Source organism: Scleropages formosus, chromosome 16, assembly GCF_900964775.1.
Source record: "Scleropages formosus chromosome 16, fSclFor1.1, whole genome shotgun sequence".
NCBI lineage: Eukaryota > Metazoa > Chordata > Actinopteri > Osteoglossiformes > Osteoglossidae > Scleropages > Scleropages formosus.
In genome coordinates this window covers 16043727-16329368 of record NC_041821.1, presented here as the reverse complement: position 1 = coordinate 16329368, position 285642 = coordinate 16043727, and the positions used below count along the sequence as shown (strand labels likewise).

The window sequence follows — 285642 nt, the reverse complement described above, 5'->3', positions numbered from 1 at the left end:
TCTCTTCTCCCCCCCTTTCCCCTCTCCTCTCCTCTCCTCGCCTCTCTTCCCCCCCCCCCCTTTCTCCTCTCTTCTCCTCTCCTCTCCCCCCCTTTCCCCTCTCCTCTCCTCTCCTTTCCCCTCTCCTCTCCTCTCTACCCCCTTTCCCCTCTCCTCTCCTTTCCCCTCTCCTCACCTCTCTTCTCCCCCCCTTTCTCCTCTCCTTTCCTTTCTCCTCTCCTCTCCTCTCCTCTCCTCTCCTCACCTCTCCTCTCCCCCCCCTTTCTCCTCTCCTTTCCTTCTCCTCTCCTCTCCTCTCCTCTCCTCTCCTCTCCTTTCCTTTCTCCTCTCCTCTCCTCCCCTTTCCCCTCACCTCTCCTCTCCTCGTCTCTCTTCTCCCCCCCCCCCCTTCTCCTCTCCTCTCCTCTCCTTTCCCCTCTCCTCCCCTTTCCCCTCTCCTCTCCTCTCCTTTCCTCTCATCTCCTCTCCTCTCCTCTCCTCTCCTCTCCCCTCCTTTCTCCTCTCCTCTCCCCTCCTCTCCCCTCCTTTCAAACTGTGGTAGATTATGTAAAGACAACCAAACCCAGAAGAGCAGCTTGCCATTATTCAGTATATACATTTGTTACATTTATTTATTTAGCAGACACTTTTCTCCAAAGCAACTTTCAACGTTAAGGCACAATTATTACATGCACTAGTCTATCTGAACAGCAGAATAACTGTACTGGAGCTATTTTAGGGAAAGTACTTTACTCAAGGGTACTACAGCCAGGGGTGGGGATCAAACTGGCAACCTGGAGATCTAAAGGCAACTGTTTTTAACCACTATGCGACCTACTGTCCTTACTACTGTTACTACAGAAAGTGCACAAATCATTAAGTACAAAAAATGTATTAAAAAAGTACACACACACATACACACACACACACACACACACACACACACACACACACAGAGTCTGAAAGCACTTGTCCCAAGCAGGGTCACAGCAAACCCGGAGCCTAACCTGGCAACACAGGGCACAAGGCTAGAGGGGGAGAGGAAACACCCAGGACGGGACACCAGTCCATTGCACCCCAAGCAGGGCTCAAACCCCAGATCCACCAGAGAGCAGGAACCTCCCAAACCTGCTGCACCACCACATCCCCTTGTTAAAAAAAAAATTCAATTCAGTTTCATTGTACTGTGTATTGTTCTTTCCAGGGCACAAAAAAATTGAAAAGATCAGAGTAAGTGCAAGAAGCAGGATACATAAAGACAACAATATTAGACAGTTTAAAGAAGCATTATTAAAATCCAGAAGGAACTGGGGTAAAGTACACAAGACTGGTACTGGAGATTAAACCTGTGTGGGTCCAGTTGGCTATCCACCCCTCCTAAGGATGCTAACATCACATAAATAGAAAAACACGGTGTTATTTTTATTATTAAACCAGGAAACTCATTATTAAAACTTGATTCAAAGGCTCCCAGTTTTCTTTCTGATGACTAACATATAAAGTGAGTTATACTGAAATATGTTTTTTTAGAAGGGCAGAAGGTGTATTTCTTTATCTTTAATTGAGTGTAAGAATGATTTTAGGTTTTTTTTAGTAGTTCTCTAACAGCATATGGTCACAACAGCACACAGTAAGAAACAGCTGATGGAGAAAATGTCCATATACATAAAAGAAGGAGAAACAGTCAAAAGGTTACTACATTTCCGAGTTGTGACGACATAGCATTATTTACTACATTCCAGGAAGGTGAGTAGAAATTCCAGAATTTGCTTATGTACGTATTTAAGTTTTCAGACAAAGAATATGGATTGTGGTTTAAGGAAAAAAAACAAAGCCGGATAAATCAAAGTTTTTTCTAAGGACTTTTTAAATGCTTGCGTGAACCCCATTCCAGTAAACTTGTATCCTATATCACACTGAGAATAAATGTACCAAAGTATCCGGTGTTACGCTTAGAGCACAGCTGAGATGTTCCCTGGAGCATCCTAGGGTGACGCACTAGAGAAATGTAGATTCTGTGAATGAGCTTGAAGTTGAATCCTTTACATCCCTTACATGCTTACCAAAATGTACAGCATATGGCTTTTTATACAATAAAACCTGACAACCCGTATTCAGGTAACATATGGCCTACATCAGAATTCCATGAAATTATTAAAAGGTGGTTCTTCTCACATGTGAATAGGAGTGGGAGTTGACAGTCATCAACAGAGCTATATTTAGAACACTACCTGGCTTTTATTTCTGTCACAGGTGTGTTCTGGTGTGAGATTAACACGATGACACGTGCAGAGGAGGGACTTGGATGTTTTTGTTTTTCAGGTCATTTTTGTACCTGCATTGTGAGAGGCTGGTATTTTTAGACTGAGGTTATTTTTAGAATTTGTCGGCAGCGTCTCAGTAATACGCTCACTCCCCTGAATGACGAAGGTGCGGTAAGGGGCTTTCTGGGCCAGTGCAAGAAACTAATTTCACCTCTTACAGGATATAGCACAGCCACTACCTGTCAATCAGAAAGACACACACACACACACACACACACACACACACACACACAATCCGAAACTGCTTGTATCAAGCAGGTTCGCGGCAAGCCAGAGTCCAACCCGGCAATGCAGAGTGTGAGGCCAAGGGGGGGGGGCACGCCCAGGCTGGGACACCAACCCATCACAGGGCATCTCAAGCAGGACTTGAACCCCAGACCCACCAGACAACAGGACCTGGCCAAACCCACTGCACCACCGCACCCCCCCATTCAGAAAGCATTGCTGTTAATTTTTTTTTCAGTCAACTTTATTGTCACTTCCACAATACGTTTGGAACATACATCGGAGTGAAATAGTGTTTCTCTAGGACCACGGTGTGACATATACTATTACTACTACAGTAGAGTTCACAATAACTACTAAACTAGAAACACTGGAATAAAGTACAGTGATGTGGTCGGTACAATAAATAGAAATGTAAACAGGTTTAAAAGTGGTAGTGCAAAAAAAGTGAGATTTTTTTGTGCAATAATTGTTTGGAGAAAAGGGGTAGTGTGACCTAGTAGTGTGACCTTGATGTGGAATGTACTAAAGAAATACAGCAATGCTTTCCATTCCATGACTATTGCCATCATTAGATGGATACAGTTCAAAGAACCCCAGCATCATCTAATAGCTTTTATAGTGTGTCATTTTAATTCAGCTAGACGTGTAGGTAAGGCCACTGGTTTTGCTGGCACTGATTTTCCCGGAGGGGGTGCGGTGGCGCAGTGGGTTTGGCCAGGTTCTGCTCTCTGGCTGGCCTGAGGCTCGAGTCCCACTTGCGGTGCCTTGTGATGGGCTGGCATCCCGTCCTGGGTGTGTCCCCCGCCCTCCAGCCCTGCAACCTGTACTGCGTACTGCCGGCTTAGGCTTCGGTTCGCCGCGACCCCACTTGGGATGAGCTGTTTCAGGCAGTCTATGTGTGTGTGTGTGTGTGTGTGTGTGTGTGTGTGTGTGTAAGATTTTTCCAGTAGAGCCATTTCCAGTGGGCTGGAACATGTGCTGTACTTCCCGAAATGACCACAAGAGGGCACAAGAACCCAAAACAGATTCCACCCGTTCATCTAATACCTCATTGCTGTCTGCTTTATTCAAGGACAGCTCATTTATCACTGCACCAGTGTTTTCTTTTTTTCTTTTTTTAAACATTTTAATTCTTTAATATTCTTTAATGTTTTTTTCCGCCCCTAATTCTTTACTGGGCAGCTGGTAACTTGGTGATTAAAACTGCTGTCTTACACAGGAATGAGCCAAGTTTGAATCCCACCTCCTGCACTTGTACCGTTGGCCAAGGTACTTATCCAAAACAGGTTCAATGAAAAAATACTCAGCAGTATAAATGGATAAATCATTGCAAGTATATAACTGTAATTTGCTTTGGATCACCTAACTTAATGAGTGGAAATGTAATGAAAATTACTAACAGCAAGAAATGTCCCACAGTCATAGACAAACATTGTGACAATGGCACAATTTCTTATATAAAGGCAGAAGGGTACATGGTCATTCTCATACACATAATTTACTCTCCCTAAAATGAATTCTTTATCTGCTCGTTTAGTTACATCGTTACCAATTTTCTAAAATAACTTCTTTCGACAGTTGACTATTTTGCTGCAACAGATCAGTCTTTTTGGCCAATCGAAAAAGATCCGTTGCAACCACCATTCCAATGGCAAACGAAAAGTGAGAGAAGAATGGCACACAACACATAATGTTGAAAGAATGTGGACAGTCTGGTCCTGCATTGTGTGGTTGAAACAAGACAGGAGTTATGGGAATAAGGCCCGCTTATTTTCCCTCCTTTTCCAGTTACTGCTGTTGGTCTCCAGAACTGGCTAAACCTGAATCTCCCAACTGGTTATATAACAACATCTAGCATGATGCATACAGACAGCACATGACCAAAACTTTGAAACTGAATTTTTGGTAAACCAACACTGCACCAGTACGTTCTTATCTGTGAATTTGTATGGCTGGAGCATGTGTCACAAGTGCAACTCCATCAGAGTCACTATGCTCAGCATAGAGGTCCTTGGTTATACACATGTGCTTGAGCCTCCCCGGTGGTTTTGCTCCAGAAACCTAATGCCACATCGACTGCAGAGTTGAAAAAGGAGAGAAAGTGTGACGCATTTATATTTACTTATTTAGCTGATGCTTTTCTCCAAAATGACATACAGTGTTAAGCTGTTCGGGGGGCACGGTGGTGCAGCGGGTCTGCCTGCATTTTGCTCTCTGGCAGGTCTGTGGTTCGAGCCCTGCTTGGGGTGTCTTGCGGCAGACTGGCGTCCTGTCCTTGGTGTGTCCCCTCCCCATTTGACCTCACACCCTGTGTTGCTGGGTTAGGCTCCGGTTTGCTGTGGCCCTGCTTGGAACAAGCAGTTGTTGATGACGTATATCCTCATGTTAACTTGAATGCCCTTAAATATGTTCCCATGTGAGAATATGAAGCTATTCAATTTATTTTTTACAGAGCGCTCTTCTCACGCAGTGACACAGAGTGCTTTGACACAGGTATAAAGCAAGAAAAACAAATACATCAGATAAGAAACAAAGAAGACAGCTGACTACCGACTATCATAATATAATGCTTTTATAGAGCTGAAAGTATACCTACTGGCCACAGAGGGAAGGAACAAAAACTCCCAACTGAAAATCGAGGGAGAAAAAACCTCTGGGGGTCCAAGGACCAGCGACTGCCCCCCCCCCCCCCCCCAACCTCTCCTGGGAATTCTACATTAACTAACAGTTCTAAGCCAGTTTACAAGTAATAATGATATTGTTGCCGTATGGTATCTTAAATCCCCAGCTCGGCATCGTACGTCTCGTCCATCATGGCAGTTAGTCATCATCTTCGGTCCGCATGGGGGATGCGTCTGTGACCGCCGGCCGGCATCCTCAGGTCTTATGTAGGGAGTCGGTGCTCAACAAGAGGAAATAGTAATTTGTAACTTAAACAAGTAAATTTAATTTCCATTGGTATAGAGGTGGGAAAAACAAACCCAGCCAATTGGAATTACATTTCGAGGTGGAATGCCTGAGTGAACATGTAAGTCTTTAGTCTGGATCTGAAGACATACCGATGGGGCATTTCTGACAGTCACTGGTAGATTGTTCCACAGTTTAGGTGCTCTATAACTAAAGGCTCGACCTTCTACTGAGGTCTTATTGATCACAGGTACTTTAAGGTAACCTGCATCTAATGAACGGAGATATCGTCCTGGGATATAAAAATTAATGATCTCACAAAGCTAAGCCGGAGCAACGCCATGTATTGCCTTATAGGTCAAAAGTAGGATTTTATAATTAACTCTATAAGCGACAGGGAGCCAGTGCAACAATTTAAGTACCGGTGTTACATGGTCAAATTCCTAGTTCTAGTGTAAATTATACTGCAGGGGTGTGTTCATTTATAATCCTATTAATTCAATTCGGTTTATTTTTATACATTTAATTTTTATCTCTATTAGCTTCGCTAGAAGTCAGCGAAGTGCTGTGAAGCGCAAGACCTAACCTCACCGCAAGTTCTTGTTCACGGTGGCTGTCTCTGGTCAGGTTTGTTTTTTTTCTTTCTGTGGTAAAATCCACATTCCATGAGTCTACCTGTCATACCTGTTCCCTTTCTGACAGTATCGGGCTTGTTTATAATGTTAAGTTACATAAAAATGCTTTAAATATTTTAAGAACAGGCAAAGTAAATACTGGATATACAAGGAAGTATTCGGGCGGTTTACCATAGTAGAATTTATCAGACAGGTTGCAGGCTCTGTTTGGGAGACGTATTTGTCCGCTTGCTGTACACTAATTACCCTACCTACCCGCCCATAAGTTACGAGTATTTTTACTGCAAGTCTCTCCTCCATTGGAGCCCTATTCACTTTCCCACCCTTCTTTACTGTGTAACAGAGAAATATTTTAACATCGACTCAATAACATTCCAGAAGTAAGTCTCCAGGCCAGGAGGTCCAGACCCTATCGCAGAATCAATGGGCACAAGGCTGGGAGGAGTAACACCCCGGGAAGGATGCCGGTCCATCACAGGGTAGTCTCACACACACCGTTTGCAATTTAGCATCACCAATCCACCAAAAGGGCATATCCTTGGTCTGTGGGACACTGGAGCATCCGAAGGGAGTCCGCACGGACAAAGGGAGAACGTGCAAAGTGCGCACAAACTGAGCCGGATTCAAACCTACGCCTGAACGGCCCCGAAGCTCCGCGGTGCCCCCGATATTTAAACGCGATTCAGCAAACACAAAGCCCTCCTCGGAAGGCGCTAAGACCTGGGCAGCAAAGGACTTTAAGACGACACCAGCTTCAGCACGGTGTAAAACAACGTGAGGAACCACAGAGGTAAAGGTGCAGAGATTTTATAGCTTGGTGGAGTTAAAACAGCGTGGGCCAGATCACAGCTCTTTCGCAGCACGTGTAAGTCACGTACCTTTCAGGTTACGTAACACACCGCTTGTCTGTATTTTCCAGAACTTCTTATGAAGTAATGCGATAGTCTGTGTTGTGTGGCGTGGGTGGAGGAGGAGGAGGAGGAGGAGCGATTTGGATCTCATTCTTCTCCTTGAAGATGCCATACATGCTGAGCAGGAAACCTGTCATAGCTTTTGATATAGAGGCCCCCGTGACACCGTGAACTGTGTGTTGTGTACAAAAGCGTGCGAGCTGAGTGCGTGGTGCCCAAAGCGTTCAGTGCGTACATCAGCATGCACAAAGAACACCATCTAAAGTACTGAGTGTGCATTTTATGGAGCGCTGCAAAACGTCTCGCGCTTTAGTGCTTTTTTACCTTGGTCAAACGCAGAAAAATATTGAGCACGTAGTGAAATGCATGTAAAACTTATGTCAGCAGCTGATTATCATTCATTTATATCATACACGGGGGTGCGGTGGCGCAGTGGGTTGGACCGCAGTCCTGCTCTGCGGTGGGTCTGGGGTTTGAGTCCCGCTTGGGGTGCCTTGCGATGGACTGGCGTCCCATCCTGGGTGTGTCCCCTCCCCCTCCGGCCTTATGCCCTGTGTTACCGGGTTGGCTCTGGTTCCCTGTATGGGATGAGCGGTTCTGAAAATGTGTCTGTGTGTGTATATATCATACACACACACACATTATTTGAAACCACTTGTCCCAAGTGGGGTCACGGTGAACCGAAGCCTAACCCAGCAACACAGGACGTAAGGCTGGAGGGGGGAGGGGACACACCCAGGACAGGACGCCAGTCCATCACAGGGCACCCCACACAGGACTCAAACCCCAGACCAACCGCAGAGCAGGCACCTGCCAAACCTGCTGCACCACCGCACCATCACATCCCCCACATCATACTTATAAGTCATTCAAACTTCACTCCTTTAGAGCACCGGTGTGTCCTGTTTCTGTCTTCTAGGTTACCTGCATACAAAGAGCATTTTCAGTTATGTCAACAAACTTGCCCTCTGGACAATGTGTAACCTATTTGTTATCTCCATTTCGCTGAGAGGTGACGATTATCTGCTCAGACAACCAAAGAAAAAATGGTTCCATTGCGACGTCTCTTATAACATCTTCGCGCCTTAAAAACAGGCGTGTGAGAAGCTCGAAGACAACAAGCGTCAGTATCACCTTTCAGCAACAGTTCCTTTTGCCTCCCCAAGTGTCCCTGTGCTGAAGGACTTATCGTTCATCAGAGAAATGTATAAGGTACTGTATTCTCTGTAAGTGGCTAGCATGAATCACAGCAACAATGACTCAACAGTGAAAACACACACAGTCTGAACTGCTTGTCCCATATGGGGTCACGGGGAGCCGGAGCCTAACCCAACAACACAGGGTGCAAGGCCGGAGGGGTAGGGGACACACCCAGGACGGGACGCCAGTCCATCACAAGGCACCCCAAACGAGACTCGAACCCCAGATCCGCCAGAGAGCAGGACTCAGTCCAACCCACCGCGCCACCGCACCCCCATAGATGGCAAAAACAACAGTATGTAAATATTTCTGCAAGACCTTCAGCTGTTCGAGTGGGACTGCATCGAGCCGCAAGAAACATGACCGCTGCTTTTTGCACCCTGTGTTCTGTTTTATTGCATGACTTTGGCTTCCTTGTAATATTTTGAACTTGCAACAAAGACTGCATTGTGGAATTAATTTATTCACTTCTTCTTTACCATTTGTTCTGTGGACAAGGATGTTTTTTTTTACATTAAATTTTGGTTATTAAATGCCCTTGTGAGGCAAGGTGTTGATGTTCTGTATGATTTTTGCTGTTTACTGCATATATCTTCAAAGACGTTGTCCATTTCAGTTCTGATCTTTGTTCACTGTTAGTGGAGGTGGGGGGGGATAGACCTTCTGTGAGTCTTTTACCGCACTTGTGTGCTACAAGGCACCGCATTTTGCTGTTAAAGTTATAGCTTCTTACTTTGTTTTGTGAAATTGACTGTTCTCAACTGTGTGAACAACCTGCATTCAGTCAATTTCATCATGTGACTTTTTTGAATAGCCTTTTTGGGTTTTCAGGGTTAATTGGGTGGGGGGGGGTTTGGCTGGGGCCTGCTCTCTAGTGGGTCTGGGGTTCAAGTGTTGCTTGAGGTGCCTTGTGATGGACTGGCATCCTGTTCTGGGTGTGTCCCCTCCCCCTCCAGCCCCATGCCCTGCGTTGCCAGGTTAGGCTCTGGCTCCCTGCAACCCTATATGGGACAAGCAGTTTCAGATAATGTGTGAGTGTGTGGCAATTGACATATTTCAGTGCCAGCTCTCTCACACACACGCACACACTTTCTGAACCGCTTGTCCCATGCAGGGTCGCAGGGAACCGGAGCCTACCCGGCAACAAAGGGCGTAAGGGCAGAGGGGGAGGGGGACACACCCAGGACGGGACGCCAGTCCACCGCAAGGCACCCCAAGCGGGACTCAAACCCCAGACCCACCAGAAAGCAGGACCCGGTCCAACCCACTGCGCCACTGCGCCACTGCACCCCCCTAGTGCCAGCTCATTTATGTACAATATGATTCTAGTTTGAACAGTCACCTTTCAGGTCTTTCACTTGTCAGAATCACTCAACAAATGTTTTAGGGTCATGTTTTCTGTCCGAAATCCATTCTGTCTTACAATGGCACATTTAAAAAGTTAAAAAAAAAAAAAAAAAACACTGGGGTATTGCTTACACCTAGTTTGGTCTGTCTGGTATGTAACTTAGCAGAGCATCGGTCTACTTGGAAAAAATTAAATGCAGCATCTGACAGCACCTCTTTCAGAAGAGCAGGTTTTACCTTCATGTAACTCAATCGGTTTTATTTACACTCTTATTCACAACCCACTCAGCCAAGAGGCAAACCATACTGTTCAGGTAGTCCACAACAACTCTTAGAATATTACATTTATTCATTTAGCTGACACTTTTCTCCAAAGCAACTAAGAACATTAAGGTATTTATGATTATTTATCCAGTTGGGCAATGTTACTGGAGTAATTCAGGGTAAGTAACCTGCTCACAGGTTCTATAGCAGGAGGGGGGATTTAAACCCAGCACTTTTGGGTCCAACAGCAGTAACACTAACCATTACACTACAAGTTCTCCATGGCTGAACCTGTGTGCAGATTATGTGAGTTCACATGACATTAATTTCTGAACCCTTCTACATATTTTGGTTGGGTTGACTTTGGGAAAAAATTAGCACAAATAAACACAATGTTATGCAGCTACAATATGACACTTATAACAAGCGGGTTTTTTAAATGTATTAGTGTGACTTGGGGAGTTGTTTCATCCCCCAAATTACATCGTTCAAAGGCGTGTATGCTTGTACTCGTGCAGGCTTTGTTATTAGTCACATCATTTGTTTTGGAATTACACCAAAAACTTTTTCACATTAATATTTCTCGTGCGGCTCATCACATTTTTTTTTTTTTTTACCTCACTCACATCTTTCATACTGATCACACCTAGATCCTACAACACCCTTGCGCTTTACTTAGATGCTCCAGTTTTTCCATGAGTGACTCATGTTTTTGGTGAAACCATAAATAATTACAGTTGGTGAAACTCGTGTACATATTCAGTGACATGTCAAGGCCAAACATTTACACAGCGCCGAAAGCTGAGAAGTTGTCTTTAATAACTCTACATGATATACGTGTGAGCAGACCCAAGGGCTACAAGACTTCTTAAGCCGGTGGTCTTGCACCCTTGGAGGACTGCATACACAGTGGAGCAAAACACGGCATCAGCAACAGCTTCGATGTGGTCTTTCAGTTCAAAAAGTGGCAATGCTGTATTGAAATCCCCAAGGAGGACTGTTGTTTGACCCTGTATAATCAGCAACAGGTTGCAGTGCGTATTGAACATGTGTTAGAATTCATCCTTCTACAGTCTTGGACATTTTTTTCTCTCTAAAATTAAATGAATCAGCAAATGAAACGAAGCCTGCAGAGAGCAATTATTACAGTTTCCTGTTTGAAAACTGTTGTGATTAGTTGTAAATTGACTTAAAAGTCCTTTTCAGTCTAGAATGTCCAGGATGGGTGGGCAGCCACTGGCACTTGGACCCCCAGAGGTTTTTTTTCTCCCTAGACTTCCAGCTGGGAGTTTTTTGTTCCTTTTCTCTGTGGCAAGTAGGTATACTTATACTTTTATACATGCATTGATGACATATTACTCCAGTATACAGTCAACTGTCTTGTTTATTTTCCTTATGCCTTTGTTCAGCACCGCTCTGAGTCACTGTGTGAGAAGAGCACTCAATAAAAACACACTGAACTGAACGAGGTTCAGATTTCTTGTGGAATTTAGACTCATGATGGAGATTTTCTTGGAAATCAAAAGTTGTTTCTGAGCACATGCAGCAGTTAGGTACAGTACATTGATCCATTACTAGACAATTTAGCTGAAATTATATAAAAAGTACCTGAGCATCTGTTGCTTTTCTCCATTTATCTACCTGGTGCAGATGCAATGTCTCTCTTCGGAACAGCCTATGTGTCTAGACGTTGAAGTTAACCTTAAAAAATTGTGTGAAATTGTGATGTATGGATGAGTGACCCAGTGTAAGTAGTGTATCTAACAGTGTAAGTCACCTTGGTGAATAAGGTGTGTGGGCTCATAACACTACATAGAGTTTATTGTAAATCATTCTCAGCTGAGGCCACTGAATGATCCATTAACACAGCTTGGTCCTCGCAGATGGTCACTGCAGTGTAAAAAAAACTCCTGCAGCCTGAAGGCTATACAGCTCATGTCCAGGTTTTTGTCAAAGTTGAGCTTTGGAGGCAGTTCAGTGTGTGCAAGCCCAGCTGATGGTATGGTGTCAGAGTCCACAACCAACACTGGAGACGTTACAGAAGGCAAAGATTTTGTGAAGCTCCGCTCGGATGTCTAGATGGAGGAGCTGCCTGAACTCTGGCACCATTTGCAAGTGTGACATGATGATGGTAAACCCATATCTACATTGGAAGGGGACGTGACTTGTGGTGACCTTGTTTAGAAACCTCATTCCTTGAACGCTCACCTCCCATCCATACTCTAAACATGGCAATAAGCCTCTTATCAAAGACAAATGACATTGTATACATAAATACGTAATATTTACAGCAACATAAACCTTTCCCCCTTATTGTGACTGAAGCATAACCATTTGTTTACTGACCTTATCAAAAAGTCTTCTTAATGATAGGAGGGGAATGATAAACTGCTGTTCAAGATCAAACATGGGGAAAGAGCAATCACTTTTCAGAAATTCTCGTCATGCCTTAAATATCATATGCAGTCACTTGTCGCAGCATTGGGTAGTTTTTATTATCTCGTAAAATCCTTTCAGCCCTTCTGCAGCTGTAGGATGTGCTCGGTTGCTTTTTGCTTATGCTGCACGTCTGTACCCTTTACAGGAAGCTATAATGTATCGGATAGACACGATACCGTCACATCTTCAAATCCTGCCTACTGCCGTAGTACCCTTGAGTAAGGTACTTCCCTAATTGCTACAGTAAAATTACCCACCTATGTAAATGGGTAAATATTATAGGTAGTTTAACATTGTAAGATGTTTGGAGAAATGAATTTATCTACTTTTTACAATTCACCAGTTTTTACACTTAAATACACACACACACATTTTCAGAACCGCTTGTCCCATACGGGGTCGCGGGGATCCGGAGCCTAACCCAGCAACTCAGGGCAAAAGGCTGGAGGGGGAGGGGACACACCCAGGACGGGACGCCAGTCCGCCGCAAGGCACCCCAAGCAGGACTCGAACCCCAGGCCCACCGGAAAGCAGGACTGTGGTCCACCCCCCTCGCTTGAACACACACACACACTTTCAGAACCGCTTGTCCCATACGGGGTCATGGGGAACCGGAGCCCACCCGGTAACACAGAGCGTAAGGCCGGAGGGGGAAGGGACACACCCAGGACGGGACGCCAGTCCATCGCAAGGCACCCCAAGCGGGACTCAAACCCCAGACCCACCAGAGAGCAGGACCCAGTCCAACCCACTGCGCCACCGCACCCCCCTCACTTGAATACACACACACACACACACACACACACATTTTCAGAACCGCTTGTCCCATACGGGGTCGCGGGGAACCGGAGCCTGACCCAGCAACTCAGGGCGTAAGGCCGGAGAGGGAGGGGACACACCCAGGACGGGATGCCAGTCCGTCGCAAGGCACCCCAAGCGGGACTTGAACCCCAGACCCACCGGAGAGCAGGACCGCGCCACCGCGCCACCGCGCCCCCCCTTCACTTGAGTATAGTATTGGAAAAATAAAGTGATTTTGATTTCTGAGATTAGTGATCTTGACTTTTTGGTAAAGGGGTTTGAAGGTCTTTATGAGGTCAGGGAGAGCTGGTATCACAAGTAAACTGCAAGTGATATCTTTCAACTTGGCCTTTTTACCCACATGATTTGTTTTGATTTGTCTCAATCTTTTTAGTTGAACCCGGACACAGCAGCGAGTGATCAAGCAAAAGTGAGAGTAAAGAGCCACTTTGACCTTGAATCAGAAAAGGAAGACTGTCGTTTCTGCCATGAACTGTGATGAAACTAACCACCAGCGGTCTGGGTCCAAATCACCTGGCAGAATGTGGTGCAGCTGTTCCCCATGATTCAGCTGGAGAATAAGGTATAAAAGGAAAAAAAAATGAGCCTGCCAAGTTGTGGATCCTTGATCAACTATCTACTGCTTTTGCAAGTGATTTTTGAATGGTCCCAGGTCCCAGGTCCCAGGTCCTGTCTCTGCTTGACTGTTGTGCCCCTGACCCAGTCTGGTGTCTCACCCTTGTTTAAGCCATGTTTTGATGTGCTTGTCCTCTTCCACTCACGGTCCTTGTTTAAAGCACCCTGTGTTTCACTTTTACCTGTTTCTCCTCTCACACCTTGACTTTGGCTTCTAATTTGCTCTGTACACTCATATTTACTCTGCACGTGAGTTTCACTGCCCCATCTCCATATACACATGTTAGAGTAATACACGTCTGTGCGACAGGCGGTATGAATAGCTTTCCCCGTGCATCTTTGTATTTTTGTTTGAAATTATTCACTGGAGGCTGTGGAACCCTTGAAGTGGGAAAACGAAAGGTTGAGTTATTACTCTTGCCTGTTTTGACGATGGGGGGTGTGGTGGCGCAGTGGGTCGCCTGGGTCCTACTCTCCGGTAGGTCTGGGGTTTGAGTCCTGCTTGGGGTGCCTTGTGATGGACTGGCGTCCTGTCCTGTGTGTGTGTGTTTGTTTTTGTGATTTGCAACTAGTTTTACAGTAAAGTTCCTCGTTTATGTGATACTGAGTCTTATCTTCGTAATGCTTTTGGTAACAACTTTAGTTTATCTCGCAATCCAGCTGTTGACATCATGCTTGCAGAAAAACTGTAAGAGGGCAGAACTCAGCCCTGCTCTCTGAGATTCCTGGCTGCCAAAAAGACTGAGAGATTGACGTAAATGGAAACAGAACCACGTAAAAAAAACAACTTGCTCAGTAGGCGAGAGACCTAATGCTATGGTAGAGCAGGCTGTCAAGAACAATGACTTAATTGTGGAAGTAAGTCTGATAAAAGAGCGTTGTCATATGTATGGATATGTGCAGCCTGCTGGTCGAATATCCCGTTTCCTGATTTTGTCACGTAGGTAAAAAGTAAAAACCATCGTCGTGACTGGTTTATAGGCTTTAGCCTGCAAACTTTGGTACATTTGAAACATTGATGACTTTACAGAGTCAAGCGCATAGTCACACTAGTTTAAGCAAGCAATACAGTCAACTCTGATAATACATCCAGCTGATTTTTGTCATTCATAATTGTATTTCATAAATAGTTTATTCACACACACACACGCTCTCTGAAACCACTTGTCCCATATAGGGTTGTGGGGAGCCAGAGCCTAGCCTGGCAGCACAGGGCAGGGGGCTGGCAGGGGAGGGGACACCCCCAGGATGGGACGCCAGTCTGTCGCAGGGCACCCCATGCGGGACTTGAGCCCCAGACCCACCGGAGAGCAGGACCCGGTCCAACTCACTGCACCACCGTGCCCCCCCCATAGTGTATTCAATATTTTTTAATTATCAGTCATTTTCTTCATCTGAACATTTTTCAGCACTGGGGCTTTTACTGTATGCTGATACAGATACAGACATGTTTCTCAAAGTACAGTCATTCAATCCAATACTGTTTTTTCAGGCACGCATTACATCTGCACATAAAGAATTAGAATAGAAAACAAATACAGAACTGATGATGAGCTTCTAGAACACTTTGTGTTGCATTCAACTAACCTACTAACTCTGGGTCCCAATAAAGTTTGTAAGTAGAGGACCCCCTGTATTTTTTTTGCTACCCCAGTACTTGAAAAGCACACATGGGCCTTTCTACACCTGTACATTTACTCATTGAGCTGATGCTTTTCACCAAAGCAACTTACAATGTTGAGGTTACAACTATTTACACAGCTGAGTAATTTTATTGGAGCAAGTACATTGCTTAAGGGTACTACAGCCAGAGATGAGGCTCAAACCTGCAAGTCCAAAGGCAGTTATTCTAACCACTACACTAAAGGCTATCCCTCTCTGCTCTTGTAGAGAAATTGCTTTCGATATTCCCTACCCATCCTGTTTCCATTTTCTCATCATCAGCCATTTATTGGTTATATCCTTTACTTTCCCCATCCGTTAGAATTCCATGTGCTTCCCCTTCTTGGCTCTTAGGTGCCGTTAATATTCCCTACCGTCCCCTTCGTTGGTTTTCCTTTTTATTAGTACTCAATATCCCTGTCATTCCCCATTTCAAGTTGCCATTAATTACTACATACCTTCCTTTTCTTGTCTGTGAGACGTCATTTGTGTCCCAGAGGTTTGCCTTTTCATACCTGTCTAGTAGCTTTGCAGTTCCGTGTCTTTCCCTTAGTCTTCCATACCCCTCATTGGTACGGATATGGTGAACTGCCAGCACTGGGCTGAACCGGTAGGTTAGTGTCTTAGTTCAAATACACTGCGGTTGTGACATCTGCGAGGTGCATTATTTATCAATGCAGTGCTGGCTGTGAGGTTAAGACGTCAATGCTTAGAAAAACAAAACAACGTAGGCAGATGTTTGATGTAATTGTTCAGTGATAAGTAACCTGGACAGACAGCTCACGGTTCAGCACCACTGAACCTCTTTTGTGAGACCTTTATTTTCCCAGGGAGGGTGATCAGGCAGCAGTACCTCACCTCCAGGTCTCCACACTGTCAACAAAAACACAATGAAAGCAGTTTTGGATCAAATTGCCTGTGATAATAGATTGTAAAGGCTCTGCCAGCACAGCCAGAGTTCTGCTGTATTTATGCACTGCCTCAAATGGGTATGGGGCAGCTTTGTGATTTGAGAACCTATGGCAAAGGAACAGAAACCCGCATGAGTTTAATCACTCATGTGAACGTGTAAGCGTAAGGTCAGCTTCAAAGCACGGCTTGCTGCCATGCGCTGATACAGATGACTTTGCAAGAATGATGGGATCTTCTTGGAGAGGGTGGTGGCGTTTCTATTGCCTTTTGTTCATATGAAGCATTAAACCATTAGGTGTAATTCTATACTTATTTTTCTAAGCTGAGCCTTTATAATAGAGATATGATGAGAATAGATTTGATGCTGCTGGATGTTGCTTGTGTAATAGAGCATAGATGACAGTGGCTGTGGGGAGCACGGTGGTGCAGCGGGTTTGGCCAGGGTCTGCTCTCCGGTGGGTGTGGGGTTCGAGTCCCGCTTGGGGTGCCTTGCGACATACTAGCATCCTCTCCTGGGTGTGTTCCCTCCCCCTCCAGCCTCGCATCCTGTGTCGCCGGGTTAGGCTCCAGCTTGCCGCAACCCTCCTCAGGACAAGCGGTTTCGGACTCTGTGTGTGTGTGTGTGTGTGTGTGTGTGTGTGTGAGTGACAGTGGCTACACTAAGGTTGGAGAATGGGAGAAGATCATCATTGCTGTTGTTCAATGTCTTTGAGCTGATGTTGAACCTTGGAGACCAGATAGTGTCTTCAGAAAGGGCTGTCCTTCACTTGTGCTTTTAGTGTGAAAGGAGTGTGTCCGTTGTCACAGCGATTGAATTCACCCGAGTGGTTGCTGCTTGTCCTCTTCTCCTTCTTTCAACTTTCCAGCGCAGCACAACCTTTTCAATCCGCTCTTGACATGACGCGTATAAAGTATGATAACCTCATTCTCGTCACTTCTGCTTCCAGAGAGAGTTATCGCTTGACTTGATCCAACATCCATCTGTTTGTTTTCCTGGCTGTCCATGGTGTCCTCAAAACTCTCCTACAGGACTCTGTGTTTCCTCTCCACTTTTTTTAAAGGTCAGCTTTCACATCCATATATAGTGTAGCTTTTGAAAATACACTTGTTTGAACAAATATACTTTTTGTTCCTGCGGCTAAACCAGGACAGGATCGCCATGGAGAGCTGGAAACTGAATCAATGCCTGTGCCTGTGGCGTGAACGTTGACTTCTCCTGCAGAGCTCCACCTGGGGTTGGGCCCTTGTGTAGCCAGAGACGACTCACCAGAGACCAAGGGAAAGGGCCTCAGCATTTTGGATGAGGACATGAGCATACAGAACAAGGTCTCTCCTGGCTTCCTACTACATGCTACAAAAGGTGTGGTTGCCAGAGAACAATAGCAAGTCTCACAGAGTCGGTAGGCTGTACCTGGGGAATAGGATGGAGATTCAGGATAACAGAATAAACATCTGGTGATTGTGTGGATCCCATGTATTTGTAATTATACCTTTTAACTACATTTACATTTATTCATTTAGCAGACACTTTTCTCCAACGTGATGTACAGCTCAGCAAAAATACAATTTGTGCATTACATTAACAACTACAGAGGGGGTGCGGTGGTACAGCGGGTTTGGCCAGGCCCTGCTCACTGCTGGGTCTTGGGTTCGAGTCCCCTTGGGGTGCCCTGAGACGGACTGCCGTCCCATCCTGGGTGTGTCCCCTCCCCCTCCAGGCTTATGCTCTGGCTTGCCGTGACCCTGTGTGAGTGTGTGTGTGTGATTGACAACTATACTTGTGTATTCAAAGAAAAGACTGCATGTGAGGAAATGGCAGGTTTTTGCAATGTTAACACAGGTTGCACGAGCTGCTGAGGTCAGTGACTGACGCACACATGCTTTTGTCATTGCTTTTATGACTGGGACTCTTGCTTAATTAAACACAAAAAATAGCACATAGTTCAGGCACTTTAAGTTTTACCTAATATAACTTCATACCAAGGACCTTTCGTTCTTATTTCTAATTTAAGTAATCTAGGCACCCAGCTTCGTCTTTTAATATTCATGACTCCACATAAACCCCGATAGTTCAGATCAAGGCCAGTCACTTTCAAGGTAAACTTCCCAAAATGCAAACATTTTTGAATTCATGCCTGTTAGAACACACACACACACACAGACATTTTCTGAACCGCTTATCCCATACGGGGTCACGGGGAACCGGAGCTTACCCGGCAACTCAGGGCGTAAGGCCGGAGGGGGAGGGGACACACCCAGGACGGGACGCCAGTCCGTCACAAGGGACCCCAAGCAGAACTCGAACCCCAGACCCACCGGAGAGCAGGACCCGGTCCAACCCGCCACGCCACTGCGCCCCCCTCTTAGAACAAACCTTAAGACAATTTGTATGACAAATTAACTGGTGTGCTTGGTACGTTTAAAAAAACAGATTCCTCTCTTGGGATTTATTTACCACACCCTCTGGTTTGTATTGTAATGAGTAAATGGAAAGTGGCATAAACACACACACACACACACACACATATTGGCAGGGACAAGCAGCTTCAGCCAATATATGTGTGTGTGTGTTTTTGCCATATCTGTGGTTATAGTTCAAAGGTTTCAAGCTCTTTGAGCAAAAGTATTATGAGTCGCTATGCTTTTTCCAGAAGCACCTGTCACTTTTTAGTACCCTATCTGTGTTTCTGTGCTCTTTAAACACAATGCTCAAGGAACAATGCACCTTTGACAAACATATCTACATGGTCTTCTGGTATTGAGGGGAACTATCAGGAAGGGCTATTATGTGGTATTGTTGTTTTTCACAAAAGCTGCTTGGGTACGTACACTAAGATTTAAATCTCCTACCTGCGATTTAGTCACTTTCATCACTGCTTCGAACACTAAAACCGAACGCTCTTTTGCTCTTCTGGGTGCACCGTACAAGCGACATGTGTGAGGTGGTATGAGTTTCTTGCGCTCTGAATTTCCACCTGCAGGTTACCTTCGGGACATTGTGGGACAGGCTCCTCCCTCGGCTATGGACTTACCGGTAGCGCGCGCTTGATTTTCCCGTAAGATACGTGCAAATTGCACTCTGTGGCGCCGGGCCAGCTGCAGCTGCTCAACCGGAAAGGTGTGCTGATGTAAGTTCAGACAGGTGCATGAGCCCGTCACTGTCACGGTCAGGTGTATGAGCGGAGAGCAATGGTTAAGGGCACAAATGAGGCAATTGCATATATTTGAAATATGTAGACCGTTCGGTTTTATCCAAATTAATAGTTGGAGTCAATCAAGCTCAGCTTTGTGAGCCTCCTGTTCTGTCATTGGCACAGCTATAATTTTAAACAAATTAAAATACCTTGATCAAAGGAGGCATCTATTGAGAACTGAAAATGTGGTTTCTCGATTACAATCCAACTCCCGCTCCTTGCTCACTGTGCTGACATCCGACTAGAGCGTTACGTTTTTCAGCAACGCAGGTACTAATGTTTTACATTCTCCGAAACCCCGAACGTACCCGTCTGTCTGAGTAACCAGCTCATAGGTGTAAGTCATCTTGATGTAATCCAAGCCAACTGAACAGTCACGTGAGGTCACCTGTTTGAAAGCAACACTGAAATAAGATTAAGAGGCTGTTTTCTGCTTTAATTCTCCTGTCCAGATTTGCACAGCCCTGTTTCGGCCATGCGGTTTCGTTTTATCCGAGAATATCCGAGTGTCTTCTTTAAGAAACCGCTTTGTAAATTTGTGAGTATTCGAAAACAACGTGTAAGAGCGAGAGCTGAGAAACACCAGCGATGCCAAAGAGAACTGTTGTTTTGTATCTCCTCTACTCATCTCTCCGCACCGGCTTCCTATAGCTGCCCGTATCAGATTCAAAATCCTGGTTGCTGTGTACAAATGCATCAATAGAACTGCTCCCGGCTATTTAAAGGACTCGATCAACCGGTACACCCTAGCCAGGCCCCTTCGCTCATCTACTTCTGCTCGCTTGGTGGTCCCGCGCACAAAAGGCAAAGCTCGGAGGTTCTCGATTCTGGGTCCGTTGTGGTGGAATGACCTTCCCCCGTCGCTCAGAACTGCGGAAACTCTATCTGTTTTCAAGAAGGGTCTGAAAACCCACCTTTTCCAGATCCACTTTCCCCAAGATCTCATCAGATCATCTGTGGCGTAACCATTTACGCATCGTAACTCCAGAAGCATCCCCAGATACAACCTTCATTCAGCCATTACTCTTGTATCGTACTGCTAATTTCTGTATCTTATAATATTTAAAAAAGAAAAAAAAATTGGTGTGAGGGTATCGGGATTTGTGTATCCTGTGTCTTATGCACCTACTTGAATGATGAACCTCGGTGCAGCAAACGGTAGGTAACGAACTAGGTTTGCTTGAGACTTTCACGTCTGCAGCTATGTCTCTTTGTCTTAATGTAATGCATAAATTGTACTTTTGCTGAGATGCTTTGGACAAAAGCGTCTGCTAAATGAATAAATGTAAACGTAAATATAATGTACATAATGTCACCATCTACATTCTGATTTCACTCTCACTCACGCACTGTCATTAACTGCTTGTCCCCACCAGGGTCGTGACTGTCCGTAGCCTATCCGGGAAGCGGAGTAAGGTACACCCCAGATGGGATGCCACTCCATCACAATTATGATTTTATGGCCTATTGTTTCCATACTCATTTTTAATTCTTTTTTTTTAATTCCTTTTGTACCCAGAAACTTTTTACCTTTCTGTTTGCATCACTTTACCCATCCTACACGTCAACACAGTGTTACATTAAAAAATGACACGGCCAGTTTGGCACTGGTTTCCAACTCCTCCTGGACCTGCGATAAAGAACTAGCCTACATCCTGAGCCCGTTTTGCCCGTAGTTTTCGTTCGCTCTGTTACAGAGTGAACTTTAAACCTTTTTATAGTTTGGGTGTGGTGCTGTATACTGCACCCTCACCAAGTGTGGAGACCCATGAGTAAATCTGACTCTTAAATGAACACTTCAGTAGTTCAGCAGTAGGCTGTTGTATTCAGCTTGATTGTTTGCTGTTGAATAGCGCTGTTCTCAACAGGTTGCCTCGGGATGCCTAACATTAAACAGAGAGACGTGGAAGAAGTAACAATAGCGTCAACAAGAGTAGCATCCAAGTGTGGCAAACAAAGCAGCAGAGGAGAAGGAAAAGCTCCCAAGGAAACCTCTGCGGGTTACAGGCTAACTGCTACTTTGACGCAGTTAAGAAAAAATGTGTTTTGTACTGAGTTTCTCTACAGCAGTCAGGTGTTTGTCCAGCAGCTCCCTGTGCTCTTTTTTTTCTTGTGTTTATGTTTGCTAATTTATTCACCTACTTATTTCATCATGTCACCTCTCAGTATATACGTTGTACGCTGCCGCAACCTAACGCGGTTTCCCGCTGGGATTAATAAAGTTTTCATCGTTCATTCGTTCCTCTGGTCAGTCAGTGATTTTCAGCTGTTTGGGTTATTAGGGTTGAAGGTTATTAATCTCCAGCAGGGACCGTCAAATGGGAATGCAGGGGGTGACTGGGATGCGGTGGGGTTCTTCAGCTGAAACTGTTTCTTGGATATTTAAACGTAGCAAGTAGTGCTGCTGTCTCACAGCGCCTAGGTGGTGTGAGAAGATGTGGGTTCGAAACCCTGCTTAGTCTGTGTGGGTTTCCTCCGGGTGCTCTGGTTTCCTCCGACAGTTCAAAGACATGCTGTTCAGGTTCCCCTGTAGTGTGTGAGTGGCAGAGAGAGTGTGTGTGTGTGTTCCACTGATGTATGGATCAGTGACTCATTGTAAGTAGTGTATCTAGCAGTGTAAGTCACCACGGTGAATAAGGTATGTGGGCTGATAACACTACATAGAGCTCATTGGTATTGCTTTGGAGAAAAGCGTCTGCTAAATAAATAAATGCTCAAGATAAACTTTATTTGAAATCTTTAAGTAATGCTGGAGTGGTCTAAAATTATTTCCAGACCTACTTAAAAATCCAAAAATGAACTTCAGATCAGCCACCCTTGAAACTGTAGCATCCTACAATTACATGCAGAGAGGTCTGGAACTTAAACTTTTCATGAGTTGTGTATGGAGCCTACCTGTGCCCTGGTAATTTGCTACTGGCCTCAGTTTGCTGTATGACCGGTTCTGCCAGCCAGTATGGTTCAAATAAACACTACTGCCTTTCTTTCTTTGCATTTCTTTATTAGAAAACCTGAACTGTACAATGGCATTATTGCACACATTGTATGTATGCATAGCCCATCAATTTATTTTTCTCACACAGTGTGTCTAATATATGAAGAAAAAACGAAACATAACAGACCAGCTGAATATCGGGTGTTCAATCTTTCGCAAAACAAGCAATCAATTAAAAGGCAATTAATTTAGTTCTTATGTACAGCACTTATCATATAATTGATTGAGACAATTGTGTAACTGTACAACTTGCAAAGTTACCTAACTTCATTTTGAAATTAACGTAATCGTGGTGTCTCCTTCCTTCAAAGCCTTTCCTTACCTTCTATGACAACTCATCTGAATGAGTAGGAAAGCCAGGAAACAAATGATCACTAAGACGACAAAATACATACAGGCGAAGCACTGTAATAGGAGAGCCATGGAGAGAATGGAGCAAACACAAAAAAGCTGTATTGTCATCGGTGTCAAGACCTGACATATAAAAAGTATGATTGTGACAAAAGCCATTCATATAATAATAAAGACAACACAAACACGGTATTATTATTGGTTCATACAACCTACTTTAGCCAACACATTGGCTTACATCCTTTTGCAGCACCTCCCCTTCACATGAGAAGATGGAAGCAGATGAGTCTTTGTACCAAAAGGAATCAACGGATCCCTTTTTTGAGACAACTGGGTCTCCGTGTACATTTTGCATTTTCCATGGAACCCGTCACTGTGCAAGCCCCGTTTCCTCCACCTTCCACCCACTCGAGTTCTTCCCAAATTTGTACACCAGGCGCCGGCCATCCACCCTTTCCAGAATCTCTCGCTTGTAGTAGTACCTGTTCATTGCACACAAACAATGGTATGTCAGTGTACAAGCCACAGAAGGTATTCTTTCTTCTAGTAGATTGTGAGATTTTTCGGTTAACACGTTTAACAGGTTTTGCGAAATGAGAACATCTTGGCTTTTCAGGAGGAGATATAAGTTCTGTGTGACCCTTTAAAATCAAAGGATCTTTCACCTACACAAAATCATAAATACCGATTTCTACCAAGTCATGTGTGCCATGCTTATATACACCATTAAGTAAATAAGTATTTCAGTCAAGATATTTATATTCGGTGCCTTCTGCTGCGCTTGTAGTGTAGCTTTTGGCAGTCATGCGTATGGTTAGCAAACTTCTGTGTTCGGTAACGCTCACCTCATGGCACGACTCAGCTTCTCATATGTCATGCTGCTGTTCCTTTTCTTTTGACCCCAGAGCTGGGCCACAGCCTCGGACTTAAGAAATTTGAAGACGCCCTCCTTTCGGTCCTCCCATTTCATCAGACCGTGATTCTGTTCTGGGTGGATCAGGATGTCGCGGATAAACTCCCAGAGATGCGATCCTCGAGGTGCTGGACAAGAATCAGGGCAGACGGGACGGTAAAAACGGCTGCTGAGCGCCGAAGACCATGGTGACGGTACATTTGCTTTTGCAGATGATAATGCAGGTGTTACATTTCAAGTCCTAGGACACTGTTAAGGCCTTCAAATGTCACAATAAAAGTTCGCTGCATTAACAGGTGAGATATTCTTTTGTGGACAACTGTACTGTGCAGTTGTTAAATATCATAGTAGAAGATTTCCTGGATAGAAGAGCATTCATAATAGTAACAAAATCAAATATGTCAGAATGGAACTACTACAAGTAAACTGGTAATACTACACATGTACTTAACGCAAGTACTTCAAGTAAATCGACAACGTGACTATGTCCTGGAACTTACAGTGTTTGTTTTTTGTCTCCGGAAATGGTCCCAGGCCACAGCTGAGTTTTCTGGGTCTTCCTCGGCCTCGCTTATGTGGTTTCTCCTCTTCTCTCTTGGCCTTGATGTCGTCTGTCAGTGAAGAATTCAACCTTGAGATCAACAGAGCCAAACACCAAGATACCTCGAGTTCATAGAAAGTTTTTGGTCGGCGCAGGGATACTCACCTTCAGGGCTTGGAAGCTGTACGTTGAGGAACTCCAATTCACAGTCGGATCCACCAGACTCTGGAGAGCTTGGCATTCGTAGGGTTCCTGAGGGATACGGCATTCTCTCGTGATTTTTTGTTATACACTAACAACACCTCAGATGGTGTGATAAAGCTGAAAACATTGCGTGACCAATCAGGGTTGATGAATGCAGAATTGGAAAGTGAGTCCTGTGTCATTTTTCTCACGCTCATGGTGTGAAAAAGCAGAGCTAACAAGGCTGGAGATACAAAGGGCCTGAACATACCTGCACTAGAGCTGTCCAGTGACGCAGACCCTGACTCGTAGCCATTGTCGCTTTGGGGCGTCATGTCTCCCATACTTCTGAACCCATCTAGATAGATATCAACATTGCTCTGTCGGTCTGCACAAGAAAAATTGATGAGCGTTACAGAGTGATTTACTGCTTTGTGCCAGCTTAATCCGACAGCCTCATCCCATCAAAAGTGTCTTTACAGCATGGCTTCTGAAAGCGCAAAGGTATACGCGAACCAAAGAATTCAGAAGTTCTTCGTACCATCCTGAACGATGACGGTTCTGAGAAGGCTGTAGTCATCGCATCCCGAACTCTTCAGAAAGTCGGGGACGTCTTCCCAGAGGTCGCCGAGGAGATCCGAAGTCATGCTTGCGTCTTCGGTACCGTTAAAGTTCAGAGGCCTGGCGTCCAATTTGCTCTCCTCCGCATTGCAGCTGATCCAGTCGAGAACGTGATGCGTCGTCCAGTGCTGAGGGGCGAGGTGGTACCAGCTGAGCTGCCCTACAAAGACAGACCCGGTCATCACACTTCAGCCAGGCAGCCGGTCACCTCCCAGTAATCCACACAGCCAAAGACCACATCACTTGCAATGATCTGCGCAGCCATGCAACATTTGATCTTCATTGACCCATGTAGCCTGCCAGTTGCGTGAATTAGACCATAAAGTAATCCTTTACAAGCAGGGTGAGATGGAATGTGTAGAGTATGCTTATCGTCGTTCTAGTCTCTTTTGGGTCTGTTGACCTATATGCCAGGTAGATGCCCAGATCCTGGCCATGCCAGAGCTCTCATGTTGGCAGAGTAAATACAGCCAGAGCACATTACAGTTTCTATGGTTATAAAAAATGCAGCACTAGTTAAACTTTTCTGAGGTTAATCATTATAAGTGCCTCCCTAACCAATGGATGAGATCATAGCGAAGTCCTCGACAAATGACGACTGCCACGTGATTGTCGTCGTGTACTTTTTGAAGCACAAGTGCATTGTAACTGTCCTGGAATTGTTTCCCTGGACAGATTCTTCAACTAGCAAAACGCTTACTGCCCGCATTTATTTGTCGTATGAACTGAGAGAAAGGAGGAGTGGCAGGTGTGCTCACCCAGCGGATCCGCTGAGTAGTGTGTGTCGGTCAGGACGGCTCTGACACCTTGTCCAGGTGGGGGTTCTTCCGCTCCCGTCCGATACATAGCCCAGTTGGCGCTGGTCAGGATGCTGCTGAGGTCACCGGGTGCCGACATCAGAGTCGCTTACTGCAATACATGATGGAAGTGGTAAGAAGGCTGTGAGCGACACATACTGTTTGCATCCAAATTACAACATGTTAAAAAATGATGAAATATATACATACTTAGGAGAAGTTGTATATTTACAAACATAACTTTTGTCCAGTTTTATGAAAGTGGCTTCTGTATTCTTCTAAATTGACGCATGTTCCGCAAAGTTCATACGTTTCTGCAAAGCCATCAATAGCTGACAAATTCCTTTTGTGCCACGTACGACCACTTAAACCTGACGTATTTCTAAACCCGAAAGGGATTTCACCTTCTGCCGGCTTTTGTAAGGGTCTTGGTAACTTTGGAGTTTTGTACCTACCTGCCCAAGCAGGATAATGTCAATAACAGAAAACGAGAGGCTGAAGAAAAAGAGATCCGGGGAGAAATAATCCACAAGTCAGGCGCCCGTTTTTCAGATTTCACCAGCGGTCGCTCGACAATCCTCCAACCGGGGACCTGGGTTGCACCTGTTATCTGCGGTATATATCGAGGGCTGTTTCATTATATACCTGCGAGGGGCGGGTCCCAACGGTGTCACAGCCAGAGGACGGGGGAATTCCAGCCTGGATCACACCCTCTCCCGTGTCAAACGCAAACAGGACCGGCTCTGTTAGTTCCCCTTGGCACGCTCGAAGCGGAGAGACGTCACTGCCCGCGATAAAATGTACTGCCCCAAGCAACACGGAGGCGAAACCGGTGGATGCGCAAAGGCTGCTCAGATCCCGGGGGAGGCTCTGCCGTTACACCTTTGAGACGGGTCTGTGCCGTCTCAATAAATTTCTGGTTAAGTGTGGAAAAATCACGGATTACAAGGTTTTCATAAAGACCAGCAATATACCACATTTATTTTCTGATTTAGACTCTGTCTTTCCCTGTAGGGTTCTCTAAAGCTCATCTAAAGGGGCTCTGAACATGGCTTCAGCTCTGATCACAGCCATCAGACTTCTACACAGAAATCATTACTGGAAGTTTCCATTTGAGACAGAGGTCAAGTTCAGATGAAGCTAAACAGGCACATATTTACATGTTGTCGGTGCAGCTCCGGGCAGACGCACGACCACAACTCGAACCGCAGAACAGGCAGAGCCTGTGGTATGATTAAATCTGTGCGTAGATTTAGTGGGGCTATCAGGCGGAAATCCTTAGAAGTAACTCCTAGTACAGCTCAGACAGAATCACTTAAAGGTGAAATAATGCTAATCCAAGAGGAATGATGGAAGCCTCCAGACTGACTCTAATATTAAAATATATTATATAATACACAGGGGGCATGGTGGCGCCGTGGGTTTGCCCGGGTCCTGCTCTCCGGTGGCTCTGGGGTTCGAGTCCCCCTTAGGGTGCCCTGCGGTGGACTGGTGTCCCATCCTGGGTGTGTCCCCTCCCCCTCCAGCCTTACGCCCTGTGTTTCCAGGTTAGGTTTTGGCTCTCCGCGACCCCCGCATGGGACGAGCGGTTTCAGACGATGTGTGTATATAAGGCACTAAGTGGAGAATCATGCAAAAAAGGCATGGGCTGCGGAGATCCAGAGACTATCCTGGTAGCACAGTGCACTAGGGTGGGTCGGGTCCTCCCTGGATGGGACAACCTCATCATTGCAGAATCCATATTTTCTTATTACATTATATCGCCGCGTTGCGTGAAGGCGGCTTGCTGCTTCCTGAGGCCGCGATCATCTCCTCGCTGGCATTTAGCTGCGTCTCTGCAGCGGCGCTACACAGTGACACGGACACGTCATTTTTCCGACAGCAGCCTCTTCTTAATGTCGTGTTTCCAAGATTTCACAATGCCCTACATCCACATCTTTGCGTTCTACTCTTGCAAAAGAGCGCAAAGGGAGGGTGTAGAGACAATGGCCTCAAAATCCTGGAGAACTAGTTTCTACAGCAGCACCTTTGTCCCTAACAGTCAGGTAATGAAGGCAAAATGACACCATATTGTCATCCATTCTTGTAGATTTCTGCGATAGGCTATCAAGGGGGCCCATGTCCGGGTGTGCGTGGCAACATGCCTGTAAGGTTTTCGTGTAAAACTGCAAATAGTTATTGTCATCAGTGTTTCAAAAAGTGAATACACACACACACACACACACACACACACACACACACACACACACACACACACACACACACACACACACATTTTCAGAACCGCTTGTCCCATACGGGGTCACGGGGAACCAGAGCCTACCCGGCAACACAGGGCGTAAGGCCGGAGGGGGAGGGGACACACCCAGGACGGGACGCCAGTCCGCCGCAAGGCACCCCAAGCGGGATTCGAACCCCAGACCCACTGGAGAGCAGGACTGTGGCCCAACCCACTGCGCCACCGCGCCCCCTGTAAAGTGAATACATGGAACCACAATAATATTTGAAGGTACTTTGAAGGATTAAATTTACTGTTGTGGAAGGACCATAAGGCATGGTTTGTGTTAAACTGAGCACGTCACTATTTGCTGTGCTCATGCTTGCAATGTTGAATGAGTCATCAGATCAAAGTTTCATCAGGAATGTTATTTTTACTGTTTTAGCAAAAAAGTACTGACGTTGTTCTCACTCACTCACGTGTGTGTCTACCCTGCAATGCACTGGGACCCCCCCCAGCTTTGTGCCCAGTGATTCTGGACCACCACAACCCTGACCAGGACGGACAAATCAATCGGTGGGTGGCACAGTAGGACAGCAAGTAGCGTTTCTGTTTTACAGCACCTGGGTGGTGCGAGAGGATGTGGGTTTGATCCCCACGCAGTTTATGTGGAGTTTGCATGTTCTCCCTGTGTCTGTTTTCTCCAGGTGCTCTGGTTTCCTCCCACAGTCCAAAGACATGCTGTTCAGGTTCCCCCACAGTGTGTGAGTGACAGAGAGAGAGAGTGTGTTCCCCTGATGTATGGATGAGTGACCCAGTGTAAGTAGTGTATCTAGCAGTGTAAATCACCTTGGTGAATAAGGTGTGTGGGCTGGTAACACTACATAGTATCCATTGTAAGTTGCTTTGGAGAAAAGCATCTGCTAAATAAATAAATGTAAAAGTAGTGAAAATGAGTGAATATATTGGACAGAATTACGGGGAGTGAAGAGCACAGCAGACACAGATAAAACAGGTTCTCCACATCTACAACAGAAATCTTACGCTTAAGCAAAACATGCAGTAAAACAGGCATTGCCTAATGTTCTATATATATATATCTATAGATTAGTCAAAGGTTTTTAACGTATCTCTCCATATTTACACCAGAATGATTTCGCATCTTTTTTACAGCTGATTGCAGACAGAAGCAGGTTACGCCATGGCAGCCCATGAAAGAGAGCATGGACTGCAACCGCTCAGCATGCAGTGACAACTCCACCCTTGGCAAGCAGAAGTTCTTTTATGGTTGGTGCCTCATCTGTTGTTCAGCTCTGGCAATTGACTTTCTGCTTGCTATGGGAACCCTTTATATTGATATTAAAGTTTAAGCCCAGGGACCTCCAGGACTGGACCCCTTAGTTGATCATTTACTGGAACTTACAGTGAATGGCTAACCTGGGAATAGGCCCAGAGACATGACAAACTGGTCTGTGGATGGTTTTTCCTGATAGATTTTCAATTAACCTGTTGAGATGTTCGGTCAAGCTCGAACTGGAGCACCACGTTTTCCTTTGCCGATGCCTAGAGAGGATCAGTGGACGGCAGAGAGCCAAGGGTGGCCAACAGAATTGTAGCTCATAAAACTACTGAAAAACTTAACAGAACTGGTCTGAGGAAAAAACAGAAAAAAGCATCACAAGGTGTAAAAATGGCAAGAATCGAAAGCCCATCGTGCCGTTCGCTCAGCAGACCTGCTTTCCCCTAAGCTATTTACCCAAGTCTTTATCAGTTAACAAGTTTGCTTAAAGGTTATAACAGTTTCTCTCCTTGCATTTCAGACAGAAGCATTTTATTTTAACAGTAAAGTCCCTGAAGGTGTATCCTGACTGCAGAGCACAAGTTCAGGTTTTGGTACAGATCCCCCCCTCAAAACCCCTTTCGGAGTCTGAAAACATGTCAACCTAAATGGAAAGGCTTGGCTGGTTGAAGTCTCTGGTGCGATCACTTTTTAATTTTTTAACCGTGAGGTCATTATTTGGAGAGCTGGAACGCTCTAATGTACCCGGTATGAATTAGTCACCTATTGAAGGACAAGCACCGTGTTGCCATAAAGTGGAACGGCGCTGTTCTTCCTCAGCAAGGGTGTGGGGAGAGAAGTCAGAGACACCCTCTTTGGTCTGCTGCTCGTTTTCTGTTCGCTTTCATCAAGGGCCCTGATAAAGGCCCTTTGGTCAGCTGACGTTGCAAAGCTTTCAAGAAAGAGCTAGTCAGTTGAAGAAAGGCGAGGAGAGGAGAAACATCCATCCATATCTGCTTGTCCCGGGGGGGTCGTGACAAGCCAGAACCTTAGGGCGCAAAGCCAAAGGGAGGGGACACACCCAGGACAGGATGCCAGTCCATCGCAAGGCACCCCAAGCGGGGCTTGAGCCCCGACCCACCGCACAGCGGGAAGCGGCCAAACCCGCCAGGCCACCGCACCCCCCCACAGGAGACACAGTGATGCATAAAATATCAAACAAATTAGCTGACAACTTTATATAGCTTTTAAGCTCATATACAGGGGGAACAGCGGGTTTAGCCGGGTCCTGCTCTCCGGTGGGTCTGGGGTTCAAGTCGTGCTTGAGGTACCCTGTGATGGACTGGCGTCCCGTCCTGGGTGTGTCCCCTCCCCCTCCAGCCTTACGCCCTGTGTTGCTGGGTTAGGCTCCGGTTTGCCACGACCCCGTTTGGGACGAGTGGCTTCTGTGCGCGTAGCTCATATACAAAGACATCAGTTCACTTTGTACACGTACGTTTATTTTTTTAGCTGATGCTTCGCCCCAAAGTGACTTGCAGTGGGAGCTGCTTCGACTTGTTTACCCATTTTTACAGCTCGGTCATTTTTACTGAAGCAATCAAGGTGGGTACTTTGCTCACGAAGTCCCGCAGCAGGATGTTGGATTTACAGTATACCTGTAGTCTCCAAGTCCAGAGGTGGCAGCTGTAAATACTACCGCGCCACCTACTGCCTCCGTTTTGTATGGCACAAAGATACATTTTCTAAATTATGTGATTTCCATATATATATTATGTGTTCTGTACTTATTATTATGCTGTGAGACACACTGCATTGTGGGACCCTTACAGCCACACTCTCACTGGGGTTCTGGCACCGTACGGTCTCGTCTGCGAACTCGCATGCTTGTGTTTGCATCCTCTGTTGTCCATCGTAGTGTTTTCACTTTCTAATTATTTAAATGCAACATATAGCCTTTGTCTTCCTGCAGGCAGTTTACGCAGAGCACAGCGGCAATTCACTTTATCAAATCATTGCTGTTTATGTAGCAAATATACTTTTTAAAAACATTTATTGAGTAAACTAAAAATTCAAGGACTCAGAACTCAAGAATATTGACATAGAATAACCAAACCTAGACAGGGGAAAGTATACAAATAAATAGATAAAAATAAATTAACAAAATAAAATAAATTACAAGTCACTCCAATGACCGTGAATATTATATCAAAACCTGAAAAATATTACAGTAATTTACTGTTTTAATGGCCTTCTTATTACACTCTTCGATCGATTTTATGTACTGTTTGCATTTTTTAAGAGAAACGGAAAAGACGGGCTTTTCGTTAGCAAATTTGGACCTGTGTGCATGATATTTAGCTCAGATAATTAAATTAATAATTTACTTATAGTTATAATAATGAATTAAATTGATAATATAAGCCTGTTTCTCCGTGCTTCTGTCAAAATGTAAGAATCCAGAGAGTACACATTCATAAAGCAAAGCAACATCCTTAGACAGTGGATCAATAATGAACTTAGAGCCATCTCTCCAGAGCTTTTTTGTGTAATAACAGCACCAGAAAAGGTGAGGCACAGTCTCTGGGTGCAGGTTACAAAGAGAACAATTTACATCTATGCCATACTTGAATTTTTTTCACCGAATGCTTTACAGGGTGGAATTTGCGTACAGTCTTAAATGAGATTTCCTTAACCTTGTTTGTTTAAGAGTATTTGTGAGTCAGCAGCCAAATGTTCACCTATGGGACATTGACAAAGGTACTCCAGTGAGCAGTGACATAAGGTACGGTGACAAGCTCATTCTGAAAGAGAGAGCAAGCTGCTCTGTTATTAGTTCTGAAGGACTGTGAGAAGCGGATTCTTCCGCAAGGAGTATCAACCACATTCGCAATGAAGATCAACGGTAGTGTGAGAGATCTCTCTCAGTAGAGGTGGCACGGTGACACAGCGAGTAGCGCTGCTGTCTCACGATACCCGGGTGGAATGAGAGGATGTGGGTTTGACCCCTGCTCAGTCTGTGCGGAGTTTGCATGTTCTCCCCGTGTCTGTGTGGGTTTCCTCCGGGTGCTCTGGTTTCCTCCCACAGTCCAAAGACATGCTGTTCAGGTTCCCCCATAGTGTGTGTGAGTGACAGAGAGAGTGTGTGTGTGTTCCACTGATGTATGGATGAGTGACCCAGTGTAAGTAGTGTATCTAGCAGTGTAAGTCACTGCGGTGAATAAGGTGTGTGCGCTGGTAACACTACATAGAATCCATTGGAAGTCCCTTTAGAGAAAAGTGTCTGCTGTACAAATAAATGTAAATATAACAAGGTGAACTCCCCACCCACGTGACAAAAGTTCACAGAGCAGTTCGCATTTCCACCACAAGGGGGCGCACAGATCCAGCGGTTCCCTCTTTTGACTCGGTTGACTTGAACTATTGGGCCTGAAAGCAGCAGCAATCCTTCTGATCCCAATGCAAACCCTCCATCCCTACACGCACACATGCATGCGCACCTCATGAAAGGACTGGAGATCCTTGAGATATCGGAACAGTACCTGTGTCAACAATACTTCACCCTCTCTCATAGTCCCTCTCACACAACAAGGAGGCTGTATATCAAAATACGGACTTGGATGCGCGCCACTCGCTGGTTCCGCCTGCCAGGGCCACATGTGAGCCAAGCAGTTTGTCAGGCCTCTTTGAAACCCCGTCTAGGAGAAACTTAAACAAACAGAAAAAGATACAAGACTGAATGGGGACTACCGACCACACATCCATCTTTGCGGGGACATCGTGGCGACAGACCGTGAGCCATTCCGAGGGGCCCCATTTGTCTTCCTCCTCGGACTCTGTGTAAACACGCAGTCATTTTGCCCTCTCTCTCATCAGAGACGTAAAGTGGTTGAGCAATCGAGGCGTCTTCCGGTTCGAGTCCCTCCTTCGCGGCTGCCGGCGCGTCTACGCCGGATCTCGTTTCACCTGGAAGGGTGCACCCCGCTCCGCCGTCTTCATCGCGGCGTCCACATCAGAGGCAACGCTGCCCCACATTTCTGGCGTTTTTTTGAAGAAGAAGAAGCGGTCGTGTATTTCAAAGGGCAAGGAGATAATCCCAAGGGTGGACAGTGATTGAGTCAGTCTGACAAATACATCTACATCTCCCAGCTCCTGTGTCCCGGGGGCCTAACTGTCGTGACACAACACACCCTTTCCCCAATCCGCGCTCCGTTTCTCCCTCTTCGGGGCGGGTTGTTTTCCCAGCCGTATCTCATACCTGCTGCTCCAAAACATCCAGAACGTTCTGCAGTCGTGCATCTGCGTGCTGTTAATAAACAGGGCCGCGGTTTGCTTACCTCGGGCACGAAACCGTCAGAGGTGGGTAGAGCAGGCGAGCACACGGCCCGAGTAACGCCACTGTTGCTTTCGAAAAATGTTCACTCAATGTCAAAGTACTGGTCCAAAAATTCACTTGACGAAAAGTCCGTACGCCTCAGGTCAAAAAGCTGCTCAAGTGCCGAAACCACTTGGATTCAAATGAAAAGCCGACATGTTCTGAACCACTAGAAATTTTAACATCTGCAAAATACGGTTCTACCTAAACTGCTCTAGAAATACAATTAGATGCTGTCAATTAGACTAACCAGATAAAAACAGAACAAATGAAAGACCGCTGTCTTGTCATTGACGTCTTGTTTTTAATGTTTATTAGCAGCCATGATTTAGCCATTAATAGTATATTAATTCAGGATAAGCACTTTGATCAGGTGTATTATTGCTGGAGCAGGGATTCAAACTTGCGTCCCTTTGCTGGAAAGTGAGAGCTCTAACCACGATTCTACCCGCTGCTCCAAATAAAATCACAACCCTCCTTTTCCATTTAGGCAAAGTCATATACAACTGTTCCCGCTTGGGGTGCCTTGCGACGGACTGGCGTCCCCTCTCCCTCCCCCTCCAGCCTTACGTCTTGAGTTGCCAGGTTAGGCTCTGGTTCCCTTCGACCCCATATGGGACAAGCAGTTCAGAAAATGTGTGTGTGTGTGTGTGTGTGTGTGTGATATACAACTGTTTACCAGCTTGAACAGCAGGGTGTTTATACTGCAGGTCATGATTCCTAACCGCTACACTAGCGACTGACCCATAGTAAAAAAACTCTGATTGTCCAATGAGTTCGTATTCAGGTAAAACCACACACGCAGGGATCGTCACATTCTATTCACGTATTCTAGCAGTCTGGACAGTTATCTAGCTTGGCAACGGTTCATTTCGGACCTCCAGATTAGGCGGTAGCAAGCACTGGCTCGAATACAAGATGTAGCTTGTTGAACTAAATGATTGTTGTAGCCAAATGATATTTCAGTGCTAACACTGACTTTGATATTGTGGCTATCAATGACGCAGCTTACTTACTACCTCAGTAGTAAACAGTGTGGTACACTAGCCACACAATGAGCAACAACTGTTTTTAGAGTCTAAGGGGGTGCGGTGGTGCAGTAGTGCAGTGGGTTGGACCACAGTCCTGCTCTCTGGTGAGTCTGGGGTTCGAGTCCTGCTTGGGATGCCTTGCGATGGACGGGTGTCCCGTCCTGGGTGTGTCCCTTACGCCCTGTGTTGCTGGGTTGGCTCCGTGACCCTGTATGGGACAAGCAGTTCTGAAAGTGTGTGTGTGTGTTTTTAGAGTGCATGTGCAATTTCTGCGCACTGATTTTAACATGGCTGTAGACATGGATGAGAAGATGCGTGGGAAGTTGGGGTGGATGTGTAGCCAATACAACCGTAAGGGTTCTGTTGACTTTTTGGTTATCTGCTATCCAGCTTCATTGTAAAACTTGCTGGAAAATGTGTTCATACTAACCCAAGGTTACATTCAATATTAAATTACAAAAATTACAGGTGGCACAATGAGTTGTATTACTGTCTCACGGTGCCTTAGTGGTGTGAGAAGATGTGAGTTCGATCCCTGCTCGGTCTGTGCGGAGTTTGCATGTTCTCCCTGTGTCTGCGTGGGTTTCCTCCAGGTGCTCTGGTTTCCTCCCACAGTCCAAAGACATGCTGTTCAGGTTCCCCTGTAGTGTGTGAGTGACGGAGAGAGTGTGTTCCACTGATGTATGGATGAGTGACCCAGTGTAAGTAGTGTATCTAGCAGTGTAAGTCACCACGGTGAATAAGGTGTGTGGGCTGATAACACTACATGGAGTTCATTGGAAGTTGCTTTGAAGAAAAGTGTCTGCTAAATAAATGTAAATGGCAAATAAGTCCATAGAATCAGCACTCAAACATTTGTCTTGACATTGGTGAGAATTTGTTATTGCATCTATTTTAGTAAATGGAAATAGATTATTCACAATAATGAAAAGGAGTTAACCTCCAGAAATATGTATGTACTGTGACTGCTGACCTTCAGACTCTCTAGTTTGCTGGGCAGGTGCAATAGCTGGGGGCAGCTGGTAGAACAGTGGTTAGAGCTCCTGCTTTTGGTCGGAACCCCACCTCCAGCTGTAGTACCCTGGAAAGACGTGTTTATCGCACAGAAAACATCCAGGTCATCAGCAAGCGTAGGAAACCTTTGCTGTACAGCAAGTGTGTGTTAGTAATACTGCTGGGCAGCAAATGCTCTGTGTGTCATTTGCACAGCTGATGCACAGTTTACATTTTAGAAATGTATAGTTTATTAATTTATGCTGTTTCACAAGTAAATGAGTGATTTCGAGTGACTGCAGAAGAGAACCACACCTCTGCCCTTAATGGGCTTTCACCATCTGATCACCAAAGCTTAAGTCACACAAATGCCTGGCTGGACAGCAAACACACCACCGTAAGAGACATACTTACACACAAACAGATAGACAGACAGATTTCATCCATTGATTGATTGATTGATTGATCGACTGATTGACGAACAGGCACTTCATTAATCCCTAAGGAAATTGCATAGCTGTATAAGTGACCAGGGCCCACGTGCTTAATAAACACGGCCAGGGATTATCCTTCCGAAGGTTCGGACTGAAGCACCTGTGATCCGTTTACTCTTTTTGAGCCTAGCAGCTGTAAATATGTAGGACCAGGATGAGGAATGAGCTGCAGCAGAGCCCCGCGGTCTACCCAGTAATCTCCCACAGCTCACCTGGTGATGCACACAGTGTTCCTTTGGGTCCTGATAACAGGTTCGAGGGGGTGGCTTAGGTCCGTCGTGTTGGCTTGCTGTTTATGGGATTTGCGAGCTCACGCTAATGCAGCAAGTTTAGAACCCTTGGGGGGCCCATGGAACCGGGGGGGAAGGGAAGGGATGTCAAAAAGGAGACGTTGACCAGTTCTGGAAGTGACCGCTCATCAGTGTAAACGTTCGCCCCTCCTCCCTCCGCTGCCACAGCTGTCAACCCGGCAAAGCCTCTGCAGCGAGAGCCCGCTTACATGCAGGATCTTGTCCATTTTAGCACGTAAGGGACCCATTCCAGCACCGGTATCTATTCAAATCTTCCAGTCCTGGCAAATGGCTGGGGTGTGTGCGCTGTTAGGGGGAGCGTTGGGGGCAGGGGGCACGTTTCTTGGGGATGTAGATACGGTCTGCTGTAGCCCACCCTGAAAACGAGTCTTAAGAAGACCATTTCTCAATCGGCAGTCCCACATGGACCTGGGTTCAGTAACAGAGAGCGCACGCACACACACACACACACACAGAGGCACACTCTCCTGTTTTGGGACGGAGCACGGCTTGACTGAACATAAATCAACCAAGCGGTCTCGTTTCAGCATTCCTTCGACCGCTCCGTTTGCGGCGCTGCAATGTGGCGGACGGCGGCCTGTGCTGGGGCCCGGTTGCTAAGGGGTCGGGGAGGAAGCGATCCGCGTAGATACACATAAACAAACAGAATTCCTGCCGAGACCTTGTGTGTGTGTGTGTGTGTGTGTGGGGAGGGAGTGGATTCACATTAGTCTCTCCGTCCCCGGCTCACGGAAATGCGTTGAATGATTGTTTTAAGACCGCACGCCTGCTGCTTCGGCTTTCCACGGGCAGCGGCCCCCGATTCTCGACAAGGAACCGGTCTTATCTTCAGAAGGGGAAAGACAAACTTCTGGTCCTCTGACACAGGAGCTGATAGCAAGGGCGCACCAAGGGCTTCCACCCAAACACCAGAGCGGCGGTCCGGAGGCGAACCCGCACGCGTTAGCTCTTGCTAGCGGGGCTGCCGTACCATGACGTACCGCTCACCTTATTTACCTTTCATCCTTCGCATTAATCATTTCAGCACATCCGCACCCACAGGGAGCCTCGCGGCTCCCTGGGAAACAAGTGCAGTGACCAACCTGTACCAGCTGGCTTCATTTTAAGGAAACGTTGATCACTTTTACTCCTTATGGCCCCTATAGATTGAGATCTAGATCGAACGTTTTATTTCTCCTAGAAGTTTCACAGGATATTAGATAGTTTGAAGAACACCTGAGTTTAGATCCCGCTTCCTGCTGTAGTACCCTTGATAAGGGTGCTTACGCTGAACCGATATTAGTCAAAACTACCCAGCTTTATAAATGGGCGAACCATTTAAGTAGCTTAAAACTGTCAGTTGCTTCAGAACAAAGTGCCCGATAAATGAATGAAATATTCGGGGGATGCGGCGGCGCGATCGAGCCCCGCTTGGAGTGCCCTGTAGCAGACTGGCGTCCCACCCAGGACACGTGCCCTGTCCCCCGTGCCCTGCTCCGCCACATAGGCTCCACCCCACCGCAACCCCACCTGGGCGACAAGCAACCGCAGGCATTGCTTTGTTAGCTTAAGGGAAATATTGTCTGGCCTGCTACCACTGTAACGCTCACCATAAGAAGCATCTAGAAAATAGAGAGACTTTAAGATTTGAAAATGGCCATAAAAATACAGTTACGATCTATAGTACTCATAATATTCATGCATCAAAATGTAACTGATAGGGAAAACAACACATTCTTAACATATGTGAAAATTTTTCTTATTAGTAAGTCATTTTGGAAATATACACACACACACACACACACACACACACACACATTTTCAGAACCGCTTGTCCCTTACGGGGTCACGGGGAACCGGAGCCTACCCGGCAACACAGGGCGTAAGGCCGGAGGGGGAAGGGGACACACCCAGGACGGGACGCCAGTCCGTCGCAAGGCACCCCAAGCGGGACTTGAACCCCAGACCCACTGGAGAGCAGGACTGCGGTCCAACCCACTGCGCCACCGCACCCCCCTTTGGAAATATACTTCAATTTCATATTGGATGCTTCATTAGATAGGTAAATACTTCACTAAATACTCAGTGGATGAACTCTTTAAATTTATCCTGTCGTATATACCGTATATACGTGGATAAAACAATTTTCAGTAACCCCTTGCCCTCTTCGGGGTCGCAGGGGTTCCAAGCCTATTCCGAAATGAAGACGGAGGCGGGGCGCACCCTGGAAGGGACTCCAGTCCATATATACAGTTACGAACGAGCCGAGCTGAATATACTGTACATTCCAATATAGCTGTGTGGTGGGAACTGTCCAGTGTCTCCGTGGGTATGGGGTCAATGTCACTAACTGGAAGTGGCTGAAAGAGAGGTCATCGGGTCGTGTACAGACTGTAAAACTGTACTGGTTGATGGATATTGTGCCTGCTCAGGTCAGCCCTCGGTGACCCAGCCCGGCTTGTTCTTAACAATGGGAAGAAGTGACATTTCCCCCAACGTTTAAGAGCAAAAAACAGAAATGGTAGCAGCAGCTTGATTTACGATGCACTTTTACACATGGAATTTCTGGAAATCGTTGAAACTGATCGGCGAAAAGTATTTACATGTCTTGTTTGCCGAGGGAGGGCAATTTGAAAAATAAGTTAATAAATAAAGTAAAAGAAATAAATAAAATAAGTATATAATACAATACAATAATATAATACAATAAATAAAAATAAGTTAGTATATAATTTTTGTTTTGATTTTTTTGCACATTCAACTTCTTCGTATAAAATGTGTTTTTTTCTCTTTTCGTTTGCATTTCGTTGCAGTAATACAGCATGACCGAGCCATTCGACATTCAAAAACTCGACAGCTTCAGAATGTTTTGTCTCTCAAAACCTCAGGCTCCAGGTGGCCTTGCGGTGGACCGCAGACTTCACCCAGAGTCACTTCTGCGCTACGAGATGTCAAGGACAGCGTATTAATATGCACAATGAGCTTCCTTGGCGTAACATAATCTTCCCCATGTATATTATTAATAACAGCATCTATAAAGGGTGAAACAGGAGAGCACTTCCTGCAGGCTCACCAGTAGTCCGTGTTCTCCTGAATCCTAAACTGAATCGACCCAACAACTTAGCATTAAGACTGACGGAAGAAAATTGTCCACAGGGTGGGATTATGAACGTGTGTTATATCGTGCGGCTGAATAAGTGTATGAATAACAGAAGGGAGTTCGGCGCGTTGTATCTAACGCTATCAGTCTCCTTGGGTAAAGGTGTCAGCTTCGTACGTCACTTTGGAGAAAAAGGTCTCTTGAATTAGACACACGTGCACACACACACACACACACATCATCTGAAACCGCTTGTCCCATACGGGGTCGCGGGGAACCGGAGCCTAACCCGGCAACACAGGGCAAAAGGCTGGAGGGGGAGGGGACTCACCCAGGACGGGGCATCGGTCCGCCGCAAGGCACCCCAAGCAAGACTCGAACCCCAGACCCACTAGACAGCAGGACCCGGCCAAACCCGTTGCACCATCACACCCCCCTCCCTGTTAAATTAATGCATTTAAATGTAAGAACAGTTCCTCCTGACAGCATTTTCGAAGTTGCGTTTTCCGTGTGCGTGTGTCGTCGGCTGTTCGCTGTGAGTAATGACGAGTTTGACATCGGAAGCTTGGGTGTACGGGTTCCCATGGGAACAGGAACCACCACCCAACTCCCTCAAGACTGGTGGTGTGACAGAGCGAAGGACAAGGGCCCAGCTGTACGGAAACACACACACACACACACACACACACACACACACAGTGCTAGGAAGGGTGCATTTTTGTTTCAAGGACACCAACTGCCCATGGAACCTTGGACCAAGCCACCCAAGACCCATACGCACAACATGAAGCTGTTTACTGTCTACTCCCGTTAACGGTCTCGGATAATTTATTTTTGTGTTTACCAGGGATGTGAAACCGTCCGATGACGTAGCAACAAACAAGCGTGCGCCCTTATTTACAGAGCGGGCCGGTTATGAATGAGGCAACTCGCCTTTCTGAAAACAAATTGTCATTCTGATGGGGACGCCACACGGGGAGCGGAGAGGAGCGGCTCCTCTCGTTCTCAGCGAATTGTTTACGACGGGAAAGGTCAAGCCGCATGCGTTTTTTTTTTTTACATGGACAACACTAACTCCCAAACAATGACTTACCGCGGTATTTCCGAGATTCCAGATCACCGCCACTTACATGGCGCGAATGAACTTGCTTCAACCCCCATCCATTTATTGGGGAATATTCTTTGTTTTAGTTTTAAACTGCAGAGACAAGAGTGAGAACAACAGGATGATCTTTGCTTGTAAAATACACACACACACACACACATTTTCAGAACCGCTCGTCCCATACGGGGTCACGGGGAACCGGAGCCTACCCGGCAACACAGGGCGTAAGGCTGGAGGGGGAGGGGACACACCCAGGACAGGACGCCAGTCCATCGCAAGGCACCCCAAGCAGGACTCGAACCCCAGACCCACCAGAGAGCAGGACTGTGGTCCAACCCACTGCGCCACCGCACCCCTCCTGCTTGTAAAATAATAATTACAAATAAAAAGAAAACGTTGCTTTCATCCCTGGTCTGCTGAAAGGCTCAACAGTGGCCTTCAAGCGGTCGTGCGCTTTTCTACAACCACCTCTTCGGCTCACACACACACACACACGCACACACCTGCGAGACCACCAGACAGGCTGAGGGAAGTACTGAAGAATAATTTGCGAGTCCCAGGGGCGGTGAAGGTTCCAGGGCTGGAGGTGGATGAGAATCAGGGGGGCTATGATTTTATAACTTGGTCCACTTCCTCTCACTTCCCTGCCGATTAGGGCCGCTCCCAGAAGACGATCGCAAACACGGCCAACCCCGCCAAGGACCCGGGCCCATATCCAGCTAGCTTCCACAGGCTGCCATCCGTCATCCTGCTGGGTCAGCGGGCGAAAACGCGGGCCTGGGCCCCCGCCCCAGCCCGCTCCCTCCCACGGTGCCCTGACAAACCCCCCCTGACCGAGGAGTGCGGCGCTAGGCCAGGCCAACGGATCCCACCAGATGCTCCTGCCTGGAAGCTTTTGAAAGCCAAACTCGGGTTTCGCTCAAGCAGAAGACACCAGGTGGCAGAGCGGTTGAAGAACCGAACCTCTGCGCGCTGAAGGACCGGAAGCAGCTCTGAAGAAGGAGCAGGGCAGCAGTCAGCATGAAAGATATAAAACGTGAAAAAGTATCTACCAAGAAATGAACCGTGTCCTCTGCGATGGACAAGTAAAACGATGGCTTGAAGAACTAACTTCTCCTGACCTGACTTACGGAAATTCAGCAGTTTGCCACCAGTAATGAAATGAACTTCGCATCCAGCTGCAGCAGGTGGTTAATGGTCCTGGGTTTGAACTTGGAGTTGGCAGATTCACATGCCACTTCCTGCTGTAGTACCCTTTATGAAGGCAAATCTTCGAAAGTAGCTTGGTGTACAGACGTATCGTTAAGTTGGATAAATGGAGAAACGTTAAACGGATAAACCACACAGCTGCTCCTGTAATGTTACGTAAATGTTTATACGTAAAACAAGACAAAAAAAAAAAACGATTTCCAGGAGGAAGGTGATTAGGAATCGTTGAAATTCGGAGAGTTTTACACAGCCGCTCGTGCGATGAGCATCGATTCATATGATGGAAAGTAACAAACTAACTGCGCTTAAGAATCGCACTTCTGCAACCGTGCCTCTCTTTCTGCTAAAGTAACGAACACATTGAATTTTCTACGAGATATATGTCGCTTTGGAGAAAAGCATCTGCTAAATGAATAAATGTAAATGTAATGGAAGTTGCTTTCGAGAAAAGTGCCAGGTGAACGTATCTGTGTTTCTCCGTCCGTCTCCAGCGTACCAAAATAATTTGACAAGCTATGGTCTGCGCCGCTGCCAAGAGTCACGAACTTGTTTATACAAGCAGAGATTGTACTTCACATATAGAGCAGGGCTGCGTAGTTAAAGCCCTCGAAGATGTCCGCGACGACGGGTCTGACCAAACCCCCATATCTTCGCCATGAGAGCGTGGTATCGCCGCAGGGAGGAATGAGGGCTGAGTGGAGACGTCAAGCCGCCAGGAAAACATTCGAACCTCGATTATCGGAAGTGGTACACGCAAGGAGAGTACGGTCCGGTCGACCGACCGCGGTGTCTCAGAGAGCGGAGAGGCACGGGTGTGTCGATATGTTATGATGGAGCGCAGCATGGCGAATAAAGGCCATAGTAAAAGTACTGCATTGCAGCTGTGAGATTATCTCTCTACGAAGGAATCCGATAGGACAGCGAGGCCTTTCCGCTGCTGCGTACTGATGTGGAAACCGCCTGGCGCCCACTTCCTGTCATTCTTGTGTTTCTGGTAAGTAGGAGCCAGGATCTCAGGGTGGCGGTGGAATGATGAGTAGGGGAGCTTGGGGGGTGGGTATGTACACCTCTCAGCTTGCCATGACAAAGATCTGTCTCCACCCTGAACGTTCCCTCTCCGTAGCTGGCGAATACTCACGCCTCCCACCCCCCACCCCGGCCCCGCCGCCCTGCCTCCCCGCGCAATCCACACGTGCGAGACGCCAGCACACGGCCTGATTCTCACTCCACCCCAGAGCACGCAAAACATCCACCGTCCACAATCATCTCAACTTCCCACAATGCCCTCCTACAAGATTACATGCAAACAAGCTTGCATATTCCACTCTGCCCCCCCCCCACTTTCTTGCTGCTAACACACCTTTGCACCCCCATCCTGACACATACTTACTGCATTCTGACACACACACACACACACACACACACACACACACACGCACACACACACACGGATACACCTCCTGTGTGAACGTCCCTCCTCCAGGACTCATGGAGCCCAGCCAGAGGAGTCACATCTCACCGAGGGGTAATTACAAAGACATTACACAGACATCAAATTATCGCATAGACAAGGGTTTCGGAGTTGGGTTTCGCGCCAAAGGAAATCGATCTCGGCGCGATGGGACACGCCGCAGCGCTCGCAGCTCGGCGCAGCACGAAGCATCTTTTACACTTATATGTCAAGGCCGGAGCAGAACCCAGAAAAATGCACTTTAAAGTTATACGACGGCCATGTATCCAGCCACTTGGCCACGAGCAAGCGAAAGATCGTCTCAGATGTAGGGCTACACGCAGGTTTAATTATTGCTGATGTAATGATGAAAGCAGCGAACGCCATACAATTAAATAGCTGCTCAACAAATGCGAATGAGATGCCGGTGCTTCCTTGCTGCATTAAAAATAAAGCAAATGCATTAAAACCGTTTTGTTTTGTGCAGTGTGCCCCATGGATGCGAATATAGAAATAATTGCCTTAATAAAGCTCGTGTTTCTTCTCTGAATGTCCTGTTTATAAATCAACTGTTACCAGAAGGAGGAGAGTATCATCATAAAACCCAGCAAACCTGCCAGGCCTAAATATACAGTGTGAAATTCCTTCCCGCCAGGAGGGCCTTGACCCGTCTGTCTCGCGCTCTCCGGCTGACCCCGGGTCCGAGGAAAGGTCACCGTGGACATGATGCATGCGCTGCCCCCCCCCCTCCCACAGGTCCCACACGAGGCCGCCTCTTAAGCTCCTCTCCGTTCCACGCCTGCGTTTTGTTAGCTCGCAGGAAACAGGCTCTTCCTCCGCGTAAACAGCGCGCGGGTCCCCGCAGCCGGCCGTGGCACGCTACGGTCACGCGCCCGTGGGGTCACGGGTGGAGCCGCCAGGCCACGGAACCCGCGCGCGCGCCAGCCTCGCGCCCCCGGCGGCGCGCGACCCGCGCCTAATTCCTGTACAATTGGATAATTTAGGTAACGAGATGTCGGAGTGAATGAAGACCAGTTTAATATAATTCCTACTATATTAAATATAACGTACATAACCATAGTTATTGCAGTATGTCAATTGGTACTATATATGATTAAGCAAAGCAGCATATTTTAAATTTAGAAAAGATGCAATAGGTAAAAAGAAAGTATGTCGGAAGTTAAAAATTGTGTTACACGATAGCCTAGTATATATTGTAGGACATGATCATGAGTGTTGTCACGATTAAAACTGAAGAAAAACAAACAGGTTTGTCTGGACATAACATAAGGCTTAAGGACATGCTGTACTGTACTGTATTCTTACTTCCAACCGCACTAAACAGGTGATGGACACACGACACGAAGTGAAATTTATTCTACCACTGAAACGAAAATAAGCGAGAGAACGAAGCACCGACCCTTCAGTGGACTAGTTTATGACAGAAATTGCTCTCGGTGGGATTTTTCTCGAAGCCGTAGAAGTGAAAATTTAGGAATACGTATAAATAGGTTTTCGTGGGTTGTGTAAAACGAGCAGTGTTTTAACTGAGCTGCCCTGTAGTTTCGTTTAAACCTGGATTTGAATGATGATTCTCTACTCGCGAACATGATCTGTAACAGAACTTAGGCATTCTCATCATTTTCAACCATTTTTAACGTTTGACTAGCAAAGCTACAAACCATATTTTTAATCAACTAACCACATCATTAAATCAGAAATAGCATTATTCGCTTTCTATTCATGTAAAATAATGAATCCAGGCTGTCTAACTTAGACGAGCAACAGTTTTATTTATTATAAAGCGCATCAGTAGTGTTTGGTCTCCAACTGTCTTGTGACTCATATTTATTTTGCTACTTTGGGAAAAGAAGTGACTTTGTTTAAACGCTTTTGTCAAAGATAAGGACCCCTCTCAGTGGGTATGGCTGAATCCGGCTTTTTCTTGCATTTGTCAAAGAAGGCTGCATGAAATTTCACAGATTTTCTTCTTCTTCTTCCATGTGTCGTTAAAATAAAAAGGGAAGAATTAAGTTAACTTATGGGAAAATCGTCGTTATGTGCGACTCTCTCTTTGCCTCCTTTTTCCCAGAGAAAACCCTCACACCAAACCCAGCCTGGTGTTCGCGTCTCCAGCAGCTCCCACTGAATCGCTCTGGGCTCTTTCTCCAGCTCTTCGGAGAACCTGCTACTCAACCAGTTAGTCGAGCCGGCTCAGACGCGGTGAGCAGACCCACGGCCACGGGAGCAGCGTGGCCCGACCCATCGTGGGGGATGGAGGAACCAGGGCAGATTGTAAAGAGCAGCAGCGCAGCACCGCTGTTTACACGATGGAAGCTGATAAACTGGCGTCTTTCCACAGCCCGAGCGCTAATGGGACCGCTGCGGATCCGCGCTGATCCCGCAGATCCCTCTTTAGCCTCGGCGCTCACGTCCTCTACAGAGAAAGTGTTCTCACTCACACAAACACACTGAAACTGGCTGGTCTCAATGGGGGTCAGGGCGAACCGGAGCCTAACCCGGCAATACAGGGGGCGCAGGGCTGGAGGGGGAGGGGACGCAGCCAGGACGGAGCGCCAGTCCATCGCAAGGCACCCCAAGCGGGACTCGAACCCCAGACCCACCAGAGAGCAGGACCAGGCCAAACCCGCTGAGAAAGTGTTCACACACACACGAAATGCTGCCGCACAGAAATCATGCGTCATACGAGAGTAGATCGGCTGTACTTGTAATTTAACAGTCAATACGGCAATAGTTGGTCCAGGCTGACAGCACTCTGTTTTATTGCATCCGTTACTGCTAAGTCGTTATTATTTTTTTATATGAATTACTTAGTATTTAGTGGAGCGGAACAACGAACAACGTGCAAATACCGCACAATTAAAAAAGGAGAGCTGACTGGTTCGAGGCGTTACTTATGTCAGGTGACACAAACATTCATCCAGTGTTTTGCTTTTATTTATAACAACGGAAATCTTTGCATTGTTAATGATTTAACGTGTGTTTATTTTAGCGCTGAGTAACACGGGTGTGCAAGGAAACGGAGAATCAGCACATTTATGCTTTGACAATTAAAAACCTATTTAAATCAGGGTCTCGGTGTATTTTTTTTTCTCTCAGCTGTAACTCTAACTGGAGGAAATATCAATGTTTTACGGTAAGAGCGAAATCAGCTTTTGTCTGATAAAAAGGTTTTTTTTTAACTGTCCCGCATAGACTAAGAGCACGTTTTGCCATTGAAAAAAAAAAATTTTTCATAGTGGGTTGGCCTGCACCCTGACAGAAAACCAGAAACAGAAGTCCTTGTGTAAACCATTCAATGCCACGATTTACACAGAAGAAAGTGTTGTCTAACTCTCTCTCTCTCTCAGTGTGTGTGTGTGTGTGTGTGTGTGTGGAGGGGGGTAGGATATATGTACATGTAAACCTGAACTCCTGTTATTTATTAGTTCCTTGAAAATAATGAAATGTAAATATACCTAAATACCACTGAAATGTCAGTTGAATCTTTCTCGTTCTATTTGTTTAATTATTGCTAAAATTAATAAACTCATTATCACTTCATGGAATTGTTTTAACAAAAGGTTTGATAACATGGTAGGAAACTGTACGCTTATTTTCTTTATTTTTTTCTTAAGAAATGTAATGTGTGGGTAAAATGGTTTAGAGACTAACAGATTCAGGAGCTTTTTCACACAAATACGAAGGGAATTTTTCAGTTATTTAAAATGTTTTAGTCGCCAGCATCACTGACCCTTTACGTAACGTTTAATTCGATCCCGTTAAACCTGAGTTAATTCCATCCTTCTGTGAAATATTATCTATAAGTGAGGAACTAGGAAATGCATAAACGAAAATCTGTGTTTAAATTGGTAAACATTAATGTATCCCTCAATGACATCCATCACAATGTTCAAGTCGGGAAATCTTTTAATGTACAAGTCCTCGCGCCTCCATGCTCACATTTAAACGTCGAATTTCTCACCGTCCTTTCGAAAACGCGAAACAATAATAAGGAATGATTTTTCATACCAGCTCATTTTAAACCTGCACCTTCAGCACGACACCGATCGATGCGGCTCAAGGCATATAGAAAAAAATGAAAAAAAAAAAAAATCTATGGTATTTTGATGAACATTAATATGATCTCTACTGAGTTGCCGAGATTGATACGATAAATATGGTCGATCATTTTCAGTTTTATAAATAAACGAGTAGTAACGGCGACTCCAGAAAGAGCTTCTTGGAGCCACTGAAGGATGTTGAGCTCCTCAGATGATTCAGGTGTTACAGAAGTTATGATTGCTGTGGAGTGCGGAGGACAGCTGTTGTGCACCGTTATGTGGAGTATACTGTATACTCAGGTAGTCATGATGGGAGGTAAAGAGCCCCTCGTGGGCATCCAGGCGTCATGGTGGGTGGAATGAGGGCAGAAGAAGCACTGCTCACTGCTCTCTATTTACTCTTCACCGTTCACTGTTCAGCATTCAGAGGCCAGTTGTCAAGGTTCACTGGTCACCACTCACTGACCACAACGTGATGAGCCCACCCCTGTCTTCAGGAACACATTAGTGACAACATGTTTATTGAACAGGTGCTGATGGAGACTCATCTTAGAGGGCTTTTTGTCCTGATGGCACAGTACCGCTTGTTTACCCATTGAACGAAAGCTTACAAATACAGATTATATCAATCTGGTCGTAAATGATCTCAACACATGTCACCTGCGTGGAGTGCAATGTGGAGAATTTGAGTAAAATATCTTTATTAATAGAGGTGTGTAGTCTTTTCAATAGTTGTGTTTTTTTGTTTTTGTTTTTATGTACGACTGGTCCGTTGACCCCTGATTAAAGCTGGGATTTGAAGAGAATTTGTGCTCTTATTTCATTTATACCCCAGAATCCAGAGATAAACGTGACAATTTAGTCTTACAAGTTATAATATAATATAATATAATATAATATAATATAATATAATATAATAATGCAGGAATGTTGTAAGGCAATACGTTACAAGAAAGCCTATAGCTTCCATTGTAATATGAAAAAGTGCTTATATTTTTTTTTTATATAGTCATTTTCCTACTTAGTCTTTATAAATTCAGATGAATGCACAATTTAACACCGACAAGTGAAAACAGAGCAATAACTTAATCAGACCCGTATTTTTATCATGGAGCGTGGAGCACACAGCATATTCAGCATATAAAACCAAATCGGCTGGTACATTTGTTTCAGCATGCACAAATAACCGAGTGGCAAAAACCAAGGAACGATTTAGGCTTAATTAATTTTTAATAATATTTTTCTTTTATGCAAAATCTTGCCGGTTTACAACGCGGGTTGTTTAAGCCGCCTTGTAAGAGATAGCCTAAGTATTCATTATCCCAGACAAACAAACAAGGCAGTTACACGTACACATTCTTTAAGCAACAAAAGTGCAAAGGCCGTGTTTTGGCTGAGACCCCCCACGCACCCGCACCCGCACCCGCACCCCTAGTGCTCCCAATGGCCCGTTTGAAGGCGCGTTGAGGAAGACGAGGCCCTAATCTAAAGAGCCCTGTTGATGGTAGGCGGATGAGATTATCTCTCTGACCCCCCACCCCACCCCACCCCACCCCCTCCGTCCTTTTCTTTCCCTCCGTTTTACCTGCGTCCAGGTATTCGGTCCTGGCGCCTGTGCGCTTCTCCTCAACTGACAGGAGACAACAGGTGAGACTCGCTCTTTTGTTGGCGTCCGAAATGCAGGTAAATGGTGCACGTTGAAGAGTCACCTCCAGACACCCCCCCCCCCAAACCCCCCGCGGTCCTCCCTCCCTCTCTCCCTCCCCAGAACAAATGAACCTCAATCATCGTGATATGGAACAGCGCGAATGTGGACCAGCGATGATGGTGACGCCTTCCCCCTTTCTCCTTGTTCTTCTTTCTCTCGTGGCAAACCGTCCTCTTTCGTTTCTCATCAAAAACGCTGAATCCCCGCAATCAATGCCGCCCAGTCCGGTGATGTTTCCAGTGTCGCAGTTTCCAAAACTTGATCCCCCGCACAGGCCACACCTGGTGACCTCTGTCTTGTCCAGCTGGTAGGTGATCTTGTCGCCGGACCCTGGAGACAGGAGGCACGCTGGCAAAAAGCGCCGCCGTGCCGTGCGCGCGCGTGGAGTCGCATCCCCGCAGCCCCCCGCAGCCCCCCGCGCTCCGCGGACCCGCCGCGTCACATTCGGCGGGCGTCTCGCGCCTCCGCGCTCTGCTTTCCATCAGTCCGCGCGCGGAAAAGCTGTAAAAAGAAGCTGGATAATAAGGTGAGAAAATCCGAGGTCTGGATTGTATCCAGCAGCATTTTTGGTCTTAGCAACACTTTCCTCGTCTGTGTCCGAGCCAAGCGACACACACGGTGGGGGGGGGGTATACACATTCGAGGAAGTGCTAATAACTGCAGCATGATGGCACGAAAACAGATTCCGAGAAAACTCATTTTTACAACAATAACAACAACAACGACGATAATAATAATAATAATAATAATAATAATAATAATAATAATAATAATAATAATAATAACCATACGTAGCTAGGCCCTTCTAATGGACTTGCAAGGATATTTATTCGATTTGTGCTTGAACATTCATGACCCCATGAAACAAGGCACACAATTAAAAGATTAAAAAATACTAAACGAACAACATTGTTATTGTTGTTATCATTATTATTGATGTATCAGGAACAACAACAACAACAACAATAATAATAATAATAATAATAATAATAATAATAAATGTACGTGATATGGTTTTAACGGCTGATCATTTTAGGAATCTGAAAATACAGTGATAATTCATTACACGGATTAATTTTCGCTGGAATTGCCTAGCTCCTTTTAAGTAATTTAAAACACTACAACTGAAACGGAAGTGGGCAGAAAGAAGTCGAAGGGGTTTTTTTTGCAATAATTACCAACTTTATCGTCAGTAAAAATAACATAATCGTTAGTAAAAATTCCCTTCTTTACTTTGTACAAGAAAACGGCGCAGCATTAAATGACCTCACCTTAAATTATCTCAGGTATTAATAAAGCACAAAACAAGCAAAATATCTATCCAGCCATCCTATTTCGAGCCTGACTAAAGGAGATTTTTCCATTTTTAAATCGAAATTACTCCTGCAATGTAAAGGTTCATAATACACGTATGCAACATTGTTTACCAATCATTCCTGATACATTTTTGAATTATTAAGAAAAGAGAAATGTATCCATAGAAATGGTACTAATTCCCATTAAATCTGTCGTCTCTCACTGCAGTTACAACTACAGTACTTATCAAATCTTTAAAATTTAGTGAGATTAGTGAAAATTTATTACAAGATCAGAACGCTGTTTTACAGCTGGATAAACCGAAAAGACTTGTCGCAATTCATTGTGTATTTGCCCTTTGCCATGAGGGGACATATAATGAATGTATTTCATAGATGGTATCAGGTATCTGGAGGTATCAAGATAATTCATAACCTGGTATATGAGATGTGTTTAGCCGTCCTCCTGTTGCAAAATAAATTAGAAACAAACCATTATAATATGTTTATAATAAACCTTTGACTGAGTAGCTTACACTAAATTAAAGCTCTATCCGTGTATTTGTCTTCAGTACACGTTTGTTCGCTGGTTCTTCTGTATTTTAACGGACCAGAATTATTCTCTATAAAATTATAGCAAACAAAGAAGTACGAAATAAGGGCAGTGATTTCATTTTTATCCCCATATCCACAATTACGTCACCTCTTTTGTATATTTTGTAGTTATTTTATTCTTTTTTTTCGGTTTTCATGATCAGTTTGAAACTGCTAATATCTGTGTGTACGTTTTCCCCCAAACACACACACACACACACACACACACACACACACACACTCGTGCCAGCCAGGCTCGTCGCTCGCTATAAATTCCCCATAATGGCATATTTCCACGTGTCACGAGGGGGGTCGTCAGTTATTAGACTATTTGCAGCCCACGTGCAGGGTGTGTGACTACACACTCACACACCGTTTCTCTATCTGCAACCCCTCGCACCCCTATGACCAACTTCTTATTTTTAGATTTGGCTGCGAGGCCCGCAGAGTCCATACAAACCATTATGAGCAATTATGGATTAATCCGAAAGCTCGATTTCTATCCCCAAATGTCCACGTTGTATAATAATGTAATAATCATTTTCATACCAAAGCGAGCAAGTTCAGGGTCCGGCAACTCTGATGTTGTTGATGGAAAAGGCTGCTTTTGCAGCTGGGCGTACTTTGTTTTGTCAGATGACCTTTCATGATGCAGATATGTGGGTTGTGTGTGCAGGAGAAAACACGGTGTGTGGATGTGAGAGGAACATGTGTGTGACCAAGAGAGGCGCGCGCAGCTCGAGGGACACGCAGAAGGACCCCTCTGCGACGGAAAAGAAACTGATACCAGCAGATTATATTTGCTAAAAACGTCAATCAGCTTCACTTAAGGAATTTTAATTGCGACTGGGGCCCTGCTTATCGCCTTAAAGGGTTTATTAATAAACTACTGATAAGCGCGGTTTAAAAGAGATCCTCCGACTTCAGCAAGACTCAATCACGGCTTGCCAATCGAACCGCGTTTTATTAAAAATATTTACAGCCGCGGCTACAATTTGGCGCACAAAGCTCAAACTTCCTCGAAACGGATTAAGCAAAAAGCAAAATAACCTCCAACACCACCAAGAGTGTTGAATTAGTGTGCAGCCTACGACACTCCCGCTGCCTTACATGATAGGGTCTGTTTATTATAGCATTATTTTATTACATATAAACAATTAGTCTATATGTATATGATGAATATTAAATAAATTTATAATTGAGTTTTTTCTATATATTTTTTTACATTTTTTGTTCTGTCTTATCCAGTGTACAATTTTTCTTATTTTTATATCATATCGGTCTAAAGGGTTTATTAATAAACTGCTGATAAGGGCACTTTAAAAGAGGTTCAGCGACTCCAGCGAGGCTATCGGTGTCCAAACAGTGTCTTTTCCTTATACATACATCATCCTCTTTCCTGTTTTAGATGCGCTTTAGGGTAATTTGGCTGAGGTTCGGGATGGAGGGTAGGATATGGGACCACATCAGCGTTTTGCGTTGTGGTGTTACATGGCTCACCGCAGCAAAATGTCAAATGCGTCATTCGTTCAAAAACTGCTAAATGTAACTTTTCATGTTGTGTAAATATGAACAACCCACTTTCAGTGGTTTCTTTTTTTTTTTCAAATCTGCCCGAACAAATGCAATTCGGTACAAGAATGTATTAGAACCAACCCGTATGGTGGAAAGGTGTCCCACAAATAAATAGAAACACGGTGAAATCAGAACTAATTCAATCCTAGTATTAAGTTTTGCCTGAAGTGTCAACATGTCAGTGAATGTTCATCTCAGTGTTGAAGCCAACCGACATCCCAGAGTGTTGCACATTGGGTTACAGACAGTGTTCAGTGATCAGTCAGCAGCCCTGCAGTTTAAAAAGTTAAGAGCTACTTTTTCGAACCCATAACCTAAAGGAAGATGTTTTATGGCTCTTCCTGTAAACTAAGTTTGTCACATTTAAGGCTGCGTAGAGGAATGTTTGCTGGAAACATGTGGTGTCCCAGACACTCCAGCTTGAAGAAGAAGCTTCCAGCTGTCCCTCCTGCTGAAGTAAGACAGGAGTGTATGGAGGCACACAAACGCACACAAACCACTTTCAGCTCTGCCTTCTTCTTCCTACAGAATTCATGGAGGTTATCTGGAGTTGTGACCCGCTCTCTGAGTCTTTGTTTCCGTGCAAATGTCTGAATGTTCGTGTTACTTTCACGAAATCAAAAACCAAGGCAAGGGCTTCGACTTAGAATCACGCAGGTTTGGGAGCTATCTTTAAACTTATGCTTGAGAAAAAATAATGTTTTATTATTTTTTTTTTTTCTGTCACAAGCTATGTTGGGAGCCCAGCACGGTCGCAAAACTTTTCAAGGCGTTAATGTAACACTTTTTCAGGTGGCCTCATGTACAAAAGTGTCCATTATGATATTCACTAAGTTAAAGTAAGATTTGCTGCGTGTAAAATTAAAATTCTCTTAAGCAACGTGTGACAATAAATATTCTATAAACTGGAATGCGTTCATTTTGTCCTCTTCTAAAGGGTGGTATCAGTAATATAATACTGAACAAGTACAATAAGGTAAACCCACCAAAGTACTAAAAAAAGATTCAGAAATGCATATGTGGTTACTAATGAATTCCACACAATTTGTGTTTTATCTGATTGCGTCAGTTGTGTAACGGATACATATTAGATGTGTAATAGGTACATAGGCCTGTCTCGAAAAATGAATTTTAAACATTTAAATGCAAAACACAGAAAAAAAAGCTGAAGAATAAACCATAACTCAACACACCTTATTCACTACTGTACCTGCTGCAGAGGGAACAGCAAAATCCTCGAATTAAGAGGCTTTATCATTATACAAATTGCCTTATTTCTTTCACGATTGATAAGGTTTCTATCTATCTGTCTATCTATCTATCTATCTAAATTGTAATTATGTATAAAAATAACAGTTAATATTAATTATGTAAAATAATATCAGTTTAGAATGAACTGATATCGAAAACTGACATACTCCTTTTATTAGCCACACCGCATCTACCCCTTTTCTCTTAACAATATTCTCAGCAGATCATTCATAAAAACCATAAACGGAAAGAGTGTGTATACAGCTCTCAAGTCCAAAAGCCTTAGTCGACACGTTTCTGCTGTTTTTAAATTGTGTATATGTATTTTGCTTGATAATAATTCTGGGGATGTTTTTGCGGTCCGCTGAAATATTTACTGGAAAAAAAAAATTCATTTACATAGTGCGCTATTATTCGTCGTGCTCCTTGATTGCGTTGACACTACTCACTAGTTCCATTTTCTTTGGGAAAACTGCTGTAAAGGGGCAGGGCTTATTTCCAGCAGCCCAGCGCGCGCGCGCGTGCACACACACACACACACACACACACACACACGCACACACGCGCACAAACACACGCACACCCACAGAGCGCTCACCCTGCCTGTCCCGATTCTGAGCGAACTGGTCCGAACCGCTGTCACTCTGCCCCGTAGCCCCACCCCGGGAGCGCGGCACCCCCGCCTCGGCAGCAGCTTTGCCCCTCCGGACGCTCCAGGAACAAAACAAGTGTGCGGCTCTCGGCAGAAGGAAGCACGCATGTTCCACGGCGCGCAAAACACGCGCGTCTGCAGTGACTTTTCCTGCAAACCCGTCGGATGCCCTCCATGCTATTTTACGTAAAAGTCGTCAGCGATCTAATTTATTTATTTATTTATTTATTATTTTTCCTCCATCGCTGAAAAGGGGTGTATGATATCATTTTTTTTAATGCAACCCAGCAGGACCTAACCGCGATGCTTCCGAGTCCGGTCACTTCCACGCCGTTCTCCGTCAAAGACATCCTCAAGCTGGAGCAGCAGCAGCAGCAGCAGCAGCAGCACGCGCACCCGCACCCGCACGCGCACTCGCAGCCGCCGGAGCCGCGCTTCCACGCGCCGCCGCCGTCGTGCATGCTGGCCGCGGCGGAGAGCCCCGGCTTCTCGGACGGGGAGGAGAACATGTCGTACCTGAGCGCGCTGTCGGTGCGGGACGCGCACGCCGAGGCGGGCCTCTCCGCGGAGCTGTTCGCCCAGTCGGCCTGCTTGGGACACCTGGCCGAGGCCAAACTGGAGGGAGAGCTGGAGGAGCAGGACACCAGTGAGTGGGGCATCGATCGCTGAGTGATCGCCGATCACTTACTGAACCCTGAGCGTTGATTGATCAAAAGCCTCTTTCTCTAGATGAGCTCGTACTTTTTCAGTAACCAAGGCGCGTCCGCCCCAGCGAGTAAATCACAGCTGCGTCTGTGGACACGACGAAGTAGAGTAGAGCACAAATTAAAGGTAATGATGACCATAGTAAAAGGCAGGCAGTCTTCTGCTCATTTTCATACACTCACTTTGCGCGAATCCTGCTCTTCTGACTGGAATCGTACCAATGTGATTTTGGCAGCAAAAGCGCATATTTCATAAGTAAACATCCACATATATATATAGCAAGAAGGCCTGTGTATGTTCAATAAAAAGTATGAAGATTAGTGCTTGCCAAGAAAGTATTTTACACAAATAAAGTGGGATTCGTGTATAAAAACACTCTTTGTTTTTAGTTCGAAAATCAGAGTTAAAGGCAATTTCAGTTGTCCTTTGTTAGGACACTGATTCATGAATAGGTAATGGCTCCGGAACCTTATTCTCTTCATTTATGTCAGAATTATTAACTTGCTTGTTTATGCATGAAGAAAACTGGAAGTTAAAAATAGTTGTTTGTTGACTTGGCAGAATTCACTGTAAAGATAAAAATATATTTAAAGAAATCAAGGCTGTCGCTTTGAATACACTATTATGCTCTTAACTAGCCATTAGAAAATAAGGTTTTTCCGCGTCAGACATAATGGAATGTGTCTTAGTTTATAAAACGGGGAACAATGTAAACTTTCCTGGGCATACTTTTTTGGCCTTGACAACACAGGTATAAGGCCCTGCCGCTCAACCAGATATAAACGTATTGAATGAAATCACTCTTGAAGTATTTAACTTAAGATAAAAAGCGCATTAAGCGGCTGACTCACTTTGTAAAATCAGTTTAAACTTGAGCAAAACTTAATGTGCTGAAGAGAGTAATGCCGGTACCTTATGATGAGAAGAGCACGAGGCCGATGCGTTTTTGAAAACAGGAAACGACAGGATCGCCTGGGTTCAGCCACATGGGACTGATCTCATGTGGTTCTAAGTTTTCCCTCTTGCGTACCAACAGAAGGCTGCGGGGTCGCCGCCAAGACCGGGGATCACGGCGATGTCCGGCCCGGGGACCCCGAGAGGCCTCCGAAGCAGCGCACCAGAAGGAAACCCAGGGTGCTCTTCTCACAGGCCCAGGTGTTCGAGCTGGAGAGGCGCTTCAAGCAGCAGAGATACCTGTCGGCCCCGGAGCGGGAGCACCTGGCCAGCAACCTGAAGCTCACCTCCACGCAGGTGAAGATCTGGTTCCAAAACAGAAGGTACAAATGCAAGCGGCAGCGCCAGGACAAGACCCTGGAGATGGCAGGACATCACCATCCCCCTCCACCCAGGCGGGTTGCCGTGCCCGTTCTGGTCCGTGACGGCAAGCCCTGTTTGGGGGGGTCCCAGAATTACAACGCACAGTATTGTGGGGCGACCCCGTACAACTATAACGGATACCCGGCCTACAGCTACAGCAACCCCACGTATAACAACAGCTACAGCTGCACTTACTCCGGCATTCCGGCTCTTCCGCCCACGACAGCTGGCAACGCCTTCATGAACGTGAACCTCGGTAACATTGCAAACCACATCAGCGGATCCCCCCAGCCGCAGACACACCAAGGAACGGGGGTCCCACCGTGTCAAGGGACCCTACAAGGCATCCGAGCGTGGTAGTCTCGCAGTAGACCGCAACTTTTTCTCCTCTTTTACTTCTAGGCTGGTGTTGCTAAACTATCATATTGAAGATCTTTTTTTTTTTTTTTTTTTTTAAAGTCATATTCACAAGTTTGTTGCATAACTGCAGTATTACCGAAACAGTGTTCTGTATCACAACCTGTTAGGAGCCATGCTAAGGCATGGCCCAAGACTGTGGGAAAACTTTAAAATCCAAATGTTTACTTTTGTGTCAGTAACACACAGGGATGTAGTTTAATAATGGTAACAGAAACTAATCTAGGATCCACGCAGGAATTCAAACAGAAATGGTGTCGCCCTGTTGTTATCCCAGGATTCTGGACGTGTAAACTCATCAAGGGCTTTGTGGCATTTGGAATTAAAGGTCATTAAGACACAAAATACCAGTACTGTATATTGATGTCTGGATTTGCTTCAGTGCTGGAAGGCGAGCGGTGAGTTGTATTGCAAGCCTCAAAGACCACATTAAAGTTTTTTTTTTTTTAAATCTAAAAAATGTCCTTAACTTTCTCTAACGACTAAATAGCAGACCACGTGACAAGTCCCGTGATTGTGGAAATCAACATACATGTAAGGGTGTAATTTGCTGATAAATGTTGAAAACTTTTTTGCAGTTAGACTGAAATTAAGTGCTCAGATACACCCCGTATTTCGGCCGTTTTTAAATGTTGCAAGAGTTTAAAAATGCTGTTATTTTTATTGAGGCAGAGATCCGTTTGCAAAACATATTTTGTCACTGCTGAGAAATAATAATATATGTGTTGTATAAAAGCATGTCAGCAAAGTCGTATTTTGTGCTGATTCGACATAAATCGACTTGCCTTAGTAAGTTGGCAGGTTTTTTTTAGATGTTCTTATGAAAAAAATAATGTCTGCTTCTTCTTGAGGAGAATACATACATATAAAAATGACAATAATTATGTTTTTAGTCAACTGACGTTTTATTGTAACCGACTGAAGTAAAGAGTGTAACAGACATGCTAATTTCGAACATTTTTATTACATTTCCTCAGACTCATTAGTATCATAAGGACATTAATAATAATTACGTGCGTTCAATTACAGCGAAAGTATTTACCGAAAATCGACACCTCACCCTCAATTCCGTATTCGCTGCGATAGCAAAAAAACGCTGGTTGTGCGCAGAGATTTTGAAGTTACGTATAACAACAATTTTTTTCAAATTATTTCACTCTTTCAAACCTCAGGCTGTGAGGGAGAAAACAGAATTCTTTTTTCCAAAATGTCACCGTAGACAAACAAAGGCGTTATCTTAAAAAACAACAGCGACAATAATGAGTGACAAAATGTGTATTTTTCATTATACTGTATATGAATGTATGTAGACATAACTAATACATTCATAAGTGCTTCGACAATATGACACGTAATCATAATTTCCGGACATGAACGCTTTGGTTATTGTACGTACGTGATTTTTTTTTTTTTATTCTTACCGCCGCGCGCTCATCATAATAATAAATAGGGAAGATGAAATTGCAGGAACTCTTAAATTCGCTCTTTCCGACGTATTCCTATAAATGTAGGCTGGAGGTTCGTCCCATACACACCTGCGGCGCTTCATTTTCACCTTTATGAATTTGACGCACATGCGAGAAGCGCGAGGCAGCGAAGGAGGAGAAGAGAAACACTTTTAAAGGCCTTTTCGTGATTATGTGTCGCTTTCTTAGCCTCTTGCCATGCGGAGAGTGCGTGTCTTGGGACAGTTGGAAAGGGCAGCGGAGACACACTCGAATTCATTGTCAAGGTGCCAAATGGTGTGAAAGGAGGAAGTTTTTCTACACTGAGCAGCTTTAAGGACCCGATTAGGCATCTAAAACACCCTGAAAGAAGCAGTTCCAATTGAGCTCGAGAGTATGAATAATGGTCCTTATTGGATTCATGGACAAAAGGTATGTGGTAGGCAGGCCGGGGACCGGGGGCCGGGGACCGGGGGCCGGGGAATTGACGTCCTAATGCCCCGCATTGACGTGGAGGCGGAGGAGGAGGTGGGGGGCTGTATTTTAGCTGGCTGCCCGTGCAGGGGATGGATAAAAACGTGTTCACTTTTGTTCCCTCCTTTTTGTTCCGAGAGAAAAGGGCTCCTGATTAGGCGGCGGCGCCCCGGCAGCGCTCCTCCGTGCAGGGAGCGGCGGGCCGGCGCTGCAGCGGGAGGCACGGGCTCAAAGAAGGGCAATTATTGCTACATGTTTAACCATTTCTCCCTTGTGGAAGAAGAAGAAGAAGAAGAAGCAGAAGAGGGGAAGAAAAAAAAAAAAAAAACACGGAGAGACGGCGGAAAAGCGAGCTTAGCCGCCCTGGGACAGACAGGCCAGTGAACAGGGTGGGGAAAAGCGCAGTAAAATAAAAGTACACGTACGACCCCGGCAAACCGAGCGCGGCACCTAAAACTGCACCAACCTTTTATTATATATCATGTCGTTTGCGCAGGGCCGCTTGTGCAGTTTACCCACAAGAAGCACAGTTTCTAGTCGCTCTTTCGGGGGGTAATAAAAACGCATTAAAGACGACGCAGCAGCGTTCCGGCAAATCCAGTGAGTCCCGCACTAGAGTAAAGCACATATATATCGGTCATGTGTTTCATTCCTTCGAGGACTATATTGCTTCTACTTCTCCTTAACTCCATATCTGACAAGTTTTCAGGCCAACTTGGCACACTTCTCTAATATTAAAAAAAAAAATTAAATAAAAAATGTTCAGGATGGATGAAGAAAGAACGATAACGAATGAAAGGAATGATTTTTGAACAGTAGAAGAAAAAAAAAAGCAGAGCTATACCACACAGTGCTAAGACAGATATTCGCACGAGGGTCTAGGAAACGCTCTCCAAAGAGTTTTCTCCACGGGATGCCATGGGATTAATGTGAGACACGTGATGTGTTTTCTGTTTAAAAACCGAAAGTAGAAGAGCATGTGCGGGCCCGGCCTGGTATCCCTGGACCCTGCAGCTCGCAGCTTCGGAGCGCAGCTACGCTTCCACCGAAGTCCCCGCTAAAAGCTGCCAGTAAAGCGAGGCCCACGGCTTAAAGCAGAGGACACGTGTCCCTGTAAACTGTGGGAAACTCAAGTGCGGAGTCACATACCAGGCCGGGCAGGCCGAGATGGGAAGCAGAAATTAGACAAGAGTTTAAACTGCACGGCAATGGATATTAAACAGACGGACAGCAGGCAGCCGTCGGCGAGGCCCACGAGGCCAGGGAAGCCCCCCGCGTGACGGAATAAAACTGGAAAACGCGCATTCTGACACACGCGAACGCAACGGTTTCGCGGTGGACGTGCGCTCGAAAAAGCTCGTGGACAAAGACTCCCCTGAGGAATGACTAGACCTGCCCTTCGCGCTTAGAGTACGGAGGATTTACTCTATTCAGCTGCGGATTTCAAATGAATAGGAAATATTATAAAACAGCTTGGAAAATATAATATTCGTGTGCGATTACAGTCCTTTATTTAGTTTATTCTCCTTTATGTGACTTCAGTGTTGCGTTTGTACAAGCAGCTTACAGCGATTTACCATGTGTACAGCTGGGTAATTCTTACCGTATTAATTCAGAGTAAGTACCTTGATCCAGGGCACTATGGCAGGAAGGGGATTCGAACCAGGACATTTCTGGCAACAGATCTGAACACCACAGCACTCGCTGCTGATTGTGAATTTCAAATGAAGAGAGAGAAAAAAAAAAAGACAACATAGCTTGGAAAATATAACAGCTGAAGCCTTAGATACAACGAAATTAAATCAAAATACGAAATTATACTTTGTAAGCATCTTTGTAGAATGAATACTAGAAATTATTATTATTTTTCTTCTTCTTATTATTATTATTTTTATTTAATAACACAATATTATTGTAATAATAATAATAATAATAATAATAATAATAATAATAATAATGTTTTCGATTAGTGGAAAATGACAAAAGAAAAAAAGATGCGTATTTAAAGATATCATTCTAATAATACACTTTCATTGTCTTTGTGATTTTTCTGTGTGAAGAAAGTTGTAGTTTTAGACCTTCGTAGGAACAGCACCTGACATTCCAGTCCGGAGGAAGCTGGACACAATTGGTCCATTAGCTGTATTTCACATTGATCCTTTCACGGGACAAAGGAAATTAGCGACCCATGTAGTGTATAAGGTGCTAATTACTTCTCTAATGGGATCAGATGTAACACATGATCATATGTCAACATATCGGTTTGCCACCAGCCTTCGAGACCCCCGTTTGACCCTTTGTCGCTCAGTGGAAATATAGTTATCATTATGATCCTCTGCTCTGGCATGCCTTTCACAAAATTTTCCATTTTTTTATTTTTTAGTTTAATGCATCGTTCAAGCGCCCCCCCCCCCCGGCGCGTTTTCCTCACGCGAGGGCTCTGCTGATTGGAAGACCAAAGGCAATGAAAGCATCGCTCCTCTCTCTCCGTCCACATTCCCGACGTGTCCACGAGGCGCGCAGCTCGGACACGATTTGCGCCGATTTAAGCCGAAAACAAACACCGAGTGCATCTCGGGCACCGCTAATCCGAGGAGCACGAGGACTCCCTAATGCACTGGCGCTATTAATGGAGATTAATTGTAATGTCAACAAAGCGCGTCAAACAAAGCAGCCCGACTCCTCTCGACACCGCCGGTGTCCTGTGTCGCTGGGCTGCCGGGGACATGCCTGCTGTCTCAATGAGTGGCCCAAGGTGCTGTGTAAATAGAGGTGGCGACAGGCCGGCGACCCCCGAGCATCCGCGAGGACACCCCCCTACCCCCCCCCCCCACCTCACCCAGTATCTGATGGCGAAGACAGAGACGCGTCCAGGACGCAGCCCGGTGCGCACTTTCCAAACGCTGCGTGGAGGGGGACAAAGGAGGACAATGAAGTGTCCAGTAATGAGGAAAAGCTCACACAATGAAGGGACCACACTGGACATCATCAGATTTTATTGTTTTCTTTTAAATTTTATTATTGGCATGGCAATTTTAGGATCAATTTATTCCTGGCGAGTTAGACAGTGTATGGAGCCACACACCTTTGGGTGGGCTGGTGATTCATTATGATCCGTAGATTAAAAAAACATCATATTTGATCCCTCTTGCTATACAGCACACACATTGTAAAAGAAGCAAAGAGTGGTGCATTGCGGTGCAAAATAATATGATAAAACAAACACTTGGGCACATAGACATAGGCTCCATAATTACCCCAAACATGCAAATATGCCGCCTAACAGGCATCACACCAAAATGTTTATTGCATAAATCCGAGGCTTCGAACATTTAAAAAATATTGCATTACAGTACACGTTTATTTTCCGCAAACATCTTGTTCCCATTTCTCACCATTTACAATGGGTCACAACTGCACAATGAGTTATAAAACTCTGCCGCAGCTGAATTAAGATGGTCAAAGTTGATTTATGGAAGCAGAGACTACATTTACTAAACAGAAGTAAATCGGGGACACGAAAAAATTGCTGTCATATAAAGTATGCTTTCTATTTTCAGCTCTTACAGGAGACTTGATCTTGATCTTCTAAACTGGCCTGAAGTCTTTGTTCTCAAGGGGTGATTTTTGCGAATATAAAAAATCCAGAGCTATCCCTTTGAACAGAAATTTCCTACCATTTTCTTCCCTTCCATTTTTGTAACAGAAATATTTACACAACAGGGCCTCAAACGCATCTCCAGTTGTTAGTGTGTTTTTCTTGCTGATGAATCCGTTTAGACTGGATGGGGATTATCTAAGGGCTCTGACCTTTGAAACATTATCGGCCATTATCCTATTTAATATTTGGACAGAAAGGGATGGGGGAGACGGGGGTGCGTTGATTCATGTCTTCGGACATATAGAGTAAAATCTTACGTTGCTGAATACGCTTTCAGCTGGACAAGTTTGTTTATATGAGACTGAAATAAATTATATCCACTTGTTGCGTCATTGCTGGGATGATTCATAAAGTGTGTTTTTAGGGTCAAAAGACATAAAGGCGCGTGGGAGGAGAATGTAGTCACGTTTAAAGTAGCCATGTAGCTACATCCGTGCGGTTCAACTTCACTCTAGCCTTCCGAAACCCAGCCATTCATTTTTGCGTGTATCTCCAAAACTATACATGCTGCAGTACAGAGTCCTAATACACGTAGTAGAGGGCAGTCTGTGCTTTGAAATGATGTTGCATAGCTTCCCAAAAAGGAAATATATCCAAAAAACCTTGTTTTGCTGCATCTCCGCAGGGTAAGCCAAGAACTGTGGAAAGGCACTTTCACCAAACCACTAGGTTCTTCATATATGCATGAAATAAACGCTGTAAAGTGTGAAGGTGATTCACGAGACTGATTGTAAAATAATGGAAGTGGAGGTGCTCCATATATGATGATATGACAAGAAGGCTGCAATGTAAATACTGACCTTAAAGCTGAGCATTCCTGTTACAGCTGAGAAAGGAGTCACTGTGAATCATAGACGAGTCTGTACTGCAGGAGATGGGCTTGTGATTAATATCACGGCCTTGTAACTGGAAGGTTATGAGTTCAAGTCCAACTCCTACTGTGGTACCCTTGACCGAGATATATATCGTGAACTGTTCCAGTTTAATAGCTCACTTTGTCAAGCAGTTAGATAGTGTAAGAGAAATGTGTCGGGTTAACAAAGGTAAGTTGCTTCAGAGAAAAACATTTTAAAAAAGTAATTAAAGATAATTAAAAATGTTAAAGTACTTGATACAAGGGCAGATGACAGTGTAGTAGCAAGCGCTGCTGCCTTTGGATCCAGTGGTTGCCGGTTCAAATTTCACCTGCTGCTGTAGTAGCCTTGAGCAAGGTACTTACCCTAAATTCCTCCAGTAAAATTACCCAGCTGCATAAATGGGTAAAGAACTCTAGATAGCGTAACATCAGAAACTGCTTCGGAGAAATAAGTCAGCTAAATGAATAAAGGTAAATAATACAGAAAACGGCACTCCTGTGCCACACTTCCAGCTGAAACAGCTCACTTTACGGGTAATTCTGAAACGACAGCAAACGTTCTCATGTCTGCGTGGAGCAAATCGTCTGGGCAGCGTCTGAGGAACGCTGAGAGAACATAAAATAATATACATAAGTAGGTGCTCGCCATAGCTGTGTCGTTTCTGAAGAGGCACATGGGCGGGTTTTGGGATGCGGGCAGAGGCTGAGGGCCGACCTGTCGTTCTTCTGCTCACTTTCTTTCATCTTCTTCATCTTCTCCATCTCCTCAGTCTCTTTAACCTGCTCACTCCTCTGTACCTCCTCTTCCCCTTCTCTTTCATCACTCTTCTCCATCTCAACCATCTCCGCCTCCTCTTCGCTGTTCTCCATCTCCTCCATCTCCTCACACTCCTCACCATCTTCACTCTGCACCACCTCCTCATCCTCCTCCAGCTCCTCACTCTGGTCCCTCTCCAACATTGCCTCACTCACCCCTCTCCGTGCCGAGATGCTGCCGAAGCAGTAACTCCAACTGACATCTCTGGCAGTGCTCTGATGCAAGGAAAAGGCCCTTGAATCCATACTTTCCCAAGTTTTTCCAACCAAATACTGGAGAAACTGAGACCTCCGGGAAGTAGCAGCTGAGTCATTTATCAGCCACAGCAATTTCAATATTTATCCTATGCTCGGATTTACTGGATAACTATTAGAAAGACAAACTATAACAAACATGGGCCTTTTCTGGGAAAATCTACTATGTAGAAATCAGGTCAATAGTTTGCACTGCTTGGTCTTAAATTTTACGAAGCAGCTTGTTAAACAATACGTCGCGGTAAACGTGGTCAGATTGTTTAGACGTGAGTGACAGGGACACAATATACTGTATATCTCAGCAGCTCCTGCTCCAAAACTTGTGCATGAAATACCACACCCCAGGCAACTTCCTCATAAACTGCCCCCGCATATTTTCTGTGTTATTTGCATTTAATTTTGATGCCAAGAAAACTTTCTTCATTTTAAGTTCTCTGGCATTACTTTTGCACCCCTTAATTCAGGTAACAGTGATTTTTATTTCTGGTCACTGGTCTTTTCAACAAATAAGCTGGGTGAAACAAAGGGGGAAATCTGTAGGCAAGCTTCAGATGGCCACGCACTGCTGCCTAATTTGAATATTCCATAAATTTAAATATTTCCACACACTTTCCTTGTCGTTAACTGTTTGTCCACTTCAGCGCATCGGTGATCCGGAGCCTATCCTGGAAGCACAAGGCACTACCTGACACTGGTCGGGGAAAACCCTGGACGGGAGCTCAGTCCATCGCACGGTAGTGTAAATATTTTTAATCTTACATTGTTAATTTGTCAACATTTTTCGCAAGATAAAATAAGTCGGAGAGGCAATCTAACTTCCCCCCCAGCTGGTCTATTTTCGAAGCCAAGAAAAAAATGACAAATACAAAGCAAAGAGAAGGATTATATAGTGTTAAGAAGTACGTATTAAAGTACGTTCAAGGCGACTTAATGACTCATTAAGCAGAAATATTTCATGCCAGAGAGCAACAATAATTCCAGCAATTGTTTCTTGCGCCATCTAGCGGTCAATTAGCGGAGCTGCAGCACCGACGAGCACTGATTTGCAGTGCAATTACATTTATATTATTCACTTAACAGACGCTTTTCTCCAAAGAGACTTACAATGAACTCTATGTAGTGTTACTGGCCCGCACACCTTATTCACCAAGGTGACTTACACTGCTAGATACACTACTTACAATGGGTCACTCATCCATACATTTACTTTTACATTTACATGTATTCCTTTTCTCCAAAGCGACTTACAGTGTTAAAGTTACAATTATTTACCCATTTATACAGCTGTGTAATTTTACTGGAGCAATTTTAGGGTAAGTACCTTGCTCAAGGGTACTACAGCCAGAGGTGGGGATCGAACCTGAGAAATAAAAGCTTAATTTGGATCCAAATTAGTTAGTGTAATGTCAAAACATAAAGTATACATATGATGTATTCATGTGTGAAAAATTAAAATAAATATAATGTATATTACTAGATTCCTTAAATGTACTTTGATGGACAGCAGAAACCACTGAATTAACTTAATGATTGTACACATTCCTTCTCTCAGCTTAAATCTTTTCTTAAACTTTGTCCCTAATTTGCTTGTTTTACTCTGTTGGACAACAGAAACGGGTGATGTGATGCTGACCACAAGCTGATGATGCTGGACTTGTTATTTAGAGACAGTCGCAGCGCTGAAATGTCACAGCAAAGATCGGCAGTTTAATTCTCCTTCACCGTGATGGACAGTTTAAAGTACAGTACCTCATGTGGTCCACTTACAGTGAGCTTGACTCAGTAAACCATTACAGAAAAAATAATTGTTGCTTCAAACTGTACTTATCTGCATTGCATGAGCAACTAAACTGACAGTGCAGTCACAATTGCAGCTACGTCCTGCAGATCTAAGACTCTTGTATCACATATGTACTCTTCCCAATATTTTGGCCAGATAAACAAAAAGTGGGAATAACTTTCAGAACTCAAAAGGTGTCAGTAAAATCATTAACTTAAATGTTGGGTAACATCTGCGATTACATCGGTTCTACTCTTAAGTAAGTTAATTTATGGTGTGACAGGCCTTCAGTTTTTTTAATCGTGGGATGTAATAATTTTTTTTCCCCAGAGTTTGTCATCTGACTGTATTTATATCCAGCACAGGTGCCCAGTAATACAAACAAGTCTTTATTATGGAAATTATTTTAGTATTTTAGTTGAACGACAATAAAGTTCGTAAAGCCTATTGATATGACACAAAGTTGGCAGATAATTTTTTATTTCAGTGATAATGTGCAGTCAAGGTTATCATTTACCAGTTTAATGATTGGGCGTATTATCCACTGAGGGGGGGTCTCGAATGACAACCAGTCAGCACAGCGCTCTTGCATGTCAACATGCCCTGCGGGATTTGACTCGTGGCCAAACTCACAGTCCACACAGCCTTTCATTCAAAGGCACACCTGAATTTACCTTGTCTTGTGCTTCAAGGAGGAGTAAATCCATGCATTTGACTGATACTGTACATATGGAGTAAAATCAGACGCAATTCAGGAAACACACGGGGCGAAATGCGTTTCTGATTTGTAACGAGCGCGTTGGATTGGTTTCAGCAGTGAAATGTCTAATCCTCTAAATGTTTTAGGAACAGCTTTGCAGTTGTTGAAATAAGTGTGAAAATCTTAGCAACAAACTCATAAGAAAACTGTGGCAGCAGGTGGCATAGTGGTAAGAGCCATTCCCTTGCAATTAAAGGACTTTGCTTTGAATCCCCCTTCCTGCTGGTCTACTCTTCTTAATCAAGGTACTAACCCTGTCCTATACCTGTAAGTTCATGTAATGTGTGAATGTTCATGCTCCATAACTGAGATCTTACCTGCTCAACAATGACTGAACCTTCACGCGGCTACTTGTGTAATGTAATGCAAATGTTTATAAAAAAACATGATTATTATTCTGAAAGTGATTAGGAACTGTCGATATTCTGATAAAGTTTAACGCAGCTGCTCGTGTGATGAACATCGGTTCATTTGGTGGGAAGAAACTAACCGCACTTAAGAATCACGGCTCTGCATCCCTGTCTCTTTCTGCTAATGCAATGAACACGCTGTATTTTCTACGAGACGCACGTCGCTTTGGAGAAAAGCGTCTGCTGAAAAATGCAAATGTACATTTAAGTGGGTGAATCAAGTAAATGGCTTCACAAGGAGTTTAGTACAGGTGGTCCCCAAATTACGACGGGGTTACGTTTCGCAAATCGCGTCGTAAGTCGAAAATATCGTAAGTCAAAAATGCATTTAATACACCTAACCTACCGAACATCACAGCCTGGCATACGTGCAATGGCCGTTACGGGCTTGCCGCGCTTATGCTGGGCAATTATATTGAGTTTCTCCTCAAGAGTATTTGCCCTCCTCTTCTTCTTCCCACCAGTAGCAAGAGACACAGATGGGTGTTTCTGTGACATTATGGATGCACACAACACAACGTAGATACAGGGGGGTATCTGTACAGTGACCTTGTGACAGAATGGGAGATGCGGATCGCTGCCGCTGCCCAGCATCACGAGAGAGTATCGTACCGCGTATCACTTGCCTGGGGGGGAATCAAAATTCAAAGTACGGTTTCTACTGTATGTCTGTCGCCAGCTCGCACATCATCACACACCACATCATCCGAAACCGCTTGTCCCATACGGGGTCGCGGGGAGCCGGAGCCTAACCCGGCAACACAGGGCGAGAAGCCGGAGGGGGAGGGGACACCAGCTCACCGTCGTAAAGTTGAAAAATCGTAAGTCGAGGAGCATTTGTATACAAACCAAAACAAGGAGGCCGAGTCGTTTTAGAGAGAGGCGTCAGATAACCGAAGAAAAAATAACTCGATAGACTGTGAAGGCTTTGCTCAGAACAAGAAATTCTCAGCAATTTTACGGCATTAATCTTGACATTAATATCTGCCGATACCGCAGATATATCGTATCGTCTGAGCGAAACAAAGTGCTCGTCTTAGGCATCGGCGGTTCCCTTATCCGTTGCTGTTTCTAGTGAACCGGCATCCTTTCGTCAGCTCGTTAAACCAGATGTTCTCCGTTACAGCTCATAAAGCGGCTGTCGAACGTGCAGAGCAGTTGCAAACAGCCCGGTTCGGTCAACGGTCGATTGCGTTTACCGGCAAAAGACACCATTTGCGAGGTTAATCCATACATGTATTGTTGCGGGGACGTGCTGCCGTCAGGGAGCCAAAGTTTACAGAGCTGAAGTTCAGCGCCGTTCCCTCAGCGCCGGCCATCGGCGCACGGACTCGGAGGCCGCGAACAGGGACCCCGGGAAGAAGACGGATCACCGTAGTAATCCCTGTGTTTGGAGTAAACGGAAGGCCCCCCGGTCCCTTTCGCACCACCCCGCATACCCCCGGCCTGTTCCGGAAAGTATTACCAGACGGCGCGGGGAAGGGTGCGAGAGGTGACGTTTATATTGTGTACCTGGAGGTGCGGATAGGATACCAAATGCCGCGTTAGTCAACACGGCGGATAACGTAATTCACGTCTGCTTGTTACATTAAGTTTCGTACGTGAGAAATTTCATCTCTGTTTCTCCCCAGCCGGCGAGCAGATTCACGGTTCACGTGTCAGTCGCATACAGACGTCTGTCGGGCACTTCCGAAAGCAGCGGAGACGACATCAGGGAGGTTGACTTAGACAAGATAATGCTGGGCTATTTATAAACTGAGTACACGTTGTACTGCTCTGCCTGTGTGGAGCGCCACCGGGTTGGTTATGAACAAACAAACTTGAGTCTGCGTGGAATACAGCGTGACTTCGTTCGCACAATTGTTCCTTCGGGGTGAAAGAGCACACACACCGGGCAAGGCAGGAGGAAGTGTAGCGGCTTTGCACGTGGAAGGTTCTGGGTTCAGATCCCATCTCCTGCTCTAGCACCCTCGATCCCAGAATTGCCCCGCTGTGCAAATGGGTCAATAATATAGCTAAAGTACAAATCTAATATTACAAGTCAATTTGGGCAAAGGTGTCACGTAAATAAATCACCTTAGAGGGGTGCGGTGGTGCTGCGGGTTTGGCCGGGTCCTGCTCTCCGGTGGGTCTGGGGTTCGAGTCCCGCATGGGTCGCCTTGCGATGGACTGGCGTCCCGTCCTGGGTGTGTCCCCTCCAGCCTTGCGCCCTCTGTTGCCCGGGTCGCCGCGACCCCGCTCGGGACAAGCGGTTTCAGGCACTGTGTGTAAATCACCTTCAACAGTAACACATCTGCAGACGCTTACCAAATTTGTGAATGAGGTTCTTGAATTACGAAGCAGTTCAGTTTATACGCCTTCTTCAAAGCATTCCCATTGAAACCCGGACCAACGCGCTCCAAAATTCTGGTTTCCTAACCACTATGGCACCTGCTGCTCATCATTAAACAGAATATTTCGTTTGGGATAAACATGCATCAAAGAGTGCATACTTTAAAAAGTCAGCCGTGCCAAAGTTCGAGGTTCGACTCAGGAATAGCGTTCCGGACTCGATCTCGATAAATGTGCGAGTTTACGTGTTGGGCCAACAGCTGCGTGACCTTTGAGAAGCTCTAGCGGTTTTCTTGACACGTCACGGGGATGCTGGGCGATCGTGGCTGGGCTCATGGCGCGACCCGTGCGGATGGATAAGGGGGGAGTTTGGTGGCGCTACCGCGATCCGCACGTCTCGGCCCCGAGCCTTTTCACCTCGTCGATTTGCTCCGGTTGACGTATGTTTATAAAATCCCATTTCTCCCAAGTAAGAAGAGAAGAAAGGGGGAAAATACCGCTTTTGTCTGCTGGATGACAGCCAGTTTTTCTCTTGACAGAACCAATGGTGGCCGGCCGAACGGAGCCATATCTGCAAAGCCGCTAAACTTTCCCTGCTGCATTTCTCAAGGCCTTATTTGACCCGTCTCCTCTCGGACATTACCGCGGTTCCAACTCAAGAACGTACTTCGCGTCAGTTGCGTGTCCTCATCACCCTCTTTCCTCTGCATATTTTTCTATTGCGTCACCTCGAAAGAGGCAGCACAGCGGGCAGCACTGGTGCCCCTTAGCTCTTGTGCTCTGGGAATGGACCTGGACTTGAACGTGGCTCATGCTCTGTAAATATGTGGTTACCTGGAGTGTTTCATTTTCTTGCACTGCAAAAATTGACATTGAATGTGTAAGACACACACACACAGAGGCTAAAACCACTTGCCACAGGTGGGGTCGCGATGAGCCGGAGCCTAACCCAGCAACACAGGGCGTAAGGCCGGAGGGGACACACCCAGGACGGGACGCCAGTCCATCACAAGGCACCCCAAGCGGGACTCGAACCCCAGACCCACCGGAGGGCAGGACCCAGCCAAACCCACTGTGCCACCGCGCCTCCTCTTACGTGTAAGAGGATCCAAAGGAACTGGAATATCTCAACAGGCACTTCGGAATCCTTTTATACTCCGGGCCTTGTTCTGTATACATGGGCGTAGTTCTCGCTGCACTGTCTCTGCCTGTATGACGCTGTGACCCAGTGCTGTCCATAAAACTAAGAAAACACCCATTTTTGACTTTTTAAATCACACTCCAGCGATAAGATGTTTGATATTTCATTAGCTCCACCCCAGTGCGAGGAAGTTCTGGAAAGACCTTCCAGCTGTAAACCATAGCAGCGAGGACAAGGCCACCTCGCCGCGCTCTTCACGGATCAACGCCTCCTCCTCCCTCCAACTCAGGTAAAGGTCGCCACCGAGCTTCAGCTGAAAGCAAAATGCAAACAGCCTCTCCTCCCGTGTCGCTCTGTGGCTGACTGGACTCTCTGGGTGGCGTTAGTACGTCACTTGTGATAGGGACGCGACGCTCACCCCACCCTCACCCGCCGGGGCCGTTGGCGTCGTCACAAAAACTAAACAGCACCATCTACGAAGTGGCGGCGGACATCTTTTCGTGGTGAACCGAGCATAGTTTTCCAGTTTTGGGTAAACAGCGCACGGCTCCCCGGAGGATTTCCAGAAGCTTCTTGGAGATAGCGATGAGGTTACGCGTGGAAGCTCATTTGGTTACGTCAGATGGTTTCGTGCCTTCATCCGAGGATCCTGAGTCCACAGCTGGAGGCAGCTGCATCCCGTCATTCCATCCCATCACCCCCACAGGCAACGGATAGGGTGACCACGTCACTGGCATCAGTGAACATCCTGTATTAACTGGCTACGGAGGAACTTCCACATACTTTCTACACAACGGCTTCCTCTATTTCGATCTGCGAGCGCGGAATACTGAGCCGTAACGCAGTTTTTGCCAAATTTTCCTGTAATCCCACCAACAGTCGCCATGGAAACAGCATCAGCAATTGAGAGACGTTCCAGCTGTGGATGAACTACGATGACATGTTTGGTGGTTTATTATGATCTGTGGTATTGGTCCCTGTTGACTCAGGTTTACTCTGGGAAGATACATAATACCTTATGCATATGTTATCGCTTCATTATGCTGTCACTCAACGTCGGTGACTAAATGTCCTTTCATTTAAATGTGAAGTTGGGCAGTAATGCAGTTAAGGCTGTTTATGCGTAACTCGAAGGCTCTGCTTGTTACTCGAGAAACTACCTCAATGGGACTACTACTTTCTACCGTAGTAAAACATTTATGACAAAAAGGATAAACTGGAAATGCATACCACACACCCATAATTTGCATTTATTCGTTTAGCTAATGCTTTCATTTAAAGCAAATTACAACATTAAGCCCTTTACAGTTATTTACACAGCTGGGTAATTTTTACTGTATCAATTTCAGGAAAGTATCTTGCTTAGGGATACTACAGTAGCTGGAATTCAACAGTTTCATAAGGCAATGGCCATTACTGTCAAAATATTATAAGAGGGGGGTAAAGAGGATATAAGAGAAGGTGTACCTGTTAAAACACTCAAGCAATTCATCACCCTTAGATTGTGTTTGCTGCATCTTCTTGAAACCCACAGGACCATAGGGTTGATGTCCCATCGTTTGGGAAACATCCCCAACTTCCCTCATATTCCATGCTCACGCCATTGAATCGGAAGCACTGGCACACACCCTTTCCCGCATCTAGTACTTCTCACTTCTGTAATTATCCTGTTGCCATAGTTACCCTTAACAGCTCCACCCTAACTAGGAGCATTTAGGCAGGAGCTATCAGGTGGGGGAGTGTCCCAAAACAAAGACACACGTGGGGGAAAATTAATGGAACTGCACCGTATAGGGCTGCAGGACTTGATTCCCCACATGTAGACCATTTGCTTGGAGGCGTTTATTCTAAAATTCATATTCTTTATGTAGCATGAGGAAACAACAGAGGCTGCGAGGTGGTCAGTAAGGGTGGCAGAAGGCATCAGGAAGAGGAGCTTAGGAAGGGGCGCCATAAAGACGGCTGGAAGTGTAAACCCCAGGGACCAAAACCAGACAGCTACAGTGGGGGCGGTCAGAGGTCAACATGTTAGCACTGACTCCTCTGCTCCTAACATGGTCTAGTGCTCTCGATTAACATCGTGGGAGAAGATGTGCAACTCTAGCACCGATGACCTGCCCGAGGGTCCTCTGCTCCCACTGCACTTTGGAATTAAGGACACTTTATTCAGGCAAAAAGTCACACATTACAAGCTGTACAATCTAACCTCTAGTTAGATGTTAACCTGTTATTTATAAACTCTTAAATATTATTTACTAGGGTTGTGTACTGTTTTTTTCTCTTTCCCGTTTTAAAGAAGTTTACTGAAAACTTCAGTAAATTCAGTATAAATACTATATGGGAAGCACTGATACAGACTTCACAGTAAATACCAAGAGTAGTTGGAAGAGTCAATGCCCTGAACACCCACTCTAGACCACAGGAACAGCCCAATTCTGTAAATATAAATTAACCCGTTCAGCTCCTGAGTACAACACAAAATAGTGAAACATGTCTCGTGTTTGTGCCAGTTCAGACAAATAGCACCTTGACTCTTTTTATTGGTAGCTGGCAAATGTGACATATCAGACGAGGAGAAAGTATAAAAACAATGCCATCCATGTACAGTTTGCATCGATAGGCTCCGATCTCCAACACAAAGCAGCAGCCCCAATCTTCACTTTAGCTGTATACAGATGTTAGTCTGAAGGTATGCTCCATTTAAGGTTTACGGACAGACACGTGATCCCCACCAGCATTTAGAACCACAACCAATGCCCTTCTCTTACAAACAGCACCTTCCCAACCCAAACATCAGTTTTAGACGCACGGATCCCTTACTCTGGTCTTTGGGAACACAAAAGCAGTAGAGTTTCTCACATATCGCATCTTTGCGATCACTACGGAGACCAGGACGACCAACTAAACTGATAGCCGTTGAAGCTTACAGCCTGGAGGAGGCGCTGTTGCAGTATTCAGCTGTTTGAATGGCCAAGCTTACAGAACTGCCACCTGGGTGGATTTGTGGAAACAGGTCTGTGAGGCAAGTAAGAAACTCAAAGGCGATTATTTACATTTGCCTTGGATGCGCCAACCTCCTCAGCAGGCATGCTGGCCACTCGACACGTAGACCCACATGGTAATCCGTGCTAAGAGCACGGGGCCGGGCGTGACAACTGCTCCTTCGCCAGCAGCGCCCGGCCTGGCCTTGCACCGGGACGAGTGCTGCAACTGCATCGGCACGGGGATGCAGATGGTGCCTGTCTGGAAGGATCAGCAGTCAGACGCTGCCATCGAGACGCTGCCAAGGCCATTTAGCGACCAGCTGGAAAACATACACGTCATCGTGCCCTGGAACGGCCCGGCCACCGCACGCACAGGTTTAGCTGGAACATTTCTTAAAGGGCACCAACAGATCTGAATCCCAAAAGAAGGTATGTGGCTATAAGACATGCGGACACGCTACAAGTATGTGAGAATGGCAGCGTCTAACACATTTCTCCGCGCTACAGCCACACTAAGTGCTCAAGACCTCCTGCTTAAAATGAGGCACTCTGTCTTACCGATGTCACTCGTTGGTTTTAGGACCTCCTCAGACGTGGGAGAAACAGCAGTGCCCCCTGCTGACAAACAGGAAACTCGGCAATGGGCATTCAGTACAACACGGGCATTCGGAGACGAGGTTCACGGCACTCAGGCTCATGACCCTTTAGAGCCAATACTCTGGTAGCCTTTGCTGGACCACACAACGAACACTATTTATATTAATTGTGCTGGCTTTGAGGTACAATGGGAGGATATTTGGTTGCAATCGGCCAGACATGCTCAGTCCTGCTGCTCTGACACACGCACGATGGCAGCTTAGCGGGATGCGGCCTATTTCTCCATGTCCCCTTCCCACGTCCACTTCTGGTGTTGGTGCCGTGTGAGGATGTACTTGAAGAACTCGTAGACGGACCAGCTGATGGCCGTGGAAGGCACGTGGTAGACGACGCGCGCCCGTGCTCCTCTTAAGAAGGCAGGAAGGCCACCCAGCCCGTACACGGTGCATACGGCGTGGGCCAGGCCCGAGATGCGCCTGCTAGAGTCAAGTGACCGAAGCGCCAGAGACTCCTGCGTGTTGAGGAGTGTCTTGCAAACGTCCAGCGGGGTCGTGGCGGCGGCGGCCAGCGCCCCTGCCAGAGCCCCCGACACCATGTGAGATGAGGGGCTGTACTGTCTGTGGGGGTTGAGCAGCTCCTGCAGATACTCGTACACCACGAAGTGGAGTGCCTGGAAGGGCACGTTCATGGTCAGTTGGGTGGTGTAGCTGCGGTAGAACGCACCGATGCCCTCCATTCGCCACACCGCCGAGACACAGTCCACAATACCACGGTGTGGGGAGTTGAACATCTGCATCCGCTGCTTCACTACTGCTCAGGTGCCCCGGCAGAACGAAAGTCAACGCAGTCCAAGAGACGTGACGGCAAGGGGAGAGGAGGAAAGAGGATGAGAGTTAACAGTCTGACCATCAAATACAGTCAAAACAGCAGTCACAATGCCAGGTGGCAAGTAGGACATGTCAAAAGGAAAGTGCCAGAAGGGACAGCGCTCCCAGATCCAGTTAAGAGCAGAGCACCCTGGGATTTGTCATGAAGACAGATGAGATCCGCTGTACGCAGAACTGCAGCCATTCGAGGCCCACAGCGGAGTTCAGAGCCATCAACCGTTGCCCAAGGTTCAAAGCCCGTCTGAGTCGGATGCCTTCGTGTCCCGGAAAACCGAACCAGCTGCTGGCCCCTCTCTCCCGAGGGGGACCCCAGTTATGCAGCTCGAGAGCCCCCTCCTTTTCATCTCCTGCCTCCTGGCTATTCTCTGGAACAGGTGGACAGGCTTGTCTCCGAGGCCTCATCCATCACAGGAGACGGGTGTGCAGAAACACCCAAAACACTCCCCCTAAGGGTCTCGCACCTGGACCGCGGTCATCGCGCCACATCAAAAGAGTCAGTCAGACCAAAGGCACCAATGAGTAGGCCCACAGATGGGCACATGCTCATACAAGGTCACGACACACACGCGCACGCACGTGCAACGACTTGGGCTCAATGACTAATTGGCACTGAAGCCTCCAAACACCAACAATGAGGATGGATTTCATTTATAAAGAATCACTGACATGCTACAGTACTGTCAGCACACTTGTTCCCCATATTACAAATTGGAGGTACAATTTTCCGGTTCATTTTTTAATTTAAATTTTCTTAATCTTCAAAAATTTCTCTGCTGACAAAATGTAACTTGTCTTTACCCACTAAGCTGATGGACAGCAGTAAAGAGCAGCCAAACTGAAGAGGAGTTTGGGACCGCCTTAATTTAACTCACTTCCCCAGTGTTTACAACTCCTTTCTGGCATTCAATAACAGGATGAGGAACTCTGCACAGGCTTGCGGGACAGATCATTCAGAAATTGACATTGAACAGGTGACTGTGGAAACAACCTTTCTTCAGTCACTTCCGATTTAATATTAACGTTACTCGAAGCCAAAACTGAAGTCATAGAAAGTGAATAAACAGACTACCATAGACCCTTTATTTTAACGCTAAGTGACTGCAGTTATGAACAAAACGAATTACAAACGAGGCTGTTAGTTCAGCCTCACAGAGTAAATCCACGACAAAACCCTATTATTCTGCGTTTCCAGCACAGAATAACAGGGTTTCATTGTGGATTTACTCTGTGAGCTGGTGCAAAACACACACACACACACACACACACACACACACACACATTTTCAGAACCGCTTGTCCCATATGGGGTCACGGGGAGCCGGAGCCTACCCGGCAACACAGGGCGTAAGGCCGGAGGGGGAGGGGACACACCCAGGACGGGACGCCAATCCGTCGCAAGGCACCCCAAGCGGGACTCGAACCCCAGACCCACCGGAGAGCAGGACCGTGGTCCAACCCACTGCGCCACCGCACCCCTGATCTGGTGCAAAACAATCTTCAGTAAACACGTTTGGAATCAAGGAAGGGATTTGCTGAAACAGTCCCCAGCAGACTGCCCAGAGTAGCAGATTACTGATCCAACAGGCACACGGGGCACGTGGCTCAACCTTCACCGCATATCACCCACAGAATCAAGACACGGGAAGGGCTCGTACCTTCAGCCGGGTTCATGGCAGCATCGTGAAGCAACGTGGCCACGCATCCAGCAGCTCCTGCAAGACAAGTTCTCAGAGGTAAGCGTGGGGGCGAGTGCAGCTAGACCTGCAAACTGCAAGGGGGCAATCGTGCAAAAGCTGAATCACAAGTAAACACACTGCAAATTTAGAAATGGAAACACAGTGTCTGTTTAAAAAAAAAAAAAGCACTGTAATAATGTTTTAACTTTGAATACTTTGTGCACACTGCTTGACTGACACTTGTGTGTTCATGTGCGCGTGCACGCACACACACACATATATATATATAGATGACTGCTGGAGGCCTGACCTCTCCACTGCTACAGAGCACTCCTCTATCAGCATCTGCTCTAATCTACTAACCTGCCATCCCACCTGAATCACAACAAACACAGCAACATCTCAATGGTAAAATCAGAAGTTCACTGTGGACAAAAGTGGGGAAGGACAGGAAAAAGAACCAAATACTGTACCAAAAAAAAAAAAAGCGCTCCATGTGGGGAAAATCAAGCAGTTGTGCTCGCTGACAGGTGATGAGCCCTGGTACTGTACACTTTCCAAGCATAACCTGAATGCAAGGTGTGAAAAGGTGGAAATAAGAGAGGAAAGAAAAAGCAAGCGAAAAGGAAGTGCATGGCAGCTAAAATGTCAGCAAGACTATTGAATTTCGCAGCACTTCTGGAAACCTGTTCCGTGTGAGATACTGGCAAGGAAGCTCCTTCCTCATTCCACATGCAATAATATTGCCTATAGGAGAGGGATCAAAGGTTGTGAGTATAATAATGAAAAAGAATTTACACTTCACCTTTAAAATGTAATTAACCTAGAAGAAAAGTGTTAGTCCAGTGTCACATTCCTCTGGAACAATATTACATCACCTACTTTGATTGAAGGTGACTGAACCAACAGTTCTAGGGTAAATGTTGAGGCTCATCATTCACTCATGCAAATCAGTGTTACGCAATGAGCTGGAACTCATCTCTGGAAAACGTTGGCACTTGGAAACAACTCAAGGCACAGTGCCGCTACTCACCAGCAAAACTGTGAAGCACAGCACTTTGGGTTCCAAAAAACACTTTTATAGCAGCAACTACCACCTGAACACCAAAAATCAGTTGACTGGTTAAGGTTAGAACCCACATCCAGGTGGGAGACAATAAGACTTCTTTTATGTTAATGAGCTTGTAACATTCAATCCACCTCTGATGGCCAAACCCACCAAGAATTCTAAGTTGCTGGACTTGTTTTTTTTTTCCTCCTTTGTCTAATCAGATTCACATGGAGCTGCAGGAAATGCTTTTATGAGGATACTTAACAAAAGAATGGCCTGGTACCCAAAAGAGTACGGGACTTGAAAAAGTGTCTTTAGTTCAATAACCACGGAAAGCCATTTTTGTCAAAAGACATTAGATCCACTTACAAGCGCCCACTGTTGAAAGAACCGATACTTTTCACATGGCGGTTTTGGTGCTTCGGTGTAACACAAAACTTTGTCACTGCTCAGGCTTCCCAGTATCGAGTTTCTATGGAAACGATCCATTTCCTGGTTCAGACGTACATCCAAAGCAGGCGTGGGACTGCAAGCGAATGTGTTTACGAGAGGTGTTTGCGCACGCTTGTGACTTCTGCCTGCAGCAGAGGAGAAGCTGAGGAGTCAAGGACAGAAAGGTCTGGAAGGTGGGTCACAGTACCGTTCGCCAAGTGGCTGTTCGCCCCTGGGTGGATGGCGTCACCCAGCGTCGTCTTCAGTTTCTCGTAGCAGGCAAAATAGAGGGCATGGGCGGGGCCTGCCCCCGTCGCCGTGATGTTGAGCCCCCGCACGGGCCTCAGGATGCCCTCCGTCCTTACGATGTGCCACAGTGCCCCCATCACGCTGCGGTAGCGAGCGGCCGGCTCCGGCTGCAGGGACTGCATTCGCGTCTGCCCCGGCAGGGACGCAGGGCCCAGGTTGCAGAGGATGAAGGCAGCAGAGATTAAGAGAAACAAAACCGTCAAGGGGGTAAAGTGTCGCACGAGCGCTGGGAGCAGCATGCACCTAAACGTTCCACCGATTCCGTACGGAAAGCCCCCCCAATGACTGCCGAATTTTAAAACAGGACACTTTCCCTGCATGCTCGATTCATTTAAAAACAGAATCTCAACCCAAATGTGAATATAATAGACAGGGCATCAATTAAATACTAATGCGTAATAGAAGACGACACCAGTGACTGATGGCATGTAACCTGGCTTTCCAGGACGGAAACACACACACCGAGACGGTTTTCCCCGGCCTCGGGCCTGAGGAAGAGACGTCAGGCACAGGAGAGAAATATTACTAATTGGACCCTTTCCAAACCACCCTGGTGTCACACTGCTGGAGTTTACATCACTGCCAATGGCCCTTTGTGTCCCTATACGAGCAACACAGTGAGTCATGAGATACTAAGTAGGCAGCACTGGCAATCCCCGGAGAACACATTCGTACATTTAATTAATCACACATACATATATTGATACATTGTTACATGCAGCCACTGTATAGAGTCATATAATCATAATGTGAGAATGAGATCTTTCACTGTTCGTCCAGCAGGAAATTAAAACCTGCACAGGGTTGCCTGCAAGTGGTATAGAGGTTAAGGCTCTTGCATTTCCAGTCAGAGGTTCAACTCATAATCTTGTAATACCCCTGACCTGATAGGTATAAAAATTACACACTTGTATAAATGACTAAATCACTGCAGCTAGTGTTCAAACCTAAGAGTGTAAATTGCTTTGTTGAAATAAAAAAAAAATATCTGGATTAGAAACTTTATTTATGCAAACAGAAGACCTTGTGAAAAACAATACTTTGCTAAAAATTGTAATACTTATTGCATCACGTGAAAGTATCTTAACATCTTTTAAATGGGTGGCATAGTGAGTAGCGCTGCCGTCTCACAGAGCCTGGGTGGTGTGAGAGGATGTAGGTTTGATCCCCGCTCAGTCTCTGTGGTGTCTGTGTTGGGTTTCCTCCCACAGTCCAAAGACATGCTGTTCAGCTTCCCCATAGTATTGGATGAGTGACCCATTGTAAGTAGTGTACAGTACTAGCAGTGAAGGTCACCTTGGTTAATAAAGTGTGTGGGCTGGTAACACTACATAGAGTTCATTCATTGGAAGTCACTTTGGAGAAAACACACACACACATATATTGTCTGAACCGCTTGTCCCATTCAGGGTCGCGGGGAGCTGAAGCCTAACCCGACAACACAGGGCATAAGGCTGGAGGGAGAGGGGACACACCCAGGACAGGACGCCAGTCTGTCGCAAGGCACCCCAAGCGGGACTCAAACCCCAGACCCACCGGAGAGCAGGACTGAGGCCCAACCCACCGCACCGCCGCACCCCTTCACTTTGGGAGAAAAGCTTCTGCTAAATAAGGTAATTGAAATCTGTTGAATACTGCACGTGGGATTCATCTTGTCCCCCCTACCGGGTTCTAAGATATACCGTGGCCCATCAGGTGGCCACGAAACTGCAAGAAGGGGGCGTGGTCTCCAGGAACAAGGGAAAGCGCGCACGCGCAGATGAGTGGCGCGCAAGCCGGGGCACAGTCGACGACGTCACTTTCAACAAGTCATGCTCTTTCAAACTTTGAAGAAAAAAAAAGGAAATAGGTGCCTCTTCGAAGATAGGAAAACTGACTTTCAGAAACACGGTACTCGTAACGGCATTTTGTACTGTGTAGTAATGTTAGAACGACCCGGCGTCCCACCCTGTGACCCTCACTCACTGTCCGCGGGCGGCGCCGGCAGCTCGCCGCACTGGCACTGACTGTGACTGGTTACTCTGTCGGACGGACACTCGAGCCTCTATCAGACTGACTCGTCTGTTTCTCGCGCACGCAGATGGGATCGGTTTACCTGCTGCTCCCCTTTCCCAATAATCATGTAATCAGCATAACACGAGCCCTGCAGCCATGATGTGTCGCGTGCACCCGCTCGAGCCACCCTGCCTGCGCCGTAGCGCTAGTGTTGGCGGGATTTCGTGCTCTTAAAACCTTGTTCTCTCTTGGGCTTCTAACTAACACACTCCTGACCTGTACACAGCCCCACAGTCCCACTTTCCTTTCTCACCGCACACACTCCGCGCCGATACCTTGACGCAGTCCACCGGGTACATGAGGCAGTGTTCCATGATACCGGCCGCGGCTCCAGCCAGCATGTGCGTCCTTGGGGAGGCTCCCTGGGGCAGAGCCTCATAATGATCCGCTTCGAAACCATAGCAGGGAGCCTGCACGGCCAGAAGATCCTTTTCCACACCTATCCTGGCTGAGAAGGTCCCCACCAAGCGGCCCGGAACGGCACGGATCACTTTACCGAGACAGCGCACCTCCGCCTCGCCTGGGGACCCGGCGACTCGGCCGTCCCCCCCGGGAGCGTCCGCTGACATCCGAGGTCCCCTCACAAAACCTTCCGCTTCCATACAGAGTGCACGTTCCTAAAACTTGCCGCGCGCGTTAGCTTTTTAGTGATTTTAACCTTTTACTGTATAATTTTATCACCATCTGTGACCCCCCCCCCCCCCCCCCCTCACTGCCTCGTGTCCCACCTCCTGCGGTTCCGGGAGGCAGGAATTCCAACTTGGTGGGAGGAACACGACAGCGCCAAGGCACCGCCCACATGGCGTTTCAACACATCTGATTGGTCAGAGGGAAAGAAAAGTGACGCAGAGGAAAGCCGGAAATTGTCACAAATGTCGATCATAGGCTAGCCGGTACCGCCATGTCTTCAAATATTACTTAAAGGGGCAGGGCAAATGATTTGATTTACGGATTTATCTAGAACTCAATTTAACTGCGTTGGATTCACTTTTTGCCTGTGTCAGTTTTGTCTACTTATCCAAACTTGAAGATGATCCTAGATAAATTTAATGATGCTAGTTTATTTTATGATCGAAAAGAACGTGAATTTTCTTGGTTCTGGTCAGGCGCTCCCTGCTTGCGGGCCGGTTCCGCATCCATGCAGGCGGCTCCCCCGGCAAGGTCGCGCGCGGTTCGGCTCGAGGCGAAGGAAGCACGTGCAGCCTGGCGAAGGACGAAAAGGTCACGCTGTTCTTTCCGTTCACAAGGCAGGACAAGCGCGAGGCAAAACTGTTTCCTTTGGAATGCCGACGCTTCTTTAGTTTTAGACTCCGTTGCCCTCAATTCAGACAGTCCTGGAGCTAGCTACTAGTCTACTGTCCATAGTCCACAGTAAGTTGCATTTCTTTTTACCTGTACTCTTGGTATGTTTACAGTCAGTCATTTGCATCTGTGTTTATTCATTTTTAGCTAAACCGGCTTACAATGGGAATGGCACATTTTCGTCAGTTACTCACTGTTACAGGAACAAGAATAATAAAACAACTGACCTGGGTTTAAGTTGCCTTCCGTGTATTTAACCAATAATATAAAATATTTTTCAACGAATGAATCCGGTACACAGTGAATTTCAGAGAAAAATAGTGTTGAGTTAAAAACAGACGCCCTTATATTCTAGTGTAATTCCAAAATACATGATATCTATTTGTATCATCTCAGCGTTTCACTTTTATGGAGTGCCGTTTACAGGTCACTTGTAGGTAGAATCATTTAAATATTTTTCCCGCCTTCTACACACTTAGCAGTGTACGTACAGTATGTGTTACACTGGTCGTTGTTTTTGTAATTACATATGTTGGCCACCAGATGTCACTTTTGACTTTTCACATTCTCGAATCGAGGATTAACGAGTTAAAAATACAAAACATGCAAATAAAGAAACAGTGGTTTTTTTTTTTTTTTTTTTTTAAAGAACTTTATTGGCAGAAAAGGAGGAGGCGCGGTGGCGCAGTGGCGCAGTGGGTTGGACCAGGTCCTGCTCTCCAGTGGGTCTGGGGTTCGAGTCCCGCTTGGGGTGCCTTGCGACGGACTGGCGTCCCGTCCTGGGTGTGTCCCCTCTCCCTCCAGCCTTACGCCCTGAGTTTTCGGGTTAGGCTCCGGTTCCCCGCGACCCCGTATGGGATAAGCGGTTCAGAAAGTGTGTGTGTGTGTGTGTATTGACAAAAAAAGCAGCAATTGCAATGCTGCATAAATTCTGGTCCGACCTGCTGGTTTGTAATGCAGAGTGGAAAGTTGATTTTTCGTTTGATTTCTCCTTTAGTTTTAAGCATGGACTTTTCAAATATGACAGAGATGAAAATAGGTAACATATATAATTAGCAGAATTTTCTTATTAGCCAAATATTACATATGTATTAAATAAGAAAATTCAAACAACATTCCAATTCCTAAAAGTCCTAAAACTACGAAAAGTATGCTTCTATTGACATTTTACCATATTTGTGATGGGTGGTGTTTTTTTTAATTTATTCTGTGTATTTGTTATTTTTTCATTTACTTATATTTGTTATTCCCTCCGGGTAGGCTCCGGTTCCCCGTGACCCCGTATGGGACAAGCGGTTCTGAAAGCGTGTGTGTGTGTGTGTGTGTGTGTGTGTGTGTGTGTGTGTTATTCCCTCTGGTATTGGTTGTAACATCTGGATACGGTGCCTTGAAGCCTTGTTCAGGTCATCATCATTATAGGCCTATATCTCTATTAACTCTGTGCGTATTGTACCGAAGGCCACCTATCTCAGAGAAAACATAATGTGGGCTGAGATTCCAAATAGAAGATGTGATAAGTGACTTTCCCGTGCTGTAAATTCCAGCTTCGTAGCCCAGATGAGGTACGGTACGAACTCCACGTCCTATGACATGCGGTTGTTTTGCGACAGCCGCCCTGTGTCTCCCTGGTGATGTGGCGCCGTATTCAGGAACTGACGTCATGTTACACGCAAGCGCACACGTGACCTGCTGTGCTCGAGCCACCTGTAGAGACGGTACGCGGTGACGGGAAGAGGAGCTGGTGTTGATGCTCGCGGCGGGGAATCGACCAGGCACCAGTAAATCATCTTTAATTATCGTAAGTTATTTAATTAATTCATGCTGAACCGGGTGTCAGTCTAAGAACGATGTACAGCTATTATTCAAGCGGACATGATTTGATTTAATTCTATAGCTCAGCTGTCGCGAGCTAGCAGCACGATCATGGCCGCAAATAACAATATATATATGTTATATACCTTTTAAATGAGCAGTGTAGATATTATTGTTGTTTTCAGTTCACCTTCCATATGGTTTCTGATTATGTAATGTGTTAATGTGGTGTATGTATAGCGGGTTATGGAACCGGAAATGGGGTTGGAGGTTGGAGTGGGGTTGCTCTCCACAGATTTACCCTGTCAGTTTCTCTCCGTTCCTCTTAGAGAGTCAAGTGTGACGGATGAAACTGGGGGTGTGCTGGGACCTTTGGAGTGTTTATAAGATGATGACGTGTGTGTGTACGTTCGTGTTCATTTACTGCCGAGTTTCCTCACAGGGTTCCATTTCTCCTGCCCCATCAGCCGTGGGAAGAGAACAGCTGTAACTATGTGTTGTGTGACCATGAGGTGACAGCCGCTGCATCCCTACTGAACACATGGCAAGGTGAGAGCAGCAGTGACCTTCCGCCTCTAGTGTGATGTGCTGACCGTGCACTGAGGATCCAGAAGACGGCAATACGTCATGTTCAGGCGGCTAAGAGACCCTCCCGCTGTCTCTCCTCCCATTTGCAGAATCAGTTTCTCTTGCCTGCTGCCCGCATCCTGGCACTTCAGTGTGCCGCTGGGTTCGCTGGGCTGCGTGCCACGCCAGCGCATTTTCTACCTGCTCTTCATTGCCTGCTGCATGCTGCTGCTGCTGGCCCTGTACCAGACGGACCGCTGGCACCCGACTCGGCGGGCAGGAAATCTGAACAAGTGAGCTCGGTCTCGGATAGTGTTCGTAAACATAATATCAAAAATAAAAATCTGCCGGTGTCGTTCTCATTATTATGCAATACTTTTCCCATAGGTGGCATACAGTGTTCACTTTAAATCACGAAGTGGCTTAGTATTCACTCATTTATTCAACTTGATCATATTCACTGGGACTGTGACTTTGGACAAGTATCTTGATTCAGAATACTACATGCAGGATCGATTCAAACTAGGACTTGCAAAGCAGGGGTTCTAACCATTATAGCATCTGCTGGCCTTTAATGAGAGCATCTCTCTGTCTCTCCTCAGGTACCTTCCAATGATGGAGAACATGGAGGCAACTGACGTGAAGAACCCCGAGCTGAACTATGGCATTGTGGTGGACTGTGGAAGCAGTGGATCACGAGTTTTTGTGTACTATTGGCCACCTCATAACGGGAACCCCCACTCACTGCTGGATATTCGGCAGATGCGGGACCACGATCGTGCCCCCGTGGTCAAGAAGATCAAACCAGGTAAGGTGGGGTTTTGGACGTTGCAGCTGTCACCCAGGTTCTGGAGTAATAAAACCACTATTATCTTATATTTATCTCTGGGCAGCACAAGATGCACAGTGTTCCTGGGAAAAAAGTACTTTGCATCCAGATGTCACAACCTAGTACAACCCAGGTCCACCCAGATGACGCAACCTTCACTTAGGTTTTATATTTCAAATGTAATCAGTGCTGGGCAAATGTTTCCACTAGTTTAAAACTATTTTCCATGAACTCAAGACAGAAGGAAGCTTGCAGGTGCTCAAAATCTCAAGGTTATTTTTTTTTCCATCGCTCCACATTTTAATTGCATTTACAGACCTCCGTTGCATAACATGCAAAATTCATTTCTGAACATGTTACATCTTAATTACCTTTAATTGGGCAAAAAGTGAATGCATTCCAGAGCTACAAAATGTTCACTTATTTCACTAGACATACAGAATTTCTGTGTGATCTTTAAACATGGAGGAAGTTTCATTCAAAGCCAAGTGTATGTCACAGTTAGTCCGGGCACATTTAAATTTAGGCTTTAGGCCCACAAGTTCAGAATCCTCTTTACATTGTCTCTTTGTCTGCTCCTTTTTTCTGTCCTCTTTCTGCTTTTACTGCATGTCGTTTATTTTCTCTTTATTTTGTCGTTCTGCTGTTGTTGAGTGGTGCAGAGGGTAGCGCTGGTGTCTCACACACAGCTCCTAACTCAGTGTTTGTGGAGTTTTTAATGTTCTGCCTTTGTCTGTGTTAACTTCTTCCTACAGTCCAAAGAAATGTGTTTCAGGTCCATTTGTGACTCTGAATTACCCGTGGAATGTGAGTGGCTGCCCTGTGATGGACTGGTGTGTTCTGTTCAGGGTGTACCCTTGCATCGTGCCTTGTACTTCCATGATAAGCTTCAGACCACCATCAACCTGCAGTGGACAATTAGTTCTTGCTAATGAATAGTTATTTGTGTAGTTACCATTATAGAAGTGGCCTAATGAGTTTTTGTGTGTAACTTGTGTGCGGTGGTGTTGTAGGCATCTCCACATTAGCCCTGACCCCTGAGAAAGCCAGTGAGTACCTGCAGCCTCTGTTGAGCCATGCTGCCGCCCACATCCCCAGGGAGAAGCACAAGGAGACGCCCTTGTACATCCTCTGCACGGCTGGCATGAGGCTGCTGCCAGAAAGGTGGGCCTTTAATTTTCGCTTTTGCTGACTGTCACCCTGTTTTTTCTGCCTGTGGTTGCAGAGTTTGGCAATCTAGTTTTCTCGCTATCATGGAAGGGTAGCAGTATAAAACTGAATAACTGTTTTTGCCGTCTTTTTCCTGACTATGTTGTGGTGGGTCCAGTGCTTGTCTTTAGGCTCAGTGGTACACATAATGCATTTCCTTTGCTGTATGATGTATGAATTCTGATGCTCATGCTGCTGTACCAGTCAGCAGACAGCAATCTTGGAGGATCTGACGAGAGATGTTCCTTTGGAGTTCGACTTCTTGTTCTCGAGCTCCCAGGCCGAAGTGATCTCTGGGAAACAAGAAGGTGAGATTCGTTGACGTCGCTGTCAAACGGCCGTGGGTGTGATCCTGCTGCATGTGTTGTATGTTTCCGTGGAACACATTGTCAAAGGCTTGCTATGTTTCTCTCCCCAGGAGTTTATGCATGGATTGGCATTAACTTTGTCCTTGGCCGCTTCGACCATGCAGATGAGGGTGAGTAGTGAGCCACAGGAACAACTCTTTTTCCCAGCCCAAACACCCACTGCATGCATATTATGTCATTTGTAATGGAATAGATCAACTGACTTACACTCATATTTATTCATGTAGCAGATACTTTTTTCTAAAAGTGACACACAGCTCACAGTAAACAGAAGGTAATCAACAACAGGCTGTTGAAGTTTTAGACACCGGATTGTCAAAGCATGGGTTGATACCGTCATATTATTGGTTTGCATTCTCAAATCGCTGTCTGTGGAAAGGACACTAAAATAGCAAATACATACGTAATCATAGCAGATACTGTAGAGACCATTTATAGGGCACAAAGAGTGTTGAACATGACACAGGCAGCTACAGGAAGCCAGTGGAGAGAGAGGGGTTTGAGCTCAAAGTTGAAGATCGGATTTGTGTGTTTAAAAAAAAAAAAAAAAAAAGTTGTGGTTATATTAGCTTTTGGTGTTGTTTGATATTATGAATGGTTAACTTGCTGAAAATTGACATTACTAGAAGTTTTTAATGACTATTTGAAATTGAAAGCTACCATTTATTGGGCATTTGAAATAAATGCAAGTGCAGTGCACTGTCAGGAGCTATAATGAAAGGTAGCATGTTGCTTCCAGACGAAGATGCTGTTGTCGAAGTTACCACTGGTGTTCAAAACCAGGAGTCAATCAGCCGCAGGCGTACAGTAGGCATCATTGACATGGGAGGAGCCTCGCTGCAGATAGCCTATGAAGTGCCCAGCGCCATTGCTTTCAGCTCACCTGAACAGGTAAAATCAAATCTGTCCTACTTAAACTATTTAAAACGGAAGCTAAGCTGTAGCAAGGGCAGCATGAGGCTGGCTGTTGCGCCTCCTGTGGATGGTGTGGGAGTAACCCATAGAAGTCTGACCGTAAGTGGGTGCGATTGACATCCTAGGAAGAGGCAGCCAAGAGCCTATTGGCAGAGTTCAACCTGGGCTGCGACAGGGACCACACGCAGCACGTGTATCGGGTCTACGTCACAACCTTCCTGGGCTTTGGAGGCAACATGGCACGGCAGCGGTACGAGGATGATGTAGTCAACAGCACACTGGCGAGGAATGGGTACGTCACTCATTTACCTACTTGAGTCCATGTCTTTGGAAACATCCTGTAAGTAGGCCACAGTTGTACTCTTGGTGTAAATGTATACGCCATTTTTTTGCCGGAATAGTTGGGAGTGAGGGTATTAGCTTTAATACACAATAAGAGTGTGCTATATAGTTCAGTAAGGTACATGCTCACTGATCATACAATGTATGGTACTGATGGTGCTCTACAGGGAGTTGGACCCATTGCATGAACTGGTCTCAGCAACAAGCGGTCACAGAGAGGACCCTTTTTAACGATAAGTTTATTCTGCATTGCACGATGCTCTGGGTGAAGGCATGAGCTGATCTGACAGTGTGTTCCTCAGGGTGATGGGGGACCAGACAGGCATGACTCCATCCGCCCCTTACTTGGACGCTTGCCTGCCTGCCGGCCTCTCTGATACCATCAAACGCAACAGGCAGGAGGTCTTCCTGCGGGGGCAGGGTGACTGGCATCGGTGCCAGGAGGCAGTGAAACCCCTGCTTGGCACCCCCAACAACACAACATCACTAAAGGGGGCATACCAGGCACCCATCGACTACCACAACAGCGAGTTCTACGGCTTCTCTGAGTTCTACTACTGCACCGAGGACGTGCTGCGCATCAGTGGCCAGTACAGCAGCACCCACTTTGCCAAGGCTGCCACAGTAATGAGCTCTTCAAACACAAAGAACATGTACAGAACACCATGTCCCCTGTTTCTCTTCTGTTTGAACTGCCCGTTTTTTCCTCTACTGCAGGATTATTGCGCCACCAAGTGGTCAACGTTAAAACAGCGACTGGATAGTAAACTCTTCTCCATGCAAGCGGACATCTCCAGATTAAAGTATGTCCTTTTTTGATACTCAACAAAATATATATTAAAAGGTAATGATAAAATATGAAATATATAAAGTCCTAATTTAGTACTTAATCCTAATTAAATCCTTTTTGTAATTCATTTACCAGGATTTTGCTCTCAGTTCTGAGCACACATCTGTAGTCAAGAACAGTTTGAGGAACTTCATGCCTTGAAAACAAATGCATCTGCATTAAAGAATGGCTGTCAAGTTAGTGCCAGGAGTCATCTTTTTTTATACACACGAAAAGGGAACTGGGAGTTATTAACTTGAACAGTTCAGATTGAAACTGTTCAGTTGAATATACATTCATAATAGTCATTCGTGACACTTTTCCAAGGCAACTTTCAATGTTAGGTTTGTTCACTAAGCTACTGACAATGGTTTACTGCTTTATCTAGCAGGGTTATTTTCACTGTTTCGGTTCAGGGTTAGTACCTTGGTCAATGGTACCACAGCAGGAGCGGGTCTTTCACTGGAACCACTGCACCCACCTGCTGCTCCTATTAACCACACTTTCACCTTCTCACCAACTCAGATACCAGTGCTTCAAGTCAGCCTGGATGTACGAGGTTCTGCACTCTGGCTTCCGGTTCCCCGAGGACTATGGCAGCCTGAAGACTGCACAGCTGGTGTATGATAAAGAGGTGCAGTGGACACTGGGGGCCATGCTCTTCAAGACGCGCTTCCTCCCACTCAGGTGTGTTTACAGTCAACACAGAGGGAGACGGAAGTTCAGTCTCAATCTTCGTGTGTTTATACAACACTCTCGTGCTTCTCATCCAACTGAAGTTTATTTAACACAAATTTTTATACCCCATGACTTCCTGAGTTTTTTGCTGAGATTTTTTTTTCCCATTTCAGCAGTTGGATTTTTTTTTTTCTTATAAAAAGTAAAGCGATGCAGAAAAGTTTAGGTAGCATTATTATTTTTATCATTATTACTTGTATGCCTCCCTTATCCAAGGTGACTTACTTTGTTTCTACACTAAACTACTTAGAAATCGTGATAAATGCATGGGTCCAGAGGACTAAAGCAGGAGCAGGAATTTGAAACTGGCTGTCTGTCATAAATCAAAAGCTCTGACAACTCTAACAGCTGCTGAGGAAACCATGTTAACATTTTTACGCCTTTTAGTGGTGGTAAGTTGAGATCACTGTGCATTAGTAATTGCCTAATAAAGCTAGAATGCTTCCTTACCATCTCTGTGCTAACACAGCGTCCCTGTCACCCCATCCCACAGGGACCTCCAGCAAGAGGCACTGCGACCTGCCCATCCCAGCTGGCCGCGAATCGCCTTCGTCTACAACCACTACCTGTTCTTCGCCTGCATCCTGGTGGTCTTGCTAGCCATCCTGTTGTACATCTTGCGCCTGCAGCGCATCCACCAGAGGGAGCAGCGCCAGGCTGAGGCCCTAGACCTGTTGTGGGCTGAGGAGGGGGAGGCGCTCGTGGGCGTCTGACACCCTGCACAGCTGTAAAGCGGGGGGCGGTGCGTGAGGCAGAGGATTATTTTGCTAATAGCCAGCATCGCGTTTTCCTCGTTAGAAGGACTTGTTTGGTGGAAAGGTGCCATCTAAGAGAACCTTGGTGTTCAAGAACTTGCCAGTACACATTTTCATACCCTCAGGGGGTCATGGACACTGAGACCCAATGCGATGGGGTAGGGAAAGTGACATTCCTTTTAATTCATCAGAACTCAGGGAGACCTTGTTTGTATTTTACTTTTCTGGCTTTCCTCCACTCAGAATTGTCCTCACTGTGCTGTGTTGCAATGTCTTGACTGCAGGGTGTCCTCGAGAAGACACCCTGCTGCTGTGATTGCTGTAAATGCAGAAGCACAGTCTGCAGCTTGCACAGACTCCATGGCCATGTGATTGGAAGCTGCTGAAGACATTACCCCCCCCCCCCCCAAGAATTGCTCAGCTGATGGTCAGTGTGAACTCTGTCCCTGTCAATACAGGAACATGTCAGTGTGAGTTTATGTAGTTATAGTTTGTCCAACATTCTCACACTTCTGTAAAGATGAGCCATATGGAGTCCAGTATTTTTTTGTGTATATTTGTGTTGTGATCATGCCTAATTTAACAGTACCAATAAAAATTTTAGCACTTAAAGTTGCGCAGTGTGACACAGATAAGAAGCCACATGTGCGTAAGATTGGGTTGAAACAGCTGTTGAAGGCAGGCAAGTGGACCCTGCTCCTGTCAGTCAGGTTGATTTACACTAGCCCATACCTGTTACCGTGGAGATGGTTATTAGCACCATGAAAGTGGTCCTCCTGTGTGCTGGCTGATTAGCACCCACCACTGGCTCCTGGAGGCCCTTTCTTATGCTGGGCTCTGTGGGGAAATTGAGCTGTGAAAGTGTGACATTCCTTAAGTTTATCAGTGTTGCTGTGGAGCTGTTTAATACTCATTATGGAATGAGTAGTGTTAAGGGACTGTTGTGCCCCCCCCAAAGTCTTAATGTAAGACTCCTTCTGCTGGTACTGTTCTCCCCCCCCAACCCAACCCTTGCTGCTCCAGCTTCTGGAGTTTAAATATGATTTGATCAGTGATGGGAGTTTAGGGAACATGAATGAAGTTGGAAATTGTACAGTCTACATGATTTCTGCAACTGCATTGAATTGTGGGGATCAAAGTTTTATTAAAAGTTGTTCTTTTCTTAAAATGGCTTAATATTTCCTATCAGTGGAAGATAAAGACAAGTATAGTACTTTGCATTCCAGAAACGTTCTAGTCAAGTCAGCTGATTACTCCCACTGAAAGCTTTGCATCTCTACATGATCAGGGCAACTTTTGAATAAACTTCAGTTGAAGATCATTTCACTTTAGTTTTACCTGTATTTCCATCTAATATCAGCAACCGCTTGTCCAGTGGAGGGTCATGGTTTTCCAGAGTCTATCCAAAAACGCCCACAGACTGAACTACATTCAAATCCATGGCCGAGGACTGTCAACCACCACTGCTATCGGCTATGCAAGGCTTTACGTGTGTGTGTGTGTGTGTGTGTGTGTGTGTGTGTGTGTGTGTGTGTGTGTGTGTGTGTGTGTGTGTGTGTGTGTGTGTGTGTGTGTGTGTGTACATACATACATACATAATGTATAGCAGGGTATGTACTGTGGTAAATGTTAGGATTCGAACCTTGCCAGCTGATTACATACAATTGAAAAAACAAAGAGCGAGGCATTTAAAAAAAATACTTTAATACAACAGCTGCTTATAAATAGTAAAATATACATTATACAGGTATACAGTACGCTCACAAAACAAATTAGGTTTCTATTTGTACGGCACTTTTTGTAGTTTTTTTTTTTTTTTCTGCCTTTTTTGTTACAGAGAAAAGGTGGGTATAACATACATGTGTTAATGAGTTCTGGCGGACCAAAGCAGGAGCATAGGTACCTAGTTTCTGAATTACAGAAGACGGATATGGTACAAGTCCCGCTCAGGGACTGCGGTAAGAACACCAAGTGCTGCGGAATGACAGGTTGCGCTCTATCGGCACTGCTGCTCAAGTGTGTCGCTTGGCTCAGTGTTATGCTCTCGCCTAGGCATCTCAAGGCTGAGTTCTACTGCTCCGACACGTGGCACCAGAACGGAACAAACCCCGATCAGAACGGTCATTCCGCCAAAAGAAAATGCATTTGAGACCACATGTCTTTCCCCCTTCTCTCTTTCGAGGCACCTGGAACCACATGGCCCCAGCATGCAGCGTAACACTGGAAGAATCACACTTTGTGGATAGGCACTCAACGTAGGGTTTTTTTTTTTTTTTTTGCCATATAGCGAGTGTAGGTAAGTGCATTGATTTGCGTACACTGGTCTGCAGGCCCACGTGTGCAGCTGCGGCTGACCTCAACAGTGGATAAATGCCGAAATGTGTCATCTCTGGAGGCGCTCAAGTCCTTCACATAACATACAAGCAGCCAGAGGATATTACAAGTAGCTGTGCGTAAAAAGAGAGGAATGTAAGCAAGGGATTCGTGGTACAAACTAACCAATAGCACCAAGAGAGACAATAAGTAGTGTAATAAGCATCTCCCCCAGTGCTCAGAGGACTTGCCTAGCATAAAATAGCCTACAGCATTATTTCTTCTATTTTTTTCTTTTTTCCTTTTTTTTAAAAAAAAAAAAAAAAAAAAAAAAATTGTGTTGCCACCACCATAAGGTTGTTGACATCCCTCTCATTTTTGCATATTCGGATCCAGGTTTTAGACAGTGGGTCTGAAACGCCACTGTTCTGTAAGATGGGAGAGCTTTACAGACTGAACCAGGCCATCGGAAATATGCATAACAGGAAACCATATCTTGTGTCCACCTCATGGACTGGGAAGCAATTGCATTAAAAAAATACAGCATGATGTTTTCCCGACAAACATCTCCAACAGTGAATGGTTCTCGGCCTTTCCTCTTTACGTTCTCTTCTTTAGATGTTGTCATCTTTGGTATCGTCACCTCTGTGAGAATTTTTGATCTCCAGTTAGATTTGCTGTGATTCCTTTCCAGCCATAAGACAAGCAGTAGTTGGCTTTATTGCTCAGCAAGGGGTTGCTTGTTCTGTCTCATCGTTTGTTTGCCCCTCCAGGGACGGCATGTGTTTAGAGCTGGAAGGAGCTGTGATCTGCTGCTGGGCGTGTACAGTCCAGCGCCACATCTATCTTACTCACGGAACGGGCGCCGAGTAGCCAGACCACGGGCACGACTGTAACTCCAGGCACTTCTAGAAGGCATTGCAGGAAAGCACCCGAGACGCTGCAGCGGCGGAGTCGAACCCACTGCATCTTGAGACAAGGAATGGTACGATGGCAAAAATAGGGAGCGATGAGCCGCGCCAAGGACAACCTGCTCCCTGGGCTTACAGTTTGCCCCAGTACAACGGTCCTTTCCCGTTCACTGAGGTTACCACAACTTATTGTCATCAACTGTAATATCAACTATTGCCCTGATTCTCAGCAGACATCCCAAGAAAAGGTGCATGGTTATTGGTCACTGCGTGTGACCAAGGCCAAACTGCTGTGGCATCTGTGGACGATCCCAATTTCAATGAGCTCTACAATCAAGTGCGTTTTCTACCCATGACCCCCAGTCCCCGGTACGAACACTGGGCTGCCTTCACACAGCGCAGCGTGAACCTCTTCACATTTTTCTTATTAGCTGAACACTCCAGTACTTGCAGTCTGAATTCACATTAGATCGCCAAAGGCTTCAGGAAAGGCATTGAAATGGATCCCTTTTGCACAAAGTGGGCAGATTTGAGAGAAACTGAATTTTGACATCTCTTTGGACCATTTACCGTTAATTCATAGCGATAATCTGTCTGCTGTCTCAGCATGTACTCTGGTGATTTCCGTTATTTTAAAACGCGTTTACGTTTTTAATAAAGTGCTCATTAACGGCGACTATTTATAAAAGCACCAATTTCACAATTTTTCCGGTCGCAAATATTCCGCCTGATACAGCTTCTCGTTGCACATTCTCCAATTATTCTCCCCCCCGCCCAGCACGCACGCACACACACACACACACACACACACACACACCTCCACCAACAACTACAATGAGCACTGTCTATTTTAGGCACAACGGGATAAAAATATACTCAGGATAAAGGCAGGGGTGGGGGGGGGAGGGAGAGTAACCAACCACTCGCGCACACATGGTTGCTCTCATTTGACCACAGACACACTTTCTCACACACACATACATACAGAACTGTAGCAGCTAGCTTGCGGTGAGCAGCCCATGTAAAAAGGTTATGTACACTGCTACTCAAGTTCAGGAGAAATCACAAATGAAACCACATTCTTTTGGATGACGTCCCCCTCCCCACACACAGGTACACACACAGTGGAAGCTGGCAGTAGAAGGGGGGGTGGGAGGAATCTGGGGGAGCTAGAGAGCGAGGGCACTTAGGGGCTCCCTTCCTCGGCATGGCCAGCAAGCTGCCCCCCAGCACTGCACTCCAAGATCCTCTCCACAAACTCTCTGGTCCGTCCCGCCACCAGGGGACCTGTGCAGACACCATAATAAATGTGACTTCTAGACCCCCCCCCAAACTTTAACGAGCACAAGAATCCACTAATATTTATTTTCACCACAAGAAACTAATGGAAAATGGATAGTGTGAATTTACATGCTTCAGCTTACCAGAAGACTCCTTCAGTATGTCCTCCAGCTTCTTCGTCATCCCTACTTCGCCACTGTCCTCGCTGTTCTCCACTCTCTGTCGGATCACTTCCTTGATCCGCAACAGCGCCCCCAGCAGGTTGTCTGTGCAGGGATAGGTAGCTGATGACATCTCTATGTCTGCCTTAATACAGTTTATCCTTTTTCCTCTTTGGTTGAAAATTAATCAAAAAAGTCTATCTGAAGTAAATGTCTGAATCCATCCAAACTGAATGTATACTGTAATTTTTTTTTTTTTTTATTATTATTGCACTGTTTCCTGATTAACCTCATGAGATGAATGTGTGATCCATGGTTCTACATGGATTATGCTTTCAGACAAACTGGGATTAAAATACAGACAGCAGAGCAGAGCTTTTACTGTATTAAAATCCTGCAGTGACAGACACATTCTGATCACTTTAAAAAAAAAAAAAAAAGATAAAACACACACACACACACACACACACACACACACACACACACACACACACACACACACACACACACACACATTTTCAGAACCGCTTGTCCCTTACGGGGTCACGGGGAACCGGAGCCTACCCGGCAACACAGGGCGTAAGGCCGGAGGGGGAAGGGGACACACCCAGGACGGGACGCCAGTCCGCCGCAAGGCACCCCAAGCGGGACTTGAACCCCAGACCCACCGAAGAGCAGGACTGCGGTCCAACCCACTGCGCCACCGCACCCCCATAAGATAAAACACTTTTTACATTTATTTAGTAGCCATTTTTCTATAAAGCAACATGAACCTCAGAGTAAACAAAATGCATTACATTTAACCCTAAATTCCCCCCCACAGACACACTGTGCCAAACTGAAGGTCAGCTACAGAGGTGAGAGTAAGGTCAGTGATTCTTACCATACTCCTGGTTTAGTCCCCACAGCTTGATCTTGTTGGCCTCATGCTGGGCTTTCTTCTTCAGGCGACAGGCCCTGGCAACACCGAAATAAATGGAAATGGTCAAGATGCATGTTTACAATGACCGTGGTTCTGCTCTCTTCATGTCAACCACTGCTCAGGTGCATTGGCCACTCGGAAGGTATCTGGTCTTCATCCCAGCTTAGGCCCAAGAGTCGTACTGGTGTTTACATGCTGCCATTTCAACTGTCCTTTCAACACTCCAGACACACACACACACACACACACACACACACACACACACACGCCGAGAGCTTGCTGCCCACTTGTGTCCCTTTCAGCTCCTTTTCAGACAACATGGTCCTGTGAAGGGCCTTGAGAGCGTAACACAAACAACAGTTGGATATGTGAACTTGTGCGTGTTTGTGGAGGACAGTTTTTGTAGCAACCTGACATGAACCAGCTGTTGGCTGAAGGACAACGCCTAAACCCTGCGAAAAGGTCTGGGACGCCTCCGCTGACGCATGCTGAATCTCCATCTCTCCCTCTCACTTTCCGATTGCTTTATTGGCAAGAAGTTCACGTGGCAGACAATGCTGCCTGCACGCTTTCTCACAGAAACTCGCTTGCTCTCTCACACTCATTCAACTCGACAAAGTTTTATTCGGTTAAACAAAACTGTAGCTGCAACGCCACCGAAAAGCAAAGCCCGGAGTGTTGTGTATCTATAAAAGGAAAAAAGATCAATATTCTGGCAAACAAATTTAAGTGAAAGGAAATGGCAAACAGGACAAATTCAAATCTACAATATGAAAACTTATAAGTAGAACAGTGTATCCCCCTCATGCTGTGAGAAATGCTGCCGCACTCCCACCTCTATGGCCCTCCATCTCCCACCCTCGCTCGCTCGCCCACCAGCTCACTCTCATGTCCTTCCCCTCATTTTCACACTCCCTCCTCTCTCCCTCCCTCCCTCCCTCCCTCCCTCTCCCGTTTTCACCCTGCTTTTTCCATGAGAGCAGCTACCTGGAGGCCAGCTTGTTCTTCTCCTTGCGGGAGCGTGCCCGGGCCACAACGGGCAACTCGTTCACCGGTCCCATACCGTCGATGGCCATGTTGAGCTTCTGCAGCTGCTCCCCGATGCTACACAGTTTCTGCGGATTGGGGGTCAAGTCGCTGGCATCTGTCTTGCGGGCCTTACGGCGTCCTTTCTTTCCTAAACAGGGGATGTGCAGCACAGGGTGCATTCCATCAGAGAACAGACTACAATTCTAATGAGTCTTATTCTGGAAAGAGGAAAAAATTAACACTGATTCTGCATTTCTCCTTTCAACTATGGAAACTCTGCACTTTCTTTACACTAAACTTTGTTTATCCACAAGTTTCCATTCTTCCACTCGCTGTGGAGCAGCACCAGACTAATGGAAATGGTGCTAAACTGGCTCCCAGCACAGATGGTACAATTTTCTGCATAAACTGCACTATGAGTAAATGAAACGCATCGATTGTATCCAGCACAAAAAAAAAAAAAACTGGATGTGACTCTGGTACCATGATGACAGCATTATAAATAAATGTCTGGATCAGCAACGAAGGGGTTAAGTGCACATTCATCTGTTTGCAGGCAGTAATAACAATTACTAATGTGAGGTAACGAAGGTAATTACCCGGTGCCCCCTCTCTGCGGTACAAGGTGCTAGGCAGGGTGCTGGAGCTCCAGGACAGCGGCCACCGGACCCCAACCTTCTTACGTCCTGCGTCATGGCTGTGTGCGTGTCTGTACTCCCAGAAGCACCTGCGCTTTGCCGGCTTCTCACCCACGCGGCTGTCTAGGGGTGGAGGGACACGCACAGGGTAGCAGCTGTCCGTAGTCCGGGGGAGCTTTTTCCGCCTCGAAGCACATCTGCATCCACACTGTCTGTGTGAAAGGTCTCATCTATCTCCCAGAGCAGCTGTGCAGAGCGCCTTTTAAACCATTTCCTCACGTTTCAGAGAAATTCACAGTAATTAAATATCAAGAACCCAAGCTCCCCAGCACAAACATCCATTTACGGTAGATCAACGAGGGTCAGAAAACAGTGGAGGAGACTGTCCCCTGTACTGTGTCAATGCAAGCCAAGGCAAGGCAAGAATAAGTTTGTAATCGCTTATACAAACAAACATATCCGAAACTTTTTTCTCGAAACCCGGTGCGGTCCCAACAGCAACATTTATTCTTTCAGACTAGGAGGTTCCATCGAAAGCCAGCTTCACACTGCAGACTAAATAGAGAGGACAACATTTTGCTTTACACGGATCATGTCATGATGTCATGTGTTAAAAACATGGTTAAAAACTGCGTGTGGCGTTGCCGGGGTGCGGAGGTGCGCGGCAGGCCGGGCGGGAGCACATCAGTACCGACCGCACTTTGCTGCACGACACACGCCGGGCGTTTTAATATTTTAATAATATGCACAGAGTGGCGTCTAACTGAAACAAATATAGAGCACGCGAGACAGGACATGTGGCAACCAAGGGACAAAAGGAGTTACGTGCGACAACCCAGTTCATCAGGTAAAAAGGCAGCTGTGGCAGCGACTGCGGACACTTTTCCCTCCGCCAGGAGCGCCGATCGAGGCTGACGAGGCACGCGGGCGGGCGCGCGCTCAGCTGTGTGTGTGTGTCACCGCGGCACTACTTCGCTCTCTCCTCCTCGGCCTCACTCGTGTTGTTCCCCACTCTCTCTGTGACTTGACTGTCGGTTGGAATCAAACCGGACACCATTTATCACGTTTTACACAAAGCAACGAGGGGAAACGTCCAAATCTATGTACGTGGAAGCCCCTCTTCTTTCCCAGGAAGCCCGCGTCGCGACTGTGAGAGACACGACGAGGCGGACCCGTTACCGTAACGGTAACATACCGTTAGCCTGTCGTTACTTCCGCCTGTTACTCTAAGCGATTTAAACTTGTACCTTTTTATACCTCCGTCAAGGCCGTATTACCTATAATAACTCCTCCAATATTAAGGCGCTTTACGAGACAGCTCACAGACAGCTGCTGTCATTTTTTAATGAGACTGACGGAGTTCAGGGACAATTACGGCCGACCGCGAATCCGCCGCTAATCACATTCGCGACGGAAATACTTAAAATGTCACATTTTCCGTAAAAAACAACATTTATTCTGTGGAGGCTGTGCCAGGTTTGGGTCTCTTACTTGTCATTTCGATGGAAAGATTCCTCGTATCTTTTTTTTTTTTCCCTTTCCGTAAACATTCGGGCTTTTTTTTTTTTTTTTTTTTTTTTTATTTCTGAGCGGTTAATCTACGAGAAAATTCTTCACTTTGTATCACAGCGAATGAAACAAAAGTCCTTTGAAGTGATCCCAGCACCAACAACAGTCCAATAAAGAAAAACAATAAGTTCATAAATTAAAAAAAAAAACAAAAAAAAAAAAAACAAAACAAAAACTCAAAATACACACACACACCCATCGGAAACCGCTTGTCCCACAGGGTCGCGGGGAGCCGATGCCTAACCCAGCAACACAGGGCGAAAGGCTGGAGGGGTAGGGGACACACCCAGGATGGGACGCCAATCCGTGGCAAGGCACAACACGCGGGACTCGAACCCCGGACCCACCGAAGAGCAGGACCAGGTCCAACCCACTGCACCACCGCGCCCCCCTCAAAACTCAAAATAGGTTGGCATTTTAATTTCCAGCAAATCTGCCACTGGACAAAGGAAGCAAAGCAGATTCTGCTCACCACATTCTGCTCCAGAGGAGCTCTGCTCCCCAGGCTGCGCTATTCCTTCCACCTCCACCTCCTCTTCCTCCTCGTCCTCCTCCTCCTCGTCGTCATCATCAACATCATCATCATCTTCCTCACTGTCAGCTGTCTCACAGTCAGAGCCCTGGCTCGATCCAGAGGGCCGTTCACCCTGCAGGGAGTAGTTGTGCTCCTCGCTACGCAGCTCCAGGAAGGGAGGCACTGAAGCCGCTTCTACCACCTCCTCACCCTGGGCTTCCTCCTCCCGTTGCTCCTGCTGCTCTTCCGGCTCCGCTTGTCTGACATCTATCACCTCCACAGTGTCAATGGCTACCACCTCCACCATTGCTGGTTTCAAGGTAGGCTCCTTTCCAGCAGCCCTGGCTGGCACAGCAGGACCAGCTTCAGGACTCCCCTCCTCCCTGGCTACCTTGAGCCCCAGCCGCTGCTCCACCTGGTCTTCCCTGTTGCCCCATTTCCCCATGAGCACTCCATCTGAGCTGGTGAGCTCTCCCTCCAGACTCCCCTTAGTGTAGCAGGTGAGTTCATCCAGCGCAGAGACGTCCCAGAGCTCGTGGCGCAGGTCTTCGGCGAACCCGTCGTCCACCAGGTCGCTCAACAGCTCAAAGGGCCGCTTCCGGGGTATCGATGGGGAGCTCAGCATCAGAACGACATTCTGAGGAAACATTAAAGATAGTAAAAATCACCTGTCCATAATTCAACAGCTAAAATTGATAAACATGTCTTGCTATTTACTAACTTTTTTTGTCTTGGCATAGGATTTGGGGGAATTCAAAATTTTACCAGACCCTGAGATTTTTGAAGTCCTATCCAAACTCTTACCTGGTCACAGTCTGTCCAGCCCCCTATGGGAGAGAGTGCCAGTGGGTGCGGGGTGAGGTGGCACCTGTGGGTTCCATAGGCTTCACCAAATACTGGTTCCATCCCATTCACGTCCGGCTAAAGGGGCAGGAAGAATGGTTTATTACCTTGGATTCCATAAGGCCCCCCATTGCTAAATACTGGGTCAGTGCAAAAACCACTAGATTATATTAGGACAACAACATATGCAAAATGTGTGAAGAAAGTCAACACAGGAAGCACATTTTACATGTGTTTTAAATGTTCAGTAGCATTTATGATCGTTGTCAACTGCATTTTCCTTCATAGATGACGCTCAATTGCCTGTGTGACATGAGGACTCATTTGAATAATACTTCACTGGATCAATTCAGGGGAGGTACTTTTCTCAGAATGATCACATTAGGGCCCCTCACTGGGTCTTGAACCAGCAACCTCATGCTGTGTAATTACTGTACAGCCCACCTGAGGCATTTCCCAGTGCTGCGGTGTGCAGGGGTTCCGGCAGTCCAGCGGTGGGTTCAGCGGTGGCCTGCTGAATCCTGCGATAAGGTGCGTTCTCCGAACCGGACCACCAGTGGACCATTCGCAAAATAGAAAGTCTTGAGGTCGGGCTGTGCAGCGCTGGTCACATGACATGCAGCTTTGCCACTGTCTGGGGAGAGAATGAATATAATTAATTACCCCGAATGGTTTTTGTACAACAGTGCAAGCTGTTCTAATGAGAGCGTAGTCACAAGGGAAGGCTAAACATCCAGGGACAGCCTGTTCTTGCCGTGTTTGCAGCTGGACCCCATGGGCTAAAGTAAGAGCCCATACTGCCATCCAGCACCTCAGTCAAGAACAGCGCAGTCCGACAGGGACGGCCGACACGTTCATTCTTCGCACACTCGCTGGTGAAGCCCGGAGAAATGCAAGGAATCGTTTAATTAATTATTATTATTATTGTTATTTTAAATGTCTTATTTTTTAAACGACGCATTACCGCAGAGAAGGGGAGACAAGGCAGTCCGAATGAGCTCTGATACAGACAAGCCATCGGGTCACCGGTGTGGTTTTAAATACGCACCGTCAGGTAGACATCTTCACCGTGCCGGGTCTCCAAAAGCCCCCCTTTCCTGCCCATTTTCAGAAACAGCTGGATGTCACGCGTTCGCGCTTCCCTTTTATCGCAATGCTCTTTCGCCAGAGATCTCCAAATTGTGCTGTAATTCAGTAGAACGCACGTAAACGACTCGGCAGGTGACTCCAACACAGGGACGTCTGGGTGTCTCAGGAGCTCTGTGTGTGTGTGTTGGGAGGGGGGGGGGGGTGTCGGCCCAACACAGTACACTTCTGTCACATGACAAAATGCAAAATGAGGGTGTCGGAAAAATTTTTCTAACAATTTCCCCCCCATGCAGAGAAACACAAATGAGGAGATAAAGCGCAGAAAGGTCACGGACATGGCATGGTAGGTTCGATAAGAACGCAGCCCACGGGACTGACATCGGACTCGTCCGCTCCAGAGTATGTAGAAGATGTTCGAATAAATAACCAAAAAGCTCCTTTTCGTCGCGTCAGAGGAAGAAAGAGCCCTCACATCGACGCTTCGACCGTCTCATTCCAATCTCGGAGTCCCGCCGGCTCCCCTTCCGAGCCCTTTAACATGGACGTTTTTATTTTTTCATTCGGGTGCAACTGAGGTGACGAGCGCAGGCTTCTCCGAGAGGCACAGGTTTGAGCGCCGTAGCCTCCAGCGCGCACACGCTCCGGGGTCTCCTTACCCTAACCTGCCCCCTTAAGCAGCACCCAGAGCTGGCGGAAAAGGCACGAAAAACATTTAGAAACCGCTAAAACCGCAAAAAAGGGTCCCTCGCTTCCCCAACAACTCGCAGCCGCGCCGTGTTCCCTGCAGTGCTGGATGTCGGATTACGAGCTGCTGGAAACGACACCGTCGCGTCGGTCCAGCCTGTCCGCACGCGCACACACACACACACACACACACACACATCTGGGTATTAAAAATAAAAATAACACTAGACGGGGCGCCACTCGGGGCCCCGCCGACGGCACTTATTTGTCATCAATTCTTCCCCGACGACAGATTAACTAGGGACCGTCGGCGCAGGCAAGTTGAAAAGAAGATCTGTTTGATAAAGACGGCAATAAAGCGCGGCAGATGCTCGGCCTTACTTGAGGAAGGTGCCTTTTCCCCCCTCTGCACGCGCTCCGTCCACCTGTGCGGTCCGTCCAGCCCGGTTCGCTCCCGCGGACACCGCCGCGCACCCGAGCTCGTGGCGACGCGCTCCGGGAGGGGGCGAGACTAGAGACACGGAGCAGGCAGCACGCAGCGCTCCGCCACCAGCCGCGCACCCGAACGCGGCCGAGCCGAACCGCCAGCCCCCGGCCGAGCTGCCGAAACGCCCGATGGGTGGCAACCGAACCCGTCCGAAAGGAACAAGTGAGACAGTACCTCGACGGGAAGCGCCGTGCGGGGACGCGCGGGGACGTGGAGGGACGCGCGCAGAGAAAATGTCCGCCTTGGCATCCGAAAATGAATAATAGTGCAAAAGCGAGCGCTGCGATGGAGCGGAGCCGCGCGCTGCAAACAAATTATTTATCCCTTATAAAGGAAGTTAGTTTTAAACAGCTGGTATCGAGCGGGTCCATTGCGAATCAAAGCAAAGGGAAATTAAAAGCATTGTTGGTAAATAGTGCAGGAACAGGGCGCCCTTCTGGGGGAAACGATTTCTGTGGAGATCGTTTATTTTGTACGCGCGTCCCGGCGCGAGACAGATACCATTTTGAGTGTTTTATTGCTCATCTTCGCGGCGAGGCGCTCAGGAAAAGTGTCCGACCCCCTCGCGCCAGACATGGTGTCGCCCGCGTGACTCAGAATTAAAAGAAAAATTCCTTCTTGTTCGACGGAATGGCAACATTTTGGGCTGACCTCACTTTACATGTTACTGTGTTACTTTTTGCCCCTCTGGAGCCCTCGCGCGGGACTTCGTTACCGCGCGGACAGGCAAAAAGGCGGCTCGCCGTGGGGAGGAAAGTGTGTCAGCTGTAAACAGCGCTCGCGGCGAAGGGGGCAAATGAGTGCATGGGGGCGCGTGGAAAGCGGATGTGGCCGAGCGCGAGAGAGGCGACTGGAGAGCGACGGCGTCGACGTCAGTGGATGGACGCGCGTGACCCCCTGGCAGTATGTGATATAGACACTTAGAACACTTCTATGAAGCGCTGCATGATTGAGGTTCACTCACATACTTAATACAGCATATATGATATGCATGTACGTATATGCCATATGCCATATAATTGTATGGAGCACACATCCGTAACATACATATTATGGAATATACGTCCGTATTTATAATTATATAGGCATGTACGGAATACACATTTGACAGATTTGATAACGTATGTAAATAAAATTGCACATCGGGCTATTGTATTGACATACACATAGAGTATATATGTAGTATATGTATGTGTGTGTAAACTGACACAGATGTTTAAGAACTTTCTTCCGAGGCAGAATTTCAGTGTTTAATTTTCATTTAATTTTTATTCAATTCTTGGGGAAATTAAATTTATTTAAGTTCATTAATTCGTTTAATTAAATTTAATTTCCCTAAGAGAGCTCAGTTGTGACTTGTGTCAACTTGTACATATCTTAATAAATAGAGGAATCTCCAAGACTCCCAGCTACATATTTTTGTACCACCAGATCCTTAGTGATGTAATGCACATAAATTCAGTGTTATACTTCTTCTTCTAGAGATGGAGGTCTAAATAAAGTTCATTCTTTGTCAGTCATATTGGGTAGAAAGTGTTCATAAAATTCTTTTTAGTTCCTGTTTGTTGCGTGTGATACAGGCAACAAGTACAAATTAAGTTCACAAATGCACAATCTATAGTGAGAAATTTTGGCAGAATGTATAGAAGTAATATCCAACAGAATAAAACAAAAACAGCAGTACACCAGTTATGGAAGGAAACTGAAAAACAAAGACCATTTGATCTAGAATATGAACAACAGCTGCAAAAATGAATGTCACTAAACTGTATTTTGTGGAAGAATAATTTTATAAACAAAGTTTATCCATAATGGGTCTGCAGGCCTTCAGCTCTGGACTCTGTAAAGAACACAACCAGCAGTCTAAACTCACAGAATAATTAGTACAAACATATATATTTTACTTCCACTGTCATATGGTCCAACGTGATGCACTTTTACCTTGTTTTCTAATACAGGCATCACACAGATCTGGTGACAAAACATCACACCCACACACCAAAGGGAGAAAGAAGGAGTCAGAGCACATAATTGCAATGCATAAAAAATACATTTAAAATCTTTCATGAAGTGGACACTGTTGGTGCCTCACACTTCCTGGGTTGTGCACTCGGATATAGGTAGAAATCCAACACGGTCCATATAGTAATTGCATTTTCTCCCTATGCTTGCGTGGATTTTCTCCAGGTGATGGCCTGGCATCCTGTTCAGGCTGTACCCCGTCCTTTCATATCCTGTGTTTCTAGTATAGGCTCTAGACCGCCACAGCTTTGCGCTGGACAAGCCGTTATTGATAATACATTTACATTTATTCATCACGTTTCCTCAAAGCAATTTCCAATGAGCAGCATGTAGTATTTAGCCCACAATATTAGATAACAGGGGGTGCGGTGGCGCAGTGGGTTGGACTGGGTCCTCCTCTCTGGTGAGTCTGGGGTTCGAATCCCGCTGGGGGCGCTTTGCGGTGGACTGGCGTCCCGTCCTGGGTGTGTCCCCTCCCCCTCTGGCCTTACGCCCCGAGTTGCCGGGTAGGCTCTGGTTCCCCGCGACCCCGTATGGGACAAGTGGTTCAGAAAATGTGTGTGTGTATTAGATAACAGATGGAAATCTTTCAAATGTCAGATTTTTTTAAAAATAGACTGTCAGAAGTGTTAAAAGCGAAGGAATGTAGGTGCCCTGTGTGACACTGGCGATATACTATAGCAGTCACCGTGTTACTGTGTAAGCCACAATGATGGAAAGTCTTCGTGACTTCAGTGCAGTGAACGTTCGGTGCCACAGAGGCCGAACTTCCTGGTATAGCTGCCAACACTGCTACGCTGGCCTTGGGCGCGAGTGAGGGGGAGTGACACTGCTCCAGTGTGGGGGTGGAGTCATGGACTGGGGAAGTCAGAGCAAATAACACGGCAGAGCAGCTTCGACGGAACATGCGAGGTGCCACATTTTATTGGACAGCTCCAGCAGAACTGATACATGGTGTAAACATCTAATCATCATACATACAGGAGTCTCAGTATCTCCCAGCACTTTTTTACAACAACACACATCTATTTTTGACTTCAGAAAAGTTGAATGGTGAACTCAATAGTCAGCTCTGTCTTTATTCACCCCTCTGGGATGTTGTGAGTTATAAGTATAATTATGATGAACTTGAATGTATATAGAACTAACCTGTTCTCTTTTAATTGTTCAAGCTGTCTTATATATATATATATATATATATATATATATATATTATATAGGTTATATATATGTACACATATAGTATGTACAGCATATATATCATACATACAGTATATATGTATACATGTTTGGGTAGCTGAATACGACTTGGCAAAATGAGTCAGCAGCTCCAAAATGGAAAACTTCTCTGAAATCTGGCCCTTGCACGACCATTAAGTTCACCATGGAAACAGCTTCTGGCTATACTCTTTAACATAATGTAAAATCTAAATTCCTGTCCCACAGCACAGATTTGAAAATGGCCTTGTAGGGCAGACCTCATTGGCCAAGTCTGCATTTTAAAATCCACTTGCAAATGTACACAAAGTTTCACATACAGTTACAGTACAGCTAACATCCACTACATCCATGTATTGATATATTTAACATAAAAAGAGAATACAAATTAAGAACATTAAAATGCTATTTAAATTTTGAAATAAAATGGTCACAGCACACTAGGAGTCTCAAAAAGTTTCAGCTACAAAAATAAATGTGTAAAACAGGGTAATCTTCAATATCTCGAATGTGACAAATTAGGTAACAGTTCTAATTCACTTGGACATTTCCCTCCTCTCCATCGACAGCTGCTGATAACATTCCAGCAAATTTGCTGAACGTTACCAGTTTTTCTGTGGCACTCCAGAAGCATTAAGAGAATTATGGGTGTTTATACCTGCTTTCTTTCTGATTATAAAAATGTTGAGGAATATTTTTAAATAGTTTAAGAATATTTTTTTTTTTCCAGTGTAGAGGGCTTCAAATTCTGAGCAATACAGTGAAGGGAGGTCCAGGCTGCATTTGCGTGTTTGGTTCAGTGGATGAACAGGAAGATTCGAATCTCATGCTTCCTCATGAATGGTTTCATAGAGGCTGAAAAAAGAGTGTCAAGTTTAGACAAAGTCCTGGGAATAGGACTGGACAGACATGGCCCCTCGCTGGCACTGGACCCTACAAGGAAATGAATAAAAAAAGACTCATGTATCATAATGTTTGCAACTTGAACAAAATCGGAGAAAGATATTGTTTTTGGCAATTCCATCGTGCACATGTTGCCAGAACTTGAGAGAAAACGTAAAGCTTGACAGAAAAAATATATATAAATCTCCATTTTAGCATTGCTGAAGCTTTGATCCAGTTGGGTGGTCTTGCTACATGGTGACCAGAGGGGGCTTTCAGGCAGGTCTGCTCAGTGTCTGTGGTGTATTTTTATACCAGTGTGTCATAGCCGGATTGTATATATCAGGATGCGATCGACAAATACGTATTTTTAAAAAATGAGAATTTACCATTATGAGATTTTTACTCCCAGAAATACCGCAGATACCAGATGGTCTCATTTTTCAGCTGAGGTCCAAATAAGGGGTTTGCCTGGGCCAGAATTGCGATTAACCAGCTGTAAAAAACACAAAAGCACATATTTTACACAGTAATGTTAAATTAAATACAATAAACAACACTGTGAGAAATTTAATAAGGACCATACTAATGGCACTGAAAATTGAGAGTTTGGGAACTAGATTGATTTTATCTGAGTAAAACATCAGAGTTGGTGGTGCCTGTTGAACACGTGATTAGTCATTTGATAAAAATGTACGGTTTCCTGAAACGTCACCTTAAGCATCGATGAAAGAAGTATAAATCGTTAAAGCCAATTTAAGCATGTTTTATTAATGAAACACGTTTTTTAATCAAAGTGTGATAATCTGTGATCCGGGATGCAAGAGAATTAAATATTTTTCAGGCCTACTGGAAAAAGGAATACGTGAATATGAAAAGTGTATGATTAATAACATGGGTTATGAGTTCTGATAACCCAGTACAAACACCAATGAAGACTAAGTCATGGACAGCAGATGACTTTAACTGCAAAGGCACTCAACCTCAACCCATTGATCTGTTATACCATAAACGGGGTCAGTTACATTACACTCATCCATTTTTACATTTGAATAATAAATGACAAATGAATAATTCAGTGAAAAATACTTACAATAAGTAACAACAGACTGCTGTCAGTATCAGCATGGTTATGACAACTCTGAAAAGACACAGTTTCACAGAGGATCACACATACAATCATCACTGTACATCACTGCCGAGATGCTGCAGCAGCAGGGATGCTGGTATCTCCACAGGCCCAATGGACCAGAAAAGCCTGATCACTCAGAGACATTTGGAAAAGAAAATAATTTAGACATTCATTATTTATTTAAGGTTTTCAGATGCTTTATATTGTATTTAAAGAAGATGATGAAATGAGTAAATTAAATTATAAAAGATGCTTATTTATACGTCGTTACGGTTACCTACCCTCTATTTGGCCCTTTTGGCACGAAAAAGGGGGCGACGACTCCCACTAGTGCCCATAATGTGGTGAAACAAACCATGGGCAAAGCCAGAGAGTGGTAAACCATCGCTGCCGCCAGTGAAGAGCCGCAGGACAGGTGTACAGGTGAATAGGTAGAGAACGGGATTCCTTAGAATAAACGGAGGAAATGTCCGTCCCTCTCCTCTGAGCCTCGTTACTAGGCGGATTCAGCAAGGTCCCGTCCACAGCTGAAATGTATGCATTTTATTGGGCAATTTCTCAGCAGCTGAATAATGCTATTGGGCATCGCTGAAATCAATCTGTGAAGGCAAATGGGGATTGGTTGATGGGGGATATTTAGCGCAATCGTATTGGCCAGAAATGAAGTCATATAACAAGTCCGACATGTCCCTACTGGTCTGCGACGGTCAAGCCTCCGTGACGTCAAAACGCATTAGAAACGAGTTACTTCTAAAAAAAGACACAATATGTACAATGTAATCAACTTTTTTTTTTTTACTTGCCAAATATTATATACACAAATGCAAATTTAGCAATACAAAACCCTTCATTTCCCTATTTATAAAACATTTACAAGACATTTTAAAAATAATATTGTAACTTCAAAAACCCCAAAGCTGTTTGAACTTTGCTCCTGTTGGGCATCTTACCACATATGTAACAGATAACTCTGTCTGTCTGTCTGTCTTTTTTCTTTGATGTAATACAGCTACCAATGTTCTGTTGCATTGATGTTGTGTCTGATTCTTGTTCTCTACAAGTTGTACACTTTGGAAGTGCTGATATTGTTAATAAAAGAAATTTTTTAAAAATCATTCCTTGTTCCCGAAATTTTTAATGTGACTAAGCGTAGAATTCGCTTAAAGACGCGGTGCGCCTGCGCACACGCCTATGTTTTGGTCACGTGACTCTCCTTGGCCATTGAAAATATGCGAATTGCCGCATAAATCTGTTAATTACTGTAATCCTGGAACACCGCGTGCTCGTCCATTTTTGGAAAAGCTCGCGGGCAAGAGCTGTCGTGCACCTTGGCAGAGCCCGCAGTTACACAGGGAAAAAATGATCAGCGCCGGGCTTCTTCGTTTACAGCGGGGTCAAAAATATAATTCATAATTTCTTACGTCATATGTATAATATAGAGTTCATCATTGTAAAATCCAGTTAACGGTACACATTATGTTAAAAAATCTAGGCTTAGTTTAAAATAAACTGAATCAAACAATTACTTAATACTCCATCCTCTGTTTGGAGTCTCAGTCCACATTATGTTTTCTCTAAAATTGGTGGCCTCTGGTTTCCTTTAATGTGTAATTTGCAAAATCCCAGGCAAACTGTCACATTTCCATCAGCAGGTACTCTGGTCACTGGTTTACAAACATAACTTTTCTCCACATAAATATGTCATCTGGAGCAACAGGGATATTCTACGTATATAAAAACAAGTCAATATTTCTTGCAAACTGGGTTTAAAATAATATTCTGCTGGAGAGGCAGCTCTTTAATTCATGTGGACTTGGACATGGATCCATGCTCCTTTGGGACAGATGTGTTTCTCCTCCAATCTTCACAGAAATAACAGATCAGAGCCTTGTTCCAAAGGGAAATTGTTACATTCTCATGTGGTTCCGTATTGCAATAGATTTATCAGTAATATTCCCTGGAAAAGGTGTGGACTCTACCCTTGAAACTTCTTTTGACTAATAAAATGACAGAAGTGTCCGGTAAATTAATTCATAACATTTACTCAAGCAAATGCTTTATACAAAGACTTAAAAAAGACATTGACACCGGGTGTGAAGGTCCCTCAGAAACGGCTCCTCACCTATCTTGGTACACGCAAAAATTCTTTTTAGCCAGATATTACATACATAAGTATAAATGTAGTCATTCAAAGCCTTACTTTCCCCTGCTCATAAAAGAAATTAAATGTTACAGTAACACTGTTCTATTTTCTAAAAACCGCAAAGTTGTCAGAACGGTGCATCTACTGACATTTGTAATTAAAAAGTTTTCATCTTTTTTCTGTATGTTTTATTTGTATTTATTTACTTGTTAATTTAGGGGGTGCGGTGGCGCAGTGGGTTGGACCGCAGTCCTGCTCTCCGGTGGGTCTGGGGTTCGAGTCCCGCTTGGGGTGCCTTGTGATGGACTGGCGTCCCGTCCTGGGTGTGTCCCCTCCCCCTCCGGCCTTATGCCCTGTGTTGCCGGGTAGGCTCCGGTTCCCCGTGACCCCGTATGGGACAAGCGGTTCTGAAAATGTGTGTGTACTTGTTAATTTATCCTTTTTTTCTCTCTCTTTTGTTATATTCCCTCTGGCATTGTTTGTTGTAATATCTGGATCTGGTTCCTTGTTCTTTTCATCATCCTGACTTTTGTAATTGCTGTTTTTTGTCAAGAAACTTAAAAAAAGTGAGTTGAGTTCAAAAAGAAAGTACTGTAATTCTGAAATATGTTAAATAAGTATTGTTAGTGACTTATGTCATTATACAGTATGTAATATATTCATATATGTATGAATATATATTCAGTTTGTTCAAGTTTTCCCAGTGTTTATATGGGTTTCCTCCCACAGCTGAATTGGTGACACTAAAAGGCCTGTACTGTGTGTGTGTGATTTTCCTGCTGTGGACTGGTGCCCCAGTCAGTGTATGTCCCGTTTTACATGTGATGCTTTTGAGGCCACTACGACTTTGACAAGTTATTACTGATTTTGCAATTATTCTTTTAGCTAACGCTTTTCTCCAAAGTGACTCACATTGTTAACACACACACACACACACACACACACACACACACACACACACACACACACACACACAGAGTCTGAACCGCTTGTCAGCCTAACCCGGCAACACAGGGTGTAAGACTGGAGGGGGAAGGGACACACCCAGGATGGGACACCAGGCCGTCGCAAAGCACCCCAAGCGAGACTTGAACCCCAGACCCACCGGAGAGCAGGACCCAGTCCAACCCACTGCACTATCGCACCCCCCCGCATTGTAAACTTATGTATTTATTTACCCATTTATGCAGTTGGGCAATATTTTTACTGAAAAAAATTTTCTATATAATTTATACTAGCATTAACTTGAATTTTTCATTATTTTTTAAAGACCTCTAGATCTCCTAGTGATCATTCTCTGTTGCTTGGCTCAGCGAGACCTATACAGTTATCCACCTACTGTGGGCCAAGGCAGTTCACTTCCATACACAGAAGGCAGGCTGCTGAGCCAGCGATTTCTGTTTGGATGTTGTGTATGTCGATATGTGCTGAGTCTTTTGCCGCAGAGAGCTGGAGAAACAGCAGTAATCTGTGCACACTGAAAAATATTACGTGCAAGAAAAAAGTACATTGAAAACAGGACTCTGGAAGCATGACTCCCTGAAATTTAAACCAAGACTGCAGTGAATTATGGCTCCACTGGGCCAGTCCATCAAAGTATTATTTTAATCCCACTTTTGATGCAGAATGCTGGGAAAGTCATCATTCCCTGTGGCTCTATATAGTTATTGTTATCCACACACTACTTGAATTTCATAGGGCCATCAAGAGGAAAAAGTGGCATGTTTTGAGTTATGTAACATAGCCTTCATAGGGTAAATTGTATATGGAATGTGACCATTGAGAATGGCATGCAATAAATCTTGTATCCATCAAGGAAGATTCAACATCATAATATGGTTGAACCTATTACTGTATCCCAGTTCATTTTATATTATAAAACAATTAATTCCAGCCAAGACAACGTGTCAGTTGGTGTTAGAAAAAGGTCAGTTAAAGAGCGAAGGCATTCGGAAACTCTCGTATTTTATCATCCCCCAGCTTCACTGTTCCTGTGAAGTGCTACAGGAAAAAACAAACCTCAAATATTTGTTATTCTCTTGAAAGGCTAACACATGGAAGGAATATTGCGCATTGCAGGAGTCTCAATGTAATGGAACTACTTAGTGATTATTCATTCTGTAATTAGTCTCAGTTTGTCCTTAATTTGTCTTAACCTGGTTCTGCATCACACCACAGGGCATAGCATGCCAGTAACGTATAAAAATTAAAACAAGAAAGAAAAGTAGGACAATGACTTTAAACAGCTGCCAAAGAGGTTGCGGTATGGCAGCTTTTTGAAAAGTGTTGTTAATGTGTTACATAGATTTTTCGAATACCTTTGCTAGTATTTGCCTTAACTGCATTTCAAAATAAACATAAACTGTAAACGCAGTGTATTTCAAAATCAACAAAAGCATTTACGTTCGAAATGTTAGACTTTTAGCATTTTACCTTAATTAATACATAGGAGCACGTTCGGCCTACTACCAGACCGAGGAGATCTGCTTGCCCTTGCTCAGTTTTGTGATACTGTAAGTTCTGTTTTTCTCTTCTGCAAACTTTTTCAAAGCATTATTTAGTATAAATGGCAGAAGACCGCCCTCTGCTGACCATTCTGTCAGTGAAACCAAAATATTTGCTCTTACACTAACGCTAACAAACACAGCTCTTCAACTCTGTGAAGCTGACCAGGGTCACAGTGGTCCAGAGCCTATCCCAGAATCACTGGGAATAAGGTTGGGAATAGACCCTGGTCAGGACAGCAGTCCATTGCAAGATCCCCCCCCCCCCCCCCCAACACACACACACAGTCACACACTCTCTCGCACATTACGACAATTGGTTGCACCCGAACTGCACATATTGGGACCGTGGGAGGAAATCCACACAGACAAGGGGAGAGTTTGCAACCTCCACACACACTGAGCTGGATTCAGATCTGCTGCTGAATGGCTCAGGGGCTACGAGGCAGCAGTGCTACCTGCTGCACCAAAATTATTTTGGTTATATGAACAGATCTGGGAAGGTGCAGGGGTGCAGCGGGTTTGGCAAGTGCCTGCTCTCTGGTGGGTCTGGGGTTTGAGTCCTGCTTGGGGTACCTTGTGATGAACTGGTGTCCAGTCCTGGGTGTGTCCCCTCCGCCTCTGGCCTTGCTCCCTGTGCTGCCGGGTTAGGCTCCCCGCGACCTCGATCGGGACAAGCGGTTTCAGACAATGTGTGTGTGTGTGTGAACAGATCTGGCGTTGAACACTAGGATTTAACAGCTGTCTCATGGGCAGCAGCTGAGCAGTTCCCACAATAAGTGCATGAAGCATGCGTCAGCTGGTTTCAAAGTGGGCTGCGTACTGTACTTCATTGTGCAGAACAGAATCATAGGTAACAGCAGCTGCAGAATTGGGTGAGTGAACTCAGCTTCACTTGTAAGTGTAGATACTAGACAGCGCTGGATGACAGAGCCTGAGATGTGGACTAAGGGACTGGACTTTGACCGCAAATGTGACTGCAGCCAGCAAAGTGCGACTAGGCCCTGTCCTAGGAGTGATTTTTAACGTGTGTGCATGTGTGTGTGCTTCAAAACTCAGATGGACATATACAGCAGTGCATGTGGACACATGTAAAAGCAAAGTGAAGTGCAAGTAATCACTGTAGATAAGGGAAGTCTGACCACCTTTCTGTGCTTTCTTCTAGCAATGATAAGCCACAGAATATTAATGTAATCAAACAACTGGAAGCCATTGTTAAATATTTGAAGTATTTCATTTTTTGCAAGGTTGCAGGAGGATATGGATTTTAATGTACAACCAAACAATCTGATTCAAAAAGAACTGTGTAAATAAAACAGATGATGTCATTTTAAGTATTAATACATAATGTGACTCTCAAAACCAAATGTGTGCAAATGTTAAATGTATATTTAATATGTCTCAGGTTCATAACCCTTTATTCAGGTTGAAGTTGTCTCATGCTCTTGGACAGTTTTTTCTGTAATTATAAATTATTTCAGTTATAACATGTCATTTGTCATTTTGTATTATTTATACATTCAATACTGGCTTTTACTCCATGGGGATATGTCTTTTTGATTTTGTTTTGTTCATCCAATTACTAAACTGGTTTCACAATTTCAATCTTTTGTTTTGTGAGGCTGCCAAACGAGTCCTGATCATCACACACACACCCGCTTATTATTTTGTTTCACTCACACCCTTATTTGAAGAAACATACAGCTTAGTCATGAAAACAGGCAAATATTTCAGTTTACCATTTTGGGTTAAGTACACTGATATTAGGAGGGCATGGTGGTACAGTGAGTTTGGGGTTCGAGCCCTGCTTGGGGTGCCTTGCGGCGGACTGGCGTGCCGTCCAGGGTGTGTCCCCTCCCCCTCCGGCCTCATGCCCTGTGTTGCCGGGTAGGTTCTGGCTCACCGCCACCCTGCTTGGGACAAGTGGTTGTTGACAATGACATGAATTAGTATTACAACACTACACCTTTTGAAACTGAGGTTCAAATCTCACATTCTGATGTAGTATTTTTCAGCAAGATCCTCATTCTGAATCGCCTCAATGGTCTAAATGGAGGAAAGCGGCAACAACTATACAATCAGGTGTCTTGAACCTTTTTTCGTTGTTATGTTCGTTGGTCTGTAAATGTTGGTCTGTAAATGTTCGTCTATTACTCAGAAAAAACATGTACCTAAAATGATTGTTGCAAATTCTATATTAAACTTAGGAAAGCATTGATTTGTTTAAAACACAGTACAGTACAGGCAGTCTCAGGCAACTGATATTAAGCAACTGACAAATGCATGCAGTGTATTCAGAACTGGAAAAAAGTCTAGTGGATCTTCAGTCTTTTTGCTCTTTGTTAGAGAAGAACTTTAATGAAGTTGATCCCGATGAATTAATGTAACAAATACACGTTTAAAATACGTAAAAATAAATTGCATTTACACTCTGTTATTAACTCGAGTTTACTTTCACCTGAATGCTCATTAAATGCCATTATTAAGCTTCACTTAGAAGTGAAGATCAAGGGATGAAGGCAATTTCATTAGAAAAGCCAGAAAAAAAGGATAAAGCAGAGCCAGAACCCTAAAGGTACACGGAATAGACCATACCATACACAAATTGTTGTGATGTAATTGACAGGATTGTACCAAATGGGCAGAAGTGCAGTGTTTATGGCATCATTTTATGTAGTTTTATTGGCAGCACAGGAATTCCTTATCATGCCACCTGCCATACTTCAGATCTGTTTCAAAATGATTTCACTGTAATCGCAGTCAATGAGTGAGTGAGCACTGATTTTACAACAAGGCGCTGTAAACGAGGAAAATTTAAATGTGGCCACAGCCACATCACATCATGTGCTTTGATTTCGCATTAACCACACTGACTCAGAGTGAAGGATGAGGATTTCGCGGTGATCACAGATGAGTCAGTGAGTAGATGTCAGTGGCCAAAAATGAGCATGAAAGAATATCGATTCCACTGTGAAATCGGTCAGTGAGCGAAAATGACAGTAAATCGTAGGTACTGATTTCACTGAGATCACGGTTAATGAGTAATTACGGCGGTGACAAGTGAGTGTAAAAATCGGTAATGATTTTACGGAGTCACTCAGTGAGTAAGTGAAATGTCAGCAAACACTTCTTGTAAAAACATCCGTAACTGAGCGATGATTCCATTGTGACAAGTCAGCAAATATGAGTGAATCAGTACTTATTTTGTTCGAGTACAAATGAAAGGAAAGGCAAGCTGTACCGATTTCACCGATTTCGCCGTGACCAGCGACCAAACGCGACAGTAAACGCACACGGCGCGGTAAATGCGACGCTAAACGCGAGGCGTGTGCAGGCCCCTTTAAGGCACGCGGAGGGGGAGGTGGCAGAGGAACTTGGCGAGGCGCCGCACAGTGCTCCCAACTTCACGGCGATTCTTTTCCACGAAACTGTCCTAAAAGAAGGTGAAACTCTCTCCGGTTCCTCACACACGCGTCCGTGTTTACCCCGGGCTTCCTCTGGGTCAATAATGCCGGATGGTCGCGCTCATGAGGTTCACCAGGGACATCTGCAGGCTCTTCGGCATCGGAGGCGGTAAGTCAGTGAGAGAGCGAGTGGGTGAGTGAGCGAGCGCGAGAGTGAGAATGACCGCGAGACAGTGCGCGCGCGACTCACCGGCGTCCTACGGGGAGCTCAGGGAAAGTTTGCTTTTTTTTCTTTTTTTTTTGCTGGAACTTTCGGGGCTTCGTCGTTCGACGCCGAGCACCTGCCTCAGCGAGCCCCCAACCCCTTGAGTACAACACTCCCACCGCTCTCTGACCCACACAGTCGCGGTCACTCACAGGCTCCTGCGCTTAATCCGCTTAAAATGTGTAAATAACTTTAAAATGGTAAAAGAAAATAATAAATGTGCTCCACAAACCAGGGGCGAAGAGCAGTGTTGTGTGTCTTATCGCAAGCTGCCACCGCGGCCTTAAACTGCGAGTTGTTTCTTCAGAGTTACGCTATGATGATTATGACAATATGAGCAGATTGGAAACGTTTTCCATTCGCTACTGGACTCAAGACACACAGGGCTGGTAATGAAACCAGAGGGAGTGGGGAAAAGGTGGCCTTGCACACTAATCCCTCCTTCCTCCTGAATCAACATCCCTTATGGTTTCTTTACAAGTCGCAAGTGTGCCATGCTGTACCAGGTCCTGGACAAATGGCAAGGATGATGATCTTGTGAGGAGCTCTACTTCCTTTGAACACCAGAATAAAAGGCTTTCCCAGGACCGTAAAGGTATTATAAAGTTTAAGGGTGCGGCCACATTCAGCGGGAATGACCAGGACAAGTTTACCGAGGAGTCTCCCGTATTGTCTTGAACAGCACCTTGTGGTGATGTGCTTCAGCTCCTTCGGAGAGATCTTTTGGTCCTCCAAGTCCTCCTCTTAATCAGTCAGCAAGGATGCCAGAAGACATCTGTGAAGTGATTGATAAAAGATGAGCAAGGTTTCAGCAGTTATGAACGCTGCCAACAATTAACTGCACGCATGAGGACAGCAGTGCATATCAAGAACCGTAAACAAGCAAATAAATCGTGCCTCTCCAAAGTCTTGGGGAAGAACGTCATGTCTGGGCAGAGTGGAAGAGAAGAGCAAGAACCTAATTCTAACAAGCAGCTCTATCTTGCCATCTTTTAACATTGTTTGGGCACGTCCATTTTTTTAAGCTCTGCTTTCAGTTGTTCACTCTATATTGAAACCACATATGGATACTTTAAGGAAGTTGTGCGTAGTTCAGTTAGTATCCTAGTAATCCCATTTCTGCTCTTCTTGGCTCCTAGACCCTCCAAGGTGCACAGATCTGAACTGCACAGTGTCCAGTATGGAGTCATGGTTTATACAGCTCTAATAAGCTTGTTACCTGAGGTCTGTCTGCTGATTTCATAGTATCAGCAGGATGCACTCCTGCATACCCGGCAGCATCACACCATGGTAGAAGCCACAAGCTGATTTATCACCGTATGACTCTTGTATTCTACTTCTGCCACCTGTTTGCAGGCAACAGTGTTTTGATTGATCATCATAAATCATGTCCAGTGCAGCTGCAGTTAAAGTTTTGAAGGCTAAACTCTTCATTACACCCAGCCAGTGACTTTGTGTTAGGCAATGGGCTTTCCTTCTTCAGAATGTTACTTTGATTTGTTAGTTTAAAAAATTAATGATCAATCAGAACTTGTTTTTCCAGCATACACATGGTGTTGCTATATTACTGTATTAGTTACTAGTTCGTCACTTTGCACCAAAGCTTTTGCTTCTTGTTTCTTACAGTGCAATCTGAACCAGTAAGTTGCGTGTTATTCTCCCCAAAACTAGTTTATCATCATTCTTGCTGTAAACTCCTGATGCATCACAACTGCCAGAGGTGATGTATGCAAAAATAAGGGGTCATGCTGTCAGCTGTAGTACATTGTGTAGCTATTAAAACTCATACAGCTGATAGATAAGACAGGAGGAATACAGGTGGTAAGAAATTGTCCCAGCCAAATTCTTAATTTGTCAGCTTCTGTGGGACAAATAATAAAGTATAAATTGTATACTAATGCATATTTTCATAATCCAATGAATTATGGAGAAATGTTCCACTGCAATGAGATCAGTACAGCAGGTCAAGGTGCCTTATAGGAGCATTTTTAGATTCGTCTGGGTGGCAGATGTTCAGGTTTGCCGGTTGAAGGCCCAGGAGAGGTTATGCTCCTAATTTCAAAAGTTGTAAGGGATTTTTTTTTTTTTTTTTTTTTGTGATGTCACTGACATGATGAAAGAACATGTTTCTTGCGGCACGCTTGTCTTGCAGGGCAATTGCTATAAGTTCCTGTCGTGTGATTGTCATGTGATTCGTATTACGAGGTAGGATTACAGCCATTACTGGGAAATGCATGAATGATAATGAAGCTTTTAAAGTAAATTTCAGTAGAAATTCTGTCTTCACAGCTGTCATTACTCCTGATGACATTTATCGTGCAGATTTCTGTTTAAGGCTGAGTATCTAAACGTTGTTCTTTTTGAATGGGATATAATTCTAAAATCTCACTCTTTGATTATGAATTATTCTAAACGGTTGTGGAGGTCAGAAGCCCATCCTGGAAGGGCCACTAGTCCATCACAGAGAATTATATCTGTGAAATCATAAAAAGTAGGTTATTTGCTTTGTAAACAGTTTAGACAGCCAGAGGCTTATTGATTTTAATTTCCCTTTGAATCAAAACATGTAGTCATGGTTGTGCATTAACTCAGTTAATATTATTCATGTATTTCTTTCCTTGGACCATGCAATAACAATAGAGATGTGTAAGTTTGTGTTTGGTACGGCTGATGGAGGGTGATGTCATGATTCCGGCAGTGCTGCTCTTGCGGCGCGTCCATGTCGTGTGACGGTCCTGGCTTTCCGCTCTGAGGACAGTGAAGCGTTGATCCATCTCGGGGTTGGCCTTCTGACAACGGCTCGCATGCGGCAGCCGCCTGTCAGGGTGTACTGCTGAGGCCTGTTTGCCACACCCGTGTGTGTGTGTCTGCGCGCGTGCACGCTTTCTTTTCCTGGGATCATGTTGCATCTCGTTTTGTCTTTGTTTGTAACAGTTTTTGACAGCAACTGCTGCAAATACGCTAGCTTGGTGTGGTGTCTAGTCCTCCTTTAAATTCTTTTTAAGATACCACAGTTCTGTTCCAAATAAAACTTCTGTCTGCTATGTGACATTCCAGCAGCAACAGTGGATTCTGTAGCAGCATGGTTTAGATTAAAGTATGATTCACTTCCGAACAATGTGGGTAAAGTTTCTAAGATTACGTCTGAAAAAATTTCCGGGAAGGAATAAACATATAGTGCAATGAATACATGTGTGAGGAGCAGGAAGTAGCATAGTGGTTAGAGGTGCTGCCTTCCAATTTGGTTTTGAAGGTTGCAGGTTTGATCTACTGTTGTAGTAGCCTCAAGCAAAGTACCTGACCTGAGCTGGTACAGAAAAAAATGAACCAGCTGTATAAATGGGTGAATCACTGTCTCTTTGGAGAAAAGCATTAGCTAAATAATGAAATGTAAAGAGGAATTCTGCGTGCATTTGGTAGTTTCACTTAAGCTGATGTAATGCACACGTTGTATATCCTGAGATGTAAGTTGCTTTGGAGAAAAGCGTCTGCTAAATGAATAAATGTAAACGTAATCTTGCGTCCCCCAGGGTACTTCTGGCCATCCTGTGAATGCCTGTTAATTGACTGTTATGAGAGGTATGACATAAGAGGCTTTAACTCCATTTATGACTGTGTTTTGAGGTTTGTTGGATTTAATAACATCATGGAGAGCTTTTAATGTCTCTGGAACAGGTGATTTTACATTTTATTTTTTAAATGTGTAGGAGCTGGCAAAACTGCTATCGTACTTTTTAACAACCATGTTAAGTTTAATGTGGCGTGTCTTGATTTTTGAGCACTGAAGGCGCTGCGATGGTGGAACCCCAAAGCCTGCTTCCCAGTAAAATGACTCAGGAGATCAGGACTCTTAGGTTGTGCCTCTCAGGTCCAGCAAACAAGTTTACCGGCCGTGGACTAGTATTGCATACAGCTCCATCCGGCTGAGTTGCACAAAGCCTCTTTTTGTTCCTGTTTTGGCAGCAGATCTTGTGAGCACATTCTTTTATGACTGACTGGAGAATATAGTGTATATATTTTAGCTATCAATCCAGAGGAATTTTTGCTGGTCTAGTGAGTGCTATGCAAACTTGAGCTTAATATTTTCAGTTTGGTCTTTTAAAAAATTCAGAAGAAATCGACAACTTGTAAGAGTTTTGGTATAATGACAATTCTATCAATTGACATCAACGAGGGAAGGATAGGATTGAATGTCTATTCAATCCTATCCTTCCTTTGTTGATGCAGGTTTGTCGAATTATCACGAAGCAAGGCATTTGTTGAAATTAAGAAAGGAAAAAAAAAAAAAAAACCTTAGCATTAAATTAATTCCCAGGGCATCTTCATTTTTAATGAAAACTCTTCAAACATTGTCTTACTAACTTTAGTAAATATAATTTTCTTGCCAGCTGCCTCCTTTGCCCGCAGCGTTCCTCTCAAACATGTCTCCACTCACCTTCTAACAGAGATCACAGCTGATGCACCTCTTGCTAATGTGACTGCCAGTGGTTCCGGTCTGAAGCGGAGTAGCGGGTCATGTAGTGGTTGGGGTCATTGCCTTGCAGTTAGAGGACCTGGGCTTGAATTTCTCTTTGCTTTTGGAACTTACCCTTAAGCGGTATGTTAAAAATGACCATGCTATACAGGGTATATGTAAAACTTACACAGCTGTAAATTGCTCTGGATAAATATATCAATATGAATTTTCAGAATTTCCACACTTGACGGATTAGTTTTAGGACTGGCAGCTTTCTTCCAGCCCGTGACCTGAGCGTCGTGTCAGCCCGCTGCTGGTTTTACAGTACCGTGTTTGCAGTAACAGCATGCGCTGTTGTTCCGAACATATCGCTGCTCCACGTGTGGGAAAAGTATGTTTGTTTGCTGTGGTGTACCTCTTTTACACAGAGTAAAACCCAGCTCAAAAAAAGAAAGAAAAAACTAAACGCAGCGACAGGCTGTCATTCTGGCTTTGAACGTTGAACCAGAAAAAACCCAAATAAGGTAGTCCTACTACTAAATCCCAGGATTGACAGATTTCCACAGAATACTGAAGGCTTGTGCTGATGGCTATAATTGGGAGTCTGAGTGTTGTAACAAATGCTGTGCGACACATCTGGTTCTTTGGTTTAAAAGCTGTACCCTTAGAATTGCATTTTTGTTTTTGGTCCGTTTATCAATACCTGCTTGTCCAGGTCTGGGTCGTGGTGTCTGGAGCCCATCTCAGAAGCATATATGGGGAGGCAGCATACATGCTGGACTGGATGGCACTGCATTACAGGGCAGTCTCTCTCTCTCTCTCTCTCTCACTCAAACACACACAGAATTCATATACCCAGAGCATTTTAGTCGCCAGTCCACCTGACAAGACGGTCCCTTGGTTTTAACGCCCTTGGGCTGCAGGCGTTGGGAGAGCAGCAGATAGGAAATTGGCCTGTTTGGAGAAGGCGTGTTTTTGTAAGTCGCGTCGGCAGGCGGCCTGGAATTTACCGGAAGCTGTGCGCCTGCTGTGTTTGCATAGCAAATGCAGAACTGCAAAAGGGATGGTTTTGTTTCGCCAGCCAGAAATCACAATGCTGTCGAAGCTGTGTAACGAGGGCCGTGATTCGCTGGCAAAAAGGACCTCGGCCTCGCTGGTCACACCTCGTGTAAGCGCCTTCCAGACTTCTGCAATCTTAGTTTCCACCCACGAGCACCTTTCCATTCCAGTTACCTGTGTGTTGTTAGCTTAGCTCCCTGTCTGGCTCTTCTTTTATTCCCCTCTGAATACTGTCTGAAGGGCACCTGTGGCCTTGCCTACGAGACGTCTGCCTTTTAATTCTTTTTACTGGTTACTTGTGCTCGTGCAGCGGAGTTGCCCGGCTGTTGGCTCAATAAAACACTGGTTGTCACCACTGCTGTATGGCAAGGATTAGTCTGAAGAGCTCGGCAGACGTGTCCTTGGGGCATTTTGCATGTGTTATGAGGTGTGTGGGAAACGGCACTGGATATTCAAATGTGCTCTATGTTCCGGAAAGGTCCAGCCGAACAGCACAATGAGCTGATGGACTGCGAAGATGGGGCGGTTCCCGAACAGAGTCCCAAGGATGCAGCTACGTCTCAGGTATGGTGGTGTTGGATGAGTGTGACCTTTGAACTTGCTAGAGGTGCTGGGTCAACACCTGTGACTTTGTTTGGTCTACAAGTGGAATAAAGAGGTTACCGGATACTAGTGATGTGGAGCAGGGTCTGGCAGCTTTTGTGGCCCGTAGAATTTGTGTGTGTGCATGTGTGCTGGACAGGATGGCCTGGCAGGAGAGGAGAGCCTCACTGAGGAGGAGCGTGCCAGGCGGAGAACAGAGCGACGCAGAGCCAAGAGGATGGTGAGACTCTCGCACCACCTTACGACTGTCAGGGCGCAGTCTCGTAGAGTCTTCGGAATAATAAATCGGAGCGTAAAAATGCTCAAATGATGTGTGGGACCTGCTGCCCCTATTTCCAACTGCAGCCTTTAATACTGTGTTCCAGAGACGGCGAGAGCGGAAGAAAAGTGGAAAGCAAATGGGGAAGAACGAAACCACTCAACAGGTAACGTGGGAAAAGACTTCTTGGACATGTAAGAGGAAAGCTCAGACTTGCATGGGCCAAAATGACGGTCTGTTGCAGGATGATGAAGGGGAGGAAAATGGTGCCCAGTCAGAATCTGAAGGAAGCGGGAGTGAGAAGGAGGATGAGGCGGAGGTCTGTGCAGACAGGCCTGCTCGCCCGCTGGCTGCTTCCAAGAACAAGGGTGACCGACAAGCCCCACTGAGCTCCTGCGAAGAGGTAGGTAACTAGTGTGCTTCTGCTTAGCTGAGCAAAATAGTTGATATGCTGGTATGGGACCGTCTTCATTCAACTCACTCTAGCAGTGATTACTGCTCACGTGTCGTGTTTGTGTCTGTGATCAGTAACAATGAGGAATCTTACAAATGTCCGTGGGATGAACTGGCCAACATTTGGCATTCAGTAGGGGTTTATGGAGCCATTCCTACAAACCACCTCCCCCCCAAAAAAAAACTTTGAACTCGCGTAATATTAGGTAAAGTTAATAACTCCATAAGTCCTTAATATTTTTTAAATATTTCAAATTCAAGGTTTATTGTCATAAGTACAAGTTCCACGAAATTCTTGTTTGAGTGCTTCTCCAGACTGAACGAAAAACAATAGATAGTACTGCACAAAAACATAACAATAAATAATGCCAATAACAATATATTAACAGTAACAATAAATGACAATAGACAGCCAGAGTACTTAAAACTGAGATTTATTTTAGTTCTGTCTGAGATTTATAGTAAACCTAAAGAAATGAATCAAGGAAAGTCTTGTTAAAATTTCATTGGTTGTGACTTTGAGTTACAAAGAAAGAAAGAACAGGTCTCCAGTCCGTTTCATTCTGAAAGTGATTCCACTGTATAGTTTTTGTGTCTATGTGTTTAATGTATTGCTTCAGAGCACATCTAACAAGTGAGTGTTTTTGATTTCTGAGGGGCATGGTACGTTATCTGTGTACGCTTGACCACCGCCCCCCACCATTCATCACAGGATCCAGGGTGGGATGTGAGCAGCGCTTTCGTTGCCAATGCTGCCAGTCACATTAGACCAAAAGGCCGGACCTGTCGTGCTCAGGGTTCCAGAGAGAACAAGGAGAATGAGGCCAGGACCAAAGAGGTAAGAAGAGATTCTGACTGTTTTGCTGATATTCCTATTCAAAGCATCTTGCTGTTTCCATTTCTTTTTTCAATTGCATATTTCAGGTTAGGGTTAGTTGAGCATAGTACTATGGATTTGAAGTTTTACACCCTTTTTAGTAGCACCACCTGTTTCCTATTCACAAGCTGATCAGCACCTGCTGAATGTTCTTAACGTGTTCAAACCCAGCTTCATCCATGCTGATTTTGAATCTGTTTCCATTGGCTTTCATCCAGTGCTTTTTGGCACATGTTGCCGTGCCTAGGGAGAATGTAAAGAAATTCACAAACGGAGGGTGGCCAGCATTCCACGAATGTTAGAATAGTTGCAAAGCTATTGGGAAGTTGTAGTCACAGCTCATGATTCCCCCCCCCCAGCTGTTCTGAGTATCAAAAATGAATACCCCACCACATTCCTGATGGCATGAGCTTTTCACCTGAATGTTTGGGATGGTTGTATCAGCTAGTGGAGTTTCATATGTTGGCGGTGGCTGCCGGGTGAGAGATTTGAAGGTGAAAGCTACTGCAGGAAAACCTTATTGTTTTGTGCTTTCAGGAAGCAGCGCCAGATCCAGTCACCAGGCGGAGCACCTTGTTGGCACGTGAGTCCCCCTTGCCCTCAGGCACTGTACCCTGCAGTTGCCCAGGCCACCTCCGGAAGGGAGGCCTGGCAAGCTTTACTTTCAGCTCAGCATGCTGCTGTGAGGCAGTTGCTGTCATGAGATGAGCTTTGAGGATCTTCAGATAGGATGTACCAATTAGCGTATCAGCCAAGCTTGTTTTCTGTCTTCATGTCGCTGTGCTGTCATGCTGTGAAGTGTTTAACGTCCATCAAAGTGTTGGCCTTAACAGCATCTAAGAATGAGCTAAGCGCTCTGACCTTGCACTTAAATTAAGGAGGAAGGAAGTGCAAATGCCTAGTCTGATTCATACTCTTTTCCGCAGTTCCTCTTGTCTGTCTCATCTAGCTGGACGTCTCTCTGATGTCTTTGCCCACAGACCTTTTGCCCACTCCACACTGAAATCCCTTCCTCTTTCCTTGTTTTGTGTGTTCTGCTCTCTCCAGAAAAGGGAATCAAGCTGTGGGAGCAGGAGCAGTATTCTCAGGCCGTCAGTATGTTTACAGAGGCGATTCACTGTAACCCTAAAGACCACAGGTAACCCCCCTGCATCCTGGGCTTAGGTGCCTTTGTTGTTGCTCAGATGTGTCTGCCGTCTGCCCTGGGGGTGACCACTGTTGTTTCACTTGGGCCAGGTTCTTTGGTAATCGCTCCTGCTGCTACGCGTGCCTAGGGGAGTACTCATCCGCCCTCTTGGATGCTGAAAAGGCCATTGAGCTGGCACCCCAGTGGCCCATGGGATTTTATCGCAAAGGACGTGCCCTAATGGGAATGAAGGTTAGGCACTGCAGCTTCTGTGACCCCACCCCTCTTTTTCCATGATGGTTTGTCAATGAGTCATATCCTGCAGCATGAATATTTTCTTAGCAGATATTTAGATCTGTGCAAATTAGGTATGAAAATTAAGTTCACAACAACTGCTGGTAACTGCATACTTGTTTTTTTGCAGTGGTTTCTCATTTTAGAAATGGTCAATTTCTGAATTAAAATCATATTTCAGAAGTTTTCCTTTTGGTAAAATTTTTGTCTAGCATAGTGAACATGATCATTTTACCCACTGAGTTGATAGTCAGAATTGAAGTGTGGGAACACCTTATTTCAACTCACTTCCACAGTGTTTACAGCTTGTCTGGTGGTCCTTGGTGTTGATGATCAGGAAAAAGATGAATGTTGCATTTTTATAGAATAAATCAAACAATTGGCATTGAATGGGAGATTTGAGGCTCTACATTTTTATTTGTTTATGAAAATAGTTTTAAAGTTTTTTTTTTTTTTGTGTGTGTGTTTTAATTTAGCTTGGGTTAGGGTTAGACAGTGTCTTACAAAATAAGCATCTATAATGGCTGTAGCAAAGATTTTGCAGAAAGTAACCTGTGGAAAAAATCAAGGGGCATCTGCGTTAAAGTTTCATTGGCTGTGACTTAGTGGTGAAGGTGACTGGATTGATGGGGGGCAGAAAAGTTACGAGCAGATTTGTGGTCCTGATTGTATTTGTAAGGTGAGGAACCAATGTATCTGAGAGTAAGAAGATGGAAGTTAAATTCAGAGCTATCAAAAAATGGTGACAATATAATTGTAGCCTGCTTAATTTTTACTTTTTTAAACCTGTCTGTGTATTTGTGATCCTCTGTGCTTAAGTGTGATTATTTCCTCACTCTGTTTCTGGCCTTTGACCTCCCTGTCCATGGGTCACACAGCGGTACAGTGAGGCGGAGAGAGCCATGGAGCAGGTGCTAAAGCTGGATCCGAGCTGTGACGATGCTGACTATGACCTTGTCAACTGCAGGATCCTGCAGCTTATGGTGAGGAAACTGGATTGTGAGCTACCAGAGCCTTTAAATCATAATCACTGTATAGGTTATTTTGTTACTCTTATGCTGGATCATGAGTGTCCCTGTGTGTGTGTGTGTGTGTGTGTGTGTGTGTGTGTGTGTGTGTGTGTGTGTGTGTGTGTGTGTGTGTGTGTGTGCGCGCTGACCAGGAACTGGGCTTTGAGGAATCTCAGAGCAGACAACTGCTGGAAAAGTACACCAGTGTGCAGGATGCGCAGAACTCCCCTGAGGCAGCCAGAAGTAAGAACTCCTACAGGGGGAATTTTGGAGAAGTATTTCAGGAGGCAGACACGTTCATTTGCTTATCAGATATTTAAAAATCTTGCATGTTTCAACACTCCAGCTTCATTTTATATAGATGGAAGTGACTTACTTTAAGGATTTGAATTAGACTGGTTCCTTTAACCAAAAGTAAAGTTCTCAGTATGCAAATTTTTGAAGACAAAAACATTTTCTGTTTTAACTGGATTGTTTCACGCTATAAAATTTCTCTGTAGCAGAGCGGCTTTTTTCCTTCATCAGGTGACGGATGGCAGTAAGGAGCACCCAAACAATTGGAGTGTGGGATTGTCTTAATTCAACGCACGTTCAGTGTTTACAAGTTGTCTGGTGTTCCTGAGCATCAGCAATCAATAACAAGATGAAGAACATTATTCATGTTTAAGAGATGATCTGAATAGTAATTGGGTTTGAAGAGGAATTCATGCAGGCAGGATTTTCCCAGGCATTTTAAAGTAGTTTTAATGTAGAAGTAGCATGAAATTAAATAATCTTGGTGTTTTTATTTAAACTAAATGCAAGATTTGTATAGACCCTAACTATTAAATGAAGAGAATACTATTATGTAAAGCCTTTATTGATTGTGACGACAGAGTTCCAGTGTGAGTTGTTTGTGATCCAAGGAGCCAGTGCACAAGCAGAGTGCCTTAACTAACTTGTCGCAGGTTCAATCCCCACCTCTGGCTGTAGTATCCTTGAGCAAAGTCTTTACCCTAAATTGCTCTAGTAACATTACCCAGCTGTATAAATGGGTAAATAACTTGTAATAACTGTAACCTTAACATTGTAAATTGTTTTGGAGAAAAGCATCAGCTAAATGAATAAATGTAGCTAAAACTCCACCACTGAAGTCTGGAGCAGCTTCAATAAAAGGGGCGTCATTTAGGTGCCTTTTTTTTTCTCTCTTTTTTGTGGGATTTCACAATATGTTCACTAATTTTTAAGTCATGTTCTCCCTCTACTTTTTCAGTGCTGGACCTTGAGTCACTGCAAAATCTGTCAGAGTGAGTGTGCATGGACAAAAAAGCTGTATCAAACAGGCTAAATATTAACATATGACTGTATAGGACAGTAAGTTTAGGGTGACATGTAGGTCATGTCTGAAGGGACTTGGCACATTCCCTGTAACACCCTCTTTGACATGTCCACAGGATGCCATGCCCATCATTATGGGTAGGAAACATCACCATGGATGTCACCGAGAAGCATCTGCGAGACCTCTTCAAAACGTATGATCATTTTTGTCACGCATAGTTGAAGACTTTGTGTCATTGCATATCTCCTGTGCCTACTGTGCCTAAAGAGCGGTTTCTCAGCTTTCCACACATCTTGATGTTTGCTCAGCTGCGGAGAGATCGAGAGCATTCGCGTCCTGCATGAACGTTTCTGCGCCTTTGTCAACTTTAAGAACACCAACATGGCTACCCATGCCATGGAGAAGTTACAGGTAGGAATGTCAGAGTTTTGCACAGCCACTTTTGAAAGTCTCTAATCCTTTAGAAGATGCTGATATCACTTGGGAATGATTTTATCTGAAAGAAGTTGTATGTATGTTTGTATAAAAGTGCAGGTGTAACTTAATGAAACAAAAACAAAGTTCATATGAATAATATTTGTGAGTCACCTTTGTGTGTATTGATTTTATTTTTTTAAACTCCTTTCAAATCTAGGGTGTGAAGATAGAGAATACCAAACTTGTGATTCGATATCCAGACCGTCGGGCTCAGAGGTCTACAGGTTCCCCACAGAAAGCCACATCCAGTGGCGCCCAGCTGGTTACCCAACAGGCTGCAAGTAGCGGGTAACTAAATGTGACAGGATGTGAGAAAACGTGGTGCCGTTAGAGGGTCTGGCTCAATTTGACGGGAGGCGGTATGACCGGATATGACAAAATTTGATGGCTGACTTCTGCATGGTCTCTTCGCAGGTCCAGGCGGAAGGGCCCGATCAACGGGGACGAGTGTTACTTCTGGAGAACCACAGGTTGTCACTTTGGGGACAAGTGCCGCTACAAGCACATCCCGGCGCAGCAGGGCAAGGACAAAAAACCTTGGCAGCCTCAGTAGTGCCCTCTTCGCTACCAACCACACACTCTTTTACCCTGGAAAACAAAAGGGAGAGGCTGGAAGCTGCTAAGCATGGGAGATGGTTGGTGTTTGAGTTAGGCCTTCGGCACCAAGTTCTATATGGTGCCCCACTCAACGGACTTTTTTTTTTATTTTTTATTTTTAAATTTTAGTTACATAACTTTTTTTTTTTTTTTTTTTTTTTTTGCACAAGACCTGTGTTTTCAGACTTGGTCCCAGTTTTGGAATGCAGGAAAAGACATGGTGACATGGAGGATGCACTGACATGGATTGCTCTTCGGTCAGTGGGTACTTGTGACTCTGGCTCAATATACACACACACACACACACACACACCTCCAACTGACAAAAGCCAACAGGAGTAGAGGCTTTGCTTTACCTTTAAGATGGAAGAGAAAAGAAAGGACAAGGAGTGCTGTTCTGTGTTTTTGAGCCCTCAGTTTCCATACAACTTGAGTTTACAGTTTGTGGATAGGAAATGGAATGAACCTTTCTCGGTTCTTAAAGAATCATTCTTCAAGTTTTGAGTAAATAGTTCCGTTAGACCTTATCAGAGTTGTTTGCCTCTTCTAGGCCTTCTATATTTACTGCGATTGTTTTGCTTTCCCCCCACGTGGTGTATCAGCTGCAGCCATTGAGAAGCGGCACACTCTGCCACATCCTGTTCCTGTTCACCGAGGCTGTGTGTGGCTAAACTGCACAGAAAAGTGCTCCTCTTGGATCTGTTTTTGAGAAGGAATCTTCTGTTCTGCAGGACTGTAGTGGCTGACATCTGGTGTAGTTCAGAGGTTGCATGCTGTAGTATTCGCATTGACTTTCCGCCCCCATCTAAATGGGAAAGAAGCCATTCCAGTATTTTTAAATTTTATATACACTCCTTGAGATACCAGTGATGGGTGCTTTTTGCTGTCGATGCAACTGGAGATTTTTCTTTTGCAGGCTCTGCGCTGTGATACTCTTTCCTGCCACGAGATGTCAGGCACTATCCTCTGCTGTACAAGCTGGGGTTTGCAGGAGAGATGCCAAAACAGTGAGGATATTAAACTCTGGGGCAAAGCTTTCAACTTACTTTGGTACCAGCTGGGTGCCAAATTACCTAATTTTTAAAGTAGTGTCTTGTACCCATTTAATCATCTTATAATTTGACAACTTAACAAACAAATACAAACATATGACTTTGAAATGGGGATTGAGGGATGTTACTTCACCATATAGTGTAAAAGATTTGGGCTTCTTTGATCTGCTCAGTTTTATGTTTGTTTTTTTTTTTTTTTTTATAACGAAAAACACCAGAACTTCAGAAAGGTGTCATTTTATCTGTTGTTTCAAACTGATCATTTTGATAACATTTATACTATGCAATATTTGTACCCCCCCCCCTTTTCTTTTTTTTTTTTGTAACAAACTCCAGAGTCTGGTTTGCCAGTTGATTTTTTTTTTTTGGGGGGGGGGGCATCCTGGATCAGTGTGGGTATGGATTTTGGATTCTCAGGAAAGGGATCTGTGCCACTTGCTCTCCAGACCAGGCGTGCCTCAAATTGGAAAAAAAACCAAAGAAGCCTCTTTGGAGATTACATTGCTCTACCCCTTGTGGTGTACACAATTTTCCTCAAAGAACAACTTGCCATGCTGGAATCTCACTGAAACATCCATAGCATTTCATGTGATGCAAACCGCAGTGCCAGCCAACGCTGCGAGAAGATAGGAGTGCATTTGATGGACTTTGCATGATGTGGGCTCTGTGAGATCCTCCCAAGTCCCTGCCAGGCCTCACGCTGATCTTCCTGGTGAAACACTGGAAAGGGTGTAAAGCCCTGTGATGGGGAGGCAAAGGTGTGTTTCCTTCAGGCTGTATCACAGCGTGGTGTGAAACGCATTCTTCACCTACTTGGTGGAAGGGAACCACAAACACTAGTGCCATGCACCCTCATTGATCCTCTGTATTGATCGCCAAGTTTGGCCCTTGTCCACTTGCACGCATGCAGCAGATTCATTGTGCTGTGACTGATGGTTGTCTTCAACTGGTGTTATAAGATTGGTTGTCTGTGTGTCTTGGTGGTGTTCAGCGTAGGAGCTTAACGCTGACTCTGCATCTGATCTCTAGGACCACGCAAGACACTGTCCACACCATGGGACCACCTTGGTTCTAACTGGCTGTCCTTCCAGAGGTGCCCCAGGGTCCTGCTGCACGTGAACCACTTTGAACTGGAAGGCGTGGTGCTCACAAAACTTGTCACCTTGTCTTTCTCCGCCTAGGTGCTGAAGTAAGATGCTCTGCACTGTGCTGTGGTAAAAGCGGTTATACTCGGTTTATGCCCAGCTGACCTTCACTCTTGTACTGCTAAGGGCTTTTCATATGGCGGCTGTGGACCCGTTTCAGAACCACTGGGTGACCCAATGGACCTGCCTTTCAGGTTCTCTGACACTCAGTATCACTCCTTCGAGGAGCTAGTACTGTGTAGAAACATTTAAGTAACTTATTTCTTTTAAAATTTTTATTTTTTTTCCCCCCCTTCACTGAAACAATGTCTGCAGTGTTTCTGTTAGGGTTTTTTAATTATAAGAACACTAATAAAATGTAAAGGTGCATCTGCTTCGGGAGAAGACCTTGTTTTAAGCTTTTGGAAGCGTGAGAAACTACTATAGAGTTGACAATTGGATCCTGTGCTGGAGGATGGCTTCGTGGAAGAGCTGCACTGTCGGCTGAGAAATCGTTGAGCCCCTACAATGTGTGCTATTCTCTGCGTTGGCGTGCTTGGTGGAATCGCCTGTCCAGCATCTCTTTCAGAGGAACTCGGCAGCTCTTCTGCCGCTTTCTGCAGCTTGCGGAAGTGCAAAGACGAGACCTTTGCTTTGTCGTGTTCTGTCGTGTCGCTGAGTGCAGAAGCTCTGGAGGTCATGGTTGTCTCTCACTTGGATGAGAAAGTGTTACAGTTGTGTTCTGACTTCATTGTGTGTTTCTTTTGTTAAGGAGCTTCAGTTATGCTCTTCAATCAACTTGAGGTTGAAAAATTTTCAGAAAGTTTTGTTTTTTAAACCGAGCAGCGAGCTGCTGTCGCTCGCTGATGTGCCTTTTCTGTTTGTACAAACAGCCTTGTCATGCATTAAATTGCTAGCTTTAATTCTTGTTACCTTCTGCAGAACATACGAAACCAATGAATACTTTAGTTAAAGCAATTTTTTTTTTTTTCCTGGTAGAGACAATTTTCTGACTTTTTTTTTTTAATTTATTTTACTGTTTTATTGTTGCCAAAGAATAAAATGTTATTAAATTGATTTGACATGCTCATGAGTGTTGTGATATGTATTTTTAATAACCTTGTTTTATTTTACAGTTATGACTTTTCATGTTTACTAAAAGTTCAGCCAAGGCAAATATGGCACAGCCTTCAAAAAGCATGGCCCGATGCAGTTTCACTTTTATTTATTCTTTTAATGTTCATTAGTCTAATGTCTATAACACTTCTTGTCCTGATGCCCAGATCATGGACGGACTGCTGCAGTCAGTATGGACGATCACCACCAGGGGAAGTAGATGCTTTTCCGAGACTTAGTTTATCTTCAGATTTACACAAAGCCAATTAGTTTCCTTCAATTAAATTGTAGAAATTGTACTCGGCTGCTCCTAGACAGGAGTGCAAATGCATAGTGACACTTTTTAGACTTGAAATGTATATTTTTAAAATAAAGTTCCCTAAATAAAGTAAGACCTGGTTGTGCTCCAGTGGTCTCTCTCCCCCAGGGTCTGGGCATTTCACATGGAAGCTACAGAACAAGTTCTGCCAACTTAGTTGATTGTGTTGGGCTGTCATTGCTGAAATGGCTGTTGGGGAAAAGCAGGGACCTGGAGTTGACACACAAAGCATACAAGTGCGTTTCCTGAGAGTCCATACGGTGGAGTCATTAAGCGTGGAAATCTCACCTTAATCACTCTGGTAAAGCACTTAGCTTTTATGATTGAGTAGAAATGAAAAATCTAAGTTCCTAAATAACTTTTAAAGTGGGGTTTTACTTCAGGTTTTCAGTGAAGAGGAACAAACTGCCTACATAGTAAAAGGTTTTTTTTGGAAAATGTTGGTAGCTATTTTTAACTGCATGGTTTGCTCCCTTCTATGCATTAACTTACAGGCTGCTGCTTATTTTTAAAATTGCTGCTGAGTGCATGGAAAAGGTTTATTTTTGTAAATGTCAATTTTCAGTCATGACGGCCTTATTAAAAGGGAGTGGTGTTGTGCCAGTCCGTCTCGGTTCACAAACCCGCTGCGGTTTTAGCCATGAAAATGAAAAGATCACACTGGAGACGGTTGCAGAGCACCTGCCATCGGCCGCAGTATGGTGAAACTGGGCCCCACCTCAAATGTTGGCTCACACCTGTGGGGGGTGCTCTTTAGGTTTGAGGTATTGGAGGATTTGAAACCCCAACTGAGTGTGTCATGGGATAAAGACCTGTCACATGTCCCTTTGTTTCACTGGTTAGTCTTTCAGTCGATGTGATCAGTGGCCCCTCCTACCCCATCATCAAACAGGAGCCATAGTAACAGATGAAATCCTTGTTTGTTGTTGTTAAACTCATACTTATCTCACACCACCATAAACTGAGGGTACGGGTGGAGCCACAAGATCCCAGCATGTCATTATGGGATGGAGGCAGTGCTTCCTGCAGCAGTGGCATTTTCTTGAAGAGGTGCTGCTGCTAATGCTGGTCATGGTGGCAGAAGTGGGATGACTGGTGTGGACAAGTTGTGCTCACTTCAGCCTGTCCAGGAAGTGTACCTAAATGTTTAATATTGCCGAATTTTGCTTCAAAGCTCATTTCTTTCTCAACTATTTTTCTAATGTGCAGGTCTCTTGATTTCTCAGCATGCTGCGCAGAAGCCAAGTGCAACGTTCGTCAAAAGCGTCATGCTTTCTCTCTGATCTTTATGGACCCCTCATAGCCAATAAAGTTTCTCACTGGGCCAGACACCAGCTCTGCGGATGGAAATTGGGGCAGCATGTGGCATAGCAGTTAGAGCTGCTTTTTCTGGACTCGGAGGCTGCAGGTTTGAGTCCCACCTCCTGCCGTAGTACCCTTGACCCACTGTACCTATCCTAGATCGCTTCAGTAGAAATTGCCTTGCTGTTGAAACTAATAAATCACCGTAGGCTAGCTATATTGCCTCTATATAGCTTGTATACAGTGGGACTAAATGTTTTTTCTGCGGACACCACGGTGCAACACAGAACAGGAGTACAAGACACTAAAAAAAATACACAGGACAGGATGTGGACATGGGCTGTGAATTGTAGGCAGTTTGTAGTGTATGGAGTCATGCCAGGTGAGCGTTGGGAGGCAGCAGGGTGTTGAGTAATCTGACTGCCTCAGGGAAGAAACTGTTGCAGAGTCTGCTGGTGGTGGCAAGGATGCTCCTGTACCTTCTGCCAGAGGGCAAAAGGGCGAAGAGTCCATGAGAGGGGTGAGAGGAGTCATCCACAATACTGGTGGATTTGTGGATGCAGCGGTTTTTGTATGAGGTGTCGGTGGTGGGTTGAGGGACTCTGATGATTAGCATAATAAATATAAAGTGACTTTTTTTTTTTTTTTTTGTCTGAAAACGCAGAACAGCTAATGGACATTTTCCAAACTTTTAGTTTCTACGGGAAGATTCCTGCTTCACAAGTGAGGGTAAACGTACACCGTGACACTGCGGAACGCCGGGTTTCTTTGTCCTGCGATGTTGACAGTCACACCAGCTGTTGATCACGTGTGGTCTCATCGCTATGAGCGGCATCCTGGTGCAGTCCAGTTCAGCTGCCCCGTGACCATCCAGTCCCAATGTCTTGAACGGAGCATCTGCCCTTCCTGTTGCGGGTACACAAATGCAGGAGTGACGTGCACTTGCTTCCACAATCCTCTTTCATGCAAACAACTTAATTGTGGGGTTTCGCTTGCGAGAGGAGGCTTCTAGAGAAGGCATTTGTGCTATGGTACATGCATTTAATACATCTTGCACCACTGAGAACTCTCAACGGGTTTCTTTGTGACATGCAGGGCTAACCCTTCACGCTCGCGTCTTCTACAGGAAATGGAAACGGTGTCCCATCTCTGACGAGCGTAGCTTGTGTGATGAATTCTCAGGAAGCGAGACTACAATTTGGACCATTTACAGTTCAAACTAATGTGAAATATAACCAAATGAAATGCAGACCGGGGGCACAGTGGTGCAGTGGGTTGGACCGGGTCCTGCTCTCCGGTGGGTCTGGGGTTCGAGTCCCGCTTGGGGCGCTTTGCGACAGACTGGCGTCCCGTCCTGGGTGTGTCCCCTCCCCCTCCAGCCTTACGCCCTGTGTTGCTGGGTTAGGCTCCGGCTCCCCGCAACCCCGTATGGGACAAGCGGTTCAGAAAGTGAGAGAGAGAGAGAGAGAGAAGTGGAGACCTCACACTCTCCCAAGTCTCAGACCGGAGTGTGAGATACGGCATCTGGGCACATTAATGGTACGGCTGCTGTATCGCTGACAACGGTACTAATCCAGGTCTCTTCGGTGTATGGGCCAACAGGTGGTGTAGTGGTTAGGGCTCTTGACTGCTACTTGAAAGACCACTCCCCCTGCAGGCAAGGCACAACATACATACTGCACATTGACCTGTAAAAATGAAACTGCTCTATAAATGAGTAAATATCACAAATATGTTAGCACAGACATCGTATGAGTCACTGTGGAGAACGACGTCAGAGAAATGAGTAGAAATACCTACATGTAGCCTGTAGGTTATTAATACTGAATTTTAGAGAGCAGGTTCCCTCTTCTTTTCTCTAACTTTGTCCCTTTGTGTTCGGATGAACTCTGCTCAGAGGTGGTTTAAAAGCAGTGATGTTATGGTGTAAATGTACCCTGCTGGGGACATGCTAACCACACGGACGCATGCGGAGAAGGAGGGAGAGAACAAAGGAGGCGTGGCGGGGTGGCGAGAGGGGCGGCCAGGAGGAGGGGTTGGTGTGGACCGAAGTCTTTAGCGCGGCGTCCTCCTTCATTTGGTCGCCCTCCCTCCCCAGGAGTCGCACGCGGACCCTCACGCCAGAGCTGCCTGCCAAGTGAGTGTCCTTCCCTCTCCTAGCTGTTCGAGTCCCGCTTACAGGTGTCTTCTCCACAGGTGTGTCAGCAACCGCACCAGACATCCCGTTCACACGCATGTCAGTGTATTCCTGCACGTGTGTGTGTGTGTGTGTGTGTGTGTGTGTGTGTGTGTGTGTGTGTGTGTGTGTGAGTGACTTTTCGTGTCCTGGCCCTGGTGAGACAGCAGTGTTCTCAGTGATGTTTGTTGGTTTGTCATCTGTGATTCTTCCACTTTCAGTTGCTGGTTTTCCTTTTTGGGTGAAATTATATGCCTGGTCTGTGTATATGTTTCCGGTGGCCTCCGTGCCAGTGTTATTCATGGAATTGACTTAAAATTACAGCATACAAAGCCAAAGTAAATTACATTGTTTAATGCAACTTTTTTTTTTCTTAATCACTGATATGTGTTTTAAATCTATTTGGCTGTGTACATGCATTTTTTCCATGCACTTTGCATGTTTAGGAAATTAAATTTTTCTTAATTTTTTAAGTTGCTGAGATGTTTTTCATGAGAGAACTTTGTCACAATAATAAAAGCAGAGATGAATCCTTAAAATCTGAGAACTTTTTTCCTCACGCGACAAGACAAAATAGTGTAGATGATGTTCAACATGCTTTTTAATGTCCTTTAGAACTGATCTGATTTTCTTTATAGATACTTGTATACTTTCATGCAGTGCAGAAGTGGTGCCACCAAATTTTCATAATTTTGTTTAGTTGCATCAGAGGTGTGCATGACAATTTAATATTCTTACATTTTAATTAATTGCATAGGTTACATTAAAAACATTCATGCTTCATGAATCAAATTTTAAGTTACTAATTATACACAAATAGTCTTTTTACGCTTAGTTGTTTATTGTACCAAAAATAAGCACTGAATATTTCACTGTGTATTCCTTCCCAGTGGGTGTCAGTGTTGGACTTTCAGGTTCCAACACCCCTAAATTATTTTACGAATGTAGTAAACTATATTCACCAAATTGTTTTTGGTTTTAAGTCTCTCTTAAGTTAAACTCAGGTCTGGGCAGCAGGTGGCATAGTGGTTAGGCTGTCACCTTATAATCAAAAGGTCCAGGGTTTGAATCCCAGTTCATGCTATGGTATGCTTGACAAATGCCGTTACCACCAACTGATACAGTAAGAATAATGTACGAATGGGTAAATCACTGCAAAGCTGATTATCTAACATGATAAATGGCCTTAGACTGAGTTAAATAAAAGTTACAAAAAAGAACCATCACCTTTTTGCCTATAGTCTTTTTCCGAACTGGACACAAAACACCTGTTGTCTGTACGTTAGGATGTTCACCAATGACACTTGCGCTGTAAGTTGTATAAATTCCTCCTTAATAGTACTTTATTTCCAAAGTTATGGTTTTGACGTGCACTTTATGATATGCACCCTTCCATAGACGAGGCCTCCGGTTTCTGCAGACCTTTCAAGTCCCCCACGAGGAGCACCATGTTGGCCCTCTGCTTGTACGTGATCCACCTGCTGCTCCTCACGGTGCATTCGATGCCTGGAATCAGGGTGCGGCTCGCGGGTAGCGGCATCAGCCGAAACCCAAACATGGGACGCGTGGAGATCTTGTACAACAACGTGTGGGGCACCATCTGTGACGATGACGTGGATATCAAACTGGCCAACGTCTTGTGCCGGGAGCTCGGCTTCCGTCACAGCCTCACGTGGGCTCATAGCGCCCGCTTTGGACGGGGCCAAGGTGAGGTTCTGGTGCTTTCCTTGGGAGTAGATCTGTCCTCTGCACGAAGGTACGCAGCTTCACACCAGAGAGAAGGAGAAAGTCTAAAAGTGTTAATGGGTGGGTGGGGGCTTAGTTTATAACAGCACAGTTTTTTGCTAATTGATCATATTCCACAGTTTACGCATTTCTTCATGTTATGAACCATCTTCGGTTTATTTACACAAGGAGATTAAATGATTATTTTTGTTATTGCCGTGGCCCCTTGTGTTATAAATAGTCAAGTTACAAAGGTGTTAGCATTTTAAAGTTCACTTTTTATTTATAACTTTATGTTCTTCACCTTATAATGAAAGTAAGTTAAGTATTTCTTTCTGTACTGGAGCAAAAATGATCGGTGTTTGCCTGCCGAGCCAATAGATGGCGGTAAAGGGCACCCAAACAAGACACAAGTGTGTGAGCACCTTAATTCTGTTAATTTTCACAGTCGCTATAGCTTGTGGTTTGTGTTCCCGAGCGTGGACGATCAGTGCCACGATGAGGAACATTGCATGTTTATGGGATGAACTGGTCAACAATCAATGCCGAATTAGATTTTGTGGAGGTGACGTGTTTTTAATTAATGTAAAATTAGTTTTAACTACTAAAATTATTATATGCTTTAAAAATTATTTTCTACTTATTATATTAGAGATTTTCCAGAGCCTGACCTGCAAGGGACATCTGTATTGTTAGCCTTTCACTGATTTTGGCTCAGTGGCGTTCCGAACAAACCTTAGGTAGCCTAGCGCCCTGTGCTTCCAGGATAGGCTCCAGAGCATCATGGCCCTGACTTCAACAAACACTTAATAGTGAGTGAGTGAGTGAGTGAGTTACAAACAAATCAAGTTACAGATAGACATGTGGTCCCTATTGTGTTGTAAAGAGTCGTTTTAAGATTTACATCTATCCTCAGTGATTTTGCTAGTGCTCAGCAGAAAGTGAAACCCACAACCTCTCACTGCGACACCTTGCTTTTGCTCTTCTCAGGGCCCATTTGGTTGGACAATGTGCACTGCGTTGGTACGGAAACCTCCGTGGCCCTCTGTCAGCACAATGGCTGGGGGGTCAACGACTGCACGCATGCCGAGGACCTGGGTGTGATCTGCAGTTCTGAGAGGCGCCATGGCTATACTGCTTATGAGCCAGAACACGCAAACTCACCGTCCCCGCGGTCAGAATATGGGAACTCGCTGTCGCCGTGGCCAGAGCCCGTTAACTCGCCGTCTCCGCGGTCGGAGAACATGTACGCACCGTCTACGCGGTCGGAGCACGTCAACTCGCTGTCCCCGTGGTCCGAGCGTGAGAACACCCCATCAGCGTGGACGGAACGCGCCAACAACCCTTCTCCATGGTCAGAGCACAGTAACTCGCCGTCGGCACGGTCAGAGCGCCCAAACTCGCCATCGCCCCGCTCGGAGAATGTGAACCAGCGTGCGAGTCCGGCGACGCCTTCGGCCGAACGCTCCGTCCCGTCACCGCCGCTGCAGGAGCACACAGTTGTGCCCCCTGGGGCACCGCAGCAAATAAGGCCTGCTCGCCGGGGGCACGAGATTGCGTTGCGGCGGAACCCGACCGCACCACGCCAGAGCCACAGGGGCTTGCAGCCGCGGGGACACCAGATCCACCTGCGCCGAGGCAGCGGGAACACGGTCCCGCGGGGTCATCGGATCCCCATCAACCTGGGGGGCACGGCGCAGAGGCAAGGGAACGCCGTCACGAATGGGCATGATCACGAATATCGCCCTGAGCCAGTGACCAGGCAGACGACGGAGAGGTACGACGACGAGTATGACATGGTGAGCAGCAAGGTGACGCCCCCTTTCTTCCAGACTCAGAACCACATTCATCCTCTGCTTGGTTTTCTTTCGCAGTATGGAGCCCTTAGCCAGTTTTTGCAGCAGTCATCAAGTATCAAACAGTGAAAAGCAAGCAAATGTTCTGCCCCGTGTTTGAAATGCAGAGCCAGTGTTCACAAAAGAGTACTTTATTTATTTACCTTCCCACATTTACTTTATTTTTCTGCCTTGCGTACTGATTGGTCTGCCATCAGCTCTTGAACTGGCTCATTGTTCAAGATGTGTTGGCCGAGGGAAGAAAGATGATCTCAAGCGGCCGTACCGGAAAGCAGATTTCTTTAGTTCCTGTTTTCCGGTGTCTGGGTCGGTACCCAGATCTCGGCTCGGGTTTCCGAGCACCATGAGTTTGCCGAGCGTCAGAGGTGCACCCGTGCTGTTCAGCACCTGTGTTTACGCCAGGGCTGTGGCCCTCGTTCTCGCGTCAAAGCCCGATTGACAGGCTGTCAATGGAACCCGTGTCCGAGGAAAGCCCGGTGAAAACGGAACTCCCACCCCGAGGGGGCTGGCAAGGCACATAGGCTCCAGAACCGTTTACCCCCCTTCTAGATGTGACTGTCTTGAATTATGGCCACTGCAAGCTTCGCACTTAATTGTCGCTGTGCCACACTCCTAGGCAGTGGGCGGCATGGTAGGTGAGGAGTAGGAGGCACGCACCAAACGATGCATGTTCACAGTCCTGCGGTTCCCCTACAAGCAGACAAGTTGCCCAGTATCACTGTTGCTGGAGCAGCAGTGAGACTGTAACAGTGAATATTTGGTCTCCCCACAGGCTGGAAGCACAGTGAGGATTGAAGAAGTGCGATTGCGGCCTGTTCTGGCAACCACCAGAGACGATGGCCTTGTCACAGAGGGTGTGGTGGAAGTGAAGCATGCTGGGAAGTGGAGACAGGTCTGCAACCTGGGCTGGGACCTCAGCGGCAGTCGTGTGGCATGCGGCATGCTGGGATTCCCTGCAGCAGAACAGCATGATATCAGCATGTACAGGTAACCCTTGCCCCCCCCCCCCCCCCCCCACCGTCGCGTGATGGATGATGTGTAATGGCCCTTGGCCATCTAGAAAAGAAAGAGAACAGCTGCGGTTTGGAAACTTAAGGCGAAATGTCGGAGGAAGACTGTAGTTCATCTACATGTGACCAGATAATGGAATGATTGGAAAGCCCAGTGCCTCACATTATTATTTTTTAACATATTTTTCAGAATTTCAAAAAAAAAAAAAAAAAAAGGATAGCAAGATTGTAACACATACACCACCTGAAACCACTTGTCCCATATGCGGTCGCGGGGAGCCAGAGCCTAACCTGGCAACACAGGGCGAAAGGCTGGAGGGTTAGGGGACACACCCAGGACAGGATGCTAGTCCATCGCAAGACACCCCAAGTGGGACTCGAACCCCACTCCCACCGGAGAGCAGGACTTAGTCCAACCCACTGTGCCACCGCACCCCCTTAGATTGTAACACAGGTTGAATATTTGAAATGATTTACTTGCATTAAACTAAATAATTCTCTAAATATTATAAATGCAGATTCAGTAAGGAAGTGTAGTAAACTCTTCACCATGTGTCAGCATGGCATCAAGATTATTAATAATTTTTCTCTTGAGTGGCTGGTTAGTTAATCACCGTAATGTAAAAAAAAAAAATATTTTACATGTAAGGGGAATACTACAATGTCCAGGTAATTTGTAAAAATTCTGTATACGATTCATTGCAACGAGGTGTTATTCGCACAGCTGGAGCCCCCCCTTCGCACCGGTCATGCTAGGATGAACTGTATTTACTCTCTGAAGGGGAAGGGAAAATGAAAAAAAAAAGTGCGTACAAGGGTTGAAAGTTATTTTACGTTAATGTCCGCGAGCTCCTGCGTGTGTCTGTCAGAATGTTTATCTGCGTTCGAGGGCGTCGGTTTACCAACGTGTGGGCGCATAGCACCTTGTTTACGTCTGCGTGCGTCTGCAGGTGCCTCTCCGAACCTCTCCAGCCCGGTGTAGGGCCACGTGGACGAGGTAGTTATTTTTAAGACCTCCTGAGTTTAAATATAACAGCGCTCCCCCAACGCTGCCCCTGTCCAGAAAGCCCTAATGGCTCTTTTATTTTCAGTGTTTTTTGGCTCCTCCGCATGCACCGCGGCGTATGTGGTTTCTCACAAAATCCCCTCCTTTCACCGTTTGCATTCGACTCTCTTGCTCCGCCATCGACAGTGTCCCGTTGTTTCACGCTACGTCTCCGAGTCACGCGGAGCCTCGCGCTCTGTTCGTACGTGCGAAAACGAAGGGGGCTGTTTGGCGTTGGAAGGGGAACTTTAAATTGACTGGGAATTAGACTGGAGGTCTTTGCAACACTCTGCAGAACAGGGTAAAATTAAGGAACTGGTTTGGTGCATATGTGAACCGTTGAATGTATGGATGAATGTTTGTCCAGTTCTCTCAGGACGTACAACGTTCTGGAAGAAACCGAAGGCGTAGGGGTCATTACGGTGGCGAGGGTACGTGACTTCTCAGTTGCGATTGCTCAAACGAGAGCTGGCGCGAGCTCCTTTCCGGGCCTGGCTGAACGTTCGCCAAACTCCGTCTCGGATGGTACGGCAATTGTTCCTGCTGTTCGAAATAGATCCTGAGCCGTATCATTAATGTCAGATGCGGACCCTTGGAAATAGAACTGCACGTGTTTTCAAGCCATTTCACCCACCGAAAGAGGCTTCTAATTTCATACAATTACTTGATTTGCGTAAAATGAACTTTTGTGGGGGTCGTTCTCCTGCGAGGCCAGGCTCTGGGCTTTTGCCTGGCTCGGCGTTCCATTCACCTGCTCGCCCACATTTTCTACACCAGTATTCGGGAAACCTCAGTGAATCAATGTTACTGAGTCAGTGAAGCTAAGCTTCTAACACGTAGACTTGAACATATACTTTCCAAGTGCTGAGCAAAGGCTATTTATGACACACTTAGTAGGATAATGCACAGGTAGATAGGGCTGTTTTCGTATTTCCGTCTGAACGTTTTTTTTCCCCTGCACTCTTCAATCGTGTCTCCAAATTAATTGCTAGTCATTGCTTCCCGGTCCTTGAGAGAGGGCGAACTAGGAGTTGTCCCTTTCTGTTGCGAAGACCCATGGTGTCTGAGCTACACGGACCATCTGTGCCATTCATACCAGCCACAAATATCTCCAGCCACAGTGTGCTTAAGTACACAGTATGGAGGGAACCACAAAGCTTTTTATAGGCTGGATTATGAGATCCATTTTTTTTTTAAACAGCAAAATATTTGTCATCATTTGGTAGCCTGGAGTCAGGGTAGTATGTTCTTTGATGAAGTTTGAAGGACCCATTTGAAGTACTATGGTGAAGGAATGTAACCGAATAAACACAATAAAAAACTGGCTTAAGTTATTCATTATCATTTCTACAATGGCAGTATATTCTCTCATATAAACTTTTCTGTGCAAGTGTCTTAAAATGCATATAATTTAATGTGCTTCAAGACACGGTTGTTAAATGTGGGCTAAACCGCAGTTATATTTACTTTATTTTATCTTGAAATGAAGCAGCTTTTTTGGACATGAGGATAAATACACCTGTTTGAAGCAGGGCTCTTTATCTCGCATGCCTGAAGATCCAGTAGATTCCCCAACACTAATCATTGAAATAACAGCCCAAAAAGGGAGTCAAATGGGTTCACTCAAAATGGTGATTTGAATGAAGTAGTCCTATTCTTGGCTGGAACTAAATGTCTAGTGTTGAAGCCTCTAGGACCATAGTTAAATAGCCCTGCAATCAAGGATGTTTAGTTAATTATCTTTAAAAAAAATCCACTTTGTACTTTATTGGACATATCTTTGTTGGTGTTGGCTTGTGATGAACCGTATGGCTTCAGTGGTTCCGGTGACTTGGATACTACAGCCGAATAATTCTTTTTATTTGGAGGTCTACTGCTAATGTTGCGCACTAAAATCACGACAAAGCTTTAAAAACTGCAAAACCCCCAAAGTTGAATGAATGTTTGAGAAAACAGTAACCATGCTTGACTAAGACCAGTTCATGGCATCATTTCCAAGTTCCGACTGATTACAAGAGTGCATCGGGTTCAGTCAGTTTATGCGATTTCCCTATGGGCTGAAACACGCACCCTCACGCGCTCTCATTGCTGTGCCTCTGTTCTGCTGGTGAAAATGAGTTGCTCAAACTCATTTGCTCCAGGCGTGTCCAGGATTAGAACTGTCTGGGCCATGGTGACATGGAGAAGGGCTGTTTTGCTCTCCCTGCGTTCATGCAGAGAGTCACGTTTCTTTGCTGTACCCACGTGCACAGATCTCTAACAAGTCTCCGTGCCTCTCGGATTGTCCGCACATCCTATAATTATAAACTTAAAGAGGGCTGAGGCTCGTGAAAGTTTTTTTGCTCTCTCATGCCTTTACTCTGCTGTGTCAGCTGGAGTCTCTGTCCTTCGCACCACAGAAGTTTTAGCTACTCTGTGGCTAATTTCTTTGAACAATTTGTTTTTCTAGGATATCCTATCTCTAACTTGCTCACTTGTCTTTTATTTAAAACTGGTAATAGCTGATTGGTTATTTTTACCAAAGATTTAAATTCTGCCTAAAGGGTGGCACAGCGAGTAGCGCTGCTGTCTCGCAGTGCCTGGGTGGTGCGAGAGGACGTGGGTTTGATTCCCGCTCAGTCTGTGTGGAGTTTGCATGTTCTCCCTGTGTCTGTGTGGGTTTTCTCCGGGTGCTCTGGTTTCCTCCCACAGTCCAAAGACATGCTGTTCAGGTTCCTCCATAGGGTGTGAGTGACAGAGAGAGTGTGTGTGTGTTCCACTGATGTATGGATGAGTGACCCAGTGTAAGTAGTGTATCTAGCAGTGTAAATCACCTTGGTGAATAAGGTGTGTGGGCTGGTAACACTACACAGAGTTCATTGGAAGTCACTTTGGAGAAAAGTGTCTGCTAAATGATGTAAATGCAAAACAATTTCTTGTGAAGCATTAATTGAAAGCCTCTAACAGATGTGATTTCAGTCCGATTGCACCTTGATTTCAAGAAGTACACCTAGTCATCCCGATCACTGATTTGTTCATTACTACACTGCAGTATACGACACTGAAAATAATTCCAAAAACTTGCACTCAGGTGAAATAATAGCTAGGTTGTTTTTTTTCCCCCCCCTTTAGCGACTTCATCCTAATGACATGTTCCTGCTAAACACAGCAGAGTTTTCTGCATTGGCCTTAATCATGCTCAGCTTGGTAATGTTTGGCTTGATAGGTGTCAACCCCATAAAGTGAAAACCGCAGTCAACAAGTTGCATAATCTCAGCTGAGCTGTGCCAAGTCTCTTGAGGTATAGGATCCTTCATGGTTCTTTTTTAATCATGAGAGAGACCAGCACCATGGTTTTGTTGGTCTTCTTACGTCTGCAAAGCTTGTCTTTGTGAAGACTGAAAGAATTAAAAGTTTGTTTTGCAGTTACTCCAAAGCTGCTCCACTGCGATCTAAACGTCTATCCATTTGGATCACAGAAACAATGCCAAACCAAACCCTGAAAGACACTATGCTCCATGAACGTTAAAACACTAACTAAACTTGCCAAATAACCGGTTGCATTATGACGTGTGCCAGATTTCAGATGGTTCTGGCTCTGTGGGCCCTGGAACCCAAGGTAGGAGGTAACACCTTATCAGGGAATCAACTCAAATGTAGTTTAAGGAGGAAAATCTGTGTTAACAGTGAAAAACATCAATGCTCAAGACTGTATACATCATACCACTGTACTCCAAATAAGATCTGATTATGAGGATGGCCCTGCAATCTTCTACCTCTCAGCCTTGTCTGTCTGTTTTCAGTGTTGAGTTGAAATGCGTGGTCACAAAGATGGGTAGTGAAACCCCAGAACAGAACATTTCACAATTTTTATTGGAGAAACAAAGTTTTTTTTCTATTTTTTTTTCCTGGGGAAAGAGCTAAGCTCCTGATCTGTGGAAGAGCCAACCTACAAGAGTGCCACGTGGCACACGTATTAAAGCCATTATGCTTCCCAAGACATCCCAAAGCTCAGCAGCTAAACTGAACGCATCGGTTCATATTAATAAACTATAAAAGCCTCGAGACAGTATCTGTATGTCTTTCTTGGACTCTTCTGACCGGTGAGACGTTGCCCCATGAGGTCTGAGACAGCTGGTGGTGTAACAGCGTTGTAAGCTCTGTGACATTTACCACACGGCCAGCCCACATGAACGCATTCTGCAAACACCTACAACACCAAATTGAAGAAGTGGGAGACGGAGGTATTTAAAGAGACGCATCTTTCCACTGTGTTAGTTGCCAAGCCGCAGGCGTCCAGCAGACCGCTACACTCACTGCGTATGAACCCCAGGTCCTCCACCCTGCAATAAGACCCCTTGCACATCCCAGTTTGCTTGGTAGACAGTCTTTTTCTGGCCATATTTCAGCACCTGCTTTTTACACAGGATCTATTCATGCAGTTTTATTTAACCAGAGTGATTTGAGTTACACACCTTGCTCTCACCCGTGCCGGTGGTGTTTTTTCAGATGAGGCTAGATATCTTGTTTCATGGTCCTAATGCTTTATAATTTGGAGTCTCATTAAAAACACTTTTTATGTACAGCAGGGGTGTAGAATAAGTTTCACCTGTCTGAGGTGATGGCATCATTTTGAAGTCCTGAGGTATTTTGCCAGACTTTTGCAGGTTGAAATCTGAAATGTGGAGCCACTGCTCTTGTGAAATTTCCTTGTCAGTTCACTAACTGTCCAGCTGTGTAAACTGCAAATTGGGTTCATAAATGTAAATAAACAGTAAGTTAGTAAGTAACTTTCTCTGAAGATTCTGAGAGCACATTCATGCCAATACACTTACATTTAAATTTATTTAGCAGACACTTTTCTCCAAAGCGACTTCCAATTAACTCTATGTAGTGTTACCAGCCCCCACACCTTATTCACTGCAGTGACTTACACTGCTAGATACACTACTTACACTGCGTCACTCATCCATGCATCAGTGGAACACACTCTCTCTCTCTGTCACTCACGCGCTATGGGTGAACCTGAACAGCATGCCTTTGGACTGTGGGAGGAAACCAGAGCACCTAGAGAAAACCCATGCAGACACGGGAAGAACATGCAAACTCCACACAGACTGAGCGGGGATCGAACCCACGTCCTCTCGCACTACCCAGGCGCTCTGAGACAGCAGCGCTACTAAATCTTACTTCCGCATACCCCAACCATTTGAGTTAGATCTTCTACAGATTACCGTCAATTATTCTTCAGTGTTTAGTGTTTTGCATTTGTACATTTACCCCAAAATTCTGTTTGGGTCAAGTAGCATGATCCCAACTGTAGCCCAGCCTCTTCACCACAGCCTGTGGCAGTGGTTTTAATGTCTTTACTCACGTCTTTTCCTTGGGTGGAACCTACTGGCATGGCATGCCTGGCCACAGTTTATGGACGAACACATCCTTGAGAACGTGCGGTGCACCTCCTGCAGCCCATCCTCAGGCCAGAAGAGCAGGGAGTTATGACTCTCCTAGAGGAACTAGCTGTTTTAAGTGCTCCTTTAAAAATAAACTCAAACATCCTAATGTATAGGGATGTTTGATGGAAACGGTGGCATTTATGGAGGTTTAAGTTATTATATGAACAACTTACATAAACCTCCATCATGATCTACCTCATTTATGGAACCAATTCTTCAGTGCACCTACTAACGTTCCAACTAACACTGCACTCTGTTTACATTTTTACAGTATACAACATTTGAATTAGTTTTTCTCGCTCCAGTTCTTCCTTCCGCCAACCCACCATTATGTACCTTACCAGGCAGATTCAGTACACATCTGCACTCCAACATGTTTTGTACATCTCTTTCCACAGGATTTGCATTCACTCCAACTAGACACCCCCACATGGCTGCGACAGAAAAATATGCAAAAAATATACATCAAGGGGACATCTGTTGAGAGGCCCTCTTAGCTGCACAATGGGAACATTGAGAGCTCGGTGGCCACTGGGCTGTGGTTGCAAAGACATCCCTGCCTGTTGTGTCTCCACACACCTGCTTTTCTGAGAGATTTACAGATTGCAGTTACACTCAGCGATGCAGACAGGGAGCGAAGGGCTACAGGTCATGTGACATTTACATTACATTAGAATTTGTCCATGAGACTGCAAGACTGCAGACGGTCCCCGACTTACGATGGAGTTACGTTCTGATAAACCCATTGTAAGTCAAAAATATCGTTAAGTCGAAAATGCGTTTGATACCCCCAACCTACCGAACATCATTGTTTCTTATCCTTTGAGATGGTCGAGATTGTCGATTGTGAAAGTACGAGTTCACGTGCGATGGCCATTACGGACTTTCCGCCTTCATGCTGGGCAGTTACCTTGAGTTTCTCCTCAAGAGTAATTGCCCTCCTGTTGTTCTTCTCACCAATAGCAGGAGATACAGATGGGCACTTCGCAGACATGATGGATGGGCAAAACACTATGTAGATACGAGGGGGTATCAAAAAAAATGCTGGAAACACAGAACACTGTAAAGTATCGGTTGTGTGCGATACCGACCGCGTGACAGACTGGGAGATGCGGATCGCTGCCCAGCATCATGAGAGAGTATCGCACTGCATCTCGCTTGCATGGGGAAAAATGAAAATTCAAATTTCAAAGTACGATTTCTACTGAAAGCGTATCGCTATCGCACCATCGTAAAGTGAAAAAATCGTAAGTTGGACCATCGTAACTCAGGGTCTGTCTGTAACTCCTTACAGAAGTTGCTAAGCTCATTTGTACCCTAAACGATTTATATAGCTTGTGGTGTAACATCTGGTCTTTGCCATAAAGTATCTTGGTGAGGGATACAACACTAAACACTCTCATAACATTAAACCTTTAATATTCTAGGCAGAAGTGTACAAATCTAGACTGCTGCTATGTTAAACACTTGACAAATGAGCATACTGTAGAAACAGCTAGCTCAGCTGGTACCTGAGAGATGATAATGTGAGGACCTTTGTCTCTTGCAGAAAAGCATGGGATGCCAAGATGGCCGATCCATCTGACAGGTGAGTTCACCTTTTGTTTGGATGCTTCTCTGCCGACCCTCTGAGAACCTCCAGCACCTGTAGGGATTTAATTGTGGTTCTCATGGAGATCATGTTCACAGCGTGTTCCTTTTGCAACTTTGACTGTTAGTGTGCAAATGAAACATGACAGATGGCATCTAACAATTGCTTGCTAGAAGACGTGAGTATTTTCCATGTGTCACAGAGGCTGACAAACTTTGGGACTCACCCAAGTCAAATTCCTGGCTTTCTTCCTTCCTTTTCTCAGACTGCGCTCCCTGGTCAGCAAGAAGGGCTTCTGGGTAGAGAAGGTGCAGTGCCAGGGTACGGAGAACAACCTGGATCAGTGCCATGCCCTGCTGTCAATCCCACGCAGCAACAAGCCATGTGAACACGGTATGCACGCAGTTGCACGCTGTGTTCCAGGGCCTCAGTTTGCCCGATCCCTTGATGGTGTACCCCGGATGCCCCGCTCCCATGAAGTGAGTGGCTCTCATCTCCTTTCATCAGATTGCGTCCCTACAGTTAAAATCGGTGTTCGAGTTTTACTGCCGATACCATGCTTGCCTGTAAATAGTCAGGTTAAGCTACCGGTTAGTTAAAGCTACCCATTCATTAATTAGTCATTAATTTAGTCCTAACATGGCAGCTTTGACCTCCAAATCATTTTGTAGATCCCCTAGTTTTATTCTATATGCAGTATTTTTAGTTGCTGGGTCTGGAATTCAACAACTTTGATACACTGTGGGGTTCCCAGAGCTAATAAAGGTGTGCTTTTTGTTACCACCCCCCAGGGAGTCGTGCGTCTCAAGGCAGGGCCCCGCCTAGGCGAAGGCCGAGTGGAGGTGCTGCGTGAGGGCAAGTGGGGCACGGTGTGCGACCACCTGTGGGACCTGCCTGCAGCCAGTGTGGTGTGTCGGGAGTTGGGCTTTGGTACGGCGCGGGAGGCTCTGCGCAGGGCACAGCTAGGCCAAGGTGAGCATCTGCACGGAGAAACAGAAGGAACAGTTTTGCCGAATGCCGAAGACTCGGGTCCGCTGGAAATGATGGTTTGTCTCGAAACTGGTTCCACAAGCTGCTGCACAAAAAGGGCCCTGTGGTGTATATAACAGATGAGCTGAGCGATGTATCTGCATGCCCCTCAGTACCCAGCTTTGAAAAGGAACAGTGGAAGGCAAGTGATTCGAGAAGCTTGTGAGAAGTAATACATGGTTGGATATGAAAAGAGCAGATGCCCACCCACTCATGGGCTCTTGTTGGTCAACAATATGATGAAAGATGTTAGATCCTCATGTGATAAGAAAGAACATAAAACAGATGGTCCTCAGCAGAAATCCAGCACTTCAAACCTGACAACCTGATAAACATTTCCTCAAAACCTGAAAGTGATTAAGGCAACTGCATGTTCCAGCTATGGCAATTTCACATAAAAAGAGATGGTTTCTGAGGGGGAAAAAAACCATATAAATAGCATATTGCCTCCAAGTAGGGCATGAGCCCACCATGAAAGGGGGAGTGGATATCTTGTAAATGCCATATTGGGATCCCTGAGCTTGTGCCTCTTCAGAGATCATTCTTTCATGTATTTTTCATGTGTTCATACTCATTTAGCACATGTCCACAACCAGCATACTTCAACAGGCACCTTACTTGGAAAGACCAAAAGGATAAATAAAAAAAAAAGAGATTGTGTAGAATGGTTGTGTAAGTAAAAAAAAAAAAAAGGATGGCTGGTAGCATAGTGGTTAGAGCTCCTGCCTTTGGATCCAAAGGTTGCAGGTTCAATCCCCACCACTGGCTGTAGTACCCTTGAGGAAGGTACTTACCCTGAATTGCTCCAGTAAAATTACCCAGCTGTCTAAATGCGTAAATGATTGTAAATACCTTAACATTGTAAGTCACTTTGGAGAAAAGAGTGAGCTAAATGAGTAATGTAAATAAGAATATAAGCAGTGCTGTGAAAGCTGTCATATTCTAGTAACATTAAAATTGAAGAAATCATAAATAATTCTGAGCAGCTATTAAGAAGGATTGGGGGTAGTGTAAGAAGGGTATTGACTGTTAGAATTTCTTTCATGAGTCTAAGCTCACAGCTTCACAACTTTTAAAATGATCGGAGTATAAAGCAGAATAAGCAGTAGACTAAACACACAGTTGTTTGTCTGAATCCCATAAGGTGCCCTGCTGTAGTACCATGGAGTATTTCTCTCAACTGGTTATATAAAGTGTTCAGCTGTGAAAACTGGTAAAAACCAAGTCTCAGCTAAGCAACAAAATGATCTTAGTGAACAATTTTCTCTTTCTGAGAATGGAACACGTCTTCATTCTCTGGGAAGCCTCATGCCGGATCTGAAGGAGTCTGCTGGTATAACAGCCAGCCTCTGGTCGGTTTAGCTGCTGGACCACTAAAGCATCATGAAAGAAACCAAGATGCCTTATTTCCACTCTGCTGCATCTCCAGGATGGCTTGTGTGTGTTTTTTATACATTTTACCATCACGTATAATTTTTCCAGTGGCATTGGAAGCCGCTAAACATATAGCTGTTAAAGAAGGCATCCATTAGAGCTTGCAGACTAACAATATATACTGAAGAGAATATAATGGGGTCTGCAGAAAGCACTTCAGCTACAGATCATAACTTCTGTTTGCCATATTTATCCGTCTGACTTTTTTTGCATAGCACATGTGTCAGTCTACCAGATGAACTTCTAATAGCTTAGATGTAATAACAGCCAAAATAAAAAAAAAAAAAAAAAAATTTGAGACAAACTGATGCTACAGCTGTATTCGTCCAAGATCTGGAAATCTCTGTTAAGCATCAACATTTGGATCTGAACAATATTGTTAAACTTCACCTTTTCTGTCATTATGCAAGATATGCATGTCTGGGGTGTGATAGTTTTTTTCTGTTGTGAGAAGAAGGCAGAAGCAGAAGACGAAAAGCTGAGCGTACAGTGAGCAAAAATTACGCACTGAGATAACCCGTCATGTCCTCATTGGCCCAAATTACAAGGCGAAAGGAGCTCCTGTTCACATCTCTACACTCTGATGCTTTGGGGCTTTTTCGAAAATAAGTTAGCGGTTTCCGGTTTCTATATGTAATTTTCTCCACAGTCTGCCCCTCACTTATGGCTCCACAGTAGAAGCCTTTGCTTGCCTGGCGGTAACTGGTTCCCAGTGACGTGCTCCTTAGCCGCTCTCCACACACTTAGGTCCAACGATAGCCAAACAATGTTTACGCTGATAACGTAAACAGTAGAATGGGGGCCTGGCAGGGAGGTTTCTTAAGGACGCGTTTTCCTGGCGTACCGCGGTGTTACCTCATTAGGATGAAGCCTTTCCTCACCAGGGCCTTCTCATTAGCGGAACCCTCGTCTCCACCGCATCCCACTTAATCACAAGTGTCTCTGATCCCCAAAGGTGCACCCCAGTCTGCCATTGCCTGTAGAAATGGGAAACACTGAAGTCTTTGGTTACAGAAACTTTTCTTTTAAATTCCTTAAAGCAGTCGTATTATGAGGTGAACAGTTCTGCCTCCCACTTTAGGCTTTGCATTCAACCTGTATGAATGAGTTGTACATGGCTGTTTAGAGCTTGAGTTGAATTCTCAACCACAAGGATTACTTCTGAAAATATGGGATTTTGGGATGCCTGGGTTTGTTTACCCTGCCCCCCTGGTGGCTGTCTGGCTGACGAAGCATGTTCCCTCCCCCCCCAGGGACAGGCCCCATACACATGAATTTGGTGCAGTGCAGCGGCACGGAGAGATCCATCATGCAATGCCAACACCGGGAGGTGCCGCTTGGGACGTGCAGGCACTCGCAGGATGTTGCGGTCCGCTGCAATGTACCCAAGACAGGCCTGGAGAGCACGGTGAGGCCTTTTTCACTCTTCCCTTCTGCAGTAGCCCTCCTGATTGTGGTATCCTTGCCTTCAAAGTCTGCCCCCTGCTGTCATGCCACCATCTTTTTATTACCTGGATAACAACTTCTTGCTGATCTTGACTTAACTCCTGTTATTTTGGCTCCACCCTGCTCATCCAGGTACGGCTGGCTGGAGGGCGGGAGCCTGGCGAGGGACGTGTAGAGGTGCTGATGGAAGTGGATGGGAGACGGCGATGGGGGGCTGTCTGCAGCGAGAACTGGGGTCTGAATGAAGCAATGGTGGTTTGTCGCCAGCTGGGGCTTGGTTTTGCCTCCCAGGCTCACCAGGTATGTCTGGCTTCTTACCTTTGTCCCAGCACAAGCCAGCATTTGAGCCTGGAAGTGTGAGAGAGCCTAGATTGGTCAGCGGTTTACTGGTTGAGGAGTTGTGCTTGTAACCGTAAGGCTGCCAGCAGAAAGGAAGCCTACTGTTGTAGCTTTGAATTCAGTAAAAATACCCATAAAACTGAGAAAGTAATTATTTCACTTTATTTGACAGAGGATATCAAAAACTCTAATGCTCATCCGCTCACTCCCTTTGTTCAGCCGCTTCTCTAATTGAGGGTTCCTGCGGTCCGGAGCCGAGCACAGGGCACGAGGCCAGTTATGGTGCGCTCGTCCATCAAAGGATTGATGCTACACACCCACACCAAAGGCAATTTAGAGTCACCAGTCAAACTGGAACACATGTTTTTGGACGGTTAGAGGAAACCCACACCATCATAGGGAAAACATAGTGTCTCCACACAGACTGAGCTGGACTCGAACCTTTGCCCAAACAGTCCAGGCACTGTGAGGCAGCAGTCACTACCCACTGCTCTACCATGCTGTCATAACACCCCTGCACAAAAGATCAAATATGCTTCATAATATTAGGTACAACATGCGTCAATGAAGTTGAATTAAATGAAAACTAGAAGACTAACTCTGTGACAATGTGCTGCTTTAAACGTTTTGCAGTAGACTGTCAGAATTTTGTAAATGAAACCAATGATGATAAAATGTTCATGTTAACTGGCAGGATTGAGTTTCACTGGAAATTTAAGAAAAAAAAACCTGAAGAATGTCTCCATGATGAATGGATGTGCTTTGCTTTCTCTAGTCCTCACCTCTAATGTAAGGACTGAATCTTGTCACAAAGAACTCTTTTGAAAATAAATATATAAAATAAACAGTATATAAATAACAAGACTAATATTATTGCATACTGATGAGATATATTCCCTAGTGCCACTATTTATTTTTCTCTTGATTTCACCATTTTGCTCTAACATTGTAGTATTTCAATTTATCCTCATTTTCGCAGTGTTTTTTTGTTTTGTTTTTTTCTTTGCTAAGAGTAATTGCAGGTTTTACCCCCCCAAAAAATGCTTGACCGCCTGCAGAAGAAAGAGTCAGAAGAAAAACAAAGTTAAAAATAGGTTTTCTTTGCTTAGATGTGACCAAAAAAAGTAAAAATTTAATGCTTGTGGTAAGACAGTGGAAAAAATGGGGACCTGTTTGTATGAAGAAGAACTAATGACTGCAGTTAATAGAGCCAAAAAAATGCAGATTTTCTTGGATTTAATCGTGGACACCTGCACTGATAATTATGTCGTCCGTGTGTAAAAAGCCAGGTGACAAGAGACCTCCGACATTCGCAGCAATCTGTGTGCATAAATATGTGACTCGTGTCGTTGATAACTAGTTAGCATGTTGCTAACAAGGCCTTGTGTGCAGTAATATCACTTGTGTTCCTGGTGATTGTTTACCTCAATGTTAATAAGTCTCTGAGTGCATAAAAATGTCACTTCCGCTGTTACTGTCGTTAGTCCAGCGCTTAAGTGCTCCTGTGTGCATAAATATGTGACTTATAATGTTAGTAATTGGTTAGCTCAGTGCTAAAGATGCCTTATTCTGTATGTGTAAATGTGTAACTTGAGTTGTTAGTGATGTGTAACTAATAGTCTGAGTTAGTTGCTCTGATTAGTGATGTTACTGAGTGTTTGAATGAAAAACAGGCATTATGCTAAGAAGCTATTTCGAGTATGATATGTAGTTATCGGTGGTTTGCTGTCGAGACGCTAACCACGGCCTCTGTGTTTCTGTCATACAGGAAACATGGTACTGGCCCGGGGATCCCAGTGCCAGCGATGTTGTTCTGAGCGGGACACACTGCACGGGTTCGGAGCTGTCTATCCAGCAGTGTCGCAGGAACGGCCAGGTGTACTGTCCCCGTGGCGGCGGCTCCAAGGCGGCGGGTGTCACCTGCGTAGACGGTGAGTGCACCCTCCACCCGCAAACACACTCGCGCGCTTGAGGAGGACGATCCGGACCTGTTCCTAAACTGAAATAGTGCTTTTTGTCAGAGGGTGAAAATCCATCGTGGTTGTTTATTACTTCAGTGATGTTCAAGACGAATAATTGTACTAATGGCTGTAATAATTCAAAACCCTTTATCATCTCATCCCTTATTGGGAGCAGCATGTAGCACAGTTTTTAGATCTGCCACCTTTGGATGGGAAGGTTGCAGGTTCAAATTTCACCTACTGCTGTAGTGCCCTTGAGCAACTACTTCACCTAAAATTGCTCCAGCAAAAAAATTAGCTGCTGTATAAATAGATAAATAACTGTGAGCTGATTTGGGGAAAAAACATCAGGTAAATTTTATTGTTATACTGATGTTTTCTGTGATTTTAATGGAATTATGATGATGATGGATTGCTCTGTATCCTCTGCCATGTACCAGCGGCTCCGGACCTGGTACTGGACGCCCAGCTGGTCCAGGAAACGGCCTACCTGGAGGACCGGCCACTCCACCTGCTCACCTGTGCGAATGAGGAGAACTGCTTGTCTTCCTCTGCCAGCCGCATGCACTGGCCATACGGCTACCGGCGCCTGCTCCGCTTCTCCTCCCGCATTCACAACCTGGGCCGCGCAGACTTTCGGCCACGGGCCTCCCGCGAGTCCTGGGTCTGGCATCAGTGTCACAGGTCGGTGCTGATGGGGTGGTTTCTGGTTGTCATAGTGATGTGGGATGGGCAGCTCTTGGCTTTCTTTGTCATTTCCTTAACACATTCAAAATTAACTGTAGCACGTCTAGTACTCCAAGTTTCATTTGGTCTTGCTCCTGTTGTACTGTTTAAATCTATGTGTACTGTAGGAGCAGTAATTAATCACTACTTGATTTCACTTCAGGTTTAGATAATATAAAAATAATAATATTGTCACTTTGCCTGTTAAGACACTTATCCAGGACTAGAACTTGAAAATGGGTAACACTTTATGTAGACTCACCCCTGAGACACCCCTAAGAGAAAACCCTTCTCACTGTGTAGTCTTGCCATCTTCTCAATGAACATCCTTCCTAGCTGCAAAAATGCCATCATTGTTGTTTTACTGTTGTTCCTACAGACACTATCACAGCATTGAGGTGTTCACGCATTATGACCTGTTGACCTTCAATGGCTCCCGAGTGGCAGAAGGTCATAAAGCCAGCTTCTGTCTGGAGGACACCACTTGCCCAGATGGTATGTCAAATGGTACTTCCTGCATCAAGCAGCTGTTAAGGGGAATAATTTGTGCGTAGAAACCAGAAGAAGCCTTATATCTGGGCCTAATACTGTTCAAGCACAGCAGTAAATTCACATCGGCAATTTAAGGGAGCAGGTGGCACAGCGGTCTAAAATGACCATCTTTGTACTCAAAGGACTCAAATTCAATCTTCAGCTGCAGTAGCCTTGATCAAAGTACTTTCTGTAAATTGCTTCAGTAAAAATTACCTAGCTGTACAAATGGGTAAGTGACTGTAAGCTTAACACATTGAAGAAAGGCATCAGCTAAAAGAATAAATTTAAAGGTTTAATTGAAGGGGGGAAACTGTGTTTAATTCCGACAGGATTGCAGAAACGCTATGCCTGCTACAACCTGGGAGAGCAAGGTATCTCAGTAGGCTGCTGGGACACCTACCGCCATGACATTGACTGCCAGTGGGTAGACATCACTGACGTGAGCCCTGGGGACTACATCTTCCAGGTCTGTTTTATCATCACCCGACCTTGAATTTTTCACTGAACATCTCACTGCACAGACTAAAAGCTATAAGCTACAAGCACATGCTGCTTTGGATCAAATGTTTCTGCTAAGGTGAATATCATAAAATAGACGCCATTCTTTTGTTTCTTGGCTATTTGCTGATGTAGAAGAGTATTTAGCTCAAACATGCTCTGGAAGAGTATAGAAATTTGAATGGATGTGAAGCTGTGCTCCTGCTGAAATGCGTTATTTACAGGTTAGGAGTTTCCCTGGCCTGTTTTTGAAAGCACAGAAGCAGTTGGACGTGTGTTTCGTTGGCAGACAGGAGCACAAGAGCCATGAGAGTCACAGCCAAGAAACAGACTGTAATTTGAAGGAAAAAAGCAGAAGCTCGCCTGGTTTCTTTGTACTTCTCAGTGTAGGCAACGCTGACGAAGTTTTAAAAAGATCGCACTGAACCTGTGTTTAAAGTGATTGTGTACTTTCGCACCATTGCTAAGGAAACAGTCCCGAATATTATAAGTTAGGCAGCTGGACTGTAGCCCTGGTATCTGTACTAAAATATCTGTGTAAGGATGTAGTCACTTCTTGCATAAGAGGGTTAAACAGACATGTCTACATAATCATTTTAGCAAATTCTGTGTTTTGTGTATTCATTTAGAAGCTCCAAATTAATATAGAAGTTTGGTGCATACAAAATTACTCAATCATATAAATTTTGATACATGCACGTGCTACAATGACAAAAATGTATATAGTATCTATACAGTGGGAGAACAGGTAATACAGTGATTAAGGCTGTTACCTTGAAAAAATTACCTTGCTGTATAAATGGGTAAATCACTGTAACTCGGTGTACAATCCCCAAACTACATGTCACTTTGGAGAGTCAAATGTCAGATAAATGATTTTTCTCCTTTCTCCATTTACTCTGTATGTGTGTATGCGCGTGCACACAATTTGAGACACTTATTAGCTGTTGAAGGCAGTGCAGTGTGCAGCTGGGACATGACTGCACAACTGCATGTCGGTAATTTTTTACAGCAGTGAAGTCTAATAAAAAGAGTTTGGTAACTATGACAATGTACAAAATGCATTGGAGGTAAAACATTTTAATTTAAAAGGGAGTAGTCTTCCTTCAGGGTGGGCTGCAGCATTATAGCTCTGACAAGGGACTCAGATACAACCTAATTAGGAAACATGGAGTAAATGTTCAGGAACAAAGGTTACCAACTGGGCTTTTATTCCTCATTTTTCTTAACTGCTCCTGGGTTAAGCTATTTTAGGTCACTTTTAGTGTCTGTGGAACATCTTATACAAGAACCATTAAGGCTGCCATATAGCAAGTCCCGCGGAATTACAGGGTGTAACCGAGAGTTAAAGATACCAATTTGGGAGATATACATTAAAATGCATGACTCAGTACCTTGCAGGCTTTGGTTTCACAACAGTGTGAGATGACTCTTCCTCCAAGACCTCTGTGAAGGCAAAAGTGCTTTGAAGCTTTATTAGAACATTAATTTGCAATAGATGAGTAATTAGGTTTTTTAGTCGTGTGGAAATTTTGCAATGCTTAAGGGCCTTTTAGTGTATTTTGTTAGGACAATAAAGCATTCATAAAACGAGTTTTAAAACATCTACATCTGCAGTTATATGCTTTTAAAATATATAAGCATATATTTTGATCATTTTTCAAGGCTCAGCTTATAACAACGGACTATACCGGAAACTTATGACACAGGCCAAAATAGCAATAATTTAACACTGATCAGAACAATAATTCTGTATGAAAATGTACCAGGAGAGGGTTTTGTCCCCCCCCCCCCCCCACCCACCTCTATGTGCGCTGGTACTTGAGCAATGGGTTATTTCTGTCTCTTGGTTTCCTGTAGGTGGAAGTGAACCCAACACTGGACATGGCGGAATCAGACTTCGTGAACAACGCGATGCGGTGTCGATGCAAGTACGACGGACACAGGATCTTCATGTATGGCTGTCATGCAGGTACGGAGCTGACCAGTTTCACTTGAATCCGATTCCTTGTTTTGTCTTTTACTGGCTTCAGGGGACATTAAAGAAACCAAGTGGGCTGCCTTCTTCTACATTCAATAAATGCCACCTTTCTGGGTGGAAACTTTTGAAGTTACTTTCCGAGGTCTTTTTCGAGATGTCTTTATCAGTCTAATTAGCATTGCCAGCAAGTTTCGAGCAGCTCTTTTAGGAATTTTTCCAGTTTTGTCTTTTGGAGTGTTCTCCCTAAAACAGCTACTGTGAGATATCTCCTCCTGTCTCGCACCGTCCGCAGGAGATGCTTACAGCCCTGAGATCGAAGATCTCTTTGAACACGGACGCCAGATCTCCAATAACTTCATCTAACCTCAAGATGCTCCCTGTGCTGTGGACGCCAAGGGGCCAAGAAGGGGGCAGAGAGGGGTTAAGATGGGGGAGGGAATCTCACCAGGGTGCTGGTGAGAGTAAAAAGGTCACAGAATGATACCTGTCCACATTGTCAAGTGCAGCATGGTGACACTGAACAAGCTGCACTCAACCGAATTCTCAGACGCGGGTAATGAAAGAACATTTCAGAAGATCTTTGTCTGTGACAAAGACAGGTGTCACCACAATAACACCATTAGTTCACTTCTGAACAACTCCCCAAACTTTGAATCCGAACAGACTTTGTCTCATCTTTCATACTGTTTCTTATTATGCAGATTTTTTTGAAATACTCCTACTAAAGACTGAAATTAATAAACTGTTATTAAAGTCACCAGAAGTGTAACTTTTTGGTGGTTGTTACTCTTGTTTAGCAACTGCTTTCCAGGTGGTGTCTCTGGGGAGAGACAGAGAAATACTAATAACTTACAGTAACTAACACAAAGGAAGGAGGGCTACCTATAAAAACACAATGGATGATCCCTTATAGAAATGTTCATCTGTCATAAAATAAAATCTGTGTATTACTACAGAGCCTATAGCAAAAGGCAACTCTTTCTCTCTTTAGTATTTTCTATACTTGTCTGTCTTTCACATTTGAACAAAAGGTGCTTTTTATTACGGTGCTGATTATTCAAAATCATTTGCAGTATTTTCTTTATGGTTTTGTTTTTGTGTTTATCACATTAGGTATACATTTTAAATAAATGTTGTAATGTATTGCAAATGTATTGTCATGTAAAGTTTTAAGTGTTCATTAAAAGGGGGGTTTTTGTGTTTTGCTCTTTATTTTGGAAGTGCTGGAGTAATATGAAATTTACATTTAATTTTCATTAAATGATGCACTTTATCTGTTTAAACTTTATTCAAACAGTTCTGTTTGTAAGAATTGTGCCCAAAATGATAACCGTCATCAGCAGACACAATAAACTCGTTTTCTAAAGTGGCCACTGACTTATTTAAAGACATTTAAAATATTTGTCTTATTCCCCCAATACAGAATCCTTCTTAAAGTGATGTTTCCGATTTGTCCTTGTAAAATAAGCGGGTTGGGTTTAAGTGTTCAGTGTACTTCTAGTGTACAAATCCAGAAATATTTTACTTCAGTACCGCAGAGAGAGAGAGAAAAAAAAATCATTTGACTGCATTCCAGCAGAACACTAAACATCAATATTGTGACAGGGTTTTCATCAAGCCCTTTAAACATGATTTTTTTTTTTTTTTTTTGTGCGTTTAGCTCAAAATAACTTCTTACGATAATAAACGTTAGATGTGTTGCTATTTTCAACAGGCAGCAAACAGCATCTGAGGACCCCTTTTTTTGCTGCTAAGTGTAAGAGGAATTTGAAAATTTGAATGCTGTTTGCGTGGGCGAGGCATCAGAGAGCCGTGGTCTTTCTGAAGCCAGGGATCAGAGGGCTTAGGCTGCAACGTCAAAGCGGGACGTCGAACAGGCACTCTGGCCGCAGAGGCCAAACCGCTCGCACAGCTGCTGTATGCTCTGCTGTTCTCTGGAATTCTACTAAGAAGGGAACACGTTTCACCTAAAAGTAAAAGCAACCCAGTCATTAAAGGTCTATTTTAAACCATGCTTCATGTTCTTGATCCCCCCCCAAGGGTTCACTTTTTTATGATGGCCCCGGATTAATAAGCCAGCAAATCGGATATTTCTGGTGTCCCATCAACTGTAGACGACACATATTCATCCTCACATCACTGTAAAGGTTCCTTTGGTCAGAACAACAAAACAACGATCAGTAACAAGTGTCTTCACATAGCCTTATATTCCTTGCTTGAATGTATCTTAAGAAAATCACAGAGGTTATTAATTCACTTGACACGTTCCTCTAAAGCAACTTACCAAGACAGGCTTGTACACTAATATACTTACTGTGAGTTACCCATTTATACAACAGGATAAATTTTATTCGATCGATTTGGGGTTAGAACGTTACTCAAGGGTACTACAGCAGGATATGGGATTTCAACCTAGGACTTCTGACTGCAAGGCAAAGTTAAAATAGCTGCATGCTTCCAGAGCCTTGCATTTTAACAAAAGAACTATGCAAGTCATGCTGGACAAAACCAATAGCTAAACATAAATGTGAAATACGTAACGCAAGCGTACCAGCTTGGTGTTAAACTCATGTGATTATAAACTGGCCAGTGTGGAAGCACATTTAATTTGAGTAAACAAACATATCAAAACCAATTTGGTGGTCCGTAGCTACAAACGCCCTCCCATTCTTCGGCTGGCCCTCGGGATGTGGAAGCCACACTTATAAGGACCAGCACAAACATTCACGGGGGCAGAAATCTGGTAAAACAGAAGAACAGAGTGACGTAATTCGGTGGTATGGTAACATCACACCAGGACGGCAGTATCTCCAGACCCATCACTTATTCCAGAGGACAAATGTGCGCCCTGGTTTCTCATCAAGCCCACAAGTGAACAGTAACTGAGGGATAATTGCAAAAATGTCGTCATCTATATAGAGATACCCCTTTTATTTTTACTTTATAGATTCACAGCTACGTTTTAAATGATTTTTCTTTAGACGTCTCTATATACGGGATTTAAAAAAACTGTAAAGAATTTCAATAAAAAATGTAAAAAAAATTTTCCTTGTTGGTTAATTTTACACCTACAGTTACAAGCGCTAACAGATGTGTATCCTGTTATTTAAATTAACATGTGCTAAACACATTAAAGGCTACCAAATCCTCATTATAATAACTCTGAGAAATGTAAAACAGCCATCTGAGGCAAAGAGTAGCTAAGTGCGGCGGTGTAAAGTGGACACCAATGAAGATTTCTAGTGGCACTGAATAATATTCACTTTACATCAGCCAAGTTTAAAGGCAGTGGGGGGTTACTAACAGTCCACATAACAACAGGGTTCATTACACATAGGAACCCATAAAGCCATATACAAAAAGTCATATATAGAAATACACTCAGATTATACTAAATCACAGCCTGTTATCCTTCCAATCTAAACTCCCATTACTGAAACAGCACACGTGATGCTCAGCTTCAAATGCAGCACATTGATTTATTTTAGGAAACCCACAATTTTGTTTTAAAGTAACAAAGATACTTAACACTTTGAGTAAAACCTTAGTTAAAATTTTACAAAGTTAAAATCTGCCTTTCGTCATGTCCCCATAAATTACAAAGAACTGAACTGCTTCCTCAAACCACAGAACCTGTGGACACCATCACTCACTTGAAAATAATATGAAAAGGGGGAAGAACTTCTCCAACCTACAACTAAAGATTACAGAAAAGTTTATTGTGCTTGGAGTACCTGGTCTAGGTGTTGTTCAATGCACTCCACTGGTCTGTTGAAATGTGGAGAGCAGCGATGGCCACCATCCACGTTCGCACAAGCATTGCGTGCTTCTTCATTATGAATGCTCGACATTTGACTTATGTACGACCTGGATAAATTGAAATCAAGACAGCAAGCAGCACTTTAGTTAATACAGACCTGTAACCTGGAGGTTGCTGGGTCAAATCCCTGTAGCAATGGACAAAAATTAAACATAAAAATATTAAATTTCCTGCTATTAGTGAGCAAAAACCCAAATGTGAGCACAGACTTGCCTTTTTCGTTCCATTTTGGAATTATGTATTTATATACTGTACAAATGTATAATATTTGGGGAAAACATTAACAGTGGAAATGTATATATACCCATTTCTGCATTTAAATGTTTGGGGGGAAAAAAAACAGAAAAAAAGACTACTGTCTTTGTATTCACTTCCCATTTTAAGCTGTCACTGTTGAATAATTGTGGTTGTTTAGAAAAAAATATGGAAAAGATGTTTAATAGAGGTAAAACAAAAAACTACCACAAAAATACATTAAAACTATAAGGATACTTGCTCCAATATATCCTGTATACCCAGAAACAGTATGACGATAGCAGTAGGACGGCTGTCTCAACCAATCTGGCATCTAAAACCTTATCAATACCAGCTGCTCAGCTTCTGAAGATTTCTGAAAAGCCAAGTGCAGGATAGTACTGTTCTGTCTACCCGAAAGCCACATTTCATCAGAACAAAGTGCTTTTACACAAGACCGTTTGGCAGCTTTATTTGCTCTGCTTCAGGGTTGCTTTTTGAGTAGGGTGGGAGTGGGGTGTTAGACCATTCCCAGAAATCTTGAGTCACTTCAGCAGTTTAACAGACTGTTCCCTCGACAACAGGAAACATGTTCAATTACACGTACTATCAGCAGAAGCCATTACTTACTAGTACTGAAGCATGTCAGCTTTCTCAATCCAGTGTAAAACATCTGCCCATTCTCAATCACAGCATTTCAGACTGATTTAGTAAAAACCAGCCAGTTGAGCACAATGACTGAAAACTGCACAACAGTGTAAGACAAAACAAAAAAACCTGATGTTTCGACTTATTTATTCAAGTACAGACAGTTAAATGATAAAGTTAAAAAAATAATTTACTCAAGATTGAGCATTTTAAAAGGCAAAAATTTGGTGATGATGAACAGTGGTCTGACAATGTTATTTTCTCACTGTGTGGGATTCTCTTCCCTGGTATACCCCTGGAAAGTCACACCAATGACAATCAGCACCCAGATTAAACACAGTCATTTGAACAAACAGTAAAACTGAGTATTTGCTGAACTGAGCTGTCAGCATCCTTTAAAGCTCTGGCTCCACGAGGAAAAGCCTCTCTGGCAATGCGATGGCCATTTACCACCCAAGATAACTGTCAGAGAGCACATCATCTCCACAGTTCGAGTGAGTGTTTTTCAAAAAACTAAAAACACTCCTTCTCTGGACACCCTGTCTTTGGACACAGTAGATGTACTTCTTTTGGAGAACTTATTAAAACACTTAATAAATAAGTAAACACCCTGTTTGTTTTTCAAATTCTGAAAAGCTGGATGGGTCTCAGATAAAAACATTAAATTAAAAATAATATAAAAAACTAGGCTGTCTAGATTTGATGGTTTCATGAACATTTGACAGTTTGGTATTTTAGCGACACTCCTAAAAAAAAAAACAGGCTTAAAAGTCTGATAAAACCAGCCATACTTGCTGAGGGTGTCAGAGAGCTTTGGCGCAGCCATCTCAATGACATTTCATCATGATGTGTGTCACAGAAAAGGGACCGTCTCTTCTGAATGTCTACACCTCACTAAAGATCCTGTGTATCAGGTTTCTGACATTACCAGGCTGCCATTTGTATGTGTGATTAGTTGGGAAAAGCAACTACTGTCCTCCTCTGGGTTTCTCTGTTGGAACTGAGGAAGAAAAGCACCTTCCTCCTCCTCCTCCTTTGTTCCTTTCTCTTCCTGTCTCACTTGCCCTCCCAGGCATCCTCACGCTGCTTTGCTGCCAAGCGCTTTTGTTCTACAAAAATTAAAAACTCAGTCACATGACTTATTTACATGTTAGAAATAAGCACCCATATTTCAAATTCTTCTTACAAACCCTCCCTGATGGGTACCTTACTGTACCATACCATCCCTGCTCAAGGTACTTTACCTGAATATCTCTAGTAACACATTAACAACTGTGTAAATGAAGAATGGGAAAATATTGAGGAATTTATTTGAACTTCAACACTTGTTTGCTTCTTTAGAAAGTGGCCCAGAAATATTCATTTTCCAAATAACTGGTTGCTACTGGAAAGGCTGCACTTGGAGAACAAAGGACGTAACCTCCCCCATGAAATAACCGTAATTTTCTCTGGTGCTAAAAATGGCAAAAATCTGCTACAAAGAGAAAGTTCACTCATAAAACAGATCATATGTCACTTAAATGTCTGCTGCCATCTAGTGGTAAAAATAGGAGGAAGGCCCAACTTGGTAGGAAAAGACCCAATTTAACTGCACCGAAAACTGTCCTTAACTGTACAGAGACTCCAAGAACAACAACCCCGGTACATCCTCACCTCGCGCTTCCTGCAGCTTCTTCTTTTCAGCTTCACGCTCCTCCCGGCTCTGCGGGCTGCGCACTCCCAGGGCCCCGATCACTAGCCTGCGGGCCAGAGCCGCGCTGGTCTGGGGTCTTTCCTTGGCAGGCAGCAGGTAGTCTAGGAAGAAGAAAAATCATAGTTGAGGATTTAAAAAACATACTGAAGTCAGGGGACACTGCAAAGCTGAGATATACCCAGAGTACCTGAGCAGCTGCGTGCCTTGGCCTTGCTGGTGGAGGATGCTTGGGAAAGGGGCCGCACCTTCATCATGGGGTTCTTCATCCGCAGAGCCTCTTTAGCTAAGGAAAAGAAAAAAGAGATATGAAGAAACAGCAGGAAACTGATGGAAGACTAAAGGCGTATTTCATCAAACAGCAAACAGGACATACCATCTGGAACACTTTCAAAGTGCACACGCAGGAACTGACAAAAACACTATGTTCTACCCTTTCAGGTTAGAAGTTCTGAGACATTGAATCGTTGTGTAATACAGGAATATTAAAAATGAAGACTCAATGATAACAAAACCTAGACAGAATTTCTTTTCTTTGAAGACTACGCGCATCATGAGAGATCATAGTCACCCCGCATGGGCACTTTTCTTTTCCCTGCCATCTGCAAAACAGCTTAGGTCTATTCGAACCTGCACAGCTAGGTACAGGAACAGCTTTTACCCCACTGCTGTAAGACTATAGAACACTAACCAATGTGCCACCTTTAGTAAGTAGAGTTGGACTGCTCCATCCAAGCACATTGGTAAATTACACTGCCACTTTAAGCATTCTCATTCTCTCGTTCTGACTTCTCTGGCTGTCAAATGGCATTATTGTTACTACTGTTACCATTATTTACTGTTATTGCTGTTGCACTACTCACTATCATTGACATTGTTTTGTTTGTCATTGTTTTGTTTGTGCAGTATTTCTATTGTCCTTGCCCATAGTCTGTGGAGAAGCATTCAGGAAGATTTTCATGATACATGTACATGGTACTTGTATCTATGACAATAAACTTGAAACTTTTTACCTATCAAAATTTAAAAAACAGTAATACTTGAGGTATTTCATCTCATTAAAAAAAGGGATGAAAATCAGAGAGACGCTATAAAGGACGCATATAAAATGTTCTTAGTTATAGAAACATAACTGTCAATTACAGCTATTAACAGAGCTTATGGTGTTTAGGTTAGAGCTTTTCAGGGTTGCCTCAGACTCACCTGCTATTGGACTGTTGAAGAGACCCAAAGCATGCGTATCATCCACCCACTGGATGTCAAAGCCCCTTTGCCTGCCAGGACACGGAGAAGCACATGTACATTTCAACTAGCACCTTATAACCACTACGTTGTAATAAACAGCACAGCTGGACAACATCAGGGAGGTATGAGATACATACATGAATTTGTTCACTCCAAACTGAAAAACTGTCAATTGGAAAAACACCAAAGTTGTGATCACTGCACCCTTCGTTTGCTATAATATGCACTGGCCCCAGTACGTGTCATGATGGAGAGAGAACTGTCCTTGTGTGTGCGCGTGTGTGTGCGCCCTGTGGTGGGGAACACACGTGAACGAGTGGAAGGTCCGGAGCAGGTCCTCCGTTTTAAACTCAGCAGGGAAGTCGTAGATCTCCACGATGTGCGACAGCTCGTCTTCCCGCAGCTCCACCTCTGGCTTCACATCCCAGTTGTAGTAATTGAACTGTGGCTCCTGGATGGATTCCTTCTTCTTCCCGGCTTTTGCAGAGAGCTGTGGGACAAGACAAAAAATATGAAATAGGGACTAAATTGTGAGCAGCAGTGGACCCAATCAGGCAATACAAAAAAAAAAAAACCCAGCAGTGTGTGCATACAGATCAGGGTGATTCAAATGGATTCTGAAGCCTGAACTCAATCATGACTTATGGCAACATTACCGATCATCACAAACACCAGCACTAACGGCTAACCCAGAGTATGTATGGAAAGGGTATTTTAGTACTCAGATAATACATATGGGATTAAAGGGAACTTAAAGCCACAAAGCAGAGAACAAGGGGCTCTCTCTAAATCACAAAGGCTGTAATCCACTATAATGAATACATTCCTGGCTGATTCAATAGAAGTACCACCCTTATGTTGTTTTACTATGTTAGAAAAATATTTACATTTATTCATTTAGCTGAAGCTTATTTCCAAAGTGATTCACAATGTGAAGCTTATTATAATTTATTATAAAAATGGGCTTTTTTTTTTTTTTTTTACTGGAGCAATTTAGGGTAAGTACCTAACTCAAGGGTGCTACAGCAGGAGTTGGGATCTGAACCCGCAACATCTGAGCCCAAAGGCAGCAATGCCTATCACTACAGTACCTGTTGCCCCTAAAAACTTAACAGAAACAATTATACAGTTAGGTCCATAAGTATCTGGACAGCGACACAATTTTCATCATTTAGGCTCAGTATGCCACCGAAATGGATTTGAAATGAAACAATCAAGACGTCTTTAAAGTTTAAACTTTCAGCTTTAAAGGTTTTGTCCAAAATATTGTAAGAACCATGTAGGAATTACAACCCTTTTTATATGTGGCCCCTCCCAATTCTAGGGGCTCAAAAGTAATTGAAAAAACTGACAATCATAAATGAAATTGTAATTTTTAATATTAGTTACAAATTCTCCTTAAGTCTGGAACCCATAGACATCACCAGACGCTGGGTTTCTTCCCTGGCCATTGCAGGACATTCCACTTCTTTGCCTTAAAAAGTCCTGGGTTGCTTTCACAGTATGTGTCGGCTCATTTTCCATCTGCACTGTGAAGCGCTGGCCAATGAGTTTTAAAGTGTTTGGCTGAATCTGAGCAAATATTATATTCCTATATACTGCAGAATTCCTCCTGCTGTTTTTGTCAACAGTGACATCATCAATGAATACAAGGAAACCAATTCCACTGGTAGTCATAAACGCCCACGTCATAACACTACTTCCATCATGCTTCATAGATGAGGTGGTATATTTCGGATCATGAGCAGTTCCTTCCCTTCTCCATACTCTTCTCTTCCCATCATTCTGGTAGAAGTTGATCTTTGTCTCATCTGTCCACAGGATGTTGTTCCAGAATTACAGAGCCTTTTAAAGATGTTTTTCAGTAAACTGTAATCTGTTCTTCCTGTTTTTGAGACTTACAAATGGTTTACATCTTGTGGTAAACGTTCTTTATTTACTCTGGTGAATTCTTCTCCTGTCTGTTGACTTTGACACAGATACGGCTGCCTCATGGAGGGTGTTCTTGATCTGGCCAGCTGTTACGAAGGGGTTTTTCTTCACCAGGGAATGAATTTTTCTGTCATCCACCATAGTTGTAATTGTGGTCTCCCAGGCCTTGCTGTTCTTGAGCTCACCAGAATATTCCTTCTTCTTAAGAATGTACCAAATGGTTGATTTGGCCACACCTAATGTTTCTGCTGTCTCTCTGATGGGTTTGTTTAGATTTTTCAGGTTAACAATGGCTTGCTTCACTGGCTGTGACAACTCTTTGGACTTCATGTTGAGAGTCAACAGCAACAGATTTCAAACGCAAACGCCACACTGGAAATCAACTATATATAATAATGAACACACAGCTAGTGATGAAACAGTCGAGCAGCCAACTGTCCAAATACTTTTGGTCTCTTAAAAAGGGGGGACCGCATGTAACAAGTGCTGTAAGTCTTACATCATTTTGCCAGTTCGGATACAAATACCCTCAAATTAAAGCTGAAAGTGTAAACTTAAAGCACATCTTGATTATTTCATTTCAAATCCACTGTGGCATAGAGCCAAAAGGTGAAAATTGTGTCACTGTCCAAATAATTACGGATATAACTGTATGCCCATAGAGACGAAACTATCACCACTGATTGTGCTAAAAATGAAATGCATGCAATGTTTTATTTAATTAAATCCACAGATAACAACAACTGCAAGTAGATTTATATTAGAAAAAAAAATCCCTGATCGGGGTAATCTTGTGCTGCCTAAGTGCTGGGATACAAGATACACTTGATAAGTGGGAAGGAAACTGGAAACAGGAAAAACATTTCAAGATGGATATGAAAACAGAAGCTGCATTTTCACAGTAAAAGCAGATGGATGTGCATTGACTGGTATTTACCTCCTCTATTAAGTGTGGATCCAAGCAGTCGCCATCATCGTTGAAAAGGGTGTCCCAGCTTTCCTCCTCTTTCTCCAGCTCCTCCAGGCTTGTCTGGTTGGACGGACTCTCAGGGATGCCCCCTTCCTTGTAGACTGTCTCAGATCCAGCTGTTTCCGAACTGTCACTCTGCCTCACAGGGCTCTGAACTTCTATTGGTCCTACAGAGACATCCAGTAGCTCCTGTAACGCTTTTTCACCCTCTGCCTTTCCATTTAGTATGTTGCCCTCCCCTTCCTTGGAGCAGGTTCCCTGCCCTTTGCTTTTCTTGTGTTTGTCCCCATAGCGAGGCCTGGTCCGGGCTTTGCCTGCAGTCCCCTGTGTTTGGGGCCTGTCTCTGGCTGAGCAGCTGCTGGAGCACTCCTCCTTCCCAGGACCTCCTTGAGACTGGCTCCTCCTCGGGGTGTAAAGCACCTGGTCAGGCTTCCTGGAGCATGTTGGGGCCTTGTCCATCCCTGCTCAGAACTGGTCCAACAGGAAAGAAAGAACCAGTCAAATGTATGAGACGACTACACTGAATAGCGTAAAAGACTAAAAGAACTCATCAGTCTTGTGTGTTGAAACCACAGTTACTTTGGGCAAAATATAAATATTACTCAAACACAAACTACACAAACATAAATATATTAATTATATATAAATTATATATATATAATTATTACAGTATATACTCTGTACACACATTAGGTTTTATTTAGTTTAGTTTATTTTATTTAGTTCTAAAACACTTCTTAATCATATAAAAATAATATTGTTTATAATTTTGTTTGACATGATTTACATAACTGTCACAACTAAGGCTGTTGAGTGTTGTGTTGTGAAATGTAAATGACAGAGAATCTTCAGGAACTGGAAACTAGTTGTAGTTTAGTCTGACTGCATGAGTCCATGACATCGAAATACTGAGGTAAATCTGAAAATTTAGTAAATAAAAACGTAACCCATTAATTAATCCTGAAAATAATTATTACTTTTTACAAAATACAATTTAGAACATCAGGTTATTTTTTTAAAATTCCCACGAAATCCCACGGAACGCACCACCGGACGTTTGAATGCCTACCGTTCCCCGTGACGTCATCCAAACAAGGCCACATTTGATGACGAAATGAACCTGCGGCGAGTCGAAGGTTGTTGTGGGAGTCGTAGTTTTCTGAGTGATATTCCCTGACTTGAGTCTCAATAAAGTGTTAAGAATTACAGCAGCGTCTCATTTATTCGTAATATAAAAATACAAATACTTAAAATAAATCTAAAATATATATTTAAGTTCTGCACAGTTCTCATACTTTAGGTTCATCGACTACAAAACTTTGCAACTATCATGTACAGTTCAGATAGAAATATTATTACCAGACGATGTTTTGGTTTAGTAACGAGTTCTTTTTTCCAGTTGACTTCGTCATAACTTATATATGTATAAGACATCTTTCCCTTCCCGTGCAAAGACGAAAAGGTGTGAACGAACAGGATCCTGGCCTGTGACCACGCCTCTTTCTGGCAGTCATTGGTCAGATCCTTGTAATTTATGATAAACTCTGTTCTCTGATTGGATGACATGTTACAAAACAGCTTGCATAGAGCACGAGTAATTTTGGACTTGTGTAACTGTAACTTTACAAAACTGAGTACTGAAAAGAAATAAAACGTCCTGCATGCAGGTGCCATTCTCATATATACTTCTGTCTGTAAGTACTATTTATTTATTCAATGTGAAATTTAAAGGAAAGCTTGCATCAGTGCCAGCTCATTCATCTTTTTATGATGCGGTAGATAATATAATAACAGCAACATTGATTGTATCGTCAATATTTTTTAGTCAGTTAGTGTGTATAAAATGAGGACTGCAGTTTTTTTTCTGTCCAACAGCTGACTCATGTGTTCAGGAATGGTATGGATCATGCAGCTGTTATGATTTTTGTATTGAAATTCATATTTCTACACTATATATTTTGTGTGAGCCAATAATATCTTTGACTTTGTAATGCAGGTGCCAGGTGGGTGGTCATTGCTTTCCCAAATCTTGTGTGTTCCAAGCTATAAGCATTGCATTTGGGACACAAAGAAATATGTCTTTATTATACACACACACACACACACACACACACACACATTTTCGGAACCGCTTGCCCCATACAGGGTTGCAGGGAACCGGAGCCTAACCCAGCAACACAGGGCGTAAGGCCGGAGGGGGAGGGGACACACCCAGGACAGGACGCCAGTCCATCGCAAGGCACCCGAAGCGGGACTCGAACCCCAGACCCACCGGAGAGCAGGACTGTGGTCCAACCCACTGTGCCACCACACCCCCATGTCTTTATTATATACTTTATTTATTAAATTAGGCTGTTTTCATTATGCTGTTTGAGAAATTTGCTTGTTTACTAGGCTATATTTTCAGTGAGCTGCAAGTATAACTAATGTAGCCATGTTTGAACTTGGCATCACCGTGATGAATTGTTGCCCTCAGGAACAGACGCACCCTTACATCATAAGAATCGCTGTACGAAATGCAAGCCATCGGAGAACATCAGTGTATAAAGCCTGATTAGGCCTTTTTGGTACATCTCTATTGACAGGCACCATGAGGATTGTGTGGCTCCCCCTGCTCCTAACTGTCCTCGCACCCTCCCGGGGACAGCCCATGTTTAAGGATGTCACGCAAACCATGCTGCCGCCCCACCAAGACCACAACCCGAGCCAGCTGAACTACGGCATGGCGGTGACAGATGTCGATGGCGATGGGGACATGGAGGTGGTGGTGGCTGGGTAAGTGATCCACATTATTGCCGCCCTCCCTCTAAATGCACTAACACCACCAGCAACACTCTAGTGTAGTCTACAAGGGCTCTGCAGTGCAGTATCTGTTGAGACATCGACTGAGAATTTTATGTAAATTCTACAATTTAAAAATATTCCAAAAAGTAGTTTTGTAGAAAAATGTGGTTTTTAAAAGTGTATTTTCATTTGGTTAAATATTCTTCATTTTTTTTTAATAATTTTATTATTATTTTCATTAGCGAATTTTTATTATCTTAAATGTATTGTTAATTATTGTAATTTTCTGTCCATCGAACTGCTTGTGTAATGCTGGGTCAATATGAATAATTACTGAGTTTTTTTACATTTAGAATTTAAAATTTGTTTTTAATCTTTTTTAATTTTTCTGAAATTATTTACGCCAAGGGACACAACGTACAAAAAGCACGCACAAAAACAAAAATAAATAAAAAATAGAAAATAACATGAGAGTGATCAAGAGAAAAAATATCGCAAAAAGCAAAAAACCGCACAAAATATATGTAATAGTTTAAGAGGATATTTTATTTAAAACATGGTATAATTTTCTCCTGCTTATGTATTTAAGATGTTTATATTTACAACAGTAATCGTTGCAAGTGAAGAAAATGAGGGACGACTCATATTGGCTCCCACAAAAAGAAATGAACGATATAATCCACTGTACCTCAGTAATACACATTATACTCTTTGTAATGCCTCATTTATCTATTCAAATATGTACTCTGGCCATAAATGTGCCCCATATTTCTTCAAAGCATATACTTTCATTTTTTGCAGAGGCTGACATTTTCTCCATTGAAATGTATTCTGTAAAAAGATTTAACTTCTGCGTGACACTGAGCGTGTGTCTGGTTTTCCCAGTTAAAATAAAATCACTTTTTTAGCAATATTAAAGGTAAAATTCGTTGTTGTTATTATTGTTGTTGTCATATTTGTTGTTATTACTTATTTAGCACGGGGGCGCGGTGGGTTTGGCCAGGTCCTGCTCTCTGGTGGCTCTGGGGTTTGAGTCCCACTTGGGGTGCCTTGTGATGGACTGGTGTCCCGTCCTGGGTGTGTCCCCTCCTCCTCCAGCCGTGCACCCAGTGTTGCTGGGTTCAGCTCCGGCTCGCCATGTGTGTGGTCATTTTTACTGTGTCAGTTCAGGGTAATTACCTTATCCGGTGGTATCACAGCAGGAGTGGAGTTCAAACCTGAGTCCTTCTGCAAGGTGGCAGCTCTAACCACCTTGCCAGTCCGTGACAAAATTTAAACATTGCTAATTGCTCTCTGGATACAGCCGCTGATAGAGCTACTACGCAGACTTTGTGTCACTCTTCAGAATTCATTGACTGCTAAATTCTCACTGCTGTACTTATGAACTCTGTCCACTCTGTCTCTTCGCAGCTACAGTGGACCAAACTTGGTGCTGAAGTATGACCGGAACCACAGCAGGCTTGTGAACATCGCTGTGGATGATCCTAGCTCCCCGTACTACGCTCTGAGGGACCGTCGGGGCAACGCCATCGGTGTTACTGCCTGTGACGTAGATGGGGACGGCAGGGAGGAGATATACATCCTGAACACCAACAATGCTTTTTCAGGTATGGGGAGAAGAGCGTGGAGAGGAGGAGGAGGAGGAGGAGGAGGGAGGCAGAAGAACAGAGTAAAGTGTGACACAGATGTCAACTATAAATAACTGCATGTCCAGCGCTGGGTCACGATGGTCCAGAGCCTATCCTGCAAACAGAGGGCAGGAGTCAGGTTACACCCTGGATAGGGTGTAGGCCAGTCAATCACAGGGCAATCACACATGTGCGCTACAGACAATTTAGAGTCAGTTTAGGTCTCTGGACTGTGGGAGGAAACCAGAGTACCTGGAGGAAACCCACTTGAACATGGGGAGAACATGCAAAGTTCACACAGTGTGAGCTAGATCCAAACCCACAGGCCAGGACCTGTGAGACACCGGTGCTACCTGCTGTGCCACCATGCTGACCTAGAAAGTAACACGGTTCGCATAATTCCTGGAAGGATTTGAAGGTGTTCTGCTGGAGCGCTGTTTAAAGCACAAACTCCTCTAAGGTCGGGCGACGTACTCCGACAAGCTCTTCAAGTTCCGCAACGGTCGCTTTGAGGACCTCCTGAGCGACGACATCAATCTGCAGAGGAACGTGGTCAATGAGATGGCGGGGCGCTCCGTGGCCTGCGTGGACAGAAAGGTACAGCAGATGGAGCACGTGCATCTTGTACAGAAATCAGTGTAACTGCTCTCCCTGCACTGCAACACTACGTGTCTCTGTATTGATGTTGTTGTTGCTTTTGATCTACTTTATGCATCGTATGGCAACGTAGTAAATTAGGCTGAAGAAAGCCGTCTGGCAAGAGAGCAGAGGAAAACAAAGAATCAAGGAAATTAAAGTAAAATCAAGTTAAATTTTACTGAAATTAAATGTTTAATTGCCAGCTTTGGTTGCATTTGCTGTCCCTTCACTTCCTGCCTCGGGTTTCTTGGTGTCCCTCAGGGCACAGGACGCTATGCCGTGTACGTGGCCAACTATGCCAGAGGGAGCGTCGGGCCCCACGCCCTCATCGAAATGGACGAGGCCGCAAGTGACCTGAGCCGAGGAATCGTTGCCCTGTCCAACGTGGCCCTGGAAGCGCGAGTGCGCAAGTACACGGGTGAGTGGAAGGGGTCGAGAGGTAGGGCTTGCTGGCGAAGAAAAGAAAACATTTTTGCATATGAAACTAGGGATGGAAGACTGAAACGTATTTTAAGAATACATAACCTGGATCAGAGGGACATTAATGCCAAAACTTGGCCCAGAGCCCATTCTGGAAACATAGTGTGATGTTGGGTTGACACTGGACACCAGTCTGCTACAGGGCAATCACATACATTTGTCCTCTCACTCTCACACACACACACACACACACACACACACACACACACACACACGCGCGCACACACACATACACGGTGAACAATTTCGTCACCAATCCACGTATGTCTTGGACTGTGGGAGGAAACCAGAGCACCTGGAAGAAACTCACGTCAACAGAGGGAAAACAAGTAGACAACTCCATGTAGAATAAGTGTGATTCAAACCCAAAGCCAAGGAGCTGTGAACCCCCAGCGTTACCTACTGTGTCATCATGCTACCTGCAAAATTTTATGTACCGTATTTCAAATTTTTTTATTATTATTAAAAATGGATTCTGTATCCTGGGTCTGTAATACATTAATACTTATTCCCTTCTTGTAAAAGATGAATAACTGTGTGTACAAGGACTATGCTGTGAGAAAGGTTTACTCTGAAAGAGTCAGTAATGAAGGGGTGTGCGGTGGTGCAGTGGGTTGGACCGGGTCCTGCTCTCCAGTGGGTCTGGGGTTCGAGTCCTGGTTGGGGTGCCTTGTGACGGACTGGCGTCCTGTCCTGGGTGCGTCCCCTCCCCCTCCAGCCTTATGCCCTGAGTTGCCGGGTTAGGCTCCGGTTCCCTGCAACCCCATATGGGACAAGCGGTTCAGAAGGTGTGTGTGTGTCGGTAATGATCTGCCTTCTCTTTGCTGTTTGTCTTTCTCTCTCTCTCACACATGCGTGTGCTAATGTGCAGGGGGCCGGGGGGTAGTGGTGGGGCCCATCATCAGCGAGACCCGGTCAGACATCTTCTGCGACAATGAGAACGGCCCTAACTTCCTATTCCTCAACAACGGGGACGGGACCTTCACGGACGTGGCATCGGAGGCAGGTCGGCGTCGGTCCAGGCGTCGGACCCATTTCCACCGCGACGTCCGAAAAAACCTTTTGTTTCCGCGCCAGGAATCGACGACCGCCTGCAGCACGGCCGAGGTGTGGCCCTGGCGGATTTCGACGGGGATGGCAAGACGGACATCGTGTACGGGAACCGGAATGGGCCGCACCGCCTGTACCTGCAGCAGGACAGCGGAGGAAGCCCCGGGTTCAAGGTGCGAGGGGCGGGGGACAAAGCGTGGCTCAGTGTTTACAGCTCCTGCCTGGTATTCGTCACTGTCAGCGGTCAATGACAAGGTGAGCGACGGTGCACGTGTTTATGGGATGAATTGCTCAGCAATTGAGCAGCAGTTTGTGCAGCCCATGCGGTTTTATTCATTTTTAGAAGTTTTGAAGTCGTTTTAGTGTAATTTGAGCACAGTCAATATATTCAAATGTCAACTCATGCAAGATATTTTTTATTCATTATAACTATTTCCAGTATTTTTTACAGAAACTAGCCTGGAAATAAATCAAGCTTTATTGACTGGGACGTGGTAGTAAAAGTGACTTTGGTGCTACAAACAAAACAAATTGCGAACAGACTTCCGGTCCTGGTTGCGCTTGTGTGTTGTGTATGATGAGGATCCCGCACGGTCTCCTCAGTTTAGGATAAGAAGATCTTATCACATCTCATCACATCTCACCTCATCGCTTCGAATGAAATCTTTGAAGTGGGCCAGGACACTCTCGCAAACTTTAATTTGTTGTTTTTCCGGAACGTTGCCACCGATGCCTTTGCCACACCTTCTCCAGTGCGCACCGTCATCGCAGCTGATTTCGACAACGACCGGACGCTTGAGGTCTTCTTCAACAACATCGCCTACCGGGGGTGGTCTGCCAACAGGCTGTTCAGGTGAGCACACTGCCGCTGATCCAGCTGGAAAGAAAGTGGTTTCGGCCAGCAGGTGGCATAGTGGTTACAGTTGCAGGACCCATGTCTGAAGCCCATTTCCTCGTGCGGTATGACCGATCAAGTACTTACTTATCCCTGCACGGAAACACACACACATTGACTGAAACCACCTGTCCCAAGAGGGGTCGCGGCAAACTGGAGTCTAACATGACAACACAGGGCATAGGGCCGGAGGGGAAGGGGACACACCCAGGATGGGACACCAGTCCGTCACAAGGTACCCCAAGCGGGACTTGAACCCCAGACCTGCCAGAGAGCAGGACCCGGCCAAACCTGCTGCACCACTGCACCACTGCACTACCGTGCCCCCTTGCACTGAAACAATAAAAATGAAACATTACCCTGCTGTGTAAATGTGCAAACCTCTGTAAGTCACTTTGGAGCAAAGTGGTGAGATATAAATAAATGATATCCAGCATAGGTAATGTGTGGGCAAATTCACTTAGGCTTCTGACCCAAACTATTGGTAATGCATGAACACACTCATTCCTGCCCACACTTGCAGGAAGGGGCTGATGTACCTGGTCTCTCTGGCAGGGTGTCTCCGAGAGACGGTGCGGATCCTCTGATTGCCGAGCTCAACGTGGGCGAAGCTGCTGAACCGCAGGGTCGTGGGACAGGTGAGAGGAGCCATGCCAAAGAATGTATATGGGCAGCATGGGAAAGCAGAGACCAAATGCTGACCGGAAAAGTTGCTGATATGATGAGTGAGCAAGTGCAACAGAAAAGACAGAACCGTAAAAGTATTTTATAACCACGGCTGCTGAGTAACCCCTGTATTTCATTGTGCTACCACCAGGTGGCAGAATAGATCCACATCAAATGTTATGAATCACACACACACACACACACACACACACACACACACACACACACACACACACACATATTTTCAGAACCACTTGACCCATACGGGGTCACGGGGAACCGGAGCCTACCCAGTAACACAGGGCGTAAGGCCGGAGGGGCAGGGGACACAGCGGACAGGACACCACTCCATCGCAAGGCACCCCGAGCAGGACTCTATACATACACACACACACACACACACACACACACACACACACACACACACATTTTCAGAACCGCTCATCCCTTACGGGGTCACGGGGAACCGGAGCCTACCCAGTAACACAGGGCGTAAGGCCGGAGGGGCAGGGGACACAGCGGACAGGACACCACTCCATCGCAAGGCACCCCGAGCAGGACTCTATACATACACACACACACACACACACACACACACACACACACACACACACATTTTCAGAACCGCTCATCCCTTACGGGGTCACGGGGAACCGGAGCCTACCCAGTAACACAGGGCGTAAGGCCGGAGGGGCAGGGGACACAGCGGACAGGACACCACTCCATCGCAAGGCACCCCGAGCAGGACTCTATACATACACACACACACACACACACACACACACACACACACACATTTTCAGAACCGCTCATCCCTTACGGGGTCACGGGGAACCGGAGCCTACCCGGTAACACAGGGCGTAAGGCCAGAGGGGGAGGGGACACACCCAGGACGGGGCATCAGTCCATTGCAAGGCACCCCAAGCAGGACTCGAACCCCAGACCTACCGGAGAGCAGGACCGGGTCCAACCCACTACACCACCGCGCCCCCCTGTTATGAATCAGTTGATAGGAAACTATTACATATTTAGAACCCAAGATCTCCAGACAAATACATCACATAACACAAGATATAAGGTATAGAAAAAAAAACGGTTTACTGCATTCTGTGAAACCTTCACATTGCTGCATTGCTGGTGTGCTGCTGGCTTTTGCTTTTTCACTATTTTCACAACTGACCAGTTCGCGGAGACCCTGAGCACGTTATTTGTATTGATCCTCGAGACAGTCCCTGCGATGACCTTTTAGTCTTCGCTCCTCGCGTCTCGTCCTTATCGTCCGCCTCTCGGCCGTGCCGTAGGGGGTGCGGCGATGGACTTCGACGGAGACGGGCAACTCGACCTGTTGGTGGCCCACGGGGAGAGTGCGTCGCAACCCATCTCTGTCTTCAAGGTGGACCGGGTGGGTAGGGGTTACAGCCTGCTTGCGTGATGGAAGATGGTCATGCTTGCTGTCCTCATCATTGCTGTGTTGTCAAATAAGGCGGGTGGCTGTGCACGCAACTTACGCTTGAACACTTCACCGTGCTCTTCGAGACTTTCAGCTGCTGCGGCGTATCTCTGAAAAAGTAGCTCAGGCTGTATGAACATGGTTTCTTTTCGTATTTTGTAGGACTTCTGGAGAAGCCTCTGCCATCATGCTCAGACAGTGTGTGTGTGTGTGTGTGTGTGGGTGATTATTACTCCACCCACAGTTCCAGTTTAACACTCAAAAGTCTGAAGCCTTTTCAGCGCTCGCAGCTGATCGCTGTCCAGCTTATTATTTTCGGCCTTCAGTTATTAAAACGTTACATAAGTGTGTGTGACAGACTTCAAGAGGACAGAGGAGAACGGAGACAGAGTGGCTTGGTGACGAGTACATTGAGGTAACATGATGCCATGTTTATCCACCTCCAGGGCTCCTCCAACTCCTGGCTTCGTGTGGTTCCTCGAACTCGGTTCGGAGCCTTTGCCCGTGGAGCCAAGGTGGTGGTGCACGCCGAGAGCGGCGGTCCCCAGATGCGCATCATCGACGGGGGGCTCGGGGTACCTCTGTGAGATGGAACCCGTCGCTCACTTTGGCCTAGGTGAGACTCCGAGCGCTGTGCCCCGGGTCGCAGGATCACAGCTAGGCCTCGGCCACACCCACGAGGGGGGGTCCGTTCTCATCCTACAGTCTTAGGTGCGTACGCGACTCAGTGCCCTAGTTGAATTTAAATTCACTGTCTTTTTCCAAATTTCCCCTTTTCCTCCCATATTGGAAGTGGGGTGTCCCAGGTTTGAACCCCACCTACTGATCTAGAATTGATACAGCGTGATTGACACAGCTGTATGAAAGGGCAAATAAGTGTAAATAGCTTCTGTTTGCCGCAAGTCATTTTAGCATTAGATTAATAATAATAATAATACATCACATCGTCTGAACCGCTTGTCCCATACGGGGTCACGGGGAGCCGGAGCCTACCCGGCAACACAGGACGTAAGGCCGGAGGGGGAGGGGACACACCCAGGATGGGACGCCAGTCCGTCACAAGGCACCCCAAGCGGGACTCGAACCCCAGACCCACCGGAGAGCAGGACCCGGTCCAACCCACTGCGCCACCGCGCCCCCTTATAATAATAATAATAATAATAATAATAATAATAATAATAATTTATTATTATAATAACAATTAAAAACGAATCCTTAGCGGAGCAACACTGACCCAGATGCAGGCAAGAGCAGCAACAACTTCTACAGATGGAAACACATGAGGCGCCCAAGTGAAATGAGAAGCTGAGAGGCATCGGTTGGTGAGGACACGTCAGCTGAGGCCTGTGGCGTTGGATCCGTGTGCACAAGAGGTTTCTGTTTTATTGATATACAGTGTGGAGAGTGACATCGCCACTGGTCTGTAATGACGGGAGGAGTTCTGGGATCATATGAAAAGGAATGCAGGGAACATTCTAGAAAAAACAAAGCTATGGTAAAAATCGCATTAGGACAAGCAGTGTCTGAACTGGCTTTATGATGGAAACGTGAAATTAAAAATTATTTCTGTTTTCACCAATGTGCTTACGTGAGTGTCGGGGCCAGGTGTTAGGAGCTTTAATGGAGGTCTGGTGCGTCTCCGAACCGTGGCGGGCCCACTGGGTGTGGTGCGACAGCTGAAAATATACTGTACGTGAGTATAATGAACCTTTTGTGTGTGTGCATCTCTCCAGAGGTTAGAGCCGTTGCCTTGCAGCTGGAAGAATGCCGGTTCATATCCCACTCATCTTGCATTACCTTTGATCAAGATACATACCCTGAATGGGCAGAGTAAAAATTACCCGGCTATATAAAAGGGTAAATCAGTGTAAAGTTGATTATCTAACACTGTAAGTCTCCTGGGGACACGGTGGTGCAGCAGGTTCTCTGGCGGGTCTGGGGTTCGAGTCCCGCTTGGGGTGCCTTGTGATGGACTGGCGTCCCGTCCTGGGTGTGCCCCCCCACCCCCACGCCCTGTGTTACCGGGTTGGGCTCTGGCTCGCCCCGACCCCGCTCGGGACAAGTGGCTTCAGCCAGTGTGTGTGTGTGTGTGTGTGTGTGTGTGTGTGTCTGTGTGTGTGTGAGGAGTCGGCTCGATGAGTGGAGGACAGTTGGTAGCATAGTGCTTAGCCCTGCTCCCTTTGGACCTGAAAGTTACAGGTTTGATTCCCCACCTCAGGCCGTAGTATTCCTGAGCAAGGTACTTACTGTAAAATTCCTCCGGTGACATTACTCAGCTGTATAAATGGGTAAATAACTGTAGTAGACCTTTGGAGAAGAGTGTCAGTTGAGCGAATAAAGTAGAGCGCTCTATTAGTTTGATGCAGTACCTGCTACGCGAGCTTGTGGTTTTTCAGAGGTTTGGCAGAGGAAGTGTCGCCCAGAGGGCTCTGCTCACGATACCCAAGTCCAGCTCCGTGCACAAATCTCACCTGTCACCTGGACAGACTGTACTTGCCCACTGAGCCTGACCTTCTGGGAACACAACAGGACCGTTCAGTCTGGAAAAGGTTGCTTTAATTAACTATCGAGCGGCTCTTGAAAGGCGTGATGAAAAAGATGTTGGATGGAGAGAGGAGGTTTAGTCTGGGGAGTCGGGGGGGGGGGTAAATTGTGTGTGACGACCTTGCAGCTCTCACCTTGCTGTTTGGCCCCAGGGCTGTCATTGTCCTTCTCCATGTGGGCTCTGCAGTGATGTAGTCTGTCCTCTTGTGCTGCTTCCTTGTCTTGATGCCGCTGCAGAACCGGGTTGCTCCACCCGGACCGTAGCGCTGTAGTAAAGACGTACCAGGGCTGACCCGAACCAGTCCCTGCAGGATTGTCAGTGGCCGCGCTGTAAAGAAACAATGTGACCGAATATGGCTCCACTTGCTTCTTCACTTACAAACGCAACTGGACCGGAAAGTACGTTTATTACTTGACTTGCTCGTGAATCCAAGTTCACTTTTACCATTAAGCCACAATAAAAAAATCTTACAGATAATAATAATAGATACCAGAGGGGTGTCGTGCTGCAGTGGGTTTGGCCTGTGCCTTCTCTCTGGTGGGTCTGGGGTTCGAGCCCCGCTTGGGGTGCCTTGCGATGGACTGGCGTCCCGTCCTGGGTGTGTCCCCTCCCCGCTCCGGCCTTGCGCCCTGTGTTGCCGGGTTCGGCTCCGGTTTGCCGCGACCCTGCTCGGGACAAGCGCTTTCAGTGTGCGTGTGTGATAATAGATACTCCTTAATTCATTCACAGTGTAAGTTATGTTAAATTACATATAGCTATAATAAATAAAAATACTTTGGCCACACATTCCTATTCTCTTTGAGTGCCTTTTTCTGCCATCCCATCAGCTTGGTGGCTAAACACAGGTCACGTTCGCTTTACAACAAATCAAAAATTTGACAACGTCTCTAGGTAAGTGTGGAAAATGCTATTAAAATAAGCAAATGAGTGGAAAATTACTGCGAAATGTTCCCGTCTTTGAAAATGTCGTGACGCGGGGAACAGTGTGATGCTGCTGTCTGTCGTTAGAAACCCAGAGGGAGTCCATACGTTGGAGCGAAGGAGCAAACGGTGCAGTGCCGTCAGCGGCGGTTAAGGTGAAACTCTCAAACGGAGCCCTGCTGTTCGTAGAGTGGACCGCCTGCATAACTGAGTAACAAGCAGAAAGAAAAATGTGCTAAGCAACAAAAAATAATAACAAAACAGGGTGGCGGGCGGAGTGCAAGAGGCCTCCTTGCTCGCTGCTTTTGTCTCGCACTCGGACAGAAACAACTTCATTCCTGCAGGGCCTCTTGACGTCTTTTCCACACAGCTTCTCCCACCCTGGCACATTTACAGCTGCTTCTTGGGTGGTCATTTTTTTGTGCGCGCTATTATTCTTGCTGAGCCGAGGTTGGCGGCTGGTGCTGGGTGGTTTGGGGGGGGGGGCAGCGAGAGACGAGTGAGAGCTCATTATTCATTGTGTCCACCACATCCTTTGGACGGGACAGTGGCGGCAACCTGATCCCGCCTCACGGTTGCTCTCCGATTGGTCTGCAGGGAAGGACGCGGCCACCGGCGTGGAAGTCTATTGGCCAGATGGTGGCAAGGTGACGCGACTGCTCGACGTTAGCGACGTGAACTCCGTCCTGAAGATCCCCTATCCGGCGAAAGGTGAGGACAAACAGACCACAGAGGAGACCCAGGTTGGTAATTGGGAGCTGTTGGGACCCCTTCTTCATCTCCTTTCAAATGGTTTCTTGTCTATATAGAAAATACATATAAGACATTGAGGCACCCAATGGGAATGGGAAGCCCAGCAGTTCTTTATTTTGACCCCACTGTGCTGGAACAAACTCTGTCTGTTCCTCAGGACTGCTGAATCTCTCCCATCATACAAGAAGGGTCTCAAAACACATCTCTTTTGACCCATTTCCGTTCTGTTCTCCTGACAGTTGCATAAATGAGTCTAACACCATCTGCTATTATTATCTATATATTTGCTGTTTTAGTGTCACTTCTACAGGCAGCTACTTAAGGGATGTAAACCAGCAATATGGTGAAATCAGACAAGCTGTAATCTTCCTCTGAGTTACGATTCCTACACTACATTTACATTACATTTACATTTCTTCATATACCAGCTGCTTCTCTCCAAAGTGATGTACATCTCACAAAACAACACATGAAGTATATTACATCAACCCTTCTGAAAGCCGAAAGAGATTCGGCAGTTCTGAGTGAAAGAGGGAGATCATTCAACCGCATCGGATGCAGAATTGAAAACTGTCGCGTTTTGATTTTGGTCCTGTTGTGCGTAGGCTCTCCGAGCGGGCAGAGATGGAGGAGTGTAGCAGTCTGGTTAGGATGTAACGAGTGACCAGGTCTTGTAGATATCGGGAAGCAGATCCATTGATGGTTTTGTAGCCTATAACCAAAGTGTTGAATTTGAAACCACTGCAGAGAGTTGAGAGGGGTCATACATGGGAACGATTCGGCAGGTCAAACACAACTCGTGCGGCTGCATTTGTATCACCTGGAGAGGTTTGACGACAGACTGGAGGACCAGACAGGAGAGAGTTACGGTAGTCCAGGTGGGATATCACCATGGTGTGGACTAAGTTGTTTGTCACTTTAGAGGAAATTTTATGCCAGATGCGTAAATGTAAAAGCAAATTTATTATAGTTTGGTGGTTTAAAATGGTGGAATACTGGCAATGGGAAAGTACATGTCAAAACTGAAACGCGTTCATTTTTTCCGGTGCGGAAGTGGATTTGCTCTTGGAGAAAAGGGCCGACGCGCCAGTAGGTCGGACTGTTGTTTGCTCCGTGTTGTAAGCTGAGGGGTTCGCGGTACCTTCTTGTGAATGAAGGCCACGTACTGGTCTGGTGTTTTTTTTTCAATGGAAAAACTAAGAGAACCACCAAAGCCTCTGAATGGTGGAAAGGATTGGATTCATCCTTAAAACAGAAATACTTAAGGAGAATTTATTTCAGGTGGTTTTCGGGTTGGAATTTTTATTTAAACTGAAGGAAGTGTTGAAATGCTCCTTCCTTTCCCAGACGTAATATCTGGCCTGGGAGGAATCGGTGCTTAGTCATATGAAAACCATATGAAAAGGTGCTTTTTTTGATGTTAAATCCATATAAAAGCCATGGTTATGTGTATTAATACACACAAAGTCATTTATTATAAAAATGTTGTAGCGCACTAGTATTAACTCATACTTGGCTTAACATGATTGTAAAATTGCTCATGGCACTCATTCCTTTGTCTGAACATGTTTGTCTGTGACAGTTTCAACATTTAGGTTTATTTGAAGATTTTGATACTAATTATACAACTGTCATGAGCTGGTTTGTTACTTGTGTTTGGATACAATTGGATCAAAATGTTAGTGTAACATTACTTAAGTTGAATGAGCAAACCAGTTATAGTGTAAGGAGGCCAGCAGAGGGCGCAGTGGTTATGGCTGCAGTTAAGTGAATGGAAGGCTTCATGTCTGAATGCCAGCAGGGGAACCAATGTTGTACCCTTGAGACATATTCTTGCCTTGAGTTGTTCCATGAATATTTAAATGCGTACATAAATGTACAGAATTTTGTATTTCATCATGATAGTGCTTAAATGGTTTCTTCTTTTCCCAGGTGACACTCTGAGGTTATATGCCCCCTTGGGACACTGCTCAGAAGCTGAATGGCATTATGGGATTCTTCTGGATTAATGGACTGCTCCAAACTTAACTGACTGTGCTGCTCTTCCATATTCTTCAACCTCTCAACATGTTTTGGTGTCCTGGCCCTCGTAGATATACCAGTAATGGTGTTATGGCATAATTCTTTGGTATTTTCTAGGGTTTCTTCCATAAATAAACTTTTACCTGGTTGTACATTCACTTGTCGCAGTGAGTTTTGGTACCTCTTCGATGGATGGACACAGCTTTGCGTACCGCGGACACGCATGTTCCAATAACTGGGATGCTGGTATGAAATTCAGAAGATATGCAGGAGAAACCCAGAATTAGGAGAACGAGCACTGATGAGCACAAACTGATCCGGAGGAAGTGAAAGATAAAACATTACAAAGGTGTTGGGACGTCGGCTTTATTTTCCCCAGTTGCCTGTTCATTATTTTAACACCTTACTTGGGGTCAGCAAGGGTGAGATCAGATGGAGAGCGACGTGATGACTGGACCAGCCAAAAGCCGGTCAGTCCGAGTGCTGACCGAATGTGCTTCTGTGAGCGATTGAGATCTTCAGATCACTTGAATGCCGGAGGGGGCTGGCCGTGGCCGAAATCTGGTCCTCTGTGCGTCCCGGTGAATGATGGGCGTCGCCTTTCCTACTGACAAAACGGGTCAAACGTTGGCACTTTCCAAAGGGCTTCTATTTTCCACCGTCTTTTATAATCACACAATGTCTGTGTGGTGACCAGTGATCCATGTGAGAAGTAGCGCAGCTGTGGAACGCCGCTAACACACGCTCCTCCTAATTGTCCACCTTTACAAGAAGATTGAAACATCATCTGCTTCTACACAACACCTTTTCCTTATTACTGTGTATCCAGTGTGGATTTTCTACAGAAGCAGTGTCTTTGAAATCTTGGCCGTTGTTATTATAATTACCTTATTAGCCCTAACTTGCCACCAATATTTCTTACATATGATTAACTGTTGTCTCTGATAATTTCTTTTCAGATGTAAAAATATTCTCCTTTGAGCTGCTGTTTGGACTTCTCCCCTACAGACTAGATAGCGATGTTCTTTCTCCCAGCTTTGTTTTGTCAGCCTGTCCCCAGTGTCCTCTTGGGTATCTGCAGACACATCCCATCCTGCTCTAATCACTCCTCTGCTCACAGCTAAGGACCTGATCGCTGTGCATGTTGGTATTCCTGAAAGATTCAGGTTGACCGCTTTGATCAGCTAGACTTGACTGAACGGCATCGACACCATTAGGAGAACCAGCTATGTGGAATAACAGCTAATTTTATTATTATTCATTCACGGCACCTTTCTCTAAAGCAACTTTCAATGTAAAGTTTGTACTGTAAATGACTTACAATGATTTACCCATCTATAAAAGTGAGTCATTTTTACTGTATCAGTTGGGGGTAAGTACCGTGATTAAGGGTAGTACGGTAGAAGCAGAGTAGGAGCTGTGTGCTTTGATTACAAGGTGACAACTGTTAACTGTCAACAGCCGGCTGTCTTCTTTGTTTCTTTGCCTTATGCCTGTGTTCAAGCGCTTTTGTGACACACACACACACACACACACACACACACACACACACACACACACACACACACACACACACACTCTCCGAACCGCTTGTCCCATACAGGGTCACAGGGAGCCAGAGCCTAACCTGTCAACACGGGACATAAGGCTGGAGGGGGAGGGGACACACCCAGGACGTGACACTAGTCCACTGCAAGGCATCCCAAGCGGTACTTAAACCCCAGACCCACCGGAGAGCAGGACCCGGTTCAACCCACTGCGCCAGTGCACCACCACTCCCCCCTGGGTGAGAAAAGCATTCTATAAAATTGAATTGAATTGAATTGAATTGAATTGAATTGAATAACCACTGCACCACCTGCCACCCTTGTGTTTTTTTTCTGGAATGATTTAAGTTAAACAACTAAATCAGGAGTAATAAAGTCCCCTCCTAGTACTTGAACTAATGGCCATCCAGTCCACATACTTTAATTCACCAGCACCTACAGTTCATACTGGGAATGAATGAATGAATGAATGAATGAATGAATGACCTCAGGTCATGCCGTTTGGTGTAGCACATCAGGACCAATTTGTGGCTGAAGATCCTCCTCTGTTCAGCCACAGTTGGGTGCAGAGGGTGACACACTAAGAGCAATATAGAGTCACCAATCCTCCTGAAACACACATCTTTGGACGGTGGGAGGAAACACCAGGGGTCACTTTGCCTCATCTGTCCTTGCCTTAGTTACACACGTGGCCTCGTGCCCTGATGCTGCTGCCACACACTCTTACTCCCGCTCCCTTTACAATTTAGGGACACACCAGCTTTCTCGGGCTGTGGAGTCATTCATCTTTCATCACCTCTCTGCTCAGAATCCTCAGGTCCTTCAAGATGAGGCAGAAGCGACGTGACCATTAGTGATTTTGGCCCGTTCTTACTCGCTTGCCCTGCGGGTGCTGAACACGCTGGGCGTCTCAGCCTTGAGGAAGAGCGAGAGGGCGCGAGCTGGTGGTGCCGGAGGGTGTGGCATATGCTTGGCCATCTGTCTCGCAGTGTGTTCAAGGCAGAGAAGAAGCGGTGTGAAGGGACCAGTTTGCAGAGGTCTGTGCTGTTAATTTTCCAACAGTAGGGTTCCGAGGCTTTAAACGGGAGTGAAGCAGGGAGAAGCTACAAAAAGAGAAATGACACAGGGAACATGACACAACTCCTTTTTTCTGACAAGCATAGGGGGACTGAAGCGTTTCCTCCAGTGTTGTGTCCTCCACACATCCAAGAAATATTGGCAGATGACTGGTCTGTTCACAGCTGTGAGTGGAGCATTATTGCTTGGGCAATGAGATTTCTTCATCCCTGACCCTAAGTGCCCATGACTGGTGAGGTTCACACTGCAGCCATATTGACAAACAAGTCAAGGACAGTGCAGCAGGCCTCTCTCTCCCTGCAAATATTGTACCTCGGTTCAGACGTGCTCTGAAATTTAATTTCGCTCTGGCTGCTGGAGAGGTGCTGCTTGAAGTGGAATACTCACAGGCCAGTGTTTTATATATTTTTGGTGTAGGAACTCGGCTCGGGGTCCAGTTGGCCAATGAGCTACAGCACAGACACCGGGAGGCCTTTCAAAGGTTTGATCGATTAATAACTACAAATACCACCGAGTGGTAATGGATGTCGTATACATAACTTAATGTGACTTTGCTGAGCCCTAGCAAAGCCTCAGCTAACCAGTGGCACACATCCACAGGTCAGAAGGGTATGCGGTCAGGCCTGCGGAGTGGACCCCACTTTTGCGAGAATGACAAGAAATATCATCATGTCAGCAGACCTTGTGTACTTCTCCAGCTGTCAACAAACTCAAAGTCTGAATCTTCTCCTCCGCATCCAAAGCACACAGACAAGGAGGTTTTGGGTGGGGAGACGGGTTATAAATTACATCTCAGCTTTTATTATTGTGCTATTTGCATTTCTTCCCAGCTGAATGGGATGACCAGCTGTATTTCTGCAGTGAAATGAGCTGTTGATTGAAAAATAAAATGAAATATTTGGCCTGTGGCTTGCCTTGAGAAATGCCAAAGAAGAGAATATCTCTTAAACCCATTGCAGTATATGGATCCTGTAGACAAAAGCAATGCACGTGAGCGCATGTAAACCAAGTGGCTCGTCCTGAATTAAAAAATTCCTACATTAAAAATGTATCTTCAACCAGGGACTGATTTATGTCTGGAACTTGTGATGAAACCATCTTCCTGATACCCATGTACAATGTACATTAGAGAGAAAGTCTTAATTCTTGTGTAATTCTTGTTGTGTTCTGAGCCACCTGGCAGAAATCAGCACACCTGTTCCCAAATGCAGAAAAAGTTATAAAAGGCAAGCAGGAAGCTTTATTAGCTCTCTACTCCTTCATGTGCGATAATCTAGCAGTCCTTGTTTACTTACCTCTTTCCCAAGTTTCATTCCTAGTATGTTTCTGTTCCAGTCCCTAAGCTCCTGTCTAGGTCACATGTTTCAGTCTTGTCTTCACCACATCTTTTTGCACTAGTTCCTGTCCCATACCCCCGTTCCACTTTTTGTTTTTGTAAGAACAGCCGTTGAGTCTTGTGTTCATTTCACCTCTACGTTTCATTTCCTAATTTGCACTGCACATTTGTATATAAACTCTGCACTTGAGATCACCGCCCCTTTGCCACGCCCACGCTGCTGGTGCAATGAGCTACACCTGAGACCCGGTCAAGACGGAAACATAAAAGGCGGCGGCAGGACCAAGACTGATGCGGAACCTTGTTTGCCTTGCGCCTCAAGCTTCCTATGACTCACCATTCTGGTTGCCCTTGCTCCTCGTTCCTTGCTCCTTGTTCCTTGCTCCTCTCTCCTCGCTCCCCGAAACCTCCTAACCCGGTTGGATTCCTGTGTTCCTTGACCTTTGCCTGAATCTCGACTTCGCCTCCTGGATCCCCCTCAGCACGACGATTGCACCTCGGCTAGCTGCGCCTGTCTGTGACGACGATTATTGGATCTCCCTTAATAGACATCCCGTTCGCTCTGCACTTGGGTTCGTCCTCTCATTCCGGAAACGAAACATGGCACCCTTACATCTGTGTCCTGACATTACAGTAATACACATCCATGCCCATGTTACATCAGGACATTAAACATCCAGAGAAATTTCCTCAGGGTTAATAAGGTAAGAAATACGTATACACACACGCTGTCCGAAGCGGGGTCGTGGCGAACCGGAGCCTAACCCGCCAACACAGAGCGCAAGGCTTGGGGGGGGGGACACGACACACCCAGGACAGGATGCCAGTCCGTCGCAAGGCACCCGAAGCAGGGCTCGAATCCCAGACCTGCCAGAGAGGAGGACTCGGCCAAACCCGCTGCACCACCACATCCCCTGTAAGAGAAATATAAAGGATTTACCTAACTAAAAGCTGCCTTTCGGAAGAAATTGCAAGAATATATTTTGACAAACTGCTCAAAAATGTCTTCACATCTCTTTTGAACCTCTTCATATATCCATATTCTGGGAAGAGCTCTATAAGTTTATTATCACGATAATTTTGCAGTGATTTTCCTTTATTATTTAAAGATGTTTAAAGTTGATTGGCTTCTATGGCATTAATAAGGAGAAAGAAAATGAATACTACCTGATTAATCTTCATATCTTACTGACAAATAGTCATATCCATAAGTAAATTTAGTAGTGTAAAACCTTCTTTACTGTATTTCATAACAACATCAAGCAACCGTCTCAACCTTTAATGACTGCAATTTTTTTTTTTTCTTTTTGCAATTGCTACAGCCGCTTGTTCCGAGGGGGGGTCGCGGTCGCCTACTCGGCAACACAGGGTGCAAGGCTGAAGGTGGAGGGAGGACACCCTGAACGGGATACCAGTCTGCCACAAGGCACCCCAAGGAGGGCTCGAACCCATAAGGGGCACCAGCTAAACCTGCCGCACCACTCCACTCCCCCCTTTAATGAATGTAAACCTTTAAAAATAATTGCACTATGTACTTATTTCAAGCTTTTGTGTAACTTTTATTCACCCAGCATTAAAAATTCTTGTAGCGTGGCTTTGTCAGCAGGCCAGCTGACCTCAGTAACAGATAGTTTGGCAACAGAATGTCAGAGTGAAGCTGAAGCTGGAGGTGATGCTAATGTGAAAGCGCAGCTGGCGTTAGACCGAGCGATACGCTGATGTTCATAACCACACTGAAGACACACCAAAGAGTGCTTTATGCTCTGTGAACTAGCGTTAAGGAGCACAAGTAATAAATAGCTGGAAATTAGCTGGATATTAGTAATTTGATCCATAGAAAGTGGGGAACCACAGTGGACCTCGGCCCATGCTGAAGATGAGTGCCTTTGATTCCTCTGTTCACTGGAGAATTGTCTCGTTTATCTTTGGTCATTTATATGCTCTGAAATAGACAGAGGGGGCTGCTAAGCAAACATCACTTCCCAGAATCCTTTGAGTCCAAATGCCCACACACTATTGAGAGAGCAGAAAGAATGTACTGGGAAAGGGTGCGGCGGGGAGGAACCAGGCCTGTGGTGGGTCAAGACTGCAATGCAAGGCGGGACTCTGTTTTCAGTCTCCAAACACATAGTTACAGGTTGCTGCAGTGCTGACGTTGCCCTGGAAAACCGCTGGCTTTTGCAGGCCAGGTTGAAGAAAGGGATAGATAGGTCCCATTGAGCGGACCAAATTGATCCAAGCTAGGGAAGACCAAGAGAGTAGAAGACCCTTAAAGAACATCCAAGGAAAGAGAGACTGACATTGGATAAAACACACACACACACACACACACACACACACACACACACACACACATAGACCTAAGCCGCTTGTCCCAAGTGGGGTCACAGCAAACCGGAGCCTAACCCAGCAACACAGTTCATCACAAGACACCCCAAGCAGGACTCAAACCCCAGACCCACCAGAGAGCAGGACCCAGCCAAGCCCACTGCACCACCACACCCCCTTGGATAAAATACTTTTTATCAATTTAAAAATATCTTACACTGAGAGGATGGTCAAAGATGACTTTATTTAACCCAGAATTTTAAAGTCTGCTTCTGGAGGACCATATATATACAGAGTAGGCAATATAGTGGTTAAGGATGTGTACTTGTAATAGGACGGTGGACTGTAATAGGAACCTAGGCTGCACATCTGGATGTATGTTTCTCTCATTCTCAGTCTGTGTAGAGTCTGAATGTGTTCATATGGGTTTCCTTTCACAGTCCAAAAACACGCATTTCAGATGAAATGGTGACTGTGACGGTGGGTGCGGTGGTGCAGTGGGTTGGACCGGGTCCTGCTTTCCAGTGGGTCTGGGGTTCGAGTCCCGCTTGGGGTGCCTTGCAACGGACTGGTGTCCCGTCCTGGGTGTGTCCCCTCCCCCTCCGGCCTTACGCCCTGTGTTGCCGGGTAGGCTCTGGTTCTCTGTGACCCCATATGGGACAAGCAGTTCAGAAAATGTGTGTGTGTGTGGTGACTGTGATTTCACCATAGTATGTCAAAGAGTGCATGTCTGAGATTGGTCTGCAGTGCACTAGCATCCCATCCAGGATATACCCTGCCTCATGCCCTATGCTTCTGAGATAAGCTCCAGACCACCATAACCCTGCACTGGACTGCCTGTAGCAATACCTTGACTCAACATACTGGAATGGACTACTTTAGTCTTCTCATACAGTGGTGAGTCTTCTGTGTTCCTCTGAGGTTGTTAGCAGTTGAAATATAACTGGAAAACCTGCACATGGCTCCAAGCATGACTGAGAAGCACTAAATTAACCTCGCACTACCTTTGAAAGCTGAGATTTGTTCTTCCAGACTTCTGTTTTTGGACATCTGATGGTTTTCCAGCTTTTATTATTGCAAAGTACCCGTGAGAGGGAGGCTGTCTGCTTCTCTGGCGAAGGCTCATCTTCATTAGCAGCAATTACATTAGCTGTTACACAGGCGTTTTATTCTTCATCAGTGCAAGGATTCTTGGAGAGGTGCTCCAAAAGTCCACCCAGTATCTGTACTGGTAATGTATAGAATGGTTGAGGATACATCTCACTTAAAAGCTGGTGGTTTTGCGATTCAGGACCTTCTTCTTGCTGTGAAGAGTTTCTGAGAGTTGAAACTATGTACAGTACATGGATCCAGTTCGAAGTAAAAGGAAGTGATTCATCTCCCACGCTACATCTGGATGGCAATGGACCGGGTTCCTATCATTTACAACCACCCCAAAAGATGTTGGCAGGAGCTCCGTGGAAATTCAGCTTGGACCCCTGGGTGTTAGTAACACAGGAGAGCATAACACTGTGTACTAAAAGGATGAAACACAAGGTTAAATCGGGCAGAACTAAATGACAAACATGGGGCAAGGGACCAATCTAATATTTTGTTTGGTGAGGAATGAGGACAAGGCAACTTTCTGTGTGTCATTCAGTCAGTGGTGATGCAGTGTGTTCTGATGGGCAGCAAGCAGCCATGAGGGGTGAGTCTGTGACTTCAAGGTCTTGTTAAACAAAAAAATACCTTGTAATTGACAGATACAATGACAAAACACTATTCAAAACAACAAAGCATAAAACTTACCTCCACAAAGCTTTATGTACCAGCACGTACAGCAGGTGTGTGTGTGTGTGTGTGTGTGTGTGCTTGGTGCCACTTGATTGGTTGTTAGCTGACCAGTTCCCCTAGGTGACCCTTGTCTCTCTCCATCCTTGTACTGTGCACATGGTGAACACTAAAAAAAATACACACCACAAAAGCGGAACAAGGCAGACGCAAATAAATAAACGTCCATTCATCCTTCCATGATCGATAAGTCTTTTTCCAGTGCAGGGCTATTATAGTCCGGTCCAGGGTGTGAGGCAAGGTATGCCAGTCCGTCACAGAAATAAAATGATAAGTCGAAAATTATGTAACTAGTATAATTGAACATGTACCTTACAACCCTGTGCCAAACAGGAGGATGCAGTGCTCATGTTGCGATTAATTGTGAATTATACTTTTATGATGTCGCCATGCTGTGATAAAGAGGCTTCTCAGAGTTACTGAAATGCACCACCACACAATATGCACTATGACAAGGCCTTCGTAACGTCACGCGCTCCAATCCGCCAGTGGCTGAGCAGTAATTGGCACGGCCACGTACTGAGCCTGAGCCTGAGCCCGAGCCCGAGCCCGAAGCCAGGAAAAGGAAGCAGAGGAGCAGAGGGACAGCAGGCCTTTGCACTGGGAAGAAAGGCCAAACCAGACATTTCCATGAACCTGAAATGAATCACCCTTCCAGACACAGTAATGCAGGAGAATGAGATTAAAAGGACTTTGGTCCATGTCTTTTGTGCAGTACTGCCCTCAGCTAACAAAATCCAGTAACATGAACCCAGACAATGAAATTGGCAAAACCCTTTTATAAGGACTTTTGTTTCAAAGATGCACAAATGAAAGGACTGGAGTTTCCTTTATTTTGTATGATCAGAAATAGGAACTAGTTATACGACATACACATAAAGCCTAATCTATAGGCTTCATTAACTGCTTTAGAAACAGAAGGAACAGAAGTAACCATTATTTATTAATTTATCTGGCACTTGTAATGATGCGCTTGTTTGTAAAGCGGAGTAATTTCCACTGTATCAATACAGGTTGACTGCAGTGGCAAAGGGTATTGTAGCAAGAGGTGGGATTCAAACCTGGGACTTTTGAGTACAAGGTGAAGCCTCTAACTTCTAACCCACATGCTCCCCCCACTAGCTGTGAAGAAAACTCTAATTTTGTCAGAAAATGTAATTTAATTAAATACCAGAACTGGGTACCTTTTCTCTAAACATCTCTATAGAATCATCACACACATTGTCTGAAACCACTTGTCCCATGGAGCCAGAGCCTAGCCCAGAACACAGGGTGTAAGGCTAGCGGGGTAGGGGACACACCCAGGATGGGATGCCAGTCCATCACAAGGCACCCCAAGCAGGACTTGAACCCCAAACCCACTGGACAGCAGGACACGGTCAAACCCACTGTATCACCGCACCACCTCTATAGAAACACCTTAAAGTGTAACATCAGAATTGAGGAAATGACTCTGGGAGTTATAACCACAAACATCAACACTCTGCATATTAAAGTTGTAAATGATCTTACATAACCTCTCATGAATTGTAATACATGTGCTGCAGTTTATTTCTGGATTCATAAAAGAAGGAGCAAAAAGATTACAGGAAATCTCGAAGAACTAATGCCACCTCAACTCCCACACTGGAAACCAAAAGAACATTCTGGTGACCCTTGGAGAAAATGATACTGATATAACCATGGTAGCTGAGCTTCTCTGATGATGTTGGTCTTCCAGTTTATGGTTGGAATTTGTGTTTACATCACGAGGTCGCTGTGAAGAGCAGACACAACAAAAAAACGATGTCAGGCGCTCAGAGTCAAAACAAGAACAGCAGAATTTTCTCTATCCAGCAGCAACAGCACTCAGTCAAAATTCCCAAACAAGGCAAAGCACAATAAATACAGTGTAACCAGATGATGGGCAAAGGTCAGGAAGACTCTGTTTTCTCAAAATGTTTTGGGTTGTTGTGGTTTTTGGTGCTGCTCGTTCCTCAGCTCAGAATTTTATGCCTGGTAAACACCCGGGAAATGTGTTTATAAGTCTATCTGGAATGTTCTTATTTAAAATGCTGACATTTTTCAATGATCTTTGCCAGAAGCAAACCTTTCCGTCGCTCTCTGAATTCCGACAAATTGCTTCAGTGGGGAATGGCTCTTATTGATGATGATAAAAATGCGAGAAACGAGTGGTGAGGGGAAGTCACGATTGAAGACTTGGGCTGGTAGCCTGGGTGGGGAAGCGGCTGCTGAGCTATTGTTGACTGCTTCTTGCCCGGCTGTGGAGAGGGCTGAGTTTGCGTGTGGCCTTATGGCTCGGTCGCAAACCCATGGTTTCATCTGCCAGAGCGACCTCGTTAGCTTGTGGTTTTCTGCCTTATTTCGGCCAGCGTCTCTCCACTGCCCTCCTGGGACTTGGTGGGAGTGGAACGAAACCCTTGGCAAAGATCTTGGCAGGTCCAAGGAACCTTGCCAGTGATGTGGGAAACAGCTTGTGGCTGCGTGTGACGGGTGGTGGAGACCGAAATAATGGCATGTGGGAATTCTTCTTTCTGTTGATCTTTGGTTCCTCAAGGCCAATCAAAACGTTCCCCTGGCTGCATCGTCGGGATCCCCATCTCTCTCTTGCAGCCCATAGTCTCCTCCAGCTTCTACCATAATACAGGCCTTCTGGTAGAGCCAAGGTCTGTTGCCAAACATCTTACCAAGGTTTGAACGCAGGATGCTGAACAGGAACGGAAATGCTTTACAAAACCTGAAGTCCAAGTATTTAACTATATGAACCTTTCACACTAAAAATGAGGTTAATTAACACAGAAGACCTCAGGTACATGTCAGGAGTCTGGTTGCTATGGAAACTCAAACGATCAACAGACCATGATATTGCTCTAGACTTATAAAATAAGAAAATGTTTGCTTGTGGTGCTGCAGAAAATGAAATGGCAAAAAGCACCTTGCGAAGCGGTTCCTGGTCATAATCTTACATGAATTTCATTCAGAATATCAGATCCAGGCTTTGAATTGATTTTATGCGATTAGTTTAACTGATTTTATACATGAACATATTAGTTTCTGTTACTCTCACCTGAGTCATCTTTAATCATGCCTTACAGTGTTGTCGGTTATTTATTAAATTACCTTATTTTACGAATATATGTACTGGCATTAGGTTACTGTTATGCGAGGTAAGATGAAACACTGAAGTGGAAATGCAGATATGGAGCTATTAATAGGATTGTGTCTGTATTTTTGCACATATGTTCCTCTCCTTTGATACTTCTACTGCAAATCAGCTGAACAAGTACGTTAAGGGACCGTTGGATGTGGCTCAGGTCTCTCCACAGTGGGGGGCAAGGGGATATATGGATGGGGAGATGCTTTATGCAGCTGAACGTGCCTCTTTCTCCTCTACAGCCCCCACTTCTGCATGTTTTGACTCTAAGTTGGATGTACATGAGCTGTGAAATGTTCCTCGTGCAGAGATAGTAGTGAACTTTATTTGGAGCTGCCATTTGCCTGCTGTCCCACACATCCTGGGGGTTCTCCAGAACAGCCATGAGTGGCCTCTGGAAAGCTCAGTGACCTCTGAACACTGTCATAAAGCCAGACAAAACACAAGTCTGTTGAGTGGATGGCTTTTTCTTCTGCACCCTTGCTCAGTCTGTAGCCTCATCTTTGGCCTGTATGTGGATTCCATTCCCAGTTCTGAGTCCACAGCCACAGGAGGTCATTGGCAAATTATTTCACCACAGGCTTTCTATTTGATAGCAGCAACAGGAAGTTTTCCAAAGAGTCATATTATACATATGGAAACATCATACTCACAGGTTATCCTTATATCTTCATCTATGATGTGGCCTAGCGGTAATTACCAAGAATTCCTGTGGACTGTAAAGGTCACCCCAAGACCAGACACACTCAAAAAAATTCTAAAGGAAGGAATTTTATCTCTGAGAACTAAGAAAGAGAACTGTTTAACTTACAAGTAGCAACTGAGTAAGATTGTATAGTGGCAAAAGAAGGGCTCCTCTTCAAGGGTCATGAAGGACTTTTGTTTAAGCAATCCTTATGAAGGCAAGGGTGACATTATATAAATATGTGTCATGTCTCCCCAATGGTTCTCCATTCTGAAACAATTCTGCACATCTGTGATATGTCAAATGCCAAAGAAGTCATAGTCAAACTTTATTAAATCATTTGCATTGTCAGTACCAGTGCCTTATCAATGCAGCTACAGGTATTCCTTCAGAACCTGTGGGAGAACTTCAGAACATTCTTGATGGAACCTTCAGGACACATTACATAGATTTGTTACGATTGAAAGCCCCATTGTCAGTGTTTTGAGGAGTCAAACGCCTTCCATACACATCACAAAAACACAAAATGAAATGTGATAGTGTTTATTTTATATTTTGGTGTCCAATACATTTTTACACTTTAGCACTCTTAGGTATCCAGTATTTTTTGTTTTATGAAAATCTACGGTATCAATTACACTTGCATAAACATGACCCAACATGTCTCTGTAAAGAAAAACAAACATCTCATGTTACTGACGTAAGACTTCTGCAGCATGCCATGAACCATGAACTCTTTGGAGACCACGAAACGTCTGGTCGCTATCAACAGGAAGACTTACTTGAAAAACCCCAACATTTTCATGGGTCGCTACATCAACAAAATATACATTTGCATCAAGGAGTACAGGTACAAGGTACAGTACAGGTAAAGTAATGTAAACTTAGTCCATTGACACTGCCCCTTCCCTGTTCACCATCTTCACAGCTTAGTCCACAAAAATCTCCATTTTCGTTGGCTCTTTGACACGTAGTCCCTCCTCTTTTTGACACAAATCCCATCCCCTGACACACAGGCCTTCTTCCCTTCGACTCTTAGTCTCTTCTCTGACACACAACTTCTCCGGTCCTTGACTCCTAGCTCCTCCTCTTTTACTACATAAAGTCCCTCCTCCCTTTGCCACATAGCCCCTCCTACACTGGACTCTGTTCAAGTCCCAACTACTTCCCATTTCCATGACCCATGTAAAATATCAAGCTGTTGCTAACAGCTCTCAGTGATGGCGATACTGGTCGCCTTGGCAGTAGCTCTTCTCATGCATAGACAACAAAAAAATCTACTGGACTTTTACAACACTACAACACCTCAGTAAACCTTTCAGTACGTAACAAGTTATCTCACGTTTCACATGTCTGCAGCAGGCATTCTTGTGGTTTTGTGGAAACAATTTGCACAGCAAGAATTCAAATATACACTCCCCGAAATGGTATACATCTAAACATGACACACCCATGCTTTAATGGCAGTTCAACTCCCCAGCCTTCATTTTCTCTATTACCTTCCATTAACCCTCTGAATCATGAGCCCTCTGAATGTCCCTCACCTGCCCCGGTCCCAAATTAGACTTCATCCACTCTCCCCTGACCACAACCCTACACCTGTGACCATCCCATGAAGCTGCAAAGACCCAGGTGTTCCTGGAAACGATTTCACAGGAGGGTTGATATTATAATCAACATTTTCAGAGTCAAACAACACAAGAAGGTTTTTTTTTTTCTTTTTTGTCTGTTTGTTTCTCACGTCACGCCCACGTCTGTACAGAAAAGAGCTCCATGCATTGGCAGTTGCAGCACAACATAACACACAAAGAGGCTCGAGTGGCAGTGCGGAGTCCATGGGTCACAGCGCCAGGCTGGGTATTCCACGGGGTGAAACATGAAGGCATCCAGCATGGTGGGTGGGGAAGGCCCTGCGCAGGAGCTGCTTAACTGGTGTGTGTCGGGTGGAAGCGAAGGTTGCTGAGGGAGAGGGCCGTAGGATGTAAAGCACCCGCCGCCCCGACCCCTCGACCACCACCCGTGAACTACTGTCTTCTAGAAATATGCAAAGTCTGAGTAGTTGAAAAAAAATACTGTTAAAGAAGGCCTGGTGGGATGCTGGAAATGAAAAGAAAAACAAGAGGACAAATAAACGGAAAGGATAAATTATATAAACATAAACAATAGACAAGTCAAGCAATAGAAAATAGGGTATAACATAATCTATTAACATGTCATACTATCAAAAACAACAAAACCATCACTAGGAATAATAATAATAATAATAATAATAATAATAAATTGATGATTATGGCAACATAACATACAGAAACTGATGAAAATTATGGAAAACGGATGGACAAAGAATCCAAGAGAAAAGGACATGGATTTGTTAAACCTCAGAAACTACTGCTTTTGGGGTTTCTCCATTTCCACTGCCTTTTGGGGGCCATGCAGCTGTGTCCAGGTGTTGGTGGAACAGCCCTACAGTCATGCTGCAGCTACTGGATGGCATTCTGATGCTCAAGAGACAGAGCCCAGTCTTTGAAAGACTTCAGCACAGCATTTGGACCTGTCTAAAATCTCTGCTTTTGCTGCCACTGAATGAACAAGTCTGAGGGTCACCTCGTTTCTGCTGTCAAAAAATATACTAAAGGTTTTGTCCTGATATTCAGGCCAGCAGAGAGACTGTCTTGTCATTACAGACACAATTCTGTGACTCAGTAGTGATTTTAATTTGACCCATGGCCTAAGAGGAGCTTGGGGCTTCTGCCTAGACCTGTAGTGCTTGATGGCTGTAATTCATATGCTGAGGCTGGATGGGCTCTGGAGCAATGGGGCCCAAGAATGATGTCTGGTAATGGGGTCTGGGCATGAAGTCTGGGAATAGGATTTGAGAATGAAGCCTGCCCAGGAATGTGGTCTAGAAAATGAGTCCAGGAAAGGGATCTAGAAATGGAACCCAGGGCCCGGGAAACGGTCTGTCCGGGAATGTGGTCCAGGAATGGGGTTCAGAAAGGGCATCTTGGAAAGGAGTTCAGGAATGAGGTTGGGGAAATTGGGTCTCAGAACAATGGTCCAAGTCTGGGGTCTGCGCAAGAGAACTCTCAACTGCGCATGAGAACTATGCTCTCTGGGAATGTGTCCTGGAATGTATTCTCAGAAGGGGGTCCGGACTGAGAATGGGGTCTGGGAATGGGGCCCGGGAAAGGAATTTAGGAATCTCAGTGAACAATGATTTTTTTTACATCACAGAAATTTAACCAGAACCAGCAGCCCACCAGCCCATTTGTCCTACAGACCAATTGGAGTGTCCACAGTGCCCAACGCTGGGTGGTTCAAGCAGGCCTGGACCTTACCAGTGTTACAGAGAAGATGACTGCCCATTAATGCACATGATAGATTTTACATGCCTCACACAGGCAGGTTATTTTTTGCTCCCCAAAACTAATCTCATGAAACAGCCACATGGATGGATGACAGCAAAGCTCTATGGATAACTAGCCTTGAAGCTCTACACTTCTATTTTCCAAACTCCATTCTGTGACCTAACCCCCAACAAAATGTTCTGTTGCTACATCAAGCCCTAATGATGTTACAGTACAGGACTACAGTAAACCTGCGAGCCTTATTAAGCAGCGCTGTAGGCAGATGTAACGAGCATGGCAGATGAAAGGTCATGAAAACACAGTTGGCAAGAGTGAGGAGTGAGTGTATGCGAGTGGCAGTGTGAGTGTGTGTTTCTTCGTGTGTGTGTGTGTTAGTGTGTTTGGGAGCTCCTGGCTGCGGTGCGTGCATATCTTTAGCACTGGTCCCGGCTCAGAATCGGGTGCTCTCATGTTTCAGCATGCGGATCTTGGGGTGGCCCCCGGCCCCCCGATACCCATACCCCTGGTGCTGTTCCTCCAGTCACCGGCCACTGCTGCTGCTTGTTGAGCTGCTGCCTGAGCTGGAGCCACTGGAGCCCCGGTCCTCGAAGACAGAGATCTCAATCTGAGTGAGGAAGGGGTCAAGACTCAAACTCTCAATACTCTGGTGCACACTTAATAGTACAGATCAACGCGGTAACATGTATAACGCAGATATCTGTCCTCAAAAATCAATGGTAAAACAATAAAGAATCCATAGGGTTAATTTTATGATTTACCATATGTGCAAATGGTATGTGCTTTTTACATCTAGAAAAATTTACAAAATATGACTCATATTTTGCATCTCTCAGGATGCACTTTTCATGCTTTCGTGCATAATTATTAAAATTATTATTTTTAGCTTCTCATTTTTGTCACCTATGCATCACCATCTGTCTACTACAACCATCCAGCTAGGGGAGAAGGGAATAAATGCAGGGACACGATAATTCGTAAACAGATCTCTGTCGAATTGAACTCCCTCTCATACGAAGCTCAGGCGTACTGTTCGGCGCTCAGGAAGGCCCGTGTCTTCACCATCTGTGATGATGGTGACAGCTGTTTGGGATTTGTACACCTCCACAGCGTTCAACACGTCACTTTGGAGGGAAACTGTCGTAAATACCGCAATCGCACAGAGACATACATATCTGCCCACTCGGTGGTTAATAACACTGTTCTGCATGTACCAACCAGCTGGGTGACAAGCTGAAGCCATCATCAAGTCACGCAACATATGCCACGAGCTCACAAAAGGATACAACCCTCATACCCCTCTCAATGGGGTCTGTGATAAGCAGGCCTCGGGGTGCGTAGATCTTCTCATTCTGCTCCTGGATATACTTAGAGATCTTCTTCAGCACCTGCAGGGGAGTGTGAGATGGAGACCATCGGTTTTTCAACATCATCGCTCAGTAGGGCGATGAAGGCAAAAGATGGCAGCGTGAATCTGCTCTCAGCTCGCTGGGGCGGCACTATGAGAAACATAGTCACTCAAGTCAGGTGTTAGATGGGCAAGGAAACTCGTGACTACTAATGTGGCATCAATTTATCCTGCCCAGTGGAGCTGAAATATCTGTGGATTAGTCATGTCTTCTCTGGAGATTTGTCACAGTTAGAAGTGCACCATCAACTACTGTCTCGCAAAGCAGGGAAAGGTGGATGTGATAGACTGCTTTTTTGGTGTCGGTTGATTGGTTGATTCAAACCCAGGTTTTCTGACTGCAATGCGATGACTCGAACCCTTACATTAAGCTGTCCCCCTGATGCATTATTAAACAACCTTGGCTTCAGGTGCTCTGAAGAACAATACTTGCTCCCTTTTCAATAATTTCTTCGGTGGAGAAGATAATGAAATGTGCAATCATAGGCATGAAAAATGAATTACTCTTTCACAGTCTGTAAACTGTTGCATCACCTTAACTGCAATGACTGCAACTAAATGCTTCTGGTAGCTGATGGCCAGAGTCACACATCACTGTGGAGGATGTTTGGACCACTCGTCCATGCAGAACTTCTTTAGCTCCAGGACATTTCTGAGCATGGACAGCTCTTTCCAGCAGAGAAAGCTGGAAAGGAGAGAATACTTTTTCACAGCATTTATTTTTCTTAAAGGTATGACAGCAGGACCACCACAGGATATAACCATCTGGTTTTCAGGTCATCACTCTTCCTGCTAAACATGTTTTTGATTTTAATGCTGTTTTAAGCGTGTAAATGAGGGGAAATGATGGTGTTTGTATCAGATGTCTTATCTGAATGGACAATAAATGTTACAGCAAAGCAGGGCTGCCATCTGCCCTAGTGCTGTCCCCAGCCAGCAGGACCACATGGGCCAACAGGGCAACGCCATGGAGCATGCAACAGCCTGGCACTGGGCTCTGTGCCCATGAAACCTGGCACTGCCACCCACGGCCTGGAGGAGAGGGCGATCCCCACAGGATAAGACCCACTTTCTCATGCATATGCTATTGCCCTCTTGTCTCTTGCAGAACAAAAGGGGGCCTGTAGCCATGTTGGGGGGTGATGGCGAGGGGTACTATAATCCCTCTGGGGCAATATGTTACTGTGCAGTAACTATAATGCCTGCAGTGTTAGGGCAGATGGCAAGGAGTGAGCTTCTGGGGAGGGGAGTAACAGACGAAGAGGGTTATAGGGGGAGGTTTTGAGTTCTGGATTCATTCTCAGAATAAAATGAAAATGAAACCTGCTCCCCCAACCCTTTGGTTGAGCCTTTCAGATCATGAAAACCTTGACTCTCTTAATGCCGGGAATGTAGTCTGGGCACATAGTAGGGTTGCCTTCGATGATAGAGCCTTCTTCTGGGCTTTTGGTTTTCTCAATAGTACTAAAACTTTATGTTGCTCCGAGTATCCATAGAAACATAACAGACGGTGTATGGGGGGTTGTTTGATACTAGGATAAATACACAGAAGTGTTTGATGAACTCCTGGTGATGGCATGATGGATGGGTGGACAACTGGTTGCTATTTGCATGACTCCATTGGTACTCTTCAATAAAGTACAGTAGCTGCATTAGCAGATCATGGGTGCTCACATTGCAGGCGCTCAACGTGGCATAGGCAGCTCACCTTCTCGTAGCGTGTCTCCATGCACAGGAAGATTACATAGGCTGTGGCGCAGGCCAGGCAGCCCTCTAGGTACGACTGGCCACCTATCTTCTCAGCCTCGGCATAATAGTTGTTGAGGGTCTTCACCGTGTCCTCAAAGAGACTGCGCTCAATCTGCAAACCAACACACAGACCTTTTATTACTATTATTTTTTTTAATGTTTTCAGTATTTTTTAGCTTTTATTGGAAAATAGTTCATACAAAACATGTTCCTCTAAGATTAATCCAGTCATGTAACTTAATGGTTAATGAAAGTCATTGCAGCAAATTACTAGGAAAAATTCAAGGGTGAAAAATAGATTAAAAATTGTAATAGATGGATGGATGGATGGATGGAGTTCAAGTGTGCAGAAATGATCCTCTTACAGTCAGAATATATAAGCGCTTGACCCCAGTCCAGTGCCTTAACCACTTCAGCACTTGTTTCTATCCTCCTTAAGCCTTACACATACAGTACTGATCCTTCATCGTCAATTAGTAGATTTGCAATATGACTTTAGAAACATCTCTGAACTTCCACCATGAATGCAAATGATGGCAAAAAACTACTGAAGAGATGTTGTATGGCCATGACCCCATTCCTGGTGAGATCTAAAATTAAGCTTGCGTTCCTTCATGTTCCTCGTTTCTCCTGCCCCCCCGACCCCCCACACACACACATACACAGACACAGCTGCTATTTGTGGAAGGAGAAGCACGTTTTGGTTCCCGTTGTGTATTTTTAACAAGAGTAACCCTGCTTACTAAACACCTCCTAAAAATATCCTTTTTACGCCGCTCTTTCCAAGTGGCTCATGCCTTTATGCCACACCGCAGCGTTTTATTAACACTTTGGCAGAGTTAATTAAAGACATTTTTCCACTTTTTTTGTGAAACATGACAAACATTACTCTGAGATCTTGTGCCTGAAAGGCACTGACATGCACGCCTCTCACCGCCCGCTCTCCATGGGACCCGTGCCTCCTAATGAGTTTAATAAACACCTCAAGCCACAATGCTGAGATTGTCCCAGAGAGCTTTAAAAGGCTGGAGAAACTCGATGCCCTCACAGCATCTCCTGCTCGCTGTGTTCTCCCAGTCGGCCAGGCTCTTATGAGGCATTAAAAAGCCGAAATTCGGCTGTAAATTTGCGAACCACAAACCCGATAGTCCCTGAGGTGGTGTGTTACGCTGAAGCAGTTCTGTGGAGTTTTAAACAAATTTCCATCTCAGTTCCTGTTTTTTTAGCACCTCATAATGAATTCCACACAGAGGAAAGCAGCTGTTGAGCAGAGGAAGTACTGTGGACATTGTGTCTTACGATGCATATTTGTGCATCATATTTGTGCTCTGTGTCTTCTGCAAATGAATGTTTGTCTCTTTCATACAACCCATACAGCCAAAATATATAGCAACTCATGTCAATAATAATTATTATTATTACAATTCTTATTATTGAAATTTTTATTTTTTCTTAAGCTGAGACTTGTCCAAGGTGACTTACAGGGGTCGTTTTATATATAATATACTCCATATTGAAATATATTATGAAGAATGCTCATAAATTTATATAGCGTATGTGTGAAAGTCAGAGCAATAGGGGCCCCATTGCTGCTTCACAGCCCCTGAGCTGTTTTGGTGTAGGTTTGAATCCAGCTCAGTCCGTGTGAAGTTTGTATGGTCTCCCTGTGTCTGTGTGGGTTTTCTCTTGGTGCTCTGGTTTCCCCCCACAGTCCAAAGACATTTGTCAGGTGGACTGGAAACTCAAAGTCGCCCATTGTGCGTGACTGTGTGGCTACCCTGCAATAGACTAGTGTTCCATACAGGCGGTGTCCTCCAGTCCTTGTGCCCAATGATTCCAGGAAGGACTCTGGACTGCCATGACCCTGACTAGGACAAGCAGTTCATGAAAGCGAATGAGTGAGTGAGTGAGTGAATACAGTGGTTGATAAACTTAGCAGTAGATGTAATTTTTTTTTTGGAGGTGGTGAAACTTGTGTGCGTGTCTGCAGTGGGAGGCTCACCCGGCTGTCCAGCTCAGCAGGAAACTTGGTCTGGAACTTGCAGACTGTCCCTTCAGTGTAATCCCTTTGGATGAAGACCTTGGTGGCCAGAGAGGCGCTGTGCCGGAGCTCCTGCAGGTTATGGAACTGGGGAAGGGCAGAGAAACCCGAGTGACACTTTGTCATTTATTTAAACATTCTCCAAGGTGATGTACTTTACAGTAACTTACCCATTTACCTAGCATGGTACCTGGATCAAGACTATGACGGCAGGAAGACGATTTGAACCCTGAATCATCAGAAAGTAAGACAACAGCACTAACCACTACGCCACCTGAGGCCCCTTTAAAAACAAATCATCTGGCAGTATCACAGCCTGTGTCCGCTCAGAATGAGCCTGAATGCGACATAATTGCAGTGGGACAAGCACCTTGTTATGGAAACATAACCCTGGAACCCTGCCTGAGAAACACAGAGTTAAATCATGGTAGAAAAACAGAGCACTTTAATACCACATGTTTGACTGCGCCTTCAATTTCTCTGTGGTGACAATAATAACTGCAAATTTTGGTTATTCCTTGGAAATACATAATTGCTTTTTTGCTGTTTTTATTATTTAACACGACATGTCAGTTCTAACAGGACGCTCTGGAAATCCGCACTCAGCAGACTACATTGGCTTGCTTCTGTCACGCGTAATCTCCGAAAGACCTCTTTTTCAGCCGCTCCTGCCAACTGTAATCTTTAAAAGACCCCCATTTTCCAGACATATCTGCTAAATTAATGGAAAATGCAGGCTGCCAGGTTCGATCTGAGTGTGCTTCGCATGTCTGAAGTAGAGCTGCTTAAAATAGGAACACATGCCTGGTACTAATAGAGCTCAGTACCCAAGACCTTGAATTTCCTCTAAATGAATTATTGAGCAGGAGCAGATCATTACGATGCTGGAAGGCGGAGATGATCGGAAGCTAATTCGCTCACTGCCTCCGACAATGTTTATTACATTACACGCAGCGTGTCTGCCCTCCGACCTACTTTGCAAAACAGTCGACCGAGTTTGGTTCTTGAACCATCCAAACCAGGGACTGTTAACCTGAAGTCAATGGAAACCTTGGGGCTGTGTGGTGGGCTTCAGGGGGTCTTTGAAGCATAGGCTTGCTTTGAACAAAAAACTAACTAAATAATGCAGCTGAATAAAAGACAATATTACTATGCTATTAATATCTACGACATAGTTCTCTTTGACGATAATCAAGTGTCAGCGTAATAAACTGAGTTCAATATTTTCTCCAAATTTATTCATGGAGATTTTTCTGGTATGGTTCATCAGATAATTAAAGGAGTCTGTGGCCAAGCAAAGGTTAAGAACCTCTAGTCTACACAACGAATGTCACGTGTAAAAATCTGGAGGTTTTAAAGAAAACGTGCATCTCAGTGCTGGAAACACTTTTGTCTCCGTTCTGTTTCTCCAGTAGGTAACAAGTCTCTACGGAGAACATACGCTGCACCGTACAGCATGCGGGGTCTTATTCTTGTCAGATCAGCACATGTCTCAGAGGCAAGAATGACATGATCTTTCACAGCCAGTTCCATACGGACATCTGGCAAAACCTGCGGCATGAACCTCACTCATCGAGTCGTGGGTCGACAATAAGGTCCGTGAAGAACTATTCTGATTGCAGGAAGTTTCATATGTGTCAGCAGCAACTTTTTCTGTAAGAATCTCACAGTTCAAGGAAACTTCTAATATTGTGTGTATGCTAATCGGCTTACATTTATTTACCCCTTTACACTGCTGGATAATTTTTACTATGTCAATTCCAGAGTGCCTTCTTCAAGGGTATTGCTGCAGGAGCAGGGATTGGAACCCAGAGCTTTGATTTCAAGATGACAGCTCTAACCACCACTCCACCTCCTGCACATAGATGAGTTATGTAATTAATTGCTATCAATTTGGAACATTTTTTCCCTAATCTGGTTGCCAGTTCTAATTACATCAAGCTCTTTTCTCAGGGGAGCTGCTCTTATCCATGTTGAATGAATTACTTAACCTGAACGGGAAAAAAATCACCCCCCTTGTATGGTTGAGCTTTTAGAAATAATAAACTATGTTACCTTGCCTGATCAAGTCCTTTTCTATGAGGATAATTAACGCATTTAAATCGATGCAGTCTGTACAGAGTGAACTTGTTTGCCCTGTTACCCAACCAGAGGGAGACACACACAGGAATCGACCGTCGCTTGATGGACCGATGGGCTGAAGAGAAGAGCAGCTGTTCCACCCCATTCCCCTGCACAGTGGTGTGGGGCGGTAGTGAGTCTGGGCCACGGGATGCCACGGCAGATTGGGGCTCACTGAGTCGTGTCTCATCGGCTGGGACAGGGTTCGTGTCTCACAGCACGGGTATGACGCCAAGGTAAGCTGTGCAACAGCGGCCCGTGCAGCTGAGCTGCCTCATGTGTGTTGGTGTGTGCGTGCCTGCAAGCTTTGATGCAAACCGTCCAGCTGGTCAGCCCAAATATCTGTTCATTTACATAAACTCATAGAATACCTCGAAGAGAAGACTTTTGAAATGATCTTACTGCTGTAGACCAGATACACCACTGTAACAGTAACCGTTCACAGCTGAAAAAGTCACTTTACTGATATCCTCCCAGACACCACGCAGCCTCCATGACCGCCTTTTCTTTACTTCACTGGTCAATGCTCTTCCCTCCAGTGAGCTGCTAAACCCAGTGGACACAGACCGAAAACAACAGCATGTTACGCATGTTCATGTAAAAGAGCCTTAAGGTCCCGTTTTCCGTGCGAACTAGGTTGAAACAACTGACGCGTCCATCATTTACCCCCAGAACAAATGCAAGGAGGTCTTCCAGTTTATGGTTTACATCCATAACTTTGCATAACTTTGCATCCTTAAGCATTCAGCTGGAACATCGTATGCAATTCAGGTCATTTTTATCACTGCATAATAGAAAGAAATTCCACCACATTTTGTATTTCATTTATTTTTCATTTAGTAATCAAAGAAGAAAAGTAACTACAGAATCTATATGTGTCTGTTAGATATGAAGAAGTGAAGTACCAAAGGAAATATACACTTAAATGCCCTTTTCCAACAGGGGGCGTGGTGGCACAGTGGGTCGGACCGGGTCCTGCTCTCTAGTGGGTCTGGGGTTCGAGTCCCGTTTGGGGTGCCTTGCGGCAGACTGGTGTCCTGTCCTGGGTGTGTCCCCTCCCCCTCCGGCCTTACGCCCTGTGCTGCCGGGTTAGGCTCCGGTTCCCCGTGACCCCGTATGGGACAAGCGGTTCTGAAAATGTGTGTGTGTGTGTGTGTGTGTGTGTGTGTGTGTGTGTGTGTGTGTGTGTGTGTGCCCTTTTCCATATAAATGTTAATTTCAGTCCTTGACTTCACTTAAATATTAAATATTAGCTGGTTTTGGTTCATTTTGAGTCCCATAGAATGATTTGTGTCCCAAAGCAAATGACTGACTAATAGACAGAAAATTTAAACTTGAATTAAATACTGATGAGGGGGGGCACAGTGGTGGAACAGGTTTGGCCAGATTCCGCTCTCTGGTGGGTCTGGGGTTCGAATCCTGCTTGGGGTGCCTTGTTACGGCCTGGTGTCCCATCCTGGGTGTGTCCCCTCCCCCTCCAGCCTTGTGCCTTGTGTTGCCGGGTTAGACTCCGGTTTGCCGCAATCCTGCTCGGGACAAGTAGTTTCAGATAGTGTGTGTGTGTGTGTAAATACTGATGAGTAACAAACATGGTCATGCAGTTTTACAGCCTACACTTCAAATATGTCCATCTCTCTGGACCGTGACCACTTCCACCTTCGCCCTATATGAGTCAGTGCTTGACCTATGAATCTTGGCACCATACGCAACCAAATTTGCACACAGCGACTGCACGCTCTAAAGGCCGCTGCATGGGACGCCAATGTGTGTTTCACGGGATTTGGGATTCACAGCTGGCCCTAATTCCAGCATCAGTCATGTGGCGCTGGACCTGTTCCACCTAAAGCATGCTCTGAACTTGCTGGACAGAGACGGCCATGGAGCAGCAAGCAAATGGCCCCCCTGAGACCCTCCTCTCTGAGAGTGACTAAGTCCTTTGGACCGTTAACTTTGGATGCACAATTAATAATGGAAATAACCGGAATGCTGGGCTTTGAAACAAAGGGGGATCCTCCTGGGCAATGGGCTTGTCAATACCATTGCCCCCAGTCCCAGAAAGACGCGCGATCGGTACGGCAGTCCTCAAAAGCTGCAACGCACCTATTACAACCAGGCTTTGGGAGAACAGCGCATGACAGGAGATCAGGAGGAAGGAAAAGTAGCCAAGGTGTTTTGTTTGTGGTGAAAAGTGATCGTTTTTATTTAAAGCACCTTTAGTCTCCATTTCAGAAACAGATCAGCTGTCTAGACTGGTACCGCTGAGTGGTTAATCAGGTCTAGTTTGCGTCTGGAAACAGCCCATGAAAACCTTTAGAATATATTTTAAAAAATAAAGCAAGAAAACGGTAATAATCCACTAAAAGTTCATATTTTTCATTACTGCAACTTTTTTTTCGCTGAACATGTCATGTCTCCAAGCACCATTTACTTGTGAGCTTTTAAGAGCATAACCAGATATGTATTTTATTTGTCCAGCAGGACTTGCAGACCTTGCTTTATCTATTACACAGCTGTACTCACTACCTTCGGAATAAAGAATTGCAGCTTTGACGCTCATTGCAGGAAGGCCCCAGTACACCGTTAGAGACAATTGTGAATGGTGTTCCAAGCCAACACTGTTTCTGCAGTTATGAAAAATGTGATGTTTTTAGCATAATTTTAACATAGACATAATTTCTGTAGTCTTCAGGTCACGCTGAATGACATTTGAAATATTTATTTCGCAGATATTTCATGGAGTGCTTCTGTAGAACCCACTGGTGCTTCTGGATCTTCTTTCCTACAGCATTCAAGGCGATGAGCATTTCATGTGCACAGTGGCTGCTTTCCTGTTGGAAAAGCAAGATGAACTAACACTCTGCGGAAAATGGCTTCATTTCCCATGTCGTTTTTGGGATTTTGATCTTACGAGCAGCACCGGGGTTTGGAAGAGGAGCCACCCAGGAGGGATGCGTTTAGCCTGGCTTAAAGCCTTTGGCCTGCTGGGGTGTTAGCAGGGAACAGCAGTTTTGCTGTGGAGGAACAGTATTCAGTTCATTCCCTGGGCTGTCGCCCAGCAGAGTGGCTGCATTCTCCTCCTTTTAACAACGATTCTTTGCATCATTCTCCCGATGCTTTAGCTATACATCATAGTCGAAATAACAATAAAAAAAAAAAAAAACGTTTTCATTTGGCACAAGCGACTGGTTCGTATTCTTTACTCGGATCATTCACACGAGGGACCAAAGGTGGTGTGGGAAAAAAAAAATGCCACTGTGAACTAAACAGACCCTGTCATGGAAAATACTCCTGTCTGTGACAGTGTCTCAAAATAGACTACCCTTTTATAACGGGGTGCGGGGGACACGGATCTAACAATGCCGAGCGCTCAGCAAGCGATTAATCGAGATGCTCCACAGTTGCTTCGGAGACAAAGCCCAAGGGGTGTCTCATCTCCTCGGCAACCTGTAGCCCATATCCCTTGGTGAGCGCAGAGCACGTGTACTTGAGGGACGTTGGCATTACAACACAAAACAAGCGACTCCCACAGACGACCACATGGCTCTCGGGAAGTGACGCTGCCTCATGATCGTTGTTTACATGCAGCTTTGGTTTGTTTAATTGAATTACTTCCATCTGGCTTCCCTTCCCCAATGCTGCTGCAAATATCTGCGTGCAATAGCAATGAGAAGTGGGGAACCATCCATTTGTGTGAATATATCATCTCAGACGGATTCAAAGGCTATTTGCAGAAGGGCAAGTCACATTACCGCACCAGAGAGCGGCATTAATTCATCCTGTTTGTTCTTTCCCCCGAAGCGGAAACTAAACATTAGGTCCCGCTGCTTTACTTTAAATTCGGCAGCTCATTATGAATTAATGTAAATGTCAAAGTAAGTGTGGTACATTTTGTAGGACGAACATTTTTTGCACGTGCTTCAGTGTTGCAAGGTGCTCCAAATACAATAATACTCCCACATACGAATATCAGGTCGTACACTAATTACTGAGATTTTTAAATTAATTTTTGCATAGAGTTGGAGATGTCATGAGAAGAGTGGGCTCTCTCAAAAACGCGGTATTACTTGGAAAAGTTTATGAAACACAAGAGGGGTGAGCAGCAAGCACACAGTGATACTGGACACCCCATAAGGACATAGGTGGAGGACAGGACATTTTGGAGACACTATATATATGCGGTCAACCAGAGGTGACATCAACTCAACAGCACTTGAATGCAAGAATTTTGAGACGAAAGGGAGGAGATGCCCTCACTTCAGCGATGGTTGCCAGAGACAAATGGGTTCAGTGTGGGCTTCACACGGCCTTAGAAGGAAGGCAAAGATGTCTCACTCAGGTTGAGTCCCTCACACTAGACTGAGATCGACCGAGGTCTAGGGCTGGGACCTCCCATAAAGCAGACCGCACGCGGCCTGGAAGAGTCAGAGCCTCAGACGCGGAGATTCGGAGACACATGGGGTCAGAGACACATGTCACTCGGCAGGTTTTCGCGGTGACCGACACCACCCAGGCAGTCACCCGGGATGGGGATGGGCTGCTGCTGTCCGCGGTACTGACGGATCCCGGGTCTCTCAGCGCCCTGCCGTACAGACACCAGCCTCGACAGAGGAAAGTGTCACGCTGCCGACACCCCTCCCCCACCCCGGGATTTACCTCTATGACATCTCTGCCCGCCCTAACACCCCCCTACTAGCGCGAAGCCCCCCGCGTCGCAGCGGTTACAGCACAAACAGGACATCTGGAAGAGATCAGCGTGACTGTACTGGAGGAGCGTAACCATGATCATGATGCAACAGTAAAATAAGGACAATCAATGGGGACGGAAGGAAAGGCGAGAGACAGGTTTACGCGCGCGGGACGGTGCGGTTTCACCGCGGTGCGCTCCCAAGTGTCCGAAGCCCCCCAGTTCCCACTCGCAGCGAGCTCTTCCACGCCACGAACACGCACGGGGAGCGCTTCCGCATCTGGTGCGGATCTCTCCCTCTCTCTGTCCCTCACACACACACACACACGCACACACACACACACGTAGGCACACGCACACATGCCAGACGGACCCGCACATGTCATCATGTGGCGTTTTCCGTCTCCGACCGGCTTGTGGCGGAATAAATCTCCACCATGGGATCGATCCATAACACGTTATGTTTTTGCCATATTGCCGACACCAGAGTGTCCCTAATCCGCCGACGCTGTGTGAGCCCCGTACAGCCCAGAGCCAAAGCCAAAGCCGTCCGGCGCCGCAACAGGGGAACACGCGGGACGGACGGGAAGGTTGTCTCTCCTTACCTCTGTCGCCATGTTGCCGCGCGGCCGCGCTGCGGGGGAGCTGTCCGGTGCTGAAGCTGCTCCCACCCGCCTTAGTGGGACAGCGTGGGCGGGGGGCGGGGTGCGGGGTGCGGGGAGGGGGGGTGGCGGCGGAGGCAGCTGCCGCCGTGGGCTCAACCATCACATCACACCCTCGCTCGCGCGCCAGGGCTGTGCGTCTGAGCGCGAGGCAGACGAGCTCACTGAAGCCCGGTCCGGAGGGGGGGGGAGGGGGGGGCGCGTCTGCTGGGTTTCTATGGCATCGCACGTTTTCAGTGGTGCCCTACATCAGCTTTGAAAGATTTGCTCTTTTTTGCAAGCCGAAACATATCAGACAACTGCAGACTAAATAGATGTTTCCCCTTAGAATCATGAATAAAAAGAGACCGGTTGATCCCGCCCCCCTCCCCGAAATGTGATTTTCCACTTAAATTTTGCAGATACTGCACGAAGCATCTGTCCGCAGGTCTCCCCAGAGAGGATCTGAAATCAACATTCCAGGCACCTGTAAATTTGGCACTAATGGAGCAATGGGTGCAGGTACTGTACATGGCAGCTCATATTTCACATGCTTCTTATTCAGTAGAAGTGCTGCAGGAGATCGATCCTCGTGTGGCTGTCTGCTCAACTCCAGGCCAGCGAAACAGGTAAAATAATTTCTAAAATAATCTCATTCGTTTTGCATCATTGCAATGAAGTGTTGTGGTGACGACGGGGCAATGAAATGGAGCTGCACACAAACAGTGACTGACAGGCACCCCATGAGTCACAGCACATTGCTTCCACTGTATGGCAACTGCAGAAAAGGGATCTGTTGAAGACATGCGGTCACAGACAGACATCAAGCCGTGATCTGACAGCTTCGTCTGGTGGGAGGGGAGAAGGTCACGGACCTTTGAGATGTGAAGTCTGGAGTGAGGGAACGCGGAGCCGAAGCTGACTACGGTGTCCTTAAAAGTGGAAAAAGTGCAAAATGCTGTTGAACAAAGAGCACAGTTTGTGAGTTACATACTCCGTTAAAAAAATGCAGATTTTCTTCACTTGCCTCTTTTCAAAACTCTTTCTGTAGCGGCGTGAACGTGATAAGTTTACTCACAAGACGCAGAGATGGCAGAAAAGTGCATTCGAAAAGAAGAACAGTGTGAGATCACTGTAATTCAGCTCACTTCCACAGTGTTTACTGCTTGTGTTGGTGATCGACATTAGTGATCAGTGTTGGTGACCAATAAAAAGAACAGCGCAGATGTTCGTGGGATGAATCCAGCAATTTGCATTGAATAGGAGCTTGCGGAGACAACATATCTTTATTTTGTCATTGTAAATCAGCTGTAGTTTTAATGCAGCTCAAAGTGCCGAAATAATCCAAAATCTTACAAATGTTTCACTTATTAGCTATATTTTACAGAATACACACACACTGTTTGAAACCACCTGTTCCAAGTTGGGGTGGCAGTGAGCCGGAGCCTAATCCGGCAACACAAGGCATAGGGCTAGAAGGGGGAGGGGGCACACCCAGGGTGGGATGCCAGTCCGTCATAAGGCACCGCAAGCGGGACTTGAACCCCAGACCCACCAGAGAGCAGGCCCCGGCCAAACCCGCTGCACCACCGTGCCCCCGTTTACAGCGCATGACCAGCAAAAAAGTCAGCAGATGTGTTAGCAGCCTTTTATTGTTTGTGGCTTTGTGCTTGTCAAAGTTTTGTTTGTAAAAAGAGGAGCCGGTGTACTTTGCAGTGTCATTTTAGCAATGCATGGTACCACTGTCTAAAAATACTTCTCCCTCTTTTTAAAGAGCTCTTGGAGTATGTTACAGATGGAACGGAACAGCAGTTGCTAGAGCGGTGATGGATCCATTGAAACAGAAGCAGTCGGGAATGTCAGAGGCATTGATCACACGTCAGGCTTAATGCCACATTCTTCAGACGCACAACGGATAAAGCCGTCTGTGCGGCAAACAAAGAAAAAAAAAAACGTTTTAATCTTGAATTCCTCCCTTTGACAATTTATATTTTCAGGAAACAAAGAAATCCGTCGAATCCGGCAGAAACACTTTTTTTGCCAGCAGGCTGCGTAACGTTTAACAAACTGCACCTCCAAAGCTCCTGCAGCCCTCCTGCTAACAAACTCCTGAAACACCGTGCTCCGCTAAACCGATCCGGTAAATGCCAAGGGTAAATCCATCAGTAAACAAACTCTTTGTGTTATTGTATGTAAGGTGCAGTGGCGTATGCAAGTGTCACTGAACGAAACGGGTAAACAGGTGGGAGGATTTCCCACTGATTTGATTCCTCGTCTGTAAGTGAACGTAACCTCTTTTTGGACGTGGTGTTGGTAGTAGCTTGTGGACGACGGGGTCTCTCTATAAACAGGAGCTGGTGCTGAACACTGCTGTAAATAAGGGATGTGGATGCATGGATTTAGCTGCAGGAGTTGTAAATCTGAATGATTTTTCATAGAAGGAGACAGGACTGCAGACTGGACCGATGGGCTGCAGGATGGAAAAGCCACCTGGGGGACTTCCAAGGACGACAATGGAGAGCTGGTGAGATCAGCTGCCTTTGAGCTTGGAGGTTGTGGGCTGGATTCCCACCTTCTGCTATGGCACCCTAAATGACTGGTTGAATATTTGTAGGTAGCTGAGCATTTTAGAAAAGCACCAACTAAATGAAAAAGTGTAAATAAATGTAAACTGAGAGAAGATCGTGCGCACTCGCTTTAAAAGACAGTGGTATGGCCCATCCTAAAAGGTCCCAAAAGGTGCCAAAAGGTCCAACGTCTCTTAATGACTGATGGGTCTAATTTTACAATTGCTTCAATTCAATTAACAGATGTTTTTCTCGCAGGCAATGAACAACACAGACATTTAAAAATAAAATGACAAAATAAATCTGTTGATAAGAAAAAACTATTTTTAATTTTAAAATTCAGGATTTTCAATAAAAAAACTGCGCCGTACATTGTTTCGGATGGGACTGATGAATTTTGCTTTAATAAAAACCTCATGGGTACGGTGAGCACAGCTGCATTTTTTGCATTTATTTATTCAGGAGGCCCTTTTCTCCAAAGCGACATACAACAATCATTAACTATTATTTAGCTGACACCTTTATCCACCGTGATTTATAATGTTAGATACGCTATGGTAAAGTACCAACAATCATTCACCCATCTGTAGAGCAGAACAATATAACACACACAGGGCAATTTATAGTCATAAGTTCATCAGAAACACATATCTTTGGACCGACAATATCCAGACTTGACATGTGCTGAGCTGAATTCAAACCCACAACTAACCCTTCAGCCCACGGGCTGTGAGGCACCAGTGCTACTTGCTGTTCTCTTGCTGCCACTCGTTGCATTTGGTTTTCATAGGTTCAAGTTGTGACCTGGACAAGTGCAGGACTAACGCTACACCTAACATTATGTCAGAGGTCTGATGGCTCCTGGTGAAATGCTGAGGAACCTGCAATTCAGATTGAACACAAGGATTCCATGTGGACCAAAGACGTGTTGGGACTTTAATGAGACCTGATGCTTATGATGCTCAATGAGAGAAGCTGGCGCACGAACCGGGGAACGGGGGAACAAAGGGGGAAAATCGATTCCTCTCTCCGTTGTTGGTTGCAGCGGCGCCACGGCAGCGAGCGCGTTTCCACAACAGAGTCGGAGTGACCGCTTCCGCTGCCGGGGCCGAACACGATTACGTTGGCTGAAGAGAATATAAATTACCGAGACAAATTGGATCAAAGGCAAACACCCGCAACGGGTGAACCGCTGCAGGGAAACACATGACGCAGTGTTTGCGGTTATGCGGTTTTTTCATGTGAACATGCTACATCTGGCTGACCCTCCTCCCTTCCTCAAAGCTCAGAGGCATGTATTGCTGAGGACGGCGCGCGCAGGGTGTGACTGCTACACACGGTGGACTCGGCTCAGTCCGGCTGAACACCACAGGGCTGCACGCATCCCCGTCTGTCCGCGTGTGCTCCGTGGACGACATAAATCGGGAGAACGAGGCAAATGCGTACCTTTGGGCTCCACCCGAAGGCCGGAGGTCTGTTGGATGAGTTGCGTAGCTGAACGGCCTTTGAAACAAAACCGCTTTTGGTTTTTCAGATCTGGATTTGTCATATGGTGCTGGGGAAACCATAATTATTATTATTATTATTTCATTACCGAAGGGGGCGCAGTGGGTGCACCACCGTCCTGCTCTCCGGTGGGTCTGGGGTTCGAGTCCCGCTTGGGGTGCCTTGCGACGGACTGGCGTCCCGTCCTGGGTGTGTCCCCTCCCTCTCCGGCCTTACGCCCTGTGTTACTGGGTAGGCTCCGGTTCCCCGTGACGCCGTATGGGACAAGCGGTTCTGAAGGTGTGTGTGTGTGTGTATTTCATTACTGACACTTTTCTCCAAAGGAACTTGTATTGTTAGGGTTGTACACTAAGATTCTTCTAATGATATACCCAACTACAGAGCCAGGTCATTTTTACTGTATCAATTCAGGGTAAGTATCTCGATCAAGGGTACTACAGCAAGGGGTTGGGTTAAAACCAGGTCCTTATAGTACAAGATGATGGCATTCACTGCTATGCTACCTGCCTGGGGGGACATGAGGTCGCAAGAGGACATGTGTCCCATGATGCATGACAGCCCACTCAGCTTCTCACTCCTGTCCCACCCAGCTGACAGCTCTTCTTCTGAGGGCATTGACAGTGGTGTACGGACTGTCCCACATCACGGTGCCCCTTTTAGCTTGGCAAACCTCTTCAGGGAGCACATTCGTTCTATAAATGCAGCAGGAAGCTAGAGAGAAGCTTGCTTAGCTGAGCTGAAGCGCTAACTCTGCGACTCTGTGTGTTTCTCCATGTTTGCAGGCTGCAGAGGAAAACTGGTCAGACCATCTGCTGGACCCCCTCCCAGTCCCCAGCACCGCAGCCACCCAGTTGCTGTTGACTCAACCCCACTGGAGGTCTTCTGGGACTCGCCTAAATCTCACTTTATTCCAAGAGGACAGGAAATTAGAAACTGTGGAAATATTAAGCGGGATGTCTCTCTTTCTCCGGGAGATTAGGCAGGAGGGATACAGGCAAACAAACACAGACCGCTGCTTGCAAGTCTCCTTCCAAAATCCTGGAAGTCAAATGTGCTGTTAATCCATCCGAACAACTTTCTTGTGGAGTGGCCCCTCCCCCACCCCGCTTCTGGGATGAAACCGCGTGTCGCGGTCCCGGAGCAATGGCACGCTTTGGAAACGATGATTGCGTGAAGAGGGGAGAGGCGTGGGAGGCTGGCGGCGAGCCACCCTGGGGATAGCGGGGAATGTGGGCTGGGCCGCGGGATCGCTGGAGGACATTGCCGGGGCAAAGAAATCCTCAGGATTAAACAGAAAATGTGCCGTAATTCAGTGATGCAACCATGTGCAAAGATTGACGCAAAATGAGATTTTTAAAAATTATTGGCAGCAGTTTCTATGGAGGGAATCATGGAGAAATTCGTAAAGAATATGTTGCTGCACAATGTTTATGTGTCACTCATGAAGGTATTATGCATTTCAGGGTTTTGATCAGGAGGTGAAATCCTCTGCGCAAGTTTTATGTCGAGAAGCTTCGGCAAACTACAGCTAAAGTAACACAAAACACTGCAACATTTAAAACAGGGTTTAAAACTTATTTATTTTATTGTAATTCTGGCAACTGATTGAGCAGCCTGATTGACACTTTGGAAGATCTAGGAGCTTTTTGTTTGTCTACTGTTAAGAAGAGGGTGGTTAATGTCTTAAATGGAAATGAAAATGTCTGATCTTCTGAGCTCATTTGGAAACACACATTTACGCACCCTTACGGCGGTACAGTGAGTAGCGCTGCCGTCTCACAGCACCTGGGTGGTGCGAGAGAATGTGAGTTCGATCCCTTCTCGGTCTGTGTGGAGTTTGCATGTTCTCCCTGTGTCTGCGGGGTGCTCTGGTTTCCTCCCACAGTCCAAAGACATGCTGTTCAGGTTCCCCATAGTGTGTGTGAGTGACACAGAGAGAGTGTGTTCCACTGATGTATGAATGAGTGACCCATTGTAATTAGTGTATCTAACAGTGTAAGTCACCGTGGTGAATAAGGTGTGTGGGCTGATAACACTACATAGAGTTCATTGGAATTTGCTTTGGAGAAAAGTGTCTGCTAAGTGAATAAATGTAATGGAGCCTATTTTCTGACAAAAGCTGAGGCTCTACAGGAAAAACACGCAAAAACCTCCAACACAGTCAATTAAGCAGAAGATGTTACGGAATCTTTTGACACATTTTGAATAAAAAGAACAGGAAAAAAGAGAACGCAAACCCTGATTGAAGGATCACAACTCATCGGGACTGAGAAGGAAGAAGGAAAACAGAAGAACCACAAAGACGCTAGAAGTTCTTGAACTCAAACAACTTATTATAGTCAACACTGGAGTCCTTAATATCGCTCTCAGTGCAGTGCTATACTGTGCATGTATTTAAAGTGAATAAACAACATGTCCTCTTTTAATACTTTTATAGACGTTACACACTGCTCAAATAGTTGAATTCGAGTCATTTAAGTCTGTTTGTGTGTGGCGTGTGTGAATTTTTGTGTCTGAGTATGTCTGTGTTTCACTGTGTGTGTTTATCTGTGCTTTTGCCCGAGTGCGAATATTTGTGTGTGTGTAAGCAGTGAGGGGTAGAGAATATTTTGAGCTGCCATCGAGGATTCCAGCGTTGGCCAGTGCTCACACCAGGCTCTCCTCTCAATGCGATGAGCTCAGGATGAGTTGGATCCTGTTTGCCTTCTGAGCTCTGGGTCCACCAGTCTGGAGAGAAGCTCATTCTGGGATTTGGGTTCAGTACGGATTAGGGTCACCGGGGGGTGTTGAGTCGGGGGCAGCGTTACTGTATGTGAATACATAATTACACATAATTGTTAACATATATTTTGTTAACATTGTTCATAAATGTAATTAATAAACATAAAAATTAAGTAGAAAGTTTATTTGTTGCCACTGAATCGGTTCTTTGTTTGTATGGGTTTCCTCCAGGTGCTCTCGTTTCCTCTCACAGTCTAAAGACACTTGTTTCCAGTGAATTGCTGACTCTAAATTACCTATTCTGTGCGTGTGTGTATGTGTGTATGTGTGTGTGTGTGTGTGTGTGTGTGTGTGTGTGTGTGTGTGTGACTGCCATGTGATGGACTGGCACCCGTCTCCATGCCTCATGCCCTGTCCTTCTGGGATAGGGTCCAGACCCCTGCAACCATCCACTAGACAAGCAGTTACTGACAATGAAAGGATGAAGGGATGAAACGGAGCTGGATTAATTATAATCTTCTAGAATATTCTGCTGGTTTCTAAGAAGGTCAGTCAACATCACAGTGTAAAGACACAACCAGCTGGACGTGAAATTTGTTTCCTTGTTTCTTTAAGAAGCTTTTTTTTTCAAAAGGCTTGAAGGACCTTTTTTTGTTGTTGGTCTGGGACAAATCCCATCATGCGGCGAGGATATTTCCAGCTCTGAGATGTATTCCAACACCAGCAGTGGGCTTTTAGCTTCTCCTACAGGAGCTGCGGACAGAGGTGAGAGGAAGAAAAGAAACCATAATCTTTCTTCTGCTCCAGCTTTCAAGGGGCCTAATGCAAACTGAGTTTCCAGAACCTGTCACAGCTGATCTCTCACCACTGCCTCACCTTTGAATCTCTGAAAGACTGAGCCAAGTGCGGCTTGAGAAAACATGGAGAATGCCAGTGGTCTTCTCTCTCTGACAAAGACACAACGGGCAGCAAAGACACGGATGTCTTGAAACTTTTGAAGGCTGATGTGTCATTCAAGGCCATGGAAACCAATGAAGACATCATTTCAGTCCCCATATCAAACTTACAGAAATATGTATCATAAAATATCATTTAATGTTTGTGGAAGAGAACCTACATTCCCAAGAATTGTCTTTCTATGTGCATATCTTCCACATTCGGCAAGAACTTCCTGCAGCGTCACAACATTTCCAGATGACTGAAATCCATATTTTTCCCTCTATCTGTTCACGGCTAAGAAAACCTCAGAAATCCCAGATAATATGTAACCAGATATGAATATTGATTCTTGTTCTCAATGATCACAATGCGGTTTTAGTTTCACATCATGGTTATCAAAGAGAGACGGCATCCAGCTCTTTTGTGTGAAGACAGCTGGATTTTTATTAGTTTTTTCTATTTCATATTATTCAGGACAATATAGGTTTAATATAAGTTTGATTGTTATTTAACTCCAGCTGCTTAATAGTGATGTTTGTCCATTTGGCACATGTAGGAAAAGGTCCTCTAGGCTTTCATTTTTGTTTACTTTCTAGAATAATCCATAAATGTCACCACTTTATTTCTTCTACCTCCCGTCTTCTTCTCAATGCAAAATATTATTTTGAAAAAATTAAATGCTTAAACTAAAATATAGCATTTATATTGCACAAGTTACACTGAACACTTATTGCTGCACATGTTCCAGAAACCATATTTTAAAACATTACCAACATCCTGTTAGTACAAATAGCTGATTTGGCAGCAAACAATGCAGACTGCTGTTAAAACTGAATAATGATGCTGATGGTAAAAAAAAACATTAAAAATTAATTGGTTGAAGGTCTTTTTTCTGCATTCCTGTCCTTTTAAATGTTGAATGAGCACTAAAAAACATTGCTGCTTACAGAATAACCAGATGTTGCAAGCCATTCTGTAGACAACTGACAGCCCAAACTCCTTGCTTATATTGATTAGGGTTGAGGGAAAAAAGGTTAAACCCCCAAGAGTGACTTTAAACCCCCAATACAAGAAAAAAGCAAGAGATAGGAACCAGAGCAAAAGGCATTTAACACCCTGCCTTTAATAAGGGAAAGAGCACCCATGAGAATCAGAATCTCATATTGTATTTGGGTTAGTAAATGACTGGCTGGAAAATGAAAACAAATGAATTAGTTTGTCTGGCAAAGAAAAAAAAACTTTCAAAATACTGTGAAGTCCTTCTTGACCGATGAGATTGTTCGTATTTTACACTTTGACTACATCTTCCTCCAACACTTTCCTCTCTTGTGACACTGAACAACACAGTCAAAGCCAAAAAGTGCCTTTGGTTTGATGCTCAGCGGGAAATGAATTATTTTGTCCGGAGTTTAACCCTGCTCCGTCTATATAAATTAAAATGCAAACAAAAAGTTAAGTTTTCAAAATCACCAAATTTTGAGAGCGGAGAGGACATAGGGGGATGGATTACCTCCTCAGATTACTCAGGACAAATTACAAGAGATCATAAGTTAATAAGGACCTTGTCTGCTTGCTCCATCCATATCCCACTTCTGACACCTTGTTGTGTTACTGTTCGTGATACTTATACTACTTCTTCGCTCTTGCTGGGGTTGTTGTAGTTCGCCATCACCGGCATAAATATGCACAGTTTGCTGATTGAGCTGATGTTTTTAAATCCTGCCAGACAGTCTCAACGTTCCACCACAGAAATAAGGTGGAATTATACAATGTCAAATACAGCCAGGAGCACAACGGGAAAGTGGCACTGGAATCTAAAATGCACATTTTTATTGCTTATGGAAGATGTAATCCCCTGGAGAGGGTGATAGAGTTATCACAGATCACTAGCGGTACATGAAATTGGAGCCACAAGAGAGTGCCATTAAAACAGATTGAGAAACACAAGGCAGCACATTCTGAAAGGGTAAGAGAGATAGAAAAATGCCCAAACAACATACAGAGGCACCTGGAAACATACGGTATCACATCCATCCCCCATCCCACCAGCTTTCACTCAAACAGCTCTGCACAAAGTAAAATGCAAAGGCAAAGCATGCATGCATTTATGAAACAAAAATAGCATCAGCTGTATGGGCTTCTGCAGCAAAAAATGAAAACATCCAGGAAAAAACGTTTGACTCACATGCCAAAGAAGGGTTATTTAAGAAATGCATCTGCATTCATAGCTGCCATGTGTAATTTTAGAAGGTCTGCCTTTTATTCCGATTTACATTGCGCTCCAGCTGGGAGGCAGCAGACTGTCTCGGTTACACTCGAGAACTGTGTGATGTGCTCAGGTGAAGACTCATACCTGTACTGTACACCACAGTCCTGCCTTCGAAACATCTCTCGGAATTACTGCCTTTGAAGATTAACTAGGAAAAATCATGTGTGTACAGTATGGTTATAATAATGAAGCGGTCAGTGGTTAGAGCCACCGGCTTGCAGTTGGACGGTTGTTGGTTTAAAGCCAGCTCCTGCATAGTACCCTGAAACAAGGTCCTACTATGAACTCACACACACACGTCTACAACGGTTTGTCCCGAGCAGGGTCGTGGTGAGCCAAAGCCTAACCGGGCAACACAGGGCGTAAGGCCTTAGGGGGAGGGGACACACCCAGGACGGGACGCCAGTCCGCCGCAAGGCACCCCAAGCGGGACTCGAACCCCAGACCCACCACACAGCAGGCCCCGACCAAACCCGCTGCACCACCGTGCCCCCCTACTATGAACCGATACAGTAAAAAATATCCTGCTGTATAAATATAAAAATAATTGCATGCAGCTTAATATACAAACCTAACATTGTAATTTGCCTTGGACAAAAGTTTCAGATAAATTAATAACTAATAATGGATATAGGTACTTGGCTGTGTCTTTAGGGTGGAAATTCTTGGATCAAATAAGTGTGTGACAGAGAATAGAACATGTATTGTACCTACTACGATGGAAACACATGAGCGTGTGAGATCATGCGGGTCGATCGTGCGGCAGCGAAAGCTGAGAGTTTCCAGGCTAAGCAGCAAAACATTGTTGAAGAAACACATCGTTACCTCAGTGACCCGGTTCTTCACCCCAAAAATGAGACCAAGGATGTACAGTGAGCTCCTACTGTTTATTGCACCACAAAAGCACAGCTGTAAAAGCAGATGCCTGTATTGGCACCATCGAAAAGCTCGCCCCATATCCACAAATTTACACAAACAACAACTCATGCGAAACACAAGCAAGACAAATGGCTCTTCAGTTTCTCGCAGCCGAGCTGCTTTGAGCAGTTTACTAGTGAGGAGGAAAACAAAATACATGAGGCAATTTAAACTTAATTTACACACTACACCCCAGGCCGTGAAAGTGTTTTTTTTTTTTTTTTTCTGCTTTCCACAGCTGAAATTCTTATATTTCAGAAGTCAAGATGAATAATGGAATAACTTAATCAGCATAAATAGGCTTATGTTAAACATCGAGGCCCAAATTGGCATATCCACCGCTGGCACGTTTCCAAACATCCCACAGATTGAAACCTCCATCGCCAAAACAAACCCCATGGCGATGGAGTCCATTAATATGCTTCAAACCAGTGGGTTCTAGCTGTGTGTCGTCTCATTATTCACGGGTTCACTCTGTCACCAAATCCTCCGCTTAAATCCCACGGATACCCAAAGCAGCTGCACCGAGTTTCACTCTAATTTCTGTTAAATGCCGTTTTTGGAAGACGTGTCATGATTCCACGTGGCCTGGTCCTTGAGCAGTTCCAGAAAGGTCCTTTTACTACGGTAACTGGTAGTCCAGCACGCCCCATGCGGCCGAACATGGGATTGCACCTTGTTACGAGCGGGATTGAGGCCACGCTCAACCTCTCTCTCACAGTCACAGCCAAAACATCTGCGTTGAAAAGTGAGAGAAATTAAAAATTCTGCCCAGACTCTGAAAGAGATGATGAAGATCTTGTGACATTTACTCCTGGAAACGCCGATGATGCCTTTCAGTGCTCTGCAGTGATACATAGCAGCACCTGAATCTCGTTGAGGTCACATGTCCAGCTTGGACCTTGTCCCTGGATTGGTTCCCGATACCTACAAGACCTGATTGCTCATGACAGTCCACCCAGACTGGTTCTCTCCTCCACATCTGCCCATTTGGTGCTCCCATGTACAAGAGGTCCAAAAGCAAAAACATGGTGATTTTTGTTTTGGCTCCGATGTGGTGGAACGATCTCCATCTCTCGCTGAGAAGTGAGCGGATCCCTCTCAACATTTGAGAAGGATCTCAAAACACATCCCTTTCAGACTTTCTCTCCCCCGATTCTCCTGTGTACTCATTACATATGTATGTTAACTGTTTATTTAAAAAAGACTACATTCAGCTACTTGTATAATGTGTACTGGTTCATATGGTGTTATGAGACAAACGGACTGTGCTCAGGAATCACGTGTCCTCGTCCAAATTTCTCCGTCTATTGGCGCAACAGGCTTTTGCATTGTTTTCTGAGGTGTTCGTTGCCTCGGAGAAAAGCATTTGCTGAGCGAATAAAGATAAATGATCATAAATGCGGCACAAAGAGAAACTCCACCCAGCTGCGGCAACACAGGGTTCTTGCTGGATGTTTACCACACTATGGGGTGGTTCAAACCAGCAGCTGTGTTGTGTGACAGGAGCACTGCACAAACAAGAGGGAACTTAGAAGTGATCCTCTCTTAGAGGTTTTGTCTGGGATGGGCCCATCCATGGTCAGTCATACTCAGTGTCTCCCTTGCAGGTGACAGGTCCAGCAGAAGCTCTGCCTGTCTCCAGGCTGTCACCTCAAATGCAGCCCCACCATGCACTGTCCTGTCCTAGAGCACACTGATGGTCCTCAGCGTCTCTATCAAGGCAGTAGGGTTTGCTCAAAGGCTCCTCTGAACTGTTCTTTGTGGTATCAGAGCCTTAATAGTCACATTTATTTCTCTGACTCTTCCCTCCAAAGCAATTTACAGTCCAGCTACTTGCAACTGCTTACCTATTTGTACAGAGGGTAATTTTCTCTGCATCAGTTCACAGCAAGTAACTCGCTCAGGGGTACCAGAGCAGGCAACAGGATTCAAACCTGCACCTCTGGAATCCAAAGGCAACATCTCCAACCACTGTGCTACTTGTCACTTTCAATAATGATACTTCCACGGTTTACAGACCTCATTTACCATCTCCAGAATCAAGTAACTTTCACTTTAATATAGAGATTATTGTGTGGTTTACCTTGGGTTGCTTTTTTGGGCCTGATTTCCCATTTTCCACATAGCATCTCCTTCGTAATAGCTGAATAATATGATAATGATTCAGAGGTATAATTCAGCAGGTCTTGGCTCAAGGAATGCCATTGCCCAAGAAGATCTGAAACAACCACAAGGGTGGTTTAAGACGAAGGAATTTCAGATAGACTTGCCTGCAGCGTCAGCGGTTCATTCGATGTTTAACGAACACGCCATTCAGGCTGCAGGCCCAGGAAATGTCAGTGGAGGTTCACGTCTCATGAGGGTTATCACTTTTCATGTCAAAGACACGACAGAGGCTCCAGTCCAACAAATCCACGGGTCTGATCACATAACAAAGTGACAAGTGCTCATTATGTTCAAATGGCCAATACTTGCGATCTTCAAGAAACGGGGCTGGGGTGAGGATAACCAAACAGAGGAAGTCTTGCAAAAAAAAATCTAAATGTACTTCAGTTGGAGAATGAACTGCGCCCGTCCCTGACCAATGGCGAGATAATCACAAAACCAGCTGTGGTGGTGAGCACACCCTGGAGATAAAGTACGCTGTCAGTATTGACTTTGCAGTCGATGAGCTGAAGTCTTGGTGAAGTTTGTATTCCTTCTTCACGGAGATATCAGAGACACAGAGAGTACAGGGGGTTAGGTGTATGATATGAGAGTATCAAATTATAACATAGGGGCAGCGGGTAATAGAACAGTTAAAGCTGTCGTCTAGCAGGTGAAGGACCCAGGTTCAAGCCCCCACTCCTGCTGATTATGGTACTTTGAAGTGATTAAGTATAATACACCCTGATGCATAAATACCGGGTGGTACGGTGGCACAGTGAGCAGCGCTGCTGTTTCACAGGCCCTGGGTGCTGCGAGAGGATATGGGTTTGATCCCTGCTCAGTCTGCATGGAGTTTGAATGTTCTGCCCATGTCTGTGTGGGTTTCCTCCCATAGTCCAAAGCCCTGCTGTTCAGGTTCGCCACACTGTGTGAGTGTGAGTGTGTGTTCCCTTGATGTATGGATGAGTGACCCAGTGTAAGTCGCCTTGGTGAATAAGGTGTGTGGGCTGATAACACTACATAGAGTTCATTGGAAGTTGCTTTGGAGGAAAGCCTCTGCTATATAAATAAATAAATGTAAATAGGTTAATTATAAGTAGTTCAGTATATGGGACATGGTGGCACAGTGGGCAATGCCTGCGCCTCACACTTCTTGAGCTATTAAGTTTGTAGGAGATTCGTATCCACCAATAATAATGTATATTCTTAAAAAAGGTGAGAGGTCATTCTGAAGCATGCTGGATAAAGCATGTCAAATAGATATAAACAACATATGCTTACAGATGAACAGATGCTCGCTTACACCTGCCTCCTCACTGTACCTCCTTTCCTACTGCCCACCGGTTTGAAGCCATCTGCTCTTTCCTTGACTCCGTCCCCTGTGGCGTCTTTAGACGTGCTTTATATAGACTGTGTCCTGGAAGCAGATTTAGTCTTTTGGGGTGGGGGGGGGGGGGGGGGGGGGGATTAAACAACAAGGCCTAAAGATGTTCTTGATTTATTCGAACCACGGCTGTCTCTGCTGGACATCCACGACTGCGAGGTCCGGATAAACAAGCTCGTCAAACTCCTGGAAACAGTGGCGCTGGGTCTGGATGCGGTCCCCATACTCGCAGTCTCCTCGGCACCACGGGACTTTGAGAACCGGTCCAGAACTTTAGATTTGTAATTTCCCCCCACACAAGCAGGAGATTTGATTACAGATTTGATAATCGATCGATTTCTCTAACAACATGCAGGCAGAAGGGAAAGACTGCCTTGGAAACGTAATGAGATAAGACAGATAATGGGTCCCAGTCGCTCCGAAGGGGCCTCGGCATGCCTGCGTTGTGTCCAGCAGCTCGTACTGTGAACCCCGCATAAAACCCTGGGGAGGGTCTTGACCAAAATGGGAAAAACGTAGCCCGAATGTAATAAACACTCCGCTGCGAGCGGAAGCGGCGATCAGCACACATTACACATAACGCACATGCCTTCGCTCGAACAGGAAATTTCGGAAAGCAGCGAAATATTAATAACATACGCACTGATGTGGAAAAGTACAGCTCTGGATCTCTGCTTTCTCTGCTTTTCTGTTTGTTTACTTTGCAAAAAACTGTAGCTTATTTCCGTAAACAACATTTGTCTGAGGTCGTGGCACAGTAATTTTAGGCCTTTAGGCCTTGACCTGTGTCAAAAATGTCCAGGAGTAAATAAAGCTGTAATATTTTCAGCACCGAGAGAAGATTAATTTGTGTCCCAATGAATATTTGGGGCAGACATGAGGGGGTTGGTGCACGGTGAGGTGTTAAGGGTAGACACAGCCACCTTTCACAGCCCCTTGGCCCAACCCAGACCCCAAGCATGGGGCTGAGAAGGATTCTCCCTTCTCCCTGTTTGTGCTGTGGACGATCCGCACCGAGCGCTTATCCAGTCACTTGGCCTCTCAGTAAAGAGGCCTGCTTAAAAGGGAAGAGAAAATCGATTCAGACGACAAAGAAAAAAACAATCACTCCTTCCATGATCATGCCGGTTGCTTTCTTGCACTATTTCTGGCAGGCAGTCTGTTCCCGGGACATGTTGGGCTCATTGACGTGTGCTTTTCTGGGGTGATCCAACACCCATAGCTCCGTCCTTCCAGTTTCCCAGCCTCTCCTTGACACCTTGGTGTTGGTGGACAGTGTGAGCCAGTTGCTGTTACTGGTTGAGCAGCAGGTGCCAGGTGATGGAGCGGATCGCCCAGAAACCGCTGTCATGTCGAACAATCGAGCTCATGGAGGTACCGTCTCATGAGCGCTGGTGGGGTAAATGCACGGAGACACACGTCTTGATTTTTTCTCCTGGACAGTGGTGAGGTGAGAGTGCCTCATCAAAGGTTCAACAGCAAGGTGCCCCTGGGACTTGAATCTGTGACCTTTCAGTTAAAAGCCCTATCCTGTTGACACACACTCCAAGATGGGGGCTAAAGGTCTTCTAACCTGAGACAGGCCAGTCATTTACATCTATTCATTCAGCTGACACTTATCTCCAAAGCAGCTTACAATGTTCAGCAACTTACAATTATTTACCCATTTATACAGCTGGGTAATTTTACTGGAGCAATTTAGGGTGAGTACCTTGCTCACGGGTACCACAGGCAAAGATGAGATTCAAACCTGCAACCTTTGGGTCCAAAAGATGCCGTTCTAACCACTGTGTTACCTTCTGACATTACATGCACTATGGGGATGTCATGGGTCCCCCCCCCATGTCCTCCAACCCTACTTTATAGCATGTGCAGCCCGGTCCCGAGTGACCCTCAGCTTTCCCCCATGTAGCCACAGCTTTCCAAGCCAACAGCAGTAAGAGGCCATCAAGTGGATGTAACTGCCAGTGGGGGCTGGGGGTCTCGCAAACATGGACCCGCTGTTTGCATCAAGACTGTATGTAACCAGCTTTGCCTGAGAGTGACTGCATGTAGAGGCATGGGTGCATGGAGAAGCGTCTGGTTTTTAAGGCTATCGCTAAGCGCAGCCTGCCGACACGTCCCCCATGTGTTTATCACCCGGAGGCCTTTGAAAAGCCCCGCTTCCTGGAACGGAAACAGGTTGTCCTTCGGATATGTGTGTGAACACAATACTGGAAAATCTGAAGTAATCGCATTTATCTGGTGCCATAGGACTCCCACACATTTGGTCTTTGTTCTTATTCTGCGAACAAGCTATCCATCAGAGTAACAGGCGCACTCTCAACACAGTCTCCTTCTTTCAGCGTCAGATGTTTTGGAGTAGCGAATCGAGAAAAAGAGCCAGAACAGAGTATGTCTATTATCCAGGGTAAATACATGCTTAGCTCATCACACCTGCAAAAAAATGATCGAACTCATGTTTTATTTGTGACTCGAGTTGGACGTCCTTACCTGGAGAAATTCCACTTCAAGCGAATTTTCCCAGACTGCTCCAGGCAGTTGGGAATTCTGCCCCCCTGTGGCAGAGGTAGGGAATGGAGGCATAAATGCGGGTAGGGATGGGCTCAGTTTGTGCTGCAGGGCAGTGGGGATTTAGATAAAGGAAAGTAAGAGGCTGCAGTTCAGTCCCAATCCTGCAAACACACTCAGTGGAAGCTTACAGGTGTGGGTAGGCCCCGTGGAAGCTGAAGGCAGCAGTGTAGGATGGTGCAGGGCAGTTAAGCACAGATTTATGGCTGGCAATTTTGCAGCCTCCTTTGAGGGGTCAGGGGTCTTATGGCCTACCACCAGGGTACAAAACTTCCTGAGGACCGAATGTCCGCATTGGGCAGAACAGAGGAACGCACGTGTAGACTGCTGCAATAGCTCAGACGGCTCTCAAACCAGTAAAGTTCTTTATTCTGACGGCGCTCGTGGAAGGGAGCGGCAGTTCCCTCATAATCCACAATTAACGAAAATAAAGGTCCTTTTACCTGAATTTCATAATCCAAAAAAGGAAACACAATTCAATTTAAAACAAAATACAGCTCATTCTTTAAGCTCAATAGCCAAAACTGGCACAGAGGGTGATGGGATAGAAACAAAATAACATAGAGTGTGGTGCAAACAAATCCAGCAGAGTACGAAACGGGCGAACGGAATGGGTGAAGATGCGAAAAAATACAAAATAAAATGCAAGCGTGGTCAGTCCGCAGTACTGGTGCTTTGAAACTTCCGGAGCCACAGCAGGATTCTTTTTGGAAAATGTCTACGCATGCTTGTTGAAGCACTCGGGTACTGCCTCTGGTGTCAGAGGTTGCAGGTTTGAATCCCACCTCTTGTTGTAAAATGTCCTTGAGTAAGATATGTACCCTAAAGTCACTCCAGTTAAGGTAAGTAAACAAATAAACAAATCCCCATGTGTATATATGGGTAAATTGTTGTAAGTAGCTTAAGACTGTAAGTTACTTTGGCAAAAACTGCCAGCTAAATGAATAAATGTAATGTAAATGTTTCACAGACTCAATGTACACTCTTAAAGGGGCAGCGCCAAAAAAGCAGCTATAACCATACAGACATCTTTCACCACCTGCATACATGAGGAAGGGGAGAAAAACCCTGGGGGCTCAAACATTCATTTCAGACAGCAAGACAGCCAGAGCACATAGGCTGTGAGGTTTGTGCGCAGATGCACATGGGGGCGGGGATGGGACCTGACTACTCTTTGCCATATAGCAGCCTGCACACGCATCATATAACTTTTTATTAAATCTGTAAGCGAGAGGACATGGATCCAGATGCGGATTTACAGTCATAAGAGAATTAGACCCTGTTTCAATTTCCAGAGCATTAGAATGAGAGCGCAACTGGGACAGACTGGCTGGGCGTACTCCACCAGTCCACAGGAACCGTGAGACGGGTCAATCCGAGCACAGTGTACTTTAAATATACTTGAGAAACTGATGGGAGCCAATGCCCGCAACTCCATCTAAGCAGCTCCACCTCCCTCCTCCTTCGCTTCGTCCGTGCGTTCCTTCTTGGGTTTGCCAGGGTGGATTTTACCCCTATTCTGATCACAAACATGGAGTCTTGATCTGATCGCAACCACTCCTCAGAAGGCCCAGGCGGGAGCCACAGAAAGGAGCACAGGGCAAAAGGTACTGGGGACGAAGGGTAAATCTGCAATTTCTGAGTTTCAGTGTGTTTCTGTCTCAGGCTGCCCTCCCAGGCTAACACAGCAAACATGCTATCAGGGACGACTCACATGGTAACTAGACAGTGAGCAATGCCAGAGCACGATGGCAGCAGTGATGGCCTTAAGAGCACGTTCACTTCCAAACAGGACTCATTCTTTCATTTAGCGGATGTTGTTCTCGTGAGTGACATAGAGCAGTAAACTGCTTACAGCGATTGAGCCAATCATACCGCTGGGTAACATTATATTGCTTCCTTTAGCTGTCACTTCTTCCCCAAAGTGACTAAATAAGATTTACCCGTTTATACAGCAGGGAATTTTCACTTGAGCAATTCAGGACAGGAGTATTGATGAAGGGTACCACAACAGAACAGAAGGTTGGACTTGAACCCAAAGGCAGCAGCATGAGCCACTGCAGCACCTCCTGTTCCTGTAACCAGCATTGTGGGCTAGGGTTAGGGTTGCTAGTTGTTGGTTTTTTCAAGGTGTCATAAGGGGTCCTGCTGTTGTACCCTTGAAAAATAATGAACCTATATTGCTACAATACAACATCCCTCAGAATTTTAGAGCAAAGCAGTGGGTTTCTCTGGAAAAAGCCCTGGGTTAGGAACAAAAGAGCTGGTTACGTCTTACAGCTCCTGGAACACATAGAAGGAAATAGAACAATTGTTGACCATTGACCATTACTGTGTGTTCCACTGGTGCTGGTAGAACTGCGTCTGTGATACTTTGTGAGACGTTTGGTCTGGATGCCATCTGTGACCGGTATCAGCAGCCAGGAAAACTAAACATATGAAAATGCACACTTGTGCAGAACTACACACCCTGGAGAGCAGCAATGTACAAAGCAACTTTTGTCCAAAACACTCAATGTGACCCCGATGTCAGGTTCCATCAAGTCAAGGGCCTGGTTCTCTACATTTTCAGCAATGATGACTCAAAGTGTCACACTATTTCCAACAGACCCTCTTGTCTCCAGATGACCTTGTGTGGCTCTCCTTCTCTCCTCCTGGCTCCAGGGGGTGCTATAATTTGAACCCAATGTGAGGTTGTAAGCCTGGGGAGCAGAGTGTGTCTGTCGGCATGGTCCATGCCACGATGACACATTCTTCTGCAGCCCCCTTGAGAAAGATGGTTGTAACCACACTGCTGTGGAGCAGCACTGCAACATCCAAAGCAGCCCCTTCATTCAGGTGAACATGTCATGGGGAAAAGTACACACACATAGTCTGAAACCACTTGCCCCAAGCAGGGTCACAGCAAGCCAGAGCCTAACCCAGCAACATAGGGCAGAAGGATGGAGGGGGAGGGGACATATCCAGGACAGGACACCAGTCCATCACAAGGCACCCCAAGCAGGACTTAAACCCCAGACAAACCAGAGAGCAGGACCCAGCCAAACCCGTTGCGGCACCGCACCCCCTGGGGAAAGTAAACCTGTCTTATTTCTCTATATCTGACAAAAAAAAACACTTGCATTTGTTAAACTCATTTTTGCTTTTTACAGTAGGTACAAATCCAACTTTGACACTTCTCCAAGGAAACTTACTGCATCGAATACTCAGATAATGATTGACCCATTTATACAGCTGGGTAATTTTTACTGTATTAAAGTACTCCTCCTGAATTAAGATTCCAACTTAGGTCCTCTAATTGCAAGGCCATGACTCTAACCAAGACGCCACCTGCTGCAGACCTTCAGAGGTGCATAGCGAATCTCCAAATACAGAGCTGCTTGAAAGTATCCGAACCCTTCTGTCCCTTAGTTTTACCATGAAATGGTTATTTAATCAGAAGCAGTCTTCCTCATCTGACATAACAGGTGTGTAATTACCAATTTCATGCGCTGCTTTGCGGGGAATCGTGTGTGAAGCAGAAAAAACGGAAGTAGTGCAGGTGCAAAAATAAGTGAAGTCGCACTGGTTAAACCAAGGAGGTAAGTAGAATCGGGGGTGTAAATCACAGTCATTTATTCATTTTATAAATGAAAGACTTTGATTTTATACGTCTATTTTACTATTTTAGACAAGAATAATAACCATCCCGACAGGGGTCACATACTTTCAAGCTGCACAGTATCTTTTGTGAGGGACATACCTTTGAATGGTATAGTAATGACAGCACAGGAGCTGTACCCACCACACCGGCACAAACACACACCCACAGTGCCCGCAGCGCCAGAAATCAATACATTCTTTTCGGCTGAGGACGTTGTGTGACTTTATTTTCTCAGCGCGTTCGACCAAATCCTGAAGTGAGATGAATACCAGAAGAGAGGTCGCTCGTCGCAAAGGTCTCCCTCCCCTCTTTGGGAACGAAAGAGAAGTGCGACGAGGAGTTTGCAGTCCACACACCCGGTGCAGGGGCCTGATCGCAATCCGCTGTGTCCCTGGACAGCTCTTCACGGGAACAGCCAGCATTCCAGGATGACCCTTTGTTTCCTGACTCGCTTGGCTCTTCTCCCTCCTTTTAATCATCTCTCCGTGTTTGCGGCACCTCCTGTTAGTTACTCGCTTGTTTCCTGAGCCCTGGCCGAACCCAGGCGCCAAGCGGAGACCTCGCAAGCGCTCTTCGCCGGAGTATCGCTTTTCACACTGCGGGGGCGAGAGACAAATGCTCTGCTCACAGAGAACTTCCATCTGCATTCCGTCGACTCGGTTCCGCAAACACCAGAACTCATTTATCCTGGTGTATTAGTCACGTTTAAAAAAGTCAATGTCATTTATTTGTTTTGCACCACAAGATGAGACAAGTGTTTTTCGATCCGGACCCTCATTGCTTGTTGCAGCGTTTCGGAGGGTTTTTTTCTGCAGTTGAACCCTGGTGGGTTTTTTAAAGTTAGATGTGAGCTGAAAACTGTTTTAAAGAAAAATATTTATTTAATAAAATTAAAAGTTCGCAGCAATTTTACGAAAATTTTTAATGTTAATCTTTAACATGTTCAAGAACAGCTTCGGCAGTTTCACTTTCAATGATTTTTTTTAACTTATTTTTTATTAAAACCTCTTTATTAACTACACATTGCCCGAAAGCACTCATCCCTAGTGGCGTTGCAGCGAACCAAAGCCTAACCCGGCAACATAGGGCACAGAGCTGGAGACACACCCAGGGCGGGACGCCACTCCATCACAAGGCACCCCAAGCGGGACTCGAACCCCAGACCCAGCCAAAACCGCTGCACCACCATGCCACCACACCCCCTATCTTTATTAACTATGTCAGTCCAAATTTTAATATCGCTCAAGTAATTTTTAAATATTTTGTTTTAGTTAAAAGCTCCTTGTTTTGCTAGCAATACACTTAGCAACTTTGATAATTGAAAATTAATCTCCCATTTATACTGTCAGCTATAGCCCCTCTTTTTAAAACAGCTTCTTAAAGTGAATGTGAACAATCCAGGACAGTGCAGACAACGCAGAGACAATCCACACAGCACATTGTATCGTGTTCCTTGTGGGAGCAGTTGGCCTGAGCTGTGGTGTGCTTGATGGTTACCAACAATGTACAGTATAAATACCCCTCCTTCGTTTTAATTACCCTTGGACCAAAGAGTGTGTTTATGTAACTGTCTTTTAGGCCGTCCTCATGCTCCGACGTGGACGTCTCCTGTCTCGCGTAACTCCTTTCAGCACCAAAGAGAGTTTTCACAGAAACAGGAATAAACTCATGAGTGTATATAGCACATCATCGGAAGACTGAAGGGGCCCGATAACGCCGCGCAATATTAAATTGCTGTGGAATTTGCAAACATTTTTGTTAAAACACATTGGGGTATAAACACTATTTATTTCCTCTGTCCTCCGTTATTTATGCCCTGGATGAATTTTTAGCATGTCTCTGGGAAGCAAAACAAACAGCCTCTTCAGCAGAGCAGAACTCGAAAAGGATTAGTCAATAATCACTGTGCCTGATTGTTGTGACATCTCTGTAAACAATTCCCCCCCGTGATGATGGACAGGGGGTACGGTGACAGCCGAGGCCTTACCCATTGCTCGTAGCTAAGGCATAGCGTTCCCTCGACGCTTTCCTAACAGTGAGACGGCATGTGGGTTTTCTCGGTGAACGTCCGGACCTCAGCAAACCCTGCCGCTCGGGTCCGGTGCTGCGAAACACCAGTCACGGGTCAGCGCCCCTCAGCCTCGACCCTTTTTCCACGTTTCTACTCAACGCATCCACCGTAGCGTGACGTGACGGGCGACGTCGATGTCAGGGAGGTGAATGTGAGGAATTCATTTTTAAACATCGAGGCTTTTCTCACAACATTGGCAGTTGGTGCGGATGGCGATAGTAACACAGAAGATGCAGAATTGTAACGTGAATTTCTGCAAGCAATAAAGCTGGGACAACAGGTGGCGTGGTGGTGAGGGCTGTTGCCTTGTAATCTGAAGATCCCTGATTCCAGTCCTGTTTCTGATGTGCTACCCTTGATCAAGGTACTTACCCTGAGCTGATAGGGTAAAAATTATTCTGCAGTGTAAATAGGTAAATGGCTGTAAGTTGCTTGTGCAAACCTAACACTGGAAGTCACTGTGGAAAAGTATCAAATAAGTAAAACCAATACAAACTTTAATTTTCAGATTATTTTCCCCGTGTTCATTTCTGCTGCAGTGGAATCACTTTTCGAGCACTTTCCATTTTGTATTAATGAAAAAGACATTATGGTCGTTCATCATTGCATGTACACTCAGAAACTTCTGGAAAAGGGCTGTCACATTCAGTTTACATGTTCCATTCTTTCCCGTTACCTTGTTCTTTCCAGCAGCAGTAATAATCAAAATAAAAGAATAATAATGATCATTTCCAAAAATGAGGACTATCTTAATAATATTTTTTTTTTCTGGGAAACATAGTTAATTCACTAATATAAATTTATAAAATATATTTTAGTAAAAAAAAACTTTGAAATATAAATACAGTTAAGCTGATGCTGATAAACTACATTCCAAAAGACTTCACAGATTTATCTTTGGGGGTCCATGTAGCTAATCAGGAAGAGTGTATCACCAGAATGTTTCAGTTTATGGCAGCGCTGAGATAAGTGTCTATCTGCTATGTTAAGTGGTGTGCCTGATGTGCCGCAAGGTTCAGTTCTCGGTCCTGTGTTTGTAACACTGTGAAAAAGCCTGCGACTGATTTCTCCCTCCTTCAGAAAGAGATTTACTTTTACATTCTTTTAGAGGTTTTCAGTGTGTGTTAAACGTGTAGAATACAATCATGTTCTACACCCTTTTATGAACTGACAGGAAGCAACTTATGTGCTTGCCTATTGTCATTTGTCAAACTGGCTGGTGAAAATCAAATGCGACACAAACTAAGAAGAAGAAACAGGAGGAAATACATTTATTCTGAAATTTGAAATGTTTTGGTCTGGCCTTGCTAGATATTGATTTTAACATGATCCCTCAATGAAGATATCTGAGCTGTGAGATAGGCCTGAAGGCTCCGGACATCCAGACGCAGACTCTCCGTCTCCGATCTGCATACTTCTGTTCAGTTGTTTACTCTGTCTTTTTCTGTTGCAACATATTTTCAATACTAATCCAAGGTTCACATTAATTTAATATGGTTCTTCCAAAATATTTTACCACCCCTTCTTTGAGAAAGTAAAATCCCGACTGAGACAAACGCTTTCATTTATTTATATAGAATCATCGGATGAAACAAATTTCAGCTGAAATTTTCCTTCATGAAATGACATTACTTTTGAGACTCATTTAATTTTCCATTTGATTTCTTCTTCTTCACTTTACAGTTTAATCACCTCTTTAGTGGCTGCAGAGTCAGAATGGTCTTCTTAGAAAGCTTCAGATTTAACGTAAGTAGAAATGTCCTCCCATAAATCAAAATTAAGATAAATGGTGAATTTCATATGTACATTACATCTGAAAAATGGCCAGCTGTTGCCCATATCTCTTTTATAAATGCATTTCTGTTATAACAACAGGCTGAAAAAGTGCGGAGGTGGGACTCAATGAGGAGGCACAGGACTCTATTTGCAGGGAACAATTGATGAATCGCAAGAAATGGGGCAACATGGTGAAATGCTGAAAACTGGAGGGTACATAAGAGTACCCTTCCAAAGACCTGGGTCACCCTGCTGGCGGTGTCACTCGGGGGTAACACAGGGATCAGAGCAATGCCCCTTCAAGTGCCTGGGAAAGACGACGGGATAGTCACGGATGGGGCACCGTTAGCGTAACGCCCTCAGGAAAGCCATGGGACCGACCACCTGTAATTGCCCTCACGACTCAACACCGTGGAAAAAGAGCCGAAGGAAAACAAGCTCTCCGCTGCCAGCTTTCCACACAAGCGGTGGACTGTGAGGGATAGCAAGGAAATACGAGCTGCGTGCATAATCTGCATGCTTTTGTGTGTGTGTTTGTGATGTGTATGTAGCGGAACGTTGAGTGAGAGCGGGGCAGCAGGACATGGAAAGGGAAAAGAATGAGCAGGGAACCACACGGCCCTCATACGACTCAGTGGTCTTGGCAGAGGAGGTGGGGGGTTGGGGTAGGGGGAGTGTCCAGCAGCAAAGAAGCCCCAACCCCACACTGCGTGATAGGCTGATGGCAGTGAGAGGGGACCTGGTTGGGATAGGAGGCGGAGCTGGCAGGTTCTCAGCCCGCTAGGGGGCTGGAGGCTGATGGACCAGGCCAAGCAGCGCTTCTTATAGGCGAGGTGCACCTCCGGAGCAGCCGTTTCTCCACCGAGCCACCTGAGCTGGGACGGCAGCAGAGTCCCCTGAGCGAGAGGCACCCGCAGCGCCTGGGGGGCCCCACTACAGAAAAGAGCCACCGCTGCTTCGGGCTGCCCGGCTTTCCACCTTCGCATTCAGAAACAGAATAAGTCGAAAAAGCACGTTTCCTTCAGGGGATGGCGAGACAGGGGAGCCGAGGGGGGCCGGTCGGGCCTGGACACGCTGCTGCCGCCGCCTCCATGGCGCTGGGTCTCTTCCTCCTCACCTGGGCTGCCTCTGCCGAGGAGTACGACTACTACAGCTGGCAGTCGGACAACTTCCACACGGGCGGGCGCTTCTACGCGCGGAGGCCGCAGTGCGTGGACATCCCGGCTGACCTGCGGCTCTGCCACGGTGTCGGCTACAAGCGCATGAGGCTGCCCAACCTGCTGGAGCACGAGACCATGCCAGAGGTGCAGCAGCAGGCGGGCAGCTGGGTGCCCCTGTTGGCCAAACGGTGCCACGGTGACACGCAGGTCTTCCTCTGCTCGCTCTTCGCGCCCATCTGCCTGGACCGGCCCATCTATCCGTGCCGCTCGCTGTGCGAGGCCGTGAGGGACAGCTGCGCACCTGTCATGGAGAGCTACGGCTTCCCCTGGCCCGACATGCTCAGGTGCGACAAGTTCCCCATTGACAACGACCTCTGCATCCCCATGCAGTTTGCAGGAAACCCGGCCACGCAGACACCAGGTAGGCGTTTGCAGACGCAGCCCCGCCGACAGCTGCGTGTCAGATGGATGCAATAGAATGAAATAAATACGAATAAGCAGAACACGGTACAGATATGAAAAAATAGATGTGACGTGTCTGATTTCCGAAATATTTCAGAACACCCCTTGCATAAAAACAGCATTCATTTAAATCACACGTAACAGGTTCATGGCATTAGAGCAACTTTTTTGAGTAACTTTAAGTGACGTCACTTATCTGAAATATTTTTAAAGCACTCAGTGGCTGGACTGTGCGACGGATGGTTTGGGTGGCAGTCCCAGGGATATGTGGTGCACAGATGGACTGACAGATGTCCGAAACTTGTGATATTTCACTGAGCACGAATGCCTTACTGTGGATGAGAAGTGCGCTGGCAGGCAGGACGCTCCCCGCCGGCAGCACGCTTCTGATGCGATTCAAATACGGGGCAGATCCAGCGCGCTGCCGCCGGCCTCTGAAATCCTCAGAAAGTTCTGGTGAAAGGAACGGGGAGTTCTGGTAACTTGTCGCGAGGGATGGTGTCCAGATACCGAGGACTGACTTCACCACATATTTACACTGCGGAGGAAAAAGAGCGAAAACAACATGAGCTCATAGGTTCTTTACGAGTCTCTTCATCATGAGTTAATGAAGCATTAATACGAGCTGAAAGCTGTCAAGCAGTCCTAAAAGTAACTGTCCTGTTTGGCAAAACCTAACCAGCAGTAAAATGGACTCGGTGACGTTGCGGGATGTTAGGGAAGGCCAAACGCACGGACTTCGCGAATGTTACAGTTTCGTCTTTCAGCTTTTTCGTTCTTCTGAAAGAAGCCGTGGACGTGAGGAAATTTCTCCTTTTCGGAAACGAATGAACGGCGCTGTAATTTTCGCAACTGCTCTTTAAGAAAAAAAGAAAAAAAGAAAAAAAAAAACGCTTCTTTCAGAATGTGTAAAAAGGTCCCACCCCAGGCTATGCCCCCCTGCTGCCCATCGAAACTTGTTTAAGCAGCAAGGAGGGAGGTTAGTTACCGCAGGTTACTAATTAAACAGGGTTAGGCGAAAATACTGGGGTTCTATGGAATCTGTCTGAAATGGAACCTCCTGGGAGGCCAAATGGACAGACTTGGCTGGATGAGGCAAAGAATGTGGCGCTTTGCAGGAAAAGCAGAGCGAAACGAGACAAAAAATAAAAAGGACTTTCTGTGACATGTCGCATATGCTCATTTGCCCCCACTTGTCACAATTTCAACATGTGCTTGAGCGATATGGAAATGAACAGGAAGAATATGTGTTAAAAAGGCCCGCATTTTATTTCAGGATGTGCGATTATAATTTTATTTTTATTATATTCTTTATGTTACATTTAATAATATGTAATAGGTAAGAGTAGAATATCAAATGCTCACTTCATACTGGAAAGGCATGTGAACCAGGAGGTTAAGTGAGCCGCGTTGATTTGGTGACACACACGGGCTCTTTGCTCCCTCGTCCCGCTGGAACTCTCGCTTGCCCTTGTATGAAGCCGTAAAGCTGTCACCAAATGCGTGGTGGAAACAGCGTTGCTCAGAACTAACAGCGGTAGCAGGTGACATAACACTTAAGGAAATGAACTCACGAGCAGAAGGTTGCAGGTTTGAAATCTCAGAAGGAAGGGAAACCCTAAATCACCTCTATAAACCTCCAGGTCCCAACTTTACAATAATATTATACTCTCAACAAAGGACATTTAACTGTTTGAGCCATTCGGTATTTTAAGGTCATGCAGCAATGCAATATGAAGCCAACGGGTGTCAAAGGCAGCTCTGGTATTTCTAAGAAACAAAAGTTCATATAATATTAAAAAATAATGCTAAGAAGCATAATGACCACAACTGCACAGCTCACTTCACTATGGTGCTGCTGTACTGTTATTTGAGCAAATGGTGACAACCTACCCCCGTTAGCAGCCTACGACAAAATCGTCAGCTAAAGTACCCGGTGCGTCACAGTTTTTGGGCTGTGGCTTTAAATCCCGCTCAGTCTATGCAGAGTTTACATGTATTCATGGAGGTTTCTTTCAAGTGCCCTGGTTTCCTCCCACCATCGAAACACATGCGTTTCATGTGGATTGATATCTCACAGTGTTACATACATTACAATAATAATAATAACTCAAAATTTCACTTGTTAAACAATACTGTTGACGATGGTGAAATAATTTGGATGCACAGCTCTATCCTGAAAAGAAAACGGAAAATTAGCTTGCAAAGGTATTGCACAGGAGGCCAGAAGGTCATGGGTGCTAGTCCCCGTATAGAATCCTGCATAGACATGCTGAAGGTTAACATCAAGTCCTATCCACAAAGGTGATTATAAATGAAAACCACTTGAAGAGCAACCCCCATGAGCTTATGTAGTATTCCTGGAGTAACACACAGGGGTAATCCATGCGGTCCTGTGAGCGGATCTGGTATCTCCCGGACTCCCTTCTGCAGGATATTTCACTTCTGGAAACCCAAAGTGGAACAGGGCAGCGAGCCCGACTTAATTCATTTCATCCCCAGAAATCCCGCTGCTCAAAGAGTCCTGCAGGGTGCGAACATTAACTTTAAATCCTGTGGTTTTGCTGCTGCCACGGTGGATCCAACCAGACAACAGAAAACCAGAAAACTTCTGTTTTTCCTTCATGTGAAAGCGTGTGTGAAGTCAGACGGCGTGTGGGACAGTTAGTGAGATCAATTAGTGAAAAAACAGAAAACGCAGACGTCTGACTGTGATTTGTGGCCCTTCCTCCTCTACTCCTTGTCTGCTGAGGATGACTTTATCGGGACGTGTTCCGATTTGAAGGATTGTCCATGAATGTGAGAACCAAGCCGCTCTAAAGGGCTTTGCTGGGGATTTGGGGAGATGCATGAAACCCGTCAGTGTGGACCGTACATTCAGACACATGTTGGCTTGTTCCATGTAAATCTCCTGCAGGATATTATGTGGCTGCCGTGAAGCTTTGTGCCATCAGTGCTGCTTCAGAGTCTAATATTATAACCTTTGTGCATTAGTAAAAAGATGGGAATTGCACTGAAAGCTGAGGTTCTGCGAAGGGGCTGAAAGGTGGCAGGTTTTTGAAGAGGACGGGACTCGTTTGTCAGGTCAAGACCAGGGGTTCCGGGAAAGCTGGAGGTCACAGCCATCATGTCTGAAGTTGCAGGAGCGCCTATCATACATCACAGATGTGGGGGAGCGGTGAAATGACTTTCTAGAGGTCATTCTTGCCAAAGAACAAGACCGCGCTCTGCTCAAGGGTTCAGCAGCTGGGATTTGACCCTATTGCCCAGCAGCAGACGTAGTCTCAAGAACACTGGATGTTGGGTTTCAAAGCCTCATTAGACCCCCCATCCTGGGCGTAAACAGGACCACAGATGGGTCTAAATGACGAAGCCCATCCTTATCTCCCGGGATGGATGCCATTCCACAGGTCTTCGAAAATGTGGAACATCTGTGCGAGGCCACTTCATGTCATCATTCATTTTTAGCTACTACCAATAGAAAGATGGAGAGTTGTGCAGCGATGACTATGTCACTATTTTTCTTTATCAGGGTATACCACAGCTTTTAGATTTTACAATGGCTTGACAAATTCATAAACTGGGATTCTCTCACATCCCTCCGGTGATAGTAGACAGTGTCACTCAGAGTCTGGTTAACGGGTGTGTGTGTATTAGGAGAGAGAGAAAAAAGCCGAACGGGGGAAAAAAGAAATCGCCCAATCGCCCAAGGTTCAACATCATACTTTAGAGGAGGAAAAGTGTGTACCTCAACGTGTCGACACCTCACCGTGTAAATAATGACAACGTGACAGAAGCACATTTCTCAAAAAATGTTCGTCTTGCGCGTTTTGACCACATGTCCTCACAAACAGCAGCAGGTATCGCAAAGAAAAGTAACACAGACCAGATTTGGTTAGATCTGGCCAAGGATAGAAGTTTCCAAGACCATGGAGACAAAAAAGTATTAAAATGAAGTTCTTTCAAGGTCACAATCTCATTTATTTTTATGATTTGGATTGAATGCAATGTTTGAAGTGTTTTTTTTTTTTTTTGTTGTAATATTAAGTCTTAAAACACGCTTTCAGGTCTTTAGGGTCTTTCCAACTGCAAACAATAGCAGAGCTCCCCGTATGAATTTGCAATCCACCAGGCAATAATCCGGGGTAATAGACATACAGCTCAAATGGAAAACAGGGCCCGTAACATTCAAAGAATGCCTTCTCGCTTCGCCTGCGTTGGCACGGCAACAGCTGGGCGGGCGGCCAGTGGAATACCCCGTGGGTTCGAGAAAAAAACCGCTTTCAGATCCAAATAAGATGTTACAGCTCCAGGCGGATCGCTCGGTTGGGTTCGAATGTCAGGGTCGTTTCCGATGACCGGCTATTGCGACCGTTCGAAGGGTGCTGTACGAGCGCCTTGTGAGCGCTGGGGACCGCGCGCACGAGAAGAAGGTGGGGGTTGTGCTGGAGGGGGTGGATGTGGCGTTCTGTGATGCTGACCTCTGACCTCTCCTGGCTGCCCGTTGGTGTTTGACACAGCAGGGATTCGGGGGGATGACCACTCACACAGACACACACCCTGGAGGACAGGGATGCAAAAGCAGCCCCACCTGAATCCCCCATCCCCCATCCCCTACCGTCATGCTGGAGGCCACATGCGGTAGGGCGTGACGCCTTAGCCACGCACGCTTCCCCAGAATCCGCAGAGGAAACAAACACAGTCGCTATGTTTAACACGTTTCCAAATCACACGTGTCTTTGCATTCTACGCTGAGAGGAGCCCCCCCACCCCCCCCGAGAACCCCCAAAGGCAGCCCGATAGTACTGCACAGATAATGATCAATGAAGTGAAGTTTGGAAACTTGGACAGGGAAAGCAAACTCTCGACAGACCATATTCGAGTTAAACAGGAGGTGAGAACAACACCACAAGCAAATCTAAAAATCCTCCATATGTACCATGTTTTACTTGTACTGACAGTTAGCATTATGACTTAGTCCTATGCGAAAACAGTATAAATGACTCCCTTCTTTAGTGTCTTACTTCACCAGCTTTTTAAATGCTTTGTTTTGTCTCTAGTATGTGTGCTCTGAATGGTTATTAGCTGCTTAAATGTGGAAATGGGGAGTGCAGGACTTTGATGGGAAACCTGTGGGGTTTTCATATTGACTGTGGAGCAACAATCATTATAATGATGAGAGCACCAATGGTCACAATCTGTTGAAGCACAGTTTCTGGGCCCAGAAAGACTATTAGTTTATTATTAAAATGTATGCACTTTTCCACATGGTCACTTGCAATGTTAGCTCTGTACACATAGCTACCTATAATGATTCATCCATTTATACAGCTGCGTAACTTTTACTGTATTAATTCAGAGGAAGTACATTGCCCAAGAAGCCCCACATACATACATACATACATACATACATACATACATACATACATACATACATACATACATACATACAACTAACCAATGTCTACAACCACTTGTCCCGAGTGGAGTTGCGGTGAGCTGGAGCCTACCCAGCAAAGAGGGAGGGGACACACCCTGGACGGGATGCCAGTCTGCCACAAGGTACCCCAAGCAGGGCTTGAACCCCAGACCCCCGGCACTGTGCCCCCCCTACATACATAAATACATACATACATATGCATATAATATATATATGAAATTTATTTTTATGGCAATTTCATATAATTTGTGGACCTCCCTTGAGTCTCTTAATGTCAGTGCAGTCATGAGTGGTCACTGAAGCTCTTACTGGAGCTGCAGATACTGCATATCCACACTGCCGAGAGCAATTAGGATTATACCGATTTAATTATAGAACTTCCCTTTGTAATCCAGCTGAGAAAATTGTTCCAAGAACAGAGTCGATACGTGGGTCGATCTGAGGGTCTTCGGAGAGTGTTACGTGTAACAGCTCTGCGAGGCCAAAGGAGGTGCTTCTGCACGCTAGCTGTCAGAGCTCGGTGCGCACTGTGCACATGTCCCTGATTGTTTGAAAATATGTCATTTATTGAAGAATTTATTACGATTCAGATTTCCATCTGGCTGTGAATAGACACAGGTTTTTACGGCGCTTTTATCCAAAGTGACTCTCGGGTTTTTCGTGTTTGGGCAGCAAGATGGATCACTGGTCTAGTTCAGGCTTAACACGAGGTTCAAAGGTTCAATGCGAGAAGCCGTTCTGGGGACAGCAGCCTTCAGGTTACAAACCCATTTCCTTGAAGGACCGTGCCAGTAGCTGCGCTGAAATCAAGAGGGAAGTTTGGGGCCCATCGGGCTTCTCCCAGCAGTGTGGGTCCCTAATTCTGCCTGACAGACTGATCCTAGGGTGGCTTTTTTCGATTTACCCCACAGCATCAAAAACTCACTGCGACTCACAAAAAACCTCCAAGTGACGACAAGAACGGGGAAACTTGACTAAATTACCCGGTTTGAGCCAAACGCAGCTGACGCGGTGGTTCGGCCTCTTCGGTGTCTAAGTGCGTTTCCTTTTTCCACGTAGTCCTCGCTGAGTTTTAGCACCTTCCGCCTGCGGGATTGTCGCACCCCATTACTGTAAAGCGTAATGTCTGCGAAAAGTAAACTTTTCCCTTCGCGTTCCTACAGCATTAATTTATGCTAGCAGTCAAACACGCAACGAATTGTAACAGGGCTCCCGGCTCGGCCTGTCAGCCAAGGAGGCGTCACGCACCTCACGCAGGAAGCACTCTATTTAATCTGTGCGTGAACAAAATGTTAGCGAAGACTGTAACTCCTTTACCTAATTTCAAGCTGCTATAAACAACGTTCAAAACCATTCCTCATTTTCCATCAGTCCCTACACGCCAGCAAGAGCGCTAAAATTCTTCACCTCCGGCCGCTCGGTCGTTCCACTCACAATGGGTCCGAAATAGAAAGACTGTCAGTTCTTGGTTTTGTCTCCGGTGCGGTAGAACAAACTTCCTCTGTCCCCTCAGAGTTGCTGAATCCCTCCTAGCATTCAGGAAGGGTTTCAAAACCCATCTCTTGTTTACTGTAAATTGTATATTGCTTTGGAGAAAAGCATCTACTGTATGCATAGTTAGAAATGTGAATATTTTTCAGAATTGACCCTGTTTGATAATAATATTTCCTATGGAAGCTAATTATCCTGAAAGTAAAAGTCAGTTTGCTGCACGGGGAAAAGGCTTCCGACATTCTGTTGCGCACAAAGTCCTTTTCCCCAGCTGAAGCTTTGCAGGACAGACACCGAAGAGGTCAAAGGTCACTGCAACATGCCACTCAAGTCATATTCCCACCAGCAGCATAGCACCCACACATACACACACACACACACACACACACACACACATTTTCAGAACCGCTTGTCCCATACAGGGTCACGGAGCCTACCTGGTAACACAGGGCGTAAGGCCGGAGGGGGAGGGGACACACCCAGGATGGGACACCAGTCCATCACAAGGCACCCCAAGCAGGACTCAAACCCCAGACCCACCGGAGAGCAGGACTGCGGTCCAACCCACTGCGCCACCGCACCCCCTGGGAGCATAGCACCCATGATAGTTAATCCACACAAAAATACAGCCAAGATAGAACATTCTAGAGGGGGTCTATTAACCTGGCGAGTACACCGTGTTTAGGTTAAAAAAGGAAATGAATTCTCTTTTTGGGAGATAAACACAAACGTGAATTGACCTCATCGGTAAAACATCTTCAAGCATTGCCTTACCCAGTGATGGCATCTGAAAATGTGTTATAAAACATATTTTGGTTCAAATGACTTTTGAACAGATTTTTTTTTTTTTTTTTTTGCTTTATTATGGACTATTTGTGGAAAACCTAGCGCCTTTTCCACATTTTGACTGAGGAAAATCTGAATAATATGATTGATGAGGTTATAAACAAAATATGCATTTGATGAGGTTATAAACAAAATAACCAGGAGTCCTGTGTATTTGGAAAAACCCCCACACACACCCTTCGCTCTCTTTAGGGACGATCTGACAGCCATCTCAAGCCGCTGCCACCGTGGAACCATTACGCCATAAATAATCGTGATTGTGACTCATGAGAAATTAATATTCATAACACCGCTCGAGTTAATCGCTGAAAGAGAACCATTGTCCTGCTGACGGGTCCATCTTCTGCTGCTGCGAGCGCAGGAGCGAAGCGGACGCAAAGCTCACCGCGGCGGTCACAGGAAAATGAATGGTCATTCAACGCACAGGAAGTAGCTACGAGTTCCTTCCTGTCCCCAAGCGGTTTTGCAACAGACACCCACAGTTTCACCTTCGTGCTTTTCCAGACGTATACGTCAGTTCTTCAGCTGCGTTTCTCTGACTCTTCACCTTCCTGGCGAGGCCTTAATGCTAAGGAGACATGGGGCGACTCAGACCGACCGTGTCTCAAACGTTCTCTTGTCGGGTGGCGGAAACCCAGCATCCGCGTCTGGCAAATCCGTCCCCACCAAGCGCGCACGCACGCACACACACACACACACACACACACACACACACACACACACACACACACACTCTGCGCTGACCCTACCCCGGCCCTTTCCGAAACCGCCCACTCCCTCTGTCAGTGCTGCTCTCTGGCCCGTCATTTTGGCTGACCGCGAGGAGCGTGGCAATGAGAGGGGGCTCTGCTCAAACCCTAGGCCGGCCGGAAGGGGTCACGCTCCCAGGCTGAGGAACCTGCATCGACAGAGGGCAGGTTTGCCAGAGAGGAATGCTCACCGAGTCTTAGCTGACAGTCAAGATGATGGAGAGTTAGTTCCGTGAGCGAGATGAAAAATCGCCGAAGGGAACACGGGCCAAATCTCCGTTCGCTCTCTGCCCAGAAATGCACAATTAATCCGTGCTGCTGCGTTATCAAAAAATATGGGTGAAAAATAGCTCCCTAATGATGGTGAAAAACTTCTGATGTTCCTGCATGAGCCACAGAGATGCCCCAAAGCCCCCAGCATACAGGAAACCACACTCCTCACCATTATAATGTGGTAACAGGTCACGTATGAGATCGTTTTTCTGAAGCTTCAGCAGCTGAAGAAGAATCAGATCGATGCCGATGTTGCATCTGGGGTGCGTTCAACACGGCTGCGCTCGTTCAGCTGTCGTGAGACCGCAAAGTCTGCTCACGAGAGCTACCGACACGCGGCACGCGGCCTTGCGGACGAGCGCGCGAGCAAGTGCGCTGATGTGTAAAGTCTGGGCCGTGCTGTGACATTTCCCCTCTCCGCTCTCTCGTCAGTCTCCAAACCCTGTCCGCCGTGCGACAACGAGCTCAAGGCCGACGCCATCATGGAACATTTCTGCGCCAGCGACTTCGGTAAGGGCCCAGAATAAAGGTCTCCCTCCGCTGTCACTGACTGTGTATGAGCCCGTGTGAAATAATTTGTTTCGTTTTGATACGATGTTGATCTGCGTGGAAAATCAGGTCATTTGCTCAGCTACCTTTGTGCTCTAACTTTAACCGGAATCGGCTGCTTCTGCTACCTTTCTGATGCAAATTATTATTATTCACGCATGTAGCCGACACCCTTGTGCAAGGCAGCACAATGATCGACAAAAGATCGATGCAAGATCCTTCTTCATGAGTCAATCACGACTCATAAAGATGGATCTTTTTACTGTATTAACTCAGGGTAAGTGCCTTGATCAGAGGTACAACAGCAGGAGCGAGATTTGACATAGTACTCTAGTACCGGTTGTAGTACCCTTGAGCAAGGTACTTACCCTAAATTGCTCCAGTACAACAAAAACATAATTACCCAGCTATATAGATTGGTAAATAAGTACTTGCACATTACAAGTCACTTTGGAAAAAAGTGTCAACTAAATGAATAAATGTAATGTAAATGTTCTAACATGGGCCATTTAATTGGTGATGCTGTTAACCACTGCGCCACCTGCTGGACCAAATGACTGTGCTTTTAAGTTGTATATATTATTATGAATCATAATGTATTATAAATAGTACATCTTAATATTTCTACATTGATAAAGTACATTATTGTGCATATGTATATTTAAAATACCTGTTTTTCGAGGCTCCACATCGAATACTGCTTGGATGAACAAAGGCACACTCGGTGCTGAGATAAAGCCGTCCGAGGGAACGTTCGCAACGGGGGGTGTGTTAATAGTGGGGGGGTCAATGCTTTATTTGCTAACAAAGTCGATCCATCACCAGCTGAAGGTGAGGATGTTTCTCTGATTGAGGGATTTACTTAGATGTTAATATTCAACACCCCATAAACTAGTGCACAAAAAAGCTGGCCAGGAGAAACAATGCGTGCACTCTGTGACTGCTTTACAAATTCCACGGAGCAGGCTTGGCTGTTGAGAGCATTTACCACGGTGAACTCCCTGCCAGTCGGTGACCGCTGATAGCTGGCCTGGCCGCTCTTGAAAGGCCGTATCAATTAAAAACAGTTGTGAAGCTGTTCCCTGGCCAGTCCCCCACAACTACCTCCCCCTCTCCCAACCCAGAGAGAATGAGGTCCCAGGCACACATGTGCTGTTATAGTTTCCATCTCCGCAGTTCCTTGGTTGCTTGGACTTCACTTCGGCATAAAGCTGACAAATTACTGAAATCGGCAGGAGGGGGATGGGGAGGTCGTGAACTTTGTCACACACACTGGTATGTATTTGCAAAGTCTGGAAAAACGGGTGCAAGAGCATTATTTGTCTGAAATATATTTTGCATGTGAGAAGGCCTGTGAGAGTTTCACCACATTATTCCGAAAATAAAAAGAATGACTTTTTTGTGAGTCACACCAAGAATTAGAGTTTGAGGGTTTTGGCCTCCATCCATATCAATGGACGCAAGCAGAAACTACACTGACATCAGATGCTTTCTTTCTTTTACAGAATCAAAGGGTAGGCGTTATGAAAAATAACATCTATGCAGGAGCCAAGATGTAGCTCTTTGTTCCAATTAGCTCTTATTCCTCTATTATGACGAAAAAAAAAGCAGTCACAATAGGTCACCGAGAACTGGGAGATGGGTCAGAGCCCGTTCTTTCCGTGAATCAGACAGTCTCTCCTACGTGACAAAATGCGTCAGAGTAACAGGGCCAAAATATTTCAATTACTTAAGGTAACACATTGGCTCCATCAAGTTACACATTTTCAAAGATAAAAACATTTCCAGTTTGTTTGTAATTGCGTTTTCTTATTGCCTGGTGTTCCTGCTTGTTGGTCCTCGGAAGCCCTGTGTCAACGGTGACACGTTTATGGGATGAATCAGAGAAAAATCGGTGTTGGATAGGAGTTTGTGGAGACCATACGGTTTTGTTTCTCAGAAATTTAAAACTTATTTTAATTTTAATGTAATCTACCGTTAAAATATTTAAATTTTTAAGGTGTGTAACAGCTATAGCTCACTTTTTTTTTTTGTTTTTTTTTTTTACAAAACTGAAGGAGCAAATCTTTCAAAAGAAGTTTGTATCACTAAGCACTTTTATTGATTTTGACATAGTAGTAAAAGAAATTTTAGAGGTACAAATTAACCAAGTTAAGAAGACACTTCCAGTCCCATTTGTGCTTGTAAGTTGAGGATCCACTGAACTTTGATGACTAAAGCTTAATGGAAAATGGGAAAGGAATGTCCAGAATCCTGAAGAGGCATACACCGAATATGTCTGTTGAGCAAAAATAAACGTGCTATACGATAAGACCCCGAAGGAAAAAATTTGAGTTTTATGATGAGTTTTATCCCTGCTTACGCACCATTTGCCCTTTGAGATTATTTGAGAAATCTTAGGTAATGCTCCTCAGAAAGGTCTTTGGGACCGAATCACAGAAATTTAGATGTCGCTGCTTGTAAAAACAGCATTTACTGGTGGCAGTGAAATAAATGCAGGGTGATGAGAAACAGTGGCATTTCCAAGCCTACCAAAAAATGAACAAGCTATTTAAACAGGAACAAAATAAAATACACAGATACAGCGGTTCATCGTATAGGAGTCCAGATTAGATGTACTTCAAAGGCTCTTTCTGCTGCTTCTGTTTATCACTTAGGCCCTCATTCTGAGGTTTAGAAATATGCACAGATTTAAGTATTTTCCATTAGATATTAAAGCGTCGTGTTTTTTCAACAGCCGCCTCTGCAGCTGGAAAGGAATTTCTCAGAAAAGCTTTACTCCAGACATCCTTTCAGTGTGACTTGTAGCATGACTGTAGCACACAACACACAAAAGAAAACTGGTATTGAGCCGGACTATAGATGTGGGGGAGGGAAACGTGCGGAATCATTAATTACGGTTCCTTCATCTTTCCGTCTCCCTCGAGCACCCGTGTGAAGTTACAGCCAGGAGTGTCGTCTACGGTTAGCTTGGGACTTGCGGTGCTTCATCAATATTTAACGTCACCCTTTGATGGAGGAGCTGTGGTGCGGTTCTCCCTCCGCAGGCCGGGAACACTGAACTACCGCCGCTGCAGTAAAGCTGTAATTAGCGTGTAACATGATTCGAGCTGTAGGCATGAGGTCGGCTCACGACACAAGAAAAAAAAGTCATAGAGCGTTTTTCCAAGACCTGCCAGCCTCTCACACCGTGGTGGTAGTGCGGGAAGGAGAGTGAATGAATCCCAGCTTAAAAGCAGGAGGTTAAGCAGTGGTTGCTGCAGTGGACTGTGAGACTGCCAAGTATGATTTCATTAAGATCACTGAGTCTCTTCACACGATGTGCAAAGTTTGTGCTTTTGTGAGAAACGTTAATAGTCAGCCGTGTATTTACGTATCCAGGCATTGCACTCAGCTGATTTCATTAATGCATTAACTTGTGGTTTGGGTAAATCATTTATATTTCAGAAGCCAGCCCTTTTAAAATCTAAGTTAGGGATGTGCTGTGGAAAACACTCAAGGATCTGGGATTTTAATATGAATAACTACATTGTTTTTGCTGGATCCGTGTCAAAGCACACGGCTCGCCCGGTCGTGCACGAACGATGAATCGCGTGTGAAGGCCTCTGGCCGACAATGGGGCAGAGGAGAGGAATCGACTTTGAAGCTGCTGACTTTGAGCTGAATCACTCTGGGTTCCATGAAATGATAGCAGCCGATTTCGTGCTTGCTTATTTGCATGTCTATGCATGGTTGTTTTGCACGGGTGATGAATCGTCGCCTTTCCCGGCAGTGCCACTGTCGCCGTCACCATTGGTTTTGGGGCTGGGATTCTGGGAAGGCCCAGGCATGCTTGGATGAACCTTCCTAACTTCTCCTCTAAACAGGCCTTCATGTTTACGCTGGCAATATTCCTCCTATTGCCCCCAGTGTCAGCTTGAAGTCAGGTTGGAAGCAGACAGACTAAGGTTTAGGGTGATGTGTCGCATCACAGTTATGGATGAAAAATTGGCTGGAACAGCAGCCCTCTCCGTCACTTCCTTTCGTTTCATAATTGTATTACCCGATGTTTGATGTTTAGACTTAGACCAGACCATCAGGGCGTGCTAAAATGGTATCTTGCCTTCTGGTAATATTCCACTAGCTGATGTCTGTCTACACTTCACAAATTAGAAGAATTAGAGCCACCTCGGGTAACCGATGCTCCTCTCAAGAGGTGTAAAACTCATCTGAGACAGGTGTGCACAATGAGAGCACCAGACTGCAATGGGGGAAAATCTTTAGACCTAACCCTTAGAGTTATTTCCTAGGAAAGGAATGTGTCACACAGCAAGTGCTTCTGTTGCTCGGGTGGGGGTGACAATGCTAAGGTACCTCTCTGATTTTCGTGTCTCTCTGCTTGTTTTTCTCCTCTGCTGGCAGCCCTGAAGATGAAAATCAAGGAGGTGAAGAAGGAGAAGGGTGACCGCAAACTCATTGCGGCTCAGAAGAAGAAGAAGGTCCTGAAGACAGGTGCCCTGCGCAAGCGAGACCTGAAGAAGCTCGTCCTGTACATCAAGAATGGCGCCGAGTGCCCGTGCGCACAGCTCGACAACCTCGCGGGCAGCTACCTCATCATGGGTCGCCGAGTGGACCAGCAGCTGCTCCTCATGGCCATCCACAAGTGGGACAAGAGGAGCCGTGAGCTGCGCTTTGCTGTCAAGCAAATGAAGTCACACCAGTGCCCCACCTACCACAGCGTCTTCCAGTGACCCTGCCTGTCCCCGGGGCCATGCCCCAAAGGGCTCCGGAATTTTCTCCGTAAGCGCAAACTGCTATTCTACCGAGATTGTAAAACTGAAACAGCGTTGATGATCGAGGACTGTAGTCACAACTTTTTATCTTCCAGATGTAGAAACAAACCTCCTACGTGGGGTGTGGCGGGATCCTCCAAGACTCCTCCTTCTTTTTACTTAACCATAAACATGTATACTCTTACAGGTACATTATATAGTCCTTTTTGGTGGTAAAACGACATCATCGGATTGTTTTCTAGGATAGTTATGAGGACTGTGGCACTGTGCACAATGAGGGGTTGGGAAGATTTGCAAATAGTCATGCCATGTAAGGGCATTGGGGAAGTTAAACTGATAATAAAGGAACAGTTCAAATGAGGTGAGGATAAGAGCAAGGGTCATGACCTTGCTGATGCCGCAGAGCAGACCTCATCGTACTGACAAAAAAATGGGAATGTCACTTCTTGAGGTCCATAATGTTTAAAAAAACCAAATGGATGAACCATAGCTCTTCTCTCCTTGACGCAGAAAAAAATACTGTCCAACGTATATATATCCTGAAGAAAGCAGACTTTCAAGTGGAGCTCCATGAAAAGTTCAGAGGTGAAGGGTGAGAGTCCTTGAGAACAGCGAGCCCTGGAGGCTGGCATTCGGCAAGCAATGCATCCATCCTGGGAGACGGCAGATATGGACTCTGACCGCCAGCTCTGTTATGACATTATGGCCTTTGTTTCAATATAACTTCAATCATCTTTTTATTTTACTAAGTTTTTATCATCATTTCCTTAAAATTTTGTCCAGGATGCAAACCAAATTTGTTAGTTTAGCTTCCATCTTCACTGTTGCTGTAATAAATCGCGAGACTTTTATGTGCGTAACTGCCTGTTTCTGAAAATCAATTAACTTGTAAGTAGTATTGAAAATATGTTACTGGCCTTTTCCATTTGTAAAAAAAATAAAACATACGTGAGATTTTTATACAGAATGACAACTAAATTTGTGCAATAATTTAAATCTGGAAATATTTCCACATACAATTGTCAAGGAAAGGGGGGGTGGGGTGGGGTGGGGTGGGGTGGGGGGGGGGTGCAGCAGGTTTGGCTGCGGCCTGCTCTGTGGTGGGTCTGTGGTTCGAGTCCTGCTTGGGGTGCCTTGTGGTAAACTGGTGTCCTGTGTGTGTCCCCTCCAGGGACAAGCAGTTGTTGTCTGTGTGTTTTCACTGAAATCAGTGAAACAACCACGCAAATCTCTTTTTCAAACAATGCTGTTCTTTTACTTTACAGATTTGATTGGGGATAATCAATGAGCAAAGAGAGACTGAGTTCTGAATAAGTGTTACTTCAAGGTTATGATTAAGGTTAAAATGAGACTTGTACTAATTGAAGGCACCATCCTGAAAAGATGCTGGGAAAAATCTAACCCTATAACTGAATGTGCTAAGTAGCTCTAAGAAGGTAGCAAATCAGAATGAGTCGCACCCCAGGATTACCAGGATATCCAATTAGGTTCTGGCATCTGAGAGCGGATCACCATGATATGAGGCAGGCAGGCAGAGATTATTCCAGTCTTGGACATCTCTACTAGGCTGACTGACCACCTCCTTCAACTGAAGAGATCTCTAGAAAATTGGACAATTCCATCGTCTTCATTGATGTTCGTTGGGTTATAGAGCACCTAAACTATGGAATAGTCTACCAGTGACTGTCAGAAATGCCCCATCGGTATGTCTTCAGATCCAGACTAAAGACTTAGATGTTCACTCAGGCATTCTACCTCGAAATGTAATTCCAATTGGCTGGGTTTGTTTTTCCCACCTCTATACCAATGGAAATTAAATTTACTTGTTTAAGTTACAAATTACTATTTCTTCTTGTTGAGCATCGACTCCCTACATAAGACCTGAGGATGCCGGCCGGCGGTCACAGACGCATCCCCCATGCGGACCGAAGATGATGACCAACTGCCATGATGGACGAGACGTACGATGCCGAGCTGGGGATTTAAGATACCATACGGCAACAATATCATTATTACTTGTAAACTGGCTTAGAACTGTTAGTTAATGTAGAATTCCCAGGAGAGGTTGCTGGTCCTTGGACCCCCAGAGGTTTTTTTCTCCCTCGATTTTCAGTTGGGAGTTTTTGTTCCTTCCCTCCGTGGCCAGTAGGTATACTTTCAGCTCTATAAAAGCATTATATTATGATAGTCGGTAGTCAGCTGTCTTCTTTGTTTCTTATCTGATGTATTTGTTTTCCTTGCCTTATGCCCGTGTCTATGCGCTCAGTGTCACTGCGTGAGAGGAGCACTCTATAAAAATAAGTTGAATTGAACTGAATTGGTTAAGAGCCTAGGGGTAACAATCAGCTGGAGTGTGCATTTCTCGAAACCCATTAAAACCATAACTTAGTCCTGCAGATATGTCCTGCACAACATCAATAGAATCTGCTGTTCTCTTACAATACACTGTATGGAGCTCCTGGTCAAAGCCATGCTGACATCCTGCTTAGACTACTGCAACTGCCTGGTTTGGTCTTATGGACTCCACCATCAAGTCTCTCCTGTTGATCCAGAATGATGCTGTACAAGTTGTGTTTGACCTACCAAAACTTTCCCATGTATCTCCTCTCCTTGTCCTCCTCCACTGGCTTCTTCTAGCTGCCAGTGTCAAAATCAACACCTTTGTTACATCCAACAAGGCAGTCAAAGGATTGGCACCTTGATACCTACAAGACCTGATCGTTCACTACATACCAGCAGGAGCACTGTGCTCCTCCACCTCTGGCTGCTTGGTGCTCCCACACGTGAGGACAAAAACTGAAAGTCTGTAGGTTCTCAGTTTTGGTTCTGAGGTGATGGAATGAACAACCTCTGTCCCTCATAAATGCCAAATCTTAAATCTTACGACTCATCCGTTTCGGACCCTCTTCTCTGCTGATCTCCTACTACTAGCTCTATAAACTTGCATCACACCATCAGTCACCTTTGAATTTCTTATCAACTATATATGCAGCTACCCCAGTTTTATGTACTGGCAAAAACATTGGTATTGGATAAACTGACTATGAAAATTATGTGCCTGCATCTATAGTATCTCTCTGTCTGGCTGTTCAGTCTTGTTTACCCTGAGCTGTATGTCACTTCGGAGAGAAGTATCTGCTAATTGAATAAATGTAAATGTAAATGTAAACATAAGTCACCAGTTTTGGCCTTAGAGACTCACCCTATAGACCATCAGGCATGTGTGGGAAAAGGCAGGCAGCGGTCTCCACCACTAATCCAGCTTCCAAAAACCACTGGGGCAGGACTGGCCAAGAAGTCCAGAGTTCACTGTGCAGAGCCTGCAATACGGAGGACGCCTTTAAAGTCTTCAGCTGCTGTGATGTGGACGCTCTAGTGAGAAGTACCCAGGGCTGAGCTGCAGAACAGCTGGAATCATGTCAGCGTGTGGGTCTCTGCTTTCAGAGCGGAGGTTCAACACTAATACTGCTAATCCCGTCCACCGAACCCCATGCGGCAGATAAACCCAAAGCAATATAAAACCCTGAACCAGAACCGTTCATCTCATCATAAACTAGAATCTGCCTGACCTGTTTTCTCTCACAAATCCTCATTAAGGAAGCATCACCATAGCAACACCTGGCCTCCGGATTCAAATAACATACTTATGACCACAGTTCATATAACACGCAAGATTTTAACTCCATAATCGCTAAGGGGCTTCAATATTAGCAGTGCTGCACCTGCAAAAACTATTTTACAGGGCTCTACACGTTCACACCTGTGTGTAACTTGGTTCTGACATGTGGTGGAGGTTGATGTAAACCTCTTGAGTGTGGCTGACCAGAGCGAGGCAATACCTCTGAGTGCCTCTCATCAAACGGACAGGCCCCAGTGGGGGCCTCCGGCCTGCGTCCAAGCACCTCTTTAAAGGTCACTTAGTGGCGGGTAATGAGGGCGTGACAACGGGCGGCATGGAGGGAGAACAGGGATGCCCATTGTGTGAGACAGCACTGTATGAAAGGAGCCGCAGCGAGCGCCCTCGAAAGGTCACTCAGATTCCCTGTCAACCCCTCTGTACCTGCTGACCGCTTCGGCCCAGGCTGCTCGTTCTAGTCTCCGACTCCTTATCAACAGCATCTCTTGGCTGCGTCCCACAGCGGCTGCAAAGGCCTCTTTGTCTGCAGTTATTTCGGTCATTATTTTCTGAGAAAACTCATTGCCGATGCTGTGATAACATCCTGTCTCTATCCATTACAGCCCATCGTTTCGCAGGTGCGGTTGCTGGTGGTGGCGGACTCTCCCCCAGCGCCAGCTCCTCCAGCATCGAGGTCATGCGATGTGAGATGGAGGGATGGGAAAAGGTCAGAGAAGGGAACTGCAGAATCCAGTGGTGGCTTCAAAAAGTGGTTGAGGAACCAGGGAACAGATGATGCTTGGTGAGGATTACCCTGCTGCATAAATGAGTAAATAAGTGTAAGTACCTTGACACTGTAAGTCATTTTAAAGAAAAGCATGAGCTAAATGAGTGAATGTAAAGTATACAACAGTAAAACCAGATAAATATGTTGTTAGTCCAGCAGTGATTTGGGACCATGCCCCCTTGCTAATTCAAAACCATGGCTCCTGCTCCATTCAGTTGAGGCTCCTTAAAGTTGGCATGTGGTGCCTTTTTAGTGCAACTCTTCCTGGGCTTTAGTGCCTGTATTTTATTTTAACATTTATTTTTGTGCAGCATGCTGTTATCATAACATGAAATAAGTAAGAGAAAAAAACATTAATGAATGTTTACGAACCATCGTGGGTCTTGTTGATGCTCCACCCAGAATGATGAAATCATGCACAGCCACAAAAATTCAGGTTCAGCAAGGGGAGGCAAACAAAAAGAAAACAAAACAAAACCTTTCAAAATTAACAAAAGGCCAAAATTTCATGGATTATCCAAAAGGCCTTACATGTTGCACACTCTACTTGTTTAAGTTGTGGTATGTTTGTAACTCAGAATATTCTGGAAGTACCTTGCTCAAGGGTTCCACACCACAGAAACTGAACTAGGGGCTTTATAGTTATAGATCAGGGAAGCAGTCAGCATACTGTAGTGGGAAGTCAAAAGACCTGGGTTCAAATTCCTGCTCCTACTGTAGTACCCTTGATCAAAATACTAATCCTGAGTTGATTGAGAAAAAATTACACAGCTGTATAAATTAGAAAATAATTATAAGTAGCTTAGTCTACAAACATGATGTCACATTACAGAGAAATGTCAGGAAAATAAATGAATGTAAATTTCAGTCCCTTTACTGCAATGTGACCTGCTTTCAGCTGCAGGAAAGAGTGTCAGTTGAGAAACAGATTGTGAACTCATAACCAGACTCACAATGGTCTCTCAGAACACCTGCTTAATGTATCTCAACAGTCATGTCTGAGTTCTCATTTCCACAAAGTGGGACTGAAAAGACGAGCGAGCAAACTCAACGTGACGTTAAGTGTTCCTTTCCTCCGCTCCCATCCGCCCCGGTGGCTAATTGTTCTTTCGTCTCGCTCGCATCCTGATGAGTTCAGCTTGGGTGAAGAGTAAAAGTACAAAGACACGAAGCAGGAGCTGAGCAAACTTCTGTAAAGAAGCGTGACGAAAAAGGACCAAAATGAGGCCTTTAGTCATGTTATTACTGAGCATTTCCATATTCCGGACCTACAGGCTGTGTGAATAGAAAAGGGACCAACTTGAGGTGAAGGACCCATGTTGAGTTTTTTCATTATACTCTTGACATTTTGCTGCAGTTACAGCTTTGTCAGACAGCCTGTTCACACAGACAAAGCACCTTGAGATGTCCTCACAATATTCCTACAATATCTCAGGCCTGAGCACTTTAAGCCTGAAAATCCCTGGACTCAACAGTCTGAGTTGTTAATGAAAATCTGTGCTTAGAGAAAGCTCAGATGTCCAAAAAGTATCCAGATTTTTAAACCTTTAAAAAGTCCTAACAGAACATGCTTCAGACCAGGCAGCTTCTAAAAACCCCAAAGACCCATCTGGTGGCCTTCCAGTAGACATCTGTCAGCAGTTTCGCTTATGTGGAGAGATATCGCTTGTTCTCCGGCATTATTTGGGTTGTGGAAAAATGAGAAGACACAAGGTATTTGTGCATTTTTTGTTCTCAGTGTGGGTTTCAGATAATTCACGTACGTCGTCAGCTACCTTTCTTAGGGACAGATGACTTTCCTTCTCCAGCTTGATTGCGGCCTGTAACTCCAATTAGCAAAGCACTGATCTGAGCCAACGATGCTGGAAAGCAAAGCAGACAAAGTGAGATTCCTGGGTGGCCACGTAAAAAAAAAAAAAAAAAAAAACGGCTCCAATTTCAGAATAAAATTACGTTAAAACAAAGAATTGTTTTTTTGTAAATTAACACAATCCTGGATGTTTTCACAGAAGTAGTTTTTACCCACAGTTCACATATGTATGTATGTCCATACATTTTGCCCGCGTAGGGTACTGCTTTTTCACAAGCTTCCAAAAGACCCCAAAACGTTCAAAACCTTGGGAAGTCAAAATAAGTCTTTAGTAAACAGACAAATCTGTATTTATATGATGAGTCTCACCTACATCTAGAAAACACTCTAACAGTCACACATGCCACACAGACAAAACTTCTCACAGCAGTAATCCAGAATGGTACGGAATGAGTTATTTGACCTACCAAAGCATTGCCATGCATCTAAACTCGTCGTCTCTTTCCACTGACTGCCTGTAGCTGCTCAAATCAAGGTCAACCCCCTGGTTACGGCCTACAAGATTGTCAAAGAATATGCAGCTTGCTCACAAAGGTTCAAAACCAAAAGCCTGTGGGTTTTTGGTTTTGGTCCCGATGCAGTGGAACAAATTCCCTCTGTCCTTCAGAGCTGCTGAATCCCTCCCTTCCTCTTTTTGAGAAGGGTCTGAAAACCCATCTATTTCTGACCCGTTTCTCTCCTGATCTCCTGACAGCTACATTCATTTGTAACATACCAAATACCATGATCTATGCCATGTGTATTTGCTATCTGACTCCCTCATCTGCAGACAGCGACTTAAGCGATGTGAAAAAGCAACGTGTGGTATCGGACAACAGTCTGCGCTTGAATAACCCTGTGTCTGCGTCTAAAGCTTTTCGTCTGTTGCTGAATGACCTTTTGTTTACTCTGAGCTGTAGGAAGCTTTGGAGAAAAACATTTGCTTAATGAGTGAACGTAAATGTAATTAAGGTTCTCATACCAGTCTGTGACATCTTCTCATTTAAAGACCACCAGACAGTGAGAGAACAAATTGACTTTCACAGCAAAAAATGTTATAAGTGCTGAGTGCTACACAAGTAGACGCTTGTAGCAACTGGAACAAACCGACAAATGCGCCACTGTGGCGTGAGAAGAAAATGAACCGATGTCTGGTTAAGGCCCTTTTTAATGCAGACCTCCAGAAACAAAGACCCTGGGAGTTGGTCCATGAGGGTCCTGCGGTGGGAGGATCTCCACTGAGCAGTGATAAGTGCGGAAAACGCCCCCAAGAGCAGACACGCACATGCACACACACTTGGCTGCACAGGAACCGAGAAGAGCTATTGTGCACCGAAAGAAAGGCAGGCTGCACCCACAAGGCTCTATTGAGTCGGTTCTTGAGCTGCCAGTTGATGAAGAAGAGGGTTTTGGTTAGAGAAGCAGGACGAGCTGGAGAGATAGAGGGGGAGGGTTAGACACCCTGAAGAACTGACGTTTGGTTTCTGAATCCTCCGAGACCCCTGGGACAACACCACTGATGAGTGGCAGACATTGTCTCAATACAAGGGACATTGGGTGGTCAGCCTAAATTCTAGACATCTATCAATATTAACTAGCTGATGCATTTATGCAGAGCTACTGGCAAAAAAATGTAATTTTGAAAACTTTAGTCATTCATACAGCTGGGTATCAGTTCAGGTTTGGGTCCCTCATGACAAAACTTAAAATTCTGTGGCCTCTTCCACATAACTCTCTTTAACTCCCATATGTTTCCTATGTTTATCATTCAAAGATGGTAAAACGAGGTTAGAATGTGAATGACCATGTCAGAAGGTGCAGTGCTGTGTGGTATTGATTAGAGGACATTTCAGTGCCCCTGATCTTGGAGCACTTCCACGCCGCCGTTTTTAACTGACGGCCTGAAACTGCTGAACCTGCTGGACATGAAACACAAATTGTTTGTGGAAAATCAAGTCAGTCATTTCCTTTAAAATAGTTAAGATGACTGTCATTCATATGTAACTCAGTTCAAGTTCTGTCATGAATTTGTTTTGATCACCCCCAGTTATTTTCAGGGTACGGCAACAAATCTACTCAACTTTGCCTTGATGAACATTTGGATTAGACCACAATCAGCGATTAATGACTCAATCACAATGTTAGTAGAAAATACATTATTATACACCATAATGTTTTCTTTGTTTTTTTTACATATGCTAGAGTGTAAAATTAAAAACAAACTTTTTTTAATATGCAAATATGCATTTATACACTGAACCGAGACATTAATCTCAATCTATCATGGATTGTTTAAATTTGTCCAGTTGGACTACTGGGGTCAATCGAGACCCTTAGCCACCCATTTCTCCATTATGGATGGGAAGCGCAGGGTCTTACCCCTAGCCAAGGTCGACTGGCAAAGACACGGGGGCTGACCTCGTCATTAAAGCCCATGTGTTTTGGTGGCTGGGGGTCATGAACCATGCCCTTGAGCAGGTGGGGTTTAAAGGGGGGGGAGAGGTGCAGTGCCTAGACATGTAGAGGCCAATTGTGGAGGACTTCAGCCTCCATCACGTCAACCTCCGCTCTTCAGCTGAGCAGTCAGGCTTGTTAATGGGGGCCAAGGGGGCCAGCCAGACCCTCCAGGGTTTTCTAAAGCATTTCATTCGCTGCCAAAGGAGAACCCTTGACAAAATGAAGCTATTCTGTGTCATTGTTTGGTGGGAATGGTGAGTCCTTGCAGCCCTCCCTCCTCTGCCTTTCTCACTTGGGGTTCCCATGTGGAGAATGCAGGGGTGGTTTTGGGGTTGGCTATGGGGCGGGGGAGCAAAGACAAAGCATCTTTAAAGGGGAATTTGGGAAGAGTCTGATTTGCCGGTAGGAATTGGGGTCAATGGGGCTCCCTGCTCCTCCCTCCTCCAACCTCCCTCAACCAGACCCCTGCCCCCTACTAGCTCTACGAAGTCTCACCCTTTTCTGCTCAGCTCCATATCTACAGCTTTCAGGGCTGTAAAAAAAAAAAAAGCCTGAGATCCTGGGAGTAAAACACCCCCGACCACCCCATATGGGACACAAGGTGTTCACAAGGAAGTGGGTTTCCTGTGATCTTTGGCTGACATACAACTGCTTGCTGTTAAGGGCCATTGAGTGGATGTTGACTCTTAGTGACCACATGTATAGAGTGCCTCCAGAAAGTTCGGTCCTACACTTGTGCTCTTAGTATTGAAAGAGGTATGTCCATTGTCACGGAGATTAAGTCCACCCATGTAGTTGTTTACCGTCCTCTTTCCGTCTTCCTCCAACTTTTCCATGCACCACTGTCTTTTCCAGAGAATCCAGGCTTCTCATAACTTGTACAAAGTATGACTTGCTCAGCCTTATCATATGTGCTTCCAATGTGAGTTCTGGTTAAATTTGATCTAAGATCCATCTGTTTGTTCTTCAGGACAACTATGGCATCCTTACCCTGTTGGCTGGGTAAAATAAACTCCTTTATGCTCACTGACCCGGAAACCAAAGAAACAAAATGTACACCACTTTCTTAGGTGTGGGAATCAGCTGTCATTTTAAAAATTAATGGAGAACATCTCTTTTTGGCTCAAGGGTTTATATACAATAAGCTCTGGGGCAAAGTTAAAACTGAAAAAGTTTCAATGTAACAATGCAGTTTTCTTGTTTAAATTAGCATGATCAATATCATTGCTATAATTTTGTTCCTTAGTTCACATTTTTATACAAAGACATACAATTCAGGTGAAGAATGCTCAAAAGCATAAAAGAAAGACTCAATCTCCTTGGAGAATCAACCAATTCAGACCTACAAAGTCCAAAAAAGCTGTTCCGGTTACTGTGGGACACAGTGAATCCTGAAAACCATTGCTGTTTATCCATCTGAAGATTGAATGAAAATACTGTTCAAAGACTAAGTGCTGTGTAGAGATCTATCACAGAGAACCAAATCTGACATGGAATGAATTTAGAAATCAGTGGGACTCTCGATAAAGTCTCTCCTTCATGCCTCTGCCATGTTGCTGGCTTCTGGCAATACCCGTGTAAATCGATAAATCACACTAACCCTGCTGATCATCCTGCCAGTTCTCCGCCATGGCGTCTGGTTATGGCCTTCCATGGACTGCACATGTGTTCTCTGCTGTAGCCCTGTGTGATTTCTCTAGCGGAACAATGCAGCCCAGTTTCCTGACTCTGGTGTTTGCCATCCGTTGTCATATAAACGGCAGTGGGCAGGGGTTAGGAAGACAGGATTAAAGGATTTGGCTCGACTCTGGGGCAGTAACAGCCACAGGAAAAGCCTGACCTTCCAGGAGCTCTGTCTATTGCATTTTATATACACTAGACTTCATCCTTTTGAGAAGAGGGATCCTGGGATGGGGGGGGGGGGGGGGACAGTGAGGACTACTGATTTGAAAGACTTTAAAATGTTTGTAATTTTTATATTTTTGTTACATCGACGTAATACATTTTGTTTCAGCGAAGAAAAGCCATAACAAGTCATCCTGAAAGACAACCGTGGCCTGTAGGTTGTTTTTTTGGTAAGGGTTTATGTTATATTGATGTAACTGTCCAAGGCATAAAACAGAGACAGATGTCTGGCAAGGGAACAGAAAACAATTTAAAAGGAATAAAGAATGGAAAATTAACTTTCAGTTGAACAAATAAAGTAGAAAATTGTAGATATTGCCCAGGCGGAGTTTGGGGGGTGGATGGTTTTTGGCCCAGCGTCCTGTCGGCTACGCACTGGACGCTGCTGTTGCACACCTGTCAGCAGGGGTTCTTTCATCAGCATAGCCTCCATCTTCTTCTCACTTTGTAATTATCAGCTCCACCCTTCTCCATTGTTCAGGGAGGACAATCGGGCATTTCAAGGTGAACAGCAGCTGAGTCACGAGGTGGGGAAGGGGGCAACCCTGCTATGTGTCAAACCAATAAATGGACATGGTCCCATTACAGCATCCATTGCAAGGTCTCTCTTCAACTCTGATAATGACTTTGCCTCCAAAGACCCCATTCCTGGATTTGAACTGGGCCAGCTTTCCCAACAACAACTGCAGCATGCTTTGTTGGCTCTTGAAAGTTCACAGGCCTTGACAAGAGGCAATTTGTACTCCTTGTGGAGTGGCCACCCAGCCCGGTTAACAACTTGAGAAGGGGCAAAATTCAGGAGCAGAGGCAGGCCAGTGACTGTGATGCACTCCCAGAGGCACCTTGTGCACAAACCCCAAAGTTTTTCATTGACATGGGCTGCAGCCCAATGCCCTCGAGTGTTCCGCCCAAGTTGAAGCACCATCCATCCTGAAAGTGGAATGCTGGAATTTTCACTACCAGAGGTTCATAGTGAAGAATGACTCTGTGATACAAACTTACTTGCTGTGCACACCATGCCCTTCCACACTGCCAGCCTTCTGGAAGCATCTGTTGTGGAAGAGCACAGACCCTCCTCTTGAGCCGTATGGAGATCCAGCTCAGAGCAACTGAGGTGGCCTCTTCTCCTGGCAGACAGTTCCAGGCTTCATGCCTGAACACTCTAACAAAGCCTGGAAACTGTAGAAGGAACAATGGAACACCATGAGGCCAATGGTGGGAGGGTGATCTCAGCCGCAACCTGGCAAAAACCAAACAATAAATAGAAGTCTGATTAAAAAAAGTGGTCAAATACATACAACCATACCAACTGACAAGTGGAACATAAAAGAAGAGCAATGGTTGTAGGACAGCTAAAAGCCAACTTCTATCTATGAGGAAGAAAAGTGTGCTGCATCACTAGATGCAGCTGAGTAAAAAAGAAAGATCTGGCATGATTCCACATGGGGATCTGGCGCAAACTGAAACAACTTGGCACCAATCAGGCAGAGGGCTTCCAGGCGACTTACGAAAAACCCTAGTCTTCCAAACTTCTGCTGTATTGAGTGATTCCTATTGTTGGGTGTGGCACTAGGTCGACCCTCTGGAGCTGCTCTCAAGGGTTAGATGGAACAGAAGGTATCTAGGGGACACAACTTTTGCTTGACACAGAAGAGCGAGTCCCATACATCGCCCCTTCAGCTGGATGGAAGAATTAAATTCACTCCAAGATAAAAATGCTATGTTGGTGGGCAGGGAAGGGCTCTGCTGGGGCCCGGACAACATCAACGTCCGTCCGGGGATTTAGTTAATAAAGCCTGAAGGTGGTCCGGGGTCAGCAGCCATTAGCTTTGAAAAACATCCCTGTTCTGTGCTGGCTGTGTCAACTCTACTGCAGGTCATGAGCGCCCCCCTTTGCTGGAGCCAGGATGAGTGATAAACTGCACTCCAAATGCAACTTTTAAAAGTAAGACTCAGATAAATGTGGAGGCTTTTTTGACAAACTATATGTAAAATAAACAGAAACCTAACCAGCGATAGAAGGAACAAGTTCAATGACACTACAGTGAGTATTTTATTCAAGTCACTGAAATAAAACAAGCATGTCCACTGATGAACACTGAGCTGATCAAATACACATTCCATGTATAACATTATGAGACTAAATACCATCAAAGTATAGAAGTCTACAGTACAGGATTCTCATACACTGCAGGAAAATACAATAACTGCATAACCCAGTGACTGACTTACATTTTTGGACGACAGTGGCCTTCTTAAAGGAGGAACACACTCAGTATCACTCAAAACGAATATTACGGACTGGGTAAAGGGGACACTGTGGAGGAAACATTTTAATCCTCTGCATGATGTACATTCCTCTTTGTGTCAGTATAAAATTCCATCAATGTCTGTGTAAAGTGCGTTAATTGGGAACAGGAGTCCTTTCACGCGTGCTATGACTCACATGCTTCATCAGTCACTATGCAGATTTATAGTACAAGATGATTGGGGCAATTTGATTAGCCAATTACACATATAAAGAAAAGAAACCAGAGTTTGCATAGAGGGCTGTGCATGGTAACGCCTGTTTCCGATGAGTTCTTGTTTGGACAGGACTCAGAGTGGCCTAGGGGTAACAGCGCAGGATGAAGCCAGTTTGTTCCCTGTCTGCCAAATTACGCCAAAGGGAGGGGACCACTTAAAACTAAAAAGAGCACTTCAGTCAACTGCTGAGCTCCAGGTATGAGGAGAGTTAGGTTTTTGTGGTGAAGATCAAGACAGTAATACAAGGTGAATGACAGAACTAATTCAACTGAAGAAAAAAAAATCATGGACTTAAAAACTGAGAACTTCCCTCCAAAGTATCAGATGAACCAGGTCCGGTTAAGGGTGGAGCTCTCCGATCACCTGGAGAAGCTCTGGAGAACAAAAATGAACCGCTTACCCAGTGATGAATCAGTCGATGAGTCTTAGAGGAACGAAGGGACTGAAAATGAGAGGACACAGCAACGCTATGCCACAGGACTATAGCGGTATGTGACACAGCTGAAAGAGCTCCGTTTCTGGATCCTCACCGTCTGTAAACGCAAGCCTTTTTACATGTGTGCAATCACTCAATCCATTGTAGACCCTTTTCACCACCCAAGAGGCTGCAAGCTGAAACAAGGGCAATGGCCTTACACAAGAACACAATAGCGTACGATGGCAAATTTATGGTGTGACTGAAAATGTGTCTTCCAACAAACTCCAAACGGCCCCATTTAACACATTCATTGGAATCCTGAAGGAACACTAATTTAACCCTCAGCTCTGTAAGTGGATAATGATAACTGGGGTGTAAGAAAAGACTGAGTCGGAAGCCTCCTACATCCTGTACCACGGGCATGACCGAGGCAAGGCCTGTACGGTGGATCCAGTGGCCGTCAGCAGCCCTTTGGACAGTTTCATAGTCGGTAATGATGGACCGGCCTGCCTCCTGCGGGTACAAATGCAATCTGCTCCTCTGTGGAAACTGCAAGTGGAAGTCTATGACACAGGGTCCATCCTGCAACTGCTCTCCAGTGAAAGAGGCCTTTGCTGAAGTCTCCAAATAAAGTGGGGCCTGGGGAGAGAGAGGCCACTGGTAGCCTGGGACATCCAGGAGAATAAGTATTCAATCACGTTCAGTTCTCCCCAGGAAAGAGGCAGGTGGCAGAAAAGGTGGGCGATGGGGCAGACAGGGTGGGCAGAGCCATCTCTCAGTCCTTCTTGCTGAGGAACATGTTGCATGTGGCACACACGAACACTGTTTCCCTCTGGGCCTCGGGAGCTGTAGGAAAGATACAGGGGGAAAAAGAGGGCGTGTATGAGTGTGTGTGTGTGTGTGTAAGATCTGAGGCAAAACCTAAGCTTAGACCCAAAGCTAACATCCACTGGAACAGAATACCACATTTCCCTTTCTGAATACCTGCCAGAAGCACAAGAGCCACAATGTTGGTTTGTTGGCTAAACTAAACAAACATTCCAAAAGATGTGTAAAGCAAAGTGCTGTAAAAATTTCACAACAATCCAGGGAGAGAAAAATCGGTGTCGATCGGACGAGAACCCTGGGGATCAAGCATTTTACAGAAATGGTGTTACATGTAGAGTTATATCGTAGTCCAAGACTACCTCACTGATTTAATAGGAAATGGTCCTTGAGACTGCAGTACAGCTCAAAGTGAACCTGCACTACCAATTTCTCTGTCATCTTCAAGAACTCCTGTGTTTAGGGTTTAGTCCCTGTGCAAGAGGGCTTTATTCGGTAACCATGGATACCAGTGGTCGTGCTATAATGGGGGAGGCCACAAGTACAGAGAGGTCCGAGATCTGAAAGGTGATGCATGCTCGCCTATCTAACTACAAAAGGCACCACAGTTTGTCCTTTTAACTCACAGATATACAGAGTTAAACAATGAGCTACCATTCATCAAATGCAGTACATCAGGTGGAGGCGCTCTATGAGCAGAGCTAGCGTTCTCTACATGGTTGAGGAATGCTGGGATTTTGCCACCGGAGCTAAAGTGCTCAGCTCTTGTACAGCTACATGGTGAGCCAGTGGCCTGTGCAGAGAAGCTGAAAGACCACAGAGTGACCTACCTGTGGCACCCATGCTCGACTTGAGGACCTTGTGGGAGCAGCAGCGAGAGCAGAAGCTGTTTCCACAGCTGCTGCAGTTCCTCTGGGAGTGGAGAGAAATGGGTGTTAGTTGGCTGTTAGTCTACAGCGGCCAGAACATGTCAAGCGGAGAAGTCTGTGTCCCCAGCCCCAAACATGAACAGCCGCCGACATCCTGAACTCACCCTCTTCTTCAGCACAGAGAAGACAGCACTGCAATTGGAGCAGTTGCCTGCAGAGAAGAAAAAGGAGGAGCATTCATTAAAGGCTTTTATTAATATTAAAAAATGTTTGATTTTATACATTAACCGTTCCAGGTAAGCTTCATAATTGGAGTTTATTATATTCTGTTGCCAATTCATTTTGTATTTTGTAACTTATTATTTAAAAACAAGTCATTAGCACCCCAGGTACCAGCATTCAGGGTGATCTGGCCAAGACAAGATTGTATTCACAGTCACCACCGAACATGTTTGAGAACCACTGAGCTGAATAAATAAAAACAACAACAATAACAAACCCCAATAAAACCACATCCTGAACTGATATTGACCAAGAATGTGGTAATGAGCATTTCAAGTTATTAGCCAGTTCTCAGCTGCCAATGGCACAGTAACAAGATCCCTGCCAAAAATGTGTTAAACAAGACAGACTGGTGGTCCTTTCCAGAACAACAGCAAAGGGTCTCCTTTAACATCGCCTCAAAGTGGCTGGAAATGGGCGGCCCCGCTGGCTAGACACAAGCGCAGCGGCGGTCGCACATTCCTGGCCTAGCTTTGCAGCTGAGGTTACTCATAATGCTGTTGATATTCTGTCAGGCAGACGATCAGAGTAGCTGAAGTGTTTCTGGGCCTGATGGTTTCGAAATGTGCTGTGGCGGGCGCCAGGCAGCCTGCCGGACAGGCCACACAGGAAGGTCCGGGGACAAGAGAGCGGAGAGGGGTGGCCCATAGGAAAGGCCAGGGGACGAGAGGGTGGTAGGCAAACAAAGCCTCCCAGTGGAACAGGCAGGTGAGATGGCTGCTCTAAGGTGTGAAAGTAGGCTAGGAATCTACCAGTTCCAGACCACTGATACCTACTGGCTGATGTCTCTGAAATCAGAAGGCCCACCTCCCTGCTGTTCCATGTGGCTGTGACAGTTACCATTAAAACAAATTCATCACTGCCTTTCCACAACTACAAAACAATGGCAATGCAAAAAATGAGTAAAGTATTATGTGGAAATGTAATGAAGAGATGGAAGTGCTGTGGGCCTTATCTGAAGCACAGCACTGCATCTACATTTATTTATTTAGCAGGCACTTTTCTCCAAAGCAACTTACAATGGATACTATGTAGTGTTACCAGCCCACACACCTTATTCACCGTGGTGACTTACACTGCTAGATACACTACTTACAATGGCTCACTCATCCATACATCAGTGAAACACACTCTCTCTGCATCACTCACACCCTATGGAGGAACCTGAACAGCATGTCTTTGGACTGTGGGAGGAAACCAGAGCACTTGGAGGAAACCCACACAGACATGGGGAGAACATGCAAACTCCACACAGACTGAGCAGGGATCGAACGCATGTTCTCTCACACCACCCAGGCGCTGTGAGACAGCAGCACTACTCACTGTGCCACCGTGCCACACGCTACAAAAGGTCATTTCTGTAGCCCATGCACAACAGATATGGCCACACTATTATTTAGGTTTTTAAAAAAAAATTCAAAAGAAATTTCAGAACTCTAATAATATTCAAAGCAAAACTTATATACAAAATATGAACTTTTTCTTTATATTATTTCTTAAATTAGTATCAGTAATACTTCCAAGGCATTTCGTCCCATGGAAAAAAACTGCTTAGATTTCATGTTGCACATAGTTTTACTTTCTATTACAGACATATAGCATTTTTTACACATCTTCTTATGATGCTGCGGAACAGATGACATATCTAACATGTGACACACCACACGTCCGCAACTGTCTCTCTCTTTCTCATAATGTAATGCACAAATTGTATTTCTGAGATGTACATAGCTTTGGAGAAAAGTGTCTGCTAAATGAATACATGTAAATGAAATAAAAATGAAAAATAAAAAGCAATGGAAAAAAGTATTTTTTAGTGCCTCAGATAAATACACCTTACAATCCATCTAGCCTTTCAATGACATACACTCATACAAGAATTCCAAAAATTTTCAGAAATATTTATTGCATAATAATTTGGTTCTTCTAAACTGACATGGTTTCACATTTTTATGCAATGGCCACTTGCATTGTGTTGCTCACCGCTGCCTAGGGAGACAAAGGAGCAAATAAAATTGTTTGTGGTGCAGCAGAAATGCAGACTTCCTGCTCAATCCAGCCTTCTCTCATGTTACCTGTTCATACCCAAATTACTCCCTTTAACCTTTCTCCACTATTGAAGGCTACATTTAAAAAAAAAAAAAAACGTACATGTCCTCCAGCCGCACTTGGCCATATAACAAGTTTTCTGTCCTTCCTGGCCTGCTGGGTACCCAAAAAAGGTAGCCCCTTTCACATCTTGACAATTTTGTCTGCTTTTCTCTTTTTGAGAGACCGTGAACCATCTGTTACCAACTTTTTCACTAGCACTCCGCTGCTCAACGAGCCACTGTGTTTTGCTGGAGCTTGAGAGGAACAGGAGGGATGAGGCACTTCATCAAGATGATGGAGTAATGCTACCACACTTAAACCATGGCTTTGTGTATGAGAAAGTGAGCGTGTGTGCGTGCGCTGGTGTTTGGGGCTCTAGAGCGTATGAGCTGCTGAACTCTTGGACATAACACAAATAACGTTATCTTGCAGTAAATCTATGGCGCATTTATTCCTCATGTGGTCATAGCTTAGAGGACTGGGACAGATAAACACCCATGAGAACACTTTCTATGAGAGTCGAGAGAGGCTTTTGTTTTATCAAAAAAGTTTTAAAAACAAGCATTTTAAATGGTTTTGTAATTCAGATATGTGACAGCAACTTTTTAATTAAAAAACAGGTTGTTAATTTAGAAATTATTTAAAAAAACGGTATAACCTGTAATTAAGGATAAGCTGGACATAGCATATCGTTATATTTATTTGTTCAGGTCACCTAGGACATTTGAGTGTCGATAGGGGTCGGAGCCCCTGGAGGGTTAACTCTCCTTACACAGGATTCACACAAAAAAGCTTTCAGTTTCAAACCCCTTTTAACACAAAAGAAAGGGTGCAAACTGAATGGACTGGTGAAAATCATTCAGATTTATGATTCCACAGCAATTAATTTCCCAAATGGTGATGGGGCTGTTTCCACAGTAATTAATTTCCCGATGTTGAATGGGGCTGCTCGTGGTATTTCCCAACAGCTTTTTTTCAGAGGGACGCAGCCAAAGTGGGATTTTATGGCAGTTTTATCAATCTTCACAAACCTGCATTTTTGCTGGCAGTCTAACAACGAACAATAAATCTTCTGCAGGAGATTGATGCCATCTCAGCCCGGCAACCTAATGAGTGAACTTACAGAAGAGTCACATCCAAGCAAAACGCTCCTTCTGGCTCCACAGGATATGCTTCTTGAAAATGACGTCCGAACCCCCAACTTACAGTAAATTGGTTTGGGGCCCAATGCAGTAAGTTCCCTTCCAACCACTAGGAAGAACAAGAGCAGCAAGAGTAGCTCCAACCTAAGTGTTTTCCCTTTAAGTGGTTCTGCTGTACCTCTGTAGCATAATCTCCTGCCAGGAAGAGCCTCCTGCACCTGCTTTGATGCAGTAAAAGGTAAGGCTTGCATGTGAATGTGAGCATCATCATCATCATCTTTACCCCACTGTGTTGATTCCAGCATCGTGGTAAAGGGTTGGATTGCACTTTTTGGACCGCCACTGGGAACTGCGTGAAAAGAAGCACTAAGGATTTTTCTGCTGTCGAGTGCACTTGTCAGCACCGTTCCGCACGGATTGCATTCCACCACCGCAATACACACTCCTCACATGTGTGGGAAAGGAAAAACACAAGATTGCTTGCCTGCGTTACAGAGTACGGTCTCACCCATAAAACCTTCCAGCTTCTCAGTAACTGCAGCATTTTGTACATTTCTTACAGGCAACATCAACTGGAACAAAAAGTGAAGTTAAGATTGAACTGAACCATAACAAGTTTGTGTTGTACAGGGGGCTGGTATGGACAGGTAGTCACCAGCACTCCTGACCACGTCACCAATCTGTCTAAATCCAGACACTTAGAATCATTGCCGTTTAGAGACAAGCAATCATAGACCACTGACACTGATGCTTCTTTCAACGGTTAGCTGAACTGTAACTGAAGGACTGGCCAGATGTGGTCAATATGGGCTGCATGGCAATGGTTTTCACCCATGCAGCTGAAGCCAGGATTGAGCCCAAAGTGGATAGCTCAAGGATGCTCATTTTCCTCTGCGCAACAGCAACCCCTGCTGTCACTGCTTTGAAAGTTCATCACCAGGCTAGACCACCGTGGGGCTGCAACAGACACTCTGATCGCAACTAACAGCTAAAACCTTCATTGCTTGACCCAGTCTGCAGTTTTTGAATAGTGAAAATGAGCAGCACCTTCTAACTTCTCGCACACTTCAGACACCTTCATCCATGGCAAATTTCCATTTCTCACACTAAACAGAATTCTGGGACTTAATGGACCGTCAGCTACCTGCTGAACATGAGTTCAGGTCCCTCCCTTCTGAGCCTCATTATCCAGAGTTATTTCATTTCCCCTTATCATACCCAACTCCTCTGCAGTCCAAAGGGAGGATCTCACTGTTGACAGGGTTGCTTCCAAGCATATGCTACCACCCAGGACTGAGAGGGAGGCCAACCAATGGAATCTGCCCACTGACCCATCCCCCATGCTGAACAAAACCACAGTGAACTCTTCCTCCACAAGTGCCCTTACAACTCATGCCAAGGAGGTGAAGGCTGAAATATCTGGGTTATAAAAGCCTCCTGGAGTTCAAGTTGGCTGCCTGTCTGGAGCAGCATGATTCACAAAGAGAGCTAAAGGTTATCAAGTTCTATGCAGGCAAGTCAGATGTTGACAGTTGTAAAGATGAAAGTTTTTCAATTTTTCTGGGATTTTTCCAAGATTCACAGTTGGGGGGGGGGGTTGACAGTAACTCACCTGCGAACAGTCCAAATGAAGTCATTTACGTATAGCCTTGTGAAGTCCATGTTTACAGCACAGGAGTGGCCATGAGGGCTGGTTGCTAAGCTGTGGGATGAGGGGCTGGGAAGCACCACGTTTGAGTGACCTCAGCTGGATCAGAAGAAAAGCGACGCGGTGGGCGTGGCAATGGAGTGTGGCTGGGCATGGGGATACCCCTTACACGTACCTATGTTGTTGGCTGGGTAACGCTTGCGTAGCCTTTCCGTCAGCTTGGACACCTTGCTTCGGATGGGCTCATTCCTGCTCAGGAGGCCGTTGTCTGAGATGCTGTCGTACTCTGGGACCCCCGACGGCACATCGTCCTCTTCCTGGCAGCAGTGACAGACACAGAATACCACAATCCCCTTGATTACCAAGACTGGCTAGACAAGCAGTCCTGTACGTTTAATGGCCATAAAGCAAACTAGTGTGGAGAGGCTATCACAGAGCCATGTGCATATGGGGCAGCAGGTAGCATCGTGGTTAGGGCCATCACTTTGCAGTCAAAGGTCACAGGTATGAATAGCACCTCCTGCTGCAGTGCCCTTGATCAAGGTAACTACCCTGAATTGATAAAGTAAAAATCACCCAGCTGTACAAATGACTGAATCATTGTAAGCAGCTTAATGTACAGATCTAACAGTACAAGTCAACTTGGAGAAAAGTGTCTGAAAAATTGATACTAACTACAAAGCATGAATGAAAGCCATAACAGCTGCTACCACATTCTCCATGTTGATCTGCACTGAAGAACAAAGGATGGAGGAGGATCGCTAAGTGAAGACCTCTCAAACACTCCTACTGATAAAGGGGTGTAAAGGGCGCAGAGTTCTGGGTTACACCCCACAGGCCACCCAGTGCCCAACAAGCCGCTCAGTGTTTCTCACTTGTGTAAACAAGCAGAATAGTGACTCACTGTGGACCCAGAGTATACTGAAAATCCCTTAACCCCGGCATCCCAATGCAGCCCAGGAAGAGTTTGGGAAAGTCATTGCCGGTCCCTCGAGCTGCATCACCTTGACTGAATGGTTGTAAATAACCACTGTGCAAATAGGCAGGCTGCCATCTGCCTCTCAGAGGACCAGATGGAGGATCCCTCTTGCAAGCAAGCTGGCAGTTCACTGTGGACGTGTCAATCGGATAGGACGGTACATTTCTGTGCCACTTTCATGCGGGTTAATAGAGGTGAGGGAATAACACTCAACTGTAAAGTCACTAAACGAACACACACACACACACACAAAATAGCCTACTACACAGGAGACTTACCACCAAGGGTAGCGGGGTCTCCTGGGAAGGCAAGATAAAATAAAGGCAATACACACAGTCAACATTTGGTTTGTAAGATAATACAGCCTGTGTATTTCCCGTGTCAAGCACTGGTGCATGTGTGCGTTGAGATGGAATTAATACACACTCAGCATCACCATGCACTTGTGCTACACCATACATATCAGTCTCTGCAATGCTGTGGCTTTTTCAACTCAACATTGGCACTCAACACCCTGCTCCGTAATCAGTATCCACTTAGCAGACACAAATCCGTACCCGAATCTCTCTCTCTCTCTCTCTCACACACACACACACACACACACACACACACACACACACACACACACACACACACACACCTCGAGATTAAGCATCTTGCTTGAGCATGCAGATCCCTTCAAGGGATTTAAATTTACATCTGTTTCAGCCAGCCCCCTTGCCACCCTCAACTTTTCTACACTACTCTCTGCACAGAGGAGTAGTATGAAACAGGGAAAGACACCCGATGCAGAACTCCAGACACAGATTCATCAGTATCACTGTGTGTGTGTGGTGATCAGGGGTACCAACGCACACTTGCCTACTTTCTCCTCCGCCTGAGTGCTGCAAAGAGACAGCACGATTGTGCCAAGGAGCCTCATATTTCTACAGGGTACAGATTTTTTCCCTTCTGTTACTCTTGTTCATGCGACAGCTACTTACCTGCAACATGAGTTGGGACTCCTTGAAGAGCGAGGCAGCAAAAACAACAGCAAAGCAGAAGTTAGAAGAACTCTGTTGACCTGGTCTCACTGAGTCCCACTGTCCTCTCCTGGTCCTACTCCTGTCCCACTGTCCTCTCCTATTGGCGCCTCCTTATCACAGTGACATTACCAGTGACAGTGAAAATTGATGGATGATTTCAGAGATTTAAACCCTCTTAAAGCTGAGAATCTGGATTTCTTTACACCTGGGTTCATCACTCTACACCTGGGTCTAGTTATACACCTTTCTCTTTCACAAGTGAGCAGATGAGCTTTCAGTTCACTTTAATTCCGGATTGTGTGGGTTGTGCTCTGGTAAGCAGATGTTCAGGGTGATACTGAAAGTTGCTTTGGCTCGCAAGTTAACCTGGACATGAAATACAGAAAAACATCTGTTGGATGTGAGGGGGTGTGAGTGTGCTGGTCTTGGTTCCACCAGCCCAGTTCAGGAGGATTGTTTGGTTACAGGTGGGTCTGGGATAGGACAGAATGTACATGAAAGAAACATTAGGTACAAGGAGGTCTCACCTCTATTGCATCTTTGAACTCATCATCGGGCTCTGCCTCCTCTGCCTCCTCGACGCTGCCTGGAGAAAAGTCCTGCAAGACAGGAGATGGTACATCATGGCATCTGTCGACACAGCCCTTGGTCTCTTCTTGTGCCTCTCAACAACACCCTATCTTAAAGGCTCTGTCTGACAGATCACATGACATGCTATGCTGTACTGACAGAAGACTGGGAGGAAGTTTATCAAAAGCTGGAAGGAAGTCTCACTGGCAACAGCTGAGAGAAGAGGGAAACCAAGGCTCACATTTTGGCCCCATGAGTGAAAAATCCAGTGGCGACATCTTTGATTTCACACAGTGCAGCGGGAGTCATAAATTAACGTGCTAAAGAGAGCCAATTCAAACAAGGATGATTCATGAACAAGCCCTAACAGAGATTTACGACAGGGTGCTACAGCAAAATGCAATGTTGGAAAAATAATGCTCAGATGAAACGTGAAGAATTCAAGATCACGGAATGAGGCAGAGCCTCATGGGGAAGTGGAGGGAGGGGATGTGAGCTGAGAGTTTGTTCCTGATCTTTCAAAGTTCTCATACCATTTCAGCAGCAAATTACTGACAAGATGACGTTTGCCTGCAACCTTAGGAGTTTGGCAAGGGTCACCAAACTAGGGAAATAAGAAAAAGCGTGGATGACATCTACGCCTTGGGGTGTCTGCATCTCTGGCCACAGCTGTAAGGACACACCAACATAGTACTCCAGCTGGAGGACAAGCGATTGGCGTTGATCTTATTTGTCTCACTCGGTTCTTGAGGTCAACACTGTGTGTGTTCCCGACAGGGAAAAATCAGACCCTTCTTTTACGGCCTGCTTCTTCTGGGAGCTGAAATCTCCTATTAAAGAGGCAGGAGGACTACCCTGAGTCCATAACCAAACAGTCACCAGAGATTTGGCAGTCCAGAGTTTGGGACACACCTTAAACTGCTACAGCACAGAGACAAAGAGAGAAAAGCTGCTGGAATCTGTTGGTGCAAATCATCACATGAAAAAAAAACATTTCAATATTTGAGAGGTGAGCAAATGGAGCTCTGCAATCAAATTTTGCTGTTCTGAACAGCTGCAAAAAGACTGACGCCTTGAAATTTTGGTACTTCCAGGTCATTTCTGCAACAGCCATTAGACCCTCTAATGAGTCATCAGGCTGTCAGGGTGGTACTGATCTCTTGCTACCCGACTGCTACTAAGCTGCCTGCGCTAATTTTTATTTTTATGCATTCATTCATTCAACTGCAACAAAACCAAAATATTTAAGAATTATATTATATTACTTTATTTAGCAGACAGTTTTCTCCAAAGAGACTTCCAATGAACACTATGTAGTGTTATCAGCCCACACCTTATTCACCAAGGTGGCTCGCTCTGCTAGTATACATCACTGGAACACACTCGCTCTGTCATTCACATACTATGGGTGAACCTAAACAGCATGTCTTTGGACTGTGGGAGGAAACCAGAGCACCTGGGGGAAGTCACGCAGGCACCAGGAGAACATGCAAAGTCCACACAGACTAAGCAGGGATCGAACCCACATCCTCTCGCACCACTCAGGCCCTGTGAGACAGTAGCCCTACTATGAAGTGTTGGGTAATTCTATGCAGAGGCACAGAAATGGACACAATCCCAACACTGACCCTTCTGCAAACTCTGGAACCCTCGGGGATACTCACCTCAGCACTATTGGGCGTGGGGGTTTGGTCCACAAAGCCCACCTGCTCTGGGACTGAGGTGTCTGCCTCCTGCTCGGCAGGCATTGGGCGCCCCTGGTACAGCAGGTCTCTCTTCTCCAGAAGGACTGTGGTTGGCACAAAACGACAAAGAATCAAATATAGTCTGGAGGGATCTGCAGAACCAACCAAAACAGTCCCTTGCATTCTACCCCCCCACTTATACATTTATTATTTTATTGTTTATAAAAGTGGATTATAAGGCTTACTATTTTTTGCACACCTCCCCCAGGATTTACTCCACAGTGAGTCCAGTTGAGGATGTTCTCACTCCCATGTCCAAATTCTGGGTGACACTGGCACCCTTTCAACAAAACCCAAATCTCTTTATTCTTGACAGCACTATTTCACAAACTCCTTTTCTCCTCAGATACTTTAACAATCTCTAGAGGACAGTTTTTCCCTCTTATTTTGCCATCACTAGATGTTTTCTTGGTTACAGTGTCTAGACTATTTTAATACAGACATTTAAAAATATTTGTGCTATTTCTAGATGCAGACAAGCTTTGATCAACCTTAAAACCCAAAAAGCCAACATCACTGAAGAACTCAGAGAACAGCTCCACTGGTGGAGCACTGTTTGTTTCTTCTAATCAATAAAAAACAGGAAACAGGCCTTTTAGTGAAGGTCAGGGGATTAGCACTGCCTGTGGAACTGAACCCTGCCTGAACTCAGTATTAAAGTCCACAGGAAAAACGACTTTGGCCGTGCCAAAATGGCTATGCATCAACCTTCTCAGACATTAAATGAACTCCATCCCTGCACACCCTCCAAACACCTCAACCTTAAAAGCAACACACCCACTGAAAACAAAGAACAACAGTATCATCAGACTGGGAATGAGAAGCTGAGGCTACTAGGACAAGTTCAGGTCTTCGAGGAAATACAGTATATAAGAAAGACAGAAATGTGGTGGACTACAAAGACCCAAGAGACTGGGAGTGCCCCCACTCTACAGCTAGATTAATGCCGCTCATGGGCTGCTGTGGGTCTCCCTCTGCTGGTAAACATGGCTGCTTTTAGTCGTTCAGCCAGCCAAACAAGTTCCGTGAGATGGGCAAGTCTGAGAAATAGGGAAAACAAGAGAAAGAAGGGTCCTGACTGTAAGAAAGATATGTCGCTTTCGGAGTCTTCTCTGTCTGGAAACAGGTGCTACTCAGAAAGGTGTGGAGTTTATAGCTACTTGTGATAACAAACAACAAAAGCACTGCTCCTCCTCACTAGTCTCATACTAAAGCATACCATGAACATCATTTTCCAACTTGCTACCTCAACAAGTGTTCATCACCACAGGGCCAGTTTTTAATTATACACAGCACATCTTGCAATAACATTTTACATTTCTGCAATATTTTCCATTCAAACAGCAGCATATTCTAAAACATATTACATTTGACAAAATTGAAGGACGTGGGCTTGAATCCTTCTGTAGTACTCTTGGTCAAGATACTTTTCCTGAATTGATCAAGGAAAAATTACTCTGCTGTATAAATGGGTAAATTCACTGTAAACAACTTAGTGTACAAACCTTAGACTGTAAGCTGCACTGGATAAAAGCATCAACTGAAAGACTATTAGTAATAACAATAATAATGTTGGGTTATGATGTGAAATAACAGCAGTTATGAGCAAACTTCAGTTTTGTTTAGACCTCTGTCAATGACTCTTGATGAGCATGTTTCTAATTTGAAACTCAGTATTTTGCAAAGGTTAAAAAAAAAAAAAACCAGCAACGTTAGCTCCCTTTCTCAATATTCTCAAATCCTCCCCCCCGCCTCGCTGAGTGGGTTGGATAACATTTACATAGATTTATCCATGATGGATTGCAAAACTGGATACTTGAGGGTCACGTTCCCTCTGAGACAAATGTGACAGATCAGCCTACTTAGCAGGACAAATAGGCCTGACATCAATCTTTTAAAGAGTCTTACATCTGAAACGGTCTTCCAGGTATATAAAAGTGTTGTAGAAACATGAAAAATTACCTTGGGAACTCAAAAAATGAAGAAACTAAAGTCATAAAAGGCTGGTTTTGTTCCTCTGCTGCAAGGAGCTGGCTGAATGAGATCATATATCAGAGTTTGGTGCATCATAAATGCTGCTCTGAGCTTCGGAGATGAAAAAATTCTTAATGTTTAAAAGCCTCAAGTTACCCCTACTGACCAAATCGGTCAAGTACTGAACTTCAGAGAGGATTTAGCCATAAACCTGAAGGCAACACTTCTACATGTATTACCCATATGAAACCCCCCCTTTCATATTTCGTCCACTGTACAGGACATATGTTTTTAAAATAATCTTCCAAAGTGTCTATGCTACAAGACTGAGTTCTAGTACGCCTTATAGAGGACATTCTATGCTGTTAAATGATACCACGTGTTTAGATGTGTGGCTTGGACAACTTCCTAGAAATTTCAGAAATATATCCAAAAACCTTTTTTCGGCTCAGTCTCAGCAGGAGAATCCTTACTCTACTTGCTTCAAGTAAGTATTTTTTTTTTTTATGTTGTATAACATCAAACAGGACTTTTCAGGGATTGATTAAAAGCTAAACAAGATATTCAAATTCTGTCTAAGCTGCAAGGCTCCAAATTCACAAACAGGTCCAAAAGCTTGAGAGATCCCATTGTAGTTACCTCGGCAGAACTCTTTGTTCCACAGGAAGAGGGCACTGTTGAGTGTGGTTAGAACCCAGCCCATAGGCGCGGTGTACAAGAGGCAAAGCACAGTCAGCAAACTGCCATAGAACCTGCAAGGATCATCACATTAAACTAGACACACCATATTCTGTACTGGGCTTTAAACCTAGGCAGCAGACACAGATCAGATTAGTGCAGCAGATGCCACTGATAGTCACTCAGGGGCCTTTAAAAGACATGTCAGGTCATTCCTGGGCACCAAGGAATTTTTGAGGAATTTTGTGAAACCCAGATGCTAATGACATGTATGATAATTTCATGTTAATTGCATGCCAATTTTATGCCAGCTGCATCTAATGTGTTAGTTATATGCAGGCTATATGCTCATGAAATGCTAATTCCATGTTCATGTAAAGGTGCACTGCCTGCCCAAGTAACACTTACAAGGACGAGGACATGTGATTCTCCCAGTAGAGCACTTTGTAGACAGCCTCTGCCGAGAGACAGGCCTGGGACAAGATGTCATCCAGCTGTTTCAACCTGCAAAACCATCAACAACATTGAGGACAGCAGCGCCAACGTGTACACCTGTAGATACCACCCTCTTCAAACCCCAACCAGGCACCATTTCTCCAGCTCAGTGGCACATTGGATTACTGTTATGTAACACAGATAAGGGCAACCCATATCACGTGTACCAATTCTATCTCACAGAGGCCCGTGGCCAAAAAAAAAAAAAAAACGGAATTCAAATGAGGGCAGCATCAGCCTCACAGGGGCACCTTTGAGGAAAAGGTTCAACATGAGCTGTATATTTTGGAAAAATATACATATATATTACTGTATTTATTTAGTGCATTAGCAGATGGCCATATCCTGTAACTCCCACACTGCAACTTCCACCTTCCACATCTGAACCTATAACTTACCACCCTGACACCTAGAAGATCCCATTACCCTCTACAACCCAGTTAAAGTTCTGGCCTTCACCTCTTGATGGTAACGCTCACAACAGGTCCAACATCGAAAGGCCATTAATTTTCAGTTTTGGACCTAATGTAGTAGAATGAATTCCTTCTCTTCATCGGAACTGCTGAAGCCTTCTCAGCACTCAAGAAGGGTCTCAAACTCATCTCTTTCAGAACCATTTCTCTCCTGATACCTACATAAATGAATTCAACACCATCTGCTATGAGTATCTAGGTATTTTCTATTTCAATGTAATTTCTATAAACAGCTACTTGAATGATGAGAACCAGTGACATGGTGGCATTAGACAAACAAGGTGTGCTTTGACATTCCTTTGTCTAAAGCCTTGTTGTTGGTACCCTTGTATTTACTATGAATTATAGATGAGTTCAGAGAAAAGCATTGACTAAATCATTAAATATAATTATAATATGCTGGTCTCTGGTACAGAATGCCAACTACTGCTTTACACTGAAGTTCCTACTGTGTTTGACTTCAATTCTTCCTTAGACCTCATTCAAGGCATTCCCCACCCTTTTTCAGGTGGTTCCACTAGTTGTTTGCCCTCAGGTAGATACTCACAGGCCCTTCACCTCCACGATGGCCTCCTGCCTAGTCAGGTGGACGGCCTGCAGGTCGCGCCGCTGTACGGTGTGGTGTTGCTTCCTCTGTAGAGCTGACTCGCCAGTCACCACCTGGGAGCGGTCCTGAAGGTAGCCCAACACTGCTGGCATGGATATGACCAGCAGCAAAAAGCAGAACCAGGCCACTGACAGACAGAGATGTACTTCTTAAATATACTTCATTATTAAGGCTGAGAAGAGCCAAAATACTGTTCTATAATTTTGTAGGAATTTAATGAATTTTCTTTCTATTTGGAAATAAATATTCTTCTGCCACAATTTAAACTATTACTAATAAACAGAACAAGAAACTGAAAATCTGCAGTTTGTACTAAATTGCTTTACCTAAGAAATAAAAAAAACAACAAAAACAACAAACAAACAAAACATTCATCACTGTTCAGCTGTCAGTGATTTCCACCACAAATGCTCCTTATCACTCTGTGACTCGAGATAAGTAGCTCTGACTGCCCTAAACCTCCCACTGCACTTTTCAGTGCAGGGTAAGTTCTGTGGGCTTTTCTTGGAGTTGTGTGGAGCTTTTCCTATGCACAACACTGCGTTTTTCTCACCTTCACTCAGGGTCAGGAACAGGACATTCAGAACGATACAGCAGAACAGAGAGCAGACTGGCATCTTCCATCTGGGGACAAAGAGCAAGTGGGGGGGGGGGGTGGGCACCACAACAGCATCAGTGGACTGAGGCAAATCACTTCAAACATGGTACATTGACTCTCAGCACATAGCACTGAACTTCAGTTGTATACAGCAGCTGATACAGAGACATATAGACACTATACAAACACACAGAACAAGGTGCACGGACAGTACAGCTCCCCATGTGGTTTGCAAGCACATATATGCTGTTGGATTTATTTGTGTTTAGAAAAGAAGGCAGCTGATAACCTCACTTTACTCTGTAAGAGCTCGTAAGTATAGGTAGCTGCTGAGATTCATTCATCATAAGGTACATTTAAGTATGTTATTTAAACTTATTGCCACCAGTCATAGACATTCTGTTAAAACTGATGTGTTGTTTTCTGAATTAAGGAAAAATTAATTAATTACATAAAATAAATGAAAGGCAACAGGTGGAGCAGTGGGTACAGTTGCCACCTTCCACTTGAAAGACCCAGGCTTGAATCCCACCTCTTGCTATGGTACCCTTGAACAAGGTACCTACCCTGAATTGCTCCAGTAAAGTGAGCTCTATAAATAGGTAAATCTGTGTAACCACTTTAACGTTAGAAGCTGCTTTGGAGACAGGCATCAGCTAACTGAATAAATGTAAAAAAGTAATGTAAATTATTAAATCAAACTTGTTAAACTAGTAACTGTAAAAGGGTAGCAACTGTTGGGACACTGATTTCCAAATCACTAGCAATATTGTTCTATTGTACACTCACCCCAAGAGGAACTTCACCAGCTCTAGCATATCGTTCACTGGCTCCAGAAAGATCACCATGCGCTTAAAGGAGATCACCATGTTCAAGAGGTCAAAGGTCAGGGCCTTGGGACTGCTGAGCTCAGACATTTCTGATGTGCTGGTGTCTTTGGGAGGCAGCTGAATGGACTCACAGAGCTCCCCGGCCTTCACAGCTCCTTCCTGGGCCACAGCTGCTGCAGTCTGCATTGTGCCTGAGGGCGAGAGCACAAAACAGGTTAGGGAGGCCTGTCCGGAATGGGCTCAGCGGGACACTTGCTGGATGGCAGTACAGATAGGCTTGTCTCCTCCAACCAATGGTGCCCCATTCACACAGAGCCACACATTCAAAATAAAGATTACATGTGTGTCTCATCTGAAATGCATAAAAATAAAAGGAATGGTGTGAATCCCAAGTCACATGATCTATTTCTACTGGCTACAGATATGTTGTTTAATTGAAATGTCTCTTATAATAATAGCAAAAAAAAAACAACAATAATATGAACAACAAAAAATTATAGTAATAACCTTTCAGTGGAGATTACTGGAGAATTAATAGCGATGGATGGACAGAGAGAAAGCACTTCCACGTTATGATCGTTATCCTTAATCTCATGAACACACATTTTGATTTGAAGCACTTCCCACGGATCTACGTCGTCGACGACCAAAAACTAACGTCCTTATCATGGGACTCAGACTGAGTCAGTGTGTTCGTTGGGTCTGGAACATTTATCCAGCAATTTTCCTACGACGTATTTTTCTTTTTTTATTACGTGCTTTTTTAAGAAAAGCTTTACAAAATAGATTTAGTACATTCATTGTGAGTCAGCTTTTTTTTGTTGATGTTTATTAATTATTTCTCATCTGCACTGCAGAATTTGGACCAGCCAGGCTGGGTGTCATGTACATGTTTACATTTATTTATTCATTTAGCAGACGCTTTGTCCAAAGCGTCGTAGAAGAGAAGGAGACATAGCTGCAGACATGATGATGTAAGTGACAGTCAAGCACTATTTATTTCATTTCAAACCAAAACTTTCAGGATACTGGATAGTAGATAGAAAGAAAGCATCAGTTTCTATAAAGATTTACCTGCTTAGTATCGTTCAGCGTCGCGCTTTTCTCTTCATAAAATTATTTAGGTTAATACTTTGGTTTTCATGTTTTCATATGTACTATTTTAATTTATCCATGTTTCTGCTGTACTGCAGCCCCCCTGACACAGAGAAACAGGAAGCAGGAAGTTATCGATCATCGATCGAAGAAAACACGATGGAGCCAGGCGATCGAGTCAATACCAGAGTGCCTCGATTTGACACGTTATATCAATAATTTAGTGTTTTGTTATGCTTTTACTGTACTATCAAGACAGATTTAATGAAAAAAAATTGCATGTTCACATTAAAACTAAATAAGTTTTCCCTTATATGGTTTAATTTTTGTGGGTAAACTGATTTAAGAACTACAGCGTGTGTTTTAATCCAGGAGACGCTAGGTGTCACTGAGTTACAGCATAATTTAAAAGTAGTGTTACTAATGGGAAAATCACTAAGATAATTTTTTAAGCCTTTCGTGTGAAACAGAGAAACAAAGAACACGCGTTAAACTTGTATCAAGCACAATTAATTCTTCCAGAAAGTTGCCTGGTGTCACAGAGTCATTTCCAGTAACATCCTTTGATGTCCACTGAAGCAAACTTGCAGCCAACTGAGACTCTGTAAATGATTGCGATATAAATTAGGTCTAAACTTGGGCAACGCTGCAGTTTGTTTCCTCTGACTTTCAGGACGGCCCATTGCGGCACTAATGACACACACGGAAGTGCGGAGGGTCATTGTGGGGACAATATAAAGAGCAGCCATCATCATTAAGCCCTATGCAGCACATTCACT

General features: G+C 45.1%; 13 protein-coding genes and 1 long non-coding RNA gene across 26 annotated transcripts; 7 read left to right on the top strand and 7 right to left on the bottom strand.

Annotated features, from left to right (window-relative positions):
- Positions 1 to 22432: 22432 nt before the first annotated feature.
- On the bottom strand, positions 22433 to 26465 carry elf3 (E74-like factor 3 (ets domain transcription factor, epithelial-specific)). Of its 2 annotated transcripts, none has more exons than XM_018750831.2 (8): positions 26296 to 26465; positions 25850 to 25952; positions 24964 to 25203; positions 24694 to 24810; positions 24405 to 24491; positions 24199 to 24309; positions 23631 to 23826; positions 22433 to 23267 (listed from the first exon to the last, which is right to left on the bottom strand). In XM_018750831.2, the coding sequence occupies exons 2-8, from the start codon at positions 25938 to 25940 to the stop codon at positions 23156 to 23158; spliced, it is 954 nt and encodes a 317-aa protein (XP_018606347.2). In that variant the 5' UTR covers positions 25941 to 25952; positions 26296 to 26465; the 3' UTR covers positions 22433 to 23155. The 2 variants fall into 2 exon arrangements, with proteins under 2 accessions (XP_018606347.2, XP_018606346.2); XM_018750830.2 differs by having other exon boundaries at positions 22434 to 23267; positions 25802 to 25952.
- A 23176-nt stretch (positions 26466 to 49641) lies between these two features.
- LOC108933590 (homeobox protein Nkx-2.3-like) lies at positions 49642 to 56934 on the top strand. Of its 2 annotated transcripts, XM_029259129.1 has the most exons (4): positions 49642 to 49679; positions 54524 to 54706; positions 54809 to 55166; positions 56262 to 56934. In XM_029259129.1, exons 2-4 carry the CDS (start codon positions 54686 to 54688, stop codon positions 56900 to 56902), a joined length of 1020 nt encoding a protein of 339 aa, XP_029114962.1. In that variant the 5' UTR covers positions 49642 to 49679; positions 54524 to 54685; the 3' UTR covers positions 56903 to 56934. The 2 variants fall into 2 exon arrangements, with proteins under 2 accessions (XP_029114962.1, XP_029114963.1); XM_029259130.1 differs by lacking the exon at positions 49642 to 49679 and having other exon boundaries at positions 54487 to 54706; positions 54812 to 55166.
- Positions 56935 to 72191: 15257 nt separating this feature from the next.
- Positions 72192 to 81569, bottom strand: LOC108933529 (mitoferrin-2-like). 2 transcript variants are annotated; one of them, XM_018750665.2, is made up of 4 exons: positions 81132 to 81569; positions 78723 to 78951; positions 77011 to 77067; positions 72192 to 75279 (listed from the first exon to the last, which is right to left on the bottom strand). In XM_018750665.2, exons 1-4 carry the CDS (start codon positions 81276 to 81278, stop codon positions 74744 to 74746), a joined length of 969 nt encoding a protein of 322 aa, XP_018606181.2. In that variant the 5' UTR covers positions 81279 to 81569; the 3' UTR covers positions 72192 to 74743. The 2 variants fall into 2 exon arrangements, with proteins under 2 accessions (XP_018606181.2, XP_018606180.2); XM_018750664.2 differs by having other exon boundaries at positions 81154 to 81569.
- Positions 81570 to 81813: 244 nt separating this feature from the next.
- LOC108933736 (ectonucleoside triphosphate diphosphohydrolase 7-like) lies at positions 81814 to 92019 on the top strand. Of its 3 annotated transcripts, none has more exons than XM_018750991.2 (14): positions 81814 to 82249; positions 83791 to 83978; positions 84435 to 84541; positions 84670 to 84852; positions 85162 to 85367; positions 86402 to 86552; positions 86802 to 86905; positions 87016 to 87075; positions 87705 to 87856; positions 88006 to 88172; positions 88525 to 88846; positions 88940 to 89025; positions 89577 to 89738; positions 90283 to 92019. In XM_018750991.2, the coding sequence occupies exons 3-14, from the start codon at positions 84534 to 84536 to the stop codon at positions 90500 to 90502; spliced, it is 1821 nt and encodes a 606-aa protein (XP_018606507.2). In that variant the 5' UTR covers positions 81814 to 82249; positions 83791 to 83978; positions 84435 to 84533; the 3' UTR covers positions 90503 to 92019. The 3 variants fall into 3 exon arrangements, with proteins under 3 accessions (XP_018606507.2, XP_018606509.2, XP_018606508.2); XM_018750993.2 differs by having other exon boundaries at positions 83725 to 83978; XM_018750992.2 differs by lacking the exon at positions 81814 to 82249 and having other exon boundaries at positions 83507 to 83978.
- A 1173-nt stretch (positions 92020 to 93192) lies between these two features.
- LOC108933737 (CREB3 regulatory factor-like) lies at positions 93193 to 103148 on the bottom strand. The gene is made up of 9 exons (XM_018750994.2): positions 102880 to 103148; positions 101170 to 101359; positions 100687 to 100803; positions 99841 to 100519; positions 97761 to 97922; positions 97120 to 97309; positions 96094 to 96167; positions 95193 to 95315; positions 93193 to 95055 (listed from the first exon to the last, which is right to left on the bottom strand). Exons 2-9 carry the CDS (start codon positions 101341 to 101343, stop codon positions 94955 to 94957), a joined length of 1620 nt encoding a protein of 539 aa, XP_018606510.2. The 5' UTR covers positions 101344 to 101359; positions 102880 to 103148; the 3' UTR covers positions 93193 to 94954.
- A 3125-nt stretch (positions 103149 to 106273) lies between these two features.
- Positions 106274 to 109409, bottom strand: atpv0e2 (ATPase H+ transporting V0 subunit e2). Of its 2 annotated transcripts, none has more exons than XM_018750828.2 (4): positions 108521 to 109409; positions 108201 to 108248; positions 107497 to 107603; positions 106274 to 107080 (listed from the first exon to the last, which is right to left on the bottom strand). In XM_018750828.2, the coding sequence occupies exons 1-3, from the start codon at positions 108622 to 108624 to the stop codon at positions 107510 to 107512; spliced, it is 246 nt and encodes an 81-aa protein (XP_018606344.1). In that variant the 5' UTR covers positions 108625 to 109409; the 3' UTR covers positions 106274 to 107080; positions 107497 to 107509. The 2 variants fall into 2 exon arrangements, with proteins under 2 accessions (XP_018606344.1, XP_018606343.1); XM_018750827.2 differs by having other exon boundaries at positions 106275 to 107158.
- Positions 109410 to 115349: 5940 nt separating this feature from the next.
- Positions 115350 to 129182, top strand: LOC108933574 (hsp70-Hsp90 organizing protein 3). The gene is made up of 16 exons (XM_018750744.2): positions 115350 to 116459; positions 122549 to 122634; positions 122813 to 122893; positions 123039 to 123098; positions 123177 to 123335; positions 124098 to 124223; positions 124800 to 124845; positions 125310 to 125400; positions 125499 to 125640; positions 126561 to 126665; positions 126845 to 126935; positions 127945 to 127978; positions 128126 to 128203; positions 128319 to 128421; positions 128645 to 128775; positions 128902 to 129182. Exons 1-16 carry the CDS (start codon positions 116402 to 116404, stop codon positions 129038 to 129040), a joined length of 1530 nt encoding a protein of 509 aa, XP_018606260.1. The 5' UTR covers positions 115350 to 116401; the 3' UTR covers positions 129041 to 129182.
- An 8305-nt stretch (positions 129183 to 137487) lies between these two features.
- Positions 137488 to 159827, top strand: LOC108933589 (lysyl oxidase homolog 4-like). The gene is made up of 14 exons (XM_029258960.1): positions 137488 to 137880; positions 138889 to 139697; positions 140527 to 140741; positions 148794 to 148832; positions 149101 to 149314; positions 149627 to 149807; positions 152552 to 152706; positions 152877 to 153044; positions 154852 to 155014; positions 155485 to 155728; positions 156150 to 156265; positions 156634 to 156770; positions 158663 to 158774; positions 159076 to 159827. The coding sequence occupies exons 1-14, from the start codon at positions 137556 to 137558 to the stop codon at positions 159144 to 159146; spliced, it is 2949 nt and encodes a 982-aa protein (XP_029114793.1). The 5' UTR covers positions 137488 to 137555; the 3' UTR covers positions 159147 to 159827.
- Positions 155776 to 170694, bottom strand: r3hcc1l (R3H domain and coiled-coil containing 1-like). 5 transcript variants are annotated; one of them, XR_001966087.1, is made up of 9 exons: positions 170682 to 170694; positions 170392 to 170442; positions 169290 to 169793; positions 166729 to 166910; positions 166379 to 166449; positions 165366 to 165461; positions 165139 to 165279; positions 162518 to 162650; positions 155776 to 155803 (listed from the first exon to the last, which is right to left on the bottom strand). XR_001966087.1 is itself a non-coding variant. In XM_018751056.1 (8 exons), the coding sequence occupies exons 3-8, from the start codon at positions 169779 to 169781 to the stop codon at positions 162640 to 162642; spliced, it is 993 nt and encodes a 330-aa protein (XP_018606572.1). In that variant the 5' UTR covers positions 169782 to 169793; positions 170392 to 170442; positions 170682 to 170694; the 3' UTR covers positions 162078 to 162639. The 5 variants fall into 5 exon arrangements, 3 of the variants coding, with proteins under 3 accessions (XP_018606572.1, XP_018606570.1, XP_018606571.1); XR_001966086.2 differs by lacking the exon at positions 155776 to 155803 and adding an exon at positions 161151 to 161523; XM_018751056.1 differs by lacking the exon at positions 155776 to 155803 and having other exon boundaries at positions 162078 to 162650.
- A 228-nt stretch (positions 170695 to 170922) lies between these two features.
- On the top strand, positions 170923 to 185211 carry crtac1a (cartilage acidic protein 1a). Its single transcript, XM_018750872.2, is given in 14 exon segments — positions 170923 to 171016; positions 171908 to 172097; positions 173517 to 173713; positions 174195 to 174331; positions 174635 to 174791; positions 175725 to 175859; positions 175931 to 176060; positions 176613 to 176756; positions 177354 to 177436; positions 178766 to 178866; positions 179361 to 179477; positions 179479 to 179530; positions 182978 to 183123; positions 185066 to 185211. Coding segments are annotated over 13 exon segments (1596 nt in total). The 5' UTR covers positions 170923 to 171016; positions 171908 to 171912; the 3' UTR covers positions 185078 to 185211.
- Positions 185212 to 197678: 12467 nt separating this feature from the next.
- On the bottom strand, positions 197679 to 213281 carry LOC108933578 (golgin subfamily A member 7B-like). Of its 2 annotated transcripts, XM_018750755.2 has the most exons (6): positions 213086 to 213281; positions 205637 to 205762; positions 203594 to 203746; positions 201764 to 201865; positions 200981 to 201084; positions 197679 to 199209 (listed from the first exon to the last, which is right to left on the bottom strand). In XM_018750755.2, exons 1-5 carry the CDS (start codon positions 213095 to 213097, stop codon positions 201001 to 201003), a joined length of 477 nt encoding a protein of 158 aa, XP_018606271.1. In that variant the 5' UTR covers positions 213098 to 213281; the 3' UTR covers positions 197679 to 199209; positions 200981 to 201000. The 2 variants fall into 2 exon arrangements, with proteins under 2 accessions (XP_018606271.1, XP_018606270.1); XM_018750754.2 differs by lacking the exon at positions 197679 to 199209 and having other exon boundaries at positions 199468 to 201084.
- A 299-nt stretch (positions 213282 to 213580) lies between these two features.
- On the top strand, positions 213581 to 218971 carry LOC108933696 (uncharacterized). Its single transcript, XR_001966078.2, has 3 exons — positions 213581 to 213750; positions 215560 to 215645; positions 217977 to 218971. It is a non-coding gene; the product is annotated as an uncharacterized LOC108933696 (long non-coding RNA).
- Positions 218972 to 238458: 19487 nt separating this feature from the next.
- LOC108933663 (secreted frizzled-related protein 5) lies at positions 238459 to 253386 on the top strand. The gene is made up of 3 exons (XM_018750856.2): positions 238459 to 239218; positions 248491 to 248568; positions 253009 to 253386. The coding sequence occupies exons 1-3, from the start codon at positions 238666 to 238668 to the stop codon at positions 253335 to 253337; spliced, it is 960 nt and encodes a 319-aa protein (XP_018606372.2). The 5' UTR covers positions 238459 to 238665; the 3' UTR covers positions 253338 to 253386.
- A 12625-nt stretch (positions 253387 to 266011) lies between these two features.
- On the bottom strand, positions 266012 to 284994 carry zfyve27 (zinc finger, FYVE domain containing 27). 2 transcript variants are annotated; one of them, XM_018750666.2, is made up of 14 exons: positions 284843 to 284994; positions 283728 to 283959; positions 282894 to 282964; positions 282281 to 282467; positions 281174 to 281269; positions 280727 to 280839; positions 278033 to 278157; positions 276326 to 276397; positions 275757 to 275777; positions 275052 to 275072; positions 273970 to 274111; positions 268796 to 268842; positions 268593 to 268674; positions 266012 to 267783 (listed from the first exon to the last, which is right to left on the bottom strand). In XM_018750666.2, exons 2-14 carry the CDS (start codon positions 283952 to 283954, stop codon positions 267713 to 267715), a joined length of 1275 nt encoding a protein of 424 aa, XP_018606182.1. In that variant the 5' UTR covers positions 283955 to 283959; positions 284843 to 284994; the 3' UTR covers positions 266012 to 267712. The 2 variants fall into 2 exon arrangements, with proteins under 2 accessions (XP_018606182.1, XP_018606183.1); XM_018750667.2 differs by lacking the exons at positions 275052 to 275072; positions 275757 to 275777.
- Between the last annotated feature and the right edge of the window lie 648 nt (positions 284995 to 285642).

Excerpts from the sequence above, each read along its gene's own strand:
- atpv0e2 (XM_018750828.2), bottom strand. The coding sequence starts at position 108,624 with ATGGTTTACCACTCTCTGGCTTTGCCCATGGTTTGTTTCACCACATTA. Across the intron at positions 108,249-108,520 it reads CCAAAAGGGCCAAATAGAGG|AGTTGTCATAACCATGCTGA; the intron begins GTAGGTAACCGT and ends GTGTCTTTTCAG. Across the intron at positions 107,604-108,200 it reads GCAGTCTGTTGTTACTTATT|CTGGTTAATCGCAATTCTGG; the intron begins GTAAGTATTTTT and ends TGTTTTTTACAG.
- LOC108933663 (XM_018750856.2), top strand. The coding sequence starts at position 238,666 with ATGGCGAGACAGGGGAGCCGAGGGGGGCCGGTCGGGCCTGGACACGCT. Across the intron at positions 239,219-248,490 it reads CCCGGCCACGCAGACACCAG|TCTCCAAACCCTGTCCGCCG; the intron begins GTAGGCGTTTGC and ends CTCTCTCGTCAG. Across the intron at positions 248,569-253,008 it reads TTTCTGCGCCAGCGACTTCG|CCCTGAAGATGAAAATCAAG; the intron begins GTAAGGGCCCAG and ends CTCTGCTGGCAG.
- r3hcc1l (XM_018751054.2), bottom strand. The coding sequence starts at position 169,781 with ATGGACAAGGCCCCAACATGCTCCAGGAAGCCTGACCAGGTGCTTTAC. Across the intron at positions 166,911-169,289 it reads ATCCACACTTAATAGAGGAG|CTCTCTGCAAAAGCCGGGAA; the intron begins GTAAATACCAGT and ends CTTGTCCCACAG. Across the intron at positions 165,280-165,365 it reads CAAGGCACGCAGCTGCTCAG|ACTACCTGCTGCCTGCCAAG; the intron begins GTACTCTGGGTA and ends TCTTCTTCCTAG.
- elf3 (XM_018750830.2), bottom strand. The coding sequence starts at position 25,940 with ATGTCGGCACCCGGTGACCTCAGCAGCATCCTGACCAGCGCCAACTGG. Across the intron at positions 25,204-25,801 it reads CTACTCAGCGGATCCGCTGG|GGCAGCTCAGCTGGTACCAC; the intron begins GTGAGCACACCT and ends CTGTCTTTGTAG. Across the intron at positions 23,268-23,630 it reads AAGCTGAGTCGTGCCATGAG|GTACTACTACAAGCGAGAGA; the intron begins GTGAGCGTTACC and ends TGCAATGAACAG.
- LOC108933574 (XM_018750744.2), top strand. The coding sequence starts at position 116,402 with ATGGTCGCGCTCATGAGGTTCACCAGGGACATCTGCAGGCTCTTCGGC. Across the intron at positions 123,099-123,176 it reads AGAACGAAACCACTCAACAG|GATGATGAAGGGGAGGAAAA; the intron begins GTAACGTGGGAA and ends GGTCTGTTGCAG. Across the intron at positions 125,401-125,498 it reads TGTAACCCTAAAGACCACAG|GTTCTTTGGTAATCGCTCCT; the intron begins GTAACCCCCCTG and ends CACTTGGGCCAG.
- LOC108933589 (XM_029258960.1), top strand. The coding sequence starts at position 137,556 with ATGCACCCTTCCATAGACGAGGCCTCCGGTTTCTGCAGACCTTTCAAG. Across the intron at positions 137,881-138,888 it reads CCGCTTTGGACGGGGCCAAG|GGCCCATTTGGTTGGACAAT; the intron begins GTGAGGTTCTGG and ends TGCTCTTCTCAG. Across the intron at positions 155,729-156,149 it reads GTCTGGCATCAGTGTCACAG|ACACTATCACAGCATTGAGG; the intron begins GTCGGTGCTGAT and ends TTGTTCCTACAG.
- zfyve27 (XM_018750666.2), bottom strand. The coding sequence starts at position 283,954 with ATGCAGACTGCAGCAGCTGTGGCCCAGGAAGGAGCTGTGAAGGCCGGG. Across the intron at positions 280,840-281,173 it reads AATCACATGTCCTCGTCCTT|GTTCTATGGCAGTTTGCTGA; the intron begins GTAAGTGTTACT and ends TGATCCTTGCAG. Across the intron at positions 268,675-268,795 it reads TCTCTGTGCTGAAGAAGAGG|AGGAACTGCAGCAGCTGTGG; the intron begins GTGAGTTCAGGA and ends CTCCACTCCCAG.
- LOC108933590 (XM_029259129.1), top strand. The coding sequence starts at position 54,686 with ATGCCCTCCATGCTATTTTAC. Across the intron at positions 54,707-54,808 it reads TGCCCTCCATGCTATTTTAC|CAGGACCTAACCGCGATGCT; the intron begins GTAAAAGTCGTC and ends AATGCAACCCAG. Across the intron at positions 55,167-56,261 it reads GCTGGAGGAGCAGGACACCA|AAGGCTGCGGGGTCGCCGCC; the intron begins GTGAGTGGGGCA and ends GCGTACCAACAG.
- LOC108933529 (XM_018750664.2), bottom strand. The coding sequence starts at position 81,480 with ATGGAAGCGGAAGGTTTTGTGAGGGGACCTCGGATGTCAGCGGACGCT. Across the intron at positions 77,068-78,722 it reads GAACAGCCACTTGGCGAACG|GAGCTGCTGGATGCGTGGCC; the intron begins GTACTGTGACCC and ends CTTGTCTTGCAG. Across the intron at positions 75,280-77,010 it reads TGCCATGAACCCGGCTGAAG|TAGTGAAGCAGCGGATGCAG; the intron begins GTACGAGCCCTT and ends GCACCTGAGCAG.
- LOC108933736 (XM_018750991.2), top strand. Across the intron at positions 86,906-87,015 it reads GATCTCTGGGAAACAAGAAG|GAGTTTATGCATGGATTGGC; the intron begins GTGAGATTCGTT and ends TTCTCTCCCCAG. Across the intron at positions 87,857-88,005 it reads CTTTCAGCTCACCTGAACAG|GAAGAGGCAGCCAAGAGCCT; the intron begins GTAAAATCAAAT and ends TTGACATCCTAG.
- LOC108933737 (XM_018750994.2), bottom strand. The coding sequence starts at position 101,343 with ATGTCATGTGACCAGCGCTGCACAGCCCGACCTCAAGACTTTCTATTT. Across the intron at positions 100,520-100,686 it reads GCTGGACAGACTGTGACCAG|AATGTCGTTCTGATGCTGAG; the intron begins GTAAGAGTTTGG and ends ATGTTTCCTCAG. Across the intron at positions 95,316-96,093 it reads GGGACTAAACCAGGAGTATG|ACAACCTGCTGGGGGCGCTG; the intron begins GTAAGAATCACT and ends ATCCCTGCACAG.
- LOC108933578 (XM_018750755.2), bottom strand. Across the intron at positions 203,747-205,636 it reads CTGCTGAGCTGGACAGCCGG|ATTGAGCGCAGTCTCTTTGA; the intron begins GTGAGCCTCCCA and ends GTTGGTTTGCAG. Across the intron at positions 201,085-201,763 it reads TTGAGAGGGGTATGAGGGTT|ATTGAGATCTCTGTCTTCGA; the intron begins GTATCCTTTTGT and ends TTCCTCACTCAG.